This window comes from Anabas testudineus, chromosome 21 (assembly GCF_900324465.2).
Source record: "Anabas testudineus chromosome 21, fAnaTes1.2, whole genome shotgun sequence".
NCBI lineage: Eukaryota > Metazoa > Chordata > Actinopteri > Anabantiformes > Anabantidae > Anabas > Anabas testudineus.
The window spans coordinates 7,326,465-7,614,822 of NC_046629.1; the positions used below are offsets into that span (position 1 = coordinate 7,326,465).

General features: G+C 40.2%; 13 protein-coding genes, 1 long non-coding RNA gene and 1 other non-coding gene across 36 annotated transcripts in view; 7 read left to right on the forward strand and 8 right to left on the reverse strand.

The window, feature by feature from the left end:
* The window catches only part of LOC113172866 (solute carrier family 22 member 4-like), a 9,065-nt gene extending 2,610 nt beyond the window's left edge, over positions 1-6,455 (reverse strand). For 2 of the 5 annotated variants that reach the window (XM_026375904.1, XM_026375903.2), the window contains exons 1-8: positions 5,880-6,407; positions 5,584-5,760; positions 1,659-1,762; positions 1,337-1,491; positions 1,005-1,176; positions 787-913; positions 614-708; positions 156-370 (exon numbers count right to left, since the gene is read on the reverse strand). In XM_026375904.1, coding sequence (XP_026231689.1) covers positions 156-370; positions 614-708; positions 787-913; positions 1,005-1,176; positions 1,337-1,491; positions 1,659-1,762; positions 5,584-5,760; positions 5,880-6,128 — 1,294 coding nt within the window. In that variant the 5' untranslated portion in view covers positions 6,129-6,407. The other 3 variants (XM_026375900.1, XM_026375901.2, XM_026375902.1) reach the window with 3 other exon arrangements.
* Positions 6,456-8,694: 2,239 nt separating this feature from the next.
* znf385b (zinc finger protein 385B) lies at positions 8,695-44,482 on the reverse strand. The gene is given in 13 exon segments (XM_026376488.1): positions 8,695-11,707; positions 11,709-11,846; positions 12,132-12,227; positions 12,322-12,506; positions 12,659-13,057; positions 13,170-13,323; positions 14,303-14,413; positions 14,498-14,625; positions 30,007-30,120; positions 30,330-30,473; positions 30,560-30,697; positions 44,014-44,230; positions 44,417-44,482. Coding segments are annotated over 11 exon segments (2,007 nt in total). The 5' UTR covers positions 30,696-30,697; positions 44,014-44,230; positions 44,417-44,482; the 3' UTR covers positions 8,695-11,305.
* A 3,338-nt stretch (positions 44,483-47,820) lies between these two features.
* cwc22 (CWC22 spliceosome associated protein homolog) lies at positions 47,821-58,887 on the reverse strand. Of its 2 annotated transcripts, XM_026376885.1 has the most exons (21): positions 58,804-58,887; positions 57,535-57,591; positions 57,208-57,434; positions 56,491-56,632; positions 56,271-56,454; positions 55,842-56,075; positions 55,456-55,584; positions 55,021-55,189; positions 54,741-54,794; positions 54,487-54,622; positions 54,137-54,343; positions 53,966-54,028; positions 53,772-53,873; positions 52,958-53,039; positions 52,341-52,401; positions 51,174-51,251; positions 50,134-50,286; positions 49,688-49,815; positions 49,057-49,158; positions 48,681-48,862; positions 47,821-48,530 (listed from the first exon to the last, which is right to left on the reverse strand). In XM_026376885.1, exons 2-21 carry the CDS (start codon positions 57,587-57,589, stop codon positions 48,040-48,042), a joined length of 2,979 nt encoding a protein of 992 aa, XP_026232670.1. In that variant the 5' UTR covers positions 57,590-57,591; positions 58,804-58,887; the 3' UTR covers positions 47,821-48,039. The 2 variants fall into 2 exon arrangements, with proteins under 2 accessions (XP_026232670.1, XP_026232669.1); XM_026376884.1 differs by having other exon boundaries at positions 56,271-56,632.
* A 1,295-nt stretch (positions 58,888-60,182) lies between these two features.
* Positions 60,183-93,732, reverse strand: itprid2 (ITPR interacting domain containing 2). The gene is made up of 22 exons (XM_026376220.1): positions 93,619-93,732; positions 88,177-88,302; positions 87,392-87,556; positions 85,847-85,889; positions 83,765-83,814; positions 83,457-83,510; positions 77,940-77,979; positions 77,626-77,721; positions 75,376-75,523; positions 75,159-75,219; positions 68,670-68,777; positions 68,134-68,497; positions 67,386-67,608; positions 66,826-66,877; positions 66,000-66,082; positions 63,670-65,379; positions 63,255-63,314; positions 62,815-62,939; positions 62,603-62,708; positions 62,408-62,473; positions 61,986-62,321; positions 60,183-61,589 (listed from the first exon to the last, which is right to left on the reverse strand). The coding sequence occupies exons 2-22, from the start codon at positions 88,217-88,219 to the stop codon at positions 61,482-61,484; spliced, it is 4,041 nt and encodes a 1,346-aa protein (XP_026232005.1). The 5' UTR covers positions 88,220-88,302; positions 93,619-93,732; the 3' UTR covers positions 60,183-61,481.
* Positions 93,733-97,019: 3,287 nt separating this feature from the next.
* neurod1 (neuronal differentiation 1) lies at positions 97,020-101,469 on the forward strand. Its single transcript, XM_026376899.1, has 4 exons — positions 97,020-97,102; positions 98,594-98,860; positions 99,941-100,170; positions 100,378-101,469. The coding sequence occupies exons 2-4, from the start codon at positions 98,604-98,606 to the stop codon at positions 100,938-100,940; spliced, it is 1,050 nt and encodes a 349-aa protein (XP_026232684.1). The 5' UTR covers positions 97,020-97,102; positions 98,594-98,603; the 3' UTR covers positions 100,941-101,469.
* A 2,509-nt stretch (positions 101,470-103,978) lies between these two features.
* Positions 103,979-126,546, forward strand: cerkl (ceramide kinase-like). 2 transcript variants are annotated; one of them, XM_026376537.1, is made up of 14 exons: positions 103,979-104,213; positions 104,735-104,844; positions 110,059-110,289; positions 115,427-115,558; positions 116,559-116,622; positions 118,712-118,842; positions 118,942-119,016; positions 121,154-121,331; positions 122,123-122,188; positions 122,710-122,741; positions 122,833-122,941; positions 123,023-123,119; positions 124,320-124,528; positions 124,799-126,546. In XM_026376537.1, exons 1-14 carry the CDS (start codon positions 104,083-104,085, stop codon positions 124,875-124,877), a joined length of 1,644 nt encoding a protein of 547 aa, XP_026232322.1. In that variant the 5' UTR covers positions 103,979-104,082; the 3' UTR covers positions 124,878-126,546. The 2 variants fall into 2 exon arrangements, with proteins under 2 accessions (XP_026232322.1, XP_026232321.1); XM_026376536.1 differs by having other exon boundaries at positions 122,833-123,119.
* On the reverse strand, positions 123,001-124,390 carry LOC113173172. Its single transcript, XR_003299815.1, has 3 exons — positions 124,302-124,390; positions 123,614-123,659; positions 123,001-123,089 (listed from the first exon to the last, which is right to left on the reverse strand). It is a non-coding gene; the product is annotated as an uncharacterized LOC113173172 (long non-coding RNA).
* A 551-nt stretch (positions 126,547-127,097) lies between the features above and the next one.
* On the reverse strand, positions 127,098-145,512 carry itga4 (integrin alpha 4). Its single transcript, XM_026376535.1, has 29 exons — positions 145,056-145,512; positions 143,550-143,732; positions 142,663-142,781; positions 141,971-142,077; positions 141,574-141,706; positions 140,964-141,031; positions 140,250-140,382; positions 138,152-138,237; positions 137,946-138,008; positions 137,700-137,840; positions 137,500-137,608; positions 136,089-136,183; positions 135,820-135,910; positions 135,660-135,705; positions 134,946-135,100; positions 134,622-134,776; positions 134,340-134,492; positions 133,432-133,508; positions 133,133-133,274; positions 132,824-132,925; positions 132,150-132,226; positions 131,837-131,926; positions 131,429-131,516; positions 130,957-131,064; positions 129,801-129,926; positions 129,538-129,663; positions 128,342-128,440; positions 128,075-128,194; positions 127,098-127,456 (listed from the first exon to the last, which is right to left on the reverse strand). The coding sequence occupies exons 2-29, from the start codon at positions 143,708-143,710 to the stop codon at positions 127,349-127,351; spliced, it is 3,078 nt and encodes a 1,025-aa protein (XP_026232320.1). The 5' UTR covers positions 143,711-143,732; positions 145,056-145,512; the 3' UTR covers positions 127,098-127,348.
* A 21,370-nt stretch (positions 145,513-166,882) lies between these two features.
* On the forward strand, positions 166,883-166,964 carry trnal-aag. Its single transcript has one exon. It is a non-coding gene; the product is annotated as a tRNA-Leu (tRNA).
* Positions 166,965-169,592: 2,628 nt separating this feature from the next.
* Positions 169,593-172,142, forward strand: rpl8 (ribosomal protein L8). Its single transcript, XM_026377295.1, has 5 exons — positions 169,593-169,771; positions 169,866-170,007; positions 170,904-171,122; positions 171,252-171,367; positions 171,946-172,142. Exons 1-5 carry the CDS (start codon positions 169,634-169,636, stop codon positions 172,102-172,104), a joined length of 774 nt encoding a protein of 257 aa, XP_026233080.1. The 5' UTR covers positions 169,593-169,633; the 3' UTR covers positions 172,105-172,142.
* A 1,530-nt stretch (positions 172,143-173,672) lies between these two features.
* On the reverse strand, positions 173,673-205,211 carry usp9 (ubiquitin specific peptidase 9). 8 transcript variants are annotated; one of them, XM_026376721.1, is made up of 48 exons: positions 204,744-205,211; positions 200,346-200,614; positions 198,608-198,753; positions 198,211-198,290; positions 197,572-197,684; positions 195,684-195,902; positions 194,399-194,514; positions 194,031-194,282; positions 193,804-193,939; positions 193,568-193,720; positions 193,184-193,288; positions 192,883-193,089; positions 192,648-192,784; positions 191,287-191,325; positions 190,106-190,239; positions 189,902-189,992; positions 189,255-189,368; positions 188,937-189,165; positions 187,998-188,093; positions 187,638-187,849; positions 187,089-187,329; positions 186,258-186,407; positions 185,874-185,994; positions 185,657-185,787; positions 185,129-185,407; positions 184,876-185,001; positions 184,532-184,657; positions 184,074-184,240; positions 183,856-183,964; positions 183,622-183,768; positions 183,362-183,508; positions 183,072-183,279; positions 182,753-182,973; positions 182,285-182,472; positions 182,021-182,194; positions 181,788-181,929; positions 180,942-181,698; positions 180,048-180,171; positions 179,739-179,964; positions 179,470-179,599; positions 179,149-179,334; positions 178,650-178,870; positions 178,464-178,552; positions 178,222-178,378; positions 177,872-178,084; positions 177,298-177,327; positions 175,943-176,041; positions 173,673-175,793 (listed from the first exon to the last, which is right to left on the reverse strand). In XM_026376721.1, exons 2-48 carry the CDS (start codon positions 200,445-200,447, stop codon positions 175,563-175,565), a joined length of 7,821 nt encoding a protein of 2,606 aa, XP_026232506.1. In that variant the 5' UTR covers positions 200,448-200,614; positions 204,744-205,211; the 3' UTR covers positions 173,673-175,562. The 8 variants fall into 8 exon arrangements, with proteins under 8 accessions (XP_026232506.1, XP_026232505.1, XP_026232509.1 ...); XM_026376720.1 differs by having other exon boundaries at positions 184,532-184,669; XM_026376718.1 differs by lacking the exon at positions 204,744-205,211 and adding an exon at positions 204,670-204,724 and having other exon boundaries at positions 175,563-175,793; positions 184,532-184,669.
* A 3,434-nt stretch (positions 205,212-208,645) lies between these two features.
* On the forward strand, positions 208,646-220,843 carry med14 (mediator complex subunit 14). Of its 2 annotated transcripts, XM_026376564.1 has the most exons (29): positions 208,646-209,092; positions 209,648-209,674; positions 209,759-209,864; positions 210,224-210,397; positions 210,533-210,662; positions 210,779-210,907; positions 211,061-211,168; positions 212,050-212,182; positions 212,322-212,472; positions 212,582-212,693; positions 213,067-213,192; positions 213,386-213,464; positions 214,088-214,247; positions 214,359-214,553; positions 214,905-215,039; positions 215,123-215,199; positions 215,291-215,451; positions 215,718-215,864; positions 216,051-216,295; positions 216,465-216,734; positions 217,088-217,337; positions 217,806-217,928; positions 218,130-218,306; positions 218,417-218,655; positions 218,771-218,950; positions 219,172-219,279; positions 219,587-219,712; positions 219,814-220,003; positions 220,100-220,843. In XM_026376564.1, the coding sequence occupies exons 1-29, from the start codon at positions 208,917-208,919 to the stop codon at positions 220,171-220,173; spliced, it is 4,308 nt and encodes a 1,435-aa protein (XP_026232349.1). In that variant the 5' UTR covers positions 208,646-208,916; the 3' UTR covers positions 220,174-220,843. The 2 variants fall into 2 exon arrangements, with proteins under 2 accessions (XP_026232349.1, XP_026232350.1); XM_026376565.1 differs by lacking the exon at positions 217,806-217,928.
* An 874-nt stretch (positions 220,844-221,717) lies between these two features.
* On the forward strand, positions 221,718-225,119 carry si:ch211-218d20.15. 2 transcript variants are annotated; one of them, XM_026376664.1, is made up of 8 exons: positions 221,718-222,071; positions 222,261-222,454; positions 223,404-223,464; positions 223,550-223,617; positions 223,900-224,002; positions 224,284-224,402; positions 224,495-224,640; positions 224,721-225,119. In XM_026376664.1, exons 1-8 carry the CDS (start codon positions 222,011-222,013, stop codon positions 224,827-224,829), a joined length of 861 nt encoding a protein of 286 aa, XP_026232449.1. In that variant the 5' UTR covers positions 221,718-222,010; the 3' UTR covers positions 224,830-225,119. The 2 variants fall into 2 exon arrangements, with proteins under 2 accessions (XP_026232449.1, XP_026232450.1); XM_026376665.1 differs by having other exon boundaries at positions 221,719-222,071; positions 222,331-222,449.
* Positions 225,120-226,126: 1,007 nt separating this feature from the next.
* si:ch211-269e2.1 (cohesin subunit SA-2) lies at positions 226,127-238,599 on the forward strand. 4 transcript variants are annotated; one of them, XM_026377385.1, is made up of 33 exons: positions 226,128-226,226; positions 226,435-226,695; positions 227,433-227,586; positions 227,701-227,788; positions 228,269-228,433; positions 228,782-228,878; positions 229,004-229,080; positions 229,157-229,228; positions 229,788-229,992; positions 230,094-230,245; positions 230,353-230,426; positions 230,512-230,635; positions 230,859-230,957; positions 231,050-231,129; positions 231,211-231,318; positions 231,407-231,530; positions 231,647-231,752; positions 231,863-231,966; positions 232,040-232,132; positions 232,257-232,343; positions 232,522-232,716; positions 232,802-232,878; positions 232,964-233,051; positions 233,140-233,220; positions 233,846-233,938; positions 234,018-234,192; positions 236,351-236,487; positions 237,363-237,464; positions 237,556-237,707; positions 237,798-237,926; positions 238,009-238,199; positions 238,283-238,355; positions 238,436-238,599. In XM_026377385.1, the coding sequence occupies exons 2-33, from the start codon at positions 226,677-226,679 to the stop codon at positions 238,560-238,562; spliced, it is 3,648 nt and encodes a 1,215-aa protein (XP_026233170.1). In that variant the 5' UTR covers positions 226,128-226,226; positions 226,435-226,676; the 3' UTR covers positions 238,563-238,599. The 4 variants fall into 4 exon arrangements, with proteins under 4 accessions (XP_026233173.1, XP_026233170.1, XP_026233171.1 ...); XM_026377386.1 differs by having other exon boundaries at positions 227,461-227,586; XM_026377387.1 differs by having other exon boundaries at positions 227,530-227,586.
* Positions 238,600-238,716: 117 nt separating this feature from the next.
* Positions 238,717-258,080, reverse strand: ppp2r3b (protein phosphatase 2, regulatory subunit B'', beta). Of its 4 annotated transcripts, XM_026377390.1 has the most exons (15): positions 257,902-258,080; positions 257,089-257,482; positions 248,604-248,789; positions 248,142-248,245; positions 247,388-247,490; positions 245,999-246,073; positions 245,782-245,868; positions 245,304-245,460; positions 244,597-244,645; positions 244,393-244,482; positions 243,681-243,856; positions 242,752-242,870; positions 242,550-242,656; positions 241,618-241,659; positions 240,550-240,671 (listed from the first exon to the last, which is right to left on the reverse strand). In XM_026377390.1, exons 2-14 carry the CDS (start codon positions 257,440-257,442, stop codon positions 241,641-241,643), a joined length of 1,626 nt encoding a protein of 541 aa, XP_026233175.1. In that variant the 5' UTR covers positions 257,443-257,482; positions 257,902-258,080; the 3' UTR covers positions 240,550-240,671; positions 241,618-241,640. The 4 variants fall into 4 exon arrangements, with proteins under 4 accessions (XP_026233174.1, XP_026233178.1, XP_026233176.1 ...); XM_026377389.1 differs by lacking the exon at positions 241,618-241,659 and having other exon boundaries at positions 238,717-240,671; XM_026377393.1 differs by lacking the exons at positions 241,618-241,659; positions 257,089-257,482; positions 257,902-258,080 and adding exons at positions 250,627-250,759; positions 250,858-251,822 and having other exon boundaries at positions 238,717-240,671.
* Positions 258,081-288,358: the final 30,278 nt, after the last annotated feature.

Below are 288,358 nucleotides of genomic sequence, written 5' to 3' on the forward strand. Positions count from 1 at the left end.
TTCCCCAAGGGGTTCAATAAAGTATAATAAAGAGATTTGTATGTATACCTTATCATTACATGCAGATGACACCCAATACAAATTTGTCATTTTCAGAATATGAAAATTTCTAAAAAGAGATTTTTAGAGTGTTACCTCCTATTGGTCTTACTTACTGTGCAATGTGATCTGAATGAGGAGCAGCGCTACTGCCCCCATCAGGGTAAAGCCAATATAAGAATATCGACGGGGACACCTGGATACCACCAACCAGTTTACAGAATATGCTGGGAGCTCGATAGCTGCAACCAAAAAGTAGTTCAGGAAAGGGCTGCCGGAGAGACTGGACATGTTGAATGCCAATCCATAATAGCTTAAACTCAAAGAAAACCTGCAAATAAGAAGAAGACAAAATAAGTCTTGCCATTTGTTATTGTCCTACGGACATAATGTAATGAATGCTGATTTGGCCTTTCTTAAGTTGTTCAAGTTCAAGTTAGTAGTAGTGCAGCTAAAAATACATGTTTTGTCCTGAAGGTGGTGACGAAAGGTCATGAAGTCATTAAAATCCAAGCAAACAAGGAAGAACTTGAGGAAAACGTCCTGAATACCAGTAGAAAGTGCTTGAACTTACCAGACGAACCACAGTATAAATGAGGTATGTCGAATGTTAGAGGTCCTCAGCAGGTCCAGAAAGCCGAGGGACTTCTTGCTTTCTGCTTTTTCACACTGTGGAGAGACAGAAACTTTAGTTAAGGAGCTGTGTTTTTGAGTGAGTGAAAAAAGACTGAGGTTAGAGTTCCTCACATTGTCTGATAGGAAGAAGCCATGTGGAGGTTCCACCTTGTTCTCCAAAGCTGCTGAACTTAGAAGGAGTTCTGCCTCCCTCAAGCGGCCACGGGATATCAACCAGCGAGGAGATTCTGGAATCTGCCTTGTTGACAGACCAACAAACACAAAAATGTATTCTCCATAATATAATTAGAAGAAATGTTTCTGACAAATGTGTATTAAGGTTGTCTTACCACCACAAGGGGATACAGGCCAGGCCAGGCACAGCCATCATCAGTGACAGGTGTCTCCAGTTCCTGACCAGGTAGGCGCTGCCAGGCAGCAGCATCATGCCAGTCACCCACGTACAAGGCAAGCACAGGCTAGAGAACAGAATCCGGGTCGAACCAATCTGGATCTCTGAACCTGTGGAGGTAACACAAGTATACAAGTATATAATATTAGAATCTGCCCTCCAGCCCTCCATAGACATCAACAAGAAAACAATGGCAATAGATTGTGAAACCAGTGCATATGTGGATAAAGGTCAGAGGTCACAGTGGACAAAAAAAATAAATACACAAACCTAGAACAAACAAAACGATGAGGGAGGAGTTCTGACCCATGCCTATTAAGAAGTAAAGTAAAGTGAAAACGGGCCAGGATGGAGCAAAAGCCAGAGCGATGCTGGAGATGCTAAGCATGGTGATGGCGCCAAACACAACCGGCTTCCTGCCAAATCTAAAATACAAATGCAACAGAATGGTCAACAGCAACAACAACATGATGGAAATGAACAAGACCACAGTCATCCAAACAAACAACAGACAGTTTGCCCTTGAAAGCTTTGTAAAGGATCAGATCGCAGCTGATGACAAAAACCAGTTTAAACTGAAACTGAAAGGTACCGGTCAGAGATCTGTCCAGAGATGAAGCTTCCGCACAGTGCTCCCAGGAAGTAGGCAAGAGAACTCAGAGGTTTTTTCCACTCTTCACTGCACACCAGGTTAAACTAGAATATGATGGACACATTGGAATTACGAGCATATGCAACAATACAGTGGCAAAATAACTTTGTGAACCTTTTAGAATTTCATGGTTTTCTGCATTAATTGGTCATAAAATGTGCTCCGATCTTTACCTAACTCATAACAATAGAAGAACACAGTCTGCTTAAAATAATACTACACAAACATTATATGTTTTCATGTTTTTATTGAAGAGAACATGTAAACATTCACTGTGTAGGGTGGAAAAAGTATGTGAACCTTCGGACTTAATAACTGACCCTTCTTTGGCAGCAATAACCTCAACCAAACATTTCCTGTAGTTGCAGATCAGATCTGTACAATGATCTGGAGTAATTTTGGACCACTCCTCTTCACAAAACAGTTTCAGTGTAGAAATATTCTTGGGTTGTCTGGTGTGAATGGCTCTCTTAAGGTCATGCCACAGCATTTGAATTGGGTTGGACTCTGGAATTCATTTTTCCATCAATGACAACAATCCGTCCAGACCCTGAGGCAGCAAAGCAGCCCCAAACCATGATGCTCCCTCCGCCATGTTTTACAGTGGGGATGAGGTTTTGATTGGTGAGGTTTGTGTGCTGTGCCTTTTTTTCTCCACACATAGTGTTGTGTGTTTTTTCCAAACAACTCAATTTTGGTTTCATCTGTCCACAGAAAATTTTGCCAGTAGTGCTGTGGAACATCCAGGTGCTCTTTTGCAAACTTCAAACGTGCTGCAATATTTTTTTTTGGACAGCAATGGCTTCCGCCGTGGTGTCCTCCCATGTACTCCATTCTTGTTTGATGTTTTCCTTATTGTAGATGTATCAAAAAAAATGTTAGCATGTGCCAGAGATTTCTGTAAGTCTTTAGCTGACACTCTAGGATTCTTCTTTACCTCATTCAGCATTCTGTGCTGTGCTCTTGCAGTCATCTTTACAGGACGACCACGCCTAGGGAGAGTAGCAACAGTGCTGAACTGTCTCCCTCTGTAGACAGTCTGTCTTACCGTGGACACATGAACATCAAGGCTTTTGGAGATACTTTTGTAACCCTTTCCAGCTTCATGCAGGTCGACAATTCTTGATCGTAGGTCTTCTGAGAGCTCTTTTCTGTGAGGCATGGTTCACATCAGGCAGTGCTTCTTGAAACCAGTAAATCCAAAACAGACGTGTGTGTTTTTAAAGGGCAGGACAGCTTGGACTCAAGGTTGGCTCACTCCTGGCTCCAATTATCTCTTGGAGAAGTCACTAGGCTAGGGGTTCACATCCTTTTTTCACCCTGGACTATGAATGTTTACATGTTATGTTCAATAAAAACATGAAAACATATAATGTTTGTGTAGTATTATTTTAAGCAGACTGTGTTTTTCTATTGTCGTGACTTTTTCTTGCCACTGTATATACTGCAGTAATACAGCAGGCACAGACATTGGAATATACAGCACTCACAGGAATGCAACCTTAAATACACAAGACATAACACGAGCCTTCAGTCAGATAAGTCTGGGCACAGATAGATCAGAGTCTGACATACAAACATGAAAATGCATCACACTCCTTCACCATTTAAATTCATCGAAATGTATTTTGCAGTTATCTGCATGTTTGAAAAGATGGTCATGCCCTTATGTATTCCTGGATTTATCCCACAATGTGTTTTAATTTATTCTCACTGGCTTTACTTTACAAATCGAGAAGTTGCAACATTACAACACACTGGCAGGTGACATTATGATGCAGGTCCAATCCAGTCTTTTCCAGTCTCTCGTTAATGATTGGTGGTCACTGAGAAAGCTCACGATGTCCTAGTACATTTATAAACAGGACCAGTTCTGAACAGACTGGATCCTTACTCAACAAGCTGGAGTTGAAACAGCCTAACCAACAGCAAACAAGCCTGCTGGACTCTGTTAAGAGGACCCTCATCTTCTTCCACGCAAAATGTGCAGGTGTGAAAATGTCATAATGTTCAATGGAGAGTGTGGTTGTAGCTGCAAGTATAGTCCCCCTGTTAACAAATGTGCTGACTCCCACAAAGATATAGAGATGGTGCCATTTTCATAATATAGAAGAATTATATGATACTGTAGCTAAAAGCAAAGCACAAATGATTTAACTCTTTCCTCCTTAGATATTCCATAATTTGTTTTATTTTAGTTATTAATTAAGTGAAAAATGAGCAACGAAAAACAAATGTTTAACAGACAGGTGACAGCCCAGCCCAGTCAATGATTGGTCACAGACTAGATCCTTCACAATACTAACATACAATAGACATAAGGAGTAAAAGTACTTATACAGTGCCTATAAAAAGTATTCAGCCCCTCAGATGTTTCATCCTTTTATTGAAATTATAAATCAATCATGGTCAATAAAAGTTGGCGACTTTCTACAGGCTTCTACAAAGTAATGTCAATTAAATAAAGATATGTAAGGTGAAATCAGTGTTTGCATTAATATATGCATATTTGGTGCTAGTAGTCCCACAATTCCAGCAGAACCTAGGGATCACCTGAGTGCAGTGAATGCATCTCAAGTGATTGCAGTATAAAGAAACTTGTGTCTGGAAGGTCCAGTCACTGGTTAATCAGTACTCCTGGCTATCATTACCCCATGAAGACAAAAGAACACTCCCAGCAACTCATAGAACATGTAATTGAAAAGCATAAGTCAGTGGATGGATACAAAAAAATGTCCAACATCCTCCGGAGTTCAGTGAAATCCACCATCGATAAATGGAGGGAATGGAGGGAATATGGCACATGTCTAAATCTGCCTAGAACAGGCCGGCCCCCATCTGAATGATCGTGCAAGGAAACTAGTGAGAGAGGCCACTAACACACTGATGACTAGTCTGAGGGAGCTACAAGCTGGGATAGGAGAGACTGTACATACAACTCATTAAATCACGACTTTCACGAGTTCTCCAACAGGCATGTGAAAGACTCCATGGTCCAGTGGAAGAGGGTTCTTCGGTCTGATGAGACCAAAATAGTGCTTTTTGTCTATCAGACTAGACGCTATGTTCGGCACACACCAAACACTGCACATTGCACACTAAATACTGACCTGAAGGGGGTTAATATTAATGCAAACACTGATTTCATCTTATATATTTTTCTTAATTGACATTATTTTGTAGAAACCTGTTTTCCCTTTGACATTAATGACGTATTTTTGTGATTTTATTGCCCATGGTTGATTTATAATATCAATAAAAGGATATTCAACCAAAAAGGTCTCATGTCACACCGCTCTTCAGATCTTTGCATTGGCTTCCTGTGGCTGCAAGGATCAAGTTCAAGGCTTTGTCTCTTGCCTACAGAGTGGTTAACTCCACAGCTCCATCTTATCTCAGTTCAACCATTCCCCTCCCTTCCACTCAACCAGGGAACGTCGTCTGGTGGTACCAGCACCACACACTCGACACCAAGGAAAACTGTTCAGCTCAGTGATCCCACGAGGTGGATTGATCTCTGCACGCTCAGCCACCTCACTAGCAACCTTTAAAACACTGCTGAAAACAGAACTCTTCCGCATCTTCCTTTGCACAAAACTTTTCTACCCTTTCGTTCTCACATCTCTTGAAACAGAAACACTTTTTTGATAGCACTCTGCTTTAATGTTGTTTCTTCTTGACTTAGATTTTGTTTGCTTGCCTTGTTCCTAACTTGTAAGTCGTTATGGTTAAAAGCGTCTGCTAAATGACTAAATGCAAATGTATATAAAACATCCGAGAGGGTGAATACTTTTTATAGGCACTGTAAGTATTAGTACTTTCAGTAGGTGCAGTAGTAACAGTAGTATCAGCAGTAGTTCAGTACCTCAGTGACTACAGTAGATTCGTAGTACTCAGTACTGTAGGTCCATCCATCCTTACAGTCCTCTTGCTTCAGTTCAGAGAGGACGAATTCTGGACTTAATCCCAGTGCAGACAGGTTCTGAACCTGGTCCAGGTCATACCGGCTGCAACTGCTCCTCTCAGACAGCACCCCCACCTGCTGAAGAGGAAATATCAACTTTATTATGTACAAACTACACTTCAGTGACAGCCTGGGAACCTCGTTCTACAGTAATCTGCAGGAGGATCACAGCTTGGCTACAGTAAATCATCACTGACTTGAGTTGAATTTGAATTTAGGTCCCCACTGGTTCCGAACTGTTCTGGGATGCTGGCCTGGATCCAGTCCTGGCTCATATTCCTGTCGGCAGGGATGTGGCAGTGATGGGGGGGACTAGCCAGCAGGAAGAAGACGGACTGGAGGTAGTATCCACCTGGGATGGCCATAAGACAGAGAAGGAGGAAAACTCGCCTCTGGAATCGGCCCCAGGTCCCAAGGAACGACACCAACTCCTCGTAGTCCTGCATTTTAATCAGCTGATACTCTAATTTAAAAAAATAAAAAATTTATATCTAATTAGTTTGACTGCAAATATTTTAAAACTACATAAAATAGTATATTTAAATATACCACAGCTATTATCAGGTGGTTGTAGGTGTAAAAGTGTCAATCAATATAGATTCACTTTAAGAGACAGTTCTTAGATACTCTAACTACTCTGAGCTCAAATACTTTCTCTCCCTGGATACAAATAGCACTGCTGTTACAGCAGCATCAACCTACGTCTGCAGGATCTCTCTGTGACTTCTCACCTGCTTTATCCAGACAAGACAAAAGAACTCCACCTCTCCTCCTTCCCCTATCATCCACCTCATCTCAAAAGTCCATGTTTTTATTGCAAATACTAACAGAAGCACACTTAATCTCAGAGGTAAATTATTGGAACAAAACGGTTACTAAATGAAGAAACATCCTGGTGACACTGCTGGATAAAAACAAATTTAAAATAAAATGTGAGAAAAATAAAATGTGAGATTGTTTCATATTTGAAACCATTATTCATTTCTATTTCCTATTATTAATATAACATTTGCATGTTGTATTGTGCATTTAGAATTCAGAACATTCATATTTAACACTTTAGTGTGTTGCAAATTATTTTTATAATAAGAAAATGAATTTACTCAATAACTATCATTTCTTTTTTTCAATATATTAAAAATTTCAAGTCGATTTTGGAAAAATTACAGTTAAGAAAAATTAAATATGTGTCAAGTTAAAATAAAGATTATCGACCTGGTTTCACTATCAAAGCAATTTGAAGCTTTTCCCAGAGAACTGAATTGAATACACATTTTCTGCTGCAGTACATCCCTAATCCATGAGTTTAGCAGCATTGTTAACATTTTCCTTGCTGGTACATGACAGGTGAGAACTGTATGTCACAGACCTGAAACCACGTCTAACTGGTGTGATCATTAATTATCAAAGAGCAGGATTTACAGAGGACACAGTCAAATGTCAAACCAGTTCAGAGCTTCCAGTTCAGACTGACCCAGTGTTGGTCTTTTGCTGCAGGTGAAGCTACACAATAACACTGTTGGTGAACCACCAAAACAAGCAAAAAAACTCACTTTGAGCTTCCTGGAGCGTGCAGCTTGAATAAATGTTTAATCTGATGTTCGATGTTGTGCAACACCATCAAAAACAAAACAAAGCAAAAGACCGTCCACTGTCCTGTGTTGGACTGGTGCAGGCATAAATGAACCCTTTTCAGTTCATTTTAGAAACACAAATTTCCAACTTTGAATTACTAGAAGAGAAAGAAGGAGGAAAGTGAGCCGGCTCCTAACAGCGTCCACTCTGTGGATCATTTGTGCAGCTTAGCAGTGTAGTTTAGTGGAAACGTTACTGTGTGGATGTTAAATGTGCCCCTGAGGAGCCTCTTTCCATTAAGGAGTCCAATTAACTAAACTCTATATTAAGAAGAATCCAGCACTGGTCGAGGATGTTCAGCAGTTTTTATTGAAAACAAATAAAACAAAGTAACATAAATAAAATAAAGAGACAACCATTACATAATCTCATCGGACAAGTTTGCATATTTGCACCATAAAAATGAGCACGATCGTAAAAAAAAACCAAGCTCAGAGAATAAATACTGTACATAAAGAACTGGACGCAAGTTCTCTGGAGCACGACGTTTCACTTTTTAATACACCTAACGCTGCTGTTATACGATATCTCTGTTTTAATTGTTTTATCAACATCTTAATGATTCAACTTTAGCAATTCATCTTTATCAATTCATGCTGATCTGATAATTCAGACTGATAATAAGATTGTTTAGTTTTTTCCCTAAAGTCTCAGGAGGCTGAATGTAAAATGTGTAAAACTTGGATGAATACAGTTTATCAAATCTGAGTTTGAAATTCACTAATTAAATTTAACTTTCACATTCTTACAAAATGCATTAAAAAAATAATGGTGGCTGCGAGTTTCCTCAACATAAACATGAATATTTTAAGGTATCCTAATTAATCTTTTAAATATTATCTTCTATAACCTGAAAATTAAATGCACAGCATAGTATATCAATAATAAAAAAAAAAATTATAAATATTTAAAGTTGGGATTCTATTCTTGTGCAATCAGATAGATCATCAGAAAAGAGTCGCCACTTCACTCACAAACCTTCATGCTCTCAGCGTTTGCAGATAAAAATAAGGAGACATAAAAAGGTTGGATCCAAAATAAAAACAGATATTAGAAACTCGCTCTAGTTTAACTTTTTATATAGTTTTATGTAATTTCAAGTTACATAAAACATAAATTAAAAATTCATACCTGCTGGCCCAGACATCATTCTCAATAAACTACACTACACTAAATTCTAGGTTTTGTACTCATTGAATACATCAGATGTGTTAATACAGCTCTTTGTTTCTCTTTGTGCAGTTTGTGTGAACTGCTCCTTTAAACATGTCCTTCATCTAAAGGACAAAGGACACTCATTCAAGGACAATGATGTTCACATATTGGACAAAGAAGACAAGTGGTTTTAGAGAGGCGGAGGCCTCAGACACAACCTGTCTTCTATTTATCATGCTGCCCTTTCATCCATCCCCGGAAAGATGAAGCCCAATTCACACCTGCACCAGGTTGGACGCACCTAACTACCCACTTTAGGGGATACGAGGGTTTGGCAGAGGTGTGACTATTACACACTTCACCAACATATTGCTCCACTTTTATTCATTCGCTGTTTGCATCTGAGTTAATATAAAATGAGCTTTTATTTTGAAAGCAAAATGAATCAACCAGATGGTAAAGAGTCTCTCTCACACACACAAAAGCATCACAGCAGTTTGAACAGAAATAACAAGTTTCTAACATTTGAACTAGAAAGCATCATTTAAAAAAAAGTGCAGACCTGCGTTTTTTAATTTCAGTATTGCAACTCGGCCCCATCACGACTCTCGGGTCTCAGTATTGCTGATATGGAAGCAGGATGAATAGAAAAGCAGCAGCTCATCTGAACATTATTGCATCATGATGACATCTTTAGAGTGAGGAGGTTAAACATCAACACGATTCTGACACTTTGTCTTTTACAGGTGCATGTTGATGAGTTACAGGAAGTTACTGCACCGAACGCTGCATAGATAATAAACACACACACACACACACACACACACACACACACACACAATGTCTTTAAACTTGTTTGTTCTTTAGTGGAAGACTGAGATGTTTCAAGTTATTCAGGAGGAGGCAGGAAGACAGACGAGAAAACACCACTAGAAATCATAGAAAATGTGATTTATAAACCCTGTTTGGAAATTTAATGAGAAGTAATTCAGATTATAATATTAGTATTTATGATATTTATGATTCAGTCTTGTGGCTGTAGTGTCCAGCTCACACATTGATCTTTAATGTTTTCAAGAACCACTTACTTTGACAAGGAAATAACCTCTTAGCTTAACACATATTAAATAATAGTTATTTATTATTATAGCTTAAAAACATTTTGTATACATGTACATTGATAAATGCTGTATTTTGTATTTGACACATAAAAAAATAAAGTTGAAAATTGTTGTGTCTTGTGTCGTTCTAATTAAATTATAGATATTATTTTGTGTTTTTAAAAAAACAGCAGCTGTTTTTATGTTTCATTCTTTTCACATGTTTATTGTAATACAACATTCACATGTCCATCTGTTTATTTTAGGAATTATCAGTTAGGGAAATTGTTCCTCTTGTTCAAACTGGCTGTAAATAAAATTTGAACCTATCCACTGGGTCAGTTTCATGAATATTGTGGTAAAAAATTTTAAAATATGTCTGGATGAAGTTCAGAAAATGTGAAATATTTAGGAAAAAATCCCAGAACGTTAAGATGTTGAGCATCATTGATTCAGTTGTTTGTACGATGGCAGAGAAAAGAATATGAATAATATGTAATGAATGAAATAATGAATATGAGATACAGATATAACCTACTGGTATTTAATTTCTTCACTTAAAATAAATAATTACAACTAAATTGCAGCTTTTCTTTCTTTTTCTCTTTTTTTAATCTGGAGAATTAGGTTTTAACTATTATTTTTATAACTTTCTCTCCTGGGTTTAATGTGTTTCATTCAGATCTGTGGATATCTGCCTCTTAATCTAAACGATGATAGAAAATTATTTTAGACCATGCAGTTGTTTTAAAAGGTGTGGAAAAGCTTTTGTTAAATATTTACAACATACACTAAAAAATAAATTATCAGAGCACAGAAAAAGCAACCAGAGAAATGTTGATAGTCTGATTTGATCACAGAAAGTGTGTGAGCTTATTAAAGGAAAAGTTCCTGTTTGTGATAAAAGTTAAAACGTTTTAACTCCAGAAGGTTGTGGTCTTATTTAGCATCCGAAAGGAGGACACTTACTCCTTTTCACTGTAAAACCAGGAAATAGTCTGTAACTAATCAGATGTGAGGAGGACGAGGAGTTTGTGTTCTTGCGTTTCCAAACATACAGCAGCAACAGGAAGTCCTGAATCCACCTGACATGACTTTCTGTTCAGCATTATTGTTTTACTATTATTGTTTGGGGGTTTTTACTGGGACACGTGCTAAAACTGGATTTTATGTTACTTAAAAGTCCAAAACAGAATTTTTTAGGCCTGGAACAGATTATTCTAGTTTATTTCATCTTGGTAAAGGGCTATAGAGGATTTGTTGACACAAACAAAGTTTAGGAATCCACCCGCCTTCATCAACATGCTGTATACTAGGAAAGAGTCAGACACGAACGTCTGGGGAGGACGATCTGCAACACCACAGTTCAGTGTTAATGTGACATGAAGACGGCTGCAGTGTTTGTTCATCGCGGAGGACGTCTGCTGAGTTTTCTGACATCTTGTTTGTGCTGGTTAGTTCCTCCAGCAGGGGGAGGAAGAGCTTCTGTGCTCAGTGCTACTTCGCTCGGAGAAAATCAACCTCCTCCACATATTGAGGATCTGACATAATCCGATCTGTTCTGATCTCGACAGTCTAAAAGCTGAAATACATCAAAGTGCTGGCACCAGTTCGTCAGGTTCATGTATCGTTGACATTAGACTCTGCTTTTTGATTCCAGTTCCTGATGACTCCTGTTTCTGATTCTTTTCATTTCATCAAACTAAAATGTTAAAATTAAGACATTTCCAGGATCAATAGTCATTTTTCCATGATTTTTCCATGATTGCATTGGTTTTTCTGTTATATAAGAGATCCTCTCTCAGCCTCTGGTTCTGTTGTGGTTCAGATGTGTGAACATCCAGGAGGTTCTGACCTATAATGTCTCTCTTTGAAGCTTCAGTCAGGTGAGAAGGTTGCAGGTGTGAATCACTACAGCCATGATGGCAGAGATGATGTCTCTCCTGGACTCTTCTGGCCTTGGTCAAAAGTTGTCGGTTCAACTCCTCAGAACCACTGCTGCCATCAGTAGGGCGTGAAGAGAATCGATCCCTGGCTCGTTCTGATTGGTCCAGGAGCCGGACGCAGGAAGGAGGCAGCGAAGAGGGACGAGGAGGCTGAAGGCCGAGGATGCAGAGAGATGGTAGGGGTGAGGGGTGAGGAGGTGGGAGTGAGGAGTGGAGATGAGGAGAGAGTGGGGGGAGAGAGAGAGATGGATGAGGTCAGGGAGGAGGGAGAAGGAGAGAAGGGAGAGGGGAGGAAGGAGGGAGAGAGGGAGGGCTTCACCAACTCCTTCTGTGGAGAGGAGAGGAGAGGAGAGGAGAGGAGAGGAGAGGAGAGGAGAGGAGAGGAGAGGAGAGGAGAGGAGAGGAGAGTAAACAAGGAGACAACATAAGGAAATGGAATGAGAGGATGAAAGATTAGGGGAGTAACACAGGCAAAGAGACAAGGAAAGAAAAACCCAGTTAATGATTTGTTTTGTAGTGTGTTAAATATCTTCTGCACTGTTCTGAACCTAATTATGATACAAATAAAGTTTATTTGCATGTAAAAGAGAGAGAGTGGTAGAGAGAGACTAACCGTCAGTGCGCTGTGCTGCTGTTTGTTGTAAGGACTGTATTTGGGTTTGGTGGGTTTTCCTGCCACTCGGTCTTTGTGCCTCCTGCTGGAGATGTGCTGCAACAACAACAACAACAACAACAACAACAACACAATGACAACACAAAAAAAGTGACAAAGCTATGCGCATGTGGCTGCTGTGCGTTTCTACCTGTTTGAGCTGGATCTCAGAGTTAACGTGGACGTCACAGATCTGGCAGTGGAAAGTTTTGTTCTGCAGGCCGGAGCCCTTTAAACTGGAGCCGCTGCCGTTCTTTAACTTGGCTCCGGGTCGAGGGTAGGCTTTGATGGGCCCTGCGCCACTCCGAGCCTCCAACATCGTCTTGTGCTTCGAACCTGAAACCACACGGAAACCAACCATTTTCACAATATCCATGTTTAATTATTGTTTGTGCTCTTCATTTGATTAATCCTAGCTTGTAGCAACAACAGTTTCTGCTCTCAACCCCAAAACCACGTCATGAAAATATAGTATGTTTCCTCCTCACCTGCATTATGAGCCTCCAGCTGTGATAAAGAGTTGACGGCCACTTTACACAGAGAGCAGTACAGCAGCTTCTTCGCCTTCTCCTCCTCTGACTCCAGTGACAGAGGAGCTTCCTGGGAGGAGGCCTGGGAAAGAGGAGTAGGGGATGAAGAGGAGTTCACAGGTGCTGGAGGTGGAGAGGTTTTGGAAGAAGAAGAAGAGGAAGAAGAAGAAGCAGGAGAGGAGGAGGAGGCAGAAGAGGAGGAGAGGCCTGGGGCGGGGAGAGCAGAAGGTGGACTAGACGGAGGAGGCTCACTGCCTGCTCTGCTAGAGGAGGGGGATGAGGAGGAGAGATGTGGGGAGGAAGAGAGGAGGAAGGGTTTAAGAAGGGAGGAGGACTCGTTGAGACTGGATAAGAGTTCTGGAAGGAGGAGAGGTAGGTTGTAGACAAAAAAAGAAGAAGGAAGAATTGTTAAAATCGATCGTTATGAACACTAGTATTCAGATCAGTGGCATTAATACATGAACTCAACCTGTGTTAGCTGTCATATGAGGGGCGGGACACGTGGGGCTAGAGATGCTCCCTTCGGTCTCTCCAGTGATTGACAGCTTGGCTTTGGCCTTGTTCTCCTGAGACTTGAGCTTCTTAGCGTGTCGACTGCCTCTGTAATGAGCCTCGGCCTGAGACTAAGCAAGAGACACACAGAGCGAAGACATGTTATATTTCTCCACCTGGACACAGAGACCTGAAGTCCTGCATTTAATTTGAACACTGTGACGTTACAGAAACATTTTTCCGTTAGATGGAGAAATGTGTGGACCTGAACAGTGATGAACAGTTAAAGCAAACTGTAAACAGATGATATCTGCGCTGTAAAAACTGTTTGTGTTAGGTGTCACCACACAGTGTCAGTAACGGTGCGTCAGTACAAACCTTTACAGTGTCCTCGTGTGACTGTCTGGAAGCTCCATGACTCAACTCGTACACAGCTTATTAGACTGAATTAATGCTCTCCTCTTTCACTACACTCACCACCAATCATCCGAGGTGTATTTAATCTAGCTTAGGAAAAACCGGTTGCTGCTACAGAGGATAGATTCTGCACATTTCAAGTATCAAAACTGATAAAAACAACAGAAGATGTTGTGGACAGACTATGAGACAGCAAGAAAAATGTTAATTTTAGAGCCTGCTACTGTATTTTGACTGTTCACAACTGTTTTAATTGACTTCCCAATTCAGAAACCACATATTTTAGCTGCTAATGAGCTAGAGAGCTGATATTACAAACACGTTGGCTTGTTAGGTAACAAGCAACCAAGGAGTATCTTAAAAGAGCAGACACATACTTTGAACCTTGAAAACTTGTTCTCTGTCTTCTCTAGAGCCAGAAGAGAATATGTTTGTCAGGCTCTGACTTTTTTCTTCCTTTTTAAATATATTATTGTTAGTTTTGTTTAGTGAATTGATTGAATTGACAATCCTTGAGTCTGTCCAGTACTACCTTGTCTGTACATGATGTGCAGAGATAAACCGATTTCATCTTCTTACAGAAGACAGCAAACAAAAGAATTTCCAGATTCCAGATTATTCCTTTAAATCTGCAGCAGATGAATGTGGGTAAATCGCAAAACAGCAAATGTCTATGAACACATAAATACTTACATCAGAGTTGAACCGAAGTTGGCAGACAGTACAGGAGATGACCTGCTTCTTCTTGGGTACCATGGTGACGCCAAAGGTGTGGTTGATGACGGCCTTCTGCACCGGGTCCATCTGCAGGACACACAACAGAAGTCAGAGGCTACACACACACACACACACACACACACACACACACACACACACACACACACACACCGTGTTGAAGTTTGGGAAAAGTCCAACTGGCGACGTCGTCTCAACAGGAAAGGGAAGGAACGGTTTCATCATCACTGAGGCACCAGTGGCACCTATCAGTCCCGGCAACGCTGCACCACACCCACTTCCTGTAAACAGAGAAAAACAGAATTTGACATTGATTTCCAATAACTGCACTGATGACTGTTATTGATCTGAGTGGTGTTTAGCTGCTGAGCGTCAGTGGAAATGTTGACGGTGACTCTGCAACCATTTTGCCACCAGTTTATTTACATTGGTGTCATTATTTTAGCCACATTTCATTAAAATACGTTCATTTAGCAGATGATTTTATAAAAGTCTAATGACTGTGAAAGAGAGATGTCACTGTGTCTAGCGATTAATGTCATCTAGAAAGCTCAGTGAGAAATTCAGGTTACTGTTTTTTGTCCCAGAGCAGGTCGACCACTACAGGAGGGACGTGAGAGGGAGAGGAAGCTGAAATTGACGTGTTGAGTGGTTCTGCAGATGCTCCTTACTAAATGACTGATGTGACACCTAATTCACACACAAAATGAGCAATGGTGCATAGAAAATCCCCGAAACATGACACAGTCAATCATCTAACAGCATGTAAACCATTGGACTAATAATCATTTGTATTAATATCAACTGGTCAATAAATATGTCTAGAGCTTGTCCTAAGCTTGAAGCTCAACAAATATATTGCTGAGTGATAACAGATGGAGGTAATTCATCATCATCATCATCATCATCATCATTCAATCTGCAAACCTGAGCAGATGATGTGCATATGGAGCTGCAGCTGCTGGAACCGGAAAGAGGCAGTAATACAGAGAGGAGCTGCGCATAATGATGCCATGTGTCCAGTGGCTACAGGGCCAGTAGGAGCTGCTCTGTGCGTGGGTCTTAACTCTCATTTATCTCTTAAATTACATGTACGCAGGCTGCATCAGGCTGTTTAAGGTAAACCTTGACACAGGAGCAGAAGGAGAAGTTTTGGTCTTATTGGCTTTGTCCATCTTTTTTGTCTGTGTTCATTTCATCAAAGAAAGCTACAATGAAAAACATAATACATTTACATTTGTTTGTTGTGCATCCTGGTAACCCCGTCAGTAAGACAAGATATGACTAGAGCCTGTTCAATGAGGTGTGTTGTATAGTCCGAGAGGTAGTGTCTGATCTTTCTGATGTTAAAAAGGGCAAATCTGCATGCCCTTGAGATATACCCTTGATTTTGTCAACAAAATAAGACCAAACCAATAATAACAGCAGATTCCTATGAGTTTTTAATGTTGATTTTAACAACCTGTATTGAGAGATTTAAGAGTTTATACAGACATCTGTATGTATGTTCTCCAAATGTGGGATAGCTGTGTGGTCTCAGAGTTCATAGAGCAAAGCTGTGAGTCAATGTCTGTATTTATCACTACAGGTCATTATTAAGTTCGAAATAACATGATACAACATAGCACTGTGATCAAACACATGTAGCTGGACACACAACAGCTCATATCAGTATCTGGATTAGCCATTATTAGCTGGAAGATTATTTAGAACACTAAATACAGATTCACGTCTATTTTTAAAGATGGTGTAATGTGTCAGCTTGTTCGACCTGCCAAAATGAAAGCTTCGCTTCCCCGTGGAGATGTAATGTTAGTAAAACAAATCTGAATTCCTGCAGACTGTCATTACTAAGAAAATAAAAAAGGTATTTATTCTCACTGTGAAGCAGAAAATGATTAGTCAGCCAACTATGTCACAGTTAGTATTGGCAGTATTTAGTGGTTGGCAGCAGTTCCCAGAGTCAATTTGTTTGCCCGCTTGTATCAAATAGAAAACATCTGAACACATTCAGACTGTTTAGACTGCAGTTTGCTCATTAACTAAAATGTACTTAATTAACTGGCTGTGACTGTTCAGAAGAACTTAAACATCATTAAGGTGTAAGAGCAGTGGTTTGAGATTAGTTGCTCAGCTTTCCTGTCCACTCAGAAGGTTGAAGTCTCTCCTTTATGTTGTATTTTGCACCATAGGACCCTCACCATCCTGAAAGACACGTGACACCACTTTAAAGGCCATTTGAATAACTTTAAAAGACCCCTGAACTCCCTGAAGGACAATGCAAACAACACAGGACCCCGCTGAACATGTGAAAGCACGTCACGAATTCCTAAAACACACAGACACATGATTGGAGATACATGCTTGCATAGCCATCGCCGCTGTTGCCTTCACACTTGGCTGTGAAGCTCTCTATTTTTGTGCCCTCATCAGATCTGATAGAGGTCTCAACTTTCGTCAGCATGAGGGTAGTCATTCACGGCACCACAACAAAATGCATTCCCAGAAACTTGAGATTAAAGCCACACCAATCCAGAACCCTGGGTGCTTCTCATTACCTTTAAATATCTCTTTGTTGCAGTGAGAGAGGAATGGAGGACATGAGCCTTTGAGATCGAGTTATTCGTTTTTCTGACCAGTCATCAGTTTCTGATGACAGTGGTGCAACCTGTCAGCAGGTGTTAAGAGCTTTGTTCGCCTTGGAGTTTATATCTGTTCTTCCAGTTAACATCTAACTACTACTGTCAGCAAACACATGTGCATGAAAAATATCTCTGCAAGATTCCCTTAAATAAACTGTTTCACAAGCATCTTCAAGATTCAAAAGATTAAAAAACTCTATTAATCCCAGAGGGAGTTTTGCCTTGTTACAGTTGCTCTCAAATTAGACAGAAAGAAAAGGAACCACAATCAGAAAAGATCCACACCACCACAAATACGGAATAACATCACTGCAATAAACTCAATATATGCACAGAATATTTAAAGACTGCTGAATATAGGTCAATAATAATAGTCCAGGGTGGAATGACAACAAATATATGACATAAATAATGATTCTGATGACAGTCAGCTCCCCTCTCTCTTACAGTGGAGGGAGGAGTTGTAAAGTTTGATGGCCACAGGCAGAAAGGATCGCCTGTGGCGCAATGTGGAGCACTTGATGTTGATCAGCGTGTTATTTTTACATTTTGAAGAGATCCATTAGACTATATGGTAAATGCAATGATTGGAAGTAAAATTGCATTGTCCTTTAAATGATGGTTTCCCCAAAGCCCATTGAAACCACCCAAGACAATATCAGGTTGTGCTTAAAGACCCTTAAAGTTTTCTCGGTGAAGGATAAACCAAGGGAAAGGGACTCATAAAATCTGTTCAACCACATCATGTACCCCAAGAGAATCCTAAAGGACTATTTGAGCCTTCTCAAGGACCTCTCAGGTTTTTACAAACCTGTCTTTCAAACTGTCTCACCTCTTTTTTGTCAGTGTCTATCAACACCACACTCAAATATCCAATTTTGTCTGCATGCTTCAATTTGTGAAGCATGCAGACAAACTTTATTTGTGATATTTTATACAATAAAACTGTTATATACTCCATCGTGTTGAGCTCTTGTTTCCTTTGTGATCCGTATGAACTGGGGATAGATTTCAGTGTGTGTTTGATTAACAGAGTGGTGACAGAGTCGTCTTAATTCTGTCCTTCTGTCCTCTGAGATCTGGTTACAAGACAGATTCACACTCACACACAGAGTAACTCGTCTCTCTTACAGTAAGAGTTGCTGTTCTAAGAAGCTGCTATAAATAATGATACACAGCTGCTACTGCACTCGCATGGAAAGTTTTGGAACGACTATGAAAACAGGCCAACGAAGAAGTAACGAGTCAGACAGTTTTATTTCAGGCGTTTGGTGATTGATTAAAATATAAGTTAATGGCTGTTGTACCTGTACCAACTCTTAGTTGAAAGTTTATTCACAATTCATTAATAACTTGTTTTTCTTGTGTAGGCTGTAAATGAAATGAGAAAAATAAATTGCTGGACTGCTGAAAGGTTGAAGAGTAGAACTGACTATTAAAAAAGGTTTATTACAGGAACTGATACCAACTAGTTTAAACCAAGTGTTTAGAGCAGGCCTGTCCCAAAACTAATATTAATGTATCAGTGTTACTGTTCCCCTAATACAACATGCAGTATTAGCAAAATGTGCATGTCACATTGGGAGGTAGGATGTAAACATGTTATTATATTTAAAAGGGACAGCACAGGTATTATTGAGGGGACTGTGACATAAGTGACAGTTACAGTTGACTAAATGTTAAGTTTATGCAGTTCTTTATTTTTGGATATATGATATTTAAGGTAAGGTATGTTTATTTACAGTATATAGCACCTTTCATGCAAACAGGCAACTCAAAGCACTTTACAGTCAGTATTTGTGGTGCAGACATTGAAGTGGTGCCAGGCTACAAATGTGTGTGTGCATCTGGACAATAAGTTCGACAGGTCACTTCACACAATATCTAAAAGGGCAGAGATGTCTTTTCCTCCTAAGGTGGCTTAGGTCATTAGACATCTGCAGGAGGATGCTACAAATGTTTTACTAAACCTCAGAAGTTTGCTGTTTTATGCTGCAGTTTGCTGGGGAGGCAGCATAAAGCAGAAGGATGCGAGGCGGCTGGACAATGAGTCAGAATGAGGTTGGACTCACTAGAGGCTGTGGTTGAGAAACACACAGAGAAAAAGACAGACTATACTACATAGATACATCGACCAGCCCCTACACGACATCCTGATGCACCAGAGAAGTAGCTGCAATGGACGACTCACCTAAGTGCATCATTCATCAGGCTTTACAACACCCAGCAGATGATTAATTACCACTTTCATTATCTTTCTATGTAAAAGACTACCTGACTTTTTCCTTCTGGGATTAATAAAGTTTATGTTGCTTATCTTGCTTTTCTCAGTTGGTAGACTTTCTGTATTTTCAGCTTCCATATTTGTCTTTGGGTTCCAAGAATCCAGCAAAGTTTCAAAGATGGTCTGTTATAGCATATAGTCCTACTATAGTTATAGTAGGACATGGTGTAAACGCACTATTACACTAGAAGCATTAGACACTTGAGACTTGTCCATCATCTTTAAGGATGAAGGTGAATAAAGGTGTAGTTTGTCAGGTACAACAAAGCTAACAGGCAAAGGAGAAGGGTCTGTACACTCATTAGATCATTGTATACCCAGATCATTTCACAGTTCTACATCAAAGTTCATGTTCAGGTGCAGCATTTGCTGCATCAGCAGCTGCTAAGAAAAAAAATATCCATAATTTTAATCATATCCCGTCGTAAGGGGGGCATCCAGATTCCTGCTGGTCTGTCCAGTTTCCTTTGCAGTGGTCAGATTTATGTTTTGGCTGCAGTCAAGGTCGTCTCTGGCATTCACACCTCTCTCACACTCACAATGTTTGGAAGCTCATATGATGAAGACTTATGAAGACAGATCTCACGCAGAGATCTGCTGTACTGTCAGACTGAACTGAAACTGATCTGATCTGCAAAGCTCTGTGTCATCTCTAACAAGCCACCTCCATATTCTAACCAGTGGGTGTAGTTGCTAAGAAATATGGCTGGTATTTAATCACTTGGATACCTAGTGATTAAATCCAGCTGGTTAGGTTGTGCACAGCGTTTCAGTAAGTTGCCAAAACTGGAAGAATGCTGTTTGGTAGACAATTTACTTGATATGATTGAGGGTGTGGAGAAGTGCACGGACAAATCGATGCACTTTTATATATTATTTAGTTGCAGATGGTTATCACTGTGGAACTGCAACAATTGGTCAGTTAATTGATTAGGTGAAAATAATTAATTATTTCAATTGTAAAATCTGGTTCCAGTTTCTGAAATATGAGAATGTTATGCTTCTATTGTACTACTGGCATTTTTCACACTGTTTTGCAGACACAATGGTTAAATAATTAATTAATTAATTGATAAAATAAGTGACAAATAATGAAAATGATCACTGGTTACAGCTAAATTATCATAATCTTTCATAATCTGTGTATGTGTGTGGGTTTAGTTTGATAAAAGAGACAGGTGACATGTGTACACCTTAATTAGTAAATGAGCATGAAGAGTGTGGTGCTTCATGTTACACCAACATGTTTGCAGTAAGAGAGAAAGATAACTAATGCAACACTTACACAACATGTAACAGCTAAAGAGTTAAACATTGTGTATGTTGCTGAACACACTTTGTGTTGCACAGCGTGAATCTGCTATGAAAGGCAACAGAATGACACCTGCCACAATCAGCTGCAAGTTAGTTTGAGTTTCCTTTGAGAAAAGGAAACAAAATGAAAAGAAGAACAGAAAAACTCTGAAAATCTGATGAAACACAAAACTCAGCTGCATGTAAGAACATAATAGAAAACATTAGCACATAGCAACACACTTTGTAATATACTGTGTAGCTGTACCTGCCTTATTGTTTAGAACAAGGTTGTTAACTACAGTTTTGTTTCCTTTACACAGTATTTACCCCTTAAAACCAATTCAACCTTTATAGCTTATGTGTAACATAAATGTTGTCACCTGTCCAAATCTGCAAGAGGCATACATCTAATGGATGTATTAAGAGCTGGATACCAGATCACAAGACAGCCCTGACACACAACTAGTCACAAGATTTATAAGAGTACAGCTGAATGTGAAAATAAGCCTTAACGTATTTTTGATTTCACAATGATTGTCAGCCTTTCTTGCACAGTTCCTACACCTTCACAGTGTAGTTTGTTTGTTTTTGTGATAAATGGGTTTCTTTGTGAGGATTACTCCAATCAGCAACACTTAATCAGACCCAGATGTTCCTCATGTTTGTGCATTTTTGGTCCCATGGAGTTTTGGAATAGATGCATGTTCTCCAGCTGAGCCCCACAAACATGAATGGAAATTGAACAAAATAATCTCATGGCTCTTGTGGACTTTTCAAATGACACAGAACTGAATAGATCAAATTCTTATTATGAAAAGAGTCAAAACAAATGTCTATAAGAATAAATCTTTCTGGACTGGTGCATCATGTAATGAGTGAGAACTTTGGCAAAACTCATGTGCATGTTGTCATGTATAATTTACATCCTTCACACTTGAAGTTCTTCCCTCTACACAGTGCGTGCACGTCCCCAACCCTCTTATCCTAAAAATGATCTTGCTGTGTCACAAAACCGAAAACACAATTCTATATTTGCAGCAAACGTAATAATTAAATTAGTAATTAAACATAATTAATTTAATTATGATGTTTAAGTCAGAGCATAATTAGAACTTCAATTAGACTCCAGAGTCACATGCACAGTCTAGTTTAGACAGTAAAAACACTTTGGTTAAGGGTCGAGAGAGACTGATGTTGTGTTTTAAGCTTAAAAACATGTCTCCGTTAAGGATTGAGAGTCTAATCCCAACCTTAAAAAAGTTTAATAACGCCGTAGTCACAAAACTGTTGAACTGTAAGACGTCTCTGACATTTTGCTCATAAGTTCAGTATCTACATATTTACAACTTGTCATTTACATTAATTGTCAACAAACAGTATTCTCCCTGTGTTATCAAATTATTTCTCCTCTCCTCTGAAATGCAGTTGTTGCTGTCTTATAAACAGCAGCGTATCATCATTCTGACCGTTATTACAACTTCATCGTATTATTGTCCAAAGCAGTAGAGAAAATAGAAACATCTGGTGCTGTGAATCGGGCTGTAAACTGATCGGATTGGATGCAGTTAAAGTGAAACAGACAGCGGGAGGTGATGAAGGCAGATGATGAGGAAGAGGATTTTTAATTAAAGGTTCCTACCTTTTATTCCTTTTTCTCGATTCAGACTTTCTTCATCTCCTTAACTGACCCTCCTGTTCACTCCATTCTACTGTACTCTACTGTGATCTACTCTATTTTCTCTCCGTCCGTTTCGTTACTCTGGTCCCGTCTTTTTTTTTTTTTTTTTTACAAACCAAAGACTCACAGCCAAACACATCCACCACTCCTCACTGTGTGCACCACAGAGACTGTATCAGGTGACTGGAGCAAGACTGGCATGTGTCATCGCTATCTGAGCTCCTGGAACCTCAGCGTCAGGTGTGTGTTTCTGTGTGTGTTACTGCTTAATCCCCTGCTGCCATTTCCTCCAGGGAGAAGAAACTCTATCCCCGAGGATGAGAGAGAGAGATAAAAAAAAAAGACGACCGCACACACTACTTACAGATTATATTGGAGGATTAAAGATTAAATTACCCTGCTGCAGTCACTGCTTTCTGTGTGTGTATCCCCGTATGGATGTCTTTGTGAGGACCAGTTTAAGTTTTACACCCTGGAAGTGGAGACATGTTTGGTTTGTTCTCGCATCTTGAAAGTGCTGCCTAAGGATTGAGACTAGTTTTTTGTTTTTTAGGGTTAGAATAAGGTTAAGATTATCTGTTGAATCTATTCTATTGAAAGACCAACGGGTGTGTTTGTGCAAAAAGATCAGAGCAGTTGTTGGTTCACATCATCTCCTGTTACACAAAGAAAAGTGTGTGTGTGTGTGTGTGTGGAGGGAAACAGCTGGTTCACAGTTAATACATTAAAAATAAATAGTGTGATATCGGATGTTTCTGTTTGCTGGTGGCAAGAACTAACACCTCTAAAGATAAGCTGCACCATCTTCCCCAAGCTTATTTAAAAATCTTAGGAGACGGTGGCTCCCCAGAGTGGAATGAACACAGGGGAGACTGATCAGAGTCAGAATCAGCTTTATTGGCCAACCATGTTTTCATATACAATACATTTGACTCTAGTCTCTAGTGTTTCTCAGTGTACGTGCACACAGTACCAGTAACAGTGTGTTAGGAACCTGCCAATCATAGTCAGACTTACATTTTCAGCCTCAGTTTCTAATGTTTACCCACTTTTCCTGCCTTCAACACGTTAGCTTAAAGAACTGACTGTTCACTTTCAGCCTAATATAGCCCTGTAGCCTTCACCACTAAAGAGGCGAGGATGGGTACAGGCGGAGCCTTTGTGGCCCCATTCTTCCCCAACACATCATTAAGATACAATTACTTGATCTCTCACCTGCATCTCTTTGCAGAAAACACTGCAACTGCAGATGAATCCTAGAAGAAAGCAGAATAATAATGCTCTACTGAGAGGAGAGCCCGTCTGACTACCTTCATCTACATCTTCAACATTCCTTATCCACGGGGAGGGAGCGCGGTAGATCCACATGGACTGAGTGCAGTTTTGCTGACGGCAGCATTAGACATCACACGGCATTATTATTATGCATAGAAACACACACATTAGCATAACAAGCCTCTGTGTGTGTGTAAGTAGGTCACGTTGAGAGCCTTCTTCATCCAAAATGAACACACACACACACACACACACACACACACGCACATACAGCAGACCAATCAGCAATACGAAGGCAGACATGAGAACTCCCGTCTGAGACTCAGTAGAGATCAGGACTGCACAATCACCTGCAGTAGAATTAGCATTAGCACCAAACAAACATTGTGAGGGTTGAACAGGACAAATAACATGATGATGATTTCGCTTTTTTTCATCTCCCCAGTATTAAAAATAAAAATATAAAATGGCACAAGAGGAAAGGTCATGGAGTCGTTAAAATCTAAGAGGTAAAATCTTGAGAGGAGCAGGAATGTGATCTAGTGGTAATTTTCTAACAAAGAAAACGTCTAAGGAGATGATGAAACTACTAAAACTGAGTTAAGAACTGTCCAGTGGAAGTGGATGTGGTCTGATGAGTCCAAATTTACCCTGTTCCAGAGTGATGGGAGCATCAGGGTAAGAAGAGAGGAGGGTGAAGTGATGCACCCATCATGTCTAGTGTCTACTGTACAAGCCTGTGGGGGCAGTGCTATGATCTGGGGTTGCTGCAGTTGGTCAAATCTAGGTTCTATATAAATCTAAGATATATATACTGAATGACCAGGTTATTCCATTAATGGAATTGTTCTTGTTCTGATGTCACAGGCATATTTCAAGATGACAATGTGTATGTGAAAGAGTGGTTCAGGGAGCATGACAGTGTATATACACAAATATATACATACACATAAGAATACACATATACACACATATATCCAAATTAAATTGAAATTAACAAATTAGACTGTGTCAAAGGCCAGTGAAAACAAACAAGTTTTACCAAGGAATTTAAAAACAGGCAAGGATGAGGCCTGTCTAATGTGAATGCCCAGCTCTTTCCACAGTTTTTGAAGTTTTCGGAAATGCTACGGCGAAAGACCTCTGAGCTAACATTTAGTTTTTAGTATGATCAGGAGCAGCAGGTCAGCCAATCTGAGCGACCATGTTGGAACATATGGATGGAGGAGCTCAAAGAGGATGGGCCCTAATATAGAGCCTTGTGGAACCCCACAAGACCAAGGAGAAGAGGAGGACTGTAGGTCTCCAACTTGAACACAAAAAATCCTATCCTTTAAGTAGTACCTAAACCAACTCAGAGCTAGGCCCTTTAGAGCCTTTAGAGCTAGAGACAACAGAGCCTCGATGTACCAGGTAATTTATTTCATGAACGTATAATTTTCTATGTGTCAGAGAGAGAAACATCTTGAAACTGTTCAAGTTCAAGTTTAATCTGTAGAAATAAAACCAGCCACATACTGACAGGGGAATCCATTGTGAGTTTTTGTCTGTCACACTGCAGTGGAATGATGAGCATCAGTGTGTGGGTAATCACAGCAGTCACGCTATTCATAATGAGAGTCATGTCAGACAGACAGACAAGGCGTAGCCACAGATTCTGCAAACTAATCTCAGCCTTTATTTCCTCCTAATCCATAATACAGTTTCTTGCAAGAAATCTCTATGTCTATTAGCAGCTGAAATCCTCGGAAAAAGAACCTCGAATTTCCAGGTTGAGCACTCGTGAAGCAGAACAGGCTGCACAATGTGTGGCAGTGTTTCTAGCAGAGATCTGAAATCTGCTAAAGTCTCTCTTTTCAGACTGAGCTCCACAGTACATTTTAACCTATCTACGTCTGTTTGATTGGAAATTCAAAAACAAAAGTCAAAATATTGCTCACTCTGTTGAAAACGGATGTTAGCAAGCAAAAACATTTAGCTCGAAGTGCTCATAAAGTACAACTACACAAAGCATGGTTCTTATAGTCATTAACTGCATTGGCTCTACACTCCAGAACATTGGATTTGCAATGAACCAATGAATATAAGCTTAAAGAGCTGAATATCTAATTATAATCACCATCCTGTGCATCTGAGTCTGTCTCTGGGACAGTTTCCATAGAGGTCTGAACTCACTGTGAGCAGAGAGACTACAGCCTCAGTTCAAGGATCGAGACCAGGTTATGACCTCAGGGTCGTGTAATCAACACCTCCCCCCCAAACACAATACTCTTACATAAAACAGCTGCATGCAAGTCACAGTGTATAAAATCCTGCAGCCAAACATGGAAAAAAGACAAAGCTATTAAATGTGGAGGACAGGAGAACAATGTCCTACCTCGACTCGGGAAACTACTCCACATCATTGAGAGAGAGGCAGCTGTTTCACCTCTTCCTCCTCCTCATCCCCCCTGTTCCCTCTATCATCTGCTCCCCTGATAACAAAACGCATCGAAGAGAAAACCCAAAACAAACAGCAGAGAATCGCCGTCTGAGTCTCTGTCTGCATGAACGCAGCGGAACACGTGTGTGAGGACACAGGAGGGCGGACACACAGCGAGTGTACAGTGTATGTGAATCACTGAGGTGATGATATTCAGAGTGAGCGGTGATGACAGCCCCTCTGTCTCAATGGAAATACCTCTTTCTTCGTCTCTCCAGCTCCGTGTTGCTCAGTCGCTCCCGGCCAGTTCAAAAAAGACAGGAGGAGGAGACAAGAAGGCAAAAAAAAAAATGAAAGGGAATAAAATAAAAGAAGACGGTATAAGCTTTTAAGTTCTTCCATTCTCAAAAACAACATGCAGAATAAAAATAGACAAGAATGAAAAAGAAACAGATGCAAACTGTGACTTAATAAAATAATTTAACTAAATAATTTAATAACATTAGCATAAGGAGACAAAAACAGATGACTCACTGTAGATCCTCTACAGGTTTACGAGTCACTAGTCACTCTATTACTCTACCTGCCTAACAAGTCCTACCAGTCTAGAGTTCCTCTAGTGCTATCGGTCCTTTACTAGTTATATTAGTTTTCTACTAGGTTTCTATTACTGTACCAGCTCTCTAGTAGTTCCACTAGGCTTGACTAGTACGCACCAATGCCTTTACTAGTTTCACTAATCTAAGCTGCAAAAACTAAACTAGGACTACACTAGACCATAACTAGTCCACCTGGACTAGTCATTCTAGTCCTACTAGTTCTGCTTGTCCACTAGACATCACCTAGTCCTCTCTGTTCTTTACTCGTAGTAGTTCTTTACTACTACTAGTCTCATCACTTTTCTACTAGACCTTGACTAGTTCTTCTAGTTGTTTGGCTAGTATAACTCTACCATGCTTACCAGTCCAAGAAGTCCGCTATAAAGACAACCAGCCCTTGGCTATCTTTTCTATCAGTCATCCACTAGACCTTTACCAGTCCTACAAATTACTATAGTGGTTTTACTAGTCCTACTTGCACCCAATCAGGTCTCTACCAGATCCACTTCTGTTAGTCTTGTGGGCTATCTGCTGGTCCTAGTCATATCAGTTTACCCACTCTACTAGTCTAGTTCATTTTCTACACTGGCAGGACTACCGTTGGTTGATTTTACACTAGTCTGGACCTGTACTAGGCCCACTGGTATTATAAAAACTGCATCATAGGTTGTGAGAGTGTGAATCTGTCAGCAGGGTCTATTCATAAACTGCTGAATACATCAATGCGAAACCACACATCAACACCGGCTCCATCTCTCCACTCATGCAGACACACTGCTGCAATATGTGTCTATTAATAACTGCCTATTTATCAGCTCATTATGGAGGAGGTATCAGCAGGACAACATGTTGACCTTTATTAGCCCAGGAGAGCTAATTAGAGCTAGCTCACACACACCAATCACAATAAAAGGATAGAAAGGAAAAGGTGAGCGGATTCTGACATTTTCACTGTACTACAGAAACATCCCATATGGAGCATTCAGGATCTCATTAAGTGGGAAATTTAGAGACAAGCTTTAATATTGTAAATGTTATTAGCCTCATGTGAGCTAATCTATTCATTTGTACTGAGAATGTGGATCATGGGAATCCACTTTTTTCATTAGTGTGTGTCTGTGGGTGGGTGAGTGTGAGTGTGAGTGTCAATGCTGCCTCCTTGTGGTCACTATCTGCCAGTGAGGAGAAAACAAATATGTATTTGTTAAGAACACTGTTTGGCTTAAACATGAAGGTTGTTTCACCTTCTCCATCTGAGGAATTATAGATATTTACTTTGGCTTTAAATATTTAATTTCTAATTGTTTTTTTGACTGGATGCTTCCTATGACTGGTATGTACTCGCTGAGTTGTCCAGGGATAAATGGTAATTCTAAGAATATTTAATAAGTACTGCACATAAAGTTCACGTTCAGGAATATTGCCGAAATGTTATTCTGCTGTGTTATTACTGTTAACTCTATTTTTCTTTAAAGGACTGGTTTAAATGTCATATTTGCATGTCATAGATGTGTATTGTCGCAGCAGTCAGCTAATTAATACACATCAATCAGCTGATTTCAGGAGTTTTTCTATATGAACATTATTGATTGAGGAGCTCGCAGATCGTGAAAATGTGCAAAACAGCTGTTTATATTAAGTATGATGTCATCTGACCTGACTGCTGATAGGCTGCTCAGCCAGCCAGGTCACTCTCTCTCTCTCACACACACACACACACACACACACACACACAAGCCTGGCCTAGAGGAGCTGAGTTCAGGCCAAAGAGCTTTTCATGGTCGAGCGAGCATCATATAATGGAGAGAGAGAGAGAGAGCATTCAGGCTGAGTGGTGTGTGTGCTCGTCTGTGTGTGTGTGTGTGTGTCTGTGTCCAGTAAATAGAGATTTAATCTTTAATCAGTGTTATTGTAGCCCGTGCGGTGATATGGACACACAGTATGTAATTACAGCTGCCATACACACCTGTGTATCTATTAGTTTCCTGTCTCTCCTCACAATATAATCCCATTTTTTAATGTGTGTGTTTAAATGTTTTCATCGTGCTTTTCTTATTTAGTTATGTACTTTTTTTAAAATATATTATTGGGGGCAAAAATGGTAGATTTTCAATGGAAGTTCTGCATTGTGTTTTTGATGACGGAGGAGAACAGCTAAGGACAACAAATTGTATTGAACCTGATTCACACAAAGACATCGTCACAGCAGAACTTTGTGGAGATACAGTAAGAAGTTCAGATCAAAAATAAATATAATATATTCATTCAAATCAACACAGGCGAGTGCAGCAATGTCTTTGAGAAATGTCACTGTGGTTTCAGAGCAGTGCTGTGTCCCAATTTAATGACCTGCTGCTGCCTGCTCCACTTTAACTCTTTTATGTCTCACAGCAGATTCCCACTCTGTTGATCAGCCATTTGACTTTAAAAAACTGGGTCAGAATCACTGAAGATGCTCTGAAACCGTTCCAGTCATATCTGAACACACAACGAAAGAGAGTCAAGATCTGTGATTTTGCCAGAAGAGGGTGCTGGACTTACTTTAAATACTGCTGCAATGTATAATAGACCGTGAAAATCCATAGAAATAAAGACTTAAAAGAGCATAGGCAGCAGGCTTTGTGGATGTACTGTATATTCGATGCCACAAAGTGAAGAGAGAAAAGACACAGTGAAAAAACAAAGCAGAATGTATGGAGCACCTCAGCCAAACAAATTCACATCAGGAGAAGCTCCAGGTTACAAACACGGGAACTAAAAGCGTATAGTCTGTTTAACAAATTAAAACCATGGAGATCTGCTACAAGATCAGGCAGGATATCACCAACGGCAGCAGGATTCATCCTCTGGGGATGATCTTTGTTTCGATGTGAAGTAAAGCAGATATTTGGGTGGGGACAAAAGTGGTGGTGTTATCTTGATTAAAAATCTATCATCGTTTCAGCTCTGTATGAAGAATTAAGATGTCAGAACAACAACAATATCTGGAAGTTAATTACCAAAAGACACATATTTACTTTAACATCAATCTGTCTGTGAGGATTGTATGAAGCGACAAAGTAGGTGACAGCTCGCCAACATGAGTGACGGGTGTTGACGTGGAGATAACAGAATATAAAACTGCAGTGATCTGAGTTCATGCAGAGTACATTTATCCTTTTAGGGGTCAATCTGAGATCCAACACACTCAACCACACACACACAGTGACCTCTCCCAGAGGGCAGCAGCTGCTGATGATGGATGATTAGTCAAATTCACTCTTACTCAGCAGACAGACAGTCAGAGTTATTGAATTTAATGTCCTGTCTCTCTTGTTACCAAGACAACTTGGATGTTTCACTGTGATTTAGTCTGGATTAGGAGCACACCGACACGTAATATTTCCTCTCACACAGATACAGAACGTCACCTTTAGTCTTTTAGGGAAGCACAAAATGTCAGGAGGCAGAGTAACTGTGGTCCTACCTGCAGGCGTGCTGGATGGAGCACTGAGACCTGGACTGAGTCCAGGAGATGGAGTTAGTCCTGCAGGCTGAGAGTTGAGCCCTGTGGCCTGCGTAAGAGACCTGGACTGAAACCCTGCTGAAATCAAAAAGAGCAAGACACATTAGAGCTTCTTCTATTTTACTGCAATAGCTTCCAGATAATATACTGTGCACACAAAATCACCACTGATCAAATAACTATAATATGGTTTTGTTTTGTTTCTCGTGCCTCATTAGCTCATTGGTGAAAAACTTCTACTCTTACTGCAGCTCCTACAAACATATGGCTGTAGTGGTTACTACCTGCTGCCTGTAGTCCTGTCTCCCCAGCCTGGAGCTGTCTCACTCTGCGGAGGTGAGACCGCCCGTTGTAGTGCAGCTGGGCCTGAGCAGCGGAGGTCAGCTGCAGGTTACACACCTCACACAGCGAGTAGGCTCCACTTTGAGCTGGGGAAAAAACAGCAAGAATGGGTCAGACTGTAGGAGACAACTACAGGGATTACAGGACAGTGGTGCTGAAACGCATCAGTCACCTGGGGATGGAGCCTGCTGGACGGAGAGGCTGATGGTTGTAGGTGTAGGCGTCTCCACCAGCTCCTGACACATCCCGCCAAAGGCAAAGATCTGCCCACTCTCAAGGAGCTGAGAGGGGCTGAGTGGAGTCTTCATCCCTGAAAAAGAACAAAGAAGAGCAGGAACAATAACCAGGTGCTGGTCATAGTAAGGTGTTACAAAAAAAAAAGATATAGATGAGTGTAACTAACAGATTTGACAAAACTGACAAATGAGAGATGATTGAAGATGCCTTCACTTGTTTTATTGTTCATTGGGGTATAGGTTAAAAAATTACTGTAATAACCGTAGGTTGCATCTTAGAAAGGAGACTGTTTGGAAGTAGACGTAAGACAGAGGACAAAGCTCCTTGTTTCCAATATATTGTAAGAAGTTATTTGTATTTATTTTTGGTTTCAGTACTGCAACAGTACGTTCTGGTGTCTCATGAGTTCATTTGTACTGAGGCATAAGTGCAAAGAAAACAAAAGACAGAAAACAGCGTGTTAGCACTTTATTAACCAGCCCTATCAAACAAACCAGGCTTCACAAGTGTAAGTATGAATTTCTTTCTCACATCACAAAGATTATGTGATCAATACATTGACAAATTAATACTAAGAAACCCGGCAACACAAACCACAAAACAGTGGAGAGGTAAAGGTGACATCAGCATCCAGCACGCACATTAAAAACAGACATCACTGAGGGACAGACAGGTGGACACATGGGAGTGAGGCCCGAATGACACCGGATGCAGAGTGCGAAGCATCAAACCCCGACGGGGAGAGTGATGAAGTAATGAGTAAGAGGAGAGAGGAAGGATGACATATGTGTGTGTGTCTGCTGTACAGTGTGTGTGTGTGTGTGTGTGTGTGTGTGTGTGTGTAGGTCAGCCTGTCACTGTGTCCATCTGTTGTCCTGTCACATTTGCCAAGTTACAAGACCTCTGACAGGGAACACACATTCACTCACTCCAATTTCTCGTATTCAGCTAGATACAATGTCCTGACCCACGTACTGTATATTACTACTGTACTGAACACACCGCAATTAAATTAACTCCAGGGATTTGGCTCAAATTTGAATGAGCTCATTAAGGCATCAGTGCTATAGATGAAATCATTAGTCGGTGATTATTTTAATTTCACACGGTGATATAACAGCAGCTGGTGGCCACGCTGCAGAGGAAACAGAGGTCTCCACATCTCTGCTACCAACACACCAGCAGAGCCGTGATGATTGGTAAACATTTAAACCCCCTGAGGGAAAACTGTGATTTCAGGGCTTTTAAATTAAAGCAACTTGATTAAAGTGAGCACTGTTATTTAATGCCTTGGGCAACACTGTGCAGCAGCTATATTTTCCTCATACAGACCAATGGATTACAAAACAAACTGCTTATGCAACTATAGAAACAGGTCTGCATTTGTCACATAGCTGTTTTTACTTCTATTTTACTTGCTTGTAATATTAGAGGCAGAGCCAGTATCTGTTCTCTCTCCCTTCCTGACGATTTAGAAGACTGAAGAGCTGGGTCGAGAGGTCAAAGGTAGCTCAGACATGTTTGAAGGATCTGTGCTCTAAAGGCTTTTAGTCCGCAGAGCTCCTGGCTACACACATATGAAAATTACTGCATTGCAGATATGTATAAACCTATAATAACCAACCATAATCTCTACTAAAAAACAAATCAGGCCTTTAGGTTTTAGTGCAACCTGACCCATACAGGTTTGCTATCACTTCCTGTTACCTGACGCATCTGTAGCAGCCACATTTAGGCAGGTTGTCGTCAGGGGGAAAAACCCATGGTGAAAGAAAATCGAATCACTGTCCTCAGAGTGAGACCCACAGCCAACACAGAAATATGCTTTGTGCAGACAGTTTTGGAGTCTTATCTTAAATATGACTTCATTAATCCAACTTTCCAGGACCTACTGCACCATGCAAATGTTGATCTCAGTGACTTGTATTTAACTATCCCTGTTTTTAGTTATTCTGTCGACTCCACTGCTTTCACCCTTCCCCTCTCTCTCTCTCTCTCTGGTGGTTGTTAGTAGTTGACTTTATGTTCTGCAGACAGCTGGGTAATATGCTGCTGTGATGAATCAGCTACAAAATGCACACACACACACACACACACACACACACACACACACACACACACATCAGAGCCAGCCGATGCTGACATCAGCTTTAGCAAGGAAAGGATTAAATATATCTGTTATATTGAGCTAGGAATTATACAACACACATATAGGTAAATACACACACGCTTGCTAACCACATATAGCATAGAGATTATGATACAGACAAATAAACAGCAATTCAGTGAGCAGAGCATTGGGCACCAACGTGAGCTGTGTGTATTTACCTTCTCTGTTGCAATATATATGTGTGTATGTGTGTCTAATCCAGGCTGACCAGTAATCAGAGAGGCCAGCTTTGGGTTATAATCCTGCACGCACACACACACACACACACACACACACACACACAAGCAACAATGTGATTCCTGACTGAAGAGGAAATGCAGAAATCTTTTCTTCAGTGCCCGATGAAAGCAGGTCAGGGCTTCACAATAACCTGAAGAAGTAAATGCTTCCATTTTGAAGACTTCAAAGAGACTTAATCGAGTGTGAAGAAACACTTCACTGAGTTTCAATCTGATCTCCGTGTCTTTAATGTCAATACATCGTGAATTACAGTCCAGCTCTCTGTGTGTGCGCCTCTACGTAGCTGCACTACAGCCAAACATGTGTTTCCTCTATTCCTCTCTCTGCATTTCTCATTACTTAAGGTGTCTACAGATTTCGGCAGTTTTATAAGTTTATTACAAGCCACAATGTGCGACACAGATTTGAAAAATTTGGACACATTTGCTTTGATGTTTCTACTGACTGGGCTGCAACACAAATCCATATACAAGAATAAAACACCACCAACTTCAACCATATGTGCTGCAGTTGTAAAAAATGCAGCTAAGTAAAAATTAAGATATATATCTATATATATATATATATAAACATACATGCATGAATACAGTATTTCACCATCGTTGGCTAGTTTTATATGTTATTGTTCACACACTGTTTTCATTCAGAGGATGAACAAAGGAGGAGCTCAGCTGATTGGTTGAATCAATAAAAGGGTCTGAATCCTGATGGTGGAAAAGAGAAAGACAGAGAGATATTGAGCCACTGGCCACTGATGTATGTCTGTGTTCTCTGAGAGACACTGTATACACACACACACACACACACACACACACACATTCACACAGCGTAACCTGAGGGGACGACAGGACAAAGGAACTAATGGAGATGTGAAAAGACAGAGAGAGAAGTCTCAGAGTGACTGTCTCTGATCCCGAGGCCAGTAGCGGCTAATGACGGTGGTCCCAGACACACACACACACACACACACACACACACACACACACACAAACACACACAGTATACAGCGCAGCAGCCAGTCGCAGCAGCAACTATACTGGACACAGTGTGATGTTTGTCTCTGCAGCAATCTGAAAAGAAACTGGTGAAAAGTCACAAACGGCGTTGTTGCACATTTTGTTATTACATTTTTTAAAATTGACAGATACATTTGAGACATAAATGTACTTTTTTATAATACTGATTTTCAGCTCCAGTGATAGAAATCCAGGTCAACTAAAATCCTCTTCCTTTTAAAGACATCTTGCCAGGCTGTGTATGACCTTGAACGGGTTTCACAAGTTCAAATCTCTCAGACTATTTAATTTCTAACCTCAGAACCTAAACTGGAGCAGCTCTGACCTGAAACCACAGACTGAACATTGGATTTATGGAGCTTGCTGGGAGGGGGAACTACCTGACAGGCAAAATAACATTAGCAGATCATAATTTTGCTATTGACACAATTTTCTTACATTTTTCTTCCAAGCTATAGCTGAGAAATCTTTGTCAGAGTCTGGTCTAACTTAAAAGGGAGCTCTATGAATTGTACACATCAAAGTGTGTTTACAGTTTTTGTGGAGTAATAATGCATATGTGATTAAGATTGTAAAAAAACGTTTGGCTCCAGAGGAAGCTTTTGTGCCTCGAGTGACAAGTACAAGTCAAGAAAAATCAAATCTGGGAGTGTGGAGGAGAAAGGAGTGAGCTTTATGGACGTCTGTAGTCTGCTCTTTATGTCTATTTAAGGTTACATTACGTGTCACTCGAACAAAACATGTGAATAACTGACAGTCAACGTTTCAAAGGCTCAAACATTCAATTTATTCATGTACATGAAAATTTCAGGGCTCCTATCCGACTGCTAACTGAGCAGCATCCTGAAGCACCGTCAGGAGCCTGAAAATGTTAATGCAATGCAAAATAGGTGACATATTCCTTTAATACTGTACATAATGGCATGAGTACCGGAGATATTAAGTTATGTCCACAGACATTTAAAGGACAACATCATTAATGACAGTTAAGGCACAGATAATTAGGCTAATCCAGGCAGCACACTGGCGGTCGCGACAGGTGAGCTCAGGTACAATAATTAGTGATATCAGCGTCTGTAAAACATCTGTAAAATAGGATTAATTTAGTAAATAACTAAATTAAAAATAAAGTTAAAAGCAATTTTAGACTGCTGCCAAATGACACAGCCTGACAACAAGAGCAACACGTCTGCTACTCACACCAGCCCACCTGGATTACTCCATTATTTCACTGGTACCTGGACTAATGTTGCATTAAACACAGTGCACAGTTTGACAGTGCACATGCAGGGCACCTAAATAAAGAAGTCAGTCAGTCCCTTTGGTAAACACAGCTCCTTCGTTTTCGTCTCTCTTCCTCACTTCTTTTTCTCTCTTCTTACTCACAGGTAGGAGGCATGTAAAAGAAGGAAGTGTGGAGCCACATTAGCTAAATGGAAATCACCCACTGAGTCCGACGGGTGGAAACAGGTCTGCAGACTACCTGGCTGTCTGCTTCCATAACAGCCAGAGTTTTCAGGTTGTTATGGAACCACTGTGTACAGAGCAGCACAACTGGTGCTGTGGTCGGTCTACTGGGAAACTACGACACACACAAACACACACACACACACCTTTCTCATTGCTGTGAGAACACTCATTGACATAACACATTCCCTTGCTCCTTCACCTGGGTTTTACTACTACACAACAATTTTCTGAATCTTATGCGTGATATTTTGTTGTTTTGCATGAAAGTACACAGTTTTAACTTGGGTTTACAAGGCAGCAACTAAACTAAAAACAGACTTACACACACACACACTCCTTCTGGATGCAAAAGGCTCTGACATTTGCAATAGGTAGTTATCATCCAGTGTATTGATATCAGAGTCACTGTCATACAGCACTATTAGAGCTGTATTCTACTGCTGTGTCACAAAGGAGGCTTTTATTGTGGAACAGTGACAGGAAACAAAACAAATGTTTGTCCCAAAAACGCAACACAAAATAAAAAAAGGTCACTGTGGTCAGTGTTATTATGAGTCACTGTTTATGGGCTGATTCCAGTCTCAGTGCAAACAGAGACAGAATCAAGGATTGAATCTGGTTCAGGCCCAGAAAGTGATGCGAAGTCTGTTAATATATAATTTAATGCTCTGCTGTGTACAACTGACATCATGTTGTGTGGTTTACGTACCACAGCGGGGACACACACGTACAACGGCAGGTACAGTGAGGTTATTCTGTCTGTCCAACCTTCACTTCAGGACGCTGTGACTTCTGTTCTGTCTTTAAATAGCTGCTCTGCTCCATCAGGACCTGACACTTACCGCTCAAGGTGAAAATCCAGAACTCGACTGTTCTACTGCACTAACTGCTACTGCTAACAAAGCTGCAGACCCGAGGGGCCCCCATCACTAATGAACCACCTCGCTGTGTGAGAACTGCCACTGAACTCAAAGATAAAGAAGAGATACCCCCGTTTTATAATGTTTTGGTGTTTGAGACTAAATAAAAAACCTACAGTATGTAATTTAATTTATCCAGATTCTTCTCTAAGGCTCGATTTTTGTTAATGATAGATTGGATAGTGAAGTAACATCGCTGCCCTCCATGTGGGAGACCGGGGTTTGAATTATGGCTGTGGTCTTACCTCCAGTAAGGGTCCCTTTGCTCTGATAAATGACTAAATGCAAACCTCCAGTTCTTTTTCACGTAACTGTACAAAATCTAAAATCACTTGGGATTAAAGAGAACGTTTGTAACTGATTCTGTTTCCTGTCCGAACAGGAAGCGTCGGGATCACAGAGATAAACCAGATGTTCTTCTATTAACGACCGCCACAGATTAACACACACACACAGACATACAGAGGCACATACACCCACACACATGTATACAACACACAGCATGTAGGTTACCTAGCAGGCTGTGCAGGATTTGGTGCAACATGATTGGTTGAGCCAGATGGGGATTGTGGGATTGGGATTATAATCCAGAGATAAGTGTGTGTCTTTGTGTGTGTGTGTGCATTGGAGCTCAGTCGGTATAATCTGTGGTCTAATAATAGAGGTTCTTCTCCTGAACATCTACCGAGAGTCGACTGACTTCGCCTCCTCCCTGCTGAACTCCGCTGCTTCAGTGTGTGTGTGTGTGTGTGAACAGGTGAAGTCTGCAGAGGATACACACTTCACTCCATTCTAGTATTATATATGTATATGACACATGTATAACCCTCGGGTGAAGCAGGTGGAGAAGATGGATTATTTAGCTCAAGTCATGTTTCTCTGCCAGCAGCTGCATCGTGATCCCAGGCAGCTGAAATCTGAACCAGCAGTGGCCCATAGAGCAGATTAGAAGTCTTCAGGAGTTCGCTCCGTTATGAAGAACTGAGACATGGCTGGGACGGGAGTCGGGTTAGGTCCAGGTTCTATTCAGTCTAATCAAGCAGGGTAAGGTTTAGTTTTACTGGTGTGGGTTCAAGGCCTGTCTGTGGAAAGGGAGAAGGAAAGCTACACAGCTCATCTGAGCTTTGTTCTGACAGGGGAACTGAGATCCACTTCTCAAGACAGAAAACAAGGTCGAAATCTGGAGGTGGGGGTGCTCAGAGGCGACTAACACTACATTACTTTTGCTGACTAAAGTCTTGTGCTTTTATATTAAGTAAATTCCTGCATCTGTGAGAACCAAGCGTGATTTATTGACGTTCTGGTGGTGTCACTTTTGGCTCCTGATCCTGCTTTGGATAAAATTAATGCCAGTGTTGGCTAAAGCTTTTAAAGATCGATGCACCGCCCGCTTGCAGCCATTATTTGATGCTCAGAAAGTCCCTCTTTGCTTCATAACAATCTAACTTAACTTGATTCCGATGTGATGATATCGCTGTGCTATCTCGCTGCAAATTGATTTAGTTGGACAACATTGTTATTATTCTATTCCTGCTCTTTTCCAGTGAGGGTGCTTGTTAATTGATCTAATTAACTGATAGATCATGATGCTGCTTCACACACAGGAAACATTATACCTGCTTCACATCAATGTGTTAGCATGCTCATGTTAGCATTTACCTCAAATACTGCTAAAATTACTATTATTAAGTGTCATCAGCTGGTAAACAAATTTAACAGACAGTTTATAGCTTAAATTAAACTTTTGGAACCCCTCAGTATTACTACCTGCACTTCATCACCACATTGTATGATGAGCATCAGCAGTATTCACAGTAGACGTTAACAACTTCAAGATGCAGAAAACATGAATCAGACCCGAAAGACGAGAAGAGGGCTATGACATCACTTCCTTCTCAAAGTGGCGACTTATCAAACATTCAGCAGCTGCTCCACTCAACTAATGGAAGAAGAAACATGAGACAAACACACCTGAGCAGGCAGGAGGTTGAAGTTGGGACACACTCGATCTACACTTCTCTCTAATGGTATTTTTGACTGAAGTTTGAAGGAGACAGAGTGACAGAGGAGAGGATGCAGGATGATCTATATAAAGACCAAACATCACTTTCACATTAAGGACATGCTGACTTTGTGTTTGACTGCAAATCACATTCACGCCAGTCAAGCTTGATCTGACAACACGACTTTCTGTTTTAGGTTTTGTTCACTAAGTCAGTGTCGGTCATGGCCCCTAACCTCCAGTGTGGATGAATCTGAAAACACTGATCTTGTGGTTTTTTTGTAGGGTCAACGAAGGCCACACCACCTGTGTCATATGCACCACTGGGCCATGTGGTGCTGATGCAAGCACAACCTCCAGTGGGTCAATTAGGCCAGGTACCAGCTGACAGACATACCTGAGAGCATCACTCCATATAAAGTTGCATTCATTTAGTGGATGATGAGTTTATTCTCAAAGCTCACTGTGTGTGTTCTTAAGTATATTGCTGTTTGCATGTTGCGAAGGGCTGGCCAGCTGGGACCTGGATGACCATTTACATCTTGCCAGTGGTACCTTTACCTCAGTCTTTTCTGCACCAATTAACTGTGTGTGTTGGACAGTGATGGAGTGGGGGGAGGAGACAGAGAAATGGAGACCACCGACAGGATAGAACAATAAAAATGCATTATAGATTAAGAGCAGAATTATTTCACGTAGTTGGATTTTCTTGATGATGCATTTATAACTTAACAATAAATAACAGAGAAGAAAAACGTGAAAACACCCGTGTTTTCTCAATCTGTGCTCTCAGGACCACTGTAGTCAAGCATTAAATGTGTATTAATCCACCACAATAACTGTTGACAAATAATGTGCATTGATAAGCACTTAAAACAAAAATTACAGCACATTTTAACGTATTATAAAACATTTAACCGGCTGATAGTAACATGTCTCAGTCTTAACACTGAGATTTAGCTGTTTTAGAAAACACTCTAATGGATGCGCGTCAGTTTCTATACAGTACTTCCTGGCTGCTTCCTGTAGCTTCATAACAGATGACACAGTGTGTAAGTGTGTGTATGAGTCAGTGCGTCCTTCACAACCTCTCAGTGTGCGTGTGTGTAATACCTCAGAGACACAGGTCGCAAGAAAACACTTCATCACTGCCGTCCTATTTATACACACTTTCTCCTTCACAAAAAAACCTGCGCATGCTGTTGACTTTTCTTTTATACACTCTGTCCTTTTTACACTTCCTGACCTCTCTCTCTCTCTCCCTCTCTCTCTCTCGCTCACTCGTCATCAAGCCACTAATTGTTTTTGATAATAATCATCCAATCACATTTCATTACTGTCATCTCTTGTTTTTTGTCACATGACGGAAATCTAATTAAAACTTCCTGAGACAACATGGGGAGCAGGTGCAGACACACACACACACACACACACACACACACACACACACCCAGGTAACTCCATAAATCACAGAAGACAGAATGGGAGTAATGTAGCTGTTAGCACTTTGTACTATAGCCAGTACTTAGCTCGCTAGGGAAACATCCACAGTATTCCTCATGCAGTATCTTCAGTTTTACAGCTACTGAAACATGTGAAATAATATTTTTTAACGAGTATCTAATTAACTCCCATCAGCGATCAAGGTTGATGATTCCAGCTTTTCACTACAACACAACTTGCTGCAATGTCACTCAAAAACATTCAGCATGTTGGATCATCTAATTATATCTATTTAATATTAGCTGATCTAGTCGCTGACATTTGGTCTCATTATTATTTATAATTATTATATATGTTTGATAGTTATGACCGATGACTAGCATAGCTTTGGAAAAAGACCGGAGACACTGCTCAAGCTGCACATCATCAAACAAGATATAATGTGTTAATTATCCAGCTTTAGAGATGTTTGAAGGTAGATTTTATTACATTAAGATACAGTATCTTTGGCTGTTTCCCAGTGTTTCCAATCTAAACACTAACCTAAACTAAGCAGCAGCAGGCTCCTGATTTATTCTGCAAGCGAATCTCCCCATTTGTAAAAAAAAAGTGAATAAAATCTGAGTCACAAGACTAAAATAAATCAGAAAAATGACCCCACACTGTTTCCCTGTACAAAAGTAAAAATATGACACCGTAGGTGCTATTAGTCTAAATATTGATGTAACATTCAGCAATAAGGTTGTTGCGATGAGCTCATTACATGTACCTGCTGCCAGTGTACGCACATACTTGCACACAAAAAGTACACAGAGCCAGGACGGATTTAGTTCAGAGACAACAGTTTGTTCTTGCATCCATGCTTTTGTATTTGTATTTGTGTTTGAGTGTGTGTGTGTGTGTATTATCTGCAGGTTTCCAAACTAATCTGTCCTGACGTAACAACATGCTGCTTCTCAATCTGCCCACTGCTGGAGTCCTGGCACACACACACACTCACACACTCGCACACACACATACACAGTGTTTAGTAATGTTGTCATGGTCTATAAATAGGTAAAATTGATTTGTGTGTAGGAGAAAAGAAAGAGGGAGGGTTACAGTAGGATAAATCTACCTTTACTGTACAAGTGGACAATGCAACGCTGTTAGAGCTTAAACTGCCATAAGGTTAGTACGATGTACAGCTGGTTGGAGGTAACTATGAGTTAGTACCGTCTAACAGTGCAGGTACATTAGTACATTAGTGCAACATGTTAGTAAAGTTTATCAGCTAATAAGTTCATACAGTGTTACAATGAGTTAGAACAGTCTAATGTTGGATAAGTGTGCAATAATGGTAGGTTAGTACAATGTAATGGTACTATAGTAGAGTAGAGTAGGTTATTACAGTCTGAGGGCAGACAGTCTAGTCTGATGGCTGGTTCATATGGTCTAATGGTTCGTTAACACAGTCTAGTAGGTTAGTACAGAACAACATTAGGTTATTACAGTCTAACAGCAAGTTAGTATGATAACAGGATGGTAGTATAGTCTAACAGTGGGTTAGTATAGAATAACAACAGATCAGTCTTACAGTAGATTCGTACGTTCTAAAGGGAGGTTAGTTTACTCTAATGATAGGCTGGTATGATCTACTCGTAGCTTACTACACTATAACTGAGGGTTAGAATGGTATATAATGGTAGGATAGTACAAATGAAGACTAGGTTAGCGTGATCTAATAGTAGGTAAGAAAGGTCTAACAGCAGATTAGAATAGTTTAACTACTTAATACAGTCTGAGGGCAGGTTATAACAATACACCAGCAGATTAGTGGAGTCAAAGAGCCAATTAGTGTGACTTCAAAACCAATTAGTACAGTCTAACAGCAAGAACATTTTCAAAATCTCAGTTTATAAAGACTGCAGCAAAACTACCTTAATGGCTTTTAGAAGTGTAGAGTCTAACTTTAAGTTACTACTGCAGTTTGTCCTGGTGACACAGCATGCTTACCAACACTGTCAGCAGCAGCAGTGTGAACACCTGGCTGCACTTATTCACCTCACATAGTATCTTCGTTTCACCGTCTCTCGCTCTGTCCTAAACCCCCCTGAGGAGGCATGCCTCACAGTCTGGTACCATCTAACAGCAGTTGTTGCTTCTTCATCTTCTGATTGGACGCTGAGCTCAGTGCTTTCTTCTTCTGTATAAGACTTCTGCTTTAATTAAGCTGATTAGTGTTAATTAGACTCACGGAGGCTTGAGACACACAGCAAAGATCCAAATACCCAAACAAAGAATAGCAACACACTGTGAGAAATCATTTCCTAGTAAGGAATGAAGGGGAAAAGGACGGGGAATGCTTTCTGTTCACGTGGGACGAGTGGAGAGACGACACCTCAAAGTTTCCAGGTCGCAAAGGAAAAGTACAAAAAATAAAAGTTGTAAAGAGAAGAAGGAGCTAATGGAGGAGAGATACAGAAAAGAGGAGATGGAGGAGGAGGTATTTTAGGGCAAGTCAAGTTTTCAGGTCACCAACAAGAAGTGGGGAAAATGAAGGAAGAAAGAAGGAAGCAAAAAGGAAAGGAAAGGAAAGCAAAGGAAAGGAAAGGAATAAAGGAGGCGATAGCTTTCATGTTCTACTGTCCAGCTGATCAGGAATCATTATTAGACTCATCAATACACACTAACACACACTTATTACTTCATCTTTGCGAAGACACTCTTTGACATTACACTTTCCCTGGCCCCTTACCTTATTTTCTCATGTGTATCTTACAACAACAGCACCTACATGAGCACTGAAACAGTCTGTCATATTGTCACCTATGTGAAAATTAACAGCATGGTCCCGACAGAAAAAGAGAGAGACGGGACAGCTGTGCACAACTGGACTGTGTGTGTGTGTGTGTGTGTGTGTGTGTGTGTGTGTGTAGGCTTTGTACAGGATTATCTAAAAATAATGAAGCATGTTCAATACACACAAGATTACACGGTCTGTCTGTTTTTTGCTCCAGTTCTGATTTTTAAAGAATCTGTTACTGTTTTAAATGTTTTTAGATATAAACACCTGGTTAACCGGGTTTAAGTCTAAGTGTAAAAACACTTCCCCAACACAACAGAGGGTCAAACAGACACTCAATCTTACAAACAGCAAATGCAAAGCACATAAGGCAGTAAAGATTATTTAACTCATTAACGGTCCATTAAACCGTGAACATGCTCATGGACCCTAAATGTTTTAAATGTCTAGTTATATAAAACTGACAAATATTAAAATTGATAAGACAAAGAAAAGTAGCAGAACCATATAATAATTTGTATTTATGTTTGAAAGACATGGTTAAGGTTGCAGCAGCTCCACCTGTATTAAGAACAGAAACTGTAACTAGAATGAACTTGATATAAAACCCGAGTGAGACGTTGACTGGAAACAGACAGGTGCAGAAATGGAAGAACTTGATCCTTTACTCAAGTAAAACTGGATAACCACACTGGATTAAAAAAAAGTCTGAAGGTTTTTCAGGAAATTCAAGTTTTAGTTAGAATACGATTTATTGTTTAGTTGATTTGTCAGTTATCACAATATTAATTAATTAAGAGTTTTTGCATTGAGCTTTTCTAACATGACACATTCCACATTTTTCTTGTCTTAAATAAAAAATAATCAGCAGATTAAAAATGATCAATAACTTCAATAGCCTCAACATCTATTTATGAGTAATAACACTGTAATATATAATAGTGCAGACCTATCATTAAATGCAGCCTGGGTCTATCTGAGTACTGAGTACAGTCTCCTGATAATACTTCTGCCTTTAACTGTTGTATTTGTACTTTCACTTAATTAAAGGACAAGAATAGTTATCAGCTTTTAGTATTTTTCATTAAGTAAAATAGTAGGAACTACAGTACTCCATACGCACAGGTAATGTATTCATGCTGTATACATAATGATCAAAAATACACATTAGCAATTAAAGAGTGTTGTCGGACCGACAGCAGCAGCCTCAAAGTATCCGAACAGTATTTGTGGCTTAAAGCTCGGTCCGTTTTCTACCTAACAAAGAAAAGACGCAAGAAGCAAGAGGAAGAGGAGGAATAAAACAAAAGAAGAAGAGGAGCAAGAGGAGGAAGGTGACTTACCGGAGAAGGAGAAGGTGATGGACGGATGAAGAAAGTACACTCCTGTTGGTTTGACGCGCTGAACTAACGCACTCTGCAGCCGCCGATTATGAATCAATAGCTGATCAATAGTGATCTGTGTCTGCTGTCTGCGACCGATCACTCATCGATCATCCATCCGTCCGTCCATCACGTATCACTCAGGACGCTGATGAACTCTGTGGGGAGCAGCGGAGAGCTGCGCGCCGTGCGCCGCACCGACACCCGAGTGCAGGGACCGCGCATGCGCCACACACACACACACACACACACACACAGAAACGCACAGAAAGAGAGAGCAGCTTAAAGTGGATCCAATAAAAAAATAAAATAAGCACAACTGGAGGGATTAAAAGGACAAAAGCAGCTGATACCAGCTTGTTACCTGAGAGTTTCTGTGTGCTTGTATTACTGATGTTTTGGGGACATACATAGTCACATTGTGAGGACTCCCCTTGGTTTTGTGTCCCCATAAGACAGTCATTACATTTTAGGTCTAAAGTAACTTCCTCTGATGTGTGTGTGTGTGTGAGAGAGAGAGAGCGAGAGCAAGAAGAGCAGGTTCTGACTGATTTAGTACCCAGGTTTAGCTGTTGGAAAAAAAAAATAGATGAAATCTATTTCAAAACAGTAAATACTGGCTGGAACACACACACACACACACACACACACACACACACACAGTCCTCTGTCTGTATTTACTGTCAACTCATCTGTTCACGACGTCACCAGGTATCAAGTTAATTGCCTCATTTTACAGTTTCCTTTAGTCTAAAGTGAAACTGTGAAAGTTGTCTAATGCTCTGTTTTTCAAATCGTTAAAATATTTTGAATGCAAAAAATATAGTACAACTAACAATAAAATTGTGATGACTTTATAATAAAACTAAAGCTTCTAGTGTCAAAATAGTAAATTTTTCATATTTAAGTTTGAATAAATGATTTTCCAGGGCTCTGTTGTTAACCCAGTGAATATTACTGTGCTTCATTCAGCCTTTTTGTGTATCAGGAGGCTGCAGAGAGCAAAGATGAGTATCCTGATGTCAGTCAGCTGAGACATTTCACACTACTGCTCTGAGAGTAAGATATTTCTGCCTGTCTCTCTCTCTCTCTCTCTCTCTGACGCTCAGAACCGTTGTTGACAGTCTAATCAACCCAATGCATGATGGGAAAACTGCCTACATCCACATGAGTAATGTTGCTTAAATTATTATCCTGTCTGAAAATGAAAACCAGCATTTGTTACTTCTAGACAGGACGTTGCAGTAACTCCTTGAAAAGTTTCCAGTTAATCCAAAATGCTAGATCCATTTTCCTACATTAGCTTCTCACCACTGACTCCCAGTAAAATCTAGAATAGAACTGAATATACTTCTCATCAGTAACCTTTCACTTCTTGCCCCTAATTAAGTCCTTTTTGTGTTTTGGGTCATTATCTTTCTGCATGATGAAGGATCCCCCAAGCCCAAGCCAGGACATTACTGTACCTGCACTGTGTTTCATAGAGGAGCCTGTATGTTTGGGGTCATGTGCAGATCCTTTCTAGTTATTTTAGCCTTTCCATCACTTTGGTAAAGGTTCAACTTTGTCTCATCAGCCCATAAAACTGTGTCCCAGAATTTTGGAGGCTCATCTCTGTACCTTTTTCCAAATTCAAGCCTGGCCTTCCTATTCTTCTTGCGTATGAGTAGCTTTCATCTTCTGGTGTAGCCTCTGTACTTTCTTTTGTTAATGAAGTCTTCTGTGAAATGTTGATTGCCATGTTGGTTACACCTCTTAACCATAAATGCAGTCTGAACAGGCAAAACCTAAATCTGAAACAGAGAGTAGACATTCAGTTATTTCTTGTTTATATAATAATCTATGTAATTGGACACATCAGTCACATGTTCCAATACGTTTGCCCACATGAAAAATGGGTGAGTTCATATAACAGGTTTACTTGTGGTTCCTCGAGTTTCCAAATGTACAATGGGAGGCAGAGCCTTTAACTATCAAGCTCCTCTTCTGTTGAACCAGCTCCCAGTTCAGGTTCTGGAGGCAGACACCCTCTCTACATTTAAGACTAGGCCTAAAACTTTTCTTTTTTATAAAGCTTATAGTTAGAGATGGATCAGGTGACTCTGAACACTCTCTTCGTTATGCTGATATAGATTAGTCTGCCAACACTGGCAGTAAAATGTTTACTCATCTTCATCTCTCTAAATAAATAAATGAAATTAAAATACCTCTTAATGACCTTCCACATCTATTTTACAACATCCTGTGTCCTTTTATCCACTTTTCACTCCTCCAATTCTCACCTCCAGCGCCCCCTCCCAGAATTCCTTGCAGTTCCTAAGTCCCAATGGGTCTGTTCCTACATTTGCTGCCGCAGCAAACCAATCTGACTCCTCTACTCCTCGGGACATCCAGCCAATTACAATCCAGCACTGCAATGACACACTTACACACACATACACAGAGGCATCTCTCGCTCTCACCGTGAACATCACATCAAGGTTGTACAAGGATACAGCACATACATAACCTGTACATGTGTGTGTGTGTGAGATAGAGATAGAGCACTGGGAGTTGGTAGATAACTGGGTAATATGGGGGTAATGTTTCATTATATCATGATAATTATCAATGTAATAAGGTAACCAGGTTGGTACTAGAGGTTAGGATAAGGGATAAAAATAAATTTGACATAATGTGGAAACTAATGTGTAATAATGAGGCACAAATATTTACATACATGGAAACTTTGGTAACAACACGGTCGTCTGTCAATAATAATAATGAGTGCAATTCTTTAATTCATTGTTATTGGTATCATTAAGGGTGGAAATACAAAATGACTATAATGTAGGTTCTTATCCTATTGGATTCTTGGAAATTAAAATATGTAACTAATACAACATATGATTACAAACAGCAAATGATGATTCGTCTTCATAATGTCTTTTGTTTTTTACAAACTGGGCTGGAAAATGCAGAACAACCCATTTTTAAACAACATAGTGATGTAATAAGATGACGCCACTCTCACATTAATAAAGTTTGTTCAATACAAAGCTATAATGCATTCAGCAGCATTAGCTTAGGTTAGCACAAAGCCTGGAAACGGGAGGCACAGCTGGTCTGGCTCTGTCACAGCACTAAACATGGGTGTGGGAGAAGAAAACCAGGAAGGTTCAGACACTGTTACTCCTGTTGGAGAGATGAAACTCAAAGTCTACACCACCAGAGGACGAACAATAATTCTGCTTTAACAATTTTACAACAATAAATATTTTTCAGTAGGTATCTACTTTACCTACTTAAAGTTTTACTTTTGAAGCTGCTTCATGAGTTAAATGCTAGCATGCTAAAGATGAACCTTTATATAATTTACCTTTATTTGCTAATTACCATCAAACAAAATCTAACGGAGGCTGTTGTCAATTTACATAAAGTACACTTTAAAACAGAGCCACTTCCCTGCTTGTTTTTTTAACTATCCCTGTCCTACCACTGCTGACTACCTGGACCAGGTGTTTTCAGACAATGAGAAGCTAATAGAGCAGAGATGGTTGGACAACAAGCTGAGCTGTGGCTCTCAAAGACCAGGATCCACCACCTCTAGACTGATGTGCTTAATACAAAACGTGTGGTGGAGGAATGTGGCAGCTTTTACCTGATAATTATTAAATAGTCATGATTTAATATCAGACACAGGTAAATCTACATTTAGGAGTCAACTTTCTGTTAGCACTTGTAGAGAGCTGTGCACACTGATCTGGAAACAGTTAAAACAGAAGCAAATTACAAAACATTGAAAGCAACTTTAATTGTTTTTTTTTCTCATTTCATCAACAACAAAAAATTAACAATAGAAAATGCAGAAAGCGAGAAAGGGAGAGACAGGTCCCTAATCCCAAACACCACAGTGACAGGATGAGGTAACGAAGACAAGAATGACAGAGGGAATAGATTCACTTGTCTGTCAGTCCGTCACTTCTGCTTCAGGATGCACAGATCGTTTTATCTCCTCCTCCGCTCCTCTCTCTCTCTGTTCCTGTCTCTGTTCTCTTTATTCCTCTCTCTGTCCCTCTGCTTCTCTCGCTCCCTCTCCCTGTCCCTGTCGCTCTTATCATCGTCTCTCTCCCGAGCTCGCTCCCTGTCTCTTTCCCTTCCTCGGTCTCTCTCCAGCTCCTCGTCTCTCTGTCTGGCCTGAACATCCATTTTTCGTCTCCTCTCCTCGTCCCTGTCCTCTGCTTCGGCTCTTTCGTCTCGCCTGCTCCGACAGGCGCCGTCACGTGCACGCTCGCGATCCTCTGCCTCACGTGTACGGCCTTTTCTGTCCTTCCTACCCTGCTTCTCGTCGTCACTGTCACTCTCGTCATTGTTCTTTCGTCGGCCTTGCTTCTTGTCAGAGTGTTTGTCTCTCTTGTCCTTTTCTTTCCTCTTCTTCTTCTTTTCCTCCTCAATTTGTTCTTTCCTCTTCTTCCTCTTCCTGTGTTTGGCGTCTGAATCTGGAGGATCAAAGGAAATAAATAATCTATAAGCCTAAACTACACCCTATAGACCAGTAGGTAGAATAACAGTTAACCACATCAGTTCAGTTATTTTTCATAACCCTAAAAATAAGCTGCAATGCATCAATATATAAATAATAAACTTACCTGAGCTGCTGCTGCTGCTGCTGCTGGAGGAGGAGTCTGAGGAGTCGCTGGATGAGTCTGAGGAAGAGGAGTCAGATGAGGAGGAGCCAGGCGAGGACGAGGAGGAGTCGGAGGATTCCACTTCCTGGTTTTGAGTCATGATCATCTTTGGAGCGTTCTTCAAATGTTCCCTCAACTCGTCCCTGATAGAGAGAAAACCGTATCATAACACTCCAACGTTACAGCAGGTTGGTTAAAACATTAATATCTAGACAGAAATGACTTATTATAGAAAAACTTATATATTTTTATTGACACTATGAGTCTAAGAATTAATTTATAATTTAGGACCTAATGTCATATTTATGTTGCTTCAGTAAAAATGAATCTGTCTTACGTCAGTCCCCCTAGTCCAATAGAAGTGAAGAAGTTGATGGCGAAGCGAGTGTTTCTGGGATTATCACGAGGGAACAGGCCTTCAAAGAACGGCTGCAGAGTCCTGAAACACACAAAGATTAAATCTATCAGCAGACAATCAGTGTTGTTTCCTCATATTTTGGCTCCTTAAACATAAACGGTCCTCACTGTGTTTTAAATAAAAGTAATTTTAAACCACCCGACTATGAGGAGAACCAGTCAATCATACATTTTCCAAATTTAAACTTTTTCTTCAGTCACATGTAACATTTAGTTCTTTGTAGCTTTGCCACGTCTCACAAGCTGCTTCAGTTTTCTCTGATCTCTTTCATATTTCTGAAAAGCTGTTACAGCCTTATGGCATCTGTAGTTAGTGTCTAAACCGAATATTTATTGTTGTTACTTTGTCAAAATGATTTTAGGTTTTATTACAGCCCATTATAGCAGTAGAGAGGATTTATCTTTCAATGTGGAAAGAAAACATCACTAACATGTTTCAGATTTTTGAAAAATTAATTAAACAAGCAAGAAAAACAAATGAGACAGTTCGTTAAAAAAGTCCTGTGTGCGACTAAGGTACGACAGTGCAGCGTGTGTGCATGTGTTCATACTGGTCTTTGAGTCTCTGGTTGAGTTTGGGGAGGCCCATGTAAGCACAGAGCTCCTGGAACAGGATCTTCACAAAGATCCTACTGGACGACGTCGTGGTCTCCTCACTCATCCTGATACACTCCAACACCTGGTCAAGAGACGTCAACATGACGCATCAAAAAGAGAGAGACACGAGATCAAGCAGCTACCAGATGGATGTGCTCCATCTTACCCATCATACAACAACGTTGTGGTTGGAACTAAACTAAGAACAGCATTTGGATCCATAACAGATTCATGACAGTGCTAACCACTACACCAACATGCTTCCCTTAAACAGGAATTTTAACTAGTATCTCTAATGTGGAAAAACACATGCAACAACACACTCTGTAATTTTAGATTTCTACTGACATATAAAGCAGAGAATCTAATTTAATAGTTGAGTTAGTGAGTTTGTTCTTACACTCCAGGGAACAGAGTCTGTGTAGAGCAGGTGAGCAAACAGTCGGGCCACGTTCCTCAGCTTGTTGGTCTCTAGTCGGTGAATCGTGTCGTACTGCTCCGAGAAAATCCCCTCAAAACTCTCCATGTACTCCTTCTTCAGCAGACAGAACCTCTAAACACACACACACACACACACACACAAAAACAAACACATACACACACACACACGTTAACAAGTGAACTAAATTTGTCAAACTCAAAATTATTACATGTAGTTCAGTTGCGCTTCCAATGTATTTTAGCTGTAGCTTCTTTGTCTGAACAGCAAATCGATCTAAACTGAACAATGTGTGACTTACTGTGTTACATAATGATAATACTGTATTTCTGTTGCCAGTGCGATTAAATTTATACAATGTGCCCACACATGTACTTACTAATACACAGTTAATACTACAGCAGAGCCACCTGTGTGTGTGCGATCACTCTTCTCTATTCAGGGCTAGGTGATAAAATATAAATTCTCAGCTACAGGATGATTCACGATTAAACTGCGTATTGTCTTATACTACATAGACTTATATAGCTTTACTTTAGCAGTAGGTAATCATGGTCCCAGACAACCTCAGCGCTAGCTCTCAGTACTGTAAATCCCAACAAACCATGTATCGTGTTACAATGGAAGCATAAATCTCCTGGACACAAAAACCCAAATCTGCATGACTTGATAGATACAATAAGAGGGAAAAGAGAAGATTTAATCTTTAATCCACATTTTAACTAAGCTTCCCTTATAATTGTTTTTAAAATATGCCAGTATAATACAAAATGAACAGGTTGAAGGTTGAAGAACTCATTTGTGCCTGGAATAATTAAACTATTTGTAATTGTGCTGTTGTGGAGCTTGGGATGTGTTTGTTCACACGTTCTTTGACTTGTGAATAATGAGAACAGTGGAGGTAGTAATGTGGAGTCTACTTCAAATATTCCTATGGAGACATAAAGTACATATATCTAATGTTTTCTCAACATGGGCTTGTGTGTGTGCACACGTCTCACCCCAGCAAGCAGACCGAAGAACTTCTCGTAGGTTCTTTGTTGAGCACAGCAGTCCAGGATCATGTTACACAGCTCTTTCTGTTCACAGAAACATAAAACATCTTTTCAACACTGGGAACACAGACATACAAAAATCCCACATTAAAGCTCATGTCACTTTCATTAGAGTGCTGCAGTTAAACTGGCCGCTCAGGATCGTTTTTCATGTTGGGATGTCTCGAGCAGCTGTGACTGGACACATTGGCACTTCAGTAACAAACAGGTTAAACTGGGAACACTTTGCAGTTAGGTTTTTAGTTGAGGTCTTGTTTTTTTAATTATTTAAAAGTGTGCAGGAGCATGTTCTCGAACACTGTCACATTTGTGCCAATTTCCACCTAATAACATAAATCATAAAATAAACATTGAGCTGTTTTCATTCTGAATAAAGTATAAAACAAACCTACACATCTACAGGGATGATAAAAAAAAAACACTCACGGCCAACAACTGCTGCTTCAAGAAACATAAAAACAACAGAGCATTCACAGACATTCTGCTGGAAAACACTCCTCTAAAGTTGTTTGTTATTAGGCTACAAGACAACACCACATTTCTTTCTGTTTTCTTCAGTGAGCACGAGGCACTTCCAGACTTATTGCTTTTAAGGTTTGTGATTCAGAAGCAAGAGAAATGAGAAGAATGTGTCAGAGGACAAACAGCTTAGTGTTTGTTTTTTCCAGCTGTTGTGTTGAGTGATTCTGTCCTGATGCTGATAAAACTCTGGCTGACAAGGTTATCTACGATCGACTCTGAACTCTCTCACACAGTAAAACGTGTGAGGTCTGTCACTGCAGTGTACAGAAGGTGTCGCCTCTTGCGTTCTCTTTGCTAACATTACTACATTATGTTACTCTTACATTACTCCAAGTCAAGTGAGTTACAAAATGCAAGCATGAAGCCTCTAATGTCTATTCCAAGATCATTTTCTCATTTAAAATTATATCCAGTGTTCTCTAATAACAGTAACAGCTGCTGTCCTGCTTATTCTCCAACTATCCCTCCCCTACCCACTGCTGATTACCTAGATCAGGTGTGTTCAGGCAATTAAAACAAAAACTGAGTCTTTATGTGCTTCATTATGATGATTGTGTAATCACAGCTAATTAGGTGTGTTTGTGAACTCACCGTCTGGTTCTCAGGAAAGTCCATCTTTATGAGTTTGTGAGCACACTCCTCAAAGTCCAAACTAGAGAAACAAACAAACAATCAGTAAGTCAGCCAGTGACGTGTGTCGGTGAGCTTGTGTGGAGTTGTGTGTACATGTTAGTGCTTGTGTGTAATTTTCTCAATCTGTTTCAGTGTTTCATCCTGTTCTCCAAACCTGTGAAGTCTCTTTCAAAGAAACCATGGTAACTAGGCTACACACACACACACACACACACACACACACACACACACACACACACACACACACACACACACACACACACAAACGCACGCACACACACGCACACACACAGCTTTAAATACCATCCAAATCTATCAAATATAGCAGGAGCTGTAAATAACCGCAAACACCCTGAGAGACAACTGACTCCAATGTTTCCCACAGAATCTGATTTTAATCAACGTTATCCACATTAACAATACACACATGTCATAGACAGTGTGCTAACCTCAATAACCCAGCTGTATTCTACATTATCTACGATATCCTTACCAGCTAAGCTCTTTACACATTTGCAAATAATTGTATTTATTTACTGTTGTGAGTTCCATTGTCTGTGTGTGTGGGTCTGTACCTGGACTGTATAGCGAGATAGATGGTTCTTCGGAAAGCAACCAGGTTGACTTCTGTCTTATCAAAAATGGTGACCTTCTCATCTGAGACAAACAGAGAGAGACAGGGTCATGGAAGATGCAGTTTCAAATGCTGTGTATCATGTTAAAATATTATGTTCAAGCCAGGTTTGTATCTGAATTATTAATAACAGAACACTAAACACAATCAGTGTGGAATCCTGTGAAGTTTAAGTCTTTGTTTAAGTCTTAAGTCTCAGTTTAATGAAATCTAACTGGTTTATGATCAGTTTCTTCAACAATAACCTTTGTATATTGGTGGATGCCTCAGTTTCATTAAGGACCCTGAACATTTTTAATGTTGGCAATAATAGCCGTGCTTTTCCGGCTATTTCAAGCCATAACAGGTGTATTGTTTGTAATTTGATCTCATTATTGATCTGTTTATTTTTACTGTGCTGTTCAGTCTTGTTCTGCTGGAGCTGTATTAGGTTACAGCTAATTAGAGTAGAACAAAAAATCCAGGCTAACTATTCTGAGGATTAATAATTTCAGTTCTGTTTTAAAAATGAACTGTAAAAAATATTCTGATTTATAGTTAATAAATGGCAGGACTTGTTTTCCTTTCTCATGCAACATTGGCTGCTCCGTGAAGTCATACACCAATTATTTTTCTGTTGTATTTCTGAAAATGTACGAAGCTGCTTAGACAGTTTTTCTTTACTAATTAAAACACATTTAACAGCAATAACAACACATTCAGGTAAATGCCAGGCTTGCATGATTCTTTAGCTGCAGTGGACTCATCTAGCTCACCTTCTGCCCCTTCTTCGTTCTCTTCTTGATCCTCTTCCTCCTCATCGCTGCCATCGCCGCCTTCGTCCTCTCCTGAATCACTGCTGCCTTCGTCCAAGATATCTAACAGGATGAGAGGACAATTGATTGGTTAAATCGTCAAGGAGGTGTCAGCTGATTGGACAGTTAGAGGATGATGCTGTGAGCAGTCTTACCTCTTTTAATAGCTTTGTATTTCTCCTCGTTCTCAAGGAAGTCTGGGTCCATCTTAAACACATCTGAGTGAACACCAACACACACATCAGGGCTACATATCTACATATAGATTTATTTCAAAGATTGTTCGAGAGGCAGATAAATTTCTCCTCTCCCTCTCTGGATCTTACTCAGAACATCCTCAGTGTTGTACTCATCGTCCAGTGGTAACATGTGGGTGAACTGGTCTTCCTCATCTACTAGGTCAAGTCCTTCTGGGACCACTGGATGATCTTTGAAGCCATCCTTCCTGATGGCAAACATCACCTCAATCATGTACTGGACCCTTTTATCAATGGACGACTCGTGGAGGATGTTCCTGAGACGCTCAAATATGGCTGAAAACAAAGAGACAGCATCTTTTTAATCAACTTTCCAGGGGTCACTTTGGATATAGTGGTTTCAGATTGACCCTTTTTTATACATAATTAATTATAAGCACAGTAACTGTAAAGAGTCAACATTTGTTACAGCACTGTACCATTGATTCCTCGGGGGGAGACCTCAGTTAGTTTGAGTCCACACTCCTTCAAGAATGCTATGGCGACCTCAACGCTGTCGTCAGTCGGTCGCTCCAGCAGCAGAGTAAGCATCTCCAGACACAAAACCTCATGGGCCTGAGAGCAAATTAAAAAAAAGCAGACATAGAAAAAAAGAGAAAGAGAGAAGAGTAAAAACACTTTACTGGAGCTGATCATCATCATTAAAACCCTAAAGTCAGAACGCAGTACCTACCACATTCTGGTTGATGAGGTGAGCCACAAATTTTGAGGCTGTCAGGCACTGTTGCTGGAAAACAAAAGATGTAGTTGTGTAATTACACCACTAATATTAATGCTATAGTTTCTGATTCATGTCTAATGAAATGATCCCACACAACATCTCATTAGCTGTTTGAATAATAGCTCAAATATTAAATGGTTTAGTACTTTGTTTATGGCATTAATAATCAATCCAATCATAAGAACTATGACCCTATTTCTGTTGATCAACTGATCAACAGTCAGACTGGTACCTTGAGATTGCGTCGGTAGCTCCTCCTGAAGCTCAGGATGAGACGTTTGAGGATCAGTTCTCCAATCTGGGGGAACTTGGAGTTGATAATAGCCACGACAGCAGCATAGACATGAGTGAAGATCGGAGATGCTGCCTGAGCCTGAAGCACAGATCGAGCCAGCAGACCTCTGACAGACAACGAGACATTACAGAGGAAGTTTGTGAGACGACGCATAACTCTTGGATTTTCTTCTTCATCAGTGACTTTCATTTGACTCTACTGAAATAGTTTCAACAAAGTGTCAATTAAATTAATTAAATTACATCCTAATTTGTTTGTGCTGCAATTTTTAATAAACTGCCAAACTTTTCAGTTTTGCTCTTAAAGGTGCTCTGATGATTTCACTATTCAGTGTTAATGTGCAGATGTTCGTGAATGTTTATTCATGTTTACCTGCCCCTGACAATGTTTTCCTGCAGCAGCTCCTGGATGATGTTGACGATGTTGGACACATTGACTTTGTTAATCAAACCGTTGATGGACTTCTTCAGAGCCTCCCAGCTCATCCTCTGATAGGGCAGGCTGCACATGGACAACAACACCACACACACAGACACACACATTAAAGAGAGACGCTTAAATAGTTAGTCTGGATTTTTGCACCACATTACAAATTACACAGAATTAGTTTTATTATGGTCTGAAAGCTAAATAAAATTTTGTGAAGAGATATTTTCTCCACCAGAAAAACTAATACAAAGATCTGGACCTGGTACATGGTTTCAGATTAAACATGATGTTCTCAAACCACATATCTAACTAAGTAAACAAACACTTACCTGCTCTTGTCAGTGATTTGTTGCTGCATCATGCGTAGCTTGGCAGGAGGGATGTACGCTCCACCAGTTCTTGTCAGGATCGGATCAAGCTCCTCCTTCTTCTTCTTGACCGGGGGCTCACTGGCTGCCGCAGGCTCTCTGTCAGCCGGAGAGGAAGGAGTGCGGCCCCGCCTCCTGTGATCTGACTCTGCATCCCGATTAGGCCGTCTGTCAAAACGATCATCGTAGCGATCTCTGGGCAGAGGTAAAGTAGTATAACACAAATTCCTTTACTTCACTTCAATAACTCAGTGATGCAACTAATAATCATCCAGCCCTGCTCCTAGTTAACGTCTGTTAACGTCCCTGTGTTCTCTTGTTTAATGTAAAGTCACTTATAAAAATGACTACAAGCTAAACAAGCTGTGTGCATCTCTGTTTGTGCGTTACCTAGCATAGCGCCCTCTGTCGTAACGCTCCCGGTCACGGTCTCTCTCTCTGGATCTGTTTCGTCCCCTGGACCTGGACCTGGATCTGTCACGTCCCCTGGACCTGGATCTGTCACGTCCCCTAGAACTTGACCTGACTCTCTCTCTAGACCCATCTCGTCCCCTAGACCTTGATGTGTCGTGTCCTCTGGATGTGTCTCTCTCTTGAGAACTGTGTCTTCCTCTGGACCTGGATCTGTCTCTCTCCCTGGACCCATCTCTTTCTCTGGATTTGGACCTGGAACTATCTTTTCCCCTAGATCTGGATCTGTCTCTGTCTCGGGACCTGGATCTGTCTTGCTCCTTGGACTTAGACCTGGATCTCTGAAAAACAAACAAGACAGTGTGAGCAGGATTTTCTCCAGCCCTCATGTTAAGATAATATGACGATATGAATGTAGGATGGACTTGAACTCCTCAGAGAAAACTAAACAGAAAAACATGCTGCCATTTTTAAAATCCTGAATTTAGCTGAATAGGAAAGACAACACAGCAGCTCCAGTTCAACTTAAGACTCAGTCCAGGTCAGGGTCACATTAAGTAAAAGCCTGTAGGTACCCCGGGAGTTCATGTTCAAGATGACAGTAATGGACACTCAGTTCTCTTCTATTTGTGAGTCTGTCAATCATCACGTTGCTTCTTTATTCTGGTATACCCCATAAAGGCCAGCTAAGCCTGACTACATCTAACAAAGCCACGAAAACTAATGCTGCGTCTGGTGGTTCATCATTTTGTTGAATAAAACATTTTACATCACTGTAACATTTTAGTAATTTGATGACAGCTGTCACAACTGTCTATCAACACAAACAGTACTATTCATCAACTCATCACTTCTGTCTTTTGTCCTGTGTAATAACTGAGTAGATGCGCAGATGCATCCACATAATTCTGCTTACTTTGATCTGAGCCACACTGCTCCGAATCTTCCTCAGTGCCCCATTACTCTCATCCTCATCCTCATCACTGCTACTGCTGTCAGAGCTACTTGAGGCAGGGCTTCTGGAGGGGCTGGGGCCTGCAGGACTGGCCTGAGGAGACAGTCTATCTTTGGGGCTTCTCTCAGCAGAACCAGTCTGTCTGGGCCTCTCTGCTGCTGCTGGACTGGATTCATCCTCTGAAGGTCCTGAAGACAGATGTAATATTAAATATTAAAACTACATCAACTTGAACTGCTGCTTTTACTACAACAGCAACATAAAGTGGTGAAAACAGGTTTAACTTACCACAGTTTTTTCTCTGTGCAGGACTGGGACTTTGACTTCTGCCCGGAGAGTCCATACCTGAAAAACATAGACATCTTATTATTAGAACAAATAGGGGCTGTGGCAAAAAACTTTATTGATTATTTTCATTTTTCCATTCTCAGGCACAATTTCCCAAAGCCCGAGTTGACAAATATCTAGTTGAGCCCAATCAATAATCCTTATTTCATCAATGTTTGCAATTTATTTGCAGGGAACCCAGCAAACTATAATATTTATCAGTAACAGTATTATTATTTGTTTGTAATAGTCAATTAGACAAATATTGTCAGCAGGCTAAATCATTAATCAGCGAACCATTTCAATTTTGCATCAATCACAAATCAGTTCAAAAATAATGGGGAGCAACAATTTGATAAACTGTTTATTTTTCCACAATAAAAGAAAATTCTCACAATGAAACGTTCAAGTCCAACAAGCATAAACATATAAAAGACTATTAATCCATTTAAAAACAAGCTGAGTAACTTCCCAGTCCCAGTTTTTAAGCAAACAGGAGAAAACTGAGCATTTTTGGGACTATTATTAATATAATTCAAAATGTAAACCAAACATTCACACTCTGGTGCATTATTACAATTCCCATTTCAACTGTCATTTGGGTATTTGCCACAGGGTAAATAAATCTTTCCTTTAACGAGTTTAAATATGAAGTAATTGCCAACTTTTCTGTCGTTTGGTTTAATAACTTCAACTCTGGCGGTAAGTCACAGTGCTGTCATTTTCTTCTTGCACACACACACATCACAGCAGGCAGAAATGCATTTACCGACGTCAATCCTGTTTGGTTATTTGATGAATTAACCCTTGAAAACAAAGCAAACTGTATGTAACTTATCAGGTAACGCTAATGTTCATTATGTTCGACTGCGGAAGCTAAGCTAGCGCTGGATGTTAGCTAATGTTTAGTTTCCAAATATCCCACAATAAGTACGTTAAAAATGTGAGTAGGAGTAAATCCGTTTTACGAGCACAATCCTACAAGTTTACACTATAAAACAGAATTTACAGCGACAAAATCAGTCCCAATGAGCCACAGTTTTATCGCCATGTGTGGATCAGCTACAGTTAGCTAGGCTGCTAACGCTAACGTCGCGCTGGCAATGAGTTTAGTTGCGAAGTAGCTAAACTGCTAATTATTAGAAAACGGGGGCACAACTCCGGCGAGTTTTTCTTCTCGGTTACTGAAGAGATATTCAGTTTACCGCCTCTATTTTAATTTGCTCTTACCGTTTAGTTTTCCGACTTTTTGCCCCTCAGTTAAATCAGTGTCGTTCTCCTGGCGGAAAACTTCCTACAATAACAAGCACTTCCAGGTCAAGAACAACTTCCGGATTTCACAATAAAAGTATTCACATGAGAAAGGAGCGACTGTTCTCGTTTCGCCCCCTGCCGTCAATAAAATATCGCTCTTATGTGAATCCAAAAAGGAAAACTTGTTATTTTATCTAACTGGCTGATGACAGTTTATTATGACTGGGCTGTATGTTTGCAATGCTTCAGAATGAATTAGGACCCAATCTGATGCAATCCATGATGGATCAGAAATAAGGCACGGCTCACATGTACTGAAAATAAATACATCTTTATTATTCTTATCTCTACAGAGTGATCCCTCCCCTGTATCCCACTGACAAAACATCAGTACAAAATACACATAATCATTAATAGACATCAAGAGAAATTACTGGACACCAACAGTTAGACAGTAAAGTGTACTTGGAAGCATGTAAAGGATCGTTGATGAATTTTTAAAAAAAAGAAAGAAAAAGTACATCTAGAGGGAGTTTGTGATCAGTAAAAGATAACAAACCGATGTTTTCCACAAACACAATTAAACATTGAAGGGAACTTACAAGCAAAAGGTCCAGCTGATAATGATTTGGAGCATGAGTAAAAGACAAAAAGACACTTGAGCAAGCTCCAGTTGCTGAATATAGCTCCACATTATTAGTAAGAGAACCTTTGAGCTTAGATTCTCTTATATTTCTCCCAAAATAAGGAATTTAAATTCTAATATGAAACTGTATGGAACTATTTAGAAATATTTTTCCATTAAGACGATACAAAAAGAGGTATTCAGGGGCATGTGGGTTTTTGTTTCACCTCAGCTATTAAGGTTTTCTGTCTTATACTATTATTTTGTACAGAAACATGAGTGACCACACAGACGGCTTTAAAGCTGAAGGAGACAGATACGGCAATTAGTTCTGTGGAATCTGCATCCAAGAGAATAAAATTAGTTAGTGGATTACTTTGTGTTAGACATGCAGGCAGACAGTTTAAGTTGAAGCAGTGCAGGATGAGCGATCACACCTGAAATGTTTGTCGTGATTTATTTATAATTTATTAACAATAATCTCAATAATCATACAGGTTCATTATTTATTATTGCACAAAGATTTGTCACCAGTGTGAAGCTAACATGCTAATGCAGCTGAGGTTCGGGCCCCACCTCCTTTCACTAAGTCCCTTCCTCATTCCACCATCATCAACATTATCACCACCATCACCATAACAACGTACGAAATCAACGTTTAGTTTAGCACATTGCAAACTTTGACAACACAGTTGGTGCTGTTACCGCTCTGTATTTTTACGACCTCTGCTCAGAGAAATAAACAAATGAGAGGAGGAGAAGCATAACGACACAGATGATGACAGTGATGATGAAAGATGAAAGCTGCAGTAACATGATCCTTTAATGATATATTTTAAATCTTTTCGTTTAAGCTGAAATGTGCATGGAATGAGTAACTTTAAAGCATTAAAGAGCGTTTTACCCACTGCACACTCACTAAAACTGAAGGTATGTGGTAAGACATTTGTGGTAGCCTATTTAGAGAGAAGCTGGTCCCCTGTGAGTTTACTTCCACTCCACAACTATGGACAGGAACGTAACATATTTGATGTGCCATTTAAAAATGTAATCTGCTAGATTTTATTAAATAAAACCTTATATTAGATGTTATTTTCAGCAATAGCCATTCAATCTATTTACATTACCACGCTGTATACTAGCTTTCAATGTGCCGCCATAACTGTGCAGGATTCAAATGTTCCATAGTACATAAGCAAGAAAACAAAGCAGCATGTAATCCATCATTCCTGTTTGTAATTTGATCTCGTTTGTTTATTGTTCGCTTCTCTAAAGCTGCATAAGTTAATGCTCGTGTCGACCCAGCACTTTCTACTGGCGCTGCTTCACATTAAAAGTTGGCTTTTATTGTGAAACAGCTACAGGAAATTCTGTATATTTGTCAACAAGGCTGGGACTGACCATAATCACCCATTACACATAAATCTAAAAGAAGATATGAACACTTTTGGGATACTTTGACAGGGTTTAGTTTAGGATGTAAATAATTCACAGTTTGAAACAGCGATCTATATGTTTTAAGTTGTTATTATTACGTAGATTGGCAGTGCAGTTGTATTTTGTGAAAAAAATTGAAATATCTCAAGCCTCCACAGGACTAGCATTAGTAGTGGTAGTATTGTTAATTATACTAGTAGTGTTAATAGAAGTGGTGATAGTTGAAGGCAACACAGACATAGCTCAGAGGGAAATGGATGCTGGAAGAAGTGTGGTCAAAATGGTCCACGCCGTTTTTCCAGCATGGAAGAACCCAGCACATGCTGGAAGCTTGCTCTCTGCATTCGCTTGAGGCTGCTCCTTCCACGTCTCTCTAACAAGCATGCTCCTTAACAACAGGACGGGCCACAGGGGGGGTCGGCGGGGTTTATCACATGTAGTTGTTCATTCCATCATCAGTGTTACAGACATACAGTGTTACAGACACATAGTGTTCCACACAGACAGTGTTACTCAGCTATACAGTGTTACAGATAGACAGTGGTGCTGTTCAGGCTGAAGGTGAAACAGTGGTGCTCCGCTGGTGACATCACTACAGGGGGTATTGCCTGGAAGGCAGGGGTGATCGCCGTGGCGACACAGCAGCCAGCAGCTCGCTGTAGATCTCCTGTCGGACCTCCTGCGCCACGCTGTCTCGAATCTGCACAACGGAGACAAATGTGAGGGAAGAATTGCTGAAACATGAATCACAGTCTTCACTCAGGTCCTTTGTTTATAGTTACGCTGGGACATTATTTTGAAAGACTGACACTACTGCCAGCAGTGGCTTAGCTTAGCTTAGCACAAGCACTGGAGATATTCCTGCACCATAAAATCTCAATGTGTCACTTTTACAGTTACAAATAGATAAATCAGAAGTTCATTTTAGATGCTGTATTTTTTATAATATTCATATTTTTTCATAAAATCAGCGCCATTTTTGTGTTATATGGTTGTGAATTCTAAACTTATCATATCTGTTAATATAAATAGTTTGTAAGAAACTAATGACTAAACCTAACTTAACCATAAAAACATAAGGTGAAGCTGCTGTTACCTCTCTGATGAGCTGCTGCAGACTGTCCATTCTGACTCCTTCTGCAGATCTCCTCTCCTCTGGTAGTTCTCCACCACCACCTCCTCCTTGTGCTCCTCTTCCCTCTGCGTACCTTTCTCCCTCCTCCTCCACTTCCTCAGTGTGTGTGTTAGGTCTAGGAGGAGGTGCAGGAGTTATGTTGATTGATGCTCGGTACACACTCTGTCTCTGCTCTTCGTCACCTCGTTCTCCTCTGATTGGACTGGACGATCGCGAGGAAGGGTTGGTGGAGGGGGCGTGACTGTTGTAGCTGAGCTCTGATTGGAGAAGGAGCTGCTCTCTGAGGAGGTCCGACATCTGGAAACACAGGAAAGTTTTTACATTAATACAAACATAAACAACAGCTTCATCTTCCAAGTGTGTGTGTGTGTGTGTGTGCTGACCGGCTCCATGGCTCTCAGTGCAGAGGCGGTGGACAGACTGTCAACACTGCTGTCTCTATGGAGACCCTGAGGATAAGAACAGGACTGACAGCATCACTACATGCTCACATCTGATATACCATGAGACTCCTCAAAAAGCTTTTATAAAACCTTTTGCAGTATGTACTGAACATATCATTTGTGATTTGTGTGTACCCCGTGATGTGTCAGCTCCATTAGTCTGTCTTCCAGCTGTTGTTCCAGCTCCTGCAGTTCGTTTCTGACCGCTGAACGCAGAGACTGCAGCTGCTCCACCTCCAACCTTCAATCACACGCACAAGGTTTGCTTTGTATCATGGTATCACTTATCAGCCCAGATCACTGGAAAACTGATCCGTTTCTCATATTGCTGTAACAGTATGAGTCACCTGTCAGTAGGGCTCAGGTGTTTGTAGACCATAGCCTGCTGTCGGATAATTGACAGCTCCAAGTCCATCATCTGACTGCGGAATATGTTCAGACTACGCCTCTTCTGCTGAAACTCTGCCAAGGACTAAAAACACAGAGAGAGGGACATACTTTATTGACACTGACAACAACTCCTGACTGGAAAAAGTAGCAATGCGTCATACAGCAAAGTGATGGTGTGTGTACTTTTGAATGGGGCTCATCTTTCTTAGCAATGACAGAGTAAGAGAACATTTCCTATCATCAAAGGGAAATTGTGATTTTGATGTGTAAAAGCTGTACACAGCGAAATATAAATAGACTTGAAAGATATAACAGAAACTATTGCTGCTAGATCAAAACCACAAATGTAACTATTGCATCAAACAGTATGCAGGACAATGCAACAGATGGGAATTACCTGCTGGCTGGGAAAAGCTGTTCTGCGCTCACTGAACGCATCGGGAGTGTCGGCCCGGTTCTGGAGGACAGTGATTTCAGAACAGATAAGCAAGCTGACAAGAGAATAAGCTGGAGCTAATCAGCTAACATAGCTTAGCATAAAGGCTGCAAATGGGGAAACACCTTGCCTTTGGTTAAAGGGAACAAAATGTGCCCACTTAACTTTTCATGCATGTTACCACTGCACGAGGAATTATTACTAACGGGATGACTTTCAATTTCACCTCCAAATAAAGTGGTACCTAATCTGGAAACACTGCTACCTTCACGTTTTCACTTATTGTTGTGGTTGTTGACCGCCGGACAACAACCACAACAGACTAAAGCTAAAGCAACATCAAAAGCTAAAAGGCCCACGACTGAAGAGCACTAACCTGGCTCAGACTCTGAACTGTTCCTCTGATATCATGCAAAACTCTCCTCAGTTGCATCTCAGTACTGGATGGGCCCATGTTGGGTCCTGGACCTGAAGCAGCAGGAGGAGTGAGCCCCAGGTGGAGGCTGTGACCCTGGCTGAGGGCTGAGGCCATACCTGGAAAGAAGCCTGGAGCAGGGGGAGAAAGACCTGGGTGGAGGCTGTGTTCAGGTGCCAGTGGTGGACAGTGGGTGGCGGGGTATGGGTATCCCATCTGTGGGTACATGCTGTTGCCATGGTAACCTAGGTAGGGTGAGGCATAAGGGGAGCCATGTAGAGTGCCATGGTAGGGTGACTGATGATTGTGTGGGTGGCCATAGCCCTGGTGGTGCATTATAGGGGATCCAGGATGTGGATTTCCGAAACTGACAAGGTGAGGAGATGTGGAGGTTGAGGGCTGATGCAAGTTGCTGAAGCTGCTGTGCTGGGGGACTGTGGGAGCTGTAGGTTGTTGGAGACTGGTCAGACTGTAAGGATGGTTCAAGGAGGGGTTGTGGTGGTTGAGGTTAGGAAGACTACCATATGGCTGCAGAAACGAGGGGTACAGCGGTGGAGGATTCTGTGTGAAGGGGTATGGGCAAGAGTTAGGGCCTGGACTAGGACTGGGACTGAGGTTTAAGTGTCCAGGCTGCTGCTGATTGCAGGAGAGATCGGGAACACTCTGGGTGCTCCAAGAGGGGCCTCGGCCTCCTGGTGACAAATCAGGAAGAGGACTGGCGCTCTGGGGAGAATAGGGCGACTTTAACAGGTAGCGGGGGATAGGTTTAGGTGGGACTTCTGTGGGAAGCCTTGTTGGTTTGTTGGATCCAGACGAGGAGGCAGGGTTTATCAACAGAGTTGACTGACAGTTTGTTTGCCCTTCCTCCTCATCCTTCTCCTCCTCCTCATCCTTCTCCTCCTCCTCATTGTCCCCCTCAGTCTCCTGGGTGTATTTAAATGAGTACCTGGGTTGGGTGCAGGACGCCTGGCCTCGCCCAAACTGGATCCTGACAGAGGACACAACCCTGGAGGGCGAGAGAAATGATGTGGGCAGGGAGGACGACCTCTGCATGGGGATGCCACGTCTTCCTCTTCCTCTTCCAAGGGTTGTAGGCACCTCATCAGACTGTGGATCGACCCCCTGCCCTGCCCGACTTAGCTGGATCTGCTTGGCTCGATGCAGAGCATTTAGGACTGGAGAGGATGGAGGAGGAGGATGAATAAAACTAGAATTATCCTGGACCTCAACCTCAGTACCCACTCCCTCTGTGGGTGGTTCTGTGGATGGGGCGATCACAGTGTGGTTCTGAGTATGCTGTGGTTCTTGTTCTGACACAGATGCACTGTGAGTAGTCTCCGGTTCTGGCTCAGGTTCAGAATTAGTCCTGTTATCACTGTCAACTCGCTCCTCAGACTGGGTCTCTTTTTGCTGCTGACCCACTGGCTTATTCCTGGGGAGCTGGTGGGCTGTGTACTCTGGAACCTTCTCTGAACTCCCATCATGCTTGTTTTCTTCCATGGAACTACTCTTCCCATCAGCCTCAGTGGCACCTCCAGGTCCCACGTCCTGCACTCGGCCGTCTGGCAAATCAAACACTGTTTGGTCCATTGGAACAGGAGTGGTCACGTCTTGTGACGGGTGTGATGTCACAGTGGTCTCGCTGTCACAGCTGTCACTACTCACCTGCACCTAATTATATGTAATTAACAATGAATTATCAGTCATAGGAGAAGCACACATTTATATTAAACACTGTCTGTTCAAGCCTATGATGTGTTTTTATATTTTAAATATTTCCATTTAGATTTAGATTTAAAAATACTGCACAATTAGCTCAAGCTTTTACAAAAAACACAGTAGTTGAGTAAATGTACTCAATTAGCCACTTTGCATTGCTATTTATTTTAGATTTAGTAAAATAACAATGAAATGCTGCAGGGAAACATGACTTCAACTGTTGCAACAATGCAAAATCTGCAGTAGGTACAACATAAACTACCTAGTACTCCATTGGAGGATGTTCACCCTGCTTTTTGCATAACACAGAGACTTTAGAACAATGAGGATGATTTACACAGAACCCTACTGTTCACTTAGAGATTACATCCACTCCAATAATAATAATGCCTTATATGGTTCCATTACACACTACAAAATCCTGTTTGACTAATCTGCATGTCTCTCTCCCCAGTATGATAAGGTTCTGACTGGAATTATATGAGTCAGTTAAAATAACTGTGAAGGTCAAAGGTGGTGAACTAAACTGATAAAAACAAAAGAAAAAAGTATAACAAAAGACAAAAACAGACCTTGAGATTGGTGTTGGAGTCGGCGGAGGGCTCCTCAGCAAACCCACTGCTGTCTGACTGCTGACTGACCGTCCTCAACAAGTCTGAGAGAGACAGAGACAATTAAAACGTTATCATTATTCCTGCAGAGCCTCCTCTGTCCAGCGAGTGGCAGAGTGGAATCATTCACCCTGGGAAAACCAGGCAGTGTAGTCTGTCCTCACACATCTGAGTGAACAGAGACACAGAAAAAACATGCTTATTGCGTACAGAAATGTGATGCTCATATGCGGTATAACCCTTTATATGTGCAACAAATAGCACAGAATAGATTTCAAATCCTACAGAAATATTCTCCTTGGACAACATAAGGTACTAAAACAGAAGCTACAGTTCAAGTGTACCTAAACACATTAAAACACATTAAAACACAGGTTGTGGAAATGAGTGATTCTTAACCTAAAACTTGATTTTCCATTTTAACAAAGTTTAAATAAACTCAGAACATTTTCATTGTCACGTGTGAATACAGTACATGCCTTAATCACAAATCACTCTGGTTATTGCAATTCTATTTTTACTGAGTTACTTCAAAATGAGTTAATGCACATTCCTACAGTCAGGATTATGACTACACACAAAACACTGTACTGCATCCCTGTCTCTTTACTGTGCAGTGTTATAAAGTCTAATTTAATTTTTGGAAGTGTTTGGTTTACTTAGTACTTTTCACTTTTACTGCAAATGTGTTTTGAAAAAAAAAAAACGCATTTGACTGTGTGATACTGAAAGTAAACATAACTAGTGTTTGTTTAATGGACAGCTCAGGTGGATCAGGTGAACTCACCAGTGGCTCTGGACAATCGTGTTGACGGCGCCTCATCTTCGTTACTCTGAATCTGAATGACAAAAAAAAAATTTAAAAGTCATTTTAAAGAAAATATACAAAGAGCTGCTGATTTTGATTTTGAAATTGGAGTATTCATACACCCAAAATATAATCTAGCAGGAGACAGATGTTTTTTTTTTAGACCAGTGCATCTAATCACACCAGTATCCACAGACAAAACACAAGTTTTGCTTCAATCAAGGCAGAATAAAGAAGACTGGTTCCAGTCAAGCTCAGACCAGTGGTTTCCAGTGATTTAACTCTGTTAATCTGATAGAGTGTGTCCTATAACTCCAGCTGTTTTATAGATTTCTATTGAATTGATTCATATTCTTGTTTCTGAGGCGATTTCCAGCTCCTGGTGCATCATGGTCCAACAGGTTTTCACCGTCATTTTACACTGAGAGTTAAAACTTGAAGGTGGAAGCTGATATCAAAGAACTACAGTATGGGTGGATCTGTCCTCTGGGTGGACAACACTGCTGCCACTCATATATAGTATACAGAACCCACAATACCTCCTCCATGTCAAAAGAGTCTGCATTTTCAGTGCGTAGCTGGGCGAGCTGAGGTGGGGCCAGCGTAGGAGGAGGTTTCTCTGGTATTGAGTCCAGGTTTGTCTCCTTTTCCTCTTTCGCCACCTGGGTTGTCTCCACTGTTTTCTGATTGGTTGATTGAAGGTCATCTGATGCTGTTTGATGCTCTCCATTGGCTGCTGGTGCAGCTCTGCTCTGTTCAGGGCTGTTAAAAATAAAGTGTTAGAGCTCAGTCAAACCAAAACTAAAATTAACTTGGACGTAGTAGCATTTGAACAGGTGAGCAGGAAATGTCTCGGTTTGTAAATAACACTAAAGAAACTGGCAAGGCAGGTGAGCATATGACACATGTATGCATACATAAATTAAAAATTAAACCAGTGGCTTTTGCTTTGTGACTCTTTGAGCTCCTTTGTCAGTTTAAGAACTTTTCCAAAAACCTCTAACATGGCTTAATTTAAATAAGTATAATTATCCAGCAATTAGAGTCACGACTTTGGGAACCACTAAACAGCCAAACTAAATGCTCCAATATAGTGCTTGAAAATCTAATAATGTCATATAAAGATTTGTTCTGTTTCTTAATTCTTTAAGTAGACTTTTTATTTATTTTTAACAGGTGTTTAAACAGGACTTTGTGTACCCACTTCTATATTGCTATATACTATATTATCTAAGTGATGCCTCTGAATACTAGGTCTAAATAAATCTAGTATTTATTCAGCTGTACCTGTTGCCCGTCAACCGATCTGTCTCTCCATCCCCATTGGTTTCCTCGGTAACTGTCGCCAAGGAACAGCTGTCTTTCTTGCGGCTGTGTTTGAGGCTGGACGTCTCTGTCTGGTGGTCTGTGTCGGTAGCGCTGTCCTGTTCCGAACTGGTGTCTCCGTTGGTGTGTGTGTGATCAGAAGGGCTGTGTCCGTTCAGCTGTGTGTGCTGGTTCGGTGTGGTTCCTTCAGCCGACTCGGAGGCTGCTGCGAGCAGTTGGTGTTTGGTGATGGTTCTCTTCAGGAGTTTGGCCATATTGCGAGCAGAACTGGTTCTTTTCAGAGGAGGAGACGACTCATCACCTCCTTCTTCTCCTCCCTCTCCTCCTGTGAGAGAAGCAGGATGAACACATGATGTACATTCAAATGTAGTGCTTTTATTTATATATTATAATATTGTCAAAGAAAGTGATATCTCAAATTGAATCTACCAATAATAGTAGTTGGCCTGTGAAATCTGACACACTGACACTTTCAAAGTAATTTTTTGCAGTGTTACCTTGGTCCCTGGTGTTGATGCGTTGCAAAGGTTGACCAGAGACCTGACTGTAGAGCTGGAAGAACTCGTTAGCTACTGTTGTTAAGACCTCGATCTGACGGAAACGACCTGAGAGGGACAGACACAAAAAAAGAACAGTCACAAAGTGCTTTACAGAGACAAAACTAGACAAAAAAAAAGAAATATACATTTGTTCATTTAGGAAAATGTGAAAGAAAAATACAGAAACACAAATGTTTCAAGTGCTTTAGCAAATAATGGGAGATCAATAATCATTAGTGGACTAGATCAGGGGACTGAGGGGTGTAGACATGTCAACAACAACTATATTTTCTTCAATCATACATCTCTAGTGCACATTTGTGTTCATCCAAAGCCAAGAATAAACTGGCCTTTAGTGTACAGACTGGCACCGAGTACATCAGGAGACAGCTGATAGTTAAAGGTCTGAACATATCAACATCCAGCAGAGAGGAAGCTCTCTTCCTCCTCTGAGCCAGTTCAACTATCTCTGCTGGTTGGATCTTTCCTGAACTCATTGAGTTTGGTTTTAAAAAGCAACCTACTGTGTCATTTGGTCTCATCGTCATCTTCTATCAAGATGAAAACATCTTATTATTTTCCTTCAAACCGAAGTAAAACTCCACCTGTGATAATCCAGTACAGTTTTTTCAAGTCTCAGGAAAGTCCATAAAAATTGTAATGTTAAAAATGAACAGAAATCATGCTTCAACTACTGTTGGCGCCAATTCACCGGTTGAGTGTCATTAAAAAGAGTCAGACAATAAATGTGCTAATTTGATTTCCTGCATCTCCACTCAAAGTTTTAAGTGGATAAACTGAAAACAAACATGAAAACAGAGCTTGCACAAAGCTGTAATAATTACGATGACTCTATGTCCAAAATTTAGGTACAGGTAGTTAGTTATTTAGTACAGAGTAAAGGAGTACTTAACATTGGACTACCTTCAGATACAGCCAGAATACGGTGGATTACTTCCCCAGAATTAAGTGAAATGACACAGATATAAAAAAAAAAGACATGTCAATGATCAGCGATCCCACTTAATAATTCTCATTTCTTTGACAGAATAATGTGAGTAAAAGCTGAATAAAAAAAATAAAAACTGAACACAGATGTCAGAGCCACTCCTCTTTCCTTCCTTCTTCTTCTTCTTCTTCTGTGGTTGTGTAAGTCAAGCTGTCAGTCTAGTCTCTCACAGGATGATGACTTGCACACTTTCCTTCCTTCCTCTCTTCCATCCTTCACTGTCTAAATTCTCTGTGTATGTTATGAAACTCACACTTCTGTCTTCTGTCTGTCACTCTGTAAATGTCTCATAGCTAATGGCGTCATCATCTGAAATACAGCACAGCCCTCGTTGTCTCACCTCTGATCCCATCCTGCCTGTAAAAACAGACCTTCTAAAGGATAAATGTCATGTATGTATTTCATATATACAGTATAACTGTCCTATAGAGGAAGGACTGAAACATCTTCTTTGGATAGAAGAAAACTATTAACATATAGTAGCACTGTATTAAAATAGGTGCCACAATGATTAGTTAAATATAAGCTAAAATTAAAATTTAAAGCTAATTCTAGTGAGTAGGAGACATGGGACCACAGGAGGATCACACGCAATGAGCATCCGCACGTACTATGATAATCTGGTATGTATCTTAACCACTGGGGTGCCAGGACAGTCAAATCAGATCTTCACAGGAAAACAGAACCATGCTGAAAACACGCATCTGACCAAAAACGCACAGCTACATACATTTAAATTGCACAACACATAATCTAGACCAAGTTACTTTAACATTTAGCCTTTAGCATCAAACTGCTGCATTTGCACCAAGAATTGACCTCCTTTTCCAAATGTATGATGTATGACAACAACCACACTTTGTTATATTTAATTTAAGGTGGCTCTAACTTTACTAACTCAACATATGAGTGTGCATATTATTACCACCAGTCACTCCTTTTAATCTACAGAGGCTTGAGTCCACTATATTTTCAGGTCGCTTGTCCATCCTATTTTTGTGAGCGTGATATTTGGAGAATCTCTTCAAATTTGGTAAAAATATCTAAGGTCAAAGCGTATATATATCAGAAACCCCTGGAGGGAATTTCATTTCATCTGGCCCTAACATCTACTTGGACTCATGTTTAAACGTATTAGAATACAAGTCTGAGCAGACATGCATGTAAACTGCAGCTTTTGCCAAACACTGACTGTCTTGGTGCTCTTGTTAACTTCTTTACAGCTGCAGCAGGACAGGCGATCCATAAATCTACTGCAAACAAACAGCTCGGCACCAAACAGCAGACAGACAGAGGTAAAGAATAAGTGCAAAACACAGAAGAGCTGGCAGAGACCAAACCAGAGCTAAAGGGAAAGTACAGCTGTGGTGTAGACTCAGGTGGACACAAAAAAAAAACTCTGATGTGATGATCAGGCTACAGGCCTGCTTTGTGCATAAACAGCCAATATTATTATGTCTATGTTGAGCTTTTAGCTTAATCTGCTAACATCACCAGATTAAATATTTGTAGGTTTAAATAATACTAATAATAAGGAAACGTTTATGTTAAATATGTGAAGCCAGTCGTTCAGTCAAATAGTTGTACAGTGATTTCACACTATGATCATAGAACCTGTTATTACGAGCAGCAGCCGAGTGCGATGATAGCAATACTGCATGAGTGTTTCCTGCAGACTGCTGACTCTGCATAAATGCTCATTCTAAAAATCCTAAAACAGGAAGTGAGGAATAAGAGAAAACAACCCGTACTCCTTCTTGCTTCTCTCTTCACCCCAAGAGATTCTTTCTGATGGTGTGAACTGAGCTTGCATAATAAACAACAATGCACATGCACACACTGGGATCCAGGGAACCAATGGGAGAGTATGAGAAAGCTCTGGAAAAGAAGAAAGCTTCCAGAAACCACACAGACCACAGGCTGTTAAAGGAGCAGTTCACAGAAAAACATATTCCACTACTTTCCATTTTTTCAGATATAAATACATTTGCATTGAGTTGAAAGCCACACTGCATAAACAAATCTGTTTTCAAGCACGCTGACACCTTCAGTAGCAAATGTTTTAGGCATTTTATCAAAAGCCAACTGCGCTGTTTCTCTGGGTTTGTCTCACAATCTTGACCAGTTCAGTTCAACAGGATTTTCTTTCTTGTGTTTGCTTTCTTGTTCTTGCATATGTTTTTATGCTCTGACAATGTGGTGGGCGCTGTGAACCTATGTACAGCAGCACACAGGAGGGCTGCTGTAGAAGAAGAAGGCAGGCAAGGCTGTTACAGTCCTGTGTCAAAACCTTATAGCTTAGGTATGGAAACACTGCACAGAACATGTGCTGAGTTTTAGCATGAATTGAGTCTGATGCATAACTGCTGTGTTCAGACCTGCTCAAACGAACCCCCACCAAGGGGGAAAGCAAATCGAAAGCGAGTTAGAATCAGACTAAACAAGACATGTTTGCAAACACCCTTACAAAGACACTGCTGATGTTTCAGGGCAAAGTTGATTTTAATTTTCCTCTTTGGTTTGGTTTCTTTTCACCTAAAGAAAAATCCAAGCAAACCAAAATGCATCACTCCAAGACTCGTGAGAATAGTCTGGTCCACTCATTGGTTAAATCAACCTGAAGCAGAAACGTGAAAACAAACTTGTGAAGTATCCAATAACTGAAAAATCAGCACAATTGGCCTTTGCCAATAACCCTCCACCAGCTGAATGCTAAATGCACTTAAAAAAAACATGTTGGGAATACAAAACAGCTCAACGCTTTATAAGGGAAAAACTGCTGTCAACTAGCTGTGCAGCAAAAGCCTGCTGTCTTTGGCCAGATCGAGGTCGGACCAGTGTTTGTTTGGGACCTGACAGAGACCATATTCAGTAAAGGATGCTAGTGAGAAAACACACTTATAGAGGAGCAAGCACTGCGAATTAAAAAGCTTTGACTTTTGCCAACTCGTTGTTGTTGTTATGTGAGAGGATGTTTACTGTACTTTTATTCAACAGTGACATCACACATTAATAAACATTAGCGTGAATGTGCAAGGGTAACTAAAAACATCACATTAGAGCTTTGATTGACTGGAAAATGAACTGATATTAATAATAAACAGCGGTTTACGTGTGCATATAAGTACGTCAGTAAAGAAAAAAGAAGGACAGAAAGGGGGTGCTACAGTGTGTTTATCAGTCAGTGAAAAGCATTTCTACAGTGAACAAGCTCCTCATTAGTGCTTCCACTTCAACTGAGCAGGCCTTTTAATATGTGCTCATTCACAGTTTTTTTTTTTGGCCCTCTTCTCCTCTACTGACTCGGTTCATTGAGCTTCAGTGTGCGTGCCACCAAACAGTTGGTCACTCATTTAGTTGTTATCTTCAGATAGCAAGACAATTACAGTGGCAAGAAAAAGTATATGAACCTTTTGGAATTTGTCATAAAATGTGATCTGATCTTCATCTAAGTCAAGACTATTAACAAATATGATGTGTCTAAAGTAATAACACGTGAATTATTGCAGCGAACCATGACATTTCAAAAGGTTAACATACTTTTTCTTGCCACTGTAGGTCACAATCCTGAGATAAGCCCAGGGAAATATGCATGTGAGCAGCCACACCTGCTCTCAGTGTACAATGTACCGCGTCATCGACTTTGTTTTAGAAATTTAACATTGAGGTTAATATCTCTGGTGACCTTCGACCAACTGACTGAAGAAAGGTCTGAATTAGATGGAAGTTTATCCAAGTGTCTAACACTCCAAACATTATCAGATAAATTGACTTTTGGCACCAACTTTCTTGTGTTGCTTTGTGTGGCTGAACTTCTGCTGCTTGTGATTAGGCTACAAATGTCTGACTAGCTTTACAATATGACAGCACGGTGTGAAGGGCGGCCACAGCCGAAAGAAAATGAGAAGTTCATCCACAACAGTTTGATAGACAGGAACCACAAACGTGTAAAAGACACCTCTTGTTCCTCCACATGTCCTTTCCGAGAATACATCAACTTAATGTAAAAGGTTAAATATTTACATGCTCATGCTAATTTGACCATTTCTCCTACGCAGAGATGGGATCATGTCACTGTTATAACAGTTATGGTGACTGGGAAGACTGTTTGTATTTGTGTTTTATTATGTGTTTATATAAAATATGGCACAACAGAGGTTTACAGTTAAGAGAAGTCGTCCAATTGAGTCTGTTCAAAACATATGCTATGCTAATATTTCTTGTTGACTTGTTTATAAACTAGATTCCAGACCAACAAAGGGGGGAAATCGTCTGGCTTGTGAAGAACAAATAATGGAAATAACTTGTAAACCATGCGGTACAACCTGCATGATTGCACTGATAAGAGAAGCATTGAGGTTCTTTAAATGTTTAATCTCAGGCTTGCTGCACAAGCTGAGCTACCTGTAAGATACTTAGTGCTGAACAAACCTCAGCATAACTCTATAGTCTGAAATCAGTAGCGGGTGCTGAGGTGTTGTCAGCTCCCTTTATAATTGCTGAGGTATGTGCTCAAGTTTGACAAAGGCACAATAGACTTTTTTTCTATACCCAGTAATACTAACTTGAATTTAAGAGACAACACTGGAAATAAAACAAACAAAAACACAAGAACTATGTATAAGATCAATGAGACTAGGAAAACTAGTGCACAGTGGCAAGAATTTAAATCTGCTGCACTGATCAGCATAAAAAAATAAACAAACCAAAAGAGCAAAGATACAAATTCTAGTCAAGACCAATTTATTTCATGTTGAAGTGCAAACTTCAGGATGGTTCAGCTAAACGGTGCTCATGTGTATGTTAAACAAACTTGGTCCAGTGATCAGATTCAAGAATCAAGGAATAAAATTTACTTCTGCAGCTGCAGACCTAAGGAAGTTGAGCTATAGAGAGATTCAGCTCCTTACACACACATAGTGTGTTGTCGTTGGTCAAGACTTGAGAAGAAGAGATGTCAGCCATGTGTGTGTGTGTGTTCAGTTAGCAGGCCAGTATCTTCATGCAAACACAAGTTTGGAAACAAAAAGAGGCCAGGATGTTAGCAGAGCAGGTCTGAGTGTGTGTGTGTGTGTGTGTGTGTGTGTGTATCAGGGACAAACAGATCTTTGTGCTTGCTGGCTATGTTGTCCAGGCAATTGGCAGAACAGCGAAAAGAGCTGAAGGACCTCACAAAACATCACAATAATACAGGGAACAGGCCACACACACACATACACACAGTCTTTGAGCTTCACTTCCTCTGTCTACAGTTTCAGGACATAAACCTCTGAGCTTCACTAACATGGTTAACCCTCCACCTGCAGTACCACAGTGTTTGGGTACTGCTGCCCCACAGGAACTGATCACAGAAGAACACACAGTTACATCCACAGAATGGAGAGAAGCCATAAACACTAGAACAGACGCAGTATTGTAGAGAATAAAAAGGTGCATACTAGTCAGAGCGTAGTTGGGGTTCTCCAGTTCCATGCGCTGCATCTGAGCTCCTAGGTACACCTGCAGGTGAACAGCAGGAAGTGACAACATTATAAAACTGTATCAGTAGTTAATAATACTCCTAAAGCATTTTTCCCCCATTTAGCTACGCCTAGCAGCAGTTCAACTTCTGAATCCACGTAGCGCGCCACAGTTGTGTTAATTTAAAGTTTGTACCTTGATGTCGATGCCTCGTGCTGAGGAAGAACCGTTGAAGAACCTGGAGGGGACCTTCGACGCCAAGTCAGGTTCTTCTCGACCAAAGCCAAGATTTAAAAGAATTTCCTCAGGGTCCTCCTCGTAAAGGTCCAGCAGCTCTGACACACTGCAGACACACATACACAGACAGTCGGTCACTCAGTCAGCAAGTCAGTCAGCTGGTGAGTTAGTCTCCTGCTTAGTTTAGTCGGTCTAACCGCCGGGTCAGGAGGATCTCGTCTGGGTGCTCCTGTGACTGCTCCACCACCTCTGAAACACTATGAAAACACAGACAGCCAGTAAGTACCTCTTACACACAGAGGAGGCAGAGATGGAGAGAAACCTGAACAGCAGTAGAGGAATAGTCCCTCCAGGATCTTGAAAAGTGTGATTACTATGGACAAAAATATGCATCGAGAAAGCCTCATTTTGGAGCATCGTCTCAAAAAAGTCTGCAACATTTGTTTAATGTTAGTTAACAGTTGTGGTACAATTGAAAATTATGGCTCTCAGGAATCTCAGGAGTGCTGTTTATGGGCTTTTTAGGGAAACAAACTCTTCATTTCAGGCATTATGTGGTCATTTGAAGAAGCTTGGTGACATGCAGCCTTGGAGTAAATGGTGCAGTGGAACCTAATAAGACAAGTTCCAGGAAAACCCAGTCCTGCTCCATTAGTACCATACATGTGTAGGTTTAATTTGCACTGGATTTTTTTTTATTCACATGGTGAGCATTCTTTGAGTTTGGCCCATTTTTGCTAGGATTTAAAAAAATTGCAGGGATTAGTTGAGTCACTCCAAATTCCTGGAGAAACCGTATGATGTAATAAACCTGGGTTTGGATTCAGTGCCTTAAAAATAACAGAAAGATTAATATCATGCTGTTTTTCTTTTCTGCTGACAATCACTGTTTAAAAGACAGGTTCATAATTTGTCATGCCTTGCTTAAAACCATAGGCAGGTAACAATTGCAGTATAATTTCTCTAGTTCCCATTAATGCCCTCCGATTTTAGACGTTTATCTGTAGCTTATATGAGGCTGCAATGATCTGAGTCAGACAAATCCAGTGGATAAAGTGGCTATGGAAAGTATGCATACTTTATTTTGAAATAGCAAATGCTGAATAAGTTTGAAAACGTAGAGTTGGCTGTCTGGCCAAGCGGAGTAACTTGGCAAGAAAGGCCTTGTTTAAGGAGATGACCAAGAACCCAACGGCTGATGTTGCATTCCAACAAGACCAGATACAAATCTACAGGAAGAACTTCACATTTTTAGGTCTACTACTGGCAAGACTCATGATCAGCATGTTGTTCATTCTGCTCAACATTAGCATTGTAGCCTACAGGGGATGTTACAGCAGGACTTATGAGTATCTAGTAAATACTGAAAGGTCATTCAGCTATTGTATTTACAGTGGTGCAATAAAGTTTGAAATTCAGCATAAATATGAACTATAACATCACAAGTTCTAAAACTACTTAAGGGGAACCTATAATTTGAATTTCCCTAAAAGCTCAAAATAGATATTAACAAAAAGGTTTGTAGAAGTGAGTCAGGGCGAGAACAAACAAGATTTCTGAAGACATTAGCAGAAGAGTTGTTGATCCTCACCAGCCTAAAAGGTTTTTCAGCATGAATTTACATAAAAAAATACTTCAACTTCATCACACTGAACACAGCCCAGGAGTTTCTCAAACCTCGTATCAGTAACACAGAGAATGGATTACCCATGATGTAAGACCCATAGCCACCCACATAAAAAAAGTTGCGGCATCTGATGAATCCAACTGCTGGAACAAAACCATGACATAACTGTGCCCCAACCACCCACCACCACCACCACCACCGCCACCAACAACAACAACAACAGCAAATGAGCACCTACCAGCTTGAGCTGTTACTATTACCCAAACCAGTTCATAGGACTTACAATAAGTGTAATAAGTGTATTAGTGCAGTTTTGTGTAACATATTGTGCCACATCTGATTTTGGGGACCATGGGTTAGAACCTAGAGCCACTCCTTTTCCAAAAAACAACATCTCTGGTTTTTGGTTGGGTAGAAACAAGTTCTCACTAGTGACATTTGATTGCTTCGAAGGTGAATAACAACTCTACACAGGGTTGTTATTCACTTTCGAACCAATCAACCAATCAATTCTGCTCATCTCTGCCGGAGACTTCCTGCAGAAACCTCCAGGAGTCTGAAGACTGCCGAAGTGTACTGACCTGGACACGGTGCTGCTCTTCCCAGATCCTGTGGAGTTCATACTTCTTCCTCTCTCCTTAAACTGACACCTCTTCTGCTCCGCCGCAAGACCAAAACTAAATTTAATACACAAACACACACACAGAAATTTTATTTTCAACCAGGTAGGACTTTTTAGCTCATGGATCTAAATAATTTAGTTAGTATTATTCCTGCATAAGAAAACTTTGAAGCTGTAGACAACTATTATTTTCATAATCAACAAGTCTGAGAGTTATTTACTGTTATTTATTTAGCTGAATGCAGAGTGTAAAGAGAATAAAAGTCAACTAACCAGGATTCACTTTTGCTGTTTGTGGATTGAAGATGGTTGGCTGCAGAGAGAAAAACAAAGAATTAAGATCAGAAAAATTGCATGTTGTTGATCAAACTAAAGGAATGCATCTTATTGATCTGCATCAAACCATTAATTAATTAATAATTAATTAATAATCATGTGATCTATAACTGTCAGAAAATAGTGACAAATACTCATCACAAGTGTCCTCAGAGCTCAAATTGAGTTCTTCAAACTGCTTCTTTTGTCGGACTGACAATCAGACTGAATCAACCCTATAATTAACTCCTGAACAGTCATTGTCTAATCATATAGCTTAGAGACCGTAAACAGACACGCTAAGTCTGTCGAGACCTGGATTCCCAAAATATTGAGGATACTAAGAATTATCTTCTGTCAATGAAACATTTAGTCATTGGTGTCTTTTTAAGCCGCTGCAAAGTAAAACCTGAACGAAAAAGGAGAATTAGCTTTCCAATGTACAGTTGTAACCTAACCCAGAATTACTTCCAGTGCCAAGTGGTATAACATTAGCAACTACCTTCGTGTGTGGGTTTACAGACTATGTTAACAAAAAAAATGCACATTCACAAGCAGCACTCCCACTGAGACCAGTTCTGGTTGCTATCAGAGTGCGGTTGAGTTAACATCAGCATCTCTGTCCTGCTCTTTATTGGTTTCTGGGGAAGTTTACATTCCAGCTAATCTAATAATACCAAAGATGATGTTACATTTGCCAAACACATCAGTCAGTCATCACCATCAAAGCCTTTTCTCTTGTAACATTAAAAGTGAAAACATACAGTTTGAAAGTATGTAAGATAAGCAGCCAAACAGGTTACATAATCGGCCATAACAACACCCTGACATGTTTTCCTTAACATACTTGTAATGCTAGGACCAACTAGTTTTACACTGCAATACAAATATCATGTTTTGTTGTTTCTAGACAAGTCATCAACAGGTTTATGAGAATAATGACAGGACAGTAGGCTGTTTAACAAAACTCAGATCATGCAGCTGTCAAACATGTGGCCAGAACCACAAATACCAAAAAACAAGAAGTCCTGCAACAGATGGAGCCAGTCTGGTATTATGTAAGGAGACAGAAGCAAGTGAGATAATGAACGGTGGCAAGTGTATCGTATTGTATCTCCACTGTGCCTGTACTCGCTAACTCGCTGAAGGCCACGTGCTGTTTTGTACTTGTTCAATATACGGTAGGAGTTGTTGATGTTCTGTAAAATCATGCCTGAACAAATGATGATGAACACTGGGCTTAAAGAGTAGACAGGCTTCTGCTGAAGTATGGATGAGTTGATCAATACTACTCTCATGTCTGTTCATTTAATATGAAGATGGAAAGAGCAGCCAAATAAGTTTGCTTTGGCTATAAAGTGGAATCAGAGGACGTTTCTCACCATTTACTAATCAACACCTTATATTTGGTTTGTTTAATGTGTAAATAATATGTAAAAGAACATTTGTTAGGTTGTAAACACTTAAAGTTCTTGCCAACAATGATGCACCTCTGCAGCTTTGTTTGAAAATTGTTAACTATGTAATTACAGTGATAATGTGATTGCACAGCTTGACATTAAAACATTTGACTTCACTGCTGCATGTATAATATTCCTAAAAGCATCTTCACTTTACGTTTAGTGCCTGAAGTGTTGCAGAGTAATTCTTGTGCAGCTTTAGCCTCAATTTATCAGTTAAACGAACGATCATAATCAGCTAAAAACATTAACATGTCAGTCTATGACAGCATTTTCTAAAATGGAGGACCTATTAAAGTCAGCACCCCTAATAGTAAATCTGCTATTATTCATATTTTGTAAATATACCTGAAACAGGTCAGCTATTACTAAGTCAGAGAAGTAAAAGTCATCAAGAGTTGGAGGTGTGACAGCTGTTTTCAGTTAAGGAGAACCTGTTGAGACCTGTCGTCCTGCCACTGAGACTCTCTCTTTTCCACTTCACTTCAGCTAAATTTCTTTTTCTTTCTTTGTATCCACTGTGGATACACTTCTCTGACAGACAGCCGGATTAAAAGAGCCAAACCAGACAATGACACATCTCCTTACACTAAATGATCTTTTCTCCCTGAACCTTTCAATTTACTAATTCACTTCCAACTTATTTGCACATGAGCACTTTAATCCCTTCCCATCCTGTCCTGTTAACATTTGACATGATTACAGTCTATTAGGATCTGTACATACATGACACCACCAAAGCCTTCTGCAACTGCAAGACGTCAAATACCACTCTCAACATGATTACAACACTTACTGTGAGGACATAACAATGAGGTAAGACTTAGGCTGATTAAGGCTGATAGAGGAAGTAAAGAGAGCCTCGCAACCAAAGAGGCTGTTTAGGTTTTCAACAAGTACTTAAATCGAAAAACTTTTCAAAACTTTCAATAGAGCACTGTGGGCATTTAAAGGTTGTGGGGAGTAAACATGACGATTATCACCAGCTCGACACCATCTACTGTGCCTTTAGCATCTTTCTTATTATTGTTTTGGTTTTACAGGAATATTACTGGCTTGGTTCACTCTCTATCAAAATGTAGTTTACGTCTGCAGCAGACAGTTGTTTCGAGCCAAACAGCTCCCATAATCAGCTGTTTGCTACTTGCTTAGCATCAGACACAGACGCAGTTCACATCTATGTAATGAACACAACATAGTAGCTAACAAAGTAGCTACACTGAGCCAAATATTCCTCTCAGGAGACTAAAAGCGGAGCTAAAAGAGAGGCGATCCCCAGTGGAAAGGAAAGTTCTGTGGAAGAACTGAACGTGACATCTTGAAAACGTTAAGGAAAATATTACTGGGACTTTGTGCCTGTACCATTTTTCTGAAGAGAACTGGCTTGACTGAATTGACTCCTGCATGTCTCTTCCACTCTCATCAATGTTATATTTCAGAAAGATATGGGGAGATTTAGAAGGTAGAACAGTTTCATTACATCTGGCACAAACCTGCCTTCATGCATAAACTTATTAAAATATGAGTCTGGACAGAAAAGCATTAAAGCAGCCACTCGACTGGTTGGCACTTAAGAGCAATGAAAAACATATCGGTAACAGCTTCTCATTTTTGTTTTTATATCTGTCTACAGTTGAAACATTAGACCAAGTGTTTTTTTAGTTCAACAAAGACCAACAGATTGGTGACTCAGAGGATGTCAAGTTTATTTAGGCTGTTCTCCAGATTAAAGGGAATCTTTGACGTAATTATTTTATCTTCTTCTGATTTGTTAAATGATGAACATGAACTTCAACCAGTGGCACCACATGACAGGAAAGTTGTATCACATTTACTTTTCTTGAGAAAGCATTTTGGAGTTAGAAAGAACTTAATAAACTAAAAAAACAACCAGGTCAGGGAAACAGGTTGGATGAGACATTAAAGAAATACAAACTGACAGTTCACTAATTGTCAACTTAATTAAATTGGTGTGAAAAGTAAATTTGAGTGAAAACAAGATCCTGAGACTTTTCTTTTTAAAATGAAATATCTCAAACGTAGAAACACACACACACACACACACACACACGTGTATCCTCCCAACACATCAGAGCTCTGTGCTTCAACATAAAGTAATTACAGTCTATTGTTCACTCAATAACATTTACACCCACGCTCTATAAGGGCCATTACTAACATATTCACAGTCAATCAGAGGTATGATGAAAAAACACACACACACACTCGGAGGAAAGTCATTCATGCATGTCTGGTTTCCACACCTCTGTGACTGTTGACTTTTCTGTCATGAAGAAACAGATCTGAAGAATGAAAATGGAGTGGTGTATCACAAGACGCTCTGTTGACTTTGCTGACACTGTTGTGTTTGATAGAAAAACACATTTGCGGAAATAAAGCCTGCATCAGTCCTAACTTTAATACGGTTTAGCCTTTCAGTGCTCAAACTAACTGCTCCATCTGTACAAGTTTTTGGATTTTGGATAAAAAATGATTTAATGGCTGTTGCTGGTCTATCCGGTAAAACTGGTTTATAAATTAAAATATCTCACTAACATGCTGGTTTTAGTAGGAGCCTAGTACGACACAGTAGATTATTGTTCTTATCTATATATACACACAGTAGCCTATATACTTATATATTAGTTTTGAAGAATATTCAGAATCATTTCTGATGTTTTTCTGCTACCAGACTGGAACTATGAGTAATTCTATATTAACTACCTATATTTCTATAATTAAATTTCCAACTACATACAGATGAATGTGCATACAATGACATGTAAACATTGTGTTTTTGATCATCATCTTTACTGAGAAATTCATTCAGTCAGGTCCTGTTCATAGTGCACTAATAAAATCCTAAGCAGGGCAGTCATAAGGAGGTCGTAATAATGGTACACATGCTATATGAACGTGACGCTGGGTAAACATTTACTGGAACAATTAACATCTTATGTGAAAGACTTTTCAAGACTGTTAGTCAGTCACCAAGTGTTTTTAGATGTGTTTTCATGTGTCACTCGAGCATCTCATGAAGCACAACTCAATCAATCCACACCGACTCAGAAACACACCCTTTAAACACTCGTCACCCCTGAAACCTGCGTGTTTATACTTCAAGTTGATTTTTTCCCCCCGGTGCATTTTGTGAAGTGTAATCTCCCCAGACAGCTGTTTACAAGCTGTTGCAAACTTTTTCCTGATATCTGTAATGACTGATCAGGCTCCCAGTGTCACTGTGAGCTTTCTGCTTTTGCTTTCCCCGACTCTCAGCAGAGGCCAGGGGAAAACATTAATAAAATCAGACATAAAAACATCCCAGATTCCCTTCTACTGACAAAACATGAAAACTATGCTTATCCAGTAAATTTCAGCCTGGTGAAGACTTGAGAATCTGTCTGGCCACTGTCGCTCTGGCCTGCTTAAAGTGACTATGAACACTCTATATTACTGAACATATATAGTCAGTGTCACTAAGTGAAACACCACCCTGTCAGCGTAGTCATTGATGAAGTCTACAATGCAAAGTCAGCTTGTTGTAATGTTTTTATATTAATTGTTTTTTTGCAAACACTGTGTATTATTATTATTTTATGCTTCTCTACTGATTTACTGCTAAGAGTACAAAAAATCATACTGGACTGAAGCAGAGTAAAGTACTTCACTATCAATCAGCAGTATATCTGACAGTACTGAGGAGGTAAACATGCATGAGATGACGAGACAGAACCACCACTGTGTGTGGTGCTATGTCCTCCTTTTTAGGCACACTTCTCTTTTTCCATTACAGTTAAATTTGGATTTAATAAATCTGATAACAGCAGCACTACCACTATTAACCTTCTTATCTGACTCCGGGTGAGATCAACAAGTGAATTTACCAAAATGCCAAAGTGTTCTTTTCGTTTGCAGCGTAGGTTTGAACATAAACTTAGCAGAACGTGAAAGGAAACTGTTAACAATGAACAGAAATCTCTAATCTTATTTGTACTGCGTTTTTCTATGTACTGACCTTCAGCTCCCAGTGAAAGGTCATCTTCAAAGCTGCAGCCGTTCCTCAGCGCTCCTGTTCACACACACGCACAAACATATTGTACATTAGTACGGTTGTGAAAGCCTTTCAGCAACTTATCCACGGTAAAGATGCATAAGATGAATTTCTCAGTCTACTCTGACACATACCACCTGTGGTTAACCAAGCTCTAACAAGACTGGCTGCAAGTATTTAGTCATAAACCAAAGTCCCCACAGAGCAGGCGGTGTCAGTGTCATAACAGGTTGGGGTCCTCAATAACAATATGTACAGAAAACATCCATTACCTCTACTGGGGGAAGCACTTTGATCATCTAGAGAAGCTCCCAGAGGAGTCCTGGACACACAGAGACAGAGAGACACAGAGTTATAGATGAACTCAACCCATACAAGCTGACAACGACCAACCTAGAAATCCAGCCAGTGAGGTCAGGTTAGCTCCTACATGCTGCAGAACACACACATCACTTAGCATTATATAATACGACGCCTGTAGCGCCTACCAGATACAACAAGAGGAGCTCAAGGGTACACAGTAGTCAGGACGTGTGAACCCACAGTGATGTGATTCAGTGTATGAGCTGACAAAGAATGCATTTGACGCCACTGTGTCTTGCCCTTAATTCTTGTCTATTGTTATCGTACTGCCTCAGGGAAGCTTAAAATAGGTTACCTTCAGCCCGACAGGTAAAGTGCAGTCCTAATGGGGTTAGGCCCGCTGACAGCCAGGCTACACTTTCTCTCCCAGTGCAAATGAGAGTGATGAATCCATGCAGACCCCAACAAAAAGCTGATCAGCACCTGGCCGGACTAACTTCTGTTCGTGCAACGCTCATTAACACATGGTGCACTGACCAGGTGACACTAACTATCGCAATCTGTCAGGGGGAGGTCAACTATAATTCAAGATAGACAGGTGATGGCTAATGAGGCAAGAAAAATGACTTATCAGGCTGAACCATCTACTCAACAGGTTATAACTATGTAAACCTGAATACCTTTTAAGAATTCCAGTCTAATAGGCAGCCACTCAAAAGATACCAGGCACATGCTAACTAATCTAGACTAAGTGCCTGTCAGCCAAAGGTTTAATAACCCAGGCCATGTCTAACGAGCACTGAGTGTGTGTCAGGCTAAGAGGAAATAAACCTGCACTAACTTGTATCAGGTGTAGTCTGTTTATCCCAACAAGCTGCCTGGAAAACAAAATAACCCAGCACTCTTTGTCAGGCTAAGGCTAAATAATCCAGCTCTGTCTGTCAGGTTAAGTCTTACTACTCCAGTCCCCAGTATCCCAGACAAATTCCTGGTGAGGCCAGGCTACAGACTAGACTGGACAAATCCAATAATCCATCACAGACTAGGTGTCCTGGACTAACTATCTGACAGCAGCAGTGAACTAGCAGCTCTGAACGGCTGTTTGCAGCCGGACACTGGAGACACTGAGCTTTTACACAACTTTCAGCTCTTATCAATGGGACAAAATCCACACCACCATTCAACACACACACAAACAGATGGTTGTGTAACCGTGCAACAGCCGCAGTGACCGCTAATCCTCCCACTTTTCACTTGCAGCCATGTTGGCCCCCGGACCCCTGTCCCTTGGCTGCTGCTATGCTAACTTGTAATTCTGCCTTTATTGGTCACATTACCCCATTGATGTTACAGAGGACACGTCAGAGCACTGCACGGCCAGAGGGCTGAGAGTGACAGCAGCTAACACTGTGTGAGTGTGTGATAACAATGTTGACTCAGCAGGATGAACCCCTCCTCTGTTTACTCTCCTTTCTTTTTCTGCCTTTCTTTCCGTCTTCTGTCAGCTTCTTCCTCAGTCTTTCTTTCCTTCTTTGCTCCTAACAGCTCCGTGTGCCCTATCTCTGGGCGTTGGTCTGCTCCCTTTGTGTGTGTGTGTGTGTGTGTGTGTGTGTGTGTGTGTGTTCTGCATGTTGTATGCCTAGGCGTTGGCTGCGTGTCAGTTCTACGTAAGCAGCTGATAACAACACTAACAACACTAAATATACACGCACACCTTCACACTCCAGGAAAACATACCATTAAACCAGAAAGAAAGAAAAACCACTCTGTAACTCAACCAGTCAGTCAGGATTTGGACCATCCGACTTAAAAATTCTCTTTGCACATTCTTGCAGCACAATCACCCACCAGATTTTTTGATTTACTATGAGTTAATTTCTAAAAACATGAACTTGCACAAACTTGCAACATGCTGCAGAGAAATAATCCTATACTGTCAACATTTGGTGCAGACTGATCTTAAACGCTTGCACTGCTTTAACACGTGACATGCATTGAGTGGACTTTAAAAAGTCTGAGATGATGCTTCGTGTGGAGAACCGATACCGTACCTGCATTCAATCAGCCAGCTGGTGATCTTGTTAGGTACTCGCCCTGACAGAAAGACAGAAGAGGTTGTTTGAGCAATAAGCCAGCAGATGCTGTGTGCAACAGTGATTACAGCATGCTGTAAAAACATTATAGTGGTGCCAGACTTCAGGATATAACTCCACATGTCAGCTGATTGGAATCATGGTGCCAACAGGCTGCAATTCCACCACAGTTTACATCTGAATAAGCCACATTTCAGTTCCTGTTCACACCATTAGTGGCTGCAATTAATAATACATTTCGTTGTGGATAAACTAGTTAGTAAAAAATGCTTCTTCAATTATCTTTTGTCCCATCAACAGTTCAGAAATTGTAATATACACATAACATAAGCAGCGAACTCTGTGACCCCCGTCACAGAATCCTCAGGACATACATTAAAAAACCGCTTCGACAAAAAGGTGTCACAGCTTTGTTTATTACTTTTTAGTGACTGTTGTCTATGCTAAATAAGTGACTCCACATTTGCAAGTCATTTCTGTATGTGGTTGTGTTTCCTCATTGCATTAAATTTCTGTATTTCACTGTGTATTTGCAGTGTATTTCTATATTTGGCTGCGTTTTCAGCCTTTGCAGCATGTGTCTACATTTGGCTCTGTATTTGTAATGTTTTTTGAAGTGCTGTGCATGTCTTTCCCAACTAATGAAGATGTTTTCTTGTTCATGTTTGTCTGTTTGCTTGTGTTTTGTTTGTTTTTTTAAAAGCTCTAGTGCACTCAGCCCTCGGGGACACCATAACATCCTCACATTTAAAAAGCTAGAAGCAGTTAATGTTTGGCTTTACTGCTCGGTGAATGGTTAAGTGATTGATTGCTTTTCAAAGTCCAATTATCTAATAGTTGTTTAAACTTAAAGAAAGCTAATCTAACTTGAGAGAACTGTACCTGTTTAAACAAGACAAAAAGTCTACAGTCATGCTGTGCTAATGTTTGCCGTAGTCCACTAGCTTTGCTTATGCTATCATTTGCTTATTAGTGACATGTTCAACTAAGATGTTCATGAGCCTTCTTTAGCCTTAATATCTTGTTTCAGAAAACTGGCAGGTGAGAAATTAGGGTTTTTCCCATTAATTTCAATACAGTCAGAGTTTCCCTAGTGCAGCATGTAGTGAACGTCAGATGAACTCGATCTTAACGTCCCTCAGCGCTTTGGGGCCATTTAAATACATCAACAATTCATCCACTAACATGTGTTTTACTCTGTTAACAAACACATTTGACACATTTTAAATGAAGTCACTAAATGGAGTGGAGACAGTGTTTACAAGCTACAGCATATACACTATGCTGCTCTGGATTTCTGTTTCAGTGGGATTTCACATTACCTCTAAGTGATGTATAAAGTAGTGTAAAAGTAATAGTGAACTACGACAAGGTAAATCACGTGATACTCTTCACTAACTTTGGCACTCAGAAAAGTGTCTGCTAGTTGACCGGGAAGTGAATATGTAGGGTTAGTGCTTTTCAAAACAGTTAACATTCAAAACATCCCTGTTTCGGTCTAACCTGGTTCTTCTGTGGGTCTCTGAGTGTCCTCGTCTCTCTGATTCTGCCCGGGGTCCTGAGGGTCACAATGCTCCTGTTCTGATTCTTGCCACAGGGAGTCTCTGCTCTGGGCCCAAGCCCGACGCTTTATACTTGCTATGTTGCAGTCTGGCTGCACTTTGGGACCTGAGGATCAATAAAGCAAACCTGCCAGTCACAAAAACTCCTATGAAATCATCAGGAAGTGGAGTCATGGCAACTGGACTTCCTTCTTGTTAGTCTTCAGACTGAAGAAGCTACTTGGATGAGTAGCGAAACGTTTCAACCTAACATGGAGGAAGTCCAAGTGCCGTGACTCAACTTCCAGATAACTTCAATCTGGAAGACTGAGAATCTTCACCGTCTTATGAAATCACCAATCAGGTTTGGCAGGTATTCAACCTGACAAGCAGAAGGTGCAACTAATGCAGTAAGAAAACACACAGAGCAGGTGAGTCGAGCTGAGCAAGCAAATGCATCAGTCCTCCCTCTGCATAACTGGGTCATGTAACTGTTTTTCCAAACACTTGTTCGGACAATAAAGACATAATCAAGGGTGCAGTCTTGATGATAATGTCATAAAACACTATATTTGAAGATGTGGCAAAGTAAATCTGTGTCAAACAGTCTCCTGAGTCACTCTGATAAACTGTGACACATGAATGTGCACCACTAAACAAAAGCAAACCATCAAAACCAGTGATTGAAAACCATGTTTAACAAGCACCATGTCCATTACATTCAGCTAATTATTATTAACAATATACCTGGAACAGCACTGGTGTCTATTTCCAAAGCTCCACTCTCCATATTGACCCGTCTGCACGACTGGCGTGGGTCAGTCAGTCACAAAAGACTGACGACTATATCAACTTTACCATCAGGTAACACACCTGGAGGGAGAGAGAGAGAAACAGAGACAAATCTGATTTATTTATATTTAATCTGAAGTGCCTGGACAAATATTACACAGTCATATCGAGGCAGGACAGACTGGGCTCCACATGTCAATACATTAACATCTAGACTTAAAACTTGTGTTTTCCAAAGCCTTCCAAAGCTTCTATGTAAATATTATGGTTGATCTATTTTATGTATTATTGCTTCAATTTATTTATTTTTTGTTGCACAGCTTAGCTCTACAGCAGCTGGTGAATACAGTGGAGCATTTAGCTGCTGAAAGACACTAAATATTGGACTTTAGAGTTTATTAAATCAACTTAAAACTATACTAAAATCAGTTACCGCAGGTTTATCTGTTTTCATTTACCGCATACATTTTATTCGATTGTCCAGTTTGTTGCATAAGCAGCATATTCACTTCAAATGCAAGTGAAAACCAAACGTGAAAAGTATTTTGCAGAAGTAGTGTGCCATCCTGGAAGCTGCTTCTTATTTCTAGTCAGTGCTAACTGTCACTTGTTAAAATGACAAACATGTCAGGCAGCAGGTCATTCCTTTGTCACTAATTGGAATTAATATTTGAGTAAGCTGATAACATGCAAATGTAAACTCATCTGTTGTCTGGTTTGTGTGCTAGAACTCAGCCAAAGGTCATTTGCAAGGGAAACAACTCCACCCAGTAACATCACAAGTGAACTGTTTTTGTAGTTCAACGGTTCCAACACGCTGAGACGCCTTCTCAGTAGAAACAACCCACTTTTAGTAACGGAGTAAAGGATATGGACAGCTGTTCGAGTGCTTTGGTTTGTTTCATTTAGGAGTTTCGGTTCAGCTGATGTCTTCTAAATGCCTCCAAATCTCTTTCAAAGCACCAAGCTTTACAAACAGGTTCTTCCCTCGAAAGCGTATCCACACAACGAAAACTCGAAAATGATGAGAAAAAAAAAAAACAAAAAGCCGCCTGAGTGTTGACTTTGATGGATCGTTTCACTGACACGAGCTTCAAGTCTCCGCTGGTTGACTTTCGAAACCGGAGTGGCGGCACAGACGTAAAGAAGTGGAGTTAAAAAAGTGAGGGATTTATAAAATGAGCAACAGGAATGTGAGATGTGTGACAAATAAAACACACACTTATGTTATTTAATGTTCTTCTTCTGTTCAAATCCAAAGAGGCAACTTGATTTTCATTTAATGCATCTGTTAGAATTTATTATTTATCATTCAGGCTACAAAAGATAAAAGTGTAAGACATTAAGCTCACACCCTATAAAAGAAGAGAAAAAGAAACTGGATCCGAGGCCCGTATTTATCAAACATCTCAGAAACACTCCTGGGATGAAAAACAATCCTACTTCAAAGAAGGATTCAAAGGATTTCTGGAGCGTCCTACTCTTATTTATAACAAGGAGCAGGAATTCTCCAAGGAGAGAATCTGACGTCACTGTTTTACAACTCAGAGCTGCAAAATTTAAATAACGGGAAAAGGAAAACTGAAATACAAAAATCAGCGCCACTTCCCAAAGAAGGACATTTTGGTTATAGGCAGTTATTAATGTGCTTGACTGAACCAATGCTAAGGCTACGTTAGCGTTCTCATCTGTGCTCGTGGTGATGGTATTCATGCGCTTTCCCTTGATGACCACTGATTTGCATAAATGCAGCTTGTTGTCTGTTCATTTTTCGCTGAGTGATGTGAGTGAGGAAGTGAATTAACCTGCATGTTGCTTATTCACTGTTACTGTCACTGCTGCAAAGCTGCATCTTCCCTGTCAATAGAAAATGTAAAGTCACCGTGGCCTCAGTTTCTTCAGGCATGTGTTCGGACTTCTTGTTGTTCACAAACACATCAACAATTACCTGAAAGTAACCTTTCTAACCCATCTTTTAAGTGAAGCCCCAAGTGAAAACTCCAGTAAGTGTTTGCCGTCTGTGTCTGTTTTATCCTTGTGAACTCTAAAGATCTTTTATGTTTTTTATGCAGGTCTAACAGCGTTTTGGACTCTGGGATGTTATGATGGATATTTGTCTCGACTTCCTGACATTTAAACACTGAATGATTAATGACCTAATTGTAAATATAGTGAACAGATGCAATAAAAAAATAAATGTTAGTAGCAGCTGTTACATTTCTTTTGGTGCTGACTCCCTCATGTCTGCCTCACGTGCAGAGAAAAGACTAAAACCCTGCAGCCAGAATAAAGTACAGAAATTATTTACTGACATAAAACTCTGCAAAAACTCCAAAATGAGACTGAAAGGAAAATGATGTGGTGAAAGAAGACAATGAAAGCTCTGAGGTACATGCACTGAAGTTAGGAGGAAGACGAGCGTGCGGCCAAATCTAAACGAGAACGTGTGAAACAGGAAATGAGTGTTTAGAATGAAGAACAGAACAACTTCCTGTCCGACAGAGGGAGAGATGGGGATCGAGGGAGGGATAGGTTTATTTTTAGACTTCTCTTGTAAATGCAAAACAAAGTGGAATGTCAGAAATCAACAATAACAACACACATACAGCACAGACAAGAGTGCAGCGGGCGAGCGCTCTGCTGTAGTGATGAGCTGGTCGGCTGCTTTTCACTCTTACATCGTCTACACCCATCTACAACTGTCTATGTCTGTCCAAGCTTTAAAGCAGCTACATATTAATAACCTCAGAGCTTTTATTTTTGGTACCGACAGAAATGTATTTACAGCACAGTGCTGTCACTGAAAGTTGAATAAAATGATCTAATCTTCTTCCTCTTTTCTTAATTTTGGGCAATTTCAGCTTTTGTGTATAGTACAGTGAAGAAACATGAAACTAATGTGCCAGCTTGTGTTTGTGGCTACCCATGGTGCTCCTGAAATCTCACATTCTGTCTTTTTTTATTACAATTAATTTACCATTAAATTAGAAGCAGATTGGACGAAGTTGGAATCTATTTTCTATCGTGTAAGCCGACTACTTTTAGCGAAGATGACCCACCGAGTGTCCAGAATGAGACGTAGCTTGTCAGCGTTGATGGTAACCAGACTCAGAGGTCACGACTGTCTGAATGAAATCACACTGTTACAGTGCGTTTCCTGCAGACTGAACTCTGCAAACAGACACTTGAACCTTCATCTCACTGACTGCAAACAGAGTTAAACACCGGTGTGAGAAACGGAGCCTGTTTACATTTCTGCTTCAACAAACAGCAGAAGCTGGACAAACGCTCTACTTATTACTTTTTTGTTGTTGTTGGAATTTATGAGCGGCTGTAATTAATGGAGCCTAATGATGCCAGGAATATCAGAGAGACTTATTCAAGTAAAAATTCAACTTAATTTACTTAAATATTTTAATATTTAATCTCAGAAATGTGCAGCTACTTCTCAAAAATGACTCATTAAAAAACACAGAACTACCCAAAAGTAAGTCATTTATGAGGTTAATGATTATTTTTTTCATCAATTAGTGGACTAATCAATTACAAATATTGTTTTATTAATGTGACTTAGCAAAAAGTTAAATGATACTTAAAAATGTGTAGTAATAATAATATAATCGTTAAATAAGCACTCACTAATCATTCATCTGCTAATTTTACTTTAATTATACTTCAGATACAGATCCATACTTTTATAGTATTTACACACTTTAATCTGAATACTTCCTTCACCACTGACTACACATAGCACAGTTTTGAGGTACTTTTACTTAAATACTGACTGATTTGACTGATTGTTTTCACTGTGTCATTCATTTACTGTACAAAAGTGCAGCCAGATGTTGAACAGCACCATCACTAATCTTCTCCGGGCTTTAAACTCAACATCTGTCAACTTAGAAACACCAAACTTTAACGTTTGTTCCTCTGGTTCTCCTAAATATTTCCAAATACTGATAAAAAAAAAAAAAGCTGAATTTACAGAAGAGAGCTGTAAGAATAATCAACAGATGTTTGTTTTATTATTAGATATTAACATTTGATGATATGACACACTTTAAAATTGCTCAGGTATTATATAAAGCTAACAAAAATGGGATATGAAGTGGAATATAATGAATATAATAACAATACTTACTTACGGCTACAATTTTCCTCCTTACTTCCGTATTTTTACATTATTTTACTTTTTCTTTGCTACAGTTCAGAGGAAACTTCAGACTCTTTACTCCACTCTATTTATTTTACAGCTTTAAGAACTTTTTTAGATTAGTAATAACTATTATAAAACTAATGAATGTTGACATACTATTATGCATTAAGCACTTGTCAGTACAGGAAGTGATTAAAATCAGCTCCACCTACCAGCTGTTGCTGTTGTTGTTGTTGTTGGCGCTCAGTTTTTTTTATATACTTTTTAAATTAATTACTTTAACACAATTCTCACCTTTAGGAAGATGAACAACATCAAATTAATCTCATCACTTACTTAGTCTTATATCCCTGGATTATTTTTCACTCTGTATTCTTGTTCTTCAAAGTGTAAAAGAATTTGAAGTGGTACTTGTAGCGCAGTACATTTTTAGGCCACTACTTGCACTTGTACTTGAGTTTGTGTACTTCTACCACATCTGGCACTGTGCTTAAAATCCTAATATGTAAGAAAAACGAGAAATAAGAAGTTTCTACATATGACTTTCATGTACTATTTCTATTTTGTGCTACGTTTTACAGCTGCTCAGACAGACATGTTGTTCCACACCTGAAATAAACTCAGTGTTTCCTCTTTAACTTAAGAACCAAACAGCTGTTGGTCAATAGGCAACAACAGCAGTAAATAACACACACACACAAAGTAAGTGTACACATTCACACAACTACTCTACTATAGTAAAATGTAAAAGTACTTCCACTTAACTTGAGTTTTTCTATGTTCTGCTTGTTTATACCACACTTCAGCAGACTTGAATGTACTTTTACTTCTATTTTAAAGCTCCAGTTACACGCTACCTTGTAGATTGAGAATATTAATACCACAACTTTGATGTATTAGAGATAAAAGTAGCCACACTTCTTATAAACTGCAGATGCAGCTCTGAACCTGTCAATTTCACTTCAACACCAGCTGTTTGGATTCAGGAACTCTTGAATTCCTCATATATTAAAGACTAAACCCTGTTTTAAAAAACCCTCATGTCACATTAAACTTTCTCTTCTTTTTCAGCTCACATCAACTTGTTGATCCTGTTCAGTTGTCCCTGCTCCGTTTGACACGCAGATCAACAACTGTCGTAGTAAAACTGTCCTCAACAAGTTCCCACCAGTAGTACTACCACTTGGAGCACTTCATTAAGAAGTATTATTACGCGTACTGTGCGCCGTTTGGTAACTCACCGTCATGTTTGTCCGCAGTTTGTGTCTCAGCTCCAAAACTGTCAAACTTGCCCAAAACTTTTCTAAAAACACTCCAACATTCCTGCTTCCGCTTCCTGAAACCACTACACCACCAGAAGCAGCAGCAGCAGCAGCAGCAGCAGCGTGGAGGCGGAGGCGCGGGCGGAGGCGGGTCTGCAGCGGGCTGCGGCGGAGAAACACCGACACCTGCCGGAGCCTGAGGATCCGCGCAGCAGAGCCAGGGGTGGAGACGTGGAGGTGTTCTGAGAGGAAGGAAAGAAACCTAGTCCGTAATGTTCTGTTCATGGTTACAGAACAATAGAAATGATCCACAAAACCCAAACTGAGCAGCAGAAAAACAGGAGCTGCTTCAGTTTGGATACTTCCTCTTGTGTGGCAGGGGTGCAAAGTATTCAAGTATTCACGTGTGGTACTTTAGTACTGTTTGAAAGTAGATGCACTTTAATTTTTAGAATTGCATTTTGCACAACGTTACTAAACTATTGCACCTGTACTCCACTTAACTTATTAAATACCACTACTCATGTGTCAGAATCTTATTAATGAGACAAAATACAGAATAATCATAAGGTTTTGTTGATCCACGGTGTGAAATTGACAGAGTTACTCAGCAGCTTGTAAAGTAATTCAAAGCATTAATGCATCAATGATTGTAATCCTGTAATTTGTAGGAAATGAGCCATTCTGCATTTTACTTTTGGTACTTCATGTACGTTTAGAGAAAATATTACTTTCACTTAAGTAGCATCAAATTTTATCCTGTGATAATGATACTTTTACTTAAGTAAATGACCTGAGTACTTCTTCACTCACTGTATAGATCATTCTGCAGACAGCAGAGAGTATTTTTACTTTGGTACTTTCAGTATATTTACTTTTGTTCCAGTGCAGGGCGGCCAAATACCACTAAATATTTGTACACTGATGATACTTTTATTTTAGTAGGAGATTTAAGTACTTTTTCCACCACTGCCCAGTACTCATAAATAAAGTTCCTATAGAAATGTACAGATTTAAAGAGGGAACAACTTCTAAAACATCTTTTATTCAGAAATGTGTCCTTTACTTTTACTTTGTAAAGTATCTACTGTATGTTATTATACTGTAGAATGGTAAATGAGCTGATTTTAACCACTTGTTCTTTTTTATTATTTTGTATTATTGTAACTAAAACTCTCTAATACATGCAGTGGAGTAAAAAGTACAGTATTTCCCTCTGAACTGTGGAGTAAAAGTTGAAGATCTACAGTTCACCACCAGGTGGAAATCAAACTCCACTGAACTGATGACGCTTTTAAGCTGCTGTTGTTTGAGCTGCTGCTGGTACAACAGGAATTAAAATAGTTTAAGATGTGACATTTCATTTTAAACTGACCACAGTCACCGTCACAGACATAGATCATTAAAGATAATTATAGATAATGTTATAGACTGAGTGAGTGGAAACTTAAACTGCTCAAGAAGAGAGAGAGCAGAGATGTACTGCAGTCAAAATAAAAGAAATAATCCAAAATAAAAGTACCCACTGCACATAATGGACCTTAGTGTTTAAAGAACGGTGTTATCAACAAATGTGACTGTGTGATTTATTTACTTGTTATTTACTGGTGTGTGCATGCATGTGCGTGTGTGTTTATATGAATAGGGTAATCTGACCTTCACACACACACAGGCTGCAGTATAGAATAATAATTCCTATTCAACAGCCGGTTTCTGTTTCCTGCAGCTTCCTCTCCTCCTCATTCATTGAAATGTCTGTAAAATCATATAATTTATAAACATGATTATATCATAAATACATTTTATTATCACTATTTACTGGATTACTGGACCTGACTATATTTATTTAGATTTTTATTAAACATCTCTTTTTTAATTGTAAAAACCTCTCAGACATGCAGTTAACAATACACAGTATAGTAGCTGCATAAAGAATGAAAAGTTAGCATTAAAGCATCAGTTCTAAACAATCAGTCACTGCCCTCTCTACCTATTAAAAGTGAAAATCAGTAAAAACATGAGCTGAAGTCTTGGTTTTACATTCATTAATCCTGAGCTGAGCAGTGACATGATTCAGTGTGTGTAACCATTACCTGTCAGAGATGGACAGACAAACAGGTCCTCGGATGCTGCTTGGTTACCTCCTAGCAACCGGGTTTATCATTAGGATGGCAACCACTTCACTGGAGAACTGCTTGGTCCAAAGTCCAAAGTCTTGTTGGTCAGGGCTGATGTAGCCAGTACACAATATACTTTTAGTATTAAGGAGTACTGACAACTTATGTGACACATAATCGCTACTACTACTTAACAGTACGTCGTTCTGCCACATGAATAATACTTTTCTTAACTTAACATGTCTCTTGAGTATTTCTGGCCCTATATATGGCACTAAAGCCAACAACTGTACTGGCAAGGTGCTATAGATTAGGGTAAATTGTTGTAGTCAATGGCTGTGACATTAAAAAAGTACAATTACCTAAAAAAGATTTTACAGGTTAGTCTGAGTAAGAGCAAAGTCACACAATACTTTTATAATATAATATAATAAAATATAATATAATATAATATAATATAATATAATATAATATAATATTATATTATATTATATTATATTATATTATATTATATTATATTATATTATATTATATTATATTATATTATATTATCATTAGATGTTTGTAAATTAGTAAGAAGTCCTCATTATGTCAGAAAATATATTTGTTGTTTAGTTATGCTAACACTTTCCTTTAATTTAATTTCCTTGAATTATTTATTATTTGAATCAGACATTTACATTTAATAAGCAGCAATAAAAATGCAAATGGTGAAGTAAAACAGCGACTGTCAGGTAACAGGTAAAAAAGCATGTCAGTACTGAGCAGAGCTAGAAGAAGTACTCAGATCTTAAATAAAAGTACTATTACCATGGTCACTTGCAGTAGAAATAACTTAAAGCCTTCATTAGAAAAATAATAAATAAATAAATTATCCAGTTCTCAGTAATTAACTAATTACTAAGTACTTCTCTCTTAATTGTAGTACTACTCAAAAGCTGAGTACTTGAGTAAAAGTACTTAGTTAGGAAGGTGACGTGTGCGCGCGCATGCGTGCGCGCCCGTGGCGACAGATGGTCCACTTTGCTCAGAGACAAACGGAAGATTTGTCACGTGATCCCCGGGGCCGGTTTAGTGACGTCAGCACCATATGGCGCGTGCCGAGAGGGCGGGGCCTGTATATGCTAATCCCCCCCCCCCCCCCAGCCCAACCCAACTCAACCCCTGTGTGTGTGTGTGTGTGTGTGTGTGTGTGTGTGTGTGTGTGTGTGTTGTGCTGGGTATAAAAAGCAGCATCCTCCCGCACACACCTCAGAATGATCAGAGCAGGTCACGCACAGTCACGCACAAACACGCAAATAAAGAGCGCGCGGGATGTGTGGAATCTGACGGACTCATTACAACAGGTAAGATTAATTAATAACTGATATCTGATCGATGCTTCTTAATGTGTCACCTTCTCTGTATCAAAGCCCTGAAGCCAGGACTCCTTCTGGTTTAAATGGTTTAATTCTGTTTTTTTGTTTGTTTTTTATTTACATTTGATTTCATTTTCTTTCATTGTAATTATTTTATTTTATTTTATTTTATTGACCCTTCAACAGCAGATTTGTCTCTAAAAAATATCGTCTTAGAATTTATTTAAGAAAAACAACAGTTATATTATTTTGCTTCTGTTGTTTGTTTATTTGTTTGTTTGTTTGTTTGTTTACTTGTGTTCATCTCGCATGTCGGCTCATCTACACCTGTCTCACCTACACCTGTCTCACCTTCGTAAATTAACGGGACCAGTCGGCATAAAACGGGAACGAAAGAAAATCGGATTTTTGATTCGTCAATTCACAAATTATCATCATTATTATTTTTAAGCTTTTAAAAAGTTTCTACCGCCGCTTGTTTCTTTATTTTTTTCTGTGCTGACAAAACAAAGTCAGAAACATTTTATGTTAAATGTTTTGTATATAAAAAAGATTCAGATCATTCACATCGTTTAAATGTTGAGTTTAACTGAGCAAAGCTGCGGATTTGAACAGTGTCAATAAATAAACTGATGAAGAGCAGGTTCCGTTTCTCCCTGGACTGTCTGAGGCTGTTCGGCTGTAAAATTATTTCTAAAACATTAAACTAAGTGTCGTGTATTGTACAGATTGAAGCGCAGATGCTGATAATAAATGCGTGATTTTGACCTATTTAGAAAAATTACTTGAAAAAGATTTTTACTTTTCAACAGAATGATTCGGATAATTTATGCGAATAATTCAAATGCGGTAAAATACTGTGTACTCTGATGTTAGAGAGCCATCCAAATTAAAATGTGAACTTTTTAAAATATTTTAATTATAAATTAAATCAGAGTAGTTTATATTAGACTCGATTTTATTATTACAGGTAGGCACGGAGCCAAATGAAATGCGCTTATGGAATAATGCAAGAACCCAACTTGACGCATGTTTCTCACACTTTGCTCCTTCTTTCTTTTTCTTTCTTGCGTTATTTTTTAATTTTCCTCTCGTTTATACAGAAAAGTGAGGATAACATCAGTTTCATGTCATAGTTTAATTGTGTTAATATTGAAGAAAATCAACATTACAAAACCTCCTTTCATGATAAATGTATCACTATAGCTGCAGATTTCTGTATAGAAACTAAATATTAATGTTTTTCTCTTGTGAGAAAACACTTTTACATAATTTAGTTTAATTCAATTGAACTTTGCTTCATGGAAGTTGTATGCAGCAGCTGCACTACAACACAAGAAGAGAAGAAATAGACCTTCACATTAAAACTACTGCACATGTTGGTGTTTAATACATCTACTGTTATTTTAACTGATTCTGTTTATTATAACATGTCTTCTACATGTGTGATGATGAACACATTTGCTCTGTTTTTCCCAGAATCAGCATCATGACCAGGTCGGTGCGTGAGGACCAGGCGTCAGTAGACTCGGAGGAGCAGCAGGAGCTCAGCAGCCCCACGGGAGGAGAGCTAGAGAGAGAGGCAGGGGGAGCAGAGGAGGAAGAGGACCGCCTACACCGTCTGGAGGAGGAAGATGACGAGGACGAGGAGGACGAGGACGAGGAGGAGGAGGAGGAAGATGGCGAGAACAAGCCCAAGAGGCGAGGGCCAAAGAAGAAGAAGATGACAAAGGCTCGGATGCAGAGGTGAAGAAGATAGTTTTGTGTTTCCTCTTCTTATTCTGAGTTTTAAAAACAAATATTTCTGTTTCTGTTTGGCTAAAATCCAAAATATTTGACACAAAAGGAAAGATCATTAAGATCACCTATAGTTTTCATCCTCTGAGGATCAGGACTGTGAATTTTATGAAGATCTGACATCTGGACCACATGGAAAAACATTATCGTCATTAAACCTCTAACAGGACACAACATCCGGACTAAAATTTTACCGAGCAGGTGTGAAGGAGAATTCTTATTGTGGCCAAAACAAAAACAGAGCCACCTAATTTGGAAAGATGGATGTGATAATATGTCAAAATGGGATTGAACAGCTTTTTAAACATCAGAACTTCATTACCCAGAAGCCTCAGCTGTTCTCATTTAGTCGGAACAGGGCAGGACACAAACCTTCCTGAAGCCACAATATTGTATGAAAATGATCTCCTGAATCTTTTTATACAGTATATTTATCACTTGACAACCAGATGTCTCCACAAAGCTGTATTCTGACTTTCAGCTCGTTCTTGAGCCTGTCAGAACTTTTTAAAGTGAAAAACATCTATATGGTGAATCAGGATTTGATGGCGACCAAAGCTGAGCAAAAAAAGTCAAGTTCAAATTGATGTTAATGTTTCTCCATAACTGCTCTAAAGTTTGCCACACAAATTCAACAACTGATTAAATATCACTGTGAGTTTACAACTTATTTCTATTGTCTCCACGGAGGCTTATTGTTTTACACACTCACAAAAAGAAATTCTTAAGAAGACTTAAATTCTGCAGGAGAAAACAAAACTACTTACCACTTTTCTTTAAGTCATCATGTTTTCTGTTCAAAGTTACAACTACGTGTTTGCAGACTGATAGTGGCATTAATGTATTTTGTTGTTGCCTTTTAAATCAGCACTACTGTACTGTTACTACACAGCTTTTGTTTGATTTAGCTAGTTACTTAGAGTTGCAGACAGACATTATGTTGATGAAAACATAAGTAGTGCTTGGATGTTATCACTACTAGGATGCTGACAACTGATAACACGACAAATCTACTGTGTGTTTCTGCAGGTTTAAGATTCGTCGGATGAAAGCTAACGCCCGAGAGAGGAACCGCATGCACGGGTTGAACGATGCTCTGGAGAGTCTGCGGAAAGTCGTCCCCTGTTACTCGAAAACCCAGAAACTGTCCAAAATCGAGACGCTCCGCCTCGCCAAGAACTACATCTGGGCCCTGAGTGAGATCCTGCGCTCGGGAAAGGCACCAGACCTCATGAGCTTTGTTCAGGCACTGTGCAAAGGTCAGCATCAAGAAACAGTACCAACATGGAGTCAGCAAATAATGTGAAGGCTGAGCATTGATGTTGGATTAAGTTAACCAGTAATAACAGACACTGATATGAGATGTACTAATATTTATTTATAGAAAGAAGTAAAAGCTTTGGTAAAAGCTATTGACAGGTGACATGTTGATCAGAATAAACTGTTTATTGTGTCTCTGTGCTCAGGTCTGTCTCAGCCAACCACTAACCTGGTGGCCGGCTGCCTGCAGCTGAACCCTCGGACATTCCTGCCGGAGCAGACCCCCGACCTTCCAGCTCATCTTCCCCCTGTCAGTGCTGCAGCCTATCCTGGACACTTCTCCTACCAGAGCCCCGGGCTGACGGCTGGCCTGCCCAGCCCACCTTACGGCACCATGGAGCCCTCCCACATCTTCCACCAGGTCAAAGGTCAGCCCTATGGGCCCCTGGAGCCCTTTTTTGATGGTGTCCTGGTGTCGGACGGCCCGGCGTTTGACCCGCCGCTCAGTCCACCACTCAGCATCAACGGAAACTTCTCCTCATCCTTTAAGCACGAGGGCGTCACAGCTGCTGACTACGACAAGAGTTTCTCCTTCAGCGTGCACTACGGGGGAGGAGGAGCTGGGGGACACCCAGCCATGTACGGGGGCGGGGGATCCAACCCACGGTGCGGCGAGCTGCAGGTGGATGGGATGATGGGCTTTGACGGACACTCGCACCACGAGCGGCTGATGAACGCCCAGCTGAACGCCATTTTCCACGACTCCTGAGGAAGACTGGAGGACTGAGAGACTGATGGAGGCTGAGAGACGAACAGGCAGACCGTCATATATCTTCTCTTTCTGTTCATCTTTCTTTTCTTCTCTCTGTCTGCATCAGGTCCTACGACTTCCTCCGTTTGGTCATGAGGAATGTTGACGATGATGTAATCTTTGTAGCGCTTCATCTCGTGGAGACGCTCTCTGAATGTCTCATTGTTATCCATATTATCACTTAAAAATAATCAATAATCAATGAGCAATAATCTGGAGGAAACTATGCAATTTTGTTAAAACCTGAGCCATGCTCAGCGGATGATTCCAAATGTGGAAAGAATAAAGATTTCTCTATTTTTTGGTCAGCGTGTGAGGAGGTGTCAGGCCGGTGTTTAGCTGGCAGTGCATCAAAGTGTTCATGTTGTTCACGTGGTTTTTACTTTTTGCTTTTTATAACGTTCCTGTAGCATTCTGTTAACATTTCATGTGACTTGTTCATATTTTATAACATAGATGTTTATAAAGGCCTTTTATTAAAAGGAAATTCATGTGATTTGTCTGAGCTTCTGTTCCTCAACAACAGCACAAAAACAATATTTCCCACCTCTGTTTAGTCCCGGAGCCTGTTCTTCATACACAAATTAACAAGTTAGCAGAATAACATAATCCTAGATCTATTGGTTCTTCCAGGTTCTTGTTGAACTTGTCGACAGTGTCAGAACAGGAACACCATCCAGCTACAATCCAATTGTCTAGAGGAGTCAGAGAACTTCTGCTAAATATACAGTCAGTGTCTAACACGACCGTCTAAGTCAGGGTTGACTAACACTGATCCCTGAGAGCCACCACTCTGCTTGTCTTCCAAACAGCCCTGCATGTACAGCTTATGATTAGCTGAACACCCCTGATCCAGGTAATAAGCAGTGCAGGGATGTATGTGACTGTGTGTTAATGGATGGGAAGCTGGACCCAAACTAGAGTTAGTTGTCTCCCGTCCGAGTTGTTAAAGTCAATTTCAGTCAAATTAAACTTCATGTTTAACTTTTAGGACCACATTTATACAATCAGGAGTTTACTTAACAATCACAATATGACATCAATGTCACACAAATAATATTTTAACTCCAGTTTTAGTGATGCCACGCTCTCAGATCTTAATCATAATGTAGATGTTGTATTGATTAATCCCAAATTATCCTTAATAAATCAAGGTGGAATATGCAGTCTTTTGTTTGTTTGTTTAAGGCCTTCTTGTTTGAATAAAACAAGGAATTTTCATTGAAGAAAACCAATCAGAAGCTCCAGGTTTATGTTGTTGTGAGCAACCACAATTAGCAGGCTGATTGATCTACACAGTGTGAGCATAGAAGTGATGGAAGAAATAAGAAAGGATGAACATGTAGTGTGAGATAAAACACACAAGTTCATGTGTAGTCTCTCACAAACCTGCAGACATCTTTAAAAAAAAACAGTCAAAGAACGTCAAGAAAAGGGTTAAAGTCAGTACAACAGTATTATTTAAAGTGGATTTTAGGTCAAAGAGGAGGAAACTCATATCTTCTTTCAGAGAAAACCCTGCTAATGACATTATCACACAGACTGGAGGACAAAACGCGGAGTACTGTGTGTGTGTGTGTGTGTGTGTGTGTGTGTGTGTGTGTGAAGGGCACAGATGTTCGTTCTGCAGGCAAGATTTTAATTTATGAAAATGATCTTGTTTATGCATGAGAGCCCCCTCCATACATACTGCTGTCCTGCTGTGTGTGTGTGTGTGTGTGTGTGTGTGTGTGTGTGTGTGTGCGTGTGTGTTTAAGTGTGTAAGTCAACAGGGACAATATGGTGGCCATATCCCACCATTTACCCTCCCTGTTACAGTGAAATAATAATGAGAGAAAGTCAAACTAAAGCATAAAGATTCACTATGTCCAAGTGAAACACAAACTATTTACAGGACATGTTTGACATATTTTATTTGTAACACATCTATGAGATATCTGGAAAAAAAATATCAAGATATCCAATCAGTACAAAAAATATACAGAGAGACGTGTAGAGATGTAGAGAAAATTAAAATCAGCTGAATAATAAGTTGAGCTGTTCACAGTCAAAATAGCTTTTTATTCTTTATTATAAAAATAAAATTAATGGAAACATAATTTCTTAATAAACTAAAAAATACAGCGACTGTAGGAGCAGCACCAGTATTAGCAGTATTAATAGAGTATTAGCTGTGGTCTTTGTGATACAGGTTTTGTGTTTCAGTGTGTTGGCTGATCATAACACTGATTAATGCAGCTTAAACTCCGCCATCTGTCATCAACACACACACCGTGTGTGTGTGTTTGAGTTGTCATGATGTCGTCTTTACACTACAACCAAGGAACATCCATGTCCTCTCATTGGCTGCAAGGTGTTCACTAAAATCGCACCTTCGACAATCAGTGCTTAATGTATATTAAACTGCAGGTGTGCTGAAATTAAAAACTGGCAACCTGCTGAGTCAAACAGCAGATCTGCAAAATGAAAGTACTCGGAGTAAAAGTGGTAATATTATAATAATATAAAAAATACTGGGGGGGTAATAGTCCTGCATTTAAGGTGGTTTTGTGTCATTTTGATTGACCTTGAGGTGATTTTGTTTTTCTTTGTAGTCACTTTGCATCTGTTTGTCAATGTCATGTATTATTGTGGGTGCTTTGCATCATTTTGTATATTCCTGTAGTCTTATTTGGGTTATTTTGAGCCTCTTTTCCAGGTATGTTGCAGGTAAAGAGGAACCCTCTGTCTTTACAGACTAGGCCTGTTGAGTACAGTCCATCTTTTAGGATGTTTACTACTTCAATTTTTAATTTCCTGATAATACGTTTTTATACATTTTACCTTAACTGTAATATAATTTTAGTGTATTAAAGGGTCTGTTTCTCTCTAATAGCTCAGACATTTACCCAAAGGCTTATGCTCCGACTCCGCGAGAGCGCGCACGCACGTTCATTAACGCCCGGCGGGCGGACGCGTCCACGTTGCCCGTTTCCATAGCGACAAGACCCCGGAAACACACCGGTGGTGATCAGCTTACTGCACGTTGATCTGTCGCTTTGTTTACCGGAGGAGACACAGGTTGTTTGTTTGTTTTGTTTTGTTTGTTTGAGTCGTAAACATGTCGGAGGCTGAGGAGGAAGTGCGGGGAGACCGTAATGAGGAGGAGGAGAAGAAGAAGGAGAAGAGGAGACGCAGCAGGAAGAAGGAGAAACAGGAGCAGCGACAGGTGGAGGAAGAAGAGCCGCGCAGGTGAGCGGTTTACCTGAGGCTCGTCCAGGTTCTCCACGGAACCACAGAGATCTCTGAATGAGCCACACGACCGTGATAGAGAGGAGAGATGAGAATGAACTAAGTTTGCAACGTGAAAGAGCCTTAAATCGTTCTCTTCATAATAAAAGGATCGAACTCTTTCAAAGTAAAAGCCCTGCAGTCAAAGAAGTCATCAGGGCCGTGCAGAGAATTTCCCCAGGGTGGGGGCACAAATGTAAAAACTCTATCCCTGTGGAGTTATTTACCTTAATTTATGATTAATATTACAGTACAAATTAGTTATGTAGGCTATTTCATACAAATCTGTAAATAAACAAGCATACGTAGGTGAAAACATACTGTTGATTTAAATTAAAATGCATATATGAGTAGTTTATTAGTAGTAAATAATATATTTATTACTCTCTCTCATCCAATAGCAAATACAGTATCATTGGGTGAAAAAGGAATCACTGATTTATTTAGTCATATACAGCATGTCGTTTGTGTGTGTGTGTCAGTGAGTGTGTTCTGCTGCGTGGGATCTTCAAACTGGGGAAGAAGAGCCACGACGTGCTGCTCACCCGAACCAGACTCACCTGGACCCCGATCATCCCGGAGACTCCGACAGGTGAGGTTCCACAGTGACAGGTTGTCATGGTGATCAGTTGTCCTGCTGCAGACGGACAGACAGACCGTGCGTATGTGGAGACAGCTGGTGCTGTAATGGAGAAGTTGAGACCACCTGAAACTTGACATCTGGTCACACACGTCCGCTGCATGGGAGACAATTCAGATGATTCTCACAGAAAAGCTTAGTGTGCTTGAAGTGAACCAGGGCTCTGTTTCACACTCACGATCCATCATTCCTTCAAACTCTTCTTCAGGTGTACTACATTTCACTGCTGTCAGACCGGTTACTGTAATGAGTAACATGACCCTTACAACTTTTCAGTTTCATCCAAACAAAGCACTGATTTATTCTGAATCTGAGCTGGAGACTGAACTGCTAACCGCGGTTGGTGGACAAGCTGCTCCATCTCTCGAGTCACAGCCTTTACTTAATAATTCATTAAGAATCATAAGAATGAGATTTGGCCTTATTTTATCCCTGAATCTGTCGCCCCTGACTAATTGTAGATCTGGGCTGGATTGGTTGTTGTTGTGCAGTTTGAGCTGTTTGACTCTGTTGGAGCCAGCGACCAGTTGGATTTCTGGCATGTTTCCCACATGGCTGTTGTCAACATATGTGTTACAAACTGTACTGAACTTGTTTTAATGGGTTAGCATAGAGACTGATAAGATATAGGAAAGGACTCCTTTGGAAAACACATAACTAGACATCTGCAGCTCCACATTTTTCTTTCTTCAGTGTAAATTGTCTTTCTCTATTTTTAAATAAATATATTTATTGGAATTATCCCTGGACAACACCAACCTGTGGCTTGGTGTTTATGTTTAGTGTGAGCTTCACACCATGGAAAATGGACTGACCTGCAAAGTGTGTGCAGAGAAATTGTCGGGGTCATGCACAAGGCTGATTAAAATGTGTAATATGAGTTAACAGTCTTATTGTGATTGTTACATGAACCTTTTCCCTCGTATCTCCAGCCTCGTAGAGGTAACAACCACCAACATCTCTCTAAGTATTTACATGGAGGTTTCCTGCAACTCTGATCACAGCTGCCAGAAGCAGACCTTCTGCATCAGCTACATCTCAGCTAGCTAAAGCAAAACACACACATTTATACACACGCCGCTTTAGTACTAAACTTTATTCCAATGATAACTTTGCACAGTTGCACAGTTTGCACAGTGCTTTGCATAGGAATATCCAGTGTTGGGAGGCTACAACAGGGCTAATGTGCTCTTGATTTTTTGAATTTAGGAGCCTAGCAGCTTCACTTTGCACCTTGAGTACAGTGAATAGTCAAAAGTAGTGATAAAAATGCTTGTACGACTTCCTCAAGGTCACTGTGAGAGAAACGACCTGATTGTTGCTCCCCAGCTGGGGGACACCGTATGTTTTTTTAAATTTATTTTATTTTGTTCTGTGACTGAAGGAGATAAAAAAAGAGCTTCTTCCAGTTGGGTCCTTTAAGGTCTAACACAGTCTTTGGATCATGTTGTGGTAATATGTTAATATTCTGCTAATGTCCTGTATTGTGTGTTAGTGTTTGGTTGAGATTCATTCAGACAGAACTGGTTAGTGGAGCAAGATGAAGGTGTAAATACAGTGTGTGTGTGTGTGTGTGTGTGTGTGTGTGTGTGTGTGTGTGTGTGTGTGTGTGTGTGTGTGTGTGTGTGTGTGTGTGGTGGAAGCCAATCTGTTTTGCTGTATTTCATCCAAGCTAATGTCATTAAGCCAGCACTCTGTGTGTGTGTGTGTGTGTGTGTGTGTGTGTGTGTGTGTGTGTGTGTGTGTGTGTGTGTGTGTGTGTGTGTGTGTGTGTGTTGGCAGTAGTAGAGAGCAGTTGGTTCGGCCCGTGGGGGGTTATTAGAGTCTCTCAGTGTGAGGAGATTAACACACACACACAGTCAGCCTGTCAGCATGTTGTGTGTGTGTGTGTGTGTTGATTAGATATTTCTATATAAATGGATCAGCTGTTAATTTCTACACTTGATATTCATCCTGTCTCACCCAGCAGTATGTCTGTCTCTGAGCCGTCAGACAGGTTGTGTCTTCAGTTCAGTTCAGAAATGAGGTATCATACCTGCAGCTAGTGAGAAAGCGTTTTAAAAGCTAGTCAGCCGAAAGCAAATTCATGTATTAAAAACACATTTTACGAACTTAATTCACCTTCAGTTCCCTCTGTTTGTAGTGTCCAGGTCCCTCTATCCATGTTCTCACCATCTTTTCGGTGCACATTGAACTGATGAACAGTGGAAGTTGTTTATGTTTCAGCTGTCAGAAACACAGAAGAACACAGAAGAACTGGTGTAATCTTGTGAGGTTAGGTATAGTATCACACTGGCTAATTTAGAGACACCACTAGTCATGGATGTACTGGTGAGCACAGATCCACATGACTTGTTTGCACAGTGCTTTTCTCATTATCATTTTTATAATGGAAAGCTTTTAACATGTTTGTCACTGACTGGAAACAATGAGTGGAAAACGTGGCTTGTGAGAAGCTTGTGTTTCTACCCATGTTTTTTATGCACATTTTCACTTATCACATAAGAAACATATGTGGGAATGCAGGAAATTTGGAAAAAAGTACATAAAATGCCAAATGAAACAAACGTCATTTATTTCCATCTCATATTCACTGTTTTCTGTCATTTAAATTTAGGTTTATCATCTAACAGCTTCTTCTCCTTCTGCAATGTGATTGGAGAATCGCTTTTCAACAGCACCGTCTCTCTATTTTTAGCACTTTTGAGCTTTCTTCATATTGACCACTATTTTGTAATCACTCCCTTGAAAAAGAGGCTTTAAAAACTCAGTGGGATTTTCTTGGTTACATAGATTCAGTGCAGTAAATATACTTGCTCATCAGTTGCTGATGTTTTAGAAATGAGGTTTAAATTTACACTAAATTTAAGGAAACTGCACATTTTTCATTTTAGTATGAAACTGGGAGGTTCTGCTTTCCTTGTTCTGACTGGAGGGGTTTAGCAGAACTGATCATTTAACAATATGGAGGTGTAGACCCGTTTACACGATCAGCAGCTTCAGTGACGATGAGGGAGTCGCACAGCGCTGCAGCCTCAGAGTGCATGTTTATGATCCACAGCTCCCCACAGTCAGCCACATGGCCAGGTCACCATGAGCCTGAACTGCCACTGCGCGTGTGTATGTGTGTTGTCCCTTCACTATTTATTTTAGGGTTTTGATGTGTTTCTAAAGTTAAAGAACTAGAAAAAGGCAAATCCTTCACAGACTGAGTGTGAGTCAATAGAAGATCCTCACAATGATCATACGAACATACTAACAGTAAAGATATGTTTTTTAATTTGTGTGTGTGTGTGTGTGTGTGTGTGTGTGTGTGTGTGTGTTGGCACAGTGGGTCGGTGAGGGCGTGATGGGAAGCTCATCTCCATCTGGAAGCAACCAACAGGCTACCTGTGATGGGCAATACACTCTGTGTGTGTGTGTGTGTGTGTGTGTGTGTGTGTGTGTGTGTGTGTGTGTGTGTGTGTGTGTGTGTGTGCACAGCAGCTCTGTGGGTTCTGTCAACTCGGATCAGTCATCAGAGTCATCTTTATTGGGGTGGAAATCTGTCGCCCTCTCTTTCACTTAATTTTTTTTTTATTTTAAGAGTAAAGCATTTAGAGAGAGAAACAATTAAAGGACACGGCTGTTCTTATATATAAATATATTTTCTATATTTTTGTCACTGTCAACAAATCACACTAAACTAAACTAAAACCCCCAGTTTTATTTCCATCTACTCACTGTAAGATATTTAAGTCCAGAACGCGATTTACCTCATTCGTCTGTCCACAGATTCTTCATTTTTGTTTTTAAACTACTAAAGACACATCAATAAGCCACATTATTGACAAATACACGAGTGACATGTTGGTTATGAATATAGTGGGATGTGTCTTTTTTAATGCATAAATATCCGTTACCAGATACACACAACTTACAATACGTCACATATAGTGTCGATAGTAGAACTGCAAGACATTACAGTGGTCTAAATCTGGATGCATTTCTGATTAGACTGGATTAATATATCTCATTAAGGTTTGTTTTTCCATGTACAGATGTTAGTCCACCTGCTGTGACATGTGTCATGCCAGAAGCCAGTTTGATCCCCAAAATACAATTTTCATATTAAACACATAAACAACTGTGAGTGTAAATAGCAATAACATTTTCATTGTTATTGTTTTTATTGATTAAATGAAATAATTTATATAATTTATTATATGATCCCTAAATGAAAGCTAATGTTTTTTTAATATGCCTCGTTTTTTTCTGATCATCAGTGAAAAATATTAAGTAATATTAAATTATTCAGTTTAGTTTTTTGATAATTATGAATGATATAGTACAGAAAGTTATGGAAAGGTCTAGCTAGCAAGACAGTGTTTTGGACCAACATCCAAGTTGGTCCAAAACCTTTGAAGGACACTAAAATCAAGGTCCTGGAGTGGCCCTCAGAGACCAGAAGTCAGTCCTTGAGAATCTATGATGGGAGCTCAAGGTTAACGTTCAACCTTGAAAACTTTGGATAAGCAGGAACAATTTGCTGTGGAAGAATGGTCCGAGATTCCTCAAGACGTCCACAACATCCTGCAAATCTATGAGCAGGTCCAGACATTGTGGTGCTCTGAGTTTTTACGTTAGTAAGTGTACCAGTACTACAAGGTAGAAATACTCCTTTAAAAGTATAGCTTTGCATTCCAATGTTACATACTGTAGGTAAATAAATACTTGTACTTATACTAAGTATTAAAGTATGAATATAGTGTGTTACATAATTCTCAGTGTACATCTAAGCTCTTCTCGGCATCATCCTCAGAGGATTGGATGATTAATCTGACACTGACCAATCGGGTTTCACATTTCCTTCCCGATTACACTGAATGACGAACGGGTAATGAATGTTCTGCTGATCAATGTCTTTGTAATTAATGCGGCTAATGATATTATGTAACAAGACCACAGGTAAACCCTCAGTACTATGTTACATTCATATTTTACTCACTGACACAATAATTAGTTCACCTCCAACAATTTTCATCCATTCACTCAAACATAAGAAATCAGATTTTCTCTCTGACACATAAACACAGCACCAGTAAGCAGACTTTTTGAACAAGTCTACAGTCTCAGTCGTATGATGAGTTCAGGTGCCGTGTGTTAACGCTCACTCTCTCTCTGCAGGTGAGGTGTGTATGATGCAGCCAGGTGTGTTGCTGCTCCAGGACGTGTTTGCAGTGAAAGTGAAGCGCCGACGAGCAGCGGGACAGCAGTCGGGAGGAGCCGTGCTAGGTGTAGCTCTGTTTTACTGCAGGAGGAGAGGGAGGAGGCTGGAGGAGGACACGCTGCACCTCCACAACGCCTCTGCTGAACACACGCACACCTGGTACAACACCTTGAGTGAGCTACTCGCAGGTAACATACACAGTCAGACATGAGACCATAAGCCTCCAGCCTCTAACTGTTTGTGTTACATAAGAGCAGAGATAAACTGGAGGCATGACTCAATGCTTCTGTGATGTACTTCTAAGATGATTACACACACTGCTGAGTAATAATGTTATTATTAGTTTTAACTCTATCACTGGATTTACACAGCATCCCAACTTTTTTTGGTAGCAGAGTTTTAAACGCAGCGTGGAAGGACAGTATGATAGAAGTAAATGTACTGTATTTGTTTTTAGTAAAGGAAACAATCCAGCGATAAATAACATGTAGGAGCCATAATAATTTGGCAGCGATAAAAGGACTCCAGCAGTCTCTGTGAAATGTTTTTCTCATCCCTGTAAAACACCCGTAAAACGAATGGTATCCCCATCAGTGTCTTCTTTGTGTATTGAGCCAGGAAATTTTAGCATGCAACGAGATGATGAAGTGGTTAAACATTAGCATGTGAGCATTGTGATCAAAGCAGCACTGGGTCTACTTACAGCTTCAGATCTGCTAACATTGATTTTAGTGTTGCTAGAATTAAATGTAACTGATTATGCATTGTTCAACTTTAGGATCTGTATCACATTTTTATCAAATCTGTGATTTTACAGTATTAATATATGGATCATTCAGTCACTTTGTATCTACAAGCAGTAATTTACAGTATTCTAATATATAGTAAAAAATTGTAATCTGTATACATCATGTGTGAGTAGTTAGTTGCTCAGATTATAATTTCATTTTTTTATATCAGCCTGTTTACCACTCAGTTTAATGAGATGAGTCATAGATACTGTACATCAGACAGGAGAGCTAATCTGCTAATCCACTGGTACAAAGAGAGAGATTACACACACACACTCAGCAGTACTCAGTGCTGTCAGCAGCTGAATCATATTGTCTGTAAAAGAGATTACCTAAAATACTGTCTACCTACCCACGTGTGTCCAGTTTACTTTACAATTTACAATGAAAATCAACCTGCAGAGACGGAAAACTTATACAGGGAATATAAGGGATGTACTGTAACCATTCTGAAACCGAGACTGAATCTGGGATACAAACAACCACAATGCTGTAGAGGAATTGCTGTTCCTCTTGCTAATATACACTACAAGGCCAATAGTATGTAGACATGTGAACATCTGATGATTTTACAGCCTCCACTCTTCTGGGTTAAGACTTTGCACCTGATTTTGTATCAGGCTGCAGAGATTCAGTATCAGTGAGGTCCAGCACTGGGGTAGTGACACCTCCTCAGCTATATACAGCTGAATAGGATCTTTCTGCTCATTTACTGGATACATTTGTCGGCAGCTTAAAATTTAGTCTCAACTTGCTCATATTTTAGTTTTCAGCTGCAGCAGACCCCCCAGACCACGTACAACAGAGCAGGAAGCCCAGGCCATAAGTAAAGGAAGAGCATCAGGTGGACACAAACACAACCCTAAATGAATGCTGATGTTTGTCATTGTCTGTAGGTATGTAATTAGCTGTAAATAGGTAGCTGTGTCCTAACAGTTCTGGATGTGTTCCCAGATGCCGGTTTCCCAGGTTCACTGTACCAGGCGGTGCCTGGCTGACACTTAACGCACAATAGAAATGTTGAAGTGCAGAGTGTATGGACCTAACTCACACACTTCACATTTCAGGTTTTCAGTGTTCGCCCGCTGATGTCAGCCCAAACAGACATTACAAGCTTTCCATAAAAGAGGTTAAAGGTCACACGCAAGGCGCTACCATTGTCCTGTCACCGTGGCATTGGTCTGACACGTTATCGCTGATTACCTGCGTGTCTGTCAGTCTGTCTGTCTGTCCATCAAGCCAGATGAGGCCCTGCAGCAAAGTCACAACTTCTTTAAGTGTGTTTGGTCTCACACACACATACACACACACACATCAAGGGCTCACAGGTCTTGTGTCAGCTTGCGTGGTCACACTGCACATCAAACTGTGACGGCTTTTGTGACTTCACACACTAAAGTGCAATGCGTGTGTGTGTGCGGGTGTGGTAAACACATTCGGTCGCGCTGCCGCTGTGTGGACATTAAGCCTATTTTCCAGCCAGAGGTCAGTGTGAAAAGCGCATTGTGTGAATCGTGGTGTTGCGGAGCAGGCAGTCCAACGCCACTTCTTAACTTTCAGCTCTGAACATTCAGCTGCACAATGGTGAGCAGCGAGCAGACACTTCCTGTTTCCAGAGGGTTACTCTGGACTGTTTGCTGTGTGAAGCAGCTGCACAACGCTGCACAGAGAGTGAATGGCAGTCAGAGTGACAAAAGGCGAGCAGTGATGCTGTATAGAGTCTCTTTCCATACATGCAGTCAGACGGCGGGATGGATTTACTGCAGTTGTTTAACAGCACAACAGACTGACAGACTGGCGGCAGCGTCGGAGCTCTCGGGACGGTTTGACCGAGCTCGCCCAGGCCTCCAGGTGCCGTCGCGACTCCTCCCAGATCAATTGTCTTGTCAATCCAACGTCAGTTTGCTGCTCGCTTACAGAGCTGTTAGTCTGGGTTCAGAGTGACAAAGTGAAAACGGTGGGAGGCGGCAGCGGCTGGTTGGGTGGTGTCATAAGGTCAAAATGACAGCATCAACACACCGACAGCAGTAGGACTGAGGTTATTTGAATTCAGATCCTTTTTTTAACGAGTCTTATGAGACCGTACCTTTCAGCAACGAAAAGGTAAAATAACAGCTACTCAAAGACGCATTCATGTTTTCATGACTACGGAGGCAGAAACAGCTTTTAGTATAAATGAATGTGAGAAAATGTGAGAAGCAGCATAATGTGTGAAATGTTCTTTAAGTGTATGTGACACATTCGGTTAACAGCTGTAAATACTGAATGTGGAGATTCAGAACTGTGAAGTTGACCCGATTAAAGTGTTGGTGTGATGAGAATCCACACTGATTTTGTAATGCACATTTAATTCGTTTTCATGTTTCATGACATTTAACAGTGAGCGTGAATTTATTGAAACCAACACAACCAGGTGCATCAAACAGTCTGATCAATGAACTGTTACTATTCTGTTCTAGTTTGTGTGTTTTAAGTCTGAGAAGGACGCCTCTATAAAATACTTTACGGTCGTCTGCGTGCAGCTCTGTGTTACATATTAACTGGTAGAACTCAGTGTATCCATAGTGACTTGCCTACCTGTCTCATACTCAGGTTGAAGGCTTTATTCATTTGTCAGGAAGCAAACACGGATACACAGAAACACCTCCACTTTCAGCCGGTTAACGTACAGGAGGTTGATCAACGCAACCTGGCAACCTGAATGTTGTGAGAAAAATCCAGTTCAGGGTTTAATACAGAAAGAACTGCAGAATCACACAGGGGAGAATGTGCTGTAAAACATGATACCAAACATTGACATGATTTTTAAATCAATGATAAAGCACAAATGAAAAGTTGTCAAAAATGTTTTTCATTTGTTCTCACATAAGAGTTATGAAAAAAATCACTTCAGAACTTTCACCTTATATCAAACTATTCATCACAGAGGTCTATGCATGGTATACTTAATTAGGAAAGATCATGGTTACTGTATTTTAGATTTAAGATGCAGCCCTTTGGGCTCTGAGTGTTTCCCGAACCACAGGTGACCTACACTCTGTACTGTCCCTGAATGCACCAAACACAAATGGATAACTGCTAGTGCTAACGGTACATTAGGGCTGATTATAATAAGAAATTGTTCCTTACACAGACAACTGAGAAACTAACTAGTTTTTGATTAGAAATCATCAGTCACGTATGACACGTATAGAAATTAAGTAAAGATGAACAGAGAATCTGATTAAACTGGATGTTTAAAGCCTTTAATTATTTTTTCCCCTGTGGACCTAAATATAATCAGTTTTTGCCAACAACATCCAGCAGCTCCATCAGAAACCCAACACTCCTCCTTGACAACACTGGGATTGTTTACCATGGTGACGCTTTATCGGCGCCATAGCAACCTGCTACTGGCCGAGGCTGGAAGATGATCTGATGGATACTTGATCTTTCTACATCTACGTGTCTGTCTGCCGTTCTTCTCTGAAAAATATCAACAAATTGAATGACGTAATCTCCTATGGGACTGTGTGTGTGAGAGAGCATCAATCTTAGAGAGGGGGGAGGGCTTGTTTTAATATTCAGGACCAGGACCAGGACCAGGACTGGGAATAACTCTTTTGTTTTTAGCACATTTGTTTGTGTTTTGGCAAATTTGAAGCATTATTAGCTATTAGCAGTTTGTGTTTGGAGTCATGGATTTCCAAACAAATATAAATATCACAAAGACAAACTGATGAAAACTGGAGTTTCATTATGTTTCATTATTTCTAAGCAGATTTGTCGATATGTTCGTATTTCAGTTTCAGTCAGGTCGGTGGTCTCTAAATGCTGCACACTGTCAACATGCTGGTTAGAGTGGGGTTGTTGTTTTGGGGCATGTCAGTGAGGTGGAGCTTCTGGTGAAGGTGGGGGTCCAGTAGCAAGAGGAGCAGTGGGACTGTTGTGGTGGCTCCTCCTCAGAGGACCTCAGGAGAAATGGGTCAGAGCTGTGGGGTGGAGCGCTGGTAGGAGGTGCACTGTGTGTAAGTGTGCGGGTCATTAACAGGGCGAGATCATGGCCTTTTGGGAGCAGATTATAGTGATGAGCGGGATAATGGAGCTAGTGTGTGTGTATTGATCTGTGCTGGTCTATGGGGATTTATAATGCGGTCTCTAAATCTGCCTAATGATGAGCTGTACAGGGGGTCAGAGTGTGTGTGTGTGTGTGTGTGTGTGTGTGTTCACTTGGTATTGACTCCAAACTACACGCATGCTGACCCCCTGACTGTTCCTATTATCACTGGAAACAATATCCTCATTACTGTCTTTTGCATCAAACCATCTTCATCCAGATGTTAGGACGGTGTACAGATGTTCATCAGCCTTTTTAATACAGACTAATGAATTAAATTATTAACAAAAATACGAGAAAAGCGAAAATTTAGGGGTTTATCAAAGTCACTAGGCTTCATCCTCTGGGGATTGTGAATATCTAAAGTGGTCAATGAACTAACAGAAGCGTTCAAATATGTAAAGGAAAAAAACTGTGTGTGTGTGTTCGTGTGTTCAGGGCTCAGCACTCGTCCCAGGTATCTAAAGGTGTTCATCAACCCCTGCAGCCATAAAAAGGAGGCCGTTCACATCTACAGAGAACATGTGGCTCCGCTCTTCAAGATGGCCGACGTCCGCACTGACATCACCGGTCAGTCAGTCTGTTTGTTCAGTTCCTATTGATCAGGTTTACAACTCCTAATAAAATAAATAATGTTTGAGTAGATTATTGTTTTGTACCTGAGTCGATTTCTCCTCCAGATGTGATAAAACCAGTAGAACTGTGTTGTTGGTTTCAACCCGTCTTTATTGACATGAGACAAGACGATGTGAAATCTGTGTGCAGGAGGTCCAAAGGTCAGTGTTAATGGCCGTCTCTGGTCGCTAGGTAACCGGATACAGGGGGCGGGGCTTAGCCCATCTGTTGTGAGGGAGACAACCTGTTCCTCTACTCTTGTTTCCTTTCCTATACTTTTCCTTCCTTACCTTTTCTCTCCTCTCGTTTCCTTTCCTTGCTTATCCTTACCTCTCGTGTCCTTTCATTTCTCCCCTTGTTTTTTCTTTGCTTTTTTTTCTTTCATATTCTTTTTTATTTTCTTATTATTCATACTTCCTGTCATTCTCTTTTATTTCCTTTTCTATCTTGTTCCTTTTGTCCTTTAATTTCCTCTCCATTGTCATTTCTTTTCCTTTTTTCCTCCGCTTTCTTATTTCCTCTAATCTGGTTTCCTTCCTTCCTATACTTCGTTTCCTTTTCTCTCTCATGTATCACATCTCTTTTTTGTTTCCTTTCATCTGTTGTTTCATTTCCTCTCATTTGCTTTTTTTAATCTTTCCTTCCCCTCTTATCCTTTACTGTTCTATATTTATGATCTTCTCAGTCCTTTCTTTTCTACGCTCCTTGTTTCCTCTCCCGTTTCTTTCTCATTCCTCTTTTATCCTGGTTTTTCCTCCTCCTCCTCTCCTCCTCTTAGCAGATGGTGTGATATCCGTTGTCCCACTTTTTTTTTGGCAGCTATCGAACACACACTCTACATGTGACCACACACGTGCATGAGCACTCGGTCTCTGTCCATCTCAATGTCTCTCCATCTGTTTCCCTCTCTTTTTCCCTTTCTCCCCTCTTTCTACCTGTCTCTCTCTCTCTTCAGTGACGGAGAGGAAGGGTCATGCTCTCTCAGTGATGAAGGAATGCAAGCTGGATGAATATGATGGGTCAGTTGTCTCTATCTCTCTGCTATGATTTTAGTTCATCACCTTTTTCAAGGAATTATGTGATTTGTTGCACATTAAATGATTTTCTTATGTTTTTCATGTTATGTTTTGTGGTAATTTCCTCCAGCTGATGTTTTACCACACAACAGGACTATAAGTGGTGATTTAAACAGACATATTAACATATTAATGTAACGCCAGCATTTCAAGGTTTGATTATGGTTCTTAGAAGGTCGTGATTTACAGACAGACAAATGCTAATAAATAGCAGGTAATTAGCAGAGATAAAGTTACCAATAAAAGTACGATAACTGAGCCCTGACCTTGGATAATTAACTAAATAACTACACCTACAACTCAGTCTTCTTATTCATGCTTTGTGTATATGCACGTTATAATGATATCGGTGCAGATTTAAATCGTGTTAATGTTTCTTGTTTTTAACAATGAGTCCTTGGAAGATACAGATGTTTTATCAGAGTTGTCAGCTGGTTGAAAAGCCTGTCAAGTCAACAACCTGAACAGCAGATGATTCACATACATGCCATGAAAATAATGAAACATTATTCATTGTAAACAATGTAGTACTAGTTAGTACAATAATGAAAAAATTTAAGACCACACGGTTTTATTCTGACATGTATGTGTTTTGTTTACATACATAAGAAGCAAGACTTTATTATGTAACAATATGTTAAACTACTATTATTTCAGATTATGACTAAACTATAGTGTAGCTGACTGTAAACTCCCCAAAATCAATCCTAATGTTTTTATTACTGAGCATGAAAAACACATAAAAATAGAATCCTGTGAGACGCTGACACTAAAACACACTGACCCAGACTGTGTGTGTGTGTGTGTGATTACACACACACACACACACACACACACAGTAATCACAGACACACACAGACTCTCAGATGTGTCTGAGACTAAACACCAAAAAACTAACTGAGCTAACATCTTTAATAAAAGTGAAAATGACAAGTTATGGTACTGAAACAAATAATAACAACAGCCATGGCTACAACCACAAGTACAATTACTCTGATTAAACTCCCATCTCTGTATGCAATGGTCTGTCTGTCTGTCTGTCTGTCTGTCTGTCTGTCTGTCTGTCTGTCTGTGTGTGTGTGTGTGTGTGTGTGTGTGTGTGTGTGTGTGTGTGTGTGTGTGTGTGTGTGTGTGTGTGTGTGTAAGCAGCTTTTGTGCTCAGCCCTCATAAAGCTTAATGTGCTTAGAGAAGATTAGCTCAGCATTGCTAAGCTAGCTGCTGACTGTGTGTGTAGGTGTGTGTGTGGCTGCTCTGGTGAGGATTTGGTTGAAACCTACATTTGCCAATTAGATTGACTGTCACCGTGGCGACCAGCGCTTCAGGTAATCCCATACCCAAGAGGAGGTGGACAGGGGAGGAAATTGTTTACCTCATATTTATTGCAAACATAAAATCCGCAGATGACCTTTCTCATTTTTCAGTGAGCTCCTGAAAACACGGACAGACCTGTTACACAACCAGTTCTGATCAGTATTGTTTTTACTGCCATCACCACAACTTCTAGCACAATAACCACAACAAAACCACCAGCACAAATACCCATAATACTTAACAGCCAACAAAATCCCTACAAAACTGAACATAACAACAATAATATAATAAGAAAATGGTCAAACTATTTTTGACAAGCCACCAACCAAACTCTTACAGCAGTCTGTTGCCTTTCAAAATAAAACTCTTTGACCAGAGCTTCAAAAATGTAAATTCATATCAACAAATTATACTTAAACCAAAGCATTAAACCTCTAATCATCATTTATTTTTGTCTAAATACATTTTAGCACAATAATCTGTTCAAATAATAAGTTTTCAAAACTTGGTGATGCGAGCACAGGTTGGATATCTAGTGTTGTTAGATAGGACAAAAATACTGAATAGTGTTTATCCTGTGGAGGATCTACACCCCCTGCTGGATGACTGTGTGCTCGAGCATCCCTGGTCCAGTCTGTCAGATGTTTTTATTTTGACTTTTGCGACTTTGCAGAGACACAAATCATTTTCTACCTGTTTGTCTCTGCATCTGTCTGTCAGGGTGGTGTGTGTGGGTGGAGACGGTTCAGTGGCAGAGCTTTGTCACGCTCTGGTCCTCAGAGCTCAGCTCGACGCAGACTCTCCAGAAGATCCAGTGAAACCAGTGCTGCCACTGGGGATCATTCCTGCTGGTGAGAGAGAGAGAGGACAGCCCTCATAAAGCATAGATTCACGCACTGTAGAGCTACGTCCTGTTCGTTTGTTAGCTCTCTGTCCGTCTATCCTCACAGGCTCCACAGACGTGGTTTCCTGTTCTGTCCATGGAGTCAGAGATCCAGTTACTGCAGCACTGCACATCGTCCTGGGTAGGTTCTACTGGTTCTAAATCACAGCACTGTTCATTCTTCATCCAAGCTTCTTAGTTTTACTGATCGTAGCGGGTTCTACCTGAACTAAATCTACAAACACACCGTCTATAGATTGAGCGCTGTGTTGAGAAGGTTCTACATGTTCTAGATCTGTATTAATTTTATCCTTTATCTGTTAGACTGTTTAGATCTATAAATAGTTTGGTCTGGACCAGTTCTACCAGTTCTACAAGTTCTAGATCTGTAGTCAGGTTATCTTGAAGTCCTGTTCCTTATTTTATATCTTATAAAATTGTTTTAACTGTTGTAGATCTACGGCCGTGTAGGCTCTAACTGTTCTAGGGGGGTCTTCATTCTGGGTGGGTTCTGTCTGTTTTAGACAGATGTTTTAGTTATCTATAGTCACATCCTCATTATTGATCTCGTTTTTATTTATTTACGTCCTGCAAATCAAAGTGAGCCAATCAGAAGCTTGTGTTCATGCTAAGCTTTGATGTGATTGGTTGACAGTTACTCAGGTAGCAGGGTCACAGTTAAAGAACTAAATCTGGCTGTTATGGGAATTCAGGGAGCGGGTGGACAGATGTCTAACAGTATGATCAGTTTCACTCCAAATCCCAGGTTTACTCTGATTACTGTGGGCCCAGCACCTCTCAGGTAAACCTGCTAACCAATCAGATAGTAGCAGGGTTGGCTGCTGCGTTTCAGTGACAGGTTGTGGTGAGATGGTGGTTGATTAACACTAATTGCTAGTGGAAGCTGTGTGTGTGTGTGTGTGTGTGTGTGTGTGTGTGTGTGTGTGTGTGTGTGTGTGTGTGTGTGTGAGAGAGAAAGAGAGAGAGACAGATGGGAGTATTCAGTAGCTTCATACTAATTCTTGAACAATAGAAAACAGTTAAAATTCTCAGGCAGGAAGCTGTTCCCACGGATACCAGGTGACTTACGGGCCACAACCACAACCAGGTGAACATACCTAAACTGTGTGTTACGGTTCACCACAGTGTCCTGACCGGTGTTAACTTAGTATTAACTTCAGTTCAGTTTCCTGTAGCGACCATCAGTGGACTGTTGCCATAGTGACCGCTGCGGAGTTCAGTGTCGTAGTATCTACCCAGAGAGTTCAATCAAGATGAATTCACTGACATGAAGAACGTTTTAGCAGCATTTTGGTTTTACCAGAGGAAAATACACTGGTCCATGTTTACAGGACGTCTTGAGTTATTCTTTAAGGTCATCGTGTTTGTCTTCAACGCAGAAGAACCAGAAAAAGATCAAATTTTATGAACAAGAAGTTGCTCACATACTACAACGTCTACACAACATAACATTGTCAACAAAGCAGGGAAACAGATTGGTATTTTTAATTAGCACCAGATGTTAGATATATATATAAATTCAACTCTCCGGTCCAGTAAACTACTTGTTGTTGTTCATATGGTCAAAATGTTTAAGAAGCGTTTCAGATTTAATCCTGTAAAACACACACACACTCAAACACACAAACACACAGACAACAAGCCATATGGTGAGGAAATCAGTTTCTCTCCAGAGAGACAGACAGGCGCTCAGTCAGACAGACAGGTGGGGAGACAACAGTTCAGTAGGTTACAGCAGGTATGTGGCCAGATGGCACACTGAGAGAGAGAGAGAGAGAGAGTGTGTGTGTGTGTGTGTGTGTGTGTGTGTGTCTGAAAGCTGACTGAGCATCTTGTTCAGTGGTCTTGATGGTGAAATAGTGAAACATACAAACAAATTAATACTGAATAATTTTAGGATAATATGTAATGTATAGAAAAAGTCTGTGAGCTGGAGGTGAAGATTATATTAAACAAGTAATAAATGTAAGCATCAGGTCATAATAAAACTGGTCAAACTGGGCTGATATCATACCAGACTCTGGTCAGGCTGATAAAGTCACATGGATATGAATACACACAGACTCCTGACCTCTTTCTGTCGCCCAGTTTTGGAGTACTGCTCCTCATTAATATTAATAAACTTCTCTCCATATGACCACTTGGTCTTTTTATAGGCTGTGTATGTTTTGAGGTTTTCCTAATAAATATTTATCATTAACAGAATTTATTTTCACACTATCTATCAGTATTTTCTGTCTCTCTCTCTCTGTTTGCAGGTCACCTGCAAGACGTGGACATGTGCAGCTTCTCCTCTCATGGTCAGTTGGTGCGTTTTGGTTTCTCCGCCATGTTTGGATTCGGCGCACAAAGCTTAGTGCAAGCAGAGAAGAAGAGGTGGATGCCGTCATCACGTCGACGAGAGTACGCACTGGTGAAGACGCTGGCTAGACTGAGGTGACCACCACATGAAGTAGTGTTGGATGGTATTAGATAGGATACCGGATACCCTCTATGGGGGAGACCAGGCTTCGCTTTTGGTAAAAGCGTCAAATGAATAATAATTAGAATTTTAATTGTAGTCTATAAATAGAGGGCATTTAGATGGAAGTACCTGAGATAATGTTGTGCTTTATTATACAGTAAATTCAATTTGGAGACTAATTCATCACTGACAAGTGAGTGGAGAACTAGAACTTGTGTTACATGTTTCATTGCACGAGGCAGCAGTTTTTAAGGGCTTTTAATAAGTCTGGAAATGTTACACTCAGAACTAGGACAGCAGACATGCACGTATATAGAGAACAGGGACAAGACCAGGTCACAGACGGACGGTCTGACGTGTGATGGTGCAGCAAACACATTCTGCACACTCGTCATTAGCTACATCTCACAGTTATTTTGTTTATCAGACTTTCATCAGCCAAGAAAATCCACAGAGTAGAGTTAGTGTGTGGACTATTTTTTAAGACTTTTTTATATCAACACTTCAGTGGAAGATCACAGTGGAAAAATCAAAGCCATCAAAAATAGAAGCCATGTTGCTTTCAGGGTACTGTCTCACTATCACACTGAATTTTTTTTTTTTTTTATTATGACAAATCAAATGTCTGCTGTGAAAATCAACAATGCATATATATATATATATATATATATATACATTAGCAAGTATAATATTTACCAAAGTTTTCAAATTTTAATCCCTGACAAAGACACAACTCGCACATCTTTATCTGTGTGTCCCTCAGACCAGAGGACTGTCAGCTGTCATTTCTACCAGCAAAGAAGTCGACCAGGGAACGGTCTGAACATCGGTAAGAACACAACAGAACAGACCTTTTACTATTTACTGACATTTCATAAACAGAACTGGTCAAATCAAAATGATTAATTTAAACTGGATCATATTTAATTTCTAGCTTCTATCTGAAGTAACATGAGCACATCAGCACAGTGACGATGATGAAGATGAGGATTATTTATTTATTTAATTGGTTGCCATTTTGGGGGATACACTCTCTTGCAGAGAGGTCGATGAGATGATTGATATCACTCACATGTCAATAAATGTGAAAAAGAAGTTCTTAGCAGCTAGTATAATATATTCAGTTTAATTCTTAAATCAAATTAAATGTAAATATAAAATGCTTCAAGCACAATAACTGGTCTGATGAACTAAAAATAATTAATACAATAATAGAATTATGTTCATATTCATTTGTTTTATTACTGATTTAAGACTTGACTTAATAACAAACAACGTGTGTGTGTGTCTGTGTGTAAAAATGTCACGGTCATGTTAAAAAAAACAGGTGTGATCTCCTCTCTCATTCAGAGACCAGAACCAGGACCAGGACTCAGTGTCAGGTGAGACCGGTACCTGTCTGTCATTAAAGGACAGATTTCCATCTTTTAAATTTTATTTTACAGCTTGTGTGTCTGTGATCGGCCAATGCAGAAGCTGAGGAGTCCTGGACGACCAATCAGGGCCTGTACCTGAGCATCAGCGTCATGTCCATCCCCTGTCTGAGTTCTCACGCACCTCGCGGACTGGCTCCCAACACCAGGTACACAGGTGTGCGACGAGTCTGCACCACTGTAGGTCACTTAATCACGTTTCTGACTCCTCCGTTTCCTGTTTGTGACAGTTTGGCAAATGGCAGCGCGGAGTTGATCGCAGTGGGAAACACTTCCAGGTCAGAGTTCATCAAACACCTGAAGAGATACAACAGTTCTAGTGGACAGGTGAGAGCAATGACCGTCAGGACAAGCTGACAAATGACAGTAACGAATTAATCCTGACAGGAAGGTCCTCAGGAAAATTATTTTCCAGTATTAATACATAAACTACCTTTAATACGTTTTTTACACTATATAGTAGAATTTTAATGCAGGTTTTACTTGTAACAGGGTTTTCTACCCTGAATATGTGAATACTTCTTCAGGTTCCTCTTATCACGGAGCAAAACAAACCACAAACTGATTAGCGAGTAGATTAGCCTGGTTCGGTCTGGCCTGGCCTGGGACACAGCACACTAACCCATTTACTAAATATACTGACAGCGTGGCGTTCGCTGTCCTGCACAGTAAACAGGCTGTTTACTCACTGACCTACATCCTGTTGACGGACAGCTCAACTTCAAACATGACAAGACACGGGGTGGTGGTGGTGGTGGTGGTGGTGGAGCAGCTGACACGTAACTATAACAACCGTGGTCTGAGTAGATGTTGAACCTCACCTGAGTCAGTCGTGTCAGGTGTGTCCAGGAAAAACGGAATCTGAAACTAGAAACATCCCCTCAGACACTTTTTTATAGGTGTTTATGTGCTGAGCTGCTGTGGTGGAGTCTGTATTCAGATCCACTTATGTCAAAGTACCAAGGTACTCTAAATAAAAATACTGCATTGAAGTAATTTAATGAAAATTTATTTGACGTATCAAAACCAGAAGTAGTCAGTGCAGAGAAATAGGCTTATTGAGAGTTGAAATTATTATTACTCAAGCAGAATTTGACTTTTGATTTCCTTAAAGAATTATTTTACTGTATAAAACAGTAACTTCAATCCAATTAATGCAGTAGAGTCAAAATGCAAACATTTAAAGAAAGAGTGGAGCAGAAGTATGAAAACCTATGAGATGAAGCTCAGATATGTCCTACTGCACATAAATAAGCAGATTATTGCTGTAAGACAGATTTGAAAACCTGCAAAGTGAATCAGCTTTTCTTTAAACCTGATGAGGGAAGAAAACACAGGACACAGAGACACCGGTCTGTCTGCTGGAGTTTGCTGCCCCCTGTTGGAGTTAATGGTGCGTCCACTGCCATCCACTGGACAGGCATAAACCCAGATTAACAAGCTTCTTAACGAGGATCTTAACAAGATTTTCTGACCTGCTCTGCTGAACTTTAACACACACACACACACCTGATTATCTGTCTGCAGTTCAGCTTCTCCTTTGTGGAGACCCACACCGTGTCAGCAGTGAGGATCCGGCCTCGGCTGCTCAGTGCCTGGTCAGAGGAGGAGGAGAGTGAGGAGGAGCAGGAGGAGGGCGACTCCAAAACCACACCCATCATCCAGTCAGAGGGAGCCGCCTTCCCCTGGAACATGGATGGAGAGCTGGTGGAGATCCCCAACGAGGTTCTCGTCAGGTACAACGCTCGGTGGGATTAATACTGAAAAGACAAATCCCATAATTACTGTGTAACAGAAACCAATGTGTAAAATGTGTAATACTCAGATTAAATTACATGAAATGTCTCAGTTACTCTAAGGTCAGTTCATCCAAATCACAACTGGACCAGATTATTTGCAAAGTAGCGGAAGTAGAGGAGTTCACCGTTTTCCACGTGTCAACGTTAACTCACACTGAACGTCAGTTTAATTCAGGTTGTTCACCTGAGGGTCTGTGGTGTGTTCAGGGTCCACCCGCGGCTCATCACTCTGTATGGGGAGGAGGTGGACGAGGCAGAGTCGACCGTCTCCTGCAGCTGCATCTGAGTCCAGCAGAGGGCGCTTTGACACGTCTGCTTGACAGTTTCCATGGTGATGTGGCTTATTTTTATTTTTTTAGCTGCTTGATTATCGCAGCTTTAATAATCAAGAAGGTTATTTATACCTTTAAATCTATAATAACTTTGGACTGATTGTTACTGTTAAATAATCAAGTTTATTTTTTTATATTTCCTCCAGTTTATGGTTCTGTAGCAGTGAAACAAAGATTCAGATGAACTTTTAAGCTCATTTTATTCATGTTCAATGTTTATTACCTCTCATACTGTAGTAATGTAGAAGTCTAAAAATAATAATTGGGCACATTTACAGTAAATAACTGTATTAACAGAGATAAAATAATTGGAAATGAAAACAAGGATTAATCTGAAGTTTAAGTTTAACATAAATTTAAGATAAAAATATTTTTTTAATTCCACCACTGTGATTAAAGGGCGTCTGCCTGTTGTACAATTCCAGTTTTTATACAATGAGCCAAAATTTAATATTTAAGTATGTAAAAATGTTTTAATTTATATTTCTACATTACAGAGCTGTTTATTCTTAATATCATTGTTTTTTATGGATATACAGATTTTTTTTGTTACAGCTGCAATAAAAAAATCAAGTTGTTGTTTTAAATAGAAAATATTAAATTTTAATAGAAAAGTGTCGATAAAAGCAGTAAGACTCTCCAGTGCAGAACTTAACATAAACAGAACAACAACATGATGTAATAAAATATTGCAAACATCTGTGTGATGCGTCTCTGTACTAAATAAACAGGAATGAGGGTAACAGCTGTTTTCACTGTCTGCATTCACAGAACACAGTTAAAATGATGCCTTCGATTACTTTTTATACATTTAAACGGTTTTAATTTGAAACATTTTCAAGTCGTCTTCCAGTATTCAACTCTGTGGCTCAATGTGCTGCTGTTTGTCACATAACAAGTTGCATCTTTTACGGTTTTCAAATTTGGGAGCTGTTCAGCTGAAAACTAGGTCACACTGAAGCTTTATACAAACTGTGTGTTGACTTTAAACCTGAACGTGGGTTCATTTGTCCACAGCTCTATAGATAAAGTCAGAGAAACTCCAACAGGAGAAAGAAACCCACTAATGTCAGAATGTTATAAAGACGCTATATCTGATGTCTAAATAGTAAAAAACATTCAGGCCTTACTTGATGTCACATAATTGTTCGTAAGGACGGTGGTGGAAGAACTTACAGGCTGTTTACGAGACTCCATCTGGACGTACATTGTTCTCAATTTGTCCTGCACAAACCAAAACAGTTCCCTGGTACATTTCCCTGAACAGTTTCCTCACAGTGGAGGGAAACAGCTGCACAGTGGAGACAAGAGATCAGAAAAATGGCGAGCAAGTGTGAAAAATGCATCCATACACCCTCAAGATGTTCTGTTGTCTCCAATCATCATCAGTCCAAAGCTGAAGGTCCATGATGCCACTTTTGTTTGGGAATGTTTAGAATAGGAAAATGTTGTTGTTGTTGTTTGTAATATGACATGGTTAGAATCAGAATTTTCTTCATAATTATTTTGCATACCACATCCATCAAGATTGGGTACGATGATGTAAGATGAGCCCTGCATTCCTGCTGGTGGTAACTACGATGCGATGCCGTGTTAAATGGCATCCACTGAGTAAACTGAAAATATATATATATATATACACAATACATATAATACCTATATTTGTGCTGTCAAGGAAACTGCCCTGAGAACCAGGAGAGTAGTTTATACTACACCGACAAATCCCCTGAATGTGCCATTTAAAATGTGTGTGACCGGACTGTAGAGACAATACATGGCGATGGCGTTGTTGTTGTCCATTAAAACACCCTCACTGATTGTTTTCTGCATAAACTTTCCTCTTCTGTCCGGCCAGCATCTGGTGTGTGCCACAGGCATCATATGGAGCAACACAGTCTGTGTGTGAGAGCAGTGCGTGAAGTGTTGGTCAGCAGGTGAACAAAAATGTAGAATAAAAATATATTCACAGACAAAAGGGAGGTTTTCTAGTTCTGAGCCAGTCTGAGACCAGGTTTCTATCCGAGAGTCTCCAGATGGTTTCTTTGGTTTGTTGAACTGGAGGCCTGATCCTAGGGAGCCCTGAGGCCTTCACACTGGTCCAGACAGAATGTTTGAGGCTCACTTCCCTTCTTATTAACCCTCCATCCTTTCATTGCTGCAGTCTTTTTCGAGTCTTTTAACTTGTCTGGCTTTGTGAAGGCACATTAGGCAAAACTGTTCAAAAGTTCACAGAAAGATTCAGGTGTTTTCAGGAGGCGTCACACTAAGAAACCAGCTGATTTCAGACTTCTGACAGTCTGGACAGATTTCATTGGCTGATAGTTTTCACCATCTATCGGCACAGACTGTATGTCTCATAAAAACTGTTGCACAGCCATGATGTGAACCCCTCCTTACATTCACAGGTCAGAGGTGTCAGTCGGGGCTAGGAAGTGCTCTCTCTTTTGTCGTATTTAGGAACATAGTCCCAGCTGTCCCTCTTGAACTCCTCCTCCTCCTTCATCTTGTGGAAGTCCCTCTTAAAGAAACCAGCCTGAGAGACAGAGGAGAAACAATTAACAGTTTATATATTGTACTGTATCAGTAACCCTAAATCACACAATACTCCAGTTTACTGTGGTATATTACTACCCTGTATCACATAACACTGCCGCATTTTAAATTGCAGTGTATCAAGACATTGTATTGCTTTGTTACATATACTTTAGGTTATCAATACCATATACTGTATCACTATATATTTACTAATATTGTGATATAATGCAGCTTATCAGCACCTTCTGTTGTGACATAATGCAGTTTATAGTAATTTATTACATTGCATTATACTAGATTTAATTTATCAGTACACGTGATGGCTGTTTATCAGTTTTTCATATTGTGATCAGTGTAACTTGGCAAATTATCTCTTCAGATTAACATGACAGCCTGATACATGCTGATCTGATACATCAGCATGGTCGATATTATCAGTATCTGTGGCCAATACGTAGTAGGAGAGAAACTGCAGTACAGAAATTGAAATTGAAAGAATGTTTTTTGTAACATTTGCTCAGCAGTCACAAAGTTTATTCTTCAGTTGTTAAATGTCATCAAATCAAAGGTATCTATTTAAAGGACTTTATGTTTACAAAGGAAAAGTGATATTTACCTTCCACAGACACCAGATGAGAGCGGCCAGGATCATCAAACCCAAAATTAAACTTACGACGATGATGAAGATCTTCACCACTGTTGAGGGTTTCTGTGTGAAAAGAGCTTCCACTACCACCTAAAATGTAGCACATACATTATGATTAATTTTTAACTACAGTTTATTATTATTACACTACTTTTTACCTTACACTAATTCAACTATTGCAACTCTGGAAATGCTCCGTTTTGTACAGAACGTGTGATTGGCTGCTGGGTGTTGTACCTGTGCCATAGGTTGTTTCTGGACGAGGACAGTGTGAGGATCTTCTCGGGGGGATGACATCATAGCTGTGCTCTCCAGCAGCATGATACCCTGTCGACCCTGAGATGGACACATGTGGACAGACAGTTTTTAAATGTTGCCAAATGTTGTAAAACTTTTTTTTTATTTCTTAAAGTACCAATTTTAAGTTGTTTAAGAGTCTTCTCACATCAGGCTATAAAAACAATTTGTTTTTGCAACTGGCCTAAATAGAGGTTAAAAACAATTGTACAAAGCTACACAACACCAGAGAGATGCTTTACATACAGCATGTGAGCAAAGAGAAATTAAACTTGAGTCCCAGTTTAACATTCTATTATTTATTGCTGTTTAACATTATTAAATAGGCAGAAGAATTCACAGAAGCTGTGTCACTAATGCGGGAATACAGTTTAGTTCGTACTAAAACACATAGAAGATTTGGTTTTATTCAAAAAGCTTTTGGAATTAAGAAAAGCCACAGTGCAAGACATGATCACCCACAATATTTTCAACTTCTGCAAAGAAAATGGATGCTTTAATTGATCCTTTCTTGTCAGACTGTGCCACTGTAGTCTTTCATGTCTGAACAACTCTCGATCAATTACCAAATTTTTCCTGACATGTTCATATTTTGTTTTTCGTATTTTTTCTATGTGTTTGTGTGATGGAAATATTTGTTGGTATTGTGTTTGAAAAGTTGCTCTCCTCAAACTGCCACTTGGGTGAAAATAAAGTATTTTTAAGGGAACTGAAACTCAACACTTCCTAATGTTTCCTAACACAAGCCTTCCAATAAAAACAACAATGTGGTTTTTACTCTAGAGCAGCTGCAGATGTGCTGACATGCAGTTACTCTGTGAATCATTGTTTTTTCACTGCCTGTGCAGAGAAGCTGTATGAATTCAGGCAAACTACTGTATTATGGCAGTACTAATCAATAATCAGTCTAGTCATTAATCACTGGACTTAGCTTCAGCTTTAATCAGCTTTTCTGATTAAAGATTAAAGTCTGTACATTGGTCAGTTATATATGCATCAATATCAACAACTGAAAACTTTACTGAAATGAGCTGAGTAGAAGAAGAGATCGAAACTCCTCAACCTAATGGTGAGTCAGTGAAAACATTCAGTAAAATCCTGAAAACGTATCAGTGTTGCATAAAAGCATGTCTTACCGGAGCTTGCAGCAACACATTGGGGTTCAGTCTGATTTCCAGTTGGATGGTGGCATCTCTTCCTGCCTCCAGGTTACCAAGACGACACACTAGTCGTTCACACAAGTTGTCGCCACGGCCACAAAACTGCACACACACAAAGAAAAAGTCGGTCTGTGTCGTTCCTACATTGAACTTTAGTTAGACAAAGATTTAAGTATTAAGGATTATTTTTGCATTGTAAAGAGACCTTGGTCAGTCATCACTATTTCAGTACCACATACCATTATGCGGGAGGAGGTGGAGGAGAAGAAAAAGACGAGTTGCTTGATGAAGGAAGCTTGAGGAACGTCACAGTCTTCAATTACTGAAATAGTGGTGTTGCTGATTGAACACACACCATGAGACGACTGCAAAGGCAGAAAATACATTCATTAATATCATATAAACACTGTACTACCACTGATGTTTTCATTTACCACGACTAAGACCACTACTAATAACAATACTACTGCTACTACTATGACTAGGACTATTACCACAAGTATAACTGCTACTACTATGACTAGGACTATTATCACATGTATAACTGCTACTTCTAATACTCCTTGAACCAACAAAACATCATATTTTTTACTTTAGAATCTGTGTATCATACATTCACTTTCTTTTACTCAATTTAAAATGAAAATTTTCGTTTCCAAAACCAAAATGAAAAAACAGATAACTGTTTGTTTATCAATTTCCCATTTTGTGCTCAATAACACAGACCCATTTTCATTTTTCCATTGGGAATTAGTGACATGTTGTGCCAAAAAGTGACTGTCTGCCAGAAACTGACTGCTGTTCATGTGCACAGCCTGTTAAAAAAACGTAGCGCTCAGTTTGTCTATCCATCTTTTTTTGGTATCAAACCATTATAAAGTGTAAAAATTGTACATTAAATATGTCCCTGTGGTAATAGCAATGGCATGTTTTTTTTAATTTGAAGGTTTGAGCAAATTTTAACTAAATAATCGTAGTAGCAGTAAGAGGAACCTGATGTCATGTAAGATTTAAAAAAATTTAAATTAAAGCAGTCCTCGATCGTAACAACGCTGTGTTTTGGAAACAAAATTGAAAAAAATGTTTTGATTTTTCGTTTTAAATTGACAAACGAATGAATTTAGGATTCCTTAGGCACTTCATATTTGTTAATACTCTTAACTTAGATGAAGATCAGATCTTCATAATTTTATCACAAATTAATTACTGTATGTGCATTGGAGCTAAGACGGCACAGACAATGCAGTGCAAATGGGTATTGCACAGACAAATTGTAAATTGTATTCACAGTGCTGGATGTCAAGTCTTCATTGCATGGTGAGGAAGTATTATAGTACAGCTTGGTTTCTCTGCTTCCACTGCTGACAGCACTAATGCTGATAGTCCTGGTCATACCTGCCAGTCGACCACCTGCAGCAGTCTGTGTCGGTAAGGTTCGAGGATCTTCGGTAACGCAATGTCAACCACAGTGTCTACTGACCTGCTGGGACCAGAGTTTAACACCTGCAGACAGATACAACAGCAGATATAGTCAAAATGAGAAAAAACGGCCCTGCAACCCAAAAAGCATATTCTGTACATTTAGGTAATAGAAGATAATACAGACAGGGTCTTGTCATGTTTATGGGGAGCTGAAAAGACATTCTCCTCTGCATTTTTCCAAAAACTTTGTAACTCGTCATTCAGCCAATTAAGCACTGCTTTAGGCAGTGCTAATTGAAGATCTGATCTTCAATTAGCACTGCCTAAAGCAAATATGCATGTCTATATGTGTCTGTTGACACACACATCACTCCATTGAGTTTGTATGTGATTATCTCCACTGTGTGTTCTTCTAGAGAATCTTCTGATCTAGACTGACATTCACCTTGTATGTGTAATTGAATCTTTCTGAGTAGCAGTCAACTGGAGTCAATTCTTCATCTCCAAAAACAAAAGAGGTGGGAGTCACAAAACTGCAAACAGAGACAAACATACAGTGAGACAAAAACAAGAAACTAAAACCTTTTTTAAATCTCTTCTTGCATACTGTTAAACTGCACTGAAACTATTTGTTGTTAAGCTTTAGTTTTACTTGATCTTTTATATCTTTGATATTTTAAAAACTTTGTTAAGCCCAGAGAGAAATAGTTTTGTGTTACAGCTGTTGTTCACATGGACAAAGAGTTGAGTTGTCATTTTATCTTAGATCAGAGGACATTTGTTTTATCACAAATATGATAATGATTTTGTGCTGATTCTAATTTGCTGGAAAAAGATTGTTATGCTTTTTCACCCATGGATGTTGATGTTGATTCCATATTTAAGAGGAAGGAGGAGACTGAGCGAGTTGTCTTGGAGATACTCCACCTTCTCGTAGTTATCACTGAAGAGAAAACAGATTTTATACATTAACACATAATTTATATGCAATAAATAATTGCAGCTTATCTCTTTGCCTGAAAGTGAGCTACACCAAATAAACACAAACTAAATATGACTTTAGAAAGTTTAGTTCAAGAATGAGAATTTTCTATTGTGCTTTCCAAATTTCATCAATGTAAAGTTTGTGAGGACTTTCCTCTATTTTGGCAATGAGGGGCCCTTACCTGCTAGCATTGACATGGATCTTGATGTCACCAGGTGTGCTGTTTTGGTTAACGTCTAATAGGAAGCTGATATTCAACTACAAGAAAGAGGACATTGCCAGGAAATTGAAAATGTTTTTACATTTCTTATGTCTCAGAATGACATACCAAGCAGGATGATGACTCACTTAATCTCTTTCACTTTGAAATCTAAACTACTGTTGTGACTTAATTCCTTTACTGTAAATTAATATTTGCCTGTAATGTTACAGGTACAGTTACAGAACCTTAAAACTGTCATCCTCTGCCTGATGTTAGAAGAGGAACTCCAATGTTCAACAGTCTCTTTCACAATATTTATTATTTATTATTATTTTTTCAAAAAAACAACTGAGATTAAAGAAATGCAGCAAATTATCTTCTGATGAAATATAAGCTGGAGGGAGCAATATTAAAGTTCTTGTTAGCAGTATCTGTCTGACAGTCAATTACTTTGTCCAGACTGCATGCTCACAGTCCAATCTAAGATGTCCGCCACAATAAAATCTACCTTTTAAACATCTTTATGTGGCCTTATTCATGTATGCATCTAGTTCTAAGTGCTGCTATACTGAAGTACACCCTCACTGAGAGGCTAGCATGGCTGTACAATCCTAATGTAAAATATTTTCACAAATTGTCTGGCTAAGACTTACCTGGGAACCTGCTGGGAGGAGGAGGCTGGTGACACTGCAGTCAACTTCCACCATCGTACTGTTGGCTTCCTGTGTGACGTCACAACTTACTACATTGTCCTCCTGCAAAAACAGATACACAGGGAAATGTAGTGTGCACATCTCCACCTATATCTATTGTATTTCATACAAAGTAGCATCTTAAAATTTTCTGTAGTACAAACCTACACTTTAAATAGCCACCCATAACTGCAGGTGTTACCAAATTAACCAAGACCTAACATGACCTCTGACTCCTTAAGCTGCCCAATCAGCACAACATGCACTCACATTTTGCAGCACTTTAATATATTGGACACTGTCTGGGAAACGCAACGTCAGTCGTGGCAGGAAGGCGTCATCTCCTGAGTTTAGCAAGGAGGTTTTCAGCATGATGGTGTCTCCAGAACCCAGAGAAAAGTACAGTTGTTGACTGAGGAGAAACAAGACAAACATCAAACATCAACAAACATTAGGGCTAGGCAATAGAAAGGATATTAACACATATTGCAAATGGTCTGACCAAATTAGTAAAATACAGTGGATTCGTCTTTGTAATCTTCTCTGTGTGTGTGTGTGTTTGTTCTTACTGTGGCAGCACTAGTTCAGCTGACAGCTGCATATTGGTCGAACAGTTCACCAGAGAACAGGAACGAGTAAAACTTGTCTGGTAGAGAGAAAGCGACAGCAGGTTTATTAATGGTGTCAATAGTAGTGATGAACCAAGCATCATTCTTTTTACTCTTATGGCACCACACCTGACTACTTTGACTTCTGTACTGGGTAAACCCTAACCCAAACCCTCTTACACACAATGACTAGTGTCTTGATGACTAACTCCAGCTGTAAATTCCTCAATGTTAACTCCTTTTGCTGTGTTTTTATGAATCAGTGGGACATTGTATGGACACAGGATGAGACGACTGATGTTGGTTAATGTGCTGCAGCTGTAAACACTTCTGGATTAGCAGGAGGCCATTATCAGTGTGTGTTGTGGAGCTGAAATCAGATTAGCAGCTTCCTTCCTGATCAGACTGATGATAGAAAGACACATCTAATACCAAAACTGGTCCAACAGGAAACTTGTTGGGTTAGCTATCACATTTTGCTTGTATTTGCTTGTTTCATTGCTATGACACAGTGCTGCAAATTTTCATCAGTTTGTTTTAGTCTCTCTTGATTTCTCCATAATACTGCAATACTGCCAGTTTTCAGACACAGTCTCTCAAGGTCTAGGTTTTTTTCTAATAATTGGAATACACTTTAATAATAAATCAATAAATAAGTACATCGACAGAATCAAATGCTAAGCAATTTTAAAAGGGCTATTTGCAATAGTAATAGATATTAATCAAACCTAGACTACAACACCAAGCTTTCTTTTTCTTTTATATATTTTTAGAAATTAGGTACATTGTTAAAGGTTTATTTACCTACAGTACTATTTAGCATTAGCCTGCACCGCTGCTATGTGGTTAATGTTAGCACTGTTCTGTACCTGGTTGGTAATGGTATTCTGGTGTCCTGGCTTTTGCTGCAGAATGGGTTTTAATGGAGGAAAGATTTTCTTAGCAGCTCTGCGTGGGTTTGTTTCTCTGAGACCATAGGAAGCCTCAAAATGGACTGGAGTAAAAATGTCCCTCACATCTTTCTGTGGGAGGAAGACACAGGTGTGAAAAACATTAACATTACTAAAGCTATTCGAATCATTTATTAAAATTCTAAAAGAAATTACATTTATGTCATTGTTTTTTTTTTTTGACATGTGTGAATTTGTTACCCTTTGGTAAACCAAGTGTGAAGCACAGGTGAGTTGTCCATGTCGAGCTTTCACACGCCCCCTTGTGCTATTAGACGACCCATTACCATGGAAATAGAAACGATGAGGAAAGGATGGTTTATGGAAAAGGTCAGAGGTCAAATTATATTGAAGATCTAAAGAATAAAGGAAAAGAACAAACTTAATTAAATAGCAATAGGTAAAATATGTGTCACTGAGCACTCGCTAAATCTTTCCCTGAAATAAAAATTGTTTTGTGAATGTAAAAGACACAGTGAAAAGTTTGTTTTACTTCAATTTAAACACTATAACAGCTAACAATACCTATGGCTCCGTTGAACTGTCTGGACCTGACACTGAAGCAGACAGTGACATTGAAGCAGACAGTTGGAGTCTTGTGTTCTTGACATAGGGTTACTCGCTGGTCAATCTGCTCAGGAAGCATAAGAAATGCTTTCACCTGAATCACTGGACGAGTCCTGCAACACAAAGGACACTTTCAGATAAATTATTATAGAATCATTAATGAATCGAAATACAGATACGAATCCCTGAGGACAAATATCTGGAAAGAAAACAGTAGATGGATTTTCAATTATTATCATTATTTTTTATAGTAGCAGAAATTAAAAACAATTTAAATTCAAATTCATTCTAACTTTTATTTTTACCCACTTGCTGTAACAACTGAATTTCTCCCACAGGGATCAATAAAGTGTATATAAGAAGAAGCCATGTGATATTTGGGTTCATTAGATGACAAACAAGACTTGTTTTGGTCTTTTCATTTCCTTTTTTTGTTTTGTTTGTTCATTTTTTTAGTGATTACCTAATGAGGCTGTAGCTGTAAGTGTGTATTTCTCAACTTTAATCTACATAATCAATAATAAAATATAATAAAAATTAAATATGAATAATATCAAAATAATGGTAATGGTAATAAAAATCGATTCTATAAACAACTCTAAAAAAGTGTCAGAGCTACAGCTAGAACATTTCTAGCTCCCATATGAACAGAAAGCATCAGTGAGTTTTTACCTGAGAACCACGGCAGAATCTGAGAGGAATGCACCAACTGCTACATCTGTAGAGACAGAAACAGATCACAGTGCCTTAAAGGAGATTTAGTGAGAACAGAGATGTATCATATAGCAGCTGTTATAACACAGGAAATTGTAGTTGTGGCAGTTTAGGTTACCCTGGTAGCCATTATCATCAATATCAACACCAGAGCTTAGCGACTGGCCGAACATCCTGAGGTTATATCCCAGGGTGGATCCTGTAATCCTCTGTGAATACAAACACACACATATTATGCTAGATATCACAGAGCTGGTAATGCAATGTAACTAAACTTGTACTATGTTGCTACCTTTCACAGGGACATTTTATAGTTTATGTTACAAAGTAAACAGTCGTTAATCAGCTAGTACTAATATTATAAAGTGTTTTTTTTGTGTTTTTTACCTGAGATGGAGTTGGTGAGATGCCTTCCTTCCTGCCGTTGTATATGTAGACAGCTCCTTTTAGATCATCTTCCTGTGGGGCACCAATCGCCACATCTATAAGAAAGACAGATTTTAATATAACTTACAAACTCACTTCCTTTCTACAATAAGTCACTGGTTTGTGTTGATCTTCCCAATAACTGCTGTATGATATAAAATGCCGTAGGTCGCAGATCCTTGTCAAGGACCCAAGCCCCCTGGTCTGCATGGGTCTTTGGTGTGGATACCCTGTATAGCATATGCTATATTGTTGTTGCTATGCTGCCATACTAGCTGCCCTGTGCAGTCTGTATGTTGTAGTGTTGCTATTTTATGTTGATGTTTAATGTTAATGCTTAATGCTATTGCTTAACTGGTGTTTCATGTTGAGCTGCCTGCTTGATATAATGTTTTGTTGTTTTCTTAGATGCCTGGTATTTTCTGTTTCGTTCTTCTGTTGCTACCTCATCTGTTATGTAGTTGCTGAACACAGTATTGTTTTATGTTGCTACTGCACTGTACTGCCTGTTTTTTGCTGTGCTATTTTCCATTTTGTATTATGTTGTGGAGCCCAAAACAAATTTCCCTAAAGGGACAAATAAAGTTAATCTTTACAACTATCTTCATGCATAGATAATTACCCAAGACATATTCTCGGGAATATAACTAAAAATAATCCACTCTATCTAATAGCTGAGATAGTTTGGTCTAACTTTCCCCATAACCATGTGTGGCTAAAACAAAAACAAAAAACAAAAATCACTCAGTAGGATGAATATATTTAGGATTAGTACATAAATGTGAAAACACCAGCATGGTGCTTTAATATTATACGATTATCCTTAGATTTGAAGGTCTGAAAGTAAAGTTTTAGGATCAAGCTACTAGAACACACACACACACACACACACACACACACACACACACACACACACACACACACACACACACACACACACACACACACACACACAGCTTCAAAGAGCCTTTAATCTAACTGGGGCAGATTAGAAGGCAGGGTCAGTTACAGCGTAGCAGTGGTTTGTCATTACATTTTTAATTAACTTAATGACACACTCCACCCCTGAAACATACACAGATAGACAGGGGTCTCTGTGGATGTGAGGGCGGTGTGTTAAAACCAGAGTGATGTTTTTTAGTTATTATCAGGAAGTAACAGTTACAGTTGTTGGGTGGGCTGTACACACAAAAATACATACTGCTGGTACTGTTAGATTGTTTAGGACAATAACTTTCGTAGAAGTAATACAGTGGTATTAGTAACATATCAAACGCAATTTGTGATATAGTACAGTAATAACTACTGCTGAAACAGCAATAATAGCGGTAGAGGACGCTCATTAAATATCATCAATAGTAGTTGCTGTTACCATTGTAACCGTCATCATCCAGGTCTCCGAGGTCAGCAATGGTTTCTCCAAAGCGGGCTGCATAGGCATCACTGCCACTGAGCTGAAACTCTGCCTCCAATAGTTTCGCCTGAGAAAGAGTAATTTTGTGAGGAAACAGCCTGATGCACCACCAGTCATGTTGGCTCCAAACTGATCCCATGTTAATATCGCCTGCTCACCTGCCCTTGGTTGATGTAAACATGGACTCGTCCTTCCTCCCTAGTCAGACCTGTTGCCATCGGAGCACCAACTAACAGATCTGACAAACCATCAGCATTCAGATCAACTGCACACAGACTGGACCCGAAGTAAGATCCCAGCTACACAAACACATACAAAGTGAATACACAGCTCTGCATTGAATGAAAGATGAAAAAATTAAAGATGATAATGCAATGAAAAGTGAAATGAAAGTCTTTATTCACCTCTCTTCCAGACACCTCAGAGGCGATTTGCAGCATGGTGTTTTCTAATGTAAATATGAAGACCTGCACACAACAGAAACACACACATTTCAACCACAGCAACTCTATAACACAATTATCGATAAAATCAACGGAATGTCTCCCAAACATGATCAAGATGAAGTCAGGTTTAGTGCTTTTAGACAGACTGTTTAAATGGGTCCTACCTTGCCCTTCTGCTTGTACTGTGGAGCTCCACCCACCACCTCCACAGTAGCAGGACCCAAGAAGTGACCGGCTCCAACTGAGTAACCTAAATAGCATCGGCACACAATGACGCATATTCAGAATTTTGCAGTGGTGAAAAATAAGTACATAGAGTAATTTTTGCTGATTTTTATGCTACTTTCTACTTCAACTTGACTGCAATTCAGAGGGAAATATTGTACTCTTTACTCCTTATTTTTGATTCATTCAAACAGAAATATCCCCTTTATACTTCTTAAATAATTTCATTAATATAGCTATTTGTGACTTAAACACACTTATTTCACAGAAACAGGGCTTTATTTTTCCATTTATTCCCATAAATCAACTCACTACCCAATCAGATTCATGTTCTGACCCTACTGAAAGGTCACAGGGTTCACTGAAACTGTGAAACCACAAAGCTAAATGGCTCATTTTCATAGCTCAACACTTGATGTCACTTGATGTGCTTCATGCAAGAACAATTGTATTATTCTTAGTATGATCATCATCATCATCATGACATGGTGAGAAAAGATGTTTTCTTCCAGTAGCGTAAGAAAGAAGAAACGTGTTCCGCTAAAGAACATCACACCTCTCTGCTGAGCTTCCTGTTTAACGTGTTCAAGAAAACGTGTGTTTATGTGCTGAGGAAAGAACTTGACTATGAGGTTTTAGATATAGTTGCAATTAAATTTAAGACTTTTTAATGCATGATACTTAGGAGTAGGAGAAAGTATCACTGTACAAACACGGTACGGTGTGATTAAAGGAAACCACACAACTGCAGCTGTATAAAAAATGATTTCCCAGAAAGTCAAATATTAAACTGAAACTGAGATAAGTAACACATGCACAGCCTCACAGTGTTCTCTCAGGTTTGCTTTTGCTCTCACTTTACTCTGATCACTCATCCAACCCCCTCAAAAAAAAAACCTGCAGAAGAGTTCAGCACACACATCACAGCATGTTGTATTAAAATATGTTTAGCTTGAGCCCAAGTCTAAAACTCCTCATCCCTTCAACATTTAAAACCGGTTCAATGACCAAGTGATGCAGAATTTATACCTATCTCACAAAGACCACTTTTTAGTGGGCACAGCAGCTACTTTTCTTATAACTGATAAAAAAATTTAAAATCCACCAGTGATGCAGCAAATTCTGACAGAAAATAGTCTTATTTAAGATCATTAAACTTTTCAACTCAGTGTTGTTTTCCAGCAGTAATATTGTTTCTATTCATCCACAATGCGCCAAATACATTCTTTCCATAAATGATGAATCCAACAATGTTACTATTCCATGTCTGAAAAAGACCCTGAGCAGCTGGGGTGCTTACACAACTCCAGCAAAAATAAAAATAAATGTGGTTGAATCCACACTAGGTCTGTGGAAAACAGTGATATAGTTTAATATGGTAAAGGTTACAAATCTGATAACAACTGTCTGAATTGTCTGGGTTTTATGCAGCTGAATCCTAATGCACCTTCAAAACAGGAAAGAAAGCAACAGCAGCAGCTTGAATTCTCAATGAGACACAAGAAGCATTCAGCCACAGTACTGCTTTGGAGTCTGCAGCACTTTGACAGTGTCCAGTTACCAATGCACAATCACTGTAGTTATGTCCATGAGTCTGAATTAAATTTGGATTAAAACTAACTGGACTCTACTGGTCACAGCTGTACTTAATAAAACTGAAGCCTAGGATAAATGAAAACCACATTCTGTGTAGAAAGTGTTAAGTTTCTCAAGTAAATTCATGTAACAACCAATCATTCACAAACACTGGTGATCTTGGGAAAAAAAGATTTCCGTTAATAAGAAAAAATATATTTTCCTATGGTTATAAAAAGTCCTTAAATATGTGCTAATATTACAAAAAAAACAATCAGTTGTACTACTAACTAACTGGTATTACTTTTTTTTGTATGTTCAAGTGAACACTTGCTACAGCTGCTGATGGATACATCCACAGAAAGAATGTGTATACTGCTGAAAGAAATTATACACAAATAATGGTTGTACAATAGGTATTAGAGGTATATTGGTAAAAGTAGCCACATGTGTACAATTTACCCAGGTAGCTTCCGAAGCCGACAGCTCCTGAATCATCGTCCAGGTATACCGAACTCCCACCGCTTGATGTGTTAAAGACCAGGACGGAACCCGTCCAATAAGATGTCCCTGGAGCCCCCATGATGATCAGATCCTGAGAGAGATGGGCAGATTTTCAGGATCGCTATTATCTCTATCAAGCTATGTTATAGGTACATCTACTTTTATCTCTACAAATTCAATTCAACTTAATTATATCTGTATAGCACTGAATCACAACAGAGGTCATCTCAAGGCACTTTACAGTGTTGAAGGTTTAAGATCTTACAAAATGTAACTGTGTACAGAATTATATATAAAACCTAACTACCCCACTTGAACGAGCACTAGGTGACAGTGGAGAGGAAAAACTTCCTTTAACGGTAGAAACCTCCAGCAGAACCAGTACAGAAATCAAAGAATCTGAATTTCTGTCATGTTTGCTGCTTAACAGTAGAAGTTGATAGAATCATCATTTCAAAAACAAGGAAATGACAGGGCTGGTTTATATTTCTAAAATGGTAAAATTTCTACATAAAAAAAAAAAAGAAAAGGTCCAGATGGCCTCTGTGTGCTTCAGAATTTAAACACTAAGTTATAAATAAGACATCAGTGAAGGATCACACTGGGGCTGCTTGTGAAAACAGTGAAGACAAATAGGATTTAATAGGTCCTTGTTGCCTGTGTGTTACTGACCTCTGTCAGGAAGTTGGAAATACCGGCCTGACATGACCCATAATCCTCACCAAACTTCCTCTGGTGGTCTGAAAGAGACAGACATATGCTATGTTCACATTGTAGAGCTTAATTTTTTAGTGTTGATGGTTTTTGTTCAGTGACTGTATCCAACTACAGTGTGAACTGTAGTTAGTGCTTGGTTAGGATATACTCCTTCCAGTTTGGTTCAAACATATATGGAAATAGCCCAGATCTGATATGAAAAAAATACAAATTTGGTTTGTTCCCACCTCAGTGATAAGAATCTGTAGTGTAAAACAGCATTATGACCATTTTAGCTTCTGATATATTTCCCTAAATGTCAAAGAATTATACGTCTATGCTACCAGTTGTTAGCAGGATGGGGTGAGGAAGCAGACTCAAATAACAGTTACCAAGAAGAAAATTTTAAATTTGTAGATTATCATATGAACACTCTTGGCTAAGTATACTAGAACACATTATCTAAGGTTTTTACTCTATCTTTCTGCAGTAGAGTTGTGATCACCTCATGTTTAAGAACAGACCATATGTGTTTTCATACCCTTATTTCAGATCATACTTATATTGTGTGTGAGTGTGTGTGTACCTTTGTAGCACGGGATCATATATTGGGAGTGAGTCAGGTCATTGTTGTAGAGATAACAGACTCCATGGGGAAGCTTGTTGTTCTGACGGTCTTTACTTAAGTAGTAAACATTCTTCCAGAGATGAGCACAAGCCTGGACACGCACACACAAGCACACAAGCATATGATATGGACTCATTACTGACAATAATACAATCACAAGCTAGCAGCACAGTGTTGTTGTTCCCATGACCCATATCATTGCAATAGAAAGAATGTTTGACTATGAAATAGTCACTGTGAGGAGACAGCAGCTGGTGGTATATATTTTTGATTACTAAATTTGTGATCAGTTACAAAAGTAGTGTGCATACACTTGATCATAGTGAGCGTGTGTGTGTGTGTGTGTGTGTGTTACCAGGATTTGTCCTCCACTGTGTTCAGGTTGTCTGGATAAACTGACTCCCAGCCACTGCTCATCATTCTCTGCTTCACACGTCTTCTTTCCACAGTCCAATGGCATTTCTGCGCGCACACACACACACAAACTAATTTAAATATTTGTGCCACCACAGGTACTGTGTACTGTTTACATTAATACGAGACATGTCTCACTAGCAAGGCAAAACTTTTGCACTTATGAGTACCAAATTATCAGCAGAATCAGAAAGTAATTATGTACTGCATTTAAGTGTAATTCTAAGATACTACTTAAGTATTAGTAGTATCCCCTTTGTCCTAAGACACTAGATTTAGGAGGGTAATATTGTACTTTTCTATCTTCATTACATTTATCAGACAGCTTCGGTTACTTAAATTATCAGACACCCAAAAAAACAACAACAAAAAAAAAGTATAAAATGAATGAAGCATTAACTTCACAACAGTGTCTGTGGTCCATATTTGAGCATTCGCCAAAATCCAATCTTATCAACAGTTTGAACAGGCATTATGTAGTGTGGTCCAGCCTTTCACATGCGTGTTCTGTAGATAATGCTTTTTATCTTTTGCTTTATCTTGCACAAATAATGTGCACTTGTTTCCTGTGAAGGACATGTTAGTAGTTGAAATGCTGGACAACAAAACAAACACACAGTGACAGAAACACACCAGCACGTATTCTGTGGCAGGTGCGGGACTCATCTGTGATGCTGCAGCGGTAAATAGCTCCTGGAGATCGTACATGTCTACCAGTGGATGAGTTTGCTGCTGGAGCTCCAACCACCAACCTGGGAGGAGGAGAAGAAGGGATGGAGAAAAGGGAAGGAAAAGAGGAAGAGGGGGGAAAGGCAGTTAGTTCCTCTTAGTTCAGTGTTTAAATGGCATGTGTGTGTAAGGCAACAAAGCGCTTCTGTCAGTGAAAAGAAATGGGTAATTAGCATTCACCAAGAGCACAAACACACACACTCCACATAACCTTTCTGTTAAGAGATGGCAGCTAATGAACCAGCTCTATAAGTATTTTATCTTAAAAGTCATTCCTCAGAAGATTCCTGATCAAATCCATAATGCAACATCAAGTAGGTTATTTCCTACAGAAGTGATAGGAGCCGAGCTCTTTGCCTCTTCTCCACCCCATTATTGAGATCAACACACCTAGATGTTGAATAAAACAAGCTGTCATGCAGGTCATGCATGATTTTAAAATTCACAAAAGCTGCTAAATACATAACTGATTCAAGTAAAAGGTTCAATAGTAGATCAATACATGAAGAGCAGATAGACAAAGAATCAATATAAGATCAGCAGTAGCTCAACAGAGGATAAAGAGCAGTTCAATGAACGATCAATAGAGGATCAGTAGCAAATCACTAGCAGATCAATAAAATATTAAGAGCTGGTCCATAGTGGATTAATAGAGAAGGGTTAGATATTCAGTAAACAGGAATTTACTGATTAATAGTATCTCAATGGCAGAGGACCAATAGAAAATTACAAGAGGATCAAATGCAGATCAGTAAGTCAATAGAAGATCAATAGCAGGTAATATATCATACCAGCGGTGATGTCCATGGCGATTTAGCAGGACTGAATATCCAAACATGGAAGAGGCTTGACCACTGAACTCAAGGCTGTGCTCTTCATCCAGATTGTATCCTGCTGCAAGATACACCAGCCCCAGGACCTGAACCAGGATCCAACAGTAGCGCCAACACATGCTGGCTGCTGACTGACCCAAACTGGAGGACATCAATAAACATTAAAGACACCCATTAATTAAAAAACAATTAACATAATATCAGAAAAACATTAAGTCAATCCAGAAAAGCACCATGTATCATCAGCTGCTTGTGTTATTAATCTATGTTGCAGTCTTTAAAAACTCCTTTTTTACTAACATTTTGTTCACATATCTTTATTTAGATTCTCATCCTTTATTTGAGGTATTTAAATACATCCTCTTGTGTTTTCTGACATTTTATAAGCAAAACAATGAATCAATCTAGACAAACCGTGCTGAAAATACCTCTAGTGGCAGCTCTACAGCATATTTATTAAACTGTCAGACAATGTGGACCACTTCAATTAAAGCTTAGACCGCCTTTGTTGAAGTAGATAAGATTGGTTGATTGATATCAATCTCACTACACCCAGTGAGTCAGTTAGCTTAGCTTAAGACAGATGAGAAAACTAGATAATTGGGATTTTATCCACTGAGCTTTTATGTAGATTAAGCAAACATGAAGTAACATGTCAATTAGTTCATTAGGCTAGCTACTACACCCTGTTTCAGTCGTTATGCTAAACTAACCTCTCCTGCTGTAAAAACTATTTTTCAACTTATAAAGTTAATGTGGAGTTTGACTGCAGATGACCTGCCGCCCCTTATTTCCAGGAAATAGTTAAGTGGTCAAACATATGACTAAGGAGGTCTCCCTAATTAAAGGTCCCAACTGGAGGAGGATTTTCCCCAACTAAACTAAAGTTTAGGTTATTACTCATCTATAAGGTATTAGCAAACGATTTCTAAAATAATCTCATTGAAGCCATTAATTACAATATAAGATTTGCCCAGGTCCCTAAATGTCTCTGTCCGACCCTGTCAACTGAATATGATCAATAAGTGATCATTTAATTATTTCTAAGGACTGATAGTTGATTTTCACCACTGGACAGAAGTTGAGCTAAGTTAATAAAGATTAACATTAATTAAAACTTGTTTTTTAATCTCACAAACTGCTCATTTATCAGAAAAACTTAGATTTGAAGACAGAAATGTGTCGCATTGAAGCAGACAGCGTGTTTAGTGTTTTAATGACAGAAAACTTTTCTAGATCTTAAGTTTTAACCAACTGTCCATCACCGGCTAACTAACGGTCCATCACCGGCTAACTAACGGTCCATCACCGGCTAACTAACGGTCCATCACCGGCTAACTAACGGTCCATCACCGGCTAGCTAACGGTCCATCACCGGCTAACTAACGGTCCATCACCGGCTAGCTAACGGTCCATCACCGGCTAACTAACGGTCCATCACCGGCTAACTGACGGTTCGCTCACCGTTACTCAGACAGCAGAAATCCCGGGTCAGAATGTGCCTCCACTCGGTACCGGTCAAGTGCTGGTTCCGTAGCCGGTAGAGCAGGTCTAAAGAGCCACAGAGTCCGGTTCTCCCTCCTGGTCCCGGGTGAGCCTCGGTCCTGAAACCATCTGTTGCCGCTCCTCAGTCAACCGTTAACGGCTCGTGCGGACTGTCTGCGCGCGGCTGAAGAGGTGCCGGGAGTCGATGACAGACAGAAAACGGACGAAACCGAGTGAGAGACAGTAAAATAAAATAAAATAAAATAAATTAAAACTGAAAATCGGTAAAAAAAACTAAAAAGTGGCTGAAAGTTTCAGGTGAAGTCGGAGAAAACGGAGGAAGGAGCCTCGCTGCAGCTGCACGCGCGTGTGTAACGGTGTTTCCTCTGCGCACCCGCTACGTCCGCTGAGCGCGCGAGGACGCGCACGCGGCACACACGTGTTTGTGTGTGTGTGTGTGTGTGTGTGTGTGTGTCGGGGTGTGTGTGTGTGTGTGTGTGTGTGTGTCGGGGTGTGTGTGTGTGTGTGTGTCGGGGTGTGTGTGTGTGTGTCGGGGTGTGTGTGTGTGTGTCGGGGTGTGTGTGTGTGTGTGTGTGTGTGTGTGTGTGTGTGTGTGTCGGGGTGTGTGTGTGTGTGTGTGTGTGTGTGTGTGTGTGTCGGGGTGTTTCCTCCTCACTTGTCGCTGCAGTGTGAATGAGTGTGTGGCTGTAATCTGATTACACCGTCTGACACACATGCACCACTTCAGTACTACAAACTGCACAAAGAGTACTACAACACTTTACTGCCCTGTTTTATAAATGACACACTGGACTACAACACAGGAACATTATCATCATCATGAAAGTGACATTTCATTCAAGGATCGTTGCAGCCTGCTGGATGCATCATCTTGTGCATCTCACAAACTGAAAACTGAGTCCATAACAAGATGATAACAGCTTTTACCTCCAAGCTTCTCAATTCCTACACACAGCTTCACATATTCTGCGCTATAGGCTGGTCGTGTTTTTGTTTTGTTTCAATGGCAACGAGAACCAAACCAAATAAACAGTCAAAGGAAACAGGATTTCAAAAGAAGAAGAAGAAGCAGAACAAGCCTTTATCTGTCTTATGTCATATGTACATGTTACATGATATAGCTCTGTAATAAGCATAACGCATCCTGCATCAGTGTATTATCATCACAGTTTTACATATTGGTTGTTAATTGGTAATCTGGTGCTCATCTAAATGCAGTAAAAATGACTTTTTAAGGTGGTAAAGGTTTGAAGTTATTAACTTGCATTAGCTGTGTTCATTTGAAGTTCGGAGGAAGAGTATTTGACCTGAAAGTCGAACCATTCTGTGATTCATCCCAGGTCTTCAACCAGTCATCATTAAAGAAATAACCCAGAGAGACATGAAGGAATACACAAAAGGACCATCCATTTCAAATCTAATGTTGTCTCTATATTTACCACATTAGCTAATTTGAACTACTGTGGGACAGTTTTCAGTTTCCGACAGGAAGACGGTTGTGGAGTAGACAGTCTAGTGGGTAAATGCTGGACAGGAACTCGGTACTACATAAACACATACACATTTGCCAAGTGTGTTTGTTGGTATTTCCTGTTAATGACCCTGCTGTTATTATGTTGGAATCTGACCAGCTACTGTTCCCACCCTCCCACACACTGAGTGTCTTTATGTTGTAAAAGTAAAACAAACAAAGAGAAAAACATAACATGAAGCAGACTTATGTTCTGTCCTCTGGGTTTATTTATTATTGTCTCGTATCACCTGGGTGTCCGTAAACACCACGTCCATTGATGAGACTAGAAAAGATAAGCTGTGTCTGAGACTGAACCATCAGTCCTTTTGCTATAAATACCAGCTTAATTGCACATACTGTAAAACCAGACTATAGCACAGTGTGACGTCGCCCAAGCACTATCTTTACCCCTTGAAACCAGTAGTCTGGGCAGTTATCTTTGCTACCTTGGCTCAGATCAAACGCAACACTAACTTAGTGAAAACACCAGACACAGGAGACACACACATCTAATTAGCCAATTAGATGGGAACTGTTTAAGTTAATGCAGACATTAGATAGCTTAGTGAAACTACGCAAACAGGCCAAGTAATACAGTAAAGTAAGGTTAAACCTTACAAACCGCTAAGTAGTGTGTAGTGTCTTTAGCCGCAGAAGAACTGTTCAATGGTAATTTACACACAGCGTTTCCATTGACAGTGAATTCTTGTCTCTGAATTTCCCCAAACTGTACAAAGTACCATGACAGCACACAAACACAGCTGCCAAGGTTCAAAATGTAGCTGTCCACTTTCTGTCCACATTAGCAACATGCACTGCAGCTAAAGTACAGCACCCCCTAGAGTGTTGGAGGGGTAACTACTGCATCAAGCATAGCGGAGACGCACGTTGGTGTGAGCGTGCCTCAACAAGTTTTCTGTGTGTCTAACAAATCTTCTTCCTGAAGTAAACCCGCTGCCTGCAGTTGCTGTTCCCTGTAATCTTTCCACTGAAGTCATGGGGAACCTCCCACTCAGGCTGTAATGAGAAGTTCAAAGGTCAGAGGTCAGGGCAGACAGTAGTCGGACAAGAGGACAGAAGATGTGAAGCAGATAGACCGCTGCACTGAGATAAGAGCTGTCAGTCTGTCGGGGAAAATCCAGTAAGAGCAGTTAGAACAGAACGTCCTGTATTAGTTTCTCAGATTCACAAAGCTGCAGGTGTAAAAATCATTCATCCAGTCATCACATGCTACGTGAGAGTGTGTACATTTGCTGACAGCGAACATCTCTGGTACTTCCTCTGTTCTCTTTCATTTCCCTTCTCTTTCACCATGCTGGTAGTACTTTCACATTAAACCAGTTAAAAATATCCCTCAATTTCTCCACTAGAGAGATGAAACAGCATTTTCTGCCTTAATGTGCCGTGTGAAGGTGTGGCGTGTGTGACAGCAAAGCGAAGAAGGACTTTGGACACTCAAACTTTTATCATACTGATCATTAGTTTGCCCAAGTATACATCAGAGCTGTTATTGGGATGTTGTTAAATAACAATATAAATAAAATAATGCCATTTTAACCAGTTAGATGTTTAGCTGTGTCACAACTGAAACAGCAAAATCTGAAATCTGAACTCAATTACCACATGGTTTGGTTGTCAAGCAGAACAACATTTTTTTTTCTTTATGATTAAAAAACATTGAGAAAGTTCATATTAAAGTTGTGCTCACACAGACACTTGCTCTGTTGAAGCAAACTGAGGGGCTGTAGCTGTAGACACAATTAAAAATGACATGGGATGTCCCGTTGGAGGCGTAGATTTATATGTTTACAGCTCATTAGAACTTCAAACACAGCATAGTGGTTTGTAATTCTTGCAGACAGGATTTTTCTTTGAACTTTTGAAAGGCAAACATGACATTCACATTACACGCACAAACAAACAAACAAACATAAGCTACAGAGTGAAGTTCAATGCTTTAGCCCTTTCTCACATCTGCACAGATGCTAATCACTACATGAAGTGGGTGTAAATGTCACATCATTGGTTTCAGAAAGTTACAGAACTGGCCCTAAATCTTCTAAACCAAATTCCCATCTAGGGGTTTTCCAACATTATTAGACCATCCGAAATGGTTTTAAGGAAGTGTAAAGTTTAACTGCATGTTAAAGGAGGGCGTGCCTAAGAAACTGTACTGTCACGTCAGGGAGAAATGAAGTGCTGTCCTTAGTTTGACAGTGAATTTGCCTAAATGTTGATGTGTCAGTTTTTACAGAAGTGGGGGAGTGAGTTCGTTTATCAAGCACAATTTCTGAGAACACCCACTAAAGTTAGCAGCTAGCAATCATAAGCAATCAAACACAAACACAGTATGTCAGCGACAAACTGCAGCAGAATACCTCAGAAATACAATTCGCCAAAAATTAAATTTCAAGTTTGACCAGATGGTTTTAATAGTGCTCCTTCATGAAGTTTAACTTGTTTACTCTGTTTCTAGCATTTTTTTGATTTAGTTCAGTTCTGTTTTTATTTAGGTCCAATTTTCTGTTCTGCAGTTTTAGTTCGACTTGTTTATTTTGCTTTAGTTGTTCAGTTTAACAGTATGGAGATGGTTTAGCAGGTTAAATGTTTGATTAGCAGCTCTACAGTTAACTTCTGTATAAGTCATGTGTTTAGTGTTTGCCATATAGTTGTATACTTGTGTTATTTACTATACACTTTTAGCTTATTTTAGTGTTTGTTTGAGCCTAGATAAGTTTAGTTTTAGTCAGTTATGTGGTTACTGGGTTACATAACAAATAAACAATTACTGGAAACAATGCAAAAAAAGAAGATGCTAAATTTTGGAACATTACAAACAACAGGTCAGACGGGTCTGTTTGTCTTTATGAGGAATCAAAAGATGAAGTCACTTGTGTGGGTGTGTGTTATGCTAATAGACAGGTGAGCCCTGTGTGTCAGATCAGTTGATCAGATCCAGACGCAGGGCTTTGATCTCAGTGTGGGGTGCGAAGGAGGAGGCTGTTTGGGGGTCAAGAGGAGACAAGGAGGGGGGAGGGAGCGGCTGATGACATTACTGAAAATGGAAGGAAACGACTGTTTAGTCCTCTGTACACACACACACACACACACATTCATTTTCACATTTCCTCTTTTTATTCTATGAATAAGAGCCCAAAATGCACAGACTGTGGTACAGAAAGTATTTGTTTTCACTGGTAAAAGTCATTAAATGGATGGTCTTCAATCTGCCAGACTCATTCTAAGCTAAGAAAACACAAATCTTATTTCAGGTGATTACACAGCAATCAAAACTCAACTATAAAAACTATATTGAATTTTCATTAGTAGAAAGTAAATCTTACACGCTACAGTGGAGTGAGAGAGCATAAATAACAAACATATAGTCTCCGTTGTTTGGCTACTACCTGGCTGAAGTGTAATTTAAGAGCAAAATCTATGACCAGAACAACTTTTAATTGATTAGTAGAAATAAGTTGTGATAGACAGTATCACTTAGCTCCAACACCTCATGAGTCCACTGTTGGATTTTAAAGCTCTATTAAGTTATAGTCGAGTCTTTACTTCAACAAGGAGCTCAAGTGTATGAATACACATTTGGCTTTTGATGTCTCTTTGTGACATTGTCTGTAGAAATAATGCATTGGACTTCCAGACCAGAGCCAGGGGAGCTGGAATAGCTGCTGCATCACAGAACTATTGTTCTCTTAGTCATGCTTTTAAACACAGAGGGAAACAGGCTGATTTTAAGCATGTGAAGCTGTCTGTTTTCAGCCTTATATGGACATGTTCCTGTGGATGAGGTCCTCTACAGTTAGCCATCGCAACCCACACACACACACACACACACACACACACACACACACACAGATGAATGTAGGTCAGTAATATAAACTGTAAAGCACAGAGCACTGTAAATATTTTAGCAGTGATGTATGTGCAGTGACACACACACAGACCCCCCTAAGGGAGGAGTGGAGGGTTGGGGTGTCTGAACAGCTTGTGACGTCTCCAGGCCATGATAACGTCTGCTAATTGGTTCCATCAGGCCTCAAAGTGTGTGTGTGTGTGCACATTCGGTCATTGTTATCATTAGCTGAACTATCTCACAGTTGGTCGCAGTTAAACATGGCCTGACTGTAGGTTATCACGTTATAAACAAATTCGTGTTTTAACCACTTCCTCTGCATAACAGGCATAAAAAGGAAGCTACTATTCTTTGATAAAGAACAAGGAAGAAAGCACAAAAATAAACAGGATCACAATGTAAGAACTGTCAGCACAGGTCCACAGGAAAGATCTTGACCCTAGAGGTGGAAAGACTGCACCGCATCAATTCACTGCTGGCTAATAAAGCCTAAATTACAACAAAGTTTGGTATAATTTTGAGAATTTATCGGTTTTGCTTTTCCACTACATAGTTATCAATATGTAGTGATTACAGGACTACACAAGCTGTAATGTTTAATGTGCATTGCGTCCTAATCCTAACCAGAGATAGGACTGTGGATGTGATAATATGACTGTACATGGTACAACTGGTCCAATCAGGACAGAAGATGCAGTGGAAGTACAAGTAAGTTTCTTAATGCCTCACTGCTCCTGAATTGGCTGCATTGTTAAATAAAACAAGAGAGAAACCAGTGTGCACAGACACTGTGTGCATGAGACTCAGGCCAGCTGGCTGCATGGAAAAACCCTACTAAGAAATACTTGGCAGAATTAAAGAGCAGAGCTCATAAACAAATGAAAGATATCTGCCTAACACCATTAGTGAAGCATGAAGGTGTAAACGTGATGATCTGGGGATGCTTTAGCAAGAGAGTGTGCAAGCTACACAGTGTGCAAGGCATCCTCAGTCAGCATGGATACCACTGCACACTGATGAGACCTGTCATACCCTCTGGGATAAGTTAATTTAGCTAGAAAACCATAGGCTTTTTTCCCAGGTGTATAATTTGGAGAATGTAATAAGACAAGTATCTGCTGGAATACTATCTGTGATGCTTGGCCAGGTCAATTCCAAGAGCTGAAACCTGTAGCACTGATGTGGAAGAAGCTGGACAAAAGTGTTTGGGCACAGAAGGCCCAGGAGGAAATCACACCTGAACATCTGCAACAGATTTGATTACATTTGAAATTATTTTTGTATTTAATTGTCTTTTTGTTCACATGGATGTTTGCTGGTGTGTGGGATTACATTTCTTCTTTTGTGGAGTCACGATCTGGCGGAAATTTGGGGTGTGTAAGTCATGTACACACCAAAAATGTATGACTCCGACAACTGTATGCACCAACAATGCCTGTCTGTGTATCAGGGCCATGAGAGAGAGGACGGGATGTTACAGACTCAGAGGGAACATGGAAAAAAGTCCAAAAATAGTCTACATTTTAAAACGGAAGTAAAAAAAAAATCTGGGATGTCTGACCAGTCAAAAACTCTTTTTGATGGGGGAAAACTCATCCGCAATAAAATAGCAAGCCCAGCTACCTTCTGAGTCCAAACTGTGAAACTCAACATACTGTAAATAAACTCAGTCCTGTGAACTGGGTCAGAGTTCACATTATCAGTCTGTTTTATTTTCAATACAACAGTAATTAATGACAAAATCAGAAGAATTGGACTATTTACCATGTTTGTGTGTTTGTAGCCATATGTCAAATCATTAACGAGCACCACGCCTGCAGCACTTATACTGATTGTGCGTGTTGTCCGCAGGCAACACAAGCTGTTACTGAGGAAGATGCCTTTGGATATGGACACACACACACACACACACGAGTGAGTCAGTCTCTTTAGTAGCTCTCAGTCTTTTCTGAAAACGGTCAAATGTCTTATGACCTAAAATAAAACTCACAAATGTCCTTTTAGGGGGAAAAAGTGTGATTTTTAAAAATATTTTAGAAAAGAATTCAGAAATGTCACATTCCCATGACCAATAATGGCAAGCATGTACAAAAAGAAGATGATTAGCTTTTTGAAGCCTGAGAAAATAAACTATACCTACTGTGCATCAAGAGAAATACCCAAGAAGTTGGATTAAACAGGCTCCAAACATTGCTGGTTCATCTATCTTTTAAAGTGTAGGTGTCATTACATCAGTGTTTAGTTTTATGCCAACATGAATGTAATGATTTCTGGTGCAGAGTTCAAGAGAAGGATGACTAGAGCCACATTAAAAGATAAAATGAACCACATGTTTTGCTATGTGAACTGACATCTCTATCAACGGGATTGGCTGCGTCTCCAAAAACCATTACAACAATCAAATTGTGATGAGACAACAGTGTGGTTACATTTTGGTTAGGGTTAGGTTTAGCTACAAAAACAAAAGGGTCAGGAAAAGATAATGATTTGGATTACAATAGGCTCTCATGATACAAACAACAATTACACTGTGGTTATGGTTAGGGAAAGTTTTGGTTAAGGTTAACCACTGTTAGTAGGAAATGAGAATCAAATGCATCTGATGCCTATTCCTCATACGTGGATTAAGCCAGATAATATTGACAAATTCACATTATCCTGGTTGGTTCTTCCACACCAGGCTTGCTGTTGTGGCAACATGTCCACAAGCTCAAACCTACCCGAGAACAGCCATAACCAGTGTAAACAAGATCATCTCAAACCTTTTGAAACACTTTTTGCCGCCATCTTTCTACATTTTTGCTGCTTGTGCCAAGTTACAAGTTCAAACTCTTCGGCCTTTTGATTAAATTCAGCTTTTCTAATCCAAGTGGGCTTAAAGGACCAACACAACCAGATAACCTCATACAGGCTTAAGATGAAGAGGATCCACCATTACTCATCTGATCGGGGATAGCTTTAGTAACATACGAAGAACGGGTCCCTGCTGGGTTAAAATGTCGGTATTATTTTTGATTTAATGCTAAAACAGCGGATGCTTTTGTTTTACTTGGGTGGACAGTCTCAGACTTTTATGGCATAAAGGACAAAGTTGGTTTTCTGTTCTCTCACAAACTGCAACACTGATGAATTTTAAAACGTTCTTTGCTGTCAAAGCCTTAATTAATCATCAACACGAGGAATGTGAGGAACGCTCTTCGCAGTGAATTCACTGATAAACTTTATTATCAGTGATGATATATGATGTATTAGAGGTTTCTGCTCCCTGTATCACAGAAAGATAACACCAATTGGGAAGATAACACAATTGGGCCTTATATAATGTCTGTTAGCTCACATGGTGAAGTGTAAAGCCCTTTGCTGGATATTACATTCAATCATATTATCGCTTTTTTCACAACATAATTTTTATTTCTCATTGCCAATTTGGTCGGACTCACTTCCATCCAAAAGTATATAAACATTTCCATAAGCCTTCCTCTCATTGTCTCTTTTATCCACATAGTGAATGAAAGAATGTAAACAGGATTTTTTTTTATGAATTACCTATAAATCTCCTTAACTACATCTATAAACACCTGGAGGGGAGTGGAAATCATGCTGGACTGTTTGTGTATATTTCTCATCAGTATTTACCATCATCCAGCACCAGTTTTTAAACCAGCAGAACTCAGAGTGAGAGTGAACGGGCTCTTATCAGACCAGACCACAGTAATAAACGGCCAGACTGTAGAAACAGCAGAGTTTTAATACCTGTGCTACATAACTGACAATAAACTGTTATTTTAACAAAATACAAACATGCTGTGCGAGGAAAGTCAACAACGTATTTACAGTTACGAAGCATGGACAAGTTTCAGGTTGACAGAACAGAATGATTGTTTCAGAGAGCTTTCATTGTAATTGTCCTTACATTTTCATTTTCTGTTTCGCTTGCTCTGTGTTAAACAGAAAAGTTCATTAATTGGTTAAAGTTGGTAGTAAAATCATCAGAACACCATTAAGCCGCCTGTCTGACCTCCATAGGAAGCAGCTGCTGAACGAGGTACAGCCCATCCTGTCTGACAGATCCCCTCCTCTGCACTCTGGGTTCCATGTTCTGCCTTCTGGTTCTCTTATTTGCAGCCACTAGCCAGAACCAACAAATACAAACACTCTTTTCTAATCTCAGCGATCAGTTTGGTAAATTCAGAGATAATACAGCGATTAAAGTCCCCGATCCCAGCCCCCTTCCGTCATGTACTTTTGGTTGACTGTGTCTGTTTTCTTTGTGGCCCTATAAAAATAATTGGGGACTATAAAGGTGATGATACATGAATTGAATCCATCTCATCTATTTGCAATGAACATGACACACAGAACATATAAAATATAAATCAGCTGCTCCACTTCAGTTCTGACCTCAGCTGAAATAGTTTCGAGGACATGAACCTGAAGATGAATGATTCTTGCAGCAGCCCGTCTTATCCTTGACAGCTTTAGAAGTAGTTTAACTCACATCAGCTCCTTCCTGTCCCCAAATCTTTGACGGTGATGTCACATCCTGTCTGGAACAACAGCCATTGTGCTCCTCAGGAAGCTGAGCTTCCCGTCGACAGCGTATTCTTCCTATCGGACTGATTTTTCTCTTCAACAGGAAAAAAGCATGAATCCCCCCCAGTCACGTTCATAAGTATTTTAACAGGGTAAGAGTTTTCATAAGTTGTCTCTGTCACCACAGTGGATATCGGAACCACATAGGAACTGAAACAGCTCAAAAGTAATTGGAAAGTTGGCTGCTCAGCTGTTCCTGTAGTATTTTTCAGAATACTTTATATAGAACCCAAAGATATTTCTTGTGACCAAATAAACTGTGTAGTACATTCATAAAAAGGAAGAAGGCTCAGGAACATCAAATGGCTGGAAAATCATAGAAAAACAAGCTGGTGAAGAAAGAAATGGCCATATGGCCATCAACAGTTTTGTCTACACACATTTCATCATGTCATTTCATCATATCAAATCCACTGTGGTTGCGTAAGAATGCTGACACAGTAGGTAAATTTTCACTGGAAAGTTCCTGGTACTTTACGCTCCCTTTTTTTTAACGATCATTAGGTGAACATAATTGAAAACAATCATCAAACTCTAGGCGTCATTAACGGTACATCATTCCTGAAATCTTAGGTAGCTGTATTCTGATTTTTGTGGCACAAGAACACAACAACGTTTGTGTAAACAGCAATAGCTCTACCATAGGAATCAGGGTCTAAATTTGGTTCCAGGGTGTAGTTTTACCTACAATATAGCAGTGATGTTTATTTGAATAAAAATAGTGTGGTACCTCAATTCAGTAGGTACGAGAAGTACACACAATATGATTTACAGCAGTGTGTCATCTCCTGTTGGACAGCAGTCCAACAACTTCATTGTTGTTTCTGTGTTTGTCACTGGACGAGCTGCATCAGCAAGTTTAAAAACCTTTAACCGTTATTAACTTTGATAGCAGCAACAAATAGAAACAACAGTCGCCATCTCTCTCTCTCCTCATCGCTACTATTGTGTTTGGAAACAATGGAAGAAGCAGCAGCCACTGCACGCTGTCTGGAAGAACCTCCATAGACAAAACAGTCTGCAGACTATTATTAGCAAAACAAATACAGGTAAATAAAGTGTTTATATCTTAAATAGAAAGGTCATGTTACATCTTACATCTATGATAAAATGACTGAACGTTGAATAGAATGTTTAATGATAAATTACTTTCAATGATACTGACGCCGTTATGTTGTCATGCTGTTAGTTTATTAATTTTATTCACCGTCACTTCATTAATGAGAATTTAAAACTCTTTTGCTGTGTCAGACTCTCAGTGAGCACTCAGGACTTTGTTCTGTGTGAAATCGCAGCTTCATTAAGCTAATGAGCATCAATTAATTATGTTAATGAGCTGCAGTTAAAATCTCTCCTGGAGGGAAACTAATAGTCTGTTAACGAGGTGAAGGCTGTTAGTAAGTAAGTGTGTGCGCGTGTGTGAGCACGCACACCTTTCTAAAGGTGTGTATAAAACACCTCAATACCACAGTGTCACGGCTTCAGAGCTTTTTGGGGATTTAAACTTGTTGTAGGATTAAAGAATCTGACTTGCTCTAAATGTTGCTGTTAAGAGTTTGGGGAATGCATTATGTCAATAAGTGTCTACCACCATAGAAAGACAAGTATGTATGCGTTTGTGGAGGGAGGCTTCATTCCGAGTTTTATCTCTCTGTAGCCCTGACCTGCTTATCTCTGACAACTACACACACACACACACTCACACACACACACACTCTGGTGCTAACGGCGGTACAGGACCTTGTCCCACTCTGGTCTCTGCCAGACAGGAAAAGACTAGTGTGTGTGTGTGTGTGTGTGTTGTATCCAGCTGTTGGTTTCATATCTGTGAACTCCTGCAGTGGGTGTGTGTTGGGGGAAGGAAGCGATAACGCGTTCACACTAATATCACCCTTAATGAAGCTCCTGCATGTGTGAGTGTCAGCATGAAATCAGGCAGATGGAGGACATCTTCAAGATGCAGTCTTGAGTCAGATTTGGGTTTTAAACACACAAGTGAAATCTTTAAAGACTAAGACATGTACAAAGTCAAAGGGTGAAACATAGATTAATAAAAGGTGGAGATAGTGAATAAAGTGAAGCCTGAGTAATCAGTGCACTGATACTGAAGTTAGACCCAAATTTGGATTTTTGTCCTTCAAGAAAAACAACAGCATTGGTACAATAAAATCACATTTCCCTACATAGACTCAACTCTAGCTAAGTAATCCTGGTTGTTGGGATTATGATGGTTTGTCAGGAGTTAAGAGAGAACATATGAAGTCCACACAGAGGGATGGCGATCAGACTATGTACAGGATGCTGTTTCCTTTATGAAGTATTTACTTTTACTTTACCTGATCTTTCCCTAAATCAGGGAATATTTTTTTGTCCTCTGAACCCTGAAGTATTTAATAATTCTCATAATTCTGTCTTCGGCCTTTTTTTTTTTTTAAACCAAATCTGTCTCATTTCTGCGAAAAACAGTCAAACCAGGATACAAACAGCATTTCTTCAGTATCCGCTGTTGTGTTTGTCTGAAGTTTCACAGCAGTGCACAGTGACTTTGCTGATCAGGTAATGATCTAATTCAAGTGTCAAAATGCTGAAACTCATAATAGCAACATGTTAAAGAGGTGCAAACGCATGCGCATAAAATCTTTATTCAACCCATCGTGCATTTGCATGTACATATCCTGTGCATCATTAAGCATTGGGTGAAAATGACCTGCCACTGGTTTTCTTAACAGATGCGTGGTTTGATTGCTCAGTTCTTGTGACAAAACGGCAGCGAATGTGTCCAAAGTCGTCTCCTTTCCGTGGACCAGAACCCTCCTTTATTACTTCATTCTTCATTTAGGATGGAAAATAATGACATCAGCCTTAAGACAGAGACCCTAGTGTTACTTCCTACTGAGACTTTAACCACAAAACACACTAACACTAACAGCTGTGTCACCTCCCACAGCTCTCCGACTGGTTTCCAACTGCTGATGATTCATTAACAGACTCTGCGGGAGATGGAACGTCTCCTTGCATGATGTTTTTTATTAAAACAGGTCTGTTCTGCCCGTCCTCTCAGCTTATGTGTCCTCTGACCTGAGTATCGTCTCCTCGTACACACAGCTAGAGTTCACATGAAAACTGGACTACTCATAGGAAGTGATATCATTTGAATGTTCCTGAAACATACCACTATACCACAGCTCAGGTTTTAGGCCACATCAGTTTCGATGTAATTGCCGCAAGTTTTGTGTCATAACCCGCAGAACCACAACCATTTTTCATTGTCTATTCAAACTGTTAAATAAAACCTTTTCTAATGACTATCATGTACTTTAATGAAACCAATTACACAAGCCATCGGTTTTGAAACACTTTTACAGAAAGAAACTTGAAAACTGGATTAATAGTGATTCTTTAACAGTGAACTAAAATAAGAAAAAAGCACAAATTGCCATTATCATTAGCATTTCGTCTGATATTAGATGGCGATACAGCGCACCTGGACCTAAATATGTTACAACTTATGGATGAAGTATGACTTATCGAAGTAGCAAACGTAATATTCCTATATTGTGAATGAACAGAAAGCCAGATTGGGATGTATGCAGGGAGTATTATTTACAAGAACTGACAAGTTTGAGTTTTATATTAGGTCAGGTGTAGACAAGAAGCTTTTAGTAGGCTTAGATAAAGATTCCAGGCTTGTTTAATAAAGACACTGTATGTGAAATGACTGTTAAACTTTTCGGTTTTTATACCGCAAAATTTGATATTTAGGCAGAAAAGAAAAGGGATTTTACAGAGCAGGTCACCACCTTGATCTAACTAAGCAAATAGGTTAGAGTCTAGCATTGAAAAATTACTGCATGGATGATTATGTTTCAACATGTTTTTGAACCCTAACTGATGCAATGAGTAGCTTCTCATTTCTTAAACAACCATGTTGTAAGACACATCCTGTGGTCGTGGAAAAGGTGTTAATCTGTTTCAGAACGGTCAAATTATTGTCATGAATCAAGCAAAGAAAAGATCTAAAGGAGATTGATGAAACTACTGAAACTGGGTTAAGAACTGTCCAATAGAAGAAGGTCATGTGGTCTGATGAGTCCAGATTTACCCTGTTCCAGAGTGATGGGAGCATCAGGGTAAGAAGAGAGAAGGGTGAAGTGATGCACCCATCATACCTAGTACCTACTGTACAAGCCTGTGGGTGCAGTGCTATGATCTGGGGTTGCTGCAGTTGGTCAGGTCTACGTTCAGTAACGTTATGTGTCCAAAGAATGAGGTCAGCTGACTACCTGAATATACTGAAAGACTAGGTTATTTCACCAATAGATTCTTTCTTCCCTGATGACACAGGATATTCCAGGATTCATCGGGCTTGACAAATCATTTTCATACATGAATTGGCCACCACAGAGTCCAGACCTTAACCCCACTGATCCCATCTTTGGGATGTGCTGGAGAAAATGTTGCGCACTGGTCCAGCTCTCCAATCATCAATACAAGATCTTAGTGAAAAATGAATGCAACTCTGGATGGGAATAAATGTTCAGCTGTTACTATATTCCTCACAAAAACAGAATCAAGATTGCAGTTAAGACCCAGTTGGTATGAGACTAATTCAAATTCAACCGTTTATCTATAAAAGACATGATAGAAGAGACGAGAACTGTTAAAGGAAAAAGATGCAAAGAGAGAAAAAGGGAGACATCACATGTATGTGTTGACTTTGTAAACTGTCAGTAAATAAATATTCTATCAGGATCTTGCCTTTTATGTGTATTGAGAAGCTTTGACTTATCATAAAGTCAAATCATAATGTTTTCACACCACAATGGTGCTGGAAAAGGACACCGACTATGAACTGACTACTAAACTCCTTAAAATGAAGCATTGTTTTCTTTTTTCTAATAAACCTTTTTTTGCTTTTAATCTGTTGCAACGATTATTTTCTAATGGATGAGAACTGTTGATGTAGACCCTCAGGGCCTCCGTAAGACTGGCTCCAGTCACTGCTTTGAACATCTTTACATCTACATCAGAGACAGAATCAGTCTGACTAAGGATGTGTGTGGTGTTTTTTTATACGTGTCCTCCCTTCATGTGACCTTCAAACCCGTGACTGAAGACAAACTATAGTGAGTGTGTTTAAGCAGTTCAGCAGCAACTTGACCCGTTTGTTCTTTCAGACTCAAAGGATCACATGGTGACCTGAATTCAACATGGCTGTCACAGGACACTCACACAGACAAACAGCCTGACGGTGGTGATGTCACTGTCGAAACACTAAACCTGATTCAGACACGCACGGTTCCCTCAGGATAAAAAAGTGATAACTATGGTGAAGATTTTAACTTGTCCAACATGTTGGTTTATCACCAAATATATGCAAATCGAATAAATATGTAAAATATAGCCTGTGCTGTAGAGAGACATGGGGTCTGAAGATGATCCCTACTCAGTGGGTATGAGGCTTCAGATAAAACATTTGCTTCTGTAAAGGTTAAATCTGGTCTCAAGAAGCAATCATATCTAATAAAAGTACCAATATATTCATAACCTCTGACCTAACTAATAAATAAATTTAACAGAGTGAGGTTCCCAGTGATTATTTTAGTATTATTACATTATTAGATGGTTTCTAATGTATCACTACACAAACAGGCTTTGATTATAGTAGCTGCTTCAAATTGTACTACTTTTAACTGCAGTGCTTTAAGCGTGTAGTCGTGTGGTTCCCAAGATAAAGCTGATAGATTGTGAGATGATTAGAGGAAGAATGAGGAAGAAAATGAAAAACTGTGATTCAGATATTTACATGAATACTTATCTTTTTTGTGTGACTTATTGGATAACTCTTTAGACCTTGAACACTTCTGAGAGGAAGTTACCAAACACATTTGTTTTATCTTTATCTATGTATTTCGTAAGCTTATGTGGTAAACTCTCTACCAATAATTGGAGCTGTCTGATGCATGCAGTGAAGTACTAGAATATTTCAGTCTGAAATTCCGTGCAGTAGAAGTACACAGTATATAAAACTGAAACCAAAACCAGTGTTTTGAGGTTTTTCCTTGTTCATAGTCTTCTTAGAAAGTTTCAGGAAATGTGTCTGTGGCCTGGAAAAAAAATAAAAAATTACTCAGAGACTGTCAGGGGTCAAAGGTCATCACCCTAACTGCCACTTCCTCTCAGCTGGTGTTGCTTGTAAAGACCTCAGTAACCATGGCAACTGCACTGCTCTTCCTCCATCACTGGGTATGTTTTGGCACTCGTTGCCCTCGGCGACAGATGTTGGCTCATCTTCAGCTTCCGCATCTCCCTCTTCCTGTTGGTCATCACAGGAAGTTCATCTCTGTCAAGGCCTCCTCTGTTCAAGGACGTCAAAATAAAAGCACCGACTGCTGACCTCATGTCAGAATAAAAATTGAGTCCTTCATTTGTGTCAGAGAGAAATAACATCCTGGACACCCCCACTCCTACAGCTCTCTTCCTGCCTCCCCCCATCTCACACCAGCTGACAGCTCCTGGCTTTTTCTACTTTAAACCGAGGGACCTGTGGAAAACCCCACCACTCCACCCATTTTCCCTGTGAGCCACCCTGACAGGACCGGAGAGAAACCAAACCATCTGGAAGCTTGATTACATTTTAAACAGAGTGTTTCTAGTGACCTGCAGCCAGGGGTGGGGCTAGAGGGGTGGCCAGGGGTGGCACAGGCCCCGCCAAAAAAAAAAAATCTCCCTTCCATAAGATTAATTTATTCATCCATTCAACAGCAACGGTGCCATGAATCAGTGTCCAGTGTTTGCAGTGTATGCTGCCATTTTGTGTAATAGTTAAGCTGTTATGAGTATTTCAGCAATTGGTTATTGGCTAAAATACAACATAACTATAACCAGCATAATGGAAGTGACCAATAATAGTTTGCTGGAATGAAGAACACAGATCTAGAAAGTATATGTTTAAGCATTTAATATATATTAATATATATAATATATTGCTTCAGCTCTACCTTAAGGAGTAACCTGTCAAATAGTGTGGCATACTGGAGTAAAAAGTACAATATTTCCCTCTGAAGTACCAAGTACTATTCAAGTACCTCAAATTACATAGAGTCTAAAAACGATGTTTTTATCATGGCTGCCAACAGCGACATCAGGAAGTAGAACAGCTGGCGTAACTGGAGGCATCGCCACAGCAACACAGACCCACAATGCCTCTGGAGCAAAACAGCTGTTCTGACCAGGGGCAAGAGACCGAGAAAAACACAGAAACAGAGAGAGAGAGAGACGGTCTCTAGTAGTAAACATGACTGAAAACTAGCTGCTGGGTCTCCGAGTTCACACACAGCAGTAAACAACACGTTCGTACGGAGTTTGATTATTTGGTCAGAAACCAATACTCATTGCAACTAACCGAAGAGTTTATTTCTAAACAGGAAAAATGAAATTAAATGGTCAGAAATCTAATTTTTAAATTGTTCTCTCCTTGAATTAAACTTAAGAGTTGAACATTTGATATGCAGGAACCTTATTTCTAAGGCACATGGGGAACAAATTTGGACAAGACTTGTCCTTAAGCCAAAGTCAGCATTATTTTCTGCCTGACACTCAAAATAAAATAAAAAAAACAAACAAACAGAAGCTGAGTTTAGTATCAACATAAACTTGGGAGAAGTCAGATCTGAGAAGCTGGCATCAGTGAGAGAGTAACTGCTGAACAGAACAGTGCATTTATCAGCTAAAGATTCATTACAGAACATGTATTTTAGCTAATAAACTACCATCTAAACTGTTTGATGAGACGTACCTGACGTCCAGAGGTGGAACAGTGACTTGAGACAGAGGCTCGAGTTTCTTCTCATGATCTAACGTTAATGCCCAGTTTAATCCAACAACTAAAAATGCATCAGCAAACAAACAGGTGGTGGTACAGGTACTGACTTGTACATATATACTGTGGTGGCCTGTGATTGGTCCACTGGTTTTTAAACAAGCCAATCAGGTGTAACCAGGTGTGTAGACTCAACTCACTACACCTGGTGGGGAAAATAATAATAATAATAATATTTTATTTAAGAGTAAAACATTATTTTATAGGCCTACTTTAAATACACATGTCACAAGGGGATTCACAGGAATAAAACTATTTTAAAATAGTTAGTAAAACACCTACATAGTGATTAGATAGAGCTTCTTCACTGCCAGCTGAGGAACGTATCAATACTCACGGATGGAAAACTAGATCCACAAAGTGAAGAGAGTTTGGTGTAAAACACAGACAAACACTGAGGTCACATGTGAAATATGATCAGGACATACAGTGTGTATGTTTATATGAGTGTAAAAATACCAGATCTAATTAAAGTTTAAATCTGTGCTTCCTGTCTGCAGTTCCCATGCAGCAGAAAATGTGGAGCACACACAAACACAGTACACATAACGTCCTGCAGGAGAATCAGCCTTTGTTGTTGTACTGTGTATTTATATTTGAGAATAAGAAGTACAGAGTCTCGGTAAAATAGTCATAAATGTTTTGCAGCTGCTGTTCTTCAAACCCATATTTACACCATACATTAACTAAAGCCAGTTTAAATGTTTGATTGGCATGCCCAGCTCCACCTCCGTACTGTCAAGAACAGGACAAACACCGGCTTAAAAGAGAAACCAGTTCCTCTAATTGATTTCATTTTACTCAGTCTCCTCTGTGTCCTGCCCTCATACTATTTTATGAATACAAAACACAAAGACTTGAATGTTTCTATCAATTTGTTCTCGCCAAATTAAAACTAAAACATACTGGTATGAATGTTGTGACCGTTTTTGTGTCTTTAGGATAGTTTTACAAGTCTTTGAAGTCATTGACATCTGTTGTTTGCTTGTTTGTTTTTTTGTCTCTTTAGCTTCATATTTTGTCTATTTGAGGTTAGTCTGTGTCTCTTATGGTCATTTTAAAACCATTTAATGTAATTTTGTGGTTCTTTTTGGTTGTTTTCAGTCTCATTGGGATCATTTATCATCTCTTTATAGTTACTGAGCTCTCTGACTTTCACTTAATCATTTATTATTATAAATGAAAGAGTATTTCAGGCTGACCCCTGACCTCTGACCTGGTAGGCCCTACAATTATACAGATTACAATTATACTGTTTTCTGCATATCAGGCTAGTGATACAGTACAGTACAATTTACTTGTATTTTACTTATTTCTGGTTTCTCTTTAAAGTTCCACTACATTTCAGACGTAAACTAACTAATGAATATAAATATTACTGTTCTTTATACAAAGCATGTGGTGAAATTATAAAAACTGAGTCATTATTATTAGTATTCACATGTTTTCATTTTGTAATTTGTTTGGTATCTTTTGATATTCTAATACATTTTTCTGAAAGGTTGAAGAAAAAGAAGTATTTTTAGACTTAATTTTAAGTAAGGGTCTTAATACTTCTTCTGCTACTGCCTACTAAACTGCATTTGTCTTCCTAGTGTTTTGAATTTGTCTGTCTGAAGTCTTTAAAATTAAAAAGGTCAAATCACAGATTAACTCACGCTTACTAATTACGAAACTGAGAGTAGTGAGGAGGAGAGTAGAAGTAGAAGCACTGTTGAAGATTTTCCAGTTAAAGAGAGAAACAGGACATGAAAACAGTAAAATATACAGAACAACATGTAAGTGTGTTGTTAGTGTTTAAGCTCTATTGTTCAGTTTTGTCCCAGATCTGACAACACTAAGTGTATTAATGATGAAGAGGCTAACACACACATACACTGCTCAGCGTTTAGTTGTTGGACAGCAGAATGGAGCTCTGTTGTCACATCTGCAGCTCTGTGCATTTTCTTTCTTACCCAGGTCAGAGGTTACTCCACCACTGGGAGGTCAGAGGTCTGAGGTCACCTCCTCCTAGTCCCACAGCCGCTCCTACCTCTCTGAAGTTTGAAAACGTAAACTTGAGTCTCAGTGTGACTGTAGTTTGTGTTCCTCTTCGTGGGGAAATGTTTTCCATCATCTCAGTGAAGAATGGGCACGACAGAGAAGAAGACACTGTACAGTTTGTAATGCAGTGGAAAGTGTACAGTAAGTATTTTTCAGTTTGTATTTTGTTTATACAAACTTTACCACAACAGATAACAGCAAACATACAGGCGATGAGCAGCAGAACTCGTGGAGGTTTTCCTGTGAAACCAAAACTCAGATGTTCTTTCTTGCAGGTTGCAGGTCATTGTGTTCGTCTTTGTCAGCTACAGTGGCAGGAAAATGTGGAGTTACCTGTTTTTCTGCATTAATTAATGTTAAACAGGAGCTGTGTGCCAACATGACAACATCATCCCAGCAGCGAAGTACGGTGGAGGAAGCATCATGATTTGGGGCTGCTCTGTCATTTTGGAGGGGAAAATTAATTTCAAAGTTTATCATGGTATCCAAAAGTATAATGTCAGGGTGGTTGTGCAGAACTCACCCTAAACACTGAAGTACATTTACTACAGAACAGAGTGTAAACTTCAACTCACTAGAGACGCTGTAACCTCAAGAGAGCCATTCACCGCAGACTGAAGCAGGAAGTGTGAGGAAGACAGATGTAAAATTCCTCCTGAACATGGTGCAGGTCTGATTCCCAGCTTTGTCCCAGTCACAGTTTGAGTCCCTGAAGGATGATAAGCCAGTTACTAAATCACCACATAGTCCATTTACTAGCTTTACTAGCTTTAACTTCAAATACTTCATTTCTGAGACTAACACTAATTTGATTTTTTTGGGACATTTAATTTCTTCTATTCAAAGATGTGCCTAGAAAATAAAAAGAGTAAGAAACAGGACAAAAACTGTGTGTGTGTGTGTGTGTGTGTGTGTGTGTGCAGTATTTATGCATGTTTTACCAGTGGGACTCTATGAAACAATGCAGCATCATAATAAGTGAACCACATATTTATCACCTGCAGTGTCAGTGTGTGTGTGTGTGTGTGTGTGTGTGTGCGCACTCATTAATCACAGCAGCGTTGTTCCTCCAGCGGGACGTTCTGATCTCAGGAGGGGAACCATCTGTTGCTCAACACCTTCTCTTCTTTTGTGATGACAGAAAACACAGAGACTAAATTTATTAAACATCAGAGACCATCAGACCATCGTCACTAAATCTGTTCTCACACTAAAAAACTACGGCCTAAAACAACAAGAGATAGGGTTTTGTGCAGTGAAAAAACTATATGTGAATAGTTATGTACAATGTTGTGCACACGTCTCTCTCTGGTGTTGTCTGAACAAATCGTCTTATTATTTTTTTAATTGTTTTTCTTTGGAAATTGCTAAATAAACATTCCAGAGAAAACTGTAATATTATTTTCTTCATGCAGAGGGATTCAGCTGTCAAATATCCTTAAATTACTTTACAAACTGTGATGTAGACCCGCTGCAGCCTGATCTGTGTAACTTTATGGCCCCCTGGTCTCATGAATCACAGCACCTCCACTGTCTGTAAGAATATTTTAGGAGGTACTTCATGTTTACACTAAACTCAGAGGAGTTGTGCACTCCAGTGGAAAAAGCTGCAGACTTGGAAAATGGAATCTCTCGCTTCATGTGAGGATTTCCAATGAGTCAAATGTTTATTAATATATTTCTTAGTCCTTTACAACAAGTTACTTTCAACAGTGGAAAAAAAAGAAACATAAAAATTAGAAGGAATGAAGATGATATTATCAACCCTTTCTCGTTAAAACATCACAGTTGTTTAATACACATAAAACACAGATTTCCATACATTTCAATTTAAAAATCATAGTAATAATATGGAGATTGTGTAGGATGCAGTGAGGAGTCCATCAGGTAGTGTGGCCGAGCGGTCTAAGGCGCTGGATTAAGGCTCCAGTCTCTTCGGGGGCGTGGGTTCGAATCCCACCGCTGCCAGAGGTTTTCCTTTCTACCTGTGGCCATGAATCTCTACACTTCCTCCCCTTCTGTAAGGGGTAGAGGAACTGACAATTGATGTCTTATAATTGCTGTCATGCCACCATGGACTATAAATAGTGACCCATTTTACATTTCTATAAATATATTCAGTTTTCTGTATTGATGTTATTCTGTATTGATGTTATTCTGTATTGATGTTGGTGTGGATCTTTCCCGTCTTTCCGTCTGTGTTGAGATCAACTGTAATGAGGCAAAACAATTTCTCTCTGGGATTAATAAAGATTTTTTAATCTTGAATCTTAATCCATCAAATGTAATTTGAAGAATTCAGCCAACAGGGTTCTTCATGAATAAGCAGTTTAATTTCTAATTAAGCTGCTTCACACTGAATTAATGCTTCATACATTTTCTTTTTTTTTTTTTTTTTTTGCCATAACGTTATTTAAAACCATGTTAAAACACTGCTTTTACTTTGAAAATTCTGGGAGCTGTTTCCTCATCCTCACTTTTTCTTTAAGGTTCAGTGTAACAGCGCTGACATCTCCTGGAGCCAACCACCATACACAGATAAACTGTTTAATCCTGTTGCTGTTCTTTAATCATAATACAAAATATAATCCACTAATAATTGATAATAAATCATCATTTCTATTAATGAGCTCTCAGTGACTGAAGTCAGCTTCACCTTTACCAGCTGCCGTTTTATTCTATGTTTCTTTGTTGTTAATATGTGTGATTAATATAAATATAAATAAATTAATATAAATATATACATTTCTACTTATTTTTTTAAAGGTGAATCTATACACGAGCATTTACATTTACAACATTTTATATTTCTGCAGGCACCTTATTAACCATATGAGACACAACAAATCAGAATCAAACTTTTACATGCATGTTATCAACTGAATTTCCTTTATCAATAATAAAATCAATAACAGACTGATGATTTATTAGGTCAGAATCTGTTTTAGCCCTTTTCGTCTCTTTTTAATTATCTCTTCTTGTTAGTAAAGGTCTTGCAGTACAAATGTTACTCACAGAAACAGTACAAATGTACTAGCTAGAAAAATACTTAAGTACTAAAAGTAAAAGTAGAGTAATGCATATATTACTATTACCAAGTTGTAGCTGCTAACAATGTAGTTTAACTACTTAACTTACACAATTTGATGATCCTATGTTCTTAATTTCATAATTAAATAATAATTTGAATTCATTCATGCTGGGTAACTGGATGAAATAAAATATTAATATACATTTTTTTGTACTAATATAATTTCTGAGAAGTAACTAGTATCTGTACAGTTAATAAATGTAATGAAGTTAAATATAACGTACCAGCTGCAGAAAATGGAAATACTCAGGTAAAGTGGAAATTATTTAAAATTGTACTCAAGTACAGTACTTATGTAAGTAAATGTAGTTACTTTCCACCACTTTAACAGGGTATGAAGTATTTTCTAATTAATACTTTTACTCGAGTAACATTTTGAATGCAGGACTGTATAAAAGTATTACTACTCTGTGGTATTGTTATTTAAAGTAAGTAAAATACCTGAGTGCGTCTTCTGCCGCTGCTTCTTATCGGACTTCATTTCCCATCATCCCTCTCGGTGGTTTCTCCGGAAGAAAACCTCCGCTTTTCCTTCGCTCTTCCTCTTTCCGTCAACGGAGTTTAGGTAGGACAGCGACTGTCTGCTTTCCTCCCTGAAATCTACTCTAAATCATGACTTTATCAGATCATCCATTTCATACTAACACTTAGAAATGTGCGGAAAAGCTATAAGATTAGGACCAAATGAGTATTTTATCGGCAGATTTGTGATTTGACGTATTTTGTGGTTGTGTAGCTTATCGGTGACATGGCGCTGTAGCAGCGGTGTGTAGCAGCTAACAGGCCGCCTGCTGCTGAACACAGGGCGGCTGTGTTACAGCTGTGAGCCGTTAGATAACCTCGATATCATTTAATTTGTAAATAGCTGCGTTATGTGACATTTATGTTGCTCTGAAATACACAAACCACTGTGTACCGTAACGTTAACATACAGCAAGTTATGGTGGCTAGCTAAGTTAGCTATGTGTATCTAGCAAGTGGCACAGTTTAAGAACATGTGAGTGAACTTTAATGGTCTCTGTATGAAGCGGTTTAACTCGCTTTTAACTTGGCTGTTCGAGTTATTGTAACGTCAGGAAATTAGTTTTTTAATAAAGCCAATACTCCCCCGTTAGCCACAGGCCTCTGTTAGCATTCACATGTCAAGCCGGTAAAAATAGAGCAACATTATCTGCAGGTCAGACAGAGGTTTGAAGCCACTTTCCTCAAAATCTTAGGAGACTTTAAATGTTTAAACTCAATGTACAGAAGTGCAGAACATTTACTGGCTCCTATTTTAGGCAGAATAATGTGGATCCAAGATGTTTTTGAGTCAGGTTGACTGTTGTCTTTATAAGGTTCCTCTACATTTAGATATATTCATTCAAAACAGTAAATACATCTTTAATTATAATGAATGATGTTTATCTAAAGCAATAGTTTTAACACATTTAACTTTTCCACTAAAATGTCTGTTGTGCAGTGTAGTGTCCACTTTTCTAAAAACACGTTTCATTCTGTGGCTTAACGCAAAGAAATAACCAACATTTCTTTGTTTCAGTACACGATGGGACGTGTGATCAGGGGACAGAGAAAAGGTGCGGGCTCCGTGTTCAAAGCCCACGTCAAGCACAGAAAAGGTGCCGCTAAACTCCGTCACATTGACTTCGCTGAACGCCATGGTTACATCAAGGGGATTGTGAAGGTAATTAAAGTGTTGCTGTTTGTTCTGGGGCAGATCCCTGTTATGAGTGTTTGTTAGTACATATGTGACATTGTTTCCCCTCTTACCCTCTCAGGATATCATCCATGACCCCGGCCGTGGTGCTCCCCTGGCCAAAGTGGCCTTCCGTGATCCATACCGCTTCAAGAAGAGGACAGAGCTCTTCATCGCTGCTGAGGGCATCCACACTGGACAGTTCATCTACTGTGGCAAGAAGGGTAAGTAGAAAGTAGATTTAACAACTGAAAATGTCCTGGTCTTTAAACATTTAAGTTTGGCCCATATGAAGAACTGAAGTCTGTTATAGTTTCAGATTTAAATATAAAACAGTTGCAGCTGACTTAAGCTATATTGAGTCAAGTCATTTTGCTACATTTCCCCATTAGATATTAAAGTAAATGAAATATTTGAAGGCTGGTTATAAATCCCTCAAAATATTTCCATTTCAGCCTGATGTTTTAATTCATGTCAACTTGGTTTGTTTCATAAATTATCCAGATGTTTCAAATGTGATCGTGACAGGAGCAGTTGATTTAGTTTTGACAGCAACAGTTGACGGTTTTAGATGTGAGAAGCTGCTGTCAGTGTTAAAAGAAAAGCTGACTGCGAGTTCTTATTCAAACATGTAATAAAGTACTTATCAAAGTAACAAGAGCCTGACAGTGCCAAACATCGTGGTGATGTTTGAATTTCAGTCCTGGAGCGTGGAGTTATTGCTGGAATCGAATGGATTTATTCTGTTTTGAAGCTTCATTTGTCCGTTAAAGTGTAACAGTTGCAACAACTAAACAGAGAAATCACTCTTTTGATAATAAATCATTAGGATCTTTGTAAAGCAATATTTTATTTCAGCAGTTTGACCAAGACGTGTGATGTCACTTTTTTCTCAGAGATATTTACATTTCTAATCATTACCTATCTGCTATCTATCTATAATGTTCTCTAATGTTGTTATAGACACGTTTATCCAATTCAAAACAAATCTGTTTTCTCAGTCTATAAAATAAAAACTAGAGATATGTCCAAGTTCTTGTACGTACGTTAAACTGGAGTTGCATTGTTGGATGGAAGTGTTTCAGTGTGAAGCCCCTGCCTCACCGTCTTTATCCCACAGCTCAGCTGAACATCGGTAATGTCCTGCCCGTTGGCACAATGCCTGAGGGAACCATCATCTGCTCCGTGGAGGAAAAACCAGGTGACCGAGGCAAGCTGGCCCGCGCATCAGGAAACTACGCCACAGTCATCTCTCACAACCCAGAGACCAAGAAGACCAGAGTCAAGCTGCCCTCAGGCTCCAAGAAAGTCATCTCCTCAGCCAACAGAGCAGTTGTCGGTAAGTAGCCTTAACTAAATGTTTCCTCGCTCCCACTGTGACCGACTTTATAGACGTAACGTCATCTAGCTACAGTCAATCTGACATCTCCAGTGCGCTGTCTGACCAGCTTTGCCCTGTGTGTTGAAGGTGTGGTTGCTGGAGGTGGTCGTATTGACAAGCCCATTCTGAAGGCCGGTCGTGCCTACCACAAGTACAAGGCCAAGAGGAACTGCTGGCCACGTGTCCGTGGTGTGGCTATGAACGTAAGTGAACATGAAATAAGAAATGGTGATTCTCATACGTTGTGGATAGTGTTGGTGCCATCAGACGTCTTCACTGCAAAGAAGGATTAGAAAAGAGAAAGCAGCTTAATTTTCTCTTTTGCATAGAGACGATTGAGCTTCAGCAGGTTTTCATTTTTTCCCTGGTTTGCTGCAAACTCGAAACTATATTTGGGTAATTGCTTGATTGTTGAAGTAATTTTCCAAACAATAAGGCCAAAAACGTTCTTCCAGCCGCTCCAGGGTGTCTGATTTTCTGCTTTTGTTTTATATTAAATGTAATGGATAATTGCAACACTAGTTTGATTAAAAACTGTTAAGTAAAAGTGGCCCCTGCATGGGGAAAGATTGTCCCTGTATCATATTTATCGCTTCCTCACAAGTACATTTGGTTTTTAAGGTGAAGCGGTAATGTCTATCATGTACAGCTTCGTCTGTGTGTTAAGATGTACTGGGTTTGATCCACTGAAGGAGGAAGTTGAGGTTGAGTCCTGTTTCCTGACTCCGTTTGATATAACAGTTCCTCCACGTACTGATTCCTTCTCTCTCTCTTTCTGCAGCCCGTTGAGCATCCCTTCGGTGGTGGTAACCATCAGCACATTGGCAAACCCTCAACAATCAGGAGGGATGCACCTGCTGGTCGCAAGGTCGGTCTTATTGCTGCCCGTCGTACAGGCAGACTGCGCGGAACAAAGACCGTCCAGGAGAAGGAGAACTAAATCTGACTTTCTTGATAATAAAACGTGTTCCAAAAGAATCTGTTCACGTGTTTCCTTCGTGGGTCCTTGCACACATACGTTGGTGTTTTTGGTTCAGATGTGCTTTTTCCCTCCAACATAAAACTGCTGCTTGCAGCTGCATGAATTAATTTGCAGTTAATTATGAAGCTGATTCTTCTGTAGCTTTGTGGTTGTCCTTTAAAACACAAATTGGTGGTGGTGCTTCATTTGAAAACAGTAAAACCGCGTCTTTTTCCACTTTAACGCTCAGTACGTTTGCTCTAGTGTGTGTTCTTGGTTTTTTCTGTTGCTCTGTGGTGTAGCAGAAAACAAATCAAAATTACTTAAGGTTCACTTGACTCAAGCTCTCAAAGGTTGAATTGCAACAAAATATAGTTTCACTTGTGGACATCAGAGGGTGCTGATGTTTCTGGTTGACTGAGGAAATCACCAAATTTATGCAGCTATTGCAGTGTTACATGGTCCGAGGCTGCCCCAACTAAAGCAGCGACCATCTTTCAGACTGAATGTTTGGAAATATAAACCTCTTGGATTACTAAGAGGTTAAAGAGTATTTTTATTTTTAGCTTTAGTATCTAATTTTTTCCTAGTTCCCTCTAACAGTGGATCACGTCCATATACTTTAGACATTAAAGAGAAAAATATTTCAACTTTTCCACTATATTTAAGAAAATTAAATTCAGACTTTGGTACCTCCAATCTGCAGACTCAAACATTTTAAGTACATGATGCTAAAACACTCAGTGTAATACAACAATCCTGTAATAACATCCTCATTTTGCAACATGTAGAACAGAATACAAGGAAATGTCCAAGTGACTCCCCCATAATGAATTAAAGAGCTATGGGGTTTGAAATGTTGGTTATGGCTTTAGAAAGTATTCACACTTTATTGTACAGTTTACACCAGACGAATTCCATAGACCTCGGTCTAAAGATTTTGTCTCATCAGAAAATCTTCCAGAATCCTTTTAGTGGTTTCTTCCCATTAGAGAAATCGTTGGACAGCAGAACGTAGATAAAGTGGTCTTTAGAAAGGGTCTACAGAGATTTCCTGAACCTCAGTGTGAGGACACAATGCATCCCCTAGCCCCTCTACTCTATTTCTATTTTTAATCCACTACCTTACTCCAACTGTAACCAACACAACTCACTGTCTCACCCTAAACTCTAGCCTAACCCCAGCCTGGTCTTAACCCCCCTTTTCAGTGTAAGGACCAGCTCACTTTGTAAAATTATCCTCAGTCCAATGGTTAAAAATACACACACACACCTTTCTAAACCATCCAGTCAGTTCTGTTCACCACATCCAGAGTCCAGTTGGGTTGTTTTAAGATACATTAAAGCAAACAAGATGAAGCCGACCTCGATTAAGGACAGATTTTAGTTTGGGTTCTCACTTTGTTGGAGTAGATCTGAAGTGGAGGAGATGAACTACAATGACTCCACAGTTAAATCGTTTGAATCGGTCAACTTGAGCTTTTTCTCTCCTGTTTGACATCAAAATGAATAAACTGTTCAATGTCCAAGTAAACATGAGACACAGGCAAGATTCCATGTTCTTTATTTGCTAAGGGCGCAATGCTTTTTTTTGTTATATTTCTGTGCACAAAAAACCTCACAAAGTGAAAGTCCACATCGCGACTGTAGCTCCAGAATTCAACGTCACACCATGGCCAAAACAAAAGTCGGCAAAAAACAGGGCGCAGAACTCTGTACAGTCAATATCTTCTTTAAAAATAACACAAGGACAAAAATGTTCCTCTTAAATCAAATTCTATTTTTAGTGAAATACAACAAAATAAATTCTATAAAATAAGAGCAAAATATTTAAATATAATATGGTGGGCAGAATATTTTCATTTGCAGGAGTATTTGGTATGTTTTAGACGAAAAAAAAAAAATAAAAAAAAATACAAGCATTCAAGTTACCAATTAAATACAGTATTTACTGATGTTTACCTTTTACTCCTACAGAATTACACGTTAGCTCAGGTTGCAACATGACTAACCAGCCGCTATTCTTACGGTATTCAACCCTGCTGTGGAACCTGTTCTACGTGGAGCCAGGCGGCGAGGGCCTCGCTGCCGCTCAGGATCAGTCACTCCATCCTGAACCGCAGCCAGACGCCAAACCAGACGAGCTCCACGGCAGAGAGGAAGCCAATGGGCAACAAGTCTGTCTACAACTAGGCTCTATTGAAGAGACAGAAGCAAACCACACAGTCTATTATACACCAGATAGCCCAGTGCAGCAATTCTGTTGCATATGTGTTTCATTTTTCAGAATTCCTATAGATGAAAGCTAAGCTGTCTATCCCACCAAGACTGACTGCCAAATATGAAGTTGGAGGATTATAATGTGCAATTGAAAAGCCACTTTTTCATACACTGGTTCAAAGTATCGCCCTCATTGTAGATAGGGTAGATGAGTAGAAAAAGAAACAAAAAACAGAGAAACCTAAGGGTAACAACACCCTTCTGGAGATGTGGATTAAGAACAGCTTTAGGTTGTTATGTTCACAAGTCTTCCCTTGGGCTACACTATTCTGGTGAGAAGCCATGCTAAATGTTACAGCATATTAACTAGAGCTTCAAAAAGGATTGAATTAATTACCAGAACAAATAAAACAAAACAAAAAGTAAAAAGAAAAGAAAAGAAAAGAAAGAAAGGCAATGAGTTTCAGAACAATGTTGCATCACTGCTTTTTCACATCAACCAAACACCGTAAAAGTCCACCCAACCATTCCATATCTCACACTAAAACCAACCACAGCTTGTGAGTTGATTTGGCATGGGTCATAAGGTTGCCAAGGAGCTTAAGAATAATAATATTAATTATGATAATAACAATGCGTCCTTCTACAGTTGAATGACCAGTAACCATCCGATGGCAGAACAAACTTTACTGCTGAGTATGGGTGATAAAACAAAGAGTTGTTGTTGTCTTCTTACAGTTTTTTTTTGGGCATTTGTCTTATTTATAATATCCGTTTTTCTTTTTCATAATATCTGCAACATCTCCCAACAGCAAACCACACAGAGTTATGCTACTGGGGGATCCGAACAGTCAAAAACATTAACATACTATGTACACCTTTTCGTCGTGTAGACAAGCGCATCAGCATCGTCAGCTCTGGGTAAATTTGTTTTTATTTAGTAGAACTCTTATCCACTCCCTCGCCTCTGCGGCCGCCAGCAGGCCCCTGTCACATGGTCAGGCAGCCCCAGGCCAGGGAAGAGCACCTCCCTCGCACTGACGGGAGGGAGAAGCGGCCTGGAGAGGGGATGGGGAGGCCTGGCTCTGCCCTGCCCTGGGGCCAGAGAGAGGGAGAGAGAGAAAGAGAGGCCCGACGAGAAGCTCTGTAGACCAAGGGATGAGAGGAAGGAGAGCGGGACGATGGAGGCTCGAGGCACAGCAGAGGGGGAGGCGATGTTACTCCTTAGGCGGGGCAGGCGCTGGGGTAGAGGCGGGGACGGGGGCGACCTCCTCGGTGCTCTCCCAGTTCTCTTGTGCTCGGGGGCCTGTGCCAGGAGTGGGTCCAGGCCCTGGGGTCGGGGTCTGGGTAGGGCCTGGAGTCGGGGCAGAGGCCGGACCGGGACGCTGGGGGTTGTTCATGTGCTGAGCAGCGGGCCCGGTGTACGGCTGCCCATGGGGGTGGTTGTTCTGTTCGGGAGGAGAAAGGGACACAATTATAACTTCTTAAAGACTAAAGTGTTTAAAAATATGAAATGACACCACTTCATGTTCCAACACAAACCGTAAACAGAGACATTTAAAGATGACGAGGGGCGGACAGGTGTCTGAGACTGTACCTGCTGAAACTGGGTGGTTCCAGGAGAGTGTGGGTACAGAGACGTGTCCTCAGGTGGGGAGGAGTCTTGATCATCAGGCGCTTCCTGTTCATCCGGCTCCTAGAAGATGTGAGATAGAGGATCACAGTTTAATTTACACAACCGCAGAAGATTTGAATTTTAAAAAGCAACATACATGTACAGAGCAGCTTTTGTGTTTGAACAGAGCAGTGGGTATAATTTTCATTTTTGTTATTTCTGTGTGATAAAGTCAAATTTCCAACTGTGTCATGTTGTCAAGTAAATGAGGCTTAAATGAGATTTGATTATGTGTGTGGGAGGATTCTACACCTGAAAGCCTCCTCTCAGCACAAGAGCTGCTGTCAGTTCTTTAGAAGCAGATCTAACAGAAGGTGAACCTCTCCACTGTGGAGGTTATAACAGTGGCATATTCAAAGATAAAGCTGATGATAATCTATGTTCCTCGTTCAAAGTGGAACTAAAGATCTATGTGAAAAATAAATGACATTAGCTTAACTAGTACAAACACTATGTCAAATGATCGACAACCTTTAGCTAGAAGCTACGCTCTTATTTTTCCTAACACACTAACACATGCATATATTCTGTTTTTAACTTCCTGTTTGCACGTCTACTGTGACGAGCATCTTTCATAGCTGATAAAAGACTTTCAATACACAGTATGCTATAATACTGTAGTATAACTGAGGCTAGGAGTTCTCAATCAGATGCAGGTGGCACCACAGTCTGAGCTGGCTAAAAGAGCCCCAGACTCAGATGCAAGACTGGCTAACTCAGTGCTGGTTTGGTGAATCAGAGGGACTGGGCAACAGGACAGCAAGAGAACAAAGCTCTATTCACTGTGTGCAGCTGCATTAAAATGATTTCTAACGCTAGTTACACTGTATAGAGTCTAAGCAGCAGCCAGTCTACCTTTCCTTTCACTACGACAGGATGGAAGATCGTCATCCTGGTGTTTTACTTAAACATGTCTATAATTTAATGAGTTAGCAAACATACTAGTATACAAGATGAAAGCATAGGGGCTATTTAGTGGAAATAAAACTGCTGACAACTCAATTAATTCACCATCTATCAGTTTATCTCACACTTTTTATACATTTAGCTTTACTAACACTTCCTGTTCTTACATTTTTATGTTTGTATCAAAACAAGGACTCAACATGACACAATACAAGCTACAGGAAACTCAAAATGGTGCAATTCTAGCTAAAGAAGTGTCAACTGTGTTGGAGGCCTAAACTCTGGATTACTGGTTCTCTGCTGATTTTTTTTAAGAAATTGAATTTTGTTTAATTTCCTTCCTTTATGTTGTGGTGCCTGGAAATACTGACCTTCCCTGGGCTTCCCTGAGTACACTTGAGCTGTGTATGGAATATTACAGGAGAAGTGTGTCATTTGACTGGATTTGTCAACATAAAAATACAAGTAACTTATTTTAAGTGGAAAAAATTAAAAGATATTTGTATGCATTGTGAACGTCAGCCATGAAACAATACAAATACAAACTCAGCATAGTAAATGTCATAGCTGTAGCTTAGTGTAACCATCATTTACACTTACAGACCAATGAAGCGTTACGTCTATTAAATTTGAGATTTCATCCATAATCCCCCCCATCAAATGTCAGAAAATACAACAGCTAAGAAAAGATTTTCCACCTGTACTATGAAAGAATAAATTATTCCTTCAGTGCTATTACATATTTACACCCAGTTAATTGCTCATTGCTTGTGTTGACATGATGTGGTACACATCAGCAAATTGGGCCCCGAGTTTGATTTTCAATATTCATGTGATTCTATTTGCAAATAACAGAAACAATCTCTAAAACTGTAACATTATGTGAATGTGAAATCAGACAAAGTGTGTGTATGTGCGCAAAAGACACAATATCACTGTGATTACCTCCTCAGGACAGAGTTCACAGGCCTTGGCCAGCGTCATACGTGCACTGTGCGAACGCTCCAGGAAATATCCGTTGGAGGTCTCGTTGCTCTGAACTGGAGGGGACCAGTTGTTGTAGGTGTACTGGGGATTCCCCGTGTACGGCCTCCTCTCCAGCTCATCCCCTAACCACTCCACCGCCCACGTCCACTTTCGTTTTAAATCCCCATTACTCTGTATGCACACAGAGAACATGCTGATTAGTTCATGTAGATGGAGTTCTCATGATAGCATTAGCTTCTCTAAACACTTAGTGTAGCAGTTCTTAATCATCAAAAACAGGATATGGTGTGGGTATTTGAGTGTTGTACCTGTAGGATTTGGTAAGCCACGGAGCAATTGCTGAACAGGGCCACCATGCACTTGATGCACTGGTAGGCCCGTTTTTGGTAGTGGTTCTTGGAGCGCTGGATGGTGTCAAAAAGCCCATCTCTGTCATCAGGAATGCCCTTCAGCACATTGTGGATCCTATAGAGCCAAAAGGATAAAGAACTTAAAACTAGAATCACATAGAAAACAACTTCACATCCAAAATGTTTTGACCAAGTCTGACCTGTGCGTCTGCCAGGAGTCCTCAATGAGCAAAATTTGTAGCAGCAAGTCCAGGTAAGGCCTCAGCTCGTAGGTGTAGGAGTATGCCACCTACGGACAGACACACGGAAAATTGAACATAGGCTCTTTGGGATGAATACAAGAAAAAGTAGAATTAGGGACCTCTAAAGACGTTTTAGACATTTACCTGCCAGAGCAGCTCACTGAGCACAGTGGAGGAGAACTGGGGATTCTCCCAGCAGCTGAAGCGAAGCAGCTTCACTGTCTCGTCAGAGTTGCTGCAGTCTTCAATGATCTTCTTCACGTAGCTGGTCCTAACAAACAGGATTTCTGCCACTAGCTGCTGCACAGGCATGACTGGGGTTGTCAGGTTGGTGTCTCCATATGGGTTAGGGAGAGGAGGGTTACCTGAAGACAGAGGGAAAGTTAAGAGTAACTCTAAAACTCTAAGCTCAGTACATGTAAATATTAAAATGCTGCGTTTCCATCGGACAGTGCCTTTTTATTGTTCATCTCTAAAAGCCCTCAGCTCCAAGTTCTGCATGCACAACACAGAGGCTCAGAGTGGCTGGTTTGTCAGTCACTAAATCCTGAGCAAGGATGAAAATCCTCATTGGGCTTCACCACCTCTACAAGCAGCTTCACATCCCTTTTTTTCTTTTAGCACAGGACTAACATATGCTCACCATTAATGGAGGACTGCATGCGCGAAGAGACGTCACAGCAGCGGACCAGCTGGGAGACCACAGTGTAGAGCTTACCCAGCTCAGCATACTGGTACTTAATGGGAGGACCTGGACCCTCATCCAGAGCAACCAACATGAACGTGGCAGGGACATTCAGCTTGAGCAGCTGGGTCTTTTCTGCCAGGCCTATGAGGGGTAGTTAAAAAAAAAAAAAGGAGTATATAAAACCCCAAACAATTATTTTTTGCATAAACTCTTCTTTTACCATTTACTGAGAGACAGATGTATGTGACAGGTGGGTGATAGCTGTGTGCTCCTTACCCAGATTGGCGTACATGACAAAGAGGTTGAAGTACTGCTGCAAGTGACGGCCATGTTCAGAAACCTCTCTTCTGAGCAGGTTGAGTACAGCTCTCAACAGGTGGTCGCTTAGACTGAGGTTATCACAGCCCTGATATACAAACACAGTAAACAACTGTTAGAAGGGGCGACATCAGTCAAAAGATGAGAAACATCATGACCATCATGCACACACAGCCTTCCTAATAAAAGATATTTTCCACATCGCTCAGCTAAAGTCTGGCACCAACCTGAGCGGAGGGTCCAGGAGAGGCAGTGGGGGAAGGGCAGGGGCCGTCTTGCAGGGAGAAGTGAGCGATGAAGACAATGAGCTTGGCAAACGCACCACGGACCTCAGCACTCGGGCACTCAAGTAGGTACTCCGAGAATCGGTTTGGGTAAGCAAACAGAACGTTGTGTGCAAACCAACAGCGTACATTCTTACTGTGTCTCAGCAGGATGCAGAGGGCGTCATACCTAGAGAGGAAGACGAGGCGAATATTTATAGAAAAGGACTAAGTATGAGAGAATCCCCAAAACACAGAGGCAGACAAGCTTACCAGTCACTGGCAGGGCCCCGTACTACTTTCTTGGTGTGAAACCCTGTGCTGAAGAGGAACCTAGCAGCCAACTGAGCACTTATCATAGCAATCTCCTCTGCCTCTGGCAGAAGATGGTCTTGTCCTGATGGAAAGAGCAACAGTTAACAAATCACAGCAAAACCCTCCAGGTAACTTTGCAGAATATTCTTCAGTACAACAACATAAGCTCCCGACTGTCTGTGAAGCTACACTTAAGGAACAGAAAGCAAGTTACTGATGAGGATATATGCAGTATATACACTACAGCTAACAGACTGCAAGTGGTAGGATAGTGAGATCATTCCCTTCGTTTTCACTCTAATCCAACACTGGATATGAAATAAAACAATCACTATAAACATGTTACAAAGCAACTCTTCAACTTTAAGGCTGTTCATCCCGATGTAAACAAAGCTCAGCGTACTGGGCTCGAAGGTGGATAAAAAAAAAAAAACCTCTTCAAATATCTGAATCAGTGATTCAGTTATATCTTCATCATTGGTAACTGCGCTCACATGTACATGAAATCTCTGGGTTCAGGCTCATTTAATGGCTCTTTTTCAATGCAGCAGCAGAGTGGACCTCAGGAGCTCATGATAAATGGCCTCTGACCCCCAATACTTTCCACAGGGGTGCTGCATATTACCATTACTTTAAAACTGAAAGTGTGAAAATAACCCTCTGGGGGTGCTAGATATGCAGAGTCATATACATATGGAGTATCTAAAAACACATAACATGCCTTACATGGTGTTGCTCTCACAATTACGCACAGTATTTACCCATGTTGTGGACGGATAATTAGCTTATTTTACCCTTCTTATTATTGCTGTGCATTTAAAAACCCACTTAGCACACAGAAATTATGCATACCTGGAGGAGGGTTTAAATAGACACTGTTACATGTCAGAAGTTTCTTAATGAACTGGAAATATTCCAGGCTGTATTGCATTCGATTGTGCATGAATTGGACGTTCTGTTTGCGGACGCTGCACTCGATGACACTAGGCATCTTGACCTGATGTGGCTTGGTGGAGGAGATGCTCAGCTCAGAGATGTATTTGACAAGCTCGCTGTCCTTGTCCAGTGAGTCCATACGCTCATAAAATAAGATGTAGGCATTCCACCAGCGCTTCTGCCTCCGGTAAGACATCCTTTTCATCATATGATCAAACACCTCGCCCATGTATTCCCCTCCAAAGCACTGGTTCTTCATCTCTTCCTCATCGTCCATCTTGCATTCGGTCACGTCGCCATCATCAAACTTATACCAGCGGTTCTTCTCGCCATCACCCCCGTTCCTCTGGATAATGTAGGAGTAGTAGTGTCCTCCACTGGCCTGGCCTGAGTGGACCAGCACTCCCACCAGACGGTACTTAGAACTGCCTGGCGGTGTGGGTTCAGAGGGCTCGTTCTGTTGGATCACCTGATTCTCTGGGTTGACGTCATCACCCTCTAGCTTAGCTACACCAGCTACTGTGTACGGCTCCATGTCCAACTCTCGGGGGAACTCGAAGTAGTCGTTGAACTTGATGGCACACTCCCTCTCCCAGTCGTAGTCGAAGCGCTTCAGCTGAATGGCCAGAACTGGCGGCAGCTTCTTAATTAGCAGGCGCTTCACTGTGTCCACCTGAGAAAGAATGAAAACAGAAGAGATTACCTCTCTGGTCCTTTAAAGAAATCTTACGGTAAATCTCCTCAAGGGTTCTCCATTCTCACCTTCTTATTACACTTCTCACAGTGATAGGCATTGGCTCCCTCCAGCAGATCTCCTTTAACATACTGCTCCATGGAGTCTAGTAAGTTTTGATGGTTTCTGATGTCTACATTGAGTGTTGTAAAGGACTCCTCACACTCATACCTGACAACAAAACAATTGTTAATTAAAAAGAACTGAAGGCAGACATTGAAACCATTTCTAGTAACTAAGCACAGAAAAGAACTGCATTCACCTGTGAGGACATCCCTGACAGATCTTCTGGTCAGCAAAGGACCCTCCCAGGACTTTGCTGAGCATGGCAGGATGGCCAAGTGCTTTTAGAGCTTCATCCAGACTGTCCACCAAAGAGTTGAAAAACTCCAGTGCATCATGCTGCTCCCGCAAGTTCACGGGCTCCCCCCATAACCTGAGTGTTGAAACAGATGAAATGCAGAAAATTAGACATCTCTGACCTCTAAAAAGGCAAAATACCACCATCAAAAAGACTTAAAGATACCTGAACTGTTTCCAGAATCCCCTTGGAACATAATATTGTAATCTAGATGCAGCCAGATGACCGAAGATGACCTGTAGGTGACGCAGTACCCCAATGTTGTACTCTTTCCTGTCCTCTGATTTACTGGAGGGCTTATCATCAAACTGGTGATGGTAGCTGAACACCTCATCACGGGGATCCACATTACTCTGAAGACAAAACATAAGTGAGGCATAACTGAAGACTGCTGCTGTAGGTCACTGAGGAAATTTAACTAAAAACAAATTGCAAACAATAAGATGATTTGTTAAAAAAAAAAAAAGTCTATGAAGCCATTTGTCGCTTCCTGTAAATTTGCCCTCTGCTCCAGACTAAGCCTACATGGTCTACTAGCCTGGAGATAGCCATTTTGTCAGCCAATGGATGCTGAGAAAGGATGAACATCTTCATCAGACAAAATCTTAATTCTAACACAAACTTGCACAATACCTCATTCTCCTGCTTCTCGTCCCCTGACATGTCGTCATCTACGTCGGTGCCTGTGCCCTCGATGGCCAAGATGCCATTGCGGATGGGAGGGATCATGTACAGCTGCTGGATGACAGAGTTCATATAACAGGTGGCTCCGGCATTCTTCAGACCTACAAATCCTTTGTTGGGCCGTGGCCCCACAGGAGGTAAGTACTCCCACTCAGTTAATGTCTCACAACCTGGAATGACAGGAAGGTAAAACGCCTTCATGTATACTGTAGTTTACAAACCTCCAGTGGTATCAGTCTATAAAATTGCCACATTGGTGTCTGCCTACCTAAGTAGTACATGTCAGTCAGAGTGTCAACAATTTGTTTGAGATTGCGAACACAGCCGACAGCCAGTGCCACCAGGAGCTCAAAGCCAGCGTTGATTGAAGCAGGGGTACTACACACTGGGATGGCCTGCTCTGTTGGGAATTCCCCACTCTTCATGTACTGCAGGTAAACATTAGACGCTGGGAAGATGAAGTCATCGATCAGCTCCTAATAAAGAAAAGAAACCGTGTTTAAGTGATGTTTTAACAGAGGATTTTATTTCCTCTGTGGTGCAATCAGTTTGTTGTACCTTAATGAGGTTGGCTCCTCCCTTCTCACAGCCTATGTAATACTTCTTCTCTGGCGTCTGGAAGGCTAGAAGCTCTTTGGTCACCCCAAGGTGTCCCTCCAGTATGGTCTCCTCCACACCTGTCTCCCCTGTCCTCTTAACCTCATCCTATAAAATACAAATATTGTATACTGTCACTTCTAAATGGGGCATAATACAAACTACTGGACAAGACAATTAAGACAGATCATGAACATCTGATTAACTGATTTAGTTTTTACCCTTATCCGTTTCAGCCAGTCAATCTCATTGTTCAGCAGCACCTCAGCATTCGGCAGGTTGATGTTGCTGTTATAGGCATAGTTCAGCAGATGTCTGAGCAAAGTAAAGTAGTCCCCAGCATGTCTGGCTCGCTCCTTGGCTGTACTCTACACAGACATATACAATTTTAAATTAGGATCCCAAACAAAGTCTGTTAATGTGATGCATTATACAAAGGCCATTCTGCCACTTACCCCTAGCACAGTGAAGAGGAGGGTGATAAAGAAGAGAAGGGGTCGATGACCCATACAGCACCTAGTTGCCATCAGGAAAAACTGCTCCTGGGCCATCTGACGCACAGATCTGAGGCAGGCAAAAACATCAGCATCATTATATTTCGGTAAATCTACGACCATCTCCGCCAGTTTGTCTGTGATTCAGCACTGACTGAAAATCATAAAGATTTACTTACTTGCTATGGCAGTGTAGCAGCAGGTCTATGATGAAGGTCTGCCAAGCCTTCTCCTTACTGAGCGTGTCCAGAGCCGTGGGCATGAGGGCAAAACACAGTGTCATCACTTCCAAGGCCTCACAGCACACCTGCTCATCTTCTCCATCTGGCTCTTTAGCTGCATTTGTCTAACAAGAATAAAAAAAGATTATGAAAAAATAGATTCGGCAGGGTAATTTAAAATGCTAATATTTTTATTTTAAGTCCGCTAAACCCAACAAGTACTCTTGGTCTTTTGCTCATGCCTCATAAATAAAGCACAGGCCGTTGTGAAGGTCTTTGCTGCACAATTGTCACTGCTCATACTTTCTATTCATTATACCTTTTTTAACCCTAGGGTTAGGGTTAGGGGTTTTTCTACATTCAATAAAACCTAAAATAAAATGTAAAGGACCATTCTAAGGCAGCTAAACATTTACCTTCTCATATATCTTGCTAATCTCTTCGTTGGAACTGAAGACAAGCTGCACTGTTCCACAGCCAGATGCCCACACTATTTTCTGCACCGCTCGGATCACACAAATGTCTGGGATGTACTTCGATGCCTGGAAGAAATTCTGGTGAAAAAAATAGTCCCATAAAATCTATTATTACAGACAATACCACTCCAAAAGTAGATTACATCATCTCGTCAAAAAATGGCTTAGAGTGGTATCTACATTTAGTTATTAAGCCTCAACTCTTCCCTGTCATGAAAACCATCCCATTACTACTATATCACTATTACATGTTCAGGATATTGTTCCCTTAAATCTTCTGTTACCTCATCTGAAATCTGCTGGGCCAGGCGGATTGCTACATTGCGCAGCATGCATTCTGAAGCAGGGTTAGGGATGTTTTGTAGAGCACTCTGAAGAACCAGGGCCTGGTCATGAGTGGCCTGATTAATCTGTAGACAAAGCAGGCCAGGGGAGTGTGGGGAAAAGATGACAATAGACAAGTTAAATATGGCAGTCTTCTATTGAGCAACTAGTTACGCAGGTACATCTCTATGTGAGTTATGCACGTAGTCTAACCGGAGAGACAGGGATGTTTCCCTCAGCAGTGGGCTGGCAGGCCTCAGCCACCGCCTTTACATGTCCAAAGCCCACTGCAGTCAGCAGGAGTTTGGCAATCTTCAGCGCATTGAGGTAAGCCCCACGCCGTGTCTCCATGTCCGCTGATGGGAGGAAGTTGTTCCTGGTGAGCATGCTCAACACCAGGGGCAGCCCACCGCTCTTTAGGAAGTTATATTGGAAGTCGCTGGCATCCTCACCCAGAGTGGCACTGGCTGGCATCAGCAAAGCATAAACAACCTGGAACGTGCGCAAGAATAATGTGAACCATCGCAGACCAACAGACATGGGAGACACAATGGGACACCAAGTTGCTGAGTAACAACAAAAATTTGTGTTTGAATGTGACACATAAATTCTAGTTTTTAAACTTAGAAACCCTCCTCTGTGAGCCTGTATACACTACTATATGATGGATTCATCATGTCAGGAATGCAGAAAATGGCAGATAATTATCAGTTTGTGCTGGAAAGCCACACAGACACTCACCTCAATGAGGTAGAGCACTTGTGAGGGCGAAGGGCCAAAGAAACGCGAGTCCAGTGAAGGACTGAGGCTGTTCTCTCCAAGCTTGGCGTGGTCTAGACACACTGCTCTCAGATTTTCCACTGTAGTGTTATCTGTAACAAAAACACATAAATGTTTAGATAACATTGCCTGGGTGTGTATTGATCAACTATAATATTATAAGCTGCTGAATGTATACCTGGGGGCATAAGTTTCATGAGAACTCGGGCTCCATCTCTAAGCTGAGGCATGTTGAGGTTGCAGCCCAAATCCGCGACCTGCCACAGAAAGGAGATGTAGCGCAGATGCAGCGACATAATCTGTAAAATAGAGCAGAAGGTGTCAGAGCACGGCCGATGAACACACAATGACACAACACTGTCATTAATTTCAGGGAACAGTTTCACAATGTGATTTTGACTTGACACAATTTTATAATATTATAATATTCAAGGGATTGGTCTAGATTCTTGTTTTTCCTGTGTGGTGTGACACAATTAACAACATCAATCACACAGTGTCCATGTAATTACAGCTTCACTGTTGCTTTACAGATGACCAAGGATCTGTGCTGCAAACTCACCACACCAGGAAGACAGCTCTCCACCTCGGGGTTGGGTCCGTCGCTGTAGTGGTTGCCATGGTTACCAGGAGAGCCAGTGGAGGAGTCAGATGAGCTGTCTGGGCTTGAGGGCATGTTGGCACTCACCTGGGTCAGCTTGGCTGTAATCAGCTGTGCAAAAAAAAGATTGCAGAGTGTGAGTAGATGTTCATCTAATGGATGGAAAACTATTGTGTACCTGGTTTCAAGAGACCCATACATGCACATACTTTGGTTTCAAAATTTTCAAATGAGGACACGTGCCTAGTATTACATTATTATATTACCTTATTAATAAACACTACAGCCTAAGTGACTTTTTAAAATTGTTTTCATTTTTTGCCCCCATTTTCTAGCAATGAACCTGTCACATACTGAGTTGTGCAGAGGACTTTTGTTGAACAGCAGAAATAAACACACTTTGCTGCACCCAGTCCATTTCTCCCTGCTCTGCTACAATCTTTCTCCACCACACTCTGCCCAGTGTTGAGGTAGTTGTTATGAAATCATAAGAAATGAAAATGCTCCAAATCAATGAAGCAAAAGTAATTGAAATTCTCAAATGGATTTCAAGGACAACTTGCGCTCAAAAACTATTAGAAGCAGATATCTCTGTTCTGCTGCCAGCGCCATACAATGAGGCTTTTATGGCACCTCTCCACATTAAGAATGGAATTACATTCTGGAGCAGATTTCTAGTAAAATAAATAAATAATACTAAGAAACAAATATTTTGAAGCCAAAAAACCCCAAAACTAATACATACTATAGTTTACAGTATATCTTTAGTGCAGGAGAAGAGCACATTCTCACCGTTTTGTCCTTCAAATTGAGCTGTCCAATTAGCTTCCTGTCGTCAGCTGGGTCAACAACCTCTCCACCAATGAAGAGCTCTATCTTGGTATGTGCAGCATTAGCTTTGATCCTGTTCAGGATGCCACGCCGAACCGAGCCGATTGTGTCATTAGTGTGTGACCATATATCCAGGTCGTCTACCTGACGCCCCTGGTTGGGGAAACGGACGATCAACGTGATATGCTTCCCACGGAAAGCTCTGCAAGAGCAATGGAAGAAAAAGGTTCAAGGGATATTTTCTGAGAACATATTTGTCTCTGACAAAAGAACATGGACAATAAAACAAAAACAGAATGACAGTGTCTTGTTCTATAGCACACAATATAATAGAGAAAACTATTTATTGAATTTTGAGAAAGATAATATTCTCTCTGTGAACTGTAACGAGTAACCTATAAACAAAGCTGACTGCAGGGCTTGTGTGGAAGATAATGTTGCCTTTGACTATTTTGATATTAAAACTTCAACCGTTAAGTGCACTACATTAATATCAGGCAGTGGTTTTACCTGGACATGGGCAGTATAGTCCTCTCCTCATGGTAGTCACTGTCACACTCATTGATGTACTCTTTGAGCACAGTGAGAACTCGCACCATGCGAATGGCCTCCTGACGGGCACAGTTGATGCTGTCTTTGTCTCCATCCAGCACACACAGGGTATCATAAGATGCCTTCAGACGGTCAAAACATGACTGGATGAAATCTTCATGTATTTCAACCTAAAAGGAGAGCAAATATAAAAAGACAAAAACATTGTTATTACACCAAAAGTCTCACCACGGGTCACATGAAACAGAAGTTCCAGGAAAGAGAAATGATGAAAAGCCCACTGAGATGTGGCCTGACCGAAACAGAACAGTGCAGTACCTGATTGACTTGTAGTTTGGGTCCTAAGTTGGTGTAAATCTCTTTCAGAAGGTCTATAGCTCTACTGGCGATGTCATCACTTCCTTGAATTACCACCTGGCAGGAGGAAGAAAATAACTTTTTCAAGCAGCACTCTCCATCATACTCAGAGCTGAGAGTCCGACTTTCTAACATACAAGTCTGTGGAAGTTGAAAGCACTCTAAGAGGAACCTTATTACTGACCACTCGGAACGCAAGAGGGGGAGGGACATTATGTACTACAGTACAGATACAAAAAAAAAAAAAGACAACCCTTTGGTGTGGCAAGGAAGACACACAAATTCACTGAACAATTTTAAGAATTGTCAGAGATTTGCATATATACACTGACTTTTTCTAATGCAATGTTAAATAGTTTAAACAGTGTGCATCAACATTGTGTGCGTTTGATGTTATGTTTATTAAGTTTTCCAGCAAAATCCTTTTCTTTTATACTTTGTTAAAGTTTTTTTTTCTGCAAAAAATTAACTAAACTACACTACACTACACTACAGCAGTCACAATGTGCAGTCCATCTTATGCTCCAGGTTAAGACAAGTATGCTGACAGCCTAGCCAATTAACCCATGCCCGAAAAAGTAACACATCTGACTTGTACAATATCTGACTTGTGTTAGGAAGCTGACAAAGTGTAATGAACTCCTGAATGTCTCCAAAACACTTAAGGATTTAACCAGAAGCTTTCAAATCAGGCATATCTGTTATTTACAGAAATTTAAGTGGTTCTCAAGGTGACTGAATGGACATCGTTGATTCCCATCTTCAATATATTTAATTTTATTGCTAAAGGCAAATTAAATGGAATAAGTGAATAACAGAAAATAAGCAAAATAGCTGATCTGCCTACACTAATTAAAAACATCTGTTTACGTGTGCCTGCTGCAATAAAAAAAGCCTCACCCTCCAGAGGTAGTCCAAGCCTATAAGTTCCAAGTCATCCATCATGTAGGCCCTGCGCTTTGCAACTAGCTTGCCCTCCCTGCAGTTGACAGCCTTGAAGAACCTCTCAAAGCACTTCATGCCATTCTCTGTCAAAAGAGATGGATCCAACTGAAGAACATTGTTCTCAAAGAAGTCCTTGTTGATATCTGGGTCCAGGTCTGGCTCATCACCCATCAGCTTGGAGTACCTATATTGTGCCAGGACATGTTTCCTGATTAACAAATGTAGGGGCATTCCTTCAAGCCAACATTAAGTATTAATTAAGTCAAATAGTACCATTTGAAGCAGGCTTCCCGGTCACACAGAAACACTGCATTTTCTGCCAGACACTTCCAGATCTGCTTGGCCTGAGGTGCACACAACCACAGCTGGCCATCCTTTAGCAGGAACCTGGCAAAAAAAGGGAAAGAAAATCAATAGTAGACACTGGCGGCCTGAAGTTTGGAGAAACGTGCTTGTGAAGGTCACAGAGGTGGTCCCAGCCTTGCATCATAATTACAGGTGGTGTCGCAGAGTGCTTAATATGCTGTTGTCTTTAAAACAAGGTGCTTCATTGGAGCAGCTTAGTGGAACTGGAGATGTATTGTAAAGCTGCTGCACACTGTGTGTAGCTGAATGTACTAGGTCTACATTATTTGTAGACCTAGTACACTGTATTTTCTTTACCACATTAGGATGCATAAATACTTAAATAATACATATTTTTTCATAAAAAGAAACTTCTGCACCAATTTCCAACACTGTAGGGGTCTAGACCTATAGCCAATATATTGATAGTAACTAATCAATTTCCAGGATTAATGCATTGGCAACTGATTACACTTTGTTTAAATGTTTTTCTGTTCATATTTATAGTTTTAGATTTTAGAGACGATAACACTCTGGATATATCTGAGTGCAAGCTTATTAAGGTGAAGTAGTACCTCAGGAAGTTGAGCCGTTCTTGTACTTCTTGGACATGGCTGTAGCGGCTTCCCGGTCTGACAGTCTGGGGATCAAACTCAGCCTGTTCTTCTGTAAAAGTGACACATAACCAGTGACTGCAGACAGTGCACACCGCTGATGTGGCCTATGTAAATACAGTTTCTATCAGTGGCATTTCTGGACCTGATAAATAAGCAAAGTACCTTTGGAGAACTGCCTCATGGTCTCCATGTAGGCTGACAGGTTCTCAGCCACCAGGGTGACCAGAGCGTGGTTATGCTGGAGCTGGTTGATTAGGTCATGGCGGTAAAACACATGAGGACTTCTCTGGGTTTGACTGAAGAGAGGAACAGGCGGAAGAGTAGAGGATGTAAGGGTGGGAAAACAAATTATAAGCAAGAAGCAAAGACCGATAAAGTGGGAATGAAGCTGACATTTTACAGTTTTAGCAACATAATTTCAGATAAAGAAAACAGAGCATGACTGATTTCTTCAGTGTTTCTATTTGGGGCATAAATAAAGCAGTTTTTGGGATATTTGTGTTGGTGTATATTGTATGTATTTAATAAGAATAACCAGCAGAGACAGTCATATCATTAAAGGACATTTCCTGCCTTGTTTTCCACAAATTGATCTTTTTGGCTTTGAAAACCAAACTCACGATACTGCACATAGCAATAGCAATGTGCGGAATACAAAAATAGTATCAAAAAAAAGTGGCTGAACAGTACAACTACTATTTAAACCATGTTATATTGTAGTCGTACTTAACACCCTATGGTAAAACACACATTTACAGCAAGAAAACAACTGTTGTAGTTGTAATTTTAATAAGTGGGTCCAAGGCAGGAAATACCCCTGATATTTTTGCATTGAATGATTTGAGCTGAAAGGAGCTGGCATCAGAAAGAATGGGGCTCCATCTCAAAGGACCTTTCATTTTAGTGTGCAACTGTCTAAATTAAAGGATTATCCTGTGTATGCAATATAGCTGGTGTTCAATAGCTTACACCTAATCATCCTGTGTAAGAATATACAGCAATAATTTCAAAATGTATTATATGTACATATTACTGTTACAGCTTTCTAATATTTCTTTAAGATTTTTTTTCGAAGTTTATGGTAATGGATAAACCCTCTTGTGTGTAAAGTGTTTATTACAGAGAGGGAGACATTTTATATCAAAATTAGAACTATGCATGTGCACTGACATCCACAGGACCCTAAATAAGGAATCAGTCATTTGAGATGAAACCAAAGAGGAATTGCTTAAGCAGATCCATGGCAGAGATTTACATTTTATATATTACAAATGTCAAGGAGAAAGTTAGACTTGACGTAACACAGAAATAGGTAGAACCCTGAAATTGTCAATTAAACTTACCCCACTAAGTTCGTTTGTATGTTAATTGGCATTTTCTTTCTGAAAAACAACAGGCACGTATGCTACATATTTTCTAGTGACTATTAAAAAACACTGTGTAAATTCAAAACAACTTATAATTAGTGTTCATCAAATAAATTTTACAGTGATTTAACAGCTTTGCTTTGTAACATTAAATTAATACTTTTGTAGATACCGCTTACATTTCAGTTAGCTACTGCAGCTCCCTGCAAACTTTAAGTCATAAAATGCTTTATTAATAAAAACAACTTAATTCATCTGCCCCAGTTTAAAGGTCCTATTGCTGGTGCATTCTGATACTTAGCAGCAACAGAGTTTGGTTTCTGTGATTAGTAAAACCTGTGATTTTCCCCACGATGACCAGACAAAATGTCTGTTACAAAATGCATTGTAATTAAAATGTTTTTTTTAAAGTATTGATTTACTGAAGTGTAACTTCACAAGCTAACAGATAATGAGCAACTCCAACAGAAATTAGTACTTTGACTAGCTGGATGTGATCAGTTTGTTTAGTTTAGACACATTCAAGTGAATAAGACTAAACCAAAGTCTATCAACACACCCCTGTACCAACTGAAAACTGCAGTTACTGTTAACTTTATTAAGCCTAATTCATACTTTCCGCATTTGTGTGTATGCTATAGTACCTGTGACGTAAATACTTTTTCTATGGATGTCCACATGAGCATAAAAATGTGTGTACAGACCATCAGCAGTAGCGGTGCACCAAGTAAAGTGTCTCAAACAAGTAAACTAGCCCCTTATTTCTTACATCAAAAGTATGTTCATGTTTTTTTTTTTTTTAATAACATCCTCCACAACTGAAACCAGTAACAGATACTGCTTTATGTTTTTCACACAGAAGTGCGTCATGTTGTTGTTATTGTAGTCATTGTGTTTAGTGTTGCACATGTGTACAACATAAAAATGTGTGCACATGTTCTCAGAGTAGAGCTCCATCAGAGGGAGAACGGAAAGTATGAATTGACCTTTACAGTAGAGTAAAGCAAAGAGTGCAACTTTCAGCTCCTTTCAGTGTACTGATAAAAAAGGGGGAAGTCTCACAACCACACATGGAAAATGCTTACAGAACAAACACAAATGTATGCACTGGGGAGAGTACAGTGACATATTCCAGTGTTATACTGTACTACCATGCACTGCTGGGCCTATTATTGTAATAGTGCTGGGAACTAAGTATAAGAATTGTCATGTCTCAAAATTGATAGAAAGGTGACTAAAATCTCAGGAGGTCTCAAGTCTCGTTTTTCTTATAGGTATTCATGCATTAACAAAATTAATATTCAGGAAAAAAACAAAATTTTTTACCACAACCTTACCTGAGGTTTTGAGGGGCTTCTCCAAAGAGGCTACAGATTTCTCTGATTTGCTTCAGAGCAGGGATCACCCATTTATCATTGGTTCGTAATTCCTCTATAAAGCGATCTATCCACTGAATCTTCTGCGTGTCTCTGTCCTGTGGTGCATGAAAATTTAATATAATCAGTATCTGGAGTTCAATAAGCTTTTTATGTTATTCTGTTAGCCATATGCTAACAACACCCCAAGATGTACCTGTGAACAACTGTAATCCAATATCTTGATGTGAGCACTAAGAGCCTGGTCCATGATGTCTACGGGTACATCATCACTGTGTGCCAGGTTCCACAGCAGGTTGAGGACCTTGTGGGCCATCACACCATCTTTATCATCCTCAGCCAAGCGTCGGATAAGTTCCAGCAGTTTTTCACGCTGCTTCTTGCTGGCATTGGTCCAGCTTGCCTGCAAAGAAGAACAAGTCCACAGTGTGTTGTACAGTGAACAGTTGAACACTGTTATAATCAGTGAGTGACTAATTGAATAAACTCCAACTCACCTTGAAACAGTCAAAAAGGTGATCGAGCTGCTCGGGTGAGAAGTCCCAAGCCAGTTTGGCCAGGAGGTCGTGGACATTCTTCACAATAGCCTCATGCTTACCAGCCTGCACATGTGCAGAAACAATTGTTCATTTGAGAAATACAATAATATCAATCACTAGACCTCTCACCAGTGTCAGGGATATGTTGCAGTTGTGATGAGGAAAAATTTATGAACAAGATCAAGTGCAAGACCAATGCAGCACTTCATCTAAACCCTAATCTTAATGCACAGATCTTAGAATTAGGTATGTAGTAGATGTGGAATAGACCAATGAACATTTGTCACATTATAGGCTAATTAACCCTAGAATAATGCTACAATACTACTGGATGTATTGTACCTGTGCAGCCCAAATGTTGTCCAGATCCTGCATTGTAAGAGCTTTCTCTTTGATAACAAAGCGAAGGATCTTCTCCAGTTTCTCGACATATTGCGGCTGGTGCAAACTGTCTCTCAGCACAATGGACAGGATGTGATTCTGCTGGATCCACTCCTGAGGTAGTTGAGGGGGGGGATTATAGAGATAGAGAACACTTTCATGCAGAGTGCAAAACTTGAGAGCTGAGGTGAACTTACCGCCATGCGCTCTGCAGTCAGCCACTCCTCCTCTTCAGGATTATGCCGATGAGTGTAGTAGGACACACTGGAGATCACCTTGTTAACTTCATTTAGTGCATTCATTTTGCCATTAAAAGAAGAAATTTGCAATAACCTGTTGACAAGAGAGTTTATTCAACATCAAATCATATTACATCCGAATGATGACAAAAGCAAAGTCAAAGCAAACATCTTTTTCCACTCACCTAAGAATCATTTTTAACCTAAAAATCTCTAAATTCTTCACAGTCTCCTCCTGCCCTGGTACACGAGAAGCCAGATTCTTCAGAGACTTGATTATCATGGATAGTGCGTCATTTTTGGCTTCATTCTTGGCTTCCTTCTTCAGCTCTTCATCTGTGAGATTCTCTAGAAACTGGGGAACCATCTCGATGACTGGAAGGAAGTATTTCTTTACCGTGTGCAATGTGAGGAACTCATAACACTGGCCAAAAGGCCTGAAACAAAGGGAACACAAAATTAGAAATGTGCAACATGAGCACATTGAGCACAATAATTTAACGTTAGGATAAAATCATTGTGTATCATATGGTGCATATTCATTGAATCTCACTTTATAAGTGCAGCGATGATCTGGACGTTCAGTGCTTGGCCACTCATGAAGCGATCGTGCAACATTTGAAACCCGTTTAACGTGCCAAATTTGTTTATTAGATCCACCAACCAGCCCTGTGAATACAAAAACAAGACAGAAAAAGGAATTTTATATATTTTTAAATTGCAAATTGTGTTGTGTGTTGAAGAAGTTCCCAGTTGCAAGCTTTCATTGTATCTCATCTGAAAATGAGATCCAAAACATTGAGGAAGAGACAGTGTCTCCGGGGGACTGGATCAACCAGTTCTGTCTTACCAATAATATAACTACCCCTTTGAGCCAATAAATAATAATAGCTAATAAAACATTTGATCTGCATTAGATATCAAGCTAAAAAGAAAAAGATTAACTAAAAATTAAATTGAATTAATTTCAATTCTATTCCATTTTATTTGTATATCACAGAATAATATAACAGACTTCACCTCAAGTCATTTTACAGTGTTTAAGGTTTAAGACCTTACAATATATAACTGTATACAGAATTATATAGAAACAACAACCCCACTTGAGCGAGCAGTAGTAGACAGTGGAGAGGAAAACTCCCTGTAAAAGGAAGAAACCTCTAGCATAACCAGATTCGGGGAGGGCGGCCATCTGCCACGACCAGTTGGGGTGAGTGGAAAGAGGAGAGAAAGAAAAAAACAACAAGCAGGAAAAACACTGGGCAGGTTGGTACGGCCAGTAACTGCACTCTGGAGATATAGACTTAATAGTTGCACAGTGGAACCCTAAGTAGTCCTGGGCCACCTGCCAATAGAGGCAGACAGTCAAGCTGTGCTCCAATTCTATTCATCCTGACCCTGTGCCCACGATGTATTCGTTACACTCTCACTGTAAATTTCATATTCTCTGGTGTATCCACCTTCGCTTTTAACCAACTGTTTTTATAAAGCACTTAGTGTCTTTATGGAATACAAGTTTCACATTTTTCATTATTAGGCAACTCGATAGAGGAATTCTCTGTCCTACAACAGCCCTAGGACGCCTTTCATGCTACTCTATGGATGTTGTCGTTAAAGAAGCAAATGGGTTTTCACAGTTACTATTCCTGGTGATATAACAATTAAATTTCTACAGGCCTAAATATTTATCATACAACATATTTGAAATATTTATATGTTTGACATTCAAATCATTGCAGAATGTAAGACAAAATTCAATGTAATTAGTTATAAAGAAGAGTTAAAATCTGACAAGCTGAAAGAAGTTCCATATTTGGTTAACTGTTGTGACATTTCACCTTAGGAGATCGAGGGTCTGGTGGTCGTGCGAAGAGCTCATCGTCAGCCAGCTGTGCTCCAGCGGGGACCGTCTCAGAGGGCCTTGTGCCGTTGTAAATGTGGAACTTGCAGTGAGGGTTGGTGGCCATGGCCAAAAGCTCCAGTAGAGGGAACCAGTCCTGAGAGAGCTTGGCCACACACAGCTCCACTAGACGGTGTGTGTTATTGATGATACACCGCTGTGAAGCAAGAATTGTGGGTAGAAAAAAAACAAACAGATTAAGTATTGGTCTAAAAGAGAGAGAAAGAAAACACAGGTGGGTGAAAAACAATTTAAAGACTAGCTGAATCTGTGTATCATCCGTTCATTTGAACAAAACAAAAATTCAAAACGTGAAAAATGGTTTTCTGATTTTCAATTTTTTGTGCTCAAATCAAAAATGGGGAAAGAAAAAAAAAAAAAACATAACAGGAGATCATATTAAATTTTTATTAGAAATTACTGAGCTGTGTGACTGTCCACCAGAAACTGATTGCTGTTCACGTGACTGGTAAAAGACGCATCTCCCAGTTTATCTGCGACTAGAGCTCCTTATTCTGGTATCAAACTGTCATATAGTGTAAAAACTTTACATTAACTAAATAACTATAATAACAGTCAGAGGAACCCAATGCTTTAAAGCAGTCCTCTGTTGTAACAGTGTTGTGTTTAAACCTGCATTGTCATGAATCCAGGAATCAGGATTGTTCAAATAAACATCAACTTAATTAAAAGTATTAATGCACATTCATGTGGGCAAATTATTTAACACTTTCAAGTGATGTTCGATTCCTTATTTTTTTTTTTGTAATTTTAGTGCAGAGGCACTATGTTCGCTAAGAATGAAAGTTCTACTAAACATCTTTTACCATAATAAACACATCAGGTCATTGCTTTTTGCAATATATGTATAGCTTGACTTAATTTAAAGGTTTACACCAATAATTCAAGCTTTATATAGTGTTTGTTCCTGAATGCTATAACTGCTGTTGTTTCATTAGTACAATGTACCTGGAAATATGAGAAATACTATATTATTCATGGATTCTGCCCAGTTACCGTACAGTCGAGCAAGCCTTGAGCGAACAGCTGCCACACACTTACCTCCTAAAATAGACTACCTCTCATGTTTTACTCCAAAAACTCATGTTTCATGTGAAAACTTTTTCCAGAAAACAAAAAAAACTAAAAAGAAAACCTATCACATAGTTAATAAAATGACTCCACTGCTAATGTTGCATGGCTCCCAATTAGTTTAATCTAAAGTAACAAGATATGAGTAATCAATATGGGACTTCATATCATTCCAAGGAAGCTTGCAGGGCCTGCTGTCATGAAGACAGCTAATGTCTGTGTCTGTCTCACTGGTTTGTTGTAAAAAAAGGTGCCACAGATCAATCTCTCTACACCATATAACACAACAGCCAGGCTCAGCTACTTCAAACAAAAGGCTCATTGATCACTGCTGGTGTTGCCCGTTTCCCTCAGCTCTATAAAAACTAAACAGAAAACTCAATTTACTTTTAATACCACAGTCTGAGCAACATATACACTGTATACCCAACGAGATACAGGCAAAGATGTCAAAGACTGAAGGAGAGATAAGATGTCTATGCTGAGTCATGCCAGGGATTTTTGTCAACATGTCATGACACCTTTGACCCCCTCTTTTTAAACCTGTACAGAGAACCTGCAGCGCTCAGTGGAAACTGAAAGCAGGGTCAAACTCCAAATATGGTGATTCTTTATCAGTGCAGGTTTTCCCTCTAGAACTGAGCTTCTGTGTATTGCATACAAAAGCCATTTTGATTCATAACATAAGAAAAGTTTATTAACTAAACAGAAACTGAAACAGAAATGAGACTCACGTGAATCTCAAACTTCCAGCCACTGACGGCCTCGTCTGTCAGGATCTTTGTGAAGGAGATGGTCAGACCATCTCGGAAAAACCTCTGACATGCCTCACACTTGACATCCAGTCCTGCAAGGAAAGACATTCCTCATTTAAAACCATTGTTATGGCATTTTAGTTTTAAATCAGAAAGATATATTCTACTATCATTACTATCTTTTACCATTAAAGAGGGTTGGATTGTGAAATTCACTCATACAATTCAGTTGACAGTGTGTGTGTGTGAGTTTTTCAGTCCTGTTTAATATGTGGACTTCAGTCACACTATGAGATTTCATACTAGAAATGTAAACCACATTTACAAGATATTTTCTAATAATCAGTCACTTCAGAGATCTTTAAGTAAGAAGATTGTTTAGATCCTGACATGTTAAATGTAATTTGCTGAGAAAATATTTATTCCTCTAGTACAGTAAAAAAAAACAAATGTTACAAACAAAAGCCATGTATATTTAGTTCTGAACAGATGTGTAAAAAGCCTTTATTTCAGTAGTGAAATGTTCTATTAGTAGATTTTATAATGTTTGTTCAGTTGCTCTAAAAGCACTGCATGTGTACATCTCAGACACAAAACTCACATTGTGTATATTCTCACCTTTTTTACTCAGGTCAATAGCAGCTTCCAAGAGGACTTCTAACTCTCCTTTTGGCAAAACTGGAACAACCCATCGAGGTCTGGGGAAAAGAGAAACACACAACATGAATCAACAGAAATCGCACATTAAGCACAAATGTGTCATTAATATAATGTCTACCTACAATTCAAAGAGCTTAGTATACCTAGCTGTTAAGCATAATCTCTTTTTGATTTGATCATATTGAAAGTTGGTGAAAAAGGTCAGTGAAGAAAAGTGTTTATGCCAGAGTGTCAATTTTGGAAAATAAAGAGGGTTTCTAAAATGAAATTAATTGTTCTAAATCACAGCAAGTCATAGTGCTGAATAGGAGGTGACAAAATATCCTTCCTCTGTGTCAGCAAGTGACAAAAGTACCTGTTGATCATGTCATCCAGCTTGGCTAGGTCAGTGTGAGGAAAAGCGGGCTCCTCCTCTTCCAGCTGAGGGGGTCCATCCCCCTGGCCCTGCTCATCTGGTGGGCTTACTGGAGAGTTCTCATTAGATGAGTTAGGGGATGATGTCTAGAAAAATCACAGATATACAAAATCTGAGAATTAATTCTATAAAATTTAAATCTGCTTTTAATGCTTTTGTGCATCTTATAAATACATTCAAAATGAAATATAGTCAAAACATCCGCATAATGTAAAGTAATAATGAACGCTTTGTTTATTGCTTTTGACAGCAAAAATCATATGACAACGGCGACTTTGTTAGAGGTAAACCAGTGTGTGGTGGGATTCTTTCTGATAGTATGGCAGGTTGGAGAGAAAGAAAGAATATAATCTAAACAACTCAACCTCAAACTGTTCGTTTTCACTTTGTATCCATTAACATATGGAGGATGAAATGAGTTTCATCTTGTTTCATCTCTAGCATGCACCATTCAAATGAAGTTATCAGCCATCAGCAGGAGTACCAGCAACAGCTTTTCCCGTTAGTTAACGGACACTCACTGTCATAAGATAGACTAAAACTTTCATTTGTGTGTTTCTCTGGTCACACCTTATGAAGGTTGTGTGAGTGCAATGTTTTCATAGAGCACAATCATGTATTTTGGCTCACTGGAATACCTGGAACAGAAAGAAGAATTATTTTTAAAGTAAAAGATCCAGGTGGAATTGACTGATTGAGTTTCAAAGCAAGACTCAAAGTTTTCATGCCGTTAGACACACCTGTTTCTACAGTGACATATGCCAATGAAAAGCTAAGCCCAATTCTTGCATGCGGGTAAGGTTTCTATTGTTCTGGTCACCAAGTGCACATGCATTGCAGGTGTAAAGAGGCAGGTGTCTCTCCAGAAAGTCTAAAACAAAGCCATTCAAATCCTCATTCTCACAGTATTTGTCATACAGAGCAATGCTCTTTTCATCATCAACCAAGAGAAAACAAAAGGTGAGAGCTGGCATGGCTGTTTTTCTATGAATGTGCATTTAAACACCAATGTAATCATTCCCTTTATTATTTCTTAGCTCATCTAACCAGTGTGTGTGAACATCATGGTGGTCTGAGCAGCTGTGTATAGGAGAGTAAAAGAGGGATACACGTAGTTGAAAGAGATGCACAACAGAGAAATATGAAATGTGGGGGTGTGTGGTGAAGGCTCCTTCTGCTTGGCTGACCTACATAGGCAGCTTGCCTCTCACGTCTCACCACGGCTCATCTCTAACCAACACAGGCCTTCACATACACACGTACAGAAACACACACATATCCTTTATCCATCACTCAAGAGGCTCTGTTCATTGATGCCTCGCCTTGACTCTCTTTCTCCCTCTTTTCCGCTCCCTCCTCCCCTCCCTTTTGTCCCTTTGGGCATCTGTGTGTGGTTAGGTACAGGCAATATCTGTTTAAAAAAAAACTGTGCAGCAGTATCTGGACTAACAAAAGAGAGACATTAGAAAACACTCTGTGCCTTCTCCCTTCACAGGTTAATTTAATTAAACGTCTACTGTCAGAAAGTACGTCTAAAGTACATCGATTTACACAAATACAAAAGACTGAAGGGGATGAAAGCATCCGCAATAGAAGGTCAAGAGCAAAAATATTCAAGGCAAAAGACAAAAAAGCAGTGTAGGCACAATAAGTATTAGCTGGAAAAAATGATGCTGACCTGGTTCTGTGGCAGTGGAGGTTGGCTCTGAGCATCAGGTGCCTGGCCCTGGCCCTGACTGTCATTGCCCCCCACTGGAGAGCCACGCGTGGTGGCCGTCATGCTCGCCACAGGGCAGATCTTGGCAATCTTGGCCTCTTAGGGAGCGCTGGCCAGGAGGGAAATCACAGCCACCTCAGCTGTAGAGCAGAGGGAAGAGAGCCCGAATACACGAGAGAGGGACACAAGCACCTGGAGATCTGGATGTGCCGCTGAGACCATTGCATAACCTGGAGCATGGGAGAGGGGTAAAGGTCAGAATTATCAGCTGGCTGGTTAAGTTACTTGTAATACACAACCAAAATAGGTCAACAGATGGTTACAATCTTGTTCTGCAAAAATTACCATTTAATAAACAGTTATTTTAAATGGAGCAGCGCTACCTAACAATTAGGTTCTGTCTTCAGAACTGGGTAATTAATTTAGATGTTTTAGTGAGGTTGTAAAGGGCTGATATGGATCACTGATTTAAATCTCATTACTCTGAGAATATCCAGTACTAATCAAAGATTTGCTCCTCACTCATTACACTTTAATTTCACCAACAAAGTCAGCCACTGCATCATAATCTTTTGCATGTTCTTGCTTTGAAACAGATGTTTTAGTGTTCGACACTTTTACACACCTTTTACTTTCACTCGCCAAGGTAATTTGCCACTGCGAAACACTGCTGTAGGTGGTGTCACTACTAGTCCCACTAGTCTTACAATAAAAATGCTACCATAAACTTGTTGCATCCCATGTCCCATTATTTTTTTGTTAGGGCAAAACCTGAAGAGATGCCTTGAAGCAAGAAACACCTTCATTTTTATATTGTATTCTAACATGTCAACCAGCCTTAGGTAGATATCAGACTTTGATAAACCCCAAACGCAATCTTTCAAAAGTGTGTTCTCATTTGAAATATGAAATTCTCTTGCATCATGCTAACGCAAGCCCCCAACAGGCACTATGAATTAGCAGTCACATGACAGTACCTGAATCCATCATGTCCCATTAAAGAGTATCAGCTCAAATTTGTGTAAGACTTGTACATTGAGCCCTGTGTGTGTATACTGGGAACAGAGCAGACATGGGAAATGGTGACGTGAATTATAAGTGACTATTTGAATATTTATTTCTTACTTTGATAGTGAAATAGTCATTAGTAATGCATACCATCTCATTCTGATTGACGCCTGATTAATTGATGCATACCTAGTTCTAAATTATAGGCTAATTTAAGAGTGATAATTGCCATCATTATAACAAGACCACGAAAAAGCCTATTAAGACGGTCATACTTCTTTTCAAATGAATACAACCTTACTTATCTCTGATGTTGTTAAACGTAAGTATTATCTTGTTTTGGTCATTATTTTCCATAAATACAACTGTGCTTTCCAAAACAACTGTTGAGATCTGGAACAGGGAGCCATTGCAGCATACTATAGTGTGATGAGCAAGCGCTCAGATGATCAGATAAGTAGAAATAACAGTTTGGCCAGATTATCAAAACCACTTCAACACTAATATTCACTTACTGCATAGAAATAAAACTTTGTGTGCATATCTGATTGTGGTTAAGTGCTGTAGGTCAAAGTTAAGTCAGGAAGCTTGTATGTAAACTGAAGTGTGTTTACCACAGAGGATTGGGGTGAATACCATTTACCCCATTTCACTTTTTATTCCAAACAAATGTGTCTAATTAGTTTATTGTTAAAAAACAACAACCTATTAGTTAAGAAGCAAAACAGGTAACTGGAACTACTATGGTTTGACTGTGGCTGCAGACCCTTTGTTGCTCTCCCCAGGTGCGTCTCTCTATACGATGACTGACAAATACAGGTAAAACAACTTAACACAAACAAAAAAAATGCCTGCATGATAAACTAACTGCACACGTCCTTTACCCTGTTGTGTCTTTGGTAATGTCTTGGCACTTCCAGATCTCAGCGACTGACTTGTTGGATGCAATGTCTTATTTATTGATAACTAAATCCTGCATAAAACCAAGAAAATAGGACATTTAACTTAGTAAACTCTAACACAGTTTACCAAATTAGCATTTGGTATAGACACTTGACTAATCAAGCATGCATGCCTTCAGGCCAGCAGCAGAAAAACTGAAGTAATATACTATTCTAAAATAAACAATTAGGGGTTATTTATTAGTTCCTGTTCCTTACAACATCCAAAACATATAATCAAGCACTAATTAAAAATCAGGTGAAACTAAATTCAATATCACAAGATGCGATTCTGTGTGTTGATTGTTAATTTTATCGTGCACTTAAGTCAAGTCACTCTACAGCAGACCTTTTTTTTTTTAGAATTAATTTTGCAATTTAAGTGGGAAAGTTTGTGTCACTTTTACACACTGGCTCTGACCCTGCTCCAGAACAACTGCAGTGAGGTACAGAGATCTATAAAAATGAAGGAAACATGCATCGGTGGATTTTAGACCTCTGCCCAGGAAGATCAACGATTTACCAAATCAACATGACTGAAATAAAACTAGAACTGAAAAAGAAGCTTCACTGAACATTATGCAAGTAAAATAACAAACAAAAAAAACACAAGAATGTAAATGTCAAGGACTATAGCTGCTGCTGCTTTTCCTCTTATGAAGAGCAAGTACTGGTTGTTAAGATTAAAAACAAGTTGTACCAAAGTTAACTAAACTGGATGATTTCTATTGTGATCCAGACTGGATCCCAAAAAGGGTTAAAGTGATTGTTTTGTTTATCTACTGCAACGGTGTTTTCTTGGTTTAAGGGTAGTGAAACCAGATTGTTTCCTATTTTACAGGGGGTCCATGACATTTGCTTCAGCACTAATGATTAAGTTTGCAGCTGTGTCTGCAGATAGTACATTATATTACTGAAAAAAATCTGACGACTGCCTTTGGCTTGCTGAGAACGAAATGCCATATCATGTATCTTACAGCTACTATCAGGGAAACCACTCTAGTTATCTACTAATGGGAGGCAGGGGGCTAATTTCATGACGCACCTAAAACATCATGTTATGCCTTATCAACAGTGTTAAAAGTGACACACACGGTAGCGTTAAGCTAGGTGCAACTGCGGACTTTTAGACTGAACCGGCTTTCAAACGTGAACGCTGGTGTTATTTAAAAAAACATCTCATGGACGGAAACACTGGTCATGTAACATTATCTGTGTTGCTCTGGAATATCTTCAAAATTAGACAGTCCAGGTGCAAATGCAGTAACGTAACATGGTGGCATTACTTAACTAGCGCCGTGACCACCGTTAACAGCTGCTGGTTTAGATAGTTAACGCCTGCTGCTAGCTAGCTGCGGCAGTAACATTGAGTTAGCCTACAAGGCTAACAAGGCGATCCGCCCAGACAGTACAGCAGCGAAGGCCTTATCGTCCAAAGCCCGTTGCGCTGAGACACACAGGCCTCATTATTCGGTTGGGCCTGACACTGTGCTAACCAGGCATAAGTTGGACAGCTCAGTCACACCGAGACGTTGATTAATAACTAAAATAACTATCAATCTAACATCGCGTCCCCATGCGTTATTATTAACCAACAAACCCCATTAGCATCAGCCGTGCGAATGCCGAGAAATCAAGATAAACAGTTGATGTTAGCTAGCCGTTAGCTTACGTGCGAGTAAATACCCGAAGCTGCATTTAGCTAACGTTTCTATTTTGACAAGCCGCTTGCTGACATGACTCGACAACTAATTAGTTTTCCCATCTATACTATGAACCCCTTTCGATTAAGCCTATTGTCGCTTTGCAACAACCCAGGCGTTCAAATTAAATTGAACTACTATCTTAGATAACGTTGGATGTTAGTGATAGGGGAGTCGTCTATTTCCTGAAATGTAACAGAGTGATTGACCTGTATCGTCTAACACTAGCTAAGTTATAACTCAGCTAGATAAAACAAACTAAAAATAAGATATTGCAACCCTAAGAGATGCAAAAAGGTTAATACCAGTATATATTTCATAAAACAGTTGGTCATTACATACAGGGCGTGTGATTGGAGTGCATAACTAAATTCCAGTAACTTGTAAACAGAAGATGTTTAAAGGAAATGTTCCATCTCAGACTGTAGACTGTGCCGGGGACTATTTGCAGGTAGCTAGCGCTAGCTTGGCTCCAGTGTAGCGACGTATGCTAATCAGACTACACGTACTATTAAGACCACGAATTGCAGTTGAATCGCGTTGACATTACCAAAAACTAAATAAGCAGTTGCTAACAAAGAAAAACACGCTAGCAACTGAACAACACAAGAAAACCAAATGCAGTAATGCTACCTTGCATCCAACACCAGCTGTAGCCAGCTAACAACCAGCAGCCAACGTACTGAGCTAGTTAGCTAACGACTCACCAGGAATTTGATATGACTTCCCCCTCTATTCACAGGCTACGTCCAGCCTTGAACGATGGTGTCGTCGTATCTTACATAAACGTGGCCTATATCTGTGACAGATTCGCAGGACACAAACCTGTTACTAGAAAGATCTAATTCCTACGTTTTTTCCTCTGTTTCTGGGTGTTTTTCCTGCGTCACCGGCGCGGTTACAGCCCCCTGACTCTATCTAGTCCGATTTCTGGGGCTTGTCACTTCGGTCCCAGCAATCACTCACAACTTGAATCAGTTCAACATGGCGGAAGCGCAGTCGGGCACAAATGCCGTTCGGTAACACGGGCCCGGGCGACGGTGTGAACTCCAGCAGTCAGCGTTGTCGATGAACTAATTTGCACCGCAACCGAGTGCAGCTCCGCAAACACAACAGCCGCTGAATGGAAAGGACATAAAATCCCTCTCAATTCCGATAAGTGACTCCGGCTCCAGCATGGACGTCCAATCCGTAGTTTGATCAAAGCCGAGCGATAAAACGCTCAACAAGCGGACACGCTTCACTATAGCGCCCCCTATCGCACCGGGTGGTCAATAGACAGCTCTGTTAAAAACAAAACAGAAAGAAACTGAATTCAACCGTGGACACAAATTGGCATCTCAGCACTTCTGAGACAGAGAATCGTTAGAAACTAAATACAGGCACATCTACTAGAACTAGTTTATATCCCCAGAAAAACTGTGGTAATGAGCATTGTTATATTAAAGGTTAGGTTCACATGTTTTTTCAAATCCGTCAGGTGCCCAAACAAACTCTGGAACCGGTTTGTCTGGCTGTAATCAATTCTCTTATTCATCCAGAGCTCTGGACATCGCACAACTATTTCCCATGTTGGCATAAACAGCATTAGTGAAGGTGATTTACGCTAGTATGGCTTTGAAGCTGCCAGAGTTTATTGCATATTTTAATTTTATTTTTACTGCGCTATGCTATGTTGCAAAATTCAGTAGATTAAACATTTCTGACACTTATACTGCCCCTGGTGTGCTTTTCAGAAATGGTTCCCTTTCTTTCTGTCAGAGTTGAGAGACAGAACCCAGAACTGTAACAAGTCAAAACAAGGCAGAGTTTTTCATCTTAAAATGCTGAATCAGGAATTGACAGTGTTAGGGGCTGTAATGTTAGCTCCAGCTTGTCTATGGATTGGAGTCAAAGAGGCAGTAGAACCAAAAATCAATACATAGTGTTGTTTTCTAAAGCTAAGAAGTTGTTTGACAAAACTCTTCCAATCTTTGGATTTCTTTTACTACTGAATATGATGTCTGCTTATTTTAACAGTGTACAAGAGGAGAGAAAACATGTTTTATATATTAGATCACTAAAACTTAATGAACTTCTACCCACAACCTTGTACTGTGTTTGCTGATTTTTGTTTTATCTCTGTGACTGGAGTGTCAGTACTACACGACAGATACAAAGCTGAGGCTACAGACCCGCAGTATCTAGACATCTTTTTCTATTGTCACTTGATGTGTAATATTGGTATAAGCATGCACTGTATCTAAGGTTAACTGGTGTGCTAGCAGATGTAGTTGCCTAATCTGTACATCTATAACTATCTTTGATTTAAGATGCGTTAACCATGAAAAATTGTGAACCTATCATTTAATCTATTTGAAGGCCAAATGACAAAAATCAATTTATGAGCCCCTATTTGTCCCACATTGCTCTTTATATTTCACAGATTTGTTCAGAAGTAGTCTCTGACCTGACATACACATCCTTAAATAAGACACTAAACTCCTACCTTCCTGATCAATATACAGTAAATGGCTTTGTATAATAGCCAGACAAGTGCTTAAAATATAAAGGACTCACTTGCTCAATGGAGACACACTTTATTACTGAAAGTAGACTGAGACAGAAAAAATGAAGCACCTGTACAGTGCAGTGCAGTATAATAAATGCATTCAACTTAAAACAAATCTGATTCCTGTGTTGTAGTGGAGTCTGTGGTGTAGAATGTAAGCAGGAATGGTACCAATACAGTTCCTTGAGGTCTACCAGTGATTTTGTTTTGAATTTTTTGGGCAGCCAATTATGATCATAGAAAATTAGTTTACAGTGAATTGTTCAAAGATACAAGTCCTCAAACTAAAAACTTACACATTACTGTAAATTTAAATGAATTCCTTAAGTGATTACAAATTAGGGAGACTTTAGTGTAGAACAGAACATTAATATGGATTCTTTTACAATAGGGTTGATTGTTTTTATATATGCCATTGTCTTGTTTCTGTTGTAAGCAAGCAGCTAGCAGGAATTAACAATGGCAATCACACTGGCAGCATTGTAGGGTGATAAAAATATTTTCACCTCACTTGTGTTTTATGTAAGAATTTGATTCTTAGGATCCCTTAGACGTCCTATCAATTTATCTAGTCAGTCTTTTCTGCCGCATCTGTTGTGTTGTTCACATATGTGTGTACATAACCCTTGGAAGCCCCCAGAGCAGTCGATGTATATAGGAAACATATAAACCCTTTTTATGAGATGTGAATGTGTAACATTGCTGGCTTCTATTCTCCTTAGATGAGACAGCAAAAACAGGGCCAAGAGTAATTACAGCACAATCTGCCATAGTGAATAAGTAACGTACTCCACCTTCCATCCTGTATTATAATCTTCCTCCCTTGACTGTCATATTTGTCTAGGTTTAAAGAAAGCTTTCCACATAACACATTATTTTAATAGCCCCTTCACCCGATGCTACATTCTTATGATATGCAGACTGTGTAATTTTGTTCTTTTTCTTTGTACGTGTTGAGGGAATGCAGATGAAAATTACTCCTTTGGCTAAATTTGGCATATTTTCAGAAATGTAATAAATATGCATTACCCCTGTCAAATGAAAAAATAAAAAGAAAGAATTTTCAGTGTCTATTTTGCTTTATGATGTAAAAATGTAGCTTCTTAAATGTGAAGACTTGCTTATTTTAGGAATTGTAACTACTAACGGAATACTGTAGGGATTTCAATGTTATTTAAAACATCTAAAGATGTCATCTGTGATTGGTATTTCTTGCTATAATAAACTAATTGATTAAGAAAATATCATTGTTCCATAATGAAAGTGATAATTAGTTTAAGTCTTTAATAACAGTTTACAATGAGCATTTCCTCAACCTGCTGCAAGAGTCCAATTCTGCACTCAGCCACAGATCAAAATATTAAAATCTACTGAATCTTACTATTGCAAAAACACATCATCAGTACTGGAAAATCCAGATTACATCAACTGGAGAAAAGGAGAAGTAAAGTAATGAATTGGCTGTAAGACTACTTGGTAGCATGAGCGCCACATGACATCATAGGAACTGGCAAATGCCTCCAGATGATGTCATACATAACACACACCATAGACAGAATGAGAGACGTCAGCAAATGCTAGAAACTGTTTAACAAGATAATCTAGAGACATAACTCATAAATGCACATTTAAAATCTAAATACATTGAAAATATAATAAAATATAAAAATGTACTTTAGCTTCCTTAACAACAGTTGCTACGGTCACCACCAAATATTAACAATAATTAATTAATAATCCCCAAAACCTGAACTGCGACGGATCAGGATTAGGAGGAGCCATAATTTAGCAGAACAAAACTTTTAAATCCGATCTGAATTAGAAAAACAGGAAGGTTGTGTCCCCCTTTAAGGCGCAATCACCCCCCCATGGTAAAACATTATAAAATGAATGATTCATGAAATTCATCTATCAAATAATGCCCGGAAGAATTGCACTTTCATTCAGCATTGTGAGTCTGGCATTAAACTGTCTGGTCTCCAGTCTGAGACCCAGTGAGGACGGATCGACGAGTCTGGCTCCTCCAGGCTCCTCCAGGCTCCGGTCTGGGTTTTCTCTCCCACCGGGTTAATGGTCATCATCTCCGACAGCAAAGATGGCGGCCGAGCGGCGTTGAGTCTTCTCTGGAACAAGTTACCCACTTCGCTGTATTTGTTGAGTTTTTTTGTAAGCTAAGTGAGCCAGGTCCACACCGATCGTCTCGCCTCATCAAGGCCATGTTGTGAGACTGCGAAGAAGCTCTTTTCGCAGGGAGTTAGCGACTGCGACTCTTTAATTTCGGTTGTAGCGTTGGGTGTGCCTCGCTGTAGCTAACTATCGTCATTGTAAAATGGCTCCGGTGCAGATTGGTTCAGATGGGCAGCTCGTCCCACTCGGAGGTCCGGTGGTCTCGGGTCCGCAGCCTCCACCGGCCGGGACCCCGGCTACTCAGGGGGTCCGGCTGAGCCTGTTAATCGAGTTCCTTCTTCAGAGGACCTACCATGAAATCACACTGCTGGCGGAACTGTAAGTAGCATTTTAGCATCGTAGCTAGGCCTTAAAGCTAGCTAACCAACGTTGGGCTAACTGGCGGGCTAATCGGCTAACACCAACAAACTCATAGGATGCTCCTATTCCCGGCGCTGAAATAAACCTTTACAGCATCATTTAAAGTTGATATTTGGGATTGATCTAAAGGCTATCACATGTTCTTTACTGATTATGGTTAAAGAGTTGATGGCACATTTAACTTCTTTGATGCGGGGGGCGTATAGGTAAACAACCTAACGTGTGTGTCTCTAGAAGTTGTAGCTAATGCTCAGTTATTCAAGATGAGGTTGTTTGTGTGGAATAAATTGAGCATTAAGTTGATGATGGATCACTTGCTTCCACCTGCAGCCCCAAAACAAGACCTTTCTTCATCTTGGCCCCTTATCTCCTACATCTGTACAGATAAAAGTTCATTTTGCTGTAATCAAAGCAAACTCATATCAGGGATGCACAGTTCTCCAAGACACAGAAAGCAAACAGAGAATGCACCCTACTTAATTAATCAGGTAATATGTTGTGTTTTTATTCCAGACTTCCCAGAAAAGCTGACATGGAAAGGTATGTTTCTTCAATTCAGTTTATGTTTATCTCTTCATTACTGCACAGTTTGTTAAGTTTGTTTAACTTGTGTTTCTTTTCCAGGAAAATTGAGATTGTCCAGTTTGCCAGTCGTACTAGACAGCTATTTGTTCGTCTGTTAGCCCTGGTGAAGTGGGCTAGCAATGCAGGAAAAGTTGAGAAGTGTGCGGTATGTTTTTTTTATTCAAATGATCTGGCATGTCCAGTGAAAGCTTATCTTTTAAATATTTCCAAACCAGAATGCAAAATTAGAAAATTCAGTTCTGACCACACTGTAAGGACACTGAAGATCAGCCTTTAGAAACAAGGGGAAATATTTCAATAAGGTTAAATGGGACTTCACCAAATATGCTCTTAAAGATAAAAAGGTATCTAAATCTCTATTTTTATTTTTAAGTGTGTAGATTTTAAGTGTTGTTCATAATTTAACTTCCCTAACCTTGTGAACCTAGATTTTCATCATGCACTGCTAATATCCATTTGTCTATGAGACCACTAAATCCTTTTTCTACTCTGTCATGGTCACAGATGATCTCCAGCTTCCTAGACCAGCAGACCATCCTATTTGTGGATACAGCTGACAGGCTTGCATTGCTGGCCAGAGATGCCCTGGTACATGCCCGTTTGCCTAGCTTTGCCATCCCCTTCGCCATTGATGTTCTCACTACAGGGTCATACCCACGCTTGCCCACATGTATACGAGTAAGTTTGTTAATCTTTATTCAATGCATGCTAGGACTAGACTCTTGTATAAAATCATGTTGTAAGATCAAAATATTGGTATTTCTCCCTTTATTTCGGGATGTCAGTAAAATTATTTCTGTGTTTATTTTGTAGGATAAAATCATTCCTCCAGACCCCATTACAAAGGCTGAGAAGCAGACCACTCTGAGTCAACTTAATCAGATTCTGCGACACCGCCTTGTCACCACAGACTTGCCACCCCAGCTAGCAAACCTCACAGTTGGTAAGCAGCTTTGGTGTTTTTTAAAAGACAGCTATTCTTATACCTACATTAGCATTTTGTTTTCAGTTCTGTTGTTAATGAGCAGTGCATTTTTGCTTGTGTGTGTGTTTGTTTAGCTAATGGACGTGTAAAGTTTCGAGTGGAAGGAGAGTTTGAGGCTACTTTGACTGTGATGGGAGATGACCCTGATATTCCATGGAGGCTGCTAAAGTTGGAGATTCTTGTGGAGGACAAAGAAACTGGAGGTGGGGCATGCACTCATTCAGCTTCTGCACACAACAGTACCACTGACAAAACAACTTAATTGCTAATCTTTTCCCTCTTTATGTCAAATATTTTGTCTCTCACCCCATTCCCATGCTCCCATCTATACCCCCCTCTTCCACCTATACTGACAGATGGCCGAGCCTTGGTCCACAGTTTGCAAGTGAACTTCATCCATGAGTTGGTCCAGGCACGTCTGTGTGCAGATGAAAAACCACTGCAGGACATGTACAACTGCTTGCGTATCCTTTCTTTGTCTTCATCTGTCTATCTCCAAACATGAACAGGATTTTTTACAATGTGTAGCTGCACTGCCTGCAACCACTTGGCTTTTGTCCCAGGATGCTGTGAATTACCGCAGTAGGGCGGGAGTGTGTGTTGGAGCATATAGAGTATTGACTGGTAGATGAGTGCAGCATTCCAATGAGAAACACAGCTGCAGAATTGCATCCTTCTTAACCACCTCTTTAAATTAATTATCAAATAACACAACCGCCTTTTTGTTTGAAAGGGAAAGGGCAGCACTGTTCTCACCACAGCCTTCACTCACCCAGTTCATGTCTGGTGTAATTAATACCTTTATGATGTCTTTCAACACTTGAAGATACGTAAATTACATTCTTAATTTATATGTCCATGTTTTTTGAAAGATTATGGCTAAATCTTGTACAAGGAAAGAGTGTACCGTGATGTCATCAGGTAGTATTAATAGTGCCACTCATCATGTTGTTATATCGCTTATGTTGGAATGATTAGACAGTCAGTCATCTCCTCTCTGTGGTAAAATGTGGAGGCAGACAAGTGCTTGTTAGCATTCAGGCTAACATCAAAGACCCTAATCAAGCATGCAAGCTGAGCACAATCGTGCTAATCACAATGCTAATCAGTACATCTCTGCTCTGCCTTTCCCGTGCCACCGCTAGCAGTGCAGCTCACCGTGTGAAAGAGCAGTCTGTGTTGGACACAAATAGCCCTTTTACCAACAAAGTGTATGTGTCCTGAGGATATGTGTGCAAGTGTGTTTTGAATGTTAATGAGAAGATGTTTATAATAGTTTATCTCTCTTTACCTGGACTTGGTATTTTCCCACACTGTACTTTTTCTTTAACAGCATTGTTTCTAGACTCCTTCTGTCTGTCACTGCAGCTAGAGGTGCTCCACTCTCAGACTCTGATGTTGATCAGAGAGCGATGGGGAGACCTGGTGCAGGAGGAGAGATATGTGCCTGCAAAATACCTCACCCTCAGTGTCTGGAAGTAAGACTAAATTTTAGTTACATGAGTGAACACGCATTTTTATACTTATAAATAATAATTTTAACTCTATGCTAAAAAAAATCCATTTATACATTTACAATCTGATTCTGACTGATTCTTTTTCATTTTGTCTCTCCAGCCAACAGGTTTTGGGCAGAAAAACGGGTACAGCGTCTGTACATAAAGTCACTATCAAGATTGACGAATCAGATGGATCTAAGCCATTACAGATATCTCATGAACCCCCTCTCCCTGCTTGTGACTCCAAATTAATGGAGAGAGCTATGAAGGTAAAATGGACATGAATGTTTTTAGTCTAATATCACATACAGGTTAGTATGGCTTCTTGGATGAGTACCATACAAATAAATATTCTGTTTTCTTTTACTTATTCTCTAGATTGACCATCTATCAGTGGAGAAACTTTTGATCGACAGTGTGCATGCACGATCCCATCAGAAACTACAGGAATTAAAGGCCATTCTAAAGGCCAGCAATCCTAGTGACAACTGTATGTATTCACTTTATGATCTCATCTTTACCATCATTTAATTCATTAATTTATTTTATTTTGAAGTCAGTTATCCATAACAACATTGCAAGAAGTTTTGCTTGCTGTAATTTCTCCTGTGCATATGTGACATGAAGGATTCACTTTTTAAAGCAATACCAACATATCAGTAATTTTTTAAAATGTTTAAAAACTTCATTATGCTTAAGGGGCACAGCATGTAAACATGTCAAGCGAAACACGAAGAGGAGATTTTTTATTAACAAGTGTGTAAATTTTGAAGATAACTAGATAACTATTCTCTTAAGCCATCTTCTTTATTTAAAGGAAATAATTCTGTATTGTTTTTATTTTGGTTGTTTGTTTTTTCCAGCATTCATTGAGACTGCTTTACCTACACTTGTTATTCCAATACATGAGCCCTGCGGTCGTTCAGAGTGCTTACATATTTTTGTGGACCTGCACTCCGGCATGTTTCAGCCCATGCTGTATGGATTAGGTAAGTGGGAGCCAGCATTGACTCAAAACACTTTTTTGTTTTCCTAGTAAAGTTTCCATTTGGCTGATTATGTAGTTTATTTGGTTTTGTATAGGAATAAAACAATTAACAGCTTTGGTTCTTGTGGTTCCACTTTTACTGGTTTATATGCTCAGCTCTGTGAACATAAAACCCTGGGGTGTTTATTTTATAGATCAGTCCATGCTGGATGATATTGAGAAGACCATTAATGATGATATGAAGCGTATCATATCTTGGCTTCAGCAACTGAAGTAAGTAAACCTCTATCTCAAATATAAGCATAAAATAGCTATTGACAGCTATCAGTATAATGTACTTTTTTGCACAGGGAGAGCAGAAGCAGTTTGGTAGAGAACAATGATGGAGCATAAATGGTCAACATAAGGAGCCCAAGTCTAACACTTGCTTTTAGCTTGTCAAAACCAACTAATTGCAGTCAGTAACTGTCAGTAGCAACACTTGTTTAAGCAAGTGGCAAGATAGGCATTGGGATGAATTGCCAGGGCTATTGCAGTGTGTTCACACACAAGTAGCTGGGAGTATCTGGCCTGTCATGAATCTGTAGCTCTGGCAGTGGTGAGCACATAATTTACATGTTTTGTATCTGTCTGGACAGTTGCTTTCTGCACACCAACAATGGAAGCGTTTGCTTCCACACATCTTGTCCGTTCTTTAAATGTGCTGGTAAATTGTTGGAGAAAATTGGGAAACTGGAAACGGCATTGATCAGCTTGTCCTTCATTTAGTTTAAAATTTCTTTGCATAATGTAGTGGACTAGTTAACTGTTCTGCAGTCAACATGGTTCTAACTGGCTTCTTACTTTCTGAACTTGGCTTTCATTATGAGACTGACTCTTTTTGTCCTTCTGTCCAGGTTCTGGTTGGGGGAGCAGCGTTGTAGACAGTCTGTGAAGCACCTTCCTACTGTGTGTACTGATGTCCTACACCTCTCCAATGCAGCCTCTCATCCTGTTGGCAACTTGTCCAAACATAAACTTTTCATCAAACTCACACGCCTTCCGCAATATTACATTGTGAGTTCTCCAACCACAAAGAAAATCACTAAGAATTTGCCTTCCTTATTATGTATTCCTGTCAATATCAAATTTCAACTTTTCTTTTTTCTTCTTATCTCCTTTTTGCAGGTGGTGGAAATGCTTGAAGTGCCTAGCTGTCCCACTGCATTACAGTACAAGTACTCTTTCCTGTCTGTGTCTCAATTGGAAGGAGAAGACGGGCCCATGTGCGCACAGCTTCTACAACATTTCAAACCCAACCTCAAACATCTTGTCCAGGACACTACAGCAGGGAAAGTGGTCCGACCTGGAACAAAGAGAAAGGTAGTCAGTAGTAGAGTAGTTACAGAAACAGTATTTCACATGTTTTAATTGTTTGATGCTGTCCTAGACGATTCTGACCAAACTAGCAATATGTGGGTGGGCAGTGTAAATAATAAATGCTCTGCTCACACTCAAGGTGTTTACAACAGCTAACAAAGATCTGCACGAAGAAAATATTCCAGACTTATAATTTCTGCCTTTGCCTGCATTGATATAAAATGCTGCAGCTTTGATGTGAAGCATTTTACAATATAATCACCACAAGAATAAATCATAGTTTTGTGCCCAGATGGATTTATAAAGGCAAACAAATGTTGCTCTAATATGTTTTTTATCCTTGTTGTTCGGTAGGTATCTGGAGACCAGACGGATCCAGAGCCAAAGAAGCCCAAACGGTCTGGAGAAATGTGTGCCTTCAACAAGGAGCTTGCTCACTTAGTGGCAATGTGTGACACCAACATGCCTTTTATTGGTCTCAGAACAGAGGTACAGGTCACTGTACTATCAAACTGCAAATATACGAATGCCACTTGTGTGGTTTAAGCTAATATGTGTTTCTTATTGGTTAGCTGTCCAACATGGAGATTCCTAACCAGGGTGTACAAGTAGAGGGAGATGTCAGCAGTCATGCAATACGTCTACTGAGGTAATACTAAGCTAGAAACCTACCCACTTTTAAACTATGATAATCTTTGACAAAGAAAACTTGTGACTCTACAGTTTTTGTTTTTTGGCAGGATTCCTCCCTGTAAAGGTGTAGGAGAGGAGACCAGGAGAGCCTTAGAGCGGTCTCTTCTGGATTGCACCTTCCGCCTGCAGGGCAGGAACAACCGAACATGGGTTGCTGAACTTGTGCTGGCCAACTGCCCACTTAACAGCACCCACAGCAAGGAGCAAGGTATACACAATTACAAAGAACATTAGGCAGATTATACAAGCAATAATAATAAAAAACACCCTAAAAAATTGCCACAGCCCTAGAGCAGATATATTGCACAACATAATCAGCACTTAATCCAGCAATTAACCATAACGTAGTATCCATATTCTGTAGCACCTCACTAACATTTTGCTGTTTTTCCCCATAGATTTGTTAGAAATATTTTGCTTAACATAACCTTGATCATTGAAGTCTTCATAGAAACAAACCATTTCCTCTTTTAGCCTCCACACGGCACGTGTATCTGACATATGAAAACCCTCTGTCGGAGCCAGTGGGTGGGCGGAAGGTGGTAGAGATGTTCCTCAATGACTGGAACGCCATCAGTCAGCTTTACCAGTGTGTTCTCAACTTCTCTTCTGCACTTCCAGGTATGGGCATCCTGATTTTTTAAATTGGTACTCATTTTTAAAATTGGTTTTTATGTTACTGTTCATTAGTAAACAATAAAACATTGGACTGGTTTGCGTGCTTGGAGTCACACAGTGTTAAATAGTTGCTTGGCAAAGGAATGCACCCATCTAATATAGCTGCATGTTGTGACTGTTTCCCTCCAGAGATGCCATCTTACCTGAGCCTGTTCTCAGAAGTGCGGCTCTATAACTACCGTAAGCTAGTGCTCTGCTACGGCATTACGAAGGGAAGCTCCGTCACCATCCAGTGGAACTCGAGCAACCAGCGTTTCCACCTCTCCCTAGGCACCGTGGGCCCTAACTCTGGCTGCTCCAACTGTCACAATATCATCCTTCACCAGCTACAGGAGATGTTTAACAAGAACCCCAATGTGATGCAGCTGCTGCAGGTACCACATTAGCACAGTCATAAAAACACAGGAGCAGCAATCAAGCAATGTGTTCACTTATTATTATTTTCAGCTACGAGTATGTTACCTTGTCATCTGTTTGGTTCTTCATTTTCATGAATGTGGTATAGTGTAACTTTCTGAGCATCTGTCTATTTATCTTTCTCAGGTGCTTTCTGACACACAGGCCCCTCTGAATTCAATCAACAAGCTACCAACAGTGCCCATGCTGGGCTTAACCCAGCGCACCAACACTGCCTACCAGTGCTTCTCCATCCTACCCCAGTCACCCACACACATCCGTCTGGCATTTCGAAACATGTACTGCATTGACATCTACTGCCGCAGCCGCGGCGTAGTAGCCATTAGAGATGGAGCCTACAGTTTGTTTGACAACACAAAGATTGTGGAAGGTTTCTACCCTGCTCCAGGACTCAAGGTATACCAGCCTTCGAGGCATTGTACTGGTATTAAGTAACTCTCAACAATGCTGTTCTGTGGCAACTGAACTTGTTTTAAAGTTTTTGAAGATGTTTCGTCTGAACATGAAAGGTTGAGTCTTTACACAGGTATTAAGGAACTGACTTTATATGGAAGAAGAGATAAGCTTCTGCAGACAAGGGGTCTAAACCTCCTGACAGTTTTACTTACTCAATTTGATTTAATTGTTAAGAATCAGGGGAGAGGATTGACACCACTGTCCTGTCTGAACCATAAATATGACGTTTTTGCTATGTTTAACAGCTGTAATTTTACGTTCACCTCTGCCCTTCTCCTCTTTCCCTATTCTAGACATTCCTTAATATGTTTGTAGACAGCAATCAGGATGCTCGCAGGCGCTCTGTCAATGAAGATGATAATCCACCCTCGCCGGTGGGGGTAGACATGATGGACAGTCTGATGAACCAGCTGCAACCTCAACAGCAGCCACAAACACTAAGGGGGGGTCCAGGAGGTGTTTATCCTCCTCTCACTTCACCACCACCAAATTACCTCGCTAATGTGACTCCCTCGCCGTCCATGATGCCGACCCATTCACCAGGTATAAGCATATGTAGTACTTGTTGTATGTGTGAGTGACTGATATCTTGTATTGCTGATGTCATCCAAGCTTTTCAACCTGCCATAGAGCAGTATGGCTAATGAAGCATTGCTTTGTAATGGATCACATCCCTGTCATCAAGCTTCCTGCAGAAGCATTTTTGTTGCAAGAGCAAACTGTGTATGTCAGAGAGAATGAGGCAGAGCAACCACGTGTGCCTATTTTAATTTTATGATACCATGAGCTCAGTTTTGTTCATCATGCAACATACGCACACTGCACAGCCAAGAGGGAACAAAGCATGTCCTTCCATTCCTCCATCTCAGCCCATCAGCCAGAGACTACAGCCCTTCCTCCCAGCTTTAGTATGTGTGTACTTCAGAGAGTATGTGTGTGTACTTGAGAACTTGTCAACCTCAGAGTCTGACGAGCCCTTTGGTGTGTGTATGTGTGTGTGTGTGTGTGCAGGGAACATCCATACCTCTGGCTCCCCTAGTGGAGCTCTGAGGGCACCCTCTCCTTTTGGGCCCACTCCGTCTCCATCTTCTCTGGGCATAGCCATGGGCCAGACCAGCTTTGCCAGTCCCCACGGTAAGCAGGAGGGTGAATGCTGGACTGGTGGGAATTCTGGTCTGCTGGGCTAAGGGCTGAAACGGGCTGAACTTAAAACCTTCACTAGACATTAGACACGAGCAAGCATATGACAAATGGTCTGCAAGGTGTGGGCACACAGTGGTGAATTTATGTATGTTAAGTGTTGCTATGTGGCTGATGTCATCTCCTACACCCTAGGTGCTTTGGACCCCAGCTCTCCATATGCCATGGTGTCTCCCAGCCATAGAGGCCAGTGGCCAGGCTCACCCCAGGTCTCAGGACCTTCTCCTGGGGCAAGGATCCACGGAATGTCTCCTGGTAACCCTTCGCTGCACTCTCCAATCCCTGACCCTCATTCTCCACGTGCTGGGACCAGTAAGTTCTGCTTGACCCAGTATTGCCTCGTGATTACAGAACAGTTTGTTGTTTATACTACTTCACTTTACATTTACACAAAATACATTGTGTGTTTCTTCCTGTTTTAGGTTCACAAGTCATGCCTACCAGTATGCCTCCACCCCGCTTGCTACCTCAGCGCCCCTGGGCTGCCTCCATTCCTACAATCCTCACCCACAATGCCTTGCATGTACTTTTGCTACCCTCACCCACTCCCTGCCTGGTTCCAGGCCTGGCAGGAAGCTACCTCTGCTCGCCTCTGGAACGCTTTTTGGGTTCAGTTATCATGAGACGGCACCTGCAGAGGATCATCCAGCAGGAAGCCAATGTAAGTTCTGAAAAACCATCCTGATTTGGACATTGGATGTTTTTTTTCCCCTCTTGAATTTCATCAATTAAAATAATTTCCCCTCACTCTTTCTACTCTGTTATTTCTCCTCCAGTTGTCCATTGTGAACTCTAACGAACCAGGAGTGATCATGTTCAAGACAGATGTGCTCAAGTGCCGTGTGGCTCTCAACCCAAAAAACTACCAGACGCTGCAGCTGAAAGTCACTCCAGAAAATACAGGTCCCTGGTCCCAGGAGGAGCTTCAAGTGCTAGAGAAGTTCTTTGAGACACGGGTATGTACAATGTCCACTTAAAAATTATTCTAAGGTACACTTGAAGAATATGGAAAGATGTATACTGATCAGTTCATATTGTTGTTTTTTTTCCAGGGTTGACATCTTTTACCAGTGTTGCATTTAAATATTTTTATAATAGTGAAACTGCCCATTTTTTTTCCTTTGTGCCACTCACATACCTACATTGATCACTGATCCATTTTCTGTTCTCTTTCTAGGTTGCTGGTCCTCCCTTCAAATACAACACTCTGAATGCCTTCACAAAGCTACTCGGGGCCCCCACTAACATTCTTAGGGACTGTGTGCGCATCATGAGGCTTGAACTGGTAGGTTTCTCATTTGTTTACAATAGCTCCCGTCACATGCATTCATGTATCTCATTGTTATTTTGCACGGGCCTCGTCAGTTGATAATTATCAAAATAAATATTTTGATCTCATGCAGAATCATTTAGCACTTTTACCAGCAGCACCCTCAATATCTTAGAAATCTCCCGAACACTAGAATATGCATACTGAGCAGGGCCTCCACACCTCTCCCCCTTTGCAAAGCAAGCTGTGAAATTATAGTGGCAGCACAGAACAAATACAACATACATGTATTCATTCATGTTTTTCCTCATCTCTCTTGCAGTTCCCTGACCAGGCTGGAGAGCTAAGGTGGAATGTCCAGTTCTGTCTCACCATCCCTCCCAGTGCTCCCCCCATCGCTCCTCCTGGCACCATCGCTGTGGTGCTCAAGTCCAAGATGCTCTTCTTTGTATGTCTCAGCAGTGATTTATTAGCACATGAACCTGTGGAGCATCTTCACAGCTCACCCACCAAACTCACCCATTGTTTTTCATCTGTTGTGTGTCACAGTTGCAGCTGACCCAGCGTATCCCAGTGCCTCAGGAGCCAGTGAGCATTATTGTACCCATCGTGTACGACATGGCCACAGGCCTCACTCAGCAGGCTGACATCCCCAGACAACCCAGCTCCTCTGGGGCTGCAGCACTCATGGTCTCTAACATCCTTAAGAGGTTCAATGATCTGCACCCCGCACGACAGGGTGAGAGCTAGCACTCCTAGCTATAGAATATTTTAAAATGTTGACGAGTTCTAAATGGTTTTGCTAAAGATGGCCATTGTCTTTCTATTTCTGTAGGAGAGTGTACAATCTTTGCCTCTGTTCACGAGCTGATGGCCAACCTCACTCTTCCCCCCGGCACTCGACAGTAGAAGCAACATATACAGAGTCGTTACAGAATCTCAACTGGAGCCCATTTAAGACGGAGAATGTGTCCATCCCTGAACTAAGAAGAAGCAGATTCTTAAGATGTCAAATTCTAGCATAGTCCCTCTTTGCTTCAGTCACATTTGACCTGTAGTAAAATTGCTAAGGAGTACAGTATGTACAGTCACAGACCCCAGTCTTTAAAGAGGTTTACAGACAAGACTTGGATCTACTGTTGAGGTAGAACTTGTTGGTCATTGGTTTTAAAAGGATATTAATGTTATCTTCTTCCTTCAGGTGCACTTGTAAACAAAATTATCTATTGAAAATAAGGTTGTTTACTAAAATATGTACATTACTGTATATTTGAGTGATGAAAAGAATCCGGTGCGGTAGGTTTTTGCTAGAGCTTTGTTTTGTTTTTTTATAATGCTATACTGATATAACTGTAGTATCAGGAGATGTATTCCTTAGCACACTATTTAAATGTCTTCTTGCCTTTTCTTTGTCAAGACCTGGATTTTTATTTCAAACTCTCACTTTGGATACTGTAAAAATGTGACAAACTTTATAAGCCAGTTGTATTTTATTAAGACGCGTTTTGAGTTGTGATTGAAGGATTTGAGACGTCTTGTCTGACTTTGCTATTTAATAATAAACCAAGGCTGCAGTCGGTTTGTGCTTTAAGGATCCTGCACAGGGAGTTCTACAATAATCAGATAATTCACTTTGGTAGCTTAACATTTAACCTACAGCTTAATCAAAAGGGCTGAATGTTTTATTATTATTATTATGCATTACATAATTATATACTAATATATGCTATTATTATATTATACAACTGACAGTGCAGCAGGTTTTTATTCTTCAGCCACTGAAACTTCACTCACCACATGCGTGTGATCGAATCTTCATTGTTTTCATTTAAAATACCACTTTGATTTTATTATTTCACAGTTTGTAAACTGTATATCAGCATCCAGCACCTAAATAATCTTCCTCAAAAGAGTGTTTTTATAAGCATTAAGTGGTTCTGTAGTGAATTTAAGTGCTTTATTTAATTTATAACAATGCATCATGTTTCCTAAACAGGTCTTGATCTGAAAAAACATGTACATGTGACTGAGGAGCTGATCAAGTCGAAATTAATTGGCAGCTACTGTCATTTTAAGTAATTTTTAACAGAATCCCAAACATTTATTAGTCATTTTATTAAGTGAGAATGTGCTGCTTTTATTTTTATGCGTGACTAAATATCTTAGTGTATTATTATAATTATTATTATTGCTATTCTATACATTAAGAAAGGATTGGTGGTGGTTAGTATTGGTTCAAACCTGTAGTGGACACATGCTTTAATGCTGAATCCCACCCAAGTGATGCTGTGCTCCTCATCCTCATCCCTAAAGTATGACATCATAGTGAAAAGCCTGCTCCCCGTGTGTGTGTGTGTGTGTGTGTGTGAGGGGGTGTTCACTGCTGCAAACCACACTGTGCACGACTCCTGTTGGAAAGGGCGTGGACAGTGTGTATGTAATTATTTATTTATTTTCGTTAATTCCTACATGGATCCTCCTGAGGTGATGGGTGCGCTCATCAACCCGCGGCTGCGTGTGAGCATCGTCACCTGCGAGGAAACCACGAACTACGGATGAGGGACCATTGTGTCGGCGTTTCTCCATCCTTCCTGCAGGTTTGACACGCGAACGCAGCCCCCTTGCGACGAAATGCAACCACATAAGTAAACGGACCCTCATCTGTTGTCCTCCAGCTTCATGTGGCTTCTGTCGGCGGAACAGTTTTAGGTGAACAGGGGACAATCGCCGCCGGTTCCAGGCAGACATGGCAGTGAATGCATCAGAGCCGCTCTGCCAGCCGTGCGTTTACCATGAGGCTTTCAAAGGTAGGTCCCAGCATCTCCTGCTAGTCTGTGTTTCAGGCTGTGACTGTGGCGTTTGGCTTCAATCCCCTCCTGGAGGAGTGTGTCCGTCTCGTTTCCACACACTGACCACTCCCATTCAGTCCCCATCAGCCGTCCTTCCCTTGCACCTGTAGGATGTCACACCCACATGCACACTGTTTGTGTTTATAGAGGGCTGGAGGGGAATGGGGATGTGTGGCACAGGGCCTGCTGAGGATCATCTGCCTGCTTTTGTTCTCAGTGGATCTGCAGGTGAAGAGACCTCTGATGCCCGTCCAGCTGAGTCCGGAGCAGGTGGGCCTGGAGATGCTGTGTCTCTGTGGGCAGCTCGACCTCCTCGTCCGGGCACAGATGCAGCAGGTTGGGTAACATGAAGTCAACATTCATTAGTCCCTCTGTTGTTGTCAGAGCTCATACTCATCTCTTGCAGTTTTGATTCGTATCCATCTGTGAATTTACTCACTGCCAAGAACACGTTGAATTAGTCAACACAGAGCGAACAACGTCTTAATTACTTCATATACCTGTAGATTGTGTTGATTATAATCATAATAATACTATATTAAAGTACTGTATTGAAGTAACACTTATAATTCTTTACCGAGGTTGTGGTACATGATCTAAAATATATATTTCTGATAAAAACTAAATATTTTAAACAGTATTAAACTTAATGCTGTTGATAACATGAACAACAAACATTAAAAGAAAGTTAAACTTATTAGTAACAAAAGAAATAAAGAATCTCTATATATCTAGAGACTTATGTCACAGATACTGAATCTGGAGCTAATTTTAAATACTTAATGTACAGTGAGGTGGTAAATAAGTAATAATAATAATAATAATAGATAATCTTTTTTTTAATTGATCATATTTTATATTGAGAATCTGTATTATACAGTTGTCACATAGAAGCAGTGAACTAAAATGTACTATATTTCTGTTTGAAGTGTAGTAGAATGGAAGTATGTTGACGTTGTATTTCAGCACAATACTTGAGTAAATACTCAGTTACTTTCCACCTTGGTTTATTTGTTAATAAATACATTTACAGTATCCAGAGAGGTCAAACTCCCTGTGAGTCGTCTTCTGAACAAACTGGTGTCCAGATATACTCTTACTTGGGTACCTTTACCACCAGTTACAGACCTAAGAGTACATAAACATCTGTTCTATTTATATATAAACACATATAAACTGGTTTCAGGTCCGATGTTCAGCCCGTTGTACTCTTCAGAAGCATTTCCCATCATTACGTACAGCTCTTTCTTCCTTTAACCTGCAACCACGTTGACAGATTCTCTTTTCCAGTTCCAGGAGCAGTTGGGACAAGGCTGCAGCCCAGAGGAGTCCGACACTTTCCAGGCTCAAGGTATGTGTGACTACTCTCATCTCAACAATTAGTTAGACGTGACCAGCTCCTGTATGTTTGATATTTCTGTGGCGTATTCTTAAAGGATCGGAGATTCTCGACCAGATGCTGCAGTGCCTTGAACATCTACCAAAGCCTATGCCACAGCTGGAGGTATCGTCTGACGCTCGACGCTTACATCACATACTGTGTCTTTTTAAAGATGCTTCAAATCATCTGGTGTGAATGTGAGGAAGTGTTTTTAGCTGATAGCTGCTCAGTATGTTGAACATTAGGGTGCTGCAGGTTATGCACAATAGGAATAAACCAAATACAAAGACACCTGTGCCATACTTGGCATATTTTTTACTATATTTAATTGTTTTCAGTAAATGTCTTTGCAGATTACTAGTAGATGATAGATGATAGTTGATTTACTGTGTGCTTTTTCCATAGGACTACCTGGACATGGTGGGTCTGTCAGTCATGTTTCCTCGCGTAGAGGTGTTTCTCATCCAAGGCAGCCCTGTGGACATGCTCGAGAGGCCGCCAATGGACGGTGGGATAGGAAATATGTTCTCACCATCACGAAAAAGCATAATTCGCAGAGTATGCGTAGGTTTTTAGAAAGCAAGAAGATGACGCCTGTACTTCAGGTCAAGATATTTTTAAAAAGTACAAAAGCTGCTAAAGTGTGTTTCTAATATATCATGGTAATAATTTACTATTTTGGTGAATGCTTTGTAGTTTAAACAGTTACAGTTCAGACGACTGCGTTCTAGTTCAGTTACATGATCGAAACACGTCCACAATGATTAACTAATGTTGCTTCTGTTGCAGAATACTTCTTCCACATTGCCAAACTGAACCAGCTCCTTGTGCTGAGTCAGCAGCTGGAAGAAGATATCAGGCACCTTGGAAGTCATAAATACATCGCCCACCAGCTATCGGTTATATATGTAAGGAGAATAAAACTTTTCATTCTTATAATTTCTTATATTTTCTGTCTGTTTTGTTTCCAGTGAAAGTTGCTGTGTGCTTTTCATTGCAGCAAGTCCTCAGCTCTTTCAGGGGAATTCAGGTCTTCTCTGAAATCAAGAAAGATATCGAAGCGAATTTCAAACAGATGAAACAGTCTCTGGTGACAGAGGAAAGCTCCAGACATGAGCCACAGCTGGCTGCTCACTACATCAACTGGTGAGTTTAAGTACAAGCGCTACGTTGGAGGAGATGATGATTAACTATCTGATGACAAACACGTTGTTCTCTCCCTGCAGGATGTTAGAATTAACTCAAAGATTAACGTCGGTGGTGCTGTCGCTGCCGGAGGAGCTGACAGAGGACCTTCACCAGGCCGTGACCTTCATGTCCCAGTTCCTGTCCTGACTCACCCCGACAAATTGAAACCTGGCGCTCTGATGCACCGGGTTTCTCCAGGAGTCTCCTGCTTCTAATGAACTGGGAAAAGGTGCTACACAGTTTGATTCGACTTATCGTGGGATCGGACGAGAACACTTCATTTACAAATTCTGTAGGTTTTTGAATTGTCCTTCTGAATGTGACCCATTTTAATCCCTATGGTGACTTAGTTGTTTGGAAATGTGCGCTTGTTGAGTCCCTTCTTGCACTACTGTTAGAGTTTTTTAACCTGAAGTGGAATAATAAAGTTGAATGAAATAGGGGGATGTTGTTGCTTTCTCCCAGTTGTGGGTCTGTGCCTGTCCTCAGTGTTTCAGACATTTAAAGCAGCCTTCAGCTTCTTACTACACAAACACATTTTTATGCTAAAAGTTTGGGTTAATGGCAAATAAATGACAGAGGTGAGAAGTAACTAAGTACATATACTTAATTAGTGTTTACTTTTACATTACTTTTAGTTATTTGGCAGACGCTTCTATTCAAAGCAGCTTAGAAATGATGTGCAAAGCGAGCAGATATCTAGACCAAGGAGATGAACTTTAAAGTAAAGTGCTCGAGAGAGACCTGCTTCAGTTTCATGGGTAAAAGTAAGGTGGTATTTCTACTATATTTCAATTTCTGCCACTTCATACTTCTTTTTCACTGTATTTAAGAGTCAACTATCACACTTTTACTTCACTACATTTGATAACTATAGTTACTAGTTGCTTTTGATATTGGATTACTAATACAAAGCACGACCATAACCAGAGCAAGAGTCACAAGCTAAGCAGCAATACATGAAGTACTTTGAATTCTAATTATTAGATTGATAAAGGTAAGGTAGGGTTGCTGCACTGTTACCAGCTGTATAACAGACTCTGCAGTAGTATGCACAGTATTTCTACACCTTTGTATTACTGCTTTTACTTGAGTAAAAGTACTTCCACCACTGGTAGGTGATCAGAGAAACGTTTACGTTCAGTTTCCGGTTTATTAGAAACACCTAACCCTAAAATGGTGATGGTCAGTTTTTGTTGCAGCTCTTTCAGAGAGGTAATGATTTAACGATGATCAATTATTTTTATATCAGTGTGACCATCCTGCAAATAAACTGTAGATATGCCCCTGGCAGTAATAAAAAAGAAAAAGAGGATTGTAGCCTTAAAGCATTTTTTATGTAATGAATGCTGATAACAACATTTATTCCCATCTGTGAGTAAACAGCTCCTCCTGTTGTTCAATTCAATTCATGCAAAATGTAAAACCAGGAAATACCAAGACAGCTCCCATCTGAGCTAACAGCTACTGGTTAATTGAAATACACCAGAGGCGCAAAGAGCTTGGTTAATCAGAGGCAGCAAAAACTCAGCAGTCAAGTAAAAGTAAGGGCTGCATTTCTGTAGGCATCATTATCTGTAATAATAGAGCTTCATTTATTGGTTGATGAGGAATCTGCATCTCTAAAGCAACTAAAGTTATGAAATAAATGTAATGATTGTATTATTTGTTGATCATAGGTTCTGTATTAGACTAAAACCTAAATATGATTCGTGCCACATGTGTCCTGGCTCAAAGTGTCGCGTCTTGCAGATGTTTACATCGCTGACGTCTGCAGGTCACGGCCGCCGGAGGAGGGACTACGTTGGGAGTGACGTCTGCAGCATCCAATCACGCGGGTCCGCCCAGCTGCGGCAGCCAATCGGGATGCGGCTAGGCTGTGCTGGTGCTTGACTGTGAGAGTTGGGGGCAGAGGAGGAAGGAGACATGTTTTAATTTATTCAGCCTGACAGCATTTGGTGTTAAAATCATCCATTAGTGAACTTTAAGCAGGAATGAAGACACGTGAAGAGGGTAAGTTTGGAAAGTTAAACCCCCACCGACCTGTTTGATTGCATGTCGGTCAGTTTTAATGTTCGCACAGTGAATGCACATTAGGACTGTTGCAGGAAATGTCCACAGGTATTTGGGTGTTTGTGATGATGCATGTTCGTTAACTGAGTGATAAAACAGCAGAGTGGTCGTCTCTGTAATGCTCAACCCTCCAGGGACCTAACAAACACTGTGCCCAAGTGTCCATGAGCAACTCATAGTATCAGGACCAGCAACTTTCCAGTGGAGGGGGCCTTTAAAAGCATCAGTCACAACAGGGCAGCACCTCAATCACACATATCAATACTTCTTATTATGTAGGATATGATTTGTGAGGTGAATGCAGAGCTGTAAATGTTAAATATTTCCTGTTTCTAGCTTCTCAGATGTGAATATTTGATGCTTTTCTGTGTCGCGGACATTAAAACAGATGCCACACAGTGAAACTTTTGGTCCCCTGGAGGAAGAAATGGATCACTCAGTGGGAAATTACAACAAGCATTTGCAGAGATGCAAATATTGCAGCACTGTTGATGTTCCTAGGATGTGCTTTAACACGTGATGGATTATTTTTGTTTGGTATTGATTCTATTGACACTAATTGAAACTCAAAGGTATAAATACTCAGCCAGCCCGGCTTTGCTAAATATTAATACATCCAGCAAGCTCATCTCTGTGGAGACACAGGGTTATTATTGATCAAGTATCCATCATTTTAGTTGCACAGACTGCTTCTTTTAACCCCAGCTCTCACGCCAAACATGGATCATACTGTCTTTCGAGGGGCAGAGACTCACTCCTGAGCCTTGTGTATAGATCTGAGGAGGAGATGATACCAGAGCCCACGGCTACATCCAGAACCTCGGGGCAGAAGTAAGCATCTGCTACCAAAATGTGGACAGGTTATCATTAATTGTCAGTGTGTCCTTGTCCTTGGTTGTAATGTATTTATTCATGTGATTTAATTTCGTGTTTTGGTCTTCCCAGTAAGAACTCTCGTAACGAGGCAAACTCCACAGGTGCTGTCAATCATTCAGAGGATGAGTTGGGGAATGAGAATAGACAAAAGGCCGTGGTAGGTGGTTTTCTACTCCTGATTTATTGCATCAGCTTCTTATGGCCGATAACTATTACAAGAAGAGCAGGAGTAGAGAGAAGTGTAATCAAAGTGCACATACATGAGTTGTCAGACAGGTATCCTGTTCATTATCAAAGCACAATTTTTTTTAATGGAAGATATTTCGACAGGTCACAGAAGAAAAAAATCTAAAGTGGAAATGATTCATTGAGAGGTGCATTGCTGAGATTGTTTGGATATTTTAATGTGAGAAAATTAACCAGAAACTATTTTGATAATCAATTAATTGTCCAAAAACTGGCTTTCACATTTTTAAATATGAGGATTATTATGTTTTCAAATCCTCATTATTGATATTTTTCTCTGTTAAAAAACTCAGTGTTAAGGTTAAGGATGCTGCAGCACACTCATTCATATGTGAACGTGGATCCTATCAAGCACCTGTTTCTTGTCTGTCACATTTTCAAAACTGCACAGAGACGAAGGAAAAGAGCGCAGGGGGGCTCAGAGAATGTCAAACGCAAAAGTGCCAAAGCCGGCTGCAGCAGCGCCAGGAGAGCAGGAGGCAGCCGCAGTAAAAAGAAGCATGTGGAGGCAGTCACTTTGTTTGAGGTGGTCACCATGGGCAAGAGTGCCATGCAGGTAAGATAGTTGGCCTGATAAAATGTCTAAGAATCATTATTGTGTGAAAAAGTCAAAACTGTTCATGGAAAGGTCTGTCAAAGACTGTATTTTTATATTTGTTAGATATAGATCATTAGTTCACCTTTGACCTGTAATAAAAAAAGTATAGTTTGATCATCCTGTTGTTGGCTTTTGTGCACATCAGCTTTAGAGCTGCACTCAGGATCTTCAGATAGTCTGATATGTAGCTGATGAGTAGCTGACAGTTGTTTACAAAAACAAGATATAAACAGTATAAAACACTTTAAAATATCAGCTTGTATAAGACGTTATATTATCCTGTATTTTGACCGGTTGTTGGAGCAGGCGGTGATCGATGATTGGATTGAGGCTTATGTGAGGGACAGAGACTCTGCTCTTCTTGATCTCATCGGCTTCTTCATCCAGTGCTGTGGCTGCAAAGGCAAGAAAACTCGTGCACAGCTGTTAACACACACACACACACACACACACACACACACACACACACACACACACACACACACACAGAAAACATGGATACACCTGTTTGTGTTTGTGCTCTTCCAGGTGTGGTCACAGCAGAGATGTGTCAGAGCAAAGAAGACGGTGACGTGATGAATAAGATGGTCGAGGAGCTGGATGAGGTTAGAGGTCTTCAGTCTCTCTGCTGCATCAGGTTTAATACTTTCAGCTAAAACCATTTGGATGTGTGTGTTTCAGGATGCTGGTCTGCAGTATAAGAGGTTTCTGGCTTTTCCTTGGATCCTCACAGTAACATGGCCCATGGACACTGTCAGTAGTACTTCACTACTTCCTATGTTCTTTCTAACATTCACATATAAAGTATCTCATATATTTATTTACTTCATCACCTGCTTCTTATGTCCAAACATGACTCAAACAGTTTTGTATTAAATAATCAATGTGTGGTTTGTCTGACATCTGTTTCCTATTCACTTATTTCCTAAAAAAACATACTCTATATAATAAAACTCAGTACGTCACTTTGTAGTGAGGAGAATAAATTAACGTACGTATCTTTTATCTCTTTATTGTGAGTGTTTATTCAAAAACTAGTGCCTCTCTATAGACATTGGATTTTTAATTGCAATGCTTAATTAAATTGTCAGTTAGTAAATAGGAGTAGCAAATTGGTGTGTGATCACTTTTGGGCAGCTCTAATGAATTCATTTCTTGTTTTCTTTACGCCTCATTATTAGATTTTGGTGGTCAAAGGTCACTGTGATCACGCTGCAGCTGAACTGTCCTCTTGTTTTGAAGTCCTTTAAACCCTGTTTGGATTCTTCCCTTTCCCAGTAACACTTTGCATCTCTCCTCTTCTCTTCTGCAGGACAGTGTGGAGTATCCTCTCACCCAGTCTGGACCGTATGGGCGTTGGTTTCACTCGGAGTTCTGTGATTTTGTGTCTGTGCTGGTGAACCAGTGTCAGCACAGCGTCATCTTTGACAGCTACCTGATGAACACCCTCATCTCATTGCTCACTGAGCTGTCAAACTCTTATGTACGAGCCTTCAGACACACCTGCACTCTAGCAGGTAAGCGATGTACAAACATGCAAAAACATATACAGTACATGCATAAATACTTTAAGTAAACTGACCTGTATTCTGGTTTTTGATACTTACTTCATGATAAGCGGTGAAGCTGCTGAGCTCTCTTTTGGGCGTAGCTCTGAGTCTGAGTGTTGGGATTGAAAACAGCCAGAAACTGAGTGAGGTGCAGAAGAGAAAGACCACAAGACAGAAAAACACTCCACAGCTGGAGAAAATACAGAAGAAGCTTAAAGAGGTAAGACACACATGGCTTTGTACAATGTTTTTGTCTTTGCTTTATGTGAATACGTCCCATTTTATCCACTCTGTGGCTTCTGTGCACGTTTCCTTGTGCATGTCAAGCTGCAGGAGAAGAGAACAGAGATAGAGAGCATGGTGGACATCATCTTCAAAGGAGTTTTTCTGAAACGATATCGGTAAATTAACCTTATTTACATAGAATATTATAGTGTGCATTAGACCATTAAGTCACTGTTTCCTTTTGTTTCTGCACCTGTGCAGGGACGTGCTTCCTGAAATTCGCTCTATCTGTATGGAGGGGTTGGGTTTGTGGATGAAGCTTCACAGTTCTGTATTTCTCAATGATAGCTACCTCAAATACATGGGCTGGATGATGTATGACAAGGTAAACAACAAATAATACATATAGCATAATGTGATGTAGTACTTAAATAATAAAAAGAGTACGTCAGTAAATAATATATTTTTTTAAATATTGTTTTTACTGCAACTCAACCTGCAACTAAACATTCTCTTTTATAAAACAACTTAAATACTTTGGTTGTTATCAAGTTTGGAAGTAATTTAGTGCACACAGACCTTAGTAAATCAGGGCCATTGTCTTTCAGATACCAGATGTGCGTCTCAAGTGTGTGTTAAGTCTCCAGGGTTTATATGGAGATCCACTGCTCCTGCCTAAACTAGACCTGTTCAACAGCCGCTTTAAGGTAACCAGTTCTCTTTAAGACCACAAGGAATAAAAAAAAAAAAAAACAATTACCAAAAGACAGATGTCATGCATATTGTCTCTGTGTCCCAGGACCGGATGATCTCCATGACCCTGGATAAGGACAGTGAAGTAGCGCTGCAGACCATGAAACTACTGGTTCTCATCTCTAAGTGAGTCCAGTCTGTTTGTTGTTCTCATCCACTTCCACTTGTCGCCACTGTTTGGCCGCTAATGTTTTTCTGATTCCTTAGAACATCTGATGATGTGCTCACGCCAGACGACTACAAGCAGCTGCTCCAGTTTGTTTACTCTTCACAGCGCCCTCTAGCAGCCACTGCTGGGGAGCTCTTCTTCTCAAGGTACATTGAATTCCACAATGAACACAATGAAAACCAACCAAGCACAAACTAAATCAGTGTTAACCTGAATGTTGTTGGTCTCTCTCAGGCTTCTCAACACTGTAGCTTCTACATCTGATACTCAGGCTGAAAACAACGAGGAGGAAGAGGCACATAAACAACAAACATTTACCAGACTGAAAGCTCTGCTGCAGTTTCACCAGGAGTCTGAGGTAAAGGCATTCGTTTTATTGATCGACCTACTTTAAATCTAGAACATGGTGCTGTGTGTGTTCCTCTAAAATGAAGTTAACTCTGCACCTACATGTCTATCTGTTTGTTCCTACAGCTGCACAAGCACGTGGTTTACCTAGTGGACAGTCTGTGGGACTGTGGTGGAGCTCTGCTGAAGGACTGGTCCACACTCACATCTATACTACTGCAGGACAGTCCAGGTTGGAAAGTGTGAATCTCCAACATTACACTATACCACAAGTACTTTACCATATGTTGAGTGAATTAAATATGCTTATAGTCATCCTTTATGCTCCTTTGTGTGTGTTAGATCTGACTCAGGCGCAACAAGCAGTGCTCGTGGAGATCCTGGTGGCGTCGGTGCGTCAGGCCTCAGAGGGACCTGTTCTGGCCGGGAGGAGCGGAGCCAAGAAGGTCAGCTGAAGAAATGTTCTGTTAAAACATCTTAGAAATTGGGAAACTATATATTTGTCTCTTAATGCTGCAGGTAATGAGCGCCAGAGAAAAGAAATTTCAGATTGATGACTGTAATAAACTCACTGAGCATCTCATCGTGGTGCTTCCAAAGTTACTGACCAAGGTATTTACTTCACACTTTATAACTGGTTATTTTCATATTAACATGTAGTGCATATTAATATATTAACAGACGTGGGTTTTACATACGATTATGATCTATTTTTAAGATGATGTTGTTTATGTAGTTTTCAGGTAGCTCGGACATTATCGCCTCCCTGATGAAGATTCCTCAGTACTTCATTGTTGACATCCCTGAGGCTAAAAACACACAGGTCTTCATTCTAATACATTCATTCCTAATAAAGGTCAAACGCTCATAGTTGCATGCATGACTGGTATTTTTCTACCTTATTATTTATCTTAGATAAATGCGAAGCATATTCTGCATGTTCATGTAGTTCATCATCAAAAGGTTAAAGACGGTGTCTCCACCTCGTTCGTCTTCTGCAGGTGGTGTCCTGTCTGTTGGAGGAGATGGAGGCTGTTCTGGACCTCCACTCAGGTCCTGCTGTTCTGGAGGCCGCGGCCCGCACATACCTCAGTCTGTGTGTGGAGGAGACGACCTGGTGCTCCGTGACCCGAGCTGCCAGAGACTCTCTGGTCCAGCGCTGGGTGGACCAGCTCACATCGCTGCTGCAGGACTCGGTAAAGGCGAAGTGCTGAGGTGAAAGGTTTGCTTTCTTAGATTATTAACACATTTACGGCACAGTTTTCCATTTCTCTGCTGTAGGGGGACGGTTTCTCTGCCGACGAGGAGAAAACTGGAGAAGTTTTAGTCACGCTGAAGAAACTCGGAGCTTTCCACAAGTAAGATCGCCAACACTGCCAACAAGTAATGTGTCAGGGATGTGTACATAACGGCTGTAAATATGTGCTGTCCATGTTGTTGTAGCTGTCATGACCTCTCTCAGTGGAAGCTGTTTGAGCTGCTGTCTCCTCTCCTGTCAGTGGAGAGCAGCCAGGGAGGAGCTCCACCTCAGGTACCGGGTTCTACCTCGCCTAAAACAAACATTATATTATAAGTGTTTTTATTTCTTTCTTTTCTTAATCTCCTCTTTTGGTGTAAAGGTGCTGCAGGAAGTACTGCAGTGTTTGTCTTACTCCACGCTCTGGTCTCTCAACACAAGTAGTGAGACCCTGACCTCCAGAGTGAGTCATATCTGCTTTAATAATCTCTCAACTTCTGTGGTAACTGTGTAAAATTAAAACACATAATAAAAGATCAAATACAACAAACAACAACCAGACGAGAGATGTTTAATGCATCTCTCTCAGGAGTGTTTTTGATTAAGTGACTGCAGAAACAAATATTATTCACTCTCCTGTTTTATTATTGATGTTATCGCATTATCCAAAGTGATTATTTGAGTGAATAAGTAGTGTCAGCCTTAAAGTGACTGCAGTAAGAGAATTCAAATTTAACTTTTATGCAGTAAACAGAAGACAGTGAATGATAATATCACCTTCTCTCTATTTAGAATATATTTTTTGACTGTCATGTCTGTTTTTTATGGTTTTGTGTGTCTTTTTTGGTGCATATCTTTTGTTATCTTTCACGTTTGTGGCAATTTTATTCTTATTATTGGTTGTTTCTGTTTTTCATGAGTCATTAATCGTTTGTCTTTTTGGTCATTCATTGTGTCTTTGGGATAATTTTTCATCTTTTGTAGTCATAAATATCTGTGATTTTCACACAGTGGCTCTGATGCAGGGGCTCATACATGTATTGAAAAGTAGAAGAACTCAAGTATAATCAGGTCAAAATGTGTTTTAGGAGAAGGCTGTGGCCCAGAGGCTCCAGCTGCGTCTGTTCTGTGAGAGGAGTCATAGCTGTCTCTCCCACTCTGACAACAACGTGCGACAACAGGTACGACGATTTAAGCTGCAGCTGCACCGTTTACTGTTTCCTCCAGCCTTTCTCACGTCTTCCTCTGTTTCCCTTCCAGGCTTTTCTGGGTGTCTGTGATGTCCTGACTGCTCATTCCTACCAGCTCCATGTGTGGGATCCCACCTCGTTTGGTCCCCTGCTCTACACGCCCAGTCCCAAGCTGCAGAGGGCGCTGTTGACTTTCGTTTGCGCACACGCATTTGCCGGTCGAGACTGTGAGAGTCAGAGCAGAGGTGAGATCTCAGCGTGTTTCCATGAATCTTATTTTCAACATCAAAACACCACCGACTCCAAATATTATAGTCCAAAATGTACCTCAAACAAGTGTCAGGAGGAATCAAAACCTACACTTAATGCTGAAAAGGAAGAAAAACCAAGATTTTAGTGAAGTGTGGATGATTTTGCAGCTAATAACTAAACTTCTTTAATGTAAAATATAGTCATGTTACTAGATTGTGGATTTTTCTGTGAAGGAGGTGGAGAAAAGGTCGTGGTAACACTTTAATTAATTAAAGTAATTTACTGGAAACTTGCATCATCATTTCCTAAAAGCTTATTTGGTATTTAGCTGTTGATGGACTCAAAGGAGTCATTTAGTACTAATTCTAAGAGACGCTGACATTTGTTTATATAATAATAATTAGTTATAGTAGTTGTGCATCTCTAATGTTGATCAATGAATAAAACACATTCCATATTTTAACATATGTCTAATTTCCACAGATCTGTAAAATAAAGTCATATTTTTATTTTACATTCTTTTTTTCATCCTAACACTGAACAACATTATTAGTAGGAAACCGTAGCAGTTAATTCATTCCTTATCTGCCTTATGATTAAGAACAGAACATTAGCTGGAAAAGAAAACTTATAAAGTAAAAGTGTTAGCATTTTTAACTAACTAAACTGTATATTACAAAATATAAAACAAGCACAAGCTAGACTATATTTTAATGTTCAGAGAGAATAACTATATTTGTAATCTAAATGTTTTGGTATTTTTTACCACAGTAGGTGACGAAACAATAAAAAAACGGGAAAGAAATATCATTATTATTTTTTACTAAAGTAATTAGCAATGTTATTAAAAATACAAAAACACCATAGTACTTATCATGTAGAAAATGTCATTATGTTGTATTAAAACCGATGAATCGGTGCAGAAGCAGCATTTTACCTTTGTGATATTCCACAAGTGTCTAAATCTGTGTTAAGGTTTTTACACGGTGCACTTTAACAATAAACAATAACAACAACAACACAATAAAATGACAACACTTAAAAACTGTTGATTTGAATCCACTGATCTGTTTATTCGGTGACGTTTGCAGCCACCTCACAGTGGTTTGTTTGACAAACGCGTCCCCGGGCGGCGTGCGGGACACCCAGCAGAACACACGTTGCGTTGTAACACAGTAGGTGGCACTCTCACTCTGCCACAGCAGCATCGTGGTTCCCGGGCCTTTAGCAGCCCACTGTGGTTAAAACATGCAGATATTAAATGCACGGCCACACGTTCGCCTTAATAACTGAGTACAGAGCCGCCTGCTGACTGTAAATGGGGTCTGATTTTCAATGTGACCTGACAATTGACCCTTAATTACAAAGGAAGCCCTGTTAATACCCTCAGACTTAAACAGGTTGACTAATTTGTATGAGAGGATGTTGGACTTTGTTATGCAAAGTGATGCAGCTTGTAAACCGATGACGACAGTATGCTCCTGTCTGTTCTAAAATGAGAAAAACAAGGCTGATGTGTAGCGAGTGTTCTCTTTGTGAAAGTCCTGCAGGTAAACTTATGAATTCATTCATGTCTGACTACAACTACTCCGTTTATTATCTTTACAATAGCTTTGAGTCTCAGAAACGAACTGCATCCAGATACGGGAGAGTCCAGAGAAGTCAATAACTGTCCGGATGGGAAAGTCTTAAATGTACGACCAAATACAATATGGGATTATTGGTTTTTGAACATGTAATAAAACGCTATTGTTTTATTGGATTTGCCTGGTAACGGTTTTGTCATACGAACTGTGTTTTCTATTAGCTGCTGGATCAGAGATCACTCAGAGGGCAAGGGCACCGAGTTAAATCATAAAATCAGGGCAATCTCTTTCCGTGAGAAAATTCCATTAACTCTGGCTCACCTCCGAGCCTATTTTATTAGCCCTGTGAAAGATTGAAGCCACATGGTGTCACAACCATAACTCTGTCTTATGTTATCTTTGATTTCCACCTGCTAAAACCATTGTCCCGAAACTCACTAAAGCACACTTTTCTGTCTCGGCTTTGTTCGTTTCTCGCCGTTATATGATTAATCACTCCTCTTTCCCTTTTCTCCTGACCACTCCACATCCAACCGTGTGCTGCAACGCCATCTGGCTCCCTCAGTCAGTGAGAGCTCTGAGGTGGAGAGGCTCGACGACCTTCACAGACGAAGAAATCTGCTTGCAGCCTTCTGCAAACTCATAGTGCATGGAGTGCTGGAGATGAGCGTGGCAGCTGAGGTCTTCATGTACTACATGAAGGTAAGGTTGACTTTGCTGCAGAGAGCTACTGTAAATAAACACAGTGGAGTCCACTGAGTAACTTTGTTTATTTTGTGCATTACACGCTCAAACATTATAGTATTGTCCAAAAAATAAATATTTTTATTTACACTTTGTCTAATTATAAAGAAGCTAATTCTAGATTACTGGAACGTGGTTAATACTCCAACTAAAACAGAAGAGTAGAAGAATATTAAACATCATTGAAAAACTATTGAAATATATTTTATAACAATTCTTTATACTGACATAAAAATTAAAAATTTAAAAGATTATGTGGTGGCCTGAGAATTTGGAAAATAGTTGTGTGCAGTCCAGTATATCCTCCAGCACATAAATCCTTAAATTAATAGTTTTTATAATTTGGGCTTTGATTGGATTAAAACACTATAAACATGTTAATTTGTAAACTGCAGAGATGATGGGATGAACATATGTTGTGTTAGCTTCAAACAGTGCCAAGCTAGCTGTTGCTCCTGTTGCCAGTCTTTATGCTAAGCTAAGCTAATTGGTGGTTGTACACAAACTTAATACTCAAGTAAAAGTGCAAGTACTTGCCTAAAAAGTACTCCACTACAAATACAAGTGCACTTCAAATTTGTTCTATAATTTAATTCAATTTAATTTAATTGCTCACTCCTGAACCTGGTGATGCTGATAATGTAAATGTAGAGGTCTCATCCAGATGTGTTCCACATGTTCCTCATTTGAATGTTATGGTCTTGTTAACTATAATATGTGTAAAGATTTAAGGAGAGAACCACTTTAAAAACAATAATATTCAACAGTATCTGAGTTATAAAGGAGTAAATGTAACACGGAGGGCCTTAAATGTTCTCCCTTTTTGTCCCCAGTATTATAATGACTTTGGAGACATCATCAAGGAGACGATGTGTAGGACCAGACAGATGGACAAGATAGAAAGTGCTCGAACGCTGGTGCTTTCGCTGCAGCAAGTACAGTCGCTCCGTACACAATTTAAAATACAAACATTTCAGCCACACAGTGTTTGAGCGACCAGATCATGGTTTGTTCTGTTTTCTGCAGCTTTTCATGCATCTTAAAAAGGAGCAGGAGAGCGGTGGTCAGGCTCACCCAGGAGTCCAGACATTCACCAGCATCAAGGAGCTGGCCCGGCGCTTCGCTCTCACCTTCGGGGACCTCGTCAAGTTTCGTGAATGCGTCGTCGTGATCCACAGGTCAGCGTGAGCTCCTTTCTTGTTACTTGTCTTTGTTTTTTTTTTGCTGTTTGTTCATGTTTTAGTCTCTTTGCCTGTTGGTACGTTCAGGAATGGGATCGAGTTTGTGTTTCAAGAGTTTAACCAGACTCCAGAAACGCCGACACCGCCGTACCTGTCCTACCTAACCATCCTCAGCGAGTTCTCCAGCAAACTGCTCAAACCAGACAAGAAGACAGTGTAAGTGCAGCGCACACAGGGTTCCTCTGAAAGCTCAGCTCGGCTTTTAGAAATGTCTGAATGTCTCCTCCTGTCTGTTCAGGTTTTCCTACCTGCAGAAGCACACTGCAGAGCACATCATTGACCACCGGGAGGAGTGCTGGCAGCCACTCATCTACTATCGCGCCTCCCTGTTAGCTGCAGCAGAAGTGGATGATGCTGGGTCCTACGTTAGCTCTGACAGGAAGCTCCACCTGCCCAATCGCTCTCCCTTCTCCAAACAAAAACTAGATGGTACTTCATAGTGAAAAAGATTTTTTAATGTCCTCATTCTCATCAAGCACCAGCTGCATCACGTGTGTGTGTTTTGTTTTTAGGAAACAAGTCGCCCTGTGTGTCCACCCCCCTCGACAGAGTTGGTAAAGTTCACAGACCCAGCTTGTGCCCAAGGTGAGTCTCAATTTTTACACCAGGATCCTCATTGATAAAGCAGATCTTCATCATACTGTAATCACATCTCAACTCTTCAGCCACCAGAAGACAACTGATTTGGATTCAGTCTTTATCCCTCTGGAACCTCCTGCTAAAAGACTCAATGCTGAAGACTCTGCCCTCAGAGAGGAGCCGGACGACGACACCGTGGAGGTTGAACTGTAAGTAGGAGGAGGATGGGGAACACAGGGAGACGTCCTAAACTCTGACAAAGACGGTTTCCTTTTTTTAAGCACCTTATAACTTGTGTTTTCATTGTTTGCATGTCGAGATAACTCACAACCAGTTTTTGTATGACTATACATCAGGCTTTGAGAACATGCTGTATATTATGTTTATACGAAGACATAATCTTAAAGGACAAGTTGGTAAAATTCTGTATTTTTCAACAAATCCCAAGAAAAGACGAAAGCCGACAATCGATTGATCTTGTTGTGAGTATTAAAATGCAGCAGTGTTTCCAAATTACCACAAATACATGGGCCTGTAGTTCTTTGTGACTGAACCCCATGCACAGCATCTAATGCCTTAAATTAGAAACACAAATGTACATTAATCTGCAACAGATTTTTTTTCCTGCTAAAATCAACATTGGCTAAAAACAGAGAAACTGATTTTCATTAGTGTTTAAACCACTATTCAAATGGTTTTACATTAACTTCACAACTTTCTGCTGTAGAAACGTGAAACTCTATAGTTGTATATTAACAGAAGATTTAAATCTTCAGTAAGTTTTCATGGAATTTGTTGAATAGATACAGAATACTCTTTAAATGTTAGTTTACATTTATTATCATATATTGTACATAGACCACTTTCATCTGAGGACCAAGTGCATCAGTATGTTTAATTTTTTTAACCCACCTTTAAGCTTTACCATAATCTGTACTTGAATATTGACACTAAAGGAACCATGTATTGAATTTCCTTTGAATAACACTCAGGTCTGTGATTTGAGTATTATCTGGGGTAAATTTAAGAATTCACTGTCCTGATTTGCCAAAAATAACTTATGTATTACTGTAAATTAATTTAAATAAAACAAAAAAACGTGATCCAAACAAGCACATTTGTCCAAGCTGCAGTTTGTGTTGTAAATACATGCAGACAGACTTTGTACCATCTGTGTATTAGTACACATCAGCAGCAGTGAAGCGATCACAAATTCAGGAGCCCAGTCTGTTTTCTTTACTCTTCCATTAACCAAGGCTTTATTATTCATTTAAAGAAAAGCAACACATTTTAAAATTGGTTCCTTTTGTTCTGTCAAAGTACATTTAAATTAAGTACTTTATAGCATAGAAAAAAAGTTTCTAAAACCAAAATCATTTACAACACAGCAAGCACCAAATATTTACAGTTATTTATAAATTCATCTCTAATAATTTATAATTTTAACCCTCATAAAGTAATTTATAACACACACGCACACATTGAGTCCTTGTCATAATGCAGATCTATACAACGTACACTGTGTGTTTGTGTGTGTACAGCAGGCTCAACTGTGGCTTGTTTGGCATTTACTTTACAGTTACAGTTACTTCTCGTTTGCAGCAAACAAATAAACAAACTGTGAATGAATTTACAGCCTTAAAGGAAACCAGAATGATCACTGGAATGTAGCATTAGCCAATGACTTCAGATGACAATTAAATTTAAACCTGATTCAAATCGACATGGTTGCTATCCAACAATTCAGGGATCTCCGATGTATAAAGAATGGGATTTAGCTTATGTGACTCTGACTGAATACCGAAGATGAACCACCGCTCCGAACATTATTTATACAATCGTTACATGCAGAACACGTTACCTGTGTTAACATGAGGAGGGAGCAAAGGTCTAAAACGTGCTGCTTGTTTGTTTTTGTTTTTTTTTTTTGAGAGGGGAGAAAATTAAAATGTCTGGTTCAGTGTCATGAAAAACTACCTTCTGCTCAGACCACAGATAACGTGTCCATTTGTCCAGCACATCTGACCCCGCCAGTGCCCCGACTGCGTCTTCTGGTTTAGTTTTCACTCTGCGTCTTGGATACGCAGGAGCTGCGACTCTGTGGCTTGATGTGATTCGGTCACTAACGCTGCAGTTTCAGCTCCAGAGATCAGGGTGCTCAGCAGGCTCGTCAGAAACCAGGGTCATTCAAAGTCGTCTGCATACTCGTACTCATCCAGGTCCAGATTGCAGTGTGGACTGGGGATCTCAAAGAAGTGTCTCTTTGTCAGACCCAGTTCACTGGAGATGTGCTGCCCTAAAGGGCTCAAAGGATTATCATACCTAGACGGACACATGGAGAAGAAAATATGTAAGAAAGGGAGGCAGCTTTTAACACGTGATAAGAAAAACGTTTCCACGGTGAATGTGTTAAAGAACATGGTAAAGGAATAGTTTGACATTTTGGAAATGTTGGGACGCCGTCAGGTAAATAAGACGTATAGCATGCAGCTTAGCACCGATACTGGAACCAGCCCAGCTCTGTCTAAATGGAACAAAATCGACCTACCTTTTAAGACTTTGATTTTGGAACAATAAAATAATTAGTGAGCTTTATACAGTAAAAGGATGGTGGACACCTTCAGACATGCTGCAGGTGGTTGCTTCATATTTACTGTACTCTTGGCAAGAAATTCAATAAGTATAGATTCCAAAATGTCTAAATATTCCTGTAAACAAAAAGGAGATTGCCACAGACACAGGAACATCACATGAAGACATGGACAGAGATGGTGCGGGAGTTGTTAATTTGAAGAGGAGCAAGAATAAAAAAACAAGCTTTCAGGCTCAAAAACGGACTCCTAGCTCAGGCACATGATACTTTACTGGCTTAAAAAAAACTACAGTGGCAAGAAACAGTAAGTCAACCCTCTGCAATCAAGCACATGTATGAAAGTTACAAATATTAACACACTACTTTAACTAAAATCATAAAAGCAACATAATGCAGAATGTCCAGTGGGATAAAATACCTGGTTACCTGGTTGAGATTTATCTTTATATGAAGGCGGGGCGGGGGGCTTTTATCTAAACTCATTACTGTAATGCAGAAAACCAGGTAAGTTACAGGGTTCAGGTTTTCTTGCCACTGTTTGTTGTTTGTGTGCCCAGACTGCTCAGACTGGTGGCGTGTAGAGAAAAGCTAGGAGTGGGTTTAGGACTGGATTTGCCCAAAGAGGAGGGGGTAGAGGAAAATACTTAGTCCCTACTGGTACCCTGAGTGTCTTACCTGCTCTGGTTAGCAGCCTGTCTTTAGCAGTCAGTGGTGCTCCTAAAACCGCCACACAACACACCTGTCAACAGCCTCATCTATCACTGACTCTGTGCTGCTGGACATAATCCTCACTCTTAGCCATAAAGCATCAGCATCTGTCAGTCTGCTAGGTTCTCAGTCCATTTAGACCGGAGACGGTCAGCTTGCCCTCATCTGATCTCAGAACAGCTTCTAAAAATGAGTATTATTAACTAAAAGTACTTAAAGTTTGTACTAAACCGTCGCTGTCTCAATGCACAGCGCACTTAGAAATAATTACATCTGATTTCTTTCACACTTGACAATCACACAGTATTAGTCCTGTGGCACTGATGGTTAGTGATGACAATTAGAAGCCATATTTATTAAAACATTAAACATTTAAGAACAGCTCACAGGGACACACAAATATTCTTGTTCAGACCAGTTAATACACATCTAGTAATGATGCTCTTTAAAATTGTTGAAATCATGAGTATTAATTAACATGTGCAGCACTGACAAAAGAAAAACAAATGTAGTAATATGAAATCAGTTGAAATAAATACTAAAATACATCTGATGCTGTTAGTGTAGGAACATTTAGTACCACACTGTTCAGATAAAAGAGCTGCATTAAAATACTGCAAACATAAATTCATCCAGTCTTGTTCCTGTTGTTTGTACCACTGAGCTTAATGGAAGTTTCTGTTTATTTAACCAGGTCTTTGGCAACAAGGCGTGCTGCAGTCCCTGGATGAATTAAACTAATTGCTTCAGTTAATGTTATGTAAGAATATTTTTCTTCAGTGTCTTTTATTATTACAGAGTGTGACTGAAGGATTCTTCTATCTTTAAGTCCAAAATTAGTTGTAATAAGTCGAAGCTGCAGCCATATCTGACAGGTGGTAGCATGGAGTAAGACTTACACATCGTTGCACTGATCGTTTGCAGCCTCCTCTGCCACCAGGATGTCGTACTCCTCTGCAGCGTATTTCTCCCAGTCTGAAACCTCTTGGCCGTATGTCTCCATCTCCTTAAAAACATGACAGTTACATGATCCACTTGACCTTTGACAGGAAGACAAGTCACGATACACATCATCACACGTTATCTGGGTTTTGACCTCACCCTGATGAGAGAGAAAGGGTCTTTCTGCTCGTGCTCCAGGTACTTTTCAATGTTGAAGAAAGTGTCGAAAAAGATGTGGGACAACTTGCACTTCTTGATGTCTCGCAGAGTGATCTTACCTGGACAAGGTAAAATATACATAGTAAAATATTTTTACACAGCCTGGCTTTAAAATTCAGCCTCAAATATGAACAAACTTAAAGCTGATTTCACACATTATTCCGACTCTGTCAGCCTAACCTTCTCATGCAGCTGATTCCTAAAATTCAGGAGCAGTTATGGCAAAATCATCTTTAGTTTTAAGCCTTGAAATAGACATTTCAGATTTTTTTTAAATGTATACCTTCTGTAATTTTGTCATCTTGATTTTCACCTCACCATTCACACCTATGATCCCTTCCGCCTTATCTAATTCGAGGGCAGAAGGACAGGCAACGTTGTATGCTGTGCAAATTGTGAAGCCCCTTGAGAGAAATTTGTGATATTAGACTATATAAATAAAATCTGACTTGAATGGAACAGATGACTTGTTATGTGATGCCTGAAATGGTTTGATGTGATTTTTTTTATATATTTGTTGAAGTCAAAATCCTAGTTTCTGCATTTGATAGACCGGAAAACATCTGAGAATTTCGTTGATCAGAGTATTAAGTTCTGCATTCCTTGTCAGTGGCATTTTAGATGTTCACCGCTTGACAACTCAATCAGACTCATCTGAGCTGCATATTATGTCGTTCTTCATGTCATCGAATACATCTCCAAATTCATATGCCTGCATTATAGACCTCAAATCTCATGAAAAATGTAATTAAATGTGGAAAATGAATTGTATGAATAAATAAATAATTACCCTTTAAATCTGTTAAACTTATGTGAACTTCAGATTGTTTAAAAATATAAAAAAAATAAATAAATAAAAAGGGTCTGACCTTCGACCTCCGGCTTGACAAGATCAAGCATTTGACAGAGGCAGTCCTCAAAGGAAAGCGGCTCAATTGCCATGGCTTCCAGTTTCTGGCACTGCTCATCGTAGAAATACTCCAGCTCATACATGCTGAGCACACCATCCCCATCCATGTCCATACAGCGGAACCAGTATTCTATACTTGACACAAATAAAATCAAAGCACAGTGAGTAGAGGTGAATCTTAGCATGGGACAGAAGATGCAGTTGATATTTTATGCAGAGATATTTTACTTGTTAGTTCGGTTCTATTCAAGTGTTCAGCAGACTGTGAAAGTTTGACAGTAAGTTGGTATGGACCGTACCAGAACCACGAAACCCTGAAGAGCTAAATCATATTCAGCCAATTCAGATTAACTTTATCACTTACAGTGACATGTTAAAATGTTATAGTACAAATACGTTACTCATTAGATAGGAGTGAATTAAGATTTGCAACATAAGATTTTGAATCATCATCATCATCATCATCATAATTTTTCATTGACAGGTGTAAATGACTGACTTTAAAAAAATCATATTGTGTAACAGTACACAATTACTAATTACTCTTAATTGTAATTACTCTTGTTTAATTTCTACTGCAACTCGCACTCTACATCTTTAAACACAGAATGATGCACTAAGCTATATAGTAAATTCGATTTATTTTGGATGCAGTTTTCCTGTCTAGATACCTGGTGTCAGTCTTCTTGTCCTCCTCAGAGATGAGGAACCAGACAAAATCAGCATAACTTAGTCGTCCCTCCTTATACACTCGTCTGTCCCTGAACAACAAAAGACATAAATTAGTAATAAACACAGCACTCAACCAAAAAAGTACCATTAAAAATAAAACCTTTGCTGCTTTAAGCACCATTTAAACTCTTTTTTTGGCTTACCTTGTTACTGTTCCTGAAAATATCCTCTCAATCATCCTATGCGAGATGGCTGGAAAATATACAGTGAAAGATTACTTACAAGTCAGACTGTTGGGAAAAAACTGTTTCTCTTAGACATCAGCTCTCTAAGTTAAAGTACAACTTTATCCACAACACATGTAATCCATTCTCACAGACTGTAAATTCAGGCTGGCTGGTGTAGCTCTTTTTTTAATATCTTGACAATACTATAAATCTTCTGGTCATCATTTTGACCATATAGTGGTAGAAATTGTTCCAGACATGGCGTCATTGGAGCAGAGTGTATATGCTGCTCCTTTATTGATCTTGTGTCTCATTTCCCCTGCCTCACTCACAGACCATCAACCAAGAACATGTGTTGTGGAGTGTGTGGGGAAGAAGAGTCAAGTCTTTTCCCACCAATTTGTGTGTGTGGGCAGTAGAGCTGGACCAAATAAAATTTACAAATACATTTTATTGACACATGTTCCTCCACCTACTGACTGCACCAACAAATAAAAGAAAGGTAATTTATTGTACTCCTTTTGTTATGACACAGCAAAAGCTCTGATCTTTTCTCATTTCTATCTCACACTGAAATAACCAAACTGAAAAAAAAAGTAAAACTGGAACTATATATATGTACGGGAATATTTTAAAATTATTCAAATGTTTTCTAATAAAGAAAGTGAGGTTGGGTTGTGCACCTTGGTCATTGTGCCGTGCCAAGTCCTTCTGGTCTATGTAGAGGTCATGGTCTGTGTCCAGCTCCCAGAACTTGCAGTAGATGACATAGAAGTGTTCATAGGAGAAGAAGTCTGTGAGCTGGTTCACGTCTTCTTCCTGCTCCAGCAACGCCACATTCTGGCAAAGCAGGAAAAAAGTTACAGTTAAAGGAGTGTCACAGCAAAAACAAATAGCTGCCTGTTGTTTTACTCCATGGTAGCAGATAGAAATGATGAGAACATTTTGAAATAGAAGACGCAGTAAGCTGAGATAAAGTGAAATATTAATTTATTTTCTATTATTTAATGATTGTATAGCAGAGAGGTAAGCATTAGGATGTGTATTAAAACTTTAGCAACAGTGAATTAAAATGTTTTAATTGCCTGCAGACAGCCTGAAATAAATCATAAAACAAATAAATAATACAAACAGGGATTTGATCAATGTAGAATCACATACCTGAAGAAAATTACTTTTCCTGAGCTCAGAACATGTTATTTTTCCAGTCCACGACCGGTTCACATTGTAAAATATCCTTTGAATCACCTGAAAAACAGATGACAGTGTTATCATATAGAAGTAAATAATGCATGAGCAAGTTAATAACTACAGTGTCATTTTAATGTTTCACAATTTTGCAGTAGTAACATGCTGTCAGTGAGTTTTCGTATTATACCGTGGTGATGTATCGTGAGTGAAAGTCCGGTGCCTCCTTTAGAAAGGCCAGGCCTGCGTGTGAGTTTACCACATCCTGAAAACAAAGTAAGTTCAGCTTAAACTCTAAAAACAATGAAATATGTAACACAAATGCAATCCACTCAACGCCATGCTTAGCTGCAATAACAAATACATTATGTTGAGCTAAATTCTGCAGTTTCAGAGTTAATGGTAAACCACATCTGTCTTTCTTTTTGCCAGACAGAACACATGATATTCAAAGCAGGAATATAAAATGCAAACGTATCCAAACATCAGGACTTGTCAGTGTCTATCTTCATCACTCTGACTTGCCATATGCTTTATAAATTGTGCTCTGTAAAGTACAGGCCCCAGGCCTTGTTGGGAGAGGCCATCAAATTTAAATGTTTTTTTTTTGAAGTCAGAAAACACTGGGTCAACCGGTTTTTGGATGAGCAGGAACCCTTCTGATTTGACAGTAAAATGGTGGGAAGACCGGAGAAAAGACGTTTGCTAGTGACTGTTTCTAATGTTCTCTCCTTTTTTTATGCCATAAAGTAAAAGGATGTGTCGAATATCAAATGAACTGTAGCTATATTCCTGCCATGAAACACCCTTATATCTTTCCTTTATTTTACACTTCCCGTCTTTGGGGGCAAAGAATTGTTGACATAAATACGAAGGCGGCAATGAAATTAAAAGGCCTTATTTCAGGGCAGCCGTCGTGCCTCTTTGACTCTTACTGTGAGAAATTAAATCATAGAGAAACACATAAATCACCGGGCACAGGAAACAGGCGGGGACAGTCAAATCTACTCCACCACAATCCGCCTTTCATTCATCAAAACAGTCAAAGGCGATTCGCTGCGCAGTACCATACAAATTAAACAGCATGTGCCACAAGGCATCTGTGCTGGTATGCTAACGGGTGTTCAGCATGGCCCCGTCGCTCCTGCAAGAATAAAAATGAATCAGGTGTAGGGTGGGGCCGGTGTGGTGCACCAACAGCTTGTCAGGCAGCAGCACGTCCACATGCTAACACTATCCAAAGCAATTTTCTTGTCCAATATTCACACAAAACATGTCCATATTTTCTGGAATTATTTAGATTGTATAATTTGATGTATTTCATGTGATCTCTCCTTCTTTAATTTCTGCTGAGCTTGAATCCTGCACCAGTGGAGTCTCCCTTCATTATCCTCCCCTCCACTATATTACTGGCTTAAAGTAACATCCCTGAATTAGTCCTCCACCACATGAAAAAGCACTGCCTCAGCAGGACAGTTCACAAATTAAGTCCAGTTTGCACCACCACCCAAGCCAATGCAATTTTGCCATCCAGCACTGCCAAGTCCAGCCCTCTCCCTGGGTGTGCTGCAGCCAGTACCTGCAGGAATGGAATAAAGTCGTCTTGTTCCAGGTAATTACAGCCAGGCTTGGCCAAGAGGTGCACAAATTTAGAAGCGTCATCATGACAGGTCTGCAGAGTCCTGGAGAGGAAAAGAGAGAACAGATGGTTGAAAGGTTACTCCCTCTTATGTTCCCCTGTATTTTTATCATTCCTTTAGCAAAACAAGTTTAAAACAGTTGCCCTAAAAATATCAAGTGCAGGTCTAATACATTCTGAAATTAGGATTCTGAATCGCTGCCTGGTCATTACAAGTGTGGAGTGTTGTGATGGTGATGGGGAAATAATGAAAGCGTCTTTTGTGGCCTCTCATCTAAGAATGGCTCAGTCATGAAGTCAAGCCAAAGGTCAGGTCTGTTCTTTTCTCTGGAGGCTCACACATTAATACAAGAACATGCCTATAGCAAACAAGAGCACACAGTTAAGTGCACAGTCACTATTTTAAAAGCCCTATGGTATTCCTTTTAATTTAACACAGAGAGACACTGAATAGATGTTTTTAGTTATATGCCTTATATATAAACCAACTAGTCCCTGGGTGTTTATGGGGGCTTTGCAATCAATAGTTTTTGTTTAGGAATGACAAGGAAAATGTTATATTAACTGATAGCTGCATGCACTTTACGTGATCCCCATCAGGCGGTCATCATTGTTAGAAGAGATTTCATGAGCCATTTAGCTGTGAATGAGTGTACCAGTGGTCTAATGAGAATAAGAGGGGCTTTTGTCTTACTTTCTCCACATAGCCACAAACTTGTGAACGGACACGAAGCCCGTCCTGTCGCCTCCAGCCGAGTTGAACAATGGCACTTTCCAATAGAGAGGGCACTCACAGGCCTGAGGAGACAAGAAGTACAAGAGATGTGAGTGTGTGATGTAGTGTGCTGTTAAATGAACGCATACATTTTACATACGTCATATTCTAGGCAGAAAAGAACAGCACAGTAACACATTGCACTGTTTGGATTGAAAATGCAGTGTTACATCACTTAAAACTTCCCTTAGGAAATCTAGCTGTCATTTCGCTCTTCACTCAGGTTCCCTTCAGGCCATTGCTCACATTCCTCAGGGAGATAATATTTTTAGTGAGGTTTAAAAATCAGCAAACATTCATAAAGTCAGAAGCTAAATGGCACTAATGAAAATAATTTGCTGGGTGGCAGCTGAACCTCCATGCTACAAATTACACTCTCACCTTGGCAACCTGCCCCATGTCCTCAATGGTGGCCCTTTCATTTGGGAATTGGGAAAATATTTTCTCAATTTTGGAAATGAGGCTGTCGATGTTGAGGTTGGCTTGGGGCCGGCCCTGTGGGAAGTAAAACTTTGGAATGCTTTCACTCAGCGCTGTGCTGACGGGCTCCTCCGTCCTCACCTGGGCCTGTGACAAACACAAATAAACTGTTAGCCACTGATGCTAGAAAACACTTCTCAGCTCAAACATTCCAGCATGTGCTGCTGAGGGATCACCTCTGGAAACTCTTCAGTGTAACTGTTCGCAAAACAGCAGCTGTAAACAACAGGAGATGTGATAACACAAGACAATGACAACATTTATAAAGATAAACCAAGCATTACTGGGTTTTGGACTGTTGCCCAGACAGATAAAGTATCTGAAGACATCACCTCAGACTAGGTAATATTAAGCTGGGCATTTTTCATAATGTGCTAACAATTTGCAGCCAAAATCATTAATCAAGATAAATATTTACTGCAGACCTATTAGATTTATTTCCAAAGTCAAACTGATGTTATATACTCAGAATATACTGATTTCAAGATTCAAACACATACCCTACATTATCACATGATAAATATTTACTTGACTAATCTGGAAAAGCATGTCACTAATACCAATTGCTCTGGTGCATTTAATTATCAGATGGCTTTGATACTGTGTACAGGGCCCAGAAACTGACACACTCAAATGTATATATAAAATTATCTTCAGTGAAGGATAACCTCAACATAAAAGCAAGCAGGATTGGCAAATGAGTTAGGTATAAACTGGAGAAGTACAATAGGATTTAGGGCTTGTTGGTCTGCAGTTTTTACTGGATACAAGCTCTGTAGTCATGGCAGCATCTGCTACATCATGCAATATCAGGTCCAGGTCTTCATGTCATGATACATCTGAAACCTAGCCAGTGTGATTTACCACACCAACTGGGCACAGTTGACATACTACTGTATGACGAGATCATATTCATTGACAAAATCTCCTCTGTGTGTCTTGCTGTAGAGGACATAGATCAGTGGATAGTGGAAGATATTTTCATAGTCATACACCTAAAAATACAGAGCACATTACGATCCAAATTTGTTGTGTTGCACATATCAGACAGTTACTAAAATCAGCTTTAAGCAGAACAGACTCAATAGTCATCTCATATTCTCAGACTATTTACATGACTCAAGAATGCACTAACTGGATCCATCTTTTTTGGCTTTAATAATCTCATAAGCACACCCACACAGTCGTCTGCTGAAGGATAAAAATACCATCTTAGTGTTTGTTTTGGTCCAAAACCTTGAAGTGTGTTAATCTAGCCATGTTCATGTCTACATGTCTGTGTATCAGCATAGACTGAATGCACTACTGTACTCTGTTAGTGGTAATCTGCTCATTCCAGCCTGCTGAATGATAAATGTTGCTGATCATTTGCTCTTCTGTCCCGTGTGTTGGTGTCAGCCATGGCTATAAAAGGACATAAACATCTCCTGTTGCCCTGCCCCACACCTTCCCCTCTCTGTCTTGCTTCATGCTAACCACTAGCAGAGCTCTTGAGCACAACTGCTAAGCCACATGACATTTTGCACATTCACAATGATGTGATATGAAAGTATAGTGGCTGAACACAAGATACCACAAGAGATTAAACAAAATGTCATTATAGCCAAGGCTCTCTTCTCAGAACTATATGTACAACAGAAGAAGAAAAAAAACAACTGCAGAAGTAATTGCCTAACAAGTGGATATGATTGAGTAACACAATTTGCACGGTACAGCAGTGTGTGTTGGCTTTAAATACCCTTGGAAAGCGTTAACTGTTTGTTTGTCGCCTCTTCTCCACGGAGCAACTGGTTCCATCACTGCTTATGGTGATGGAAAACAATGTAGTTTAACAATGATGTCTAGCACTACATATGTGAATTGCAATACAATCCTGCCCACTGGCTGACAGGCCAGTAGAGGTTACAGTCACAAAAACACCTGCCTGTCCTTGTTGGAAAGCTCTGAGCCTCTTCTTGAAACGTGAGGGTAGAACAAAGTCACAGCCGCGTGCCAGCAGAGCCAACTCCTTCCTCAGGTCAGGGTCCTGACGCAGAGACCGCTCCCTCATCCTCATCCTCGCGCCAAACACGATGGGGAACGCATATAAACAAACACAACACTCAATCCAGTGTGATACTCTTGATTGAACAAATCACTCAGTTGAGGTCCTCACTGTAGGCAGGGGGCAGTGGCAGTAGTGGAAGTCCTCTGTGTCTGTGTCCCTCTGATTGTCCTCTGTCAGAACGAGAGCCTCTTAATGCAAGGGAGCAGCTGCTCCTGTGACTCTCTCTCCCATTCCAGATCTGGTCGCACAATCTCAGTTCTGCCTGCTGCTCTGTCCCAGTCTCTACACAACACACACACACTGCACAGGGTCAAAGAGCCCTTGCCTCAAAGCTGCTGGGGAGATAAGGAGTGACGGGGTGAATGTGTATGGGAGTCACTTACTGTATGTGTGGGATGGGAGGGGTGTGTGCAAAGGATCTGCCCTTTCCAGTTTGCATTCCTCCATGCTCATGGAAGGTTATGTAAAATGACAGACCTGTTGTTGCAGCACGCAGCAGACACAGACGCCAACTGAAGGATGCACTTCTATATCACACTGCTCATGATCACTTGCTTCTTTTTGAAAAGCTCCCAGACTCTTAAGACACTTCACGGCAACTTTGCTTATGCTCTGACCCATGAAAATGACCCCACCTCCCTTTCTGAAAAGGACATACAGGTGGACAGAATGAAACAAATTAAATAAACCCAGGGTGATGGAGTATAATGAAATCCATGTTACTTTACTATATCTGCTTTTAAGTATACATCACAGGAACAGCAGGTAGATAAAATAAACGTCATTACATACATAACTATGCGCATACGGCACGGTATAGTCACTTATTCCACATTCCATCTTTTGTTTTTTCTTTCCTTTTGCAAGCCTGGGATGCCAGCCATTGCACATCTTATTATAGTTGATCGGCAACTAAAATGGGGGGAGGGCAACATGTCAAATTCAAAGAATGATGGCCGACCCAGTCTGCAGCTATTAAAAGCACCAGCAAGCACTGTTTGGACAATCTAGGGTGTAACTTTTAAGTCCTCAAACAAACATCCGTTTCCGGTTGATGCTGTCCTGGAGTGATGGCAATTACATCAATTCATCATATATATGCTGATCCAACAGCTCTGGGGTTACCTTCACAACACTGACTATTCACAGGGAAAGCCCAGCACTCACACACCTACTGAATGTTAATTATATAGAAATGGTATGGAGATGTCTGCATTAATACATGAAGTAAATAACCCTATACTGTATTTGTTCATATTATTGTTATTGTACACACAGGATGAATGCACACCCACAGTATTTTTAGATGACAGGATCACAAAGTCCAGAGTTTTCCACTGGTTCAATGCTTAAACCCAGTTCCTGTTATCATCCACACAGGACACTGCACATGCTTGATAAGCTGTTCATATGGTGTTTTTTCACACTCCCTGCCTTTTGTTTATGCTCATCAATTCAAACCAAACATGGAAAAGAAAGCACCAAGGTCAAAATAAAGCTTGGTATATCACATGAGGCTGTCAACTCACAGTCTGATTGGTCTATTTTTTTTTGTGTTTGAGCAAACAAAATCTGAAGTCTGTTCTATAGACAGAGGTGGCACAATGCAGCAGGTATAATGAGGTGTTGGTTTACATACTGTATGGGGAAACAGCTTGATGGGTGTTTTAAGATACAGGCAAATGTGGTGAGAACAGCAGCGTGGACTAAGAATACACAGACACAAAAATACTCTGCTAATGAATTTCAGCTTCCTGTAGGATTGAGTGCCTTTAAACAATCAAAATGGACAAGCTCCAGCAAGCATTATCATTAACCAAATCATCTTAGGGCCACTGCAGACAGGTTATCCAAACAACATTATCCTGACATATCAGTCAGACAGATTATGTCCACACTATAATGGAAATCAGACTAACCCGGCAATATATCAAATCTGTAAACTGTTAAATCAGATTTGTACAAAATGTGGACGTGTGTCCAGTAATGTTCACTTTATTACGAAACAGATACGATTATTGGGACATGCTGGCTTGAGATAGTAACCGCTGGCAGGTCTGGACATTCCCTGCATTCAGATGACAGATTTTTGTTGAGGTTACATTTTAGCTGAGATTCAGTCAACAAGGTATACAACATTGTTCACAGAAAACTGTGATACCGATGGGACAACATGCAGAAAGGTTCAGCAACAACAGTGGAGAGAAATGCATTACTGAAGGGTGGGGAAAACATGATCGAAAAATCCCTGAGGGCCTCCCAAACTGTCAATACGAGCATACATGATTATGTCTCACAGTACTGTTTGGCTGGCTTTGGTATGTGCATTATAGACATGACTGAACCAGTGACATGTTCCACAGTACGTCTATGCAGAGGTCACCCAATCATCTCACAACCCTGGAGTAGGGCCACAACTGGTTCACAGCATGGGTACAGAACTTATGCTGCACTAAAATCCAGAAAGCTCCAGCTCAATCCACTACAATCGGATGTCTGAGACAGGGATTTGGGATACATATGAACGTGGGCCAAGAATAAAGCTTGACTGACGGACAACATGGTGGGCTCAGAGAATTGCCAGCACGTAGAACATGATGTGAGCAGAGTAGCAGTAGAGTAATAATGCAAACGCACACACACACTATCAGTTACCATGGAGGTTTGCTAGAGGAGGGGGGAAAACAAAGCCTACATGGTGCCAGAAGTGGAGCAAAGGGTCAAAACACTAAAAAAAGAAGCTGCAGATAAGAAGTTAAAGAACACAAGGGTTTCCCACACTTATACAACATTACAATGAGTACTATGTGAATATTTATAGAAATTAATTTCGATTAAACTGCAGTTTTTAGAGACCAAGCACCACATTTTACCACTGAAGATTTTAATCACTGCAAGGCCACAAATTGTGTGGCTGTACATTAAACAAGCTGGAGGAAATAAAATTAAAAATATTAGGCCACTTTCCAAATAGTTAAAAACAAATCTGATAAATGCAGAAGGAGCCATGGATTCCAAGAATTTTTTTTTTATATTATAAATTGGCAGAGTCCTAGTCAAAACTAAAAGCCTGCACACTTTTACACCTTGCACTTTAAACTCAGAACTTACCAAGACTGTGAGATAAAAGGTCTTGTGTGAAGGAGTTTAACATGTGACTGACAGGTCAGGCAACTGATAACGTGACCCTAGACCCTTGCTTCAAATAGCTTCTATGTTGCTGAGACAAACCAAGCATGTTATAAAAAGACATCTTGAGAAATAACCACTGATACTAAATGTAGACGCAAAGAACAGCAGAAAACAAGTAAATACTTAGAAGAAAACTGTCTCTCTGTATTGATCAAACAATTGAGCGACCGCATATGTTGCCTATTGTACTCATAGTGGAGGCAATTTTAGAAGTTTTGTTACAAGTCTGAAACTGAAAGTGTAGATAAAAGAGCTATGACCGCATATTCTCACAATGAGAAGCATCTAGTCTGGAGCGGTTTGGAGTAAATTACGCAGAGCATGAATGTGCTGCCACACCTCATCTCACTGGCAGAGCTTTCGGTATCTAATGCCAACACAACGGAACCAAGGCTATCTATATCAGTGTCTGATGTCAAAGTCAGACCAGCTGTTCCAGGCTGCATCAGTGTGACATAAATTGAATTTTTGAGTAATCCTTTGAAGAATGCCCCTGTATGCAGGAATTCATTTTGTTGTCTTAAAATAGAAGTATTACTTTATACAACCCCACAATCCCTTTAATATTGAATGACAGTGTGGCTGCATGCCATGACACATCACAGCAGAATACACAAACTGTCCAACAGCTGCTTTGTATTAATCTGAGGTGAGAGGGTGGCGTTTATGGGCAAAGGTCACAAGTAGAAAAAGTTTTGAATGTGAAATCAAAAAGTTTAGTTCCATCTGTTGAGCCTGTTATTGTTTTATCATAAGTTCTTGTGTTCAACAGAAAGACTGACTTTGTAAATTTCAAAGCCAACTGAATATTCTCTGCAGCTGCAATGCTTTTTGTCTTTCATATCCTCTTCCTACTATGGTCAAGGTATTAGCACATCTTTTCTCACAAGGACATAAACAGACCATTTTAGACTATGTTTGTATCTTAAGTTTAAACATGTACCTGAAATGTTCTGATGTACAGAAGATCACAAATGTTAGTACATGTTTAGTTTTAAATGCGACGGTTTCAGTCCTGGAGTATCACTCAGAGAGAGAGAGTGAGAACAGATGTCACACCAGTGAACACTTGAATGACTCCTCATGCTTGTGTTTAGTATGTCAACAACATGTAGAAGGTGGAGTCTCTAGAGCACGTGCCTGCAGCTGTTTAGCTGTCTCACTGTCATCACACTCGCTAATGTCCACAGTCTACCAATATCCCAGGCTGTCATGGCGCACTTCTCATTGTGACAGAGAACCTTAAGATGTTTTCATATGTCCTGATTTATTCTTTAAGCAAGCAGAGGATCCCAAATCATAGCATCTACAACTGACAGGTTGAAAGTAACCACAGTGCCAGCGATAGGCTAGGTTGAAATGCTCCCACTTCTCATGCCTCACTAATACATGGGGGGAGCCCTGGACATTTGGAATGTATTTGACTAATAATCACTACATATGTCTACAGACACGGCGGCTCCACAATGATAGTGCAGAATGGACAGCCTCTCAAAACCTTTGATGTTGTAACCTGCTCAGCAACCTCTTGTGGTCAACTTGGGAAAGTAATATCCCAAATGATAAAAGAGGGCCAAGTTCGACAAGTATGAACTGAAATCGATGAACAGTTAGAATGGAATAAACTGTTTAAAGCCCCTGCGTAGGATCGTAAACTAAAAATGTAAGGTTTAAACAAAACAAATAAACATAAAATCATGAAATTACCATCAATATTATCTGAAATATGTGAGTTTAGACTTTAACAGGAGACATTTTAGTTAGCTGTAGCAGGAAATGTATTACATGGGTGTAACATGTATTGTTCATAGTACACCAACATAAATGATTTCCTGCCCAGTGAGACATCACAGTAAGCCAGTATACACAATGCCAGAGTCTGAAACTAAAGCAGCTAAATTAAATTTAATTATCATTCATTTTATTTCAACTAACATATTGAAATACTGTGTATCTGTCCTGTGAAAAATCAAACAATCAAAAACCGAAACAAACAAAAAGATCACCAGTGTGTTTATGTTTTGTATTTTAAAAAAGTTGATTAATTCAACTTAAGTTTAGTCCACTCTAACTAAAAACTATTTATATGAAGCAGCATGTGATGGTGTTAAATACTTCTGGAAAATAATGTAAATTATACTACTTCAACTTACTGCCAAACAGAGACCAGTCTTATGGACTTTCTTTTTCGGCAACACACCCTAATGTGCTTAATACCTTAGGTGACTCCATGAGAAAGACTGAAACAGGACACCACACCTTGTTTATGAAGGTATTAAAAGCAATGTTAGATGAAAGCCCTGTGGCATGCCATCTCAATATAGTCTAAATCTTGATCAATCTTGTTTAAACTTGTAAAAATATTTCAGAAATTTAAGTGGTTCAGAAGTGAAATGTTAACACACTCATCCCCTAAAAAATAAACGTTCAGACACATTCTTTTTGCAGTGCTAACAAATCCTCATCTTGTTGGGCCAAACAAAGTCACATAACAAGTAAGTAACTTCAAATGTGGAATTAATTTAAGGCTCTTGTATTGACCTGCATCAGACTGCACAGGTGTACAGAAAAAACTTTTATTATATATTTAATTTACATAGAAATGTACTACAACTACACAGCTACACAACTAAAAGTAAAGGAAATTGCAGAAATGGTTTAATTATTATATAGTGTCGTTTGTTGGCCAGATAACACTGACAATGCTGCATAAAGTATGTATGTGGGTAATGAAAAACAAAAAGTCAAACTAACAGCAAATGTAAGGGATCCATATCAATAATTGTTTGTTTATGATGTGTCTACATTTATATTTGACTGACGTAAATAGTTTAGATTGCATTCAACCAACACTGCAAATAATATTTCCCCATCTTCACTTGCCCCCTATATTGTACAAGTACTACCTGCTGTCAAAGAGAGATGGGACTAACTGAGAATAGGATTTTGCAACACACCCATAACACACGTGTCGCTCAGGTGGTTCCACAATATTAAAGGTTGAAACTGCAGGCCACACCTTGTTTTTTAAAAGTAACATTGAATGAAGTGACATACCTCTTTGAGCCCTTACAACTTATAAAACTGGTTTATAATTGTAAGAGGTTTAAGAGTGGAAGCCAATCACCTGCACGCTTCTAGTCCTACCTTTTTTGTGCTCACAGACCTCCGCAGTACTCTGCCATTGGGTCCTGTAACTCTGGTGCTACTACTACTGCCTGAGGGCAGGGTGATGGCAGATGGGGGGCTAGAGGGTGTACTGATGGCAGCAGGCTTCCTCTCTGCCAGGTTCTTTTGGGATGCCACATTGTTGTTCTCATTGAAGCTCAATGATGTTTTGTCCTGGGTGTCCCCACTGCTCAAATCGATGTGCTGTCCACTTTTTAAAAGGTCGAGATAATCTTTGAGTAGTGACTGGGTTGCAGGATCACTCAACCAGTTGAGAAACAGCTCATCCACTTTCATTTTAAGAACAGGTTGAAGCACTTGTGGTGATGGCATCTTGCACAATATTCCTTGTTGACTTCTCTGACAAACGAACCTGTTTAAAGGGAAAGTCAACATTAATCTCGTAGCACACGACTGGCGCTGCAATGAATGAGGCACTGGACTATCGAGAAGCAAAGTTACTACAAATGAAGGGATCACTTTATAGTACACCACAGTAGCGATAGCTTGATATCAGCTGTCCTTGTATTTCAGTACACAGCAAACAAACACTGAGGTTATTGAATTTTAGCGCGAACCGTCAATGCCTCAGCACCGGCAGAAATATAGTCTGTAGTCACTTAATTAACGTAGCTAGATGAAAACGAAGGGAAAAGCAGCCGGTGTCCATAGGATGGATAAAGCCGGTGTTGACTAAAAACTAGCAACAAGCAGAAACAACAGTTTGCTCGCTACGATAACGTTAGCTGTAGCAAGCTAACGTTATTTGGAGATACAAATAACGTTACAAACCTTGCAATGAATGGACGGTAATGGCGAATGCGTTCACGTTCTTCTACATGACTTCCTTCCTAAGCGAAACATGTTCCACGTGTCTATTTATCTTTGAATTAACTGTGAAAATAGCGCTTTGGTATCTCCGGTGTTCATTTAGCTAGGTCACAGCAGAGCGGACGAGAGGAACTTTTCATTCTCGCGTTCCCCTGGTAACCCACACGGTACTAACGCGAGATCTAACGCGAGAGTTCATCCCACCCAGTGTAATGGTGTCTTCACTAGAAATAGCACTTTTCACTGTACACCTGTTCACTTAATCCCATTTAGTGCTCACTTGTTATTATTCTCCACTTTTTAATTACGTCTGACAATAAACTGATTCTACTTTTTCCCATTATGCACCCAGTAAACAATCGACGATGCATTTAGAGCGTATTTTAAGTAGCCTCCCTACTATAAGGTAAAAAGTGAGGTAAAAGTAGGTACAAGAAGAAGAAGGTACATGAAATGATAGATAAAGTACTATCTTTACTTCAGAAAGAACCCTGTTTTTAATTAATATTATTATTAAGTGCTGCATCTTAATCTGTAAAGTAGAAAGTGAAGAAAGAAACTAAAATACTTAGACAAATTATTTTAAAAATGAATTTATAGTAAGTACCCTATTGTAGCACATGTACTTGTACATGTACTGATCTATTTCTTTGTTGTACATAATAATAAATTCAATATGTTTGGATTACAGCCTGTTGAGACATCTGAACACATTACCCTGGTCTGTTTGACATTTTATGTAGTTAATGATGGAAAAAATTAGAAGTGAAAATAATTATTAGCTACAGCCCTAAAAAAAAATCCATGACCTGGTTGTTGTTGATTTTTACAAGCTAAGACAAATGCATGCTTTTATTTATTCACTGTGTTCCTCATAATTATAATTACCATCTACATTTTGTTTGATAATTTGTGGTTGGTTTCTTTGCAGTGCGCCATCCAAATTTGTGCTGGTCATCACTGCAGTACTCGTTTCCAGGAAAATAGTCCAATGTGTTCAATTTAGCCTCTTATGAACTTGATCCCGACTCTCTTTGCATGAATAACAATCATGCATCTGTGCTCGATTCCACTCTTCTTTCTCTCCTCATACCCGTACTCCTCGAAGCAGCTGGGCCGAGCACCTGGTGTGTATAGAACTGGACATCCTTATTGATTACTGAAAGGAGGAGTGGTCCCAGACATCATGGCTCCCTCCCTGCATCCCCAGCATAGAAACCAGAAAACACAAGGAAAGTTTGGTTTAAATAATGGGCACCATATCTGACATTTATAGAAAAAAAGAGTCAATTGTTTTCAGCAAGAAGGGAATTTTTTAATTCTGCATTTTAGACCTGACTCAAGCAGACTTCAACCACTAACATTAATTTTATGCATATTTAACACATGAGAAAACACATTGTGGTTGCACTTGAGTGGTTCACGTGTAACATGCACATTACTGAAATAGATTTTGTGATCACAAGGTCAGGTATTAATGGCGCAATAACTATTTCAAAAACAACTTAATTGCTGTATGTTTATGTGAAAACAGTGTTGCTGGGTAATCATAGTCATTATGCAGGCAACATAACAGATTTTGTCTAGACTAATCTGTCGCATTTGTCAAAGACAAATTGTAGTGCCAAACAAAACATGTAGACTATTTTGGTGTCATTTATTATGTAAATATTTGTTGCTAATGCTGCTCTTTAATTTTTCATGAACATTGTGAAATGTGACTTGTACGATTATATTTCCTGTGCTTTTCAAGATATGTTTGAAGCAAAGAATGAAAATATAACACAGTTATATCTTGATTTACCTGGCATGAGCACTATTGATGTGTTCTCTGTCTTTCCAGCCTGAAAGACATTAGGGACACCTACCACTCCAAACCTCTATGTTGTTAATAACCGCACTAGAAGTGCCTTAGTCTCTTCTTAAGAGCAAATGAATGGTGGCGTCACGGTGGTGAAAATTATTGACCAAATAGTCCTGATTGCTTCCCTTGATAACACCACTAAATCAAATCTGAAACATTCAAAGTTGTCTGAGGCGCAGCACGTAATGATAAACCTCTTTGTTCTTCAGAACAGAGAGCCTTACATGTGTTTTACAGCCTAATCAATATCAGACATGAGAAGAGAAAAAGTGAAGGTCTTGAAACTTTAAACTTTGCAACTTTTCAAAGTATAATTACAGTGTACAAATAGGATTTTACCCAAAGCAGTGTGCATGTTGTTTTTTCACGCCTTGAAGGACATTTCAAAGGTTTGGCCGAGGCTGAAACCACAGGGGGACAGCTGGTTAGCGTAGGAAAGTGTTAGAGAGGAGTTCATGTGTGCAGATCTCCCTTACTGCTGTCAGCTATGCTATATGGACGCTCTGTGAAGTAGGCGATAAGCAATCTGCTCTAATAAGGAGAGTGAATAAAGTTGAAAGTGTTGTGTTGTAGCTATGCGCAATAGAGAGTTATTTGGATGGTACTATAGTGTGTGTACATGGTAGAATAGGCAATATGCAATTGTTATTTTTTTAAGGTTTAGTTTGCCTGACGTTGTTTAGATGGAGTTTTGTCCTCTTTGTTTTATTATAAAATGCATCATAAAGTGCTTAAACAAAGGTGGCGCATTCTTCAAAAAGACAACTAATCACCTATTTAACTTAGCTGGATGGTTTAAGAAGTACATTTGCAAGTAATTTTTCCTGTTACTTCATTTTCCATTGAAACACAGTGATACTTGTGTCTCATATTAACATCAGTGGAGAGGTTACAGATCTCCTGATTCCTTTATATCTCATTAGTGATTCTGTGGACTCTGGTGCTATTAACCTTACAACTACAAATGTATGTAAGTTTGTATTTACTTTAACAAATAAAACCTGCTTTGATAAGACAATGTACTGTACATAGAATGAACTTTACATAATTTTAGAATATAATTTGTAATTTTAGATACGTTGGGTTCATACCTGTTCATTCTGTAGTTAATTAAAGGTTTCTTCGTAAAATAAACTGTCACAAACTATTTAGTCAATTGTTAAATTATTCCTTACACATTTTATAAATTAGAGATCTAAAAGGGATAAGAGTGTTTTAATTGTTTGTTAAGTTAAGTTAAGTTATTGTGGAGTTAATCTTCTTAAATGGAAAGAAACAAGGAGAAACTACTTATATGGAGGTTCCTTCAGCTTCATTATTAGTTGTGTGTAGAAAACAGTTTTTGGATTAAAAAAGAAAAACGCTGTGAGAGTTATTATATCAAACAGAACTTTGGTAACTAAAAGAGCACGAAGTTTGTCAAATATATATTTATTTGAAATGTACGTTAAACATCCTGACACAGTTTCCAGTTTCCAGTTTAACTGACTTGCTCATTAGTTTATGTCAGTAAAAACAAGGCAGTGTGTGTGTGTACGACTTATTTACTGCATATAAACCAAAGCTGTTTCTTAGCACAAAACACTATGACACATGATAATTTCAAACAAATGATTCAAAAGCAGATATATATGTAATTTTCTACCTGGTTACTCACTGATCACTGTAAAAAAATAACTATATATATATATATATATATATATATATATATATATATATATATATATATATATATATATATATATATATATATATATATATATATAAATTAATACTTCAAACAATTTCACACCCTTTGAAGTCCTGATGATACAACATAACACTAGAAAAGAAATATAATTACACGCTACCGGCTGCTTTAAACTTGCAGATATCAGTGTATATTATTTATCTGTGGTACCTCAGCCTCTGCAGTGGTCCTGAAATGTCACTTTACCAACAGACTATGTCAAAGTCAGTGCACACAACTACTCCAATGTTTAGACAGTATAGATATTGTTCTTCTCTGTTATTTCCAATAATAGCCAGACAAAGTTGAAATAACTGCTAGCATAAAGCAGCAATTTTACAAGAATGTTGCCGGCCTAGTGATATTTTTGACCAGAAATAGCTTTGATCTTGGTCTTAAACATCCTCTGTTTGATATGGCTTTCAAATGAACTGTGGTATGAACCTCACTTTCCGCCTCCCAAAATGGCATCGGCTAGTGATGAGCCTTCTCATAGCTCTTTCATGGCTACACTGTAAACACGCCACGCAGTTTTTATTCCTTAAGAAAATCACAGGAAGAGAATCAAACTGTCTTCAGTCAACATTTAGATTCCTAATACGCTGTGCGAAATGGAGCCGCAGAGGAGGAGACTTCTTTCATTAGACACTTCACTAAGGCTCTGAAGTTTGCTCCTTCCATCTGAGATGACTTTAAAAGAGAAACAATGCCTCTGCCTATTGGGGTCTTTGGAGATTTTCTCTCTCATCACATATTAATGAAAGAGGTGGCATTATGGAGTTGGAGCGCTTAAGCAGGAAAACCTGGCTGTGAGTGTGCCAAAAAAAGCTGCCTCTATGTTTTCACATAGACTCATACAGTATATCGTGAATAACTGCCGTTGAATAAGATGTTGCTCACGAAGTCTTAACTTTAACACTGATGTGCTTTACAAAATCTGCACATTTGCCTCTCAATGGTGATGAAACACACACAGTGGCAAGAAAAAGTATGTGAAACCTTTGAAATTTTGTGTTTTTTTGCATTAATTTATTATAAAACGTGATCTGATTTTCATCTACGTGATGTGATGTGCGTAGAATAAAAAAATTCTTATGTTTCATGTATTTATTGAGAACAACCATAAATACCTTATAGTGATAGTGGAAAAACCATGTGAACCCTTAGAATAAAGACCTCAACAAAGCTAACTGGAGTCAGGTGCTAGCAAAAGTTAATAAGGTGTGGAATAGAGCTACTTTGACTGATAAAAACCACTGTAACTTTTGGAGTTTGCTCAGTCACCAAAAAGAGCTTCCAGAGGACCTACGATTAAGAATTGTTGATTTAGAAAAAGCTGTACAGGTTCACATACTGCTGTCTAAGAAAGTTACCAGTGTACAGTTAGAAAAACAATCTCCAATTGGAGACACTTTGGGACTGTGGCTACACTAGTCTAAAGAGTGAGCGGCCCCCATAAGCACAACAAACACTCATTAATGAGGTAAAAAAACAACCCTGAGAGATGGACAAAGATCTGTGAAGATGAGTCTACAGTAAAGTAAAGTAAAACACAAGCAGGGAGTTTATGGCAGGACATCATGAAGGAAGCTGCTGCTTACTGAAGTTTGCCAAAGAGACATTGACACTGCACAGCAGTATTGGCAAAATGTTTTGTGGACTTATGAAACCAAGATTAAACTATTTGGAAAGAACACACATCTGGCATAAAAAGCTCACTGCATATCATCATGAAAACATCATCCCAATTGTAAATCATGGTGGGGGAAACATCATGATTTGGGCCTGCTTTGATGCATTCGGGCCTGGCCAGTCTGCAGTGATTAAAGAGAAGATAAATTCCCAAGTGTATCAAAAAATTCTGTGTGAGAATGTCTGTCTGTCAGCTGAAACTCTGTAGAAGTTAAGTGATGCTACAGGACAATGAATGAAAACAACAGAAAAGCCTTTTGTAGTGGCCAAGTCAGAGCCCAGACCTCGACCCAATAGAGATGCTATGTAACAACTTTAAGAGAGTCACACACACCAGACATCCAAAGAATATGACAGTGCTAAAGTAGTTCTGCAGAAAGAATGGGCTAAAATGAAATGAGGTTTTTAGAGTTGTTCTCAATAAAGACATGAACGATCAGAATTGTTTGTGTTAGTATTTTAAGCACATTATGTTTGTTAATACTCTTGACTTAGATGAAGATCAGATCATGTTTTATGACAAATTAACGCACAAATTCCTAAAGGTTCATCCACTTCTTTTTGCCACTGGTACAGTTGATACGCAGAAGGGTATAATGTGTTACAGCTGCCTGTAGAGGGCACACTTCACCTTGGATGCACCTTTCCCACTTTCTCTCATTGCACACACATAAACAATATTCACTTAAGCACAATCACTGTATATCAGGCCCACAGACCACATGAATTAAAGCTGAGTTTATGCCAGTTATTCAGATGAAGGTACTGTACATCACTTTCCTACGCTGGCCTCCATTTCTCCTTTAATGAGACAAGCCCGTCAAGACAGAGCGGGAGCTTTTTGATATCCTCAGAGGGGCATGGCATGCAGAAACTGTAATGCTCATAATTCATAGCAAATCAAGAAAGATTTTGTTGGAACAGAGGATCACACCAATTACCAGTTGTTTATTGTTTGCTATTGTTGTGTTTACTGCAGTCTAATCATATTTGGAGGTCGGCCACAGCACTACATCAGCTCCAAGTGGAAAAGCTCTTTTGAAGCCTTTCATTTCGTTGTGCCATATTAGCTGCACTGAGCAGCCCCAGACAACATGCTGCCTTTGCTTTCAAGATTAAAAGAAACAAGCATTACATCACTTTCTAAATAACTTTGTGAGTTAAGGAAATTGCACGTAAATTGGTCACCTTAAAGAACGACCAACCCAGAAAGAAAAATGTGTTTCATCTAATAATTTGCCTCACGATAATAGTTGTTTACATAATAACTTGAACATGGGAACAAGATTTTGTGTTCGACTCTGGCCAAATGTTGGCTGCCAGTGTTCGGGTATAGACAAAGCTCTTTCTTTTTCCTTCTTATGGAACAGCAGGTTTGTGTGGAAATCATGGAAATCAGCAAGGCATTCATTATACCAAGGTCATCATAGCCGGCTTTTATCCTCCTCTGTACTTATAGGAGGTAAGGGAATCCTATTCTCCATCACCCAAGGCCTCACCTTTGAACGCACACCAGCTCACACATGTACACGCACACACGACCACACACACAAACACACATCGGTTTCTCTTTCATTTGGCCTCCTTGAATTTCATCATTCATTTTTACATCACATTAGTGTGGCGTGTTAGTGGTCGGCGTGTCTGCATGTAGATGGCGGCTGTTACTTCAGGAAACGACTGAATAATGCACGGGAAAAGGCAGGAGAAGGCTCAGAGGGAGTCGGAAACAGCACAGATCACTGCCTTCTTATACCGCATATAAGAAACACAGCTTACATGACGTGAGATAAATAGATCATAGAGCTCCTTGAATTTTTGCCTCACTAGACTACAATGTAAACTAGAGTCTAGGTGAGCTGTCTTCATGCAGTTGGGTAAGTTTCTCGATTGAGGTTTGGTTTTATGTGTTAAAACGCCCTGAAATTTTATGAATAGAGTCGCAAAATCTTTCATTTCTACAGTTGGGTTTTGTCTCCTCACATCCACGATAAAACAATTTGTAGATCAAGAAGGTAACACGAACAAAATGTGAGCTAAATAACTGAAGTGCCTCGCTGTTTTGTGCCATAACATCAGATTCTTGGAGTTACTTCTGGAACAATGCAAAATGTTAACAACAGATTTTATTTTTATTTATTTATTTTTTTGAGTCATGCACCGTGATTGGAAACAAAGCAGACAACGTTGCCATTTCAGATGTTTCCAGAGATCGGTTAGTATAATAATACTTTAAATTCATGTAATTAGGCCATTACTTTCAAAGTAACCCAATCCCACAATCCGGATTGAAAAAAAAAACCCTCTCCATGTTTAAAGTTAATATTTTTTAATGAGCATCACAGGGCAGTTGAGTCTTACTCAATGGCTCTGTCAAAAAAAAAGGAACAACTGTGATCTTGAGGGGAAGGAAAGTGTTCTCTTAATGTGCGCCAAAGATGGTCTCCTCTGTCTGTCTCAACGGCTGTGTCTGATTTGAAACTCTCCATTGATCTGATACCACCAAGAACTGGCCTGCATATTAAACCATTGCTGAGATACAGCTCCTCTGAGACGGGTAAGTGTTCTGTGTGTGTGTGTGTCAATGTGCAGGCTCGTGGCTATAGTCCAGGTTTAGGGTATTATCAAAAAAAAAAAGTATTCAGAGTTGTATGCTGTCCACTGATAGTCATACAAACTCTCAGAAGCCCAGCTCAGCGCCTGCCAAGACACACTGGCCTTCACTTCTGATGCTGACATCATTTAATCTCTAGGAGGAGCTCACGGTTTCTGTCCCAAATCCTTGATCTTGTTCACCTTACAGGATGAGCCCCACTGTCTCAAGATCCAAAGTAAACAGAGTCATTATTGTTCTCCCTTTGTCCAAGACACAGACTCTCTCCATATCTTTAGGCAATGACGCTTCTCTGTTTTGGAGCCGGTCCACAGTGCATTAAACTTACTGTACAGTACTTATGAACATAAATGTCTGCATCTGGTCTACACACATGCAAAGACATAAACACACAGGCCAGTGTTGTCCTAGTAGGGGTTTTCAGTGGAACCAATTCTCTGCTGTCTCACTGTTTTTGCGTCTGGTTGTTTATAAGCTCTGAAAAGGATGCACATTTTTCTGATTAGGGCTGGCAGTGGTCGGGATAGAGCGTCAGGAAAGAATGAACATTAGGCACCTGACCAGACAGGATCAATGAAAAGCAATTAGATGATATGCCTGTGAGGGCAGCCCCGTATGTGCAGGACTGCAGGGGCTGAGACCTTCGGCGCAACAAGAAGAATGAGGGGATAAACTGTAAACATGTGTTTTTAAAGATCTCAACCAGGACAGAATTAGATGTTCTTCACACATGAGGTGAAGGAGTCTGATAATAAACATGGTGTAGAGTATTTATGTGCGTTTGTCTCCTTGTGTGATTTGTGTGTGGCTTATGTGTTTTGCCTAACATCTATTGTCATAATGATGTGTGATTATTAAGGGAGCAGGGTTTTCACAGCAGGGAAAAAGGGGCTGAGCCGACAACAGGTTGAGCCTCCCTTTGTGTCTTTGTTGAACACTCAGCAGATACATATTCATGCTCTCAATATGCACACAATAGCACACATTTGTTCATAATGTTTCTTTATTTGGGTAGAGATACAGACAATAACGAAAACTGTTTGCAGTTGTGATGCAAACAGAGGTACAAGGTATTAGCAAAGAAAGGTTTGGTGTAAAAGAGGTGGACACAGTCTCCAGGAGCCAGTGCCTTGTTATTTCAGTAGTATCACTAGGAGAGGTTAAGCCCTCACAGCGGGCTGGCTATTAGGCTAAACCAGGAAGTTAGGACCATTAGTGTACCTCCTGTGCCTTGGTCCAGAGTACAAAAGCGCATGAGAGATGTTTTTTTTTTCTTCCAATTTGTGGATGTAATGATGACACACAACAAATAACTCAGTGCTTAATCCAGGCTTTGTTAGACAGTTTTCAGTTTATCTGCTCCGACACAAATAGCCCTCATTTGTGGTCCTTAAAACCAAGTGATAGGTTGCAATAAAGTGCTTTTCCTCTTTTGGATTCATGCATCTGCTCATGTCCAGAGCCGGCTGTAGCCATTTTGGTGCCCTAGGCAAGATTACAACACTGTTCTGTGGGTCTGAATTGTAATCTCTCCGTCCAGTTTAGACGGAGGCATCAAATGCAGTGAATTATTTTAGAATGACAGTGAAGAAACTTTTCCATTTCCATCTTTCTCTGTGAGCCCGGGCGGGCTCGGCGGCGTCTTTGCGCACGCACGATCCGGGGTGGACGCTGAGTGCCGTGGGTCTCCTCTCTGCTCCGACTGCAGCTGCGGGAGGCTACTGTGACTCTGACCGCCTGTGAGTGCTGTGGGACGGGGGAGGAGCCCACGGCAGCACCCGCTACTCGGTGAGGACAGTAACTGCAGATTGATACGAGCTTTCTCCAAAACAACAAGTTGGCAACACTGACACAGATAAAAAGTAGCAACAGCATCTTTTAATGTTAGAAAAGACCACACACCTCTACTCTTTTCCACCCCCTCTATTCTTTGCTCGGGCGGCCTTTTCATTATAACAATGTCAATATGACAAATAAGACTTGTTGTTGACGTCTGTCAATATCAGATCGCTACCTGAGATGCGCACCGTCGACGCGTCCACCTCCTCTTCCACAGCGCACGGTGCAGGACAGGTTCAGGGCCATGTCAATCAAATAATGAGAAACAACGGGAGAGGGAAGAGTCAGTCGGAGCTGCAAATGATTACTGTTATCTAATTTTATTTATTCTTTTTTTTTAAAGGGCTGACATCAGCGAGCACTCCAGCACCGTCTGCATGGCCTGTATGTCAGGAGCCGGCTCTGCTCATGTCCAACACTAGATGGCTGTGTGTGCTGTGTGTGTGCTGTGTATCAGCACCAGTGCAGCCTCTCCGTGCTGCTTTCATTGGCCCTGGAAATGCAAAGCTGAGCAAAAGATTTTTGTTAATAATGCTTTGAGACACTTGGGTTATGAAAACACACAGCTACACAGACATAGCACCCAACTTGATGTTCTGATGTTTGAATTTGCCAGCCCTTCATTTTTTTATGAAGTCACGAACAATGGATTAAATGTACTGTCATCAGAAAAGTCAAATACAGATGCACACTCACTGAGGTGAAGGTGCATTTGAGTAGATTTAAAAATAAACTCTATGCAATGTCAATTTTAATATATATTCTAATTTTTTTCTTTTTTTTTTCAGTGGATCAGGAAAGACTTCAGTTAAAGTGACAGATTTCAAAACAAGTCAAGGGTGCTATTAGTGTCAAAAGAAGCCACTGAAAACATAGTTTATCATTCCAGTTATCATATAATTATTCTTCCATGCCTTTCCTTTATACGCTGTATCCACTGTGTGCGTTTTGTGGAAGAGGCTATTTGTAGTTTCATTTAGTGCAGTAAATGTGACCACATACAGCACTTGGTTGCAGTATTGACTTTGAAGATTGTCTTTCTTCTTCAGAGGCTGTCCGTCTCTTTAGCCTGAAGCTTCCAAACCGCACTGCCGGCCAGTTTGTGGTGGCCTTTTATTATGATGTCAGCACTTCGCTTAAAGACCATTCAATATCTCCACGATGGCCGTTGGTGCAGCATCAGTAGAATAATACAGACGCGCACTGGATGGCTGTTCCTCATAGTCGGTCAGTTCATTTGCTCATTGATTTATCGGTAGCTGACAGTGTAATAGAATTAAGTAGCAGTGATTATCACAGACAAACAGGTTGTTTGTTCTTCCTGCATCTGCTCGCTGTGAGTTTCAACACGGGGCCACGTAGAGCTGGACAAATACAGTTGCTATCTGCAAAATGCATTCACTGAGCATGTGAAACCAGGTTTTCCAGAGCAGTTTGAAGATAATGAGAATGATCCCTAAATGCTGGGTGTATTATTTGATTTCTTATTTGACTGAGGACAAAATAATAAGACTAGTGAGGACAAGAGAAGGAAGGAGGAGCAGAAAACAAAAAAGGAAAACTGCAGACTGTATGAGACGGCTCTCAGGCCCATCCTGATTTGGAGGCCAAGCATAGCTTTGTGAGACAGTGGTACCAAAATCACTCACATAAATCAGGGTGTGATTACTTCAGGAGCTGAAGTTATTGGGTGCTAACATGGCTGCGCACACTCTGTGATGTTATTAACACTCCTAACAGTGAGTGACTGCTTGTAACTATCCCAACAGCTGGAACAACAACAGGAAGCCAAAAAAAAGGAGAGACTCATTCAACTGGTGTTGGCCTGTTTCATCACGGTGTTGTCATAATGACACTGAAATCACATTTAAAGTATGATACAGGACTGAATTCTTTGTCTGGTGTGTTTGTGTACATGCGTGTGTTCACACCTTCTCGTCTCCATCTACTACAGCATCTCTGGCTGTATAATTCATGCAAACTGAAATGAAAACCTTCTTTGCAATATGCAGATTTCTTTATGCAAAGCAGCATTACCTATGGTGTGCGGATGGCAACTTACGCCTTTGATCAGACTCTCTGACATTCTCTAACTACTGAGAAGAAAGGAACTTAAAAATTGTAAAGGCTCTTAATTGAAGTGAACATAAAAGAAGATACATGGTGTTAATTGGTATACACTAAGAATAATCTAGACCTTGGAGACTACTGTCCCTTACCGGCCCCCCTGCCAAAGTGTCAGGATTTACATCTTTAATTCAAGATTTCCCCACATTAATTACCTCGCAAGCAGAGAAATGCGGATCACATCATTTTAAAGTATAATAAACATCCAAATAGTCACTCCCCCCCCCCTCTCTCCTTCCCATCCATGAATATCAATTTTTGTTAGTGTGCAAAAGCCTGGCTCCCCTGTTCCTTAAGGATGTTCTAGACATTGAGCACAATTGAATTGAACACCATTGCAAAAACTTAACTTTAATTGGAGGTTTTCAGAAAAAACAAATCTGGAGACTTTAAGAATATACACTGAAAAAATGTTGTGTTTGCTAATTACTGTGCAGGTGTTACAGCACATTGTTATAGGAACCCATAGAACAAATAGAACGACTACTTAAGAACAGCATTTGGTGTGGCAAAATTTTGGCAGGGCAACTAATGTGTGTGTGTGTGTGTGTGTGTGACTACCTGCTTATCAATGAAGTAAAGCAATTTGAACACTGGACCCCTGTATAGCCTTTGATTATGAGAGGAATACAGCAGTGCTCATATCCCAGGCCTGTGTGTTCCCCCTCAACATGATGAATGGGACACCTCGAGCTGCGGGACAAAACAACCATTTGAGAATCCAGGGTGCAACACACACACACACACACACACACACACACACACACACACACACACACACACACACACACACACACACACACACACACACACAAGCAGATACATGTATGTGCACACATAGAGAAATGCTGACAGACAAATGACACTCTCATAGAAAGTGAAGCACTTTTAAGTCCTTAAATGCCACCAGCAGCAGCCCTCACCCACCGAGTCTGTAATATTACTCATCTCCTTCAGTTTGAAACACATTTAACACCACGCTGCCCTTGAAAATAACCAGCTAAGTTGCTGCTTTTATCTTGTGGTAAAGGTTCATGTATGGATTTATTAACAGAAAATTAGAAACATCTATTATGGCTTATTGAAACAGTTTCAAACGGCCCCTAATGTGGTTAATTTTATGCAGTTTATTAAGCAACAATAAGCAATTTATGTAAACACAGTTCAAACGAGCACGGCATTGTACACCTTAAAATCCTCCTTTTTTGAAGTGGTTTTATTTTGGGGTTTCATTGTAATTTACTGGCTCAAAGTGCATGATACAGTGTTAAAAATGATTTGATATAGAAACCTGTAGGGACATATTAATTAAAATAGCAATCTAATTAGCATTCCACTGTGACCTAAAAGTTGAATATTATTAGAGCTGCAACCATCGGCGGTGATGAAAAGAGCTTACATGACAGCGAAATTGAAATTCAAAGCGCTGGAGATAATGTACACACAGATCAAAAGAACAAATGGTGGGGAGAAAAATAACACACCAAGAAGTTTTACATTTTCTTCACAAGGGGGGGAAACCCAACGTGTGCACACTCCTGCACAAACACATGCACATCAGAACTCACAGTATCAGGTAGTTTGGTGTAATTCAGCCAAAACATCTGCAAGAGACTAATATCGCTGCTATTACAATAAGTTGACACCAGGAATTTAACAGAGAATTAACTCACTCACTGCTTTTTTGTTCTTCATGACATAAACTGTGTGTAAATGTTGTTTCCTATGAGCACAGGATGTTAGAAATGTATTAATAACACCATAAAATCTGTTAATGAAATATTTGTCATGCTCTGTACAGTGATGACATAATTGAAATTGCAAGGGTTAGGATTAAAACTATACTTAGCTCAGTGGTGACAGAAGCGTTTCCATTGTGGGACATTAAGTCAACATAAAAAGACTATTAAAAATTAATTAAAACTAAAAGTGAAAGATAAAAATAAACTTAACGAAAGGTTAAAAATGATCCATTTAAGTATAAACAGTGTGTATATACGCTAACTGGTTGTACATTATTTGTATATGTGACAATACTTCATCCGTTTTAGATGACCAATTCAAATCTGCCATGTAATAAGTAAACTGGACAATATTTTCATACAGTAAAATACAAATAGCCAAGTATTGTGCTTGAGCAAATGAACTTTTTAGTACATTTACAGTTACAAGATTTATGATCTGATCACTGTTTTAAAATAAAAAATATATATATTTATTGGAAATTTTGTCTCTCGCAAAATTAAATTTTGTTATTTTATGTTTGTTTTCTGTTAAATTTTGTTAATTATGTTTTTCGATCATTGTTGATTTGAGATCATATTTGTGTGATCAGGAATTCAATACTGTAAATTTGACGGAGGCTTAATGAATTAATCTAAATAGAAAATAGTGTTTGAAATGCAACAACCAGCCCTCTGCAGTCATATTGAAGCATAGCTTCTCTGCAGTAGAGCTAAAGGAAGCAGAGGTTTACGTTGCTCCTGTCGTTGACCTGTTTCGTCAAATCAACAAACAAGCTGCTGCTCACGGTCTCTGAGCGTCTGTTTACCTTTTATCAATTGTCCCAATATATATTAGGCCATACACAGGTCATGACAATCAAAACAGTCCTGAAAGGGGTCAGCACGCTCCAGTCCACTCACCGTTCCTCTTGTTTAACCTTGAGGGTGTCTGTGATTCCTCTGCATCCCTTTAGGGAGACTTGCATATTTTACTGTGTGGACTGGATCGCCTGTTTTCTGGGTAAGGGCCTCTACGCTTCTCCTGCAGCTCTACAAGCGGGCGTGTTAACATGTGTCCCTGCAGTGGGCCGGCGTGCCAGCCAGCCAGTGATAATTATTCATTAGTATTCATTAGTGTGAGGTGCTGGCCGGTGCAGGGCTCATGTTGAATCAGTGTTCTGACGAGGCCCCGGCCCGGCACAGGTCAGCGAAGAGCCAGTAATTAGGCCCACCAGTCAGGAGGCATTTTCCTAAGCACAACACGTGAGGTTGAGAGAGAGGAAAGATGCAACCACCAGGAGAGAGGCTGCAGAGAGAGAGGCAGATGGGGAAGGTTGTGAGAAGGTGTGTTCTTTTTTCAAAAGAAAGCCAACCTTGGCCTCCTCGCTTCTGTGTCTGGTGCCTTTGAGTACTTTAACCTCTCTCCATCACTAACTCCATCAGTGGTAAAAATGCGCGATAACCTTGGTTGTCTCCTTTGTTTGTCTTGTGCCTTTTCTCTTATTCTGTTCCCTTTACTCCTCTTTGAAGATTTGCTTTGTTTATATTCTCTTCTTTCCATCCTTGTCTCCTCTCCTCTCCTCTCCTTTCCTCTCCTCTCCCCCTTGTTGTATCTGTTTATTTATGGATCTTTGCATGTTGCATGGTTGATAATAACAGCAGTTATTATCACTTACAGACATAATTGGGTAATGGTTAACATGACAGAGTGGTCGCCTCCCAGGAATGCTGTTAGTATTGTAAATGCGACTGAGGCCTAACTGAATTAATCTAATCAGAAGATAATTACACTGGCTGGAACGAAGCTGGACCAGATTCATCAAACTGTTTCCTGCCCCCGTGAGCCATTAAAGGAAGAGATCTACAAGCCTGGTGAGGTTAAAGGCGTTTGGTGCCCCTCAAAGCCGACTGTGCTGCAGCTGTCAGTACGTATCTGAGGCAGAATATGGCTATGACAATGACTGACAGCAATTGAGAAAACAAGAGGTCAAGTGTTGTGAGACAGCAGAGGAAGGCGCCAACACCTCCAGGTCCAAATCCCCGTGGAGCACAGCAGAATCCAAGGAGATGATAGCTTGTCCTGTCATTGCATAACATTGGTTTACGCTGAATGAAAACAGAGGAGAAGAGCGTCTCTTTCTGCTCCTTCCATCTTTTTTTTTTTGTTTTTCCTCTTCTCATTCACTCATGTACAAGTGTGGAAACCGATAGGAGGAGGAGAGGGAGTGCCTCGCACAGCCTCGCCGTATCCTGACATGATTCCAGATTAGACAAATTCCCTAAACTACAAGCGGGTGGCATGACACTCTCCGCTTTCCCCAACATCCCCCCTTCTCTCTCTTCTCCCCTCCTTTACCTCCTCTTTCCCCCTTGGTCTTCGGCATGCACATTTTTCTCCTTCAGATTTATGACATCGACATATAGGTGCACTTGACAGCTCTCAGATTGGCGCTGTAGAAGAGGGAGATCCCAAGTGAGTCGGGTTAGCTGGGTAAATCTATCAGGGGTCCATCCTGGAGGGGTAGGAGAAGGGGGAGGTGGGGGGGGGGGGGGGGATCCAAGGGAAGAGGTAGAGTAAGTGAGAGGAGAGTGAGGGAGAGAGGCTTGGTGGGGCCCCGCTGAGCACATAAGCTTCCATGCTGAGCACAACCGTGGCTGGCTGACAGTTGTGCTCAGCCTTCACTGTAATAATGAATAAAAGGAAACTCCCTGCAGATTACACATCTTCTGTGTTTTGACATTGACCTTAATGCATAATTTAACCACAAAGCCTGAAGAGTGTGTAATGAGATAAGAGAGGACCAGAGGATAGAAAAAAAGATGGCCAGGCTAAAACATACAGTCCAAAAAAATAAAAAATAAAAAGCCTCAGCAGCTGTAATGGAGCTAATATGATCAAGCCTGGGAGGACTCTTGCCACCGCTAGTGTTTTTTAACAGGATGGGTAAATTCTGGGGGAGAGGACTGAAAAGGGGAAAGTGGCAGAGGAGGAAAACTATGGATTTTTTTTTTTTGGGGGGGGGGGGGATACAGTGATTTTCGAATTCCCAGTGGAAGGAGAAGGTAGTGGTGCTAAATAGAATAGTAATGTGCCAGCACCGGCTGTTGTGTGTCTGTATCTGTGTGTGTGTGTGTGTGTGTGTGTGTGTGTGTACACCGGCTGAGAAAGAGGTATTTGTCACTGTCAGTGTCACTTCTTGGTCTATGTCTGTCTGTGTGTGTGTGGCTGTGGGTTTGAGTGTTTTCCTCCGGGTGTGTGAGTGTTATGATGTTTTGAGTGACTGTTTAGAGCGGTGTTTGCTGAGCCAGCACTGTTCTCCACAGGTTATGTCACTATAACTGAGGTCACCATGTCACACATACTGTCAGGAAACGCTTTCTTTAGCTGAATTCCTCCAGGAGAAAAACAACCAGACTCACAGAGCTCAGTGGAGTATGTCCACTGCAACCTTAAATAAAACTCAGACTCAGTATTTAGCTACAGAATGCAGGGGGATGTTTTAAAAAACCAAACCATACCCAGGTCTTGTTTGCTTCTTTCCAATGGGAAATGTTGCTGCACATAATTCATGCATTAACAATCATTACTATTCAATTAGGGAGGTGATTACGTCACCGGTGGCCTGCTAGGTGCTGTGAAACACAGATGCAGATATTAAATATGAATTACAGAGGCCGTATCTTCCCCCCTCCTCCTTTCACTCTCTCATCCTCATAACTCCTCTGAAACCCTTTCGTCTTTGGACTCTACAAAGACAGGCTGTTCTGTAATTGAAGCAGCACTGACAAAGCCGTCTTCCCGTCCGCATGGAAGCCTCTGATTCACACTCCTCTCATTAGTGTTGTAATTACCACAGGTTGAAAAGCGAGGGGCCTGCGTGAGCCCCTTGGCGAGCTGTAAGGTGACAGTGCTGGAGTCAGCTGGGGGTTGAGGCTGACCTCCAACCCAGTAGGTGGCAGTGCAGACGTACTGAACTCAGCCTGCGTGGCGTCCACAGCTCTACATGTCTTAATATGCTGCTTTACATGGTAACAAGCTGCTGTGAAGTGAAAACAGATTTTTTTGGATGCAATTGATCCAAATGGCTGCACTCACATTTTCTATTTGCTCTAAGATTCATCCATTCATGCATGCACCTACTTTAATTCATTTTGTGACTGCATTAAGATTCACACACCTGTCAGTGTGTCCCCAGGCCTTGGCCTCAGCCTATGTCTCTGGGCTCTTGGAGTGCATTTGCTTGGCTACAGCCAAACCAGCCCTGAACAGCTTCCAGACTGGTCCAGCTGGGTTGTCCATCGAGTTCATGTGTGCGTGCGTGTGTGAGTGTGTGTGTGGACTCGTGCCATCACGGCTCAGTTACTGCACAGAGCTATGACTGCGGTGGCAATAATACTTTGGTGACTTGCCATCAGGCTTCCCTCCAAGGGCCATGTCAAGACAGAGAGAGTCTTGGTCTGGGTGTGCGAGTAGTGTACGTGTGGGTGTGTATGTGTGTGTTGGATGATGCAGGGCGGTGATCTACTTCTGCAGCAGTAGTCTAATGAGCCTGTAAACACACTCATTTGACATCATTAATTGGACTGAGATCAGAGATCTGAGAGGGGTGTGTGTACAGGGTGTGTGTGTGGTAATGGTTGGAGGGTTCTCCCAGATCAAAGATTTAGAGTGTGAAATCCTTGATTATGCGACAGAGAGACACATTAGAAGCAGTTTTCTGCCAAGCTGAGAGAGCAGCAGTGTTTGGTCAGTGCCAACACCAGGCCTTGATTTCACCAATGAAGAGCACTAACGCAGCGCAGAGGACGCCGCCCCCTGGTTTGTCAATTTTAACGACAAGTGGACAATCAAAGTAAAAAAAAACAGGGAGTTTGTCTGGTGCCAGCTCATTGATTTTCATGTACTGTAACAATTTGAAACTCACGAAGCGGTATTTTGGACATCTAGCGTCTTTGAGAAAAGTTTGAGTACTCTTTGTAACTGTCACAGAGTGTGATCCATTAGCTGTAATTGTGCTGCCATACTGGTTCAGTCACATTTGTCAGCTGGATCTAAGCTGGGGGAAACAGAGGTGCAGTGCTGGTGGAGTTGCTAGCTTGTAGTCCTCTGCTCTGACTGTAACCTAGTCCAGTTCTTAATGATCTATCTGTCTACCACCCGCACAATGGCCCACACCTCTGTTCGCTTTCATTTATAGAGTGCCAGTCTCTGAACTCCCCTCACCAGCCCCTTGTTCTTGGCTGTTTCATGTTTTTTGGGAGGAGTTGAATGGCATAGCTGTGTATGGGATACTTTTGAGTGAGTGGTTGAGAGAGACAGCTAGAGCAGGAATTTTCCAGTGCAATACATTATGAAGATTTCACTTTCTGCCTTTGATTCTGCACTGACAGTTATCCTTCAGCCCTCCTTTAAAGTCCCACTTTCAATCCCTAATGGCTGTCATGTCGCTGCGCTCTCTGGACTCTTACTCAAAGTGTCATTGGCATAATGGTCGGCAGCCGTTGTCCTCTTTTGATCATCCATGCTGTGTGCGAGAGCAACTGGAGACGAAACAGTGAGGTGTATGAGGTCTGCATGTGTGCACTGCTTGCACCTCTGCTCAGCTGCCACTCCTAGGCAAAGCTCCACGACCGGAAATCTAAAATTCACTTTCAAATAGTTTTCCTCCTGTTCTTGGTGCCTAATAGCCAAGCAGTGTAAAGTGTGTGTGCAAGTGTGTGTGTGTGTGTGTACTCATTAAAGGGATAGCAAAATTTTCTACTGTATCAGCATCTCAGGCTCAGCCCAGTTTGGCACTCCCTCAATGGTTATGCGTTCTCCAACAAAGGGATGAAGGGCTGCCCGGGAGTGAGGGAGTGAAATCTGGTGTGTGTGTGTGTGTGTGTGTGTGTGTGTGTGTGAGAGAGAGACAATGAGTAGAGGCCTTGGACAGAGCCAAACAGAACTCAAGTTCAAACAGTGCAGCCTGCGTTCAAATGCATCACCAGGCCAGAAAACATCCGGAAGAGCTCTGATAAATTCCAACAGAGACGTCCCTGTAATAGAAGCCAGTGTGCGTTTACTGAATGATATTATGCTCAAACATCCTGGGATGAAAACCCGTCCGTGGATCCAAATAGTGTCACTTCCAGAACCAGTGGCCTCTCATTTCCTGCCTGATTCACCTGCCTGCCCTACAGCAGCTCAGGCCCCTGTCAAGCTGTTTGTTAGACTGGGTCCAGAGCCCAGGGTGCTGAAGTTTTTCGATGCCCAGAGAGCGGCTGGGGGGCTGCTGCACATCAGGGTGTGTTGTTAAACAAGAATATTTCTTCTGCTTTGATAAAATGTTTTGGATTTTTGAATGATGTACTGTACATGGAGTATGTATATTTCCTGTCTTCATTAATTATTCAATGCTGATTCTCTCGCAGCCTCTTGACCTCTCTTGGCCTTTCTTCTGAATCCTTTTCATTTGTGTATGTATAAGTTTTCTCCCACTTTTTGCTCAGATGCTTTGTTCCTTAAATTGTTTCACAAAGAAATAACAAATATAACAAATTATACAAACAATTATACATTATACAAAACTCAGTGCCTCCTACTGTCTGAACCTTGAACTCAGCAGCTCAGTACAAACTCTACATTTACTGTAATGTACTGTGTTGTTTCTACTATAGTAGCTCCATAGAACTTTTTCTTTTTACTTGCCTAGTTTCCTGTAGTAAACTTCTATTCTTCAGTGTTAATCGATTTGTCTTTGGACTTATTTATTTATACACTCGCACTCACACACATACATGTGCAGCCCTGCCCTCCCCTTTATCCACAGAGGGATCCAGATCAGAGCGCTCGGCCAAGATGGTGTGTGATGTAAAGTTCTGGAGAATAAAAGATGTCTCTTTCAATAACATATTTCCTGCATGTATCGAAAGACGTGTCAATTTCAGTTACACCTGGTGCTGCAGTTGGAAGGCAGCGAATTCTTCGCTTCTAAAAGACAATGCCAAACCAGTCACTCCCCACCTGAATGACTGATACATTAAACATGCAGAAAGCAGCGGGAGGACACTAGGGAAGGAGTGTTCAAAGACAAAAACAACGCATCCAAAAACAAAAACAAAAAAAGAAAAATATGTTGCTCACTACAGCACAATACAACACAGCTGTCTGGTGCTGCATGCTAGCACTGAAACCTAGTCTTTCCAGGAACATGCAGTTATGACACTGATGAGCCAAAATAAGTGCAAATAGACCCATTTGCTCGCCCACTCGAGTGGTAAATGAATTCACACATATTCTCTGTTATTTTGCAGCTGCCACATGAATCTATTTCTGTATCTCTGTAATATCTCAGCCACGTTTGACATCGCAAAAGTGAGCATTTCTTAGCGTTTCTATACTAAAGCTATTCCAGAGAGGCAGCTGATCACACAGGCTTTTGTAAGAGGAGCAGAGGAGCATCTGCGCCTTCTAGTTCCCTGACAGGACTGTCACAGTACATGCAGGCCTATGGACCAGATGTGCTAAAATCTGCAGTCTTTGTCATGCGCTCAAAATGCTGACACAGCTGCCCTAGGCCTGGCCTGTTGTAGGAAATGAAATCAGGCAAGTCAGAGGACACCTCAGTCAGTGAGACAGACAGACAGACAGACAGACAGAACGGGTCCTGTAAGGCAGGCGGTGTGAAGAGGAGCAGACTCTCGGGCCTTTGTTCGCTGCTGGACACGTTAAGACTCCATTAAGGGAGGCTGACAAACAAGGCGACGGCTGTCTCTGTTCTGACTGAGCAAGCAACTTATTAAAAGACTGGAACTGGTGCTCGTTTTGAACTCTCCCCCTCTCTTACTCACACTAACGCAGCCATATTTCTAGGCAAACTTAAATTAAAATCCCTCTTTACCAGGATTTCATGCATGACTATATGCACTTTGTTTGTTTTGACTGTAGACAGAAATAAAAAATAGTTTAACTTCACTTTAATTCCAACCACACAATCAATTGACTGTTGCTATTGTCAACTGATTATTTTGCTGTTGCGTGATTTGAGCAGTCCCTACAGTACGTGATCTTGTATATTAGTAACTCTGTGTCATCATTTGAAACACAGAATAACATTTCAGAGTGAAGACTTCCAATTACTGCGAGTTATGACAGTAGGGTCACTGCATCTGAATGGGAGCTGGATAATGCTAGTTAGACTTCTTCCTTTATGCAGCGTGGGACGAACACAACAATGACTGTGCAGTTGTTGAGATAACATGAAAGAAAAGGAACAAGGGAGTGGGAGTCAGTGCTAACACTAGTAGACTACACTAAATAGCTTCAAAGTGGAGCTTGTTAGTGTAGCTTAGCTTTCTTTTTCTGAGTGAATGTGTTAAATGTTGTAAACTATGTCTTATGTTCATAACAGTGTATAACCAACTAATGAAACGCATTAATATTTGTGCCGCTCCACTGTGTCCCCTAGTTATGCCGGTGTTATCCTATTTTGAAAAAATACGAAAATATACACAACAGATTTACTGTTGTCATTATTATACTATTTACAGTTTGCATGTTCTCCCTGTGCCTGCATGGGTTTCCACAGAGAACCGCAGTTTCCTCCCACCGTCCAAAGACGAGCAGTTACTGCCGGTTAATTGGTGACTCTTAGTTACCTGTAGGTGTAAATGTGAGTGTGAATGGTTGTCTGTGATGATCTGTCGGTAGTAGCCCCCTGCAATTATTACCAGGAGAGGAGAAATCAAATTTCAATTTGACTTTAAGATATCTGCAATAAGAAGAACAGTGAGGGCTCCAGTCAAACTAGACTTCGGTATAGATTCGTACAGATAACTGTGCCTTAAAGGTGAAAAAGTGTATTTATTTTATCAGCTAGTGGCTTCTGTTCCTAGAGCTACTTTTAGATTTCAGTCTTAATCTTTAGTCTTTAGTTAGGCCTTGGGGAATCCTTGTTAATAGATCCTCTTGTTTAGGGCCTCTGGCTTAATCCTTGCCATTTACCACTTCCTATGCTAGTTTCCTAAATATCATCAATTAGCTTACTGGCGGGGAATTTTGTATCACTCCATGTTCTGACCACTCCTCTTTTTTTCTGGTAATTTTTTGGAAAAGGGGGAGCTTGACCTTGGTGCTTATAGAAATGGCCATGATGGGACCTTGATGCTTCATCTTCAACATCTCTCTGGATGCACTGCTAACTTCATAGTAAAATGATAATTAACTCCCAGCATCAATTACCATTCGGCTTGTAGAAGGGTAATGAGGAGCCAATTACAAGAAAATATACATAATCAATTATTTATTCAGCCTTAATTACAGTGAGTTTTACCCTGTTAGAGCAGCAGCAGTTCAATTAATGACCTTCAGCCATCTTCATTTGAAATTGCTGTGGAGCGGAGGAATTTACCGAAACCCCATCGTGAAACAAAGCAGCAGAAACACACACACACAAACACACACACACACACACACACACACACACACACACACACACTTCCACAAACTCAGAAAAAGAAACTGAACAAGGCAAAGAGAAAGAGAGAGAGAGAGAGAAAGAGGAAGAGCAAGAAAGAGATGTAGAGAGAAGGAGAGAGAGAGAGAGAGAGAGAGCAGAGGAGGGAAGGGACTGGTACTGTCTGTCAGTCAGATGCCCAGAGCTGCGGTGTACATGGTGTCACCCACACGACCGAGCCGTCTGTCGAGGCCACCTGCCTCATTATGGGAAATGTATGCATCTGGGGCAGGCTCTGGCTGGCTCATCCTCAGCATGGGCAGGGGAAATGGCACGCTGGCAACTATTACTGCATTATGTTCGCAAGCTGTACACACTGCATGCACACATACTGCAGTGAGACAGAGGATCGATCCAATAGTTTTACTGAATGGGCTGGAAAATGTTTGGAAGCGACTTGGTGTGTGAGTTGAGGCTGGGATGAGACTGGTGCCCTGCTCGGACATTGCGTATGGCAGCGTGATACATAAAATACAGTAGAGTTAGAATTAAGACATAGAATTCAGTTCCTCATATCAGTAAAAAGCCAAACTATATTAAATCTTTCAGCAGGTTTCAAAGATAACACGGGGGTTTTGTATTTATATACGAGGTGGGCTGACGTTAGTGGGCAGCTGAATGCAGTGGCTGCCTGGACTTGGTGTAAATGCCCTCCTCAATGACACAAGGTCCCACAGAAACCAACGCGCACAAATAGAACAAACTGATCACAACAGAAAACTTTCTCCCTGTCCATCCCTGCTCCCCCCTGCTCCCGCCTTCCGCCCATACCTGGCCTGAATACCATTAGACCTAATGGAGCGCGGTGTGAGGGACAGCCAATCATGATGGCGTCCCGTCAGTGACACCGACATGTATCTTGGTGCTCATTATCATCCTTGAACAGCGCCAATTTACATCTGATGCTCTGACTAATTCTGCTCCAGTGTTGTCAAGAGGCATAGGAAGTGGCCTGGCCATGATGACAGCGCGGCTGTCAGGAGCCTGTGGATGGAGGATTCCTCGGGGCATGATTTAATGCCCATGTCAAGCCCCGCTGTCAGCCTCTCTCTCTCTCCCCGCTCCCCGTGCTCCTTCTCTCCATCCAGCCATTAGGATTCAGCCAGCGGAGAGATGGAGCGATAGAGCTGGTGATTGGCCTGCTTAGGATTCACACTCTGGGCAAGAAAATAACACGCCCTGTTTCACAAGTGATTACCCTTTCCCTATAAACTGCAATTAAGGCTACAAAAGAAAGGCAGCATGGAGGTGATGGAGAAACAAAATGTGTATGACCACCAAGTGAAGAGGAAAACCTTGAGCATTTTCCCTCGCTGGTCTGTGGCTGCTTGTTTGCTTAATTTCCGCAGACAACTTTTCTGCGTTGTTCTGCTGAGTTGTTTTGGTTTATGTTTGGCTGTATCACATCCACGGATTTCGTGGCCCCTCGCCCTTCCGCATGTGGAGTGATTAAAACATTGCATGATGTCCCTGGATGGTTCTCCTTGCACTATGCAATCCTTTCTTACACTCTGTATAATTGTTTCAATCGGGATGGAGGATGATTTCTGTGGAGTACAGACCGACCATCCTGTGAAAGTTTATTCAGAGTGAATTAACAGAACTCTCGACATGTTGTGGAGCTGAGGGCAAAGCTGTGCGTGCTTTTGCATTTGCATGGGTCTCTGCTCTGTTTTTAAGAATGGCACAGCCGCTGTCTGCTTCTCTGAAACAAAAGCCAAACCTGAGATGCATGACCTGTGCTGACCTCTGCTAGAGGTCAGAGGTGAGCGGGGCCACAGATGGCTGGAAACTGCTAGCCAGCATAGAGAGGATAGACGGACGGGATGAAGACATTTCTCACGATAGCAGAGACTGCATGTCATGTGAGTCTGAAACATAGATCTGCAAAAATAAACATTTGGCCTGTATGTCTGTATGTGATGGTATTCCTGCAATATGTTGCTGCAATATGTTGCCAACTCCCCAGTCGCTCTCCTCTCTAACAAGGCAGTGATGGATGACCAGAGATTTTGCTGCCTAATGTGCAGAGTGTGAGGACATATGGCTCAGTTTGGTCCGTCCTTGTGAGCTCTCTTTAAACACGAGCACAGCCCCACACACAGAAGAACACCGCAACGGCCTCGAAATAGAGGCCGACATGGTTTTGTGTGAGTCATCATCAGGCAAGATCACAGTAGCAGAAATTAACCTGGCCATTTCCCTTGCTTTAGCTTCGAATGGACATTAATTAGACTCGGTCTGCCTTGTGTATGTTTTGGCTCAGCTTCATATCCTCTTTGGCCACATTAGGCCGTGCTCGCAGCTGCTGATTGCAGCACTGCAGCAGTGTTTCAGCTCCAGGAGAAAAAAAAAACCACATTGAGTTCACAGCATTAGCACTGGAAACCAGTCAGGACAAGAGACGTCCTGAATGTTTGTATGTGTTTTAGCTGATAGATGACAGGCATTTTTCTGTTTTCATTTGATGTTATTAGTTACGGCTTAGCAGTTGGCAGACTAAAGGAGGGAGACTGATGAAGTGGACTGGACTGTTTAAATGCTGGGTTGGGTTGTGGTGCTAGTTTTCATAGAGTGTACATTTACGAAAAGACGTGCGTGAGGGTTTAATAGAATCAATTAATTGAAATTCAATAGTATATAAAAACTAAAATTGAATCAATCCATCAAGACTTGCAAAGTTAAAACTACTTCCTAGGACTGCGTTCCCATTGAGTCAACTAATGAGAAAATACATTTAAATACTGATATATACATTTACAATCATCACTAATTTACAGTAAGGTGCTATTTCTAATAACTTATCTCCTGAAGAAAGCAACATGTGTCTGTTAACTGGCTGATGACTGTATCCTCTGCCTTCTCAGATAATCAAATAAAGACTTCCTCTTCTCTGTAACTGCCAAAGTATTTTAAGCTTTTCCTCGAGCCATGTGTAAACATTTAAGTCGCTCTCAATTCCAACCCATGAAGAGGCTTCTTCACAGCCAAATTCAGGCTTTTAATAATAATTTAGCTCCACTTAAATAACTTCAATTACTGTGTTTGCTAATTCTGTGCAAACAAAGAAACTACTGTTGGTGTATTAAAGGTAGCTCATGGAGCTCTACGTTGATATTAGTACAGATGGGTCCCTGGCTTGGTTTGCTCTCAATAGTTCATCTAACTGCACAAGAAACAAACATAATGCAGCAGTAAATGCAGAAAAAGAAGAAAACAGTGAGCAAGTAAACACGAGTTGGAACAATTCAGGTTTAAAAGTTTAAGAAAACATCGGTTTGCAGATGTTTTGTGATAAAGTAAATACATTTAAGTCTGAATGTAAATACAAATATGGCTCGTTTACAGGAAAAGACGACAGGGCATCTTTAAAACAGAGGGACAAACCCACAAACGGCCACATGAGAGCTGCTGGATTGTGTTACATTACAGTAAAGTGTATATTTCTATGATTACTCTGGTGACTGTGTGTCTTGCATGTGTATGGCTTTAAAGGCTCAAATTGCCACTTACCACCCACCAACACCTCAGCATGATGGGGGTGAATGATATTTAGCTTGCGGTGCCTCTCAGAGACGACTCGTTGTTTTTCCTGGTTTCATAACTACAAAGCACAAAAGATATTGGTAAAGAAATGCTTTTTGTTTTGGTGTGATTTGGGTGAACTGAGCCTTTAATGGATTGTTTGTTGCCTGTACAGTCAGATAATCTTTGGGATAGATATAAAATGTGCAGCATCATTGGAAAGAGTTGTTCTGGCAACAAGGCGCCAACTAACCCACACAGTTATTATTTCTAGGTTGTGGTTAATTTCCTGTCTGAGGGTGGAGATTGATGGATACCCAGAGTGCTCCTGTGTGTCTTGAAGGGAACTATTGATTGCTGTTGCCGTTGGTTTCGGCCTCCATTTGTTGATCTGCCCATGAAAGCCCTACTGCATGGATCATAGAAATGACCCCGGCTCTTTTTTTAATGATGTTTGAGCCTTATAAATAAAACAACAACAACCAAACAGTCTGGTCTGACTACTGCTGCACTCTCCAGTCGTCAGACCCGACCGTACTGCATGTTCACGTCTCCACGCGGACGTGTTACTGTATGTTTGTTTTGCAGACAGTGACGCTAAGAAACTGGGAAATACTTCCACATTCACAGATGTATGAGTGCAGAGCAATTGTACCAATTTTGATAATGATGCTCTCTGAATTATGACACTTCAGCTCTCCGTTCATTTCCTAAATTGTGTTTAGTGTCGTTTTTATTGCAATTTTCATCAGTGCTTTTTTTCTCCGCTTTAAGAAGAGAAGGGATCATTAGCCCAGGACTGTTCAACCATGCACAGAGGAAGAATGCCATCAAAGTTGTCACAGACAATGTCCTTGTTCTCTAATTTATAAACAAAAAAACACAGATTTTCCCTTTCATGTGGCTTCTTGGAGATAATTATGACAAGATGAAAGCAGTTAAATTCCTCCCTCTGTTCTCTGCTCTTCAGATGGTTCCCCCATTGTCAAAAATGGAGATGAGATTTCATGTGGCTGTCATTGCCAGTGTCCCTGTCTCTCTCTGTGTCTCCCTCTCCCGCTCTCGTGTCTCTTTTCCCTCCTCCTTCCGGTCTCTCTCCCTCTCCCTCTCTGTCGCTCTCGTTGTTTCACTCTTCTTTGTCAGGTTTTATTGAACTCTGATATCCGAATCTGTAATGTTTTCTGAACTGTCAATCAATCCTTCACTATCTGTCTCAGAGGTTGCTGTCCCCTAATGGAAGAGAATGATTAGCTTTTATCAGCTCACTGATTTATAGGGTTTAAAGCTCTCGCGCTCAATCAAAGGGACGAATAAGTTCCTCTTCTCGCGCGCATATGTTTCCGTGCACACGTACACACACGCGCGCCTTGTTGATGGAATATCTACAGACACCTCCCTCCTCCCAATCCTTCCTTCAGACACCGTGAGGCAAGGGGCTGGTGCAGTGCGAGTGTGTCGTGCCACGCTGTGGTGTCTGTGTGTACGTGTGCCCTCCTGGGAGGTAATTACCAGAATAAATACAGTAGAGGCCACGGCTGCTAATTTATGCCTGATTGTTGACAGTCAGAGTATTGTTTAACATGCACAGAGAGGGCCCTTGGTGTTGTGTTTCATGATCCTCCTTGTATGTGTGTACTACAGTGTTGTTTGAGACACACACACACACACAGAGAAAGGGGATAAATTTGTGCAGTGAATGCTTGTTTTCCGTGATTATCCTCTTACTCCTCTCTGGATTTATGACCATGCTGGTTAAGTAGCCGGTGTTCGTGTAATCTTGTGTCAGTCATAAACACGTTTAGTAATGCTGTCGCGATAATTTGAGCTCTAGATCTTTGCTGCACTTGCTTTAGGATTGAGGTTGTGAGGGTTATATGTGGTTGTGATGGTTAGCAGCTAACTTTACTATTTGCATCACTTCAACCTTGTGAATCAAATGACTGGCACTGCGCTAACTCTCCAGCATTGTAAAATCCTGTCTCTTAGCATTACAAACCCCTGTGCGGTGTTTTGATGTCTGATAGCCTTCAAACTCATTGATCTACCGTCTTCCTGGATCACATTTCACTGTCTCACTGCTACCTGAAGCATGTGCACAGAGCTGACTGACTGTTTCAAATATTTACAGATTGTTAAAGGACAAAGGCAGAATTATTTATTCTACTCTATTTTATTCCTATGGTCAACAGATACCATAAAAACACATCACTGTACCTCTTAGGAAAATCTGTAGCTGTTTGCACAAACAAAGAGTAAATAGTGCATTAGTTGGGTACTACACTACGTCCACATTGGGTATTTGTGGCACCAGACCAGTACATGTTGGATTTACTTGCTTAGCTCATAGCAGAAATATAGAATCTCACCAACCTCATATTTTGATTTGATTGATTATTGAAGGAATTCATAAAATCAGTGGAAAAATGTTATGTTTCCACAGCTTGCATGTAAATCTGTTTATGTCTCGTGTGGCTGTGGTTACACAGAAATCCTCTCAGCATATTCCTGAATCCCACACAACCACTTTCTATTGACTTTTCTTCTGTTGCTGAACCACACGCTTGTTATCAGATAGGCCAGCTGCGGCTGTGTGGTTTAGGGGCTTTAAACGCATCAGAGACACCTCATGAGCGTTGTGAGTGTGAGAGGATAAAAAAAGAGTTCACAGCTTTCTAACGGGGAGAGCTGCGACGACCCTACGAGGCCCAAATTATCCCAAAAAAAAAAAAAGTGGGTAGAGTGGAAGTTCAGACACTGGAGCCCAAATGAGGTTGGAATGAAGTTAACTCTGGGTCCAGAACTTTTAACGATAGCCTAGGTCTATCAAAGATATTGGATATTAATACATTAATAATAGATACTAATGAGCTTTGAAGCCGGTGTGCTGTTGGACTTTATTATTCCTCAGTGAGTAATGAAGCCTGTGGAAACACCTTTGAGGTGCTGGGGGCCATGGGGCCTGGCTGGAGGAAGCACCACAAGTCTTTGTATTAGGGCTGATTGAGCTGGTCTCTACCCCAGCAGCTTCGTTACAGTCTACAGGCCTGAAACCCACTGAGGAGACCGCTGATGAATTTGTTTAATTGAACGTAAATAATGAATTCCCAAGGAACAGATTTGGCCCAGTTGTAATTGCCGGAGATCAGAGGGCACAATACCAAACTTCAAAACGCTCCAGCCAGGCGGTCGTAAGAGCCATAACGATGACTTCGAAGAAAAAGGAAAGGAGTGATGGGGGGGACAACAGAGGAGGAGTAACAGAGACAGAGTCGGAGAAAAGAAGAGGAACTAATGAGGAACAAAGACCTAACGAGTTTCGCGAGGAAAATGAAGTGTTTCCAAAGTCGTCTTTAAACTTGGAGAGATGAAACGAGGGCGCGCCAGTTGTTTTTGACAGCTCGGGACGAGATGGGCCACAGCTCAGAGAGAGAGAGAGAGGGGTAATTCCCTATTCCTTTATATTACCCCCCCCACTCTCTCTCCCTCTCTGCTGGGAGCCCCCTCACCCCTCTCTCTGCTCCTCTACATTGATTCTTGAATTAGACGGTTTTAGTGAATAATTAATAGACCTTTTCCCATGATTGATGATTTGCATGGCTTGAATATTAGCTTTTCAATCAAACGCAGCTTGTTCTAATGTAACCATATTGAAAACATGTCAGACACTGTTTACCCACTTTGTGCGCGATGTTGCGCCAAAGATCCGGCTGTGGAGGCCTCACGGCGCACGGCGGTGGCGCGCACGCACTCGGCGCTCAGTACAAGGCCCTGGACACACCAATAAGAGAAACACCCGAGTGAAGGTCTTAC

Bases quoted from the DNA above. Each gene is read 5' to 3' on its own strand.
- usp9 (XM_026376720.1), bottom strand. From the start codon at position 200,447: ATGACGGCCACCACGCGTGGCTCTCCAGTGGGGGGCAATGACAGTCAG. The intron at 194,515-195,683 runs GTGAAATGTCAC...TTGTATTCACAG, and splicing joins CAGACCCTCGATCTCCTAAG to GGCTGGTTGGTGGATCTAAT. The intron at 177,328-177,871 runs GTAATCACAGTG...TTCCATACACAG, and splicing joins GTGAACTCTGTCCTGAGGAG to CTCAAGTGTACTCAGGGAAG.
- itga4 (XM_026376535.1), bottom strand. From the start codon at position 143,710: ATGTGTTGGCGCTACTGTTGGATCCTGGTTCAGGTCCTGGGGCTGGTG. The intron at 138,009-138,151 runs GTAGGACCCATT...TGTTGTGTGCAG, and splicing joins AGTACAAGCAGAAGGGCAAG to GTCTTCATATTTACATTAGA. The intron at 135,101-135,659 runs GTAAAAACTCAC...TTTGTGTTGCAG, and splicing joins GATTCTGCCGTGGTTCTCAG to GACTCGTCCAGTGATTCAGG.
- ppp2r3b (XM_026377389.1), bottom strand. From the start codon at position 257,442: ATGCCATCACCACAAGTGCTTCAACCTGTTCTTAAAATGAAAGTGGAT. The intron at 245,869-245,998 runs GTATAATACGAA...TCTGTTTTTCAG, and splicing joins ACTCACGATACATCACCACG to GTGATTCAAAGGATATTTTA. The intron at 240,672-242,549 runs GTAAGTCTTACT...GTGTCCGTCTAG, and splicing joins AACGATCAGTGCAACGATGT to GTATGATAATCCTTTGAGCC.
- si:ch211-269e2.1 (XM_026377385.1), top strand. The intron at 233,221-233,845 runs GTGAGTCATATC...AATGTGTTTTAG, and splicing joins GTGAGACCCTGACCTCCAGA to GAGAAGGCTGTGGCCCAGAG. The intron at 237,708-237,797 runs GTCAGCGTGAGC...TGGTACGTTCAG, and splicing joins TGCGTCGTCGTGATCCACAG to GAATGGGATCGAGTTTGTGT.
- neurod1 (XM_026376899.1), top strand. From the start codon at position 98,604: ATGACCAGGTCGGTGCGTGAGGACCAGGCGTCAGTAGACTCGGAGGAG. The intron at 98,861-99,940 runs GTGAAGAAGATA...GTGTTTCTGCAG, and splicing joins ACAAAGGCTCGGATGCAGAG to GTTTAAGATTCGTCGGATGA. The intron at 100,171-100,377 runs GTCAGCATCAAG...CTCTGTGCTCAG, and splicing joins TGTTCAGGCACTGTGCAAAG to GTCTGTCTCAGCCAACCACT.
- cerkl (XM_026376536.1), top strand. From the start codon at position 104,083: ATGTCGGAGGCTGAGGAGGAAGTGCGGGGAGACCGTAATGAGGAGGAG. The intron at 116,623-118,711 runs GTCAGTTGTCTC...TCTGTCTGTCAG, and splicing joins AAGCTGGATGAATATGATGG to GGTGGTGTGTGTGGGTGGAG. The intron at 122,742-122,832 runs GTGAGACCGGTA...CGGCCAATGCAG, and splicing joins GGACCAGGACTCAGTGTCAG to AAGCTGAGGAGTCCTGGACG.
- med14 (XM_026376564.1), top strand. From the start codon at position 208,917: ATGGCTCCGGTGCAGATTGGTTCAGATGGGCAGCTCGTCCCACTCGGA. The intron at 211,169-212,049 runs GTATCCTTTCTT...CATTGTTTCTAG, and splicing joins GGACATGTACAACTGCTTGC to ACTCCTTCTGTCTGTCACTG. The intron at 218,656-218,770 runs GTAAGTTCTGAA...TTTCTCCTCCAG, and splicing joins TCATCCAGCAGGAAGCCAAT to TTGTCCATTGTGAACTCTAA.
- cwc22 (XM_026376884.1), bottom strand. From the start codon at position 57,589: ATGGACTCTCCGGGCAGAAGTCAAAGTCCCAGTCCTGCACAGAGAAAA. The intron at 57,435-57,534 runs GTAAGTTAAACC...ATCTGTCTTCAG, and splicing joins TGCACAGAGAAAAAACTGTG to GACCTTCAGAGGATGAATCC. The intron at 56,633-57,207 runs GTAAGCAGAATT...TTTGTTTTTCAG, and splicing joins GCAGTGTGGCTCAGATCAAA to AGATCCAGGTCTAAGTCCAA.
- itprid2 (XM_026376220.1), bottom strand. From the start codon at position 88,219: ATGGAGAGTGGAGCTTTGGAAATAGACACCAGTGCTGTTCCAG. The intron at 66,878-67,385 runs GTATTGTGGGTT...TTTGTCATTCAG, and splicing joins ACTCTTTTGACATGGAGGAG to ATTCAGAGTAACGAAGATGA. The intron at 62,322-62,407 runs GTCAGCACACAC...CTGTGTTTCCAG, and splicing joins CACTGAGAGCCATGGAGCCG to ATGTCGGACCTCCTCAGAGA.
- si:ch211-218d20.15 (XM_026376664.1), top strand. From the start codon at position 222,011: ATGGCAGTGAATGCATCAGAGCCGCTCTGCCAGCCGTGCGTTTACCAT. The intron at 224,403-224,494 runs GTAAGGAGAATA...TTTTCATTGCAG, and splicing joins ACCAGCTATCGGTTATATAT to CAAGTCCTCAGCTCTTTCAG. The intron at 224,641-224,720 runs GTGAGTTTAAGT...CTCTCCCTGCAG, and splicing joins GCTGCTCACTACATCAACTG to GATGTTAGAATTAACTCAAA.
- rpl8 (XM_026377295.1), top strand. From the start codon at position 169,634: ATGGGACGTGTGATCAGGGGACAGAGAAAAGGTGCGGGCTCCGTGTTC. The intron at 171,123-171,251 runs GTAAGTAGCCTT...TGTGTGTTGAAG, and splicing joins AGCCAACAGAGCAGTTGTCG to GTGTGGTTGCTGGAGGTGGT. The intron at 171,368-171,945 runs GTAAGTGAACAT...CTCTTTCTGCAG, and splicing joins TCCGTGGTGTGGCTATGAAC to CCCGTTGAGCATCCCTTCGG.